The 287,588-nt window shown below is 37.6% G+C and overlaps 1 protein-coding gene and 1 non-coding gene across 2 annotated transcripts; both read right to left on the bottom strand.

The window, feature by feature from the left end:
- Nucleotides 1–68,364: 68,364 nt before the first annotated feature.
- CYYR1 (cysteine and tyrosine rich 1) lies at nucleotides 68,365–166,659 on the bottom strand. Its single transcript, XM_044251077.1, has 4 exons — nucleotides 166,331–166,659; nucleotides 161,045–161,147; nucleotides 80,472–80,629; nucleotides 68,365–68,945 (listed from the first exon to the last, which is right to left on the bottom strand). The coding sequence occupies exons 1-4, from the start codon at nucleotides 166,401–166,403 to the stop codon at nucleotides 68,761–68,763; spliced, it is 519 nt and encodes a 172-aa protein (XP_044107012.1). The 5' UTR covers nucleotides 166,404–166,659; the 3' UTR covers nucleotides 68,365–68,760.
- On the bottom strand, nucleotides 146,027–146,131 carry LOC122911005. The gene has a single exon (XR_006385349.1). It is a non-coding gene; the product is annotated as a U6 spliceosomal RNA (small nuclear RNA).
- Nucleotides 166,660–287,588: the final 120,929 nt, after the last annotated feature.

Genomic DNA, 287,588 nt, shown 5'->3' with positions numbered 1-287,588 from the left:
GTAAGGGAGAACTGAATTTCAAGAATTAAATGAACACTTCACAGATTGTAAGCAGCTATCTTCCCGTGAGCCCTGAATGCTGGGAAAGGGAAAAAACAAACAAACAAACAAACAAACATGTAGAACAAAGATTTAAACTAAGTTTTGGGTAAATTTTTCTGGTTCCCAAAGTGGGCTAAGGGTGAGTAAGGAGAGTACTATTGATTCTTTCCACTGCAGTGAACTCACTGCTAAGGATTTCTCTATCCCAAACAACAACTTTGTCAACTTGATCTTGAATCCTTCCCTATCCTTCTTTAGTAATATATTTGGTCAAACATTTTATAGACACATACAAACATATTTGTATATATAATAAATACATTTATATTTACATATTTATAATTTACCTACCAAATCAGAGAGAAATCCCATGTATCATGGATATATATTACATAAATATATATGTATTAGGTATCTCTCTATTTTGGTAGCTAAATACCAGTAAGTACAACATCCTGTTATTTATGCTAGCTGGAAATAAAAATGGAATAGAGAGTTGGTTTTCGTAGACATTTATTTTGCATGCCACATTTCTTTTTTTTTTTTTTTTTTTCTTCACTGGCTTCTCATCTGAGTCCAGGCAGATCTTCCTTTTTTGAATTTCTGATAACTAAGAACATTTATGCCTTTCTGTGTAATCTCTTTGAACCTTATAATCCAATTAAGAATGCCCATCTCACATATTGAGCAGTAATTGATTCCCTTAATAGGCATTTCCATGAACCAGTCTCTCTTTCCCAGACATTTTTTTATCTGTCTGGACAAATTTTTTTCAATAGCTGTCTATACTTTTCAAGGCTTTTCCTCCCCCCATACCTGATTCACTTCCATCTGTGGTACTCTTTGTGAGTTCCGATTCCCTCCCTCCAAGCCCTCTGTCCTCTGTCTCCAATCCTCTTTCCAATGTCTTGGTCTCCAGTTCAAGTATTCACTCTCTTGCTTACTGATTTTTTTTCACTCATTGAATTATAATTCTAACATTTCTAAATATGATATTTACAGTTAATGTCACTTCCACCTCATGCTGGAGCAAAGATATATACAATATTATTTTGGACATAACATCTATATTTTGGAAGGACCTATTTCTTACATGGGTTCTGGAAGAATAAGCTTTTTTTGCAGTGTGGATGGACTGACTGTCTAAAGGAAATAATATTTTAAAGACACCTAGCCTGGGGTTAGACTTCTAGAAGTTACTCTGTAAATAAATGGTGATACTCTTTCACTGCCATTGCTGACTTTCATAAACCACAGCTGGTGAATCAGAGAAGCCGTTTTTCTTAACAACTTTCATGTACCTGGATCCCTCACTTCCTACCATTAGTGTCTGTTCTGTCTATGCACAAGGCCCCCACAGACAGGATTCTCATTTTCTCATGGCACGAAACAAGGATTTATGTTTCCACAAATCAAGCCTTTCAAGAGAAAATCACTCTCATTTCCAGGTCCAAAATTCCCATGGGAGGAATTAGTAGTCATCCATCTTGTGTGAGATCCTCACTTCCTGACCTAGCCAAAAGGTTTAGGTTTTAGGGAAGATGGGATTAACCAACTTTAGATCTTGATAGGGGGCATCTTCAGTACACATTCCACAGAGAGAACAAGGAATGAAAAACTCTCCCAGGCAACTATTCATACATTTTGCTGAGTTCCTCATTTTTTTTTTTTAAGATTTTATTTATTTGAGAGACAGTGTGAGTGCAAGTGGGGGGAAGGGCGGAAGGAGGGGGAGAGAGAATCTCAAGCAGACTCCCTGCTAAGTGTAGAGCCTGACTCTGGGCTGGATCTCCGGACCCTGAGATCATGACCTGAGCTGACTCAGGAGTAGGATGCTTGATCTATTGAGCCACTCAGGCACTCACCTTTTGCTCACTTCTGAAGACTCCGATATCACCTTTCCATTTCTCCATCTCAGGCTTGCTTTTGCTTTTTATTTCAATGAAACATAAAAGCAATTTAAAAAGAGAATTTGACATGTTCTGTTAATAAATAGAATATTTCTTTTCTTTTCCATAACTCCAATAACCATGGTTGATCTGTCCATCCTCATTTTGTCGAAAGCCATTTCCTCTACTTTATCATTATTTCCCATTTTCTCTCTGTTACCCCAGTACTTCTCTCCTCCTGCATTATTATCAATTTTCCCTTTCACTATATAATTTCCATCAGCATATGAATGAACCATAAAATCTTCTCTCTCTTTTTTTTTAAATTTCGTTTATTTATTTGACAGAGAGACACAGTGAGAGAGGGAACACAAGCAGGGGGAGTGGGAGAGGGAGAAGAAAGATCCCCACTCAGCAGGGAGCCTGATGCGGGGCTTGATCCCAGGACCCTGGGATCATGACCTGAGCCGAAAGCAGACGCCTAACGACTGAGCCACCCTGGAGCCCCAAAATCTTCTCTTTAAAAAATCCTCCCTTGACCCACATGTTCCTCTGGCTATGACTCCATCTCTCTGGAAAACCTTCTTAAAAGAGTTATCCATGTTCTTTGTTTTTAGTTACTCTTTTCATTCTTCTCGAAGCTCCTATGATTAGGCTTTCTCCCCCACTACTTCTCAAAAACTGTTCTTCTCATGGTTACCAATGACTGAAAGCTGTTAGATTCAAAGGTAAATTTCAGTCTTCATTATATTTTAACCATTAGCAGCATTTGTCAGAGTTGATTATTTCTTCCTTCTTAAGACACTTTTTAAAAAATCATGTAAAAAGGGAATGAATTTGGTTAATTAAAATACTAGAACCCAACACATATTCTACACAAAGCACTACTAAAATCCATTAAATGCTCCTTGGTCAAAATATAGTCGATAAGCATTTGAGATACATTCTGGTTCTGCTGATAAATGAACCGAGAGTTGTGACTTTTAAAACAGTTTTTAAAACTGAGGCTAAATATTTGATAAATTTGGATGTGCTGTAAGCCAATGTCCCTTCATAGAGGAATTAATTTTCACCTGCTCTCTGAGAATGTTCATTTATTTCTACTGTATAAAACATTATTCATAAACTATAACTCCTACTTCCATAAAGAAGCATCATAGTCTCAAAGGGCTGGTGATCCTTAAGCCTAATCTATAGAAAATAAAATAGCTCTTTTCTAAAATATAGGCTGTTTCCCCCTCTTAACTGTAATGCTGGAGAAAGATGTCCTGAATACCTTCTTTATGATGTTACATCACTGTTATAGGTCCACCAACACAACACATCCTGATTTAAATTCATACTGTACGTCTTTTAGGTAATCTTATAGGTTACTGAATAAATGTTTGCTGTTATTATTTCTAGGCATCTCAAATATACCACATCTGAAATTAAACCTTCAAACCACAGAAGGCATAGACAATTAAATACTTCCCCAATTAGTTCTCTGTTCTTCTCAACTTCCAAATCTCCTCTTCGTTTTACTCTCAGATCATAATCTTGCTTCTTATTTCCCTGAAAAAACCTATTCCTCGTGCTGACTTTTCCAACTCAAGTGAAGGCAGTTCTTTTCTCCCAGGTACATAGACCAAAATACTTGGTGTCAGGATTGACCCATTTTTCTTATTATAACTCATGTTTAAACTGTCAGACAATCCAGTTGGTTCTACAGAATTCAGTAATTTTCACCATGGTTACCACCCTATACCAAGAAATGTCCAATCGCTTCTTTTTAAAAAAAATTTTAATTTTTTATTAACGGATAATGCATTATTAGCCCCAGGGGTACAAGTCCAATTACTTCTTGGCTGGACAACCTGAAGTGTATAACTGACCTCCCCTTGTCCACCTTTGCTCCTCCTTCTCCTCCTTCTTCTTCTTCTCCTCCTCCTCCTCCTCCTCCTCCTTCTTTTTTCATTCTTAGAGCAGCCCGAGTATTTGTCTGCTTTTCTTACTAGAGTGTCACTACCATGAGAACAGGAACTTTTCCTTTTTGTTCATTGCTGTTTTACTAGCACCTAGGACTGTACCTGGCATATAGTAGGTACTCAAACCAATGTTAGTTGAAAGATCTGTTAATTTGTGAACTCCTTGTCAAACAAGGACCTTGGCTTATCAACTTTTGTATCTCTTGTGCATTATAGGCAAAGAGCAAGTGCTCAAAATATATTTGTTCAGTGAATCCCTGAGTTACTGGAGAGTAATACAAGTAAAGCACAAATTCCTCTTTACCTCCTTTTACAAGTTGTCTTTTGTTCCCTTCATTGTAAGGACACTATAAAAAGTCAAAGTGTCTTGGAACACTGAAAAAATGAAATAAAATAATAAAAAAAAGAAAACAGGACATATATAATTAAATAATTATAATTACATAATAAAATGAAAGTAAACTTTTAAAAGTGTAATTTAAGAATACTTTTTAATTGCTTAGTATAAGTTTACAGCTCCTGTGAGTTCTAAACTCTTGACTTGAGACGACTCATAAGAAAAAAGTTATCTTGAACTGCATAGAATTTTATTTCCTACTAATTATATTTCTGTTTTCTTTTTTCTACCTCATCAACAGTAGACTGAATTTACCACCTCTTTTCTAAAATTTATTCTTACAAAAATAACAAAATATAAGTCACTCTGAAAGTAAAGGAAAAAAAGGATTACCAAATATATATATTGAATGTAATATATATTAAAATTATTTGTTGTTCAATTTCAAATTAAAAAAAGAAATTAAAACCGAATGACATAAAATATATCAATTAAAACATTTGTACTATGTGGGAAAAAAATCAAAGGGATAAATCTCTCTAGAATTAATAAAGGATCATTTGTTAGGATGAAGATCTGCAGATTACAGTGGATAAAAAAGGCTGGAGGTAGGGATTTGATTCAATAGGGAACAGCAGAGCAGAGTTGCCTGGGAGATTATTTGCAGGGAGATGAGGTTATGGACTGTACGTGGGAGGTTAAAACACCTCTTGCAGCAAGATAATGGGGTCTATGAGTTTTCAGAAGCTGAAGAAAAAAATACCCTGAGACTTTAACATGTGAGAAACAGCCGTTTTCCCATCTTTTATCCATTAATTCTTAACTTTCTGTTTACTCCTTTCCTTCTTTCTTTCCTGCATTCATCTACTTGTATTAAGCACTATGTGTCAGACATATGATAAGGTAGAGAGACAGACAAGATTCTTTTATCTATAGAGTGGATGGCACTAGATTGGGAGGTGGGAGGGAGGCAGGAGGAGACATTCTGGCTGAGAGTAGAAACAGAATAAAGTGATAAAAGCTTTAATGTGGGGGCGCCTGGGTGGCTCAGTGGGTTAAAGCCTCTGCCTTCTGCTCAGGTCATGATGCCAGGGTCCTGGAATTCGAGCCCCACGTCGGGCTCTCTGCTCAGTGGGGAGCCTGCTTCCTTCTCTCTCTCTCTCTCTCTCTGCCTGCCTCTCTGCCTACTTGTGATCTCTCTCTCTGTCAAATAAATAAATAAAATATTGAAAAAAAATTCTTCTAAAAAAATAAACAAAAACCTTTAATATGGTTACAAGAAGATGTAGATACACCCAAGGTGTCATTCCCATACATGTGGAGGAGCCTCTAAGTGAGACTATAGGAAAGAAGACATTTCCCAGGAAATTTTGAGATTTACTCTGAATTTTAAAGAATGAATAGGAAGCTCCTAGCTGATAGAAAGGAGAAAGACATTCTGGACAGAGGTGATAGAAATGTGGATATGCTCAGAGTACTGCAGGGTGTTGTTCTGGAAACTACATTGGTCCCATGTGTCTAGGGAAGAAGAGGCATGTGAGGCTGATTAAGAAAATGAAGCTAAAGGCAGAAGAAACCAAATTATGGTTCATCTTGTGGACTCTGAGGAACTAACTGAGGGTTTTGGAGGGGAGGTAGGTGGGAGGTTGGGTGAGCCTGGTGGTGGGTATTATGGAGGGCACACATTGTATGGAGCATTGGCTGAATTCTGGAACACTGAAAAGAAATTAAAAAATAAATAAAAATTTAAAAAAAGAAACCAGATTATGAAGTTCTCAGAAATTAAATGAGGAGTCTGAACTAATTCTGGGTGCTCCAGGAAGTAATTTTAGAATTTTAATTGGGAAAATAAAAAAACTACTCAGATTTTTGTTGTAGTAAGGTAATATTATAAAAAGGGGAGTTTCTTTCTTGAGAATTTTTGTACCAGGCAATGCTTAAGAGCTGTTCATTTAAATTCTTCTCAAACCCCCCCCCCCCGGAAAAGTATTATTAGGCTCATTCTAATATTAAGGAGACAGAAATTTGGATAACTTCCCATAGGGATATGGGAATTCTCAGAATTCTCAGACCTCTCACTCAAAATTCTGAAATTCTTAATCACCACTACCATAGTTGTGCCTAGAATAGAGTGGGAGAGTGGCAGAGTCAGTGCAGGGAGATGAGTTAGCACACTGTTTCCCTGGATTTGGAGGGAAATGATGAGTGTGAACTGTAACAATGGCAGTGGAGATGTGGGAATAGATGATTTTGAGACAAATGAAGGAGAGACAATTTCTAAGATAGTGACTAAATAGATGTGGAAGAGCAAGTGAAAAATGAATGTGAGGTTTATGGTCATGGTAAGTGGGTGGAAGGTAGGGCCATTCATAGAAACAGAGGTAGATTAGGTCTGGAAGAGGTCAGATGTGTTGAGTTTGAGGGGCATGTAGAACATGGGCAGTTGGATATATAGGCTCGAAGCCCCATAGGGGGCTATGAGCTAGAGGACAACTGTTAGCACATAAACATGGATAATTGGCCAAGAGATGGTTGGTAACAAAATTAGAGCAGAAGGCCCAGGATAGAGCTATGGAAACTAAACACTTTGTAGATTACAGGGGGGAAGAAAACCTGCAAAAAGAGTCTGAAGGGAACAGAAGGAGAATAGGAATAACATGAGGAAAGAGAGATCCCAGACCTGGGAGGGATTCCAAATTGAGGAGATAGGCAACAATGGAAAATATTACAACAAGGACAAGTAAGGGGGGGCCTAAGTGGCTTTGTGGGTTAAGCTTCTGCCTTTGGCTCAGGTCATGGTCTCAGGGTCCTACGATTGAGCCCCACATGGGGCTCTCTGCTCAGCAGGGAGCCTTCTTCCTACCCCTGCCACCCTGCCTGTCTCTCTGGCCACTTGTGATATCTCTCTGTGTCAAATTAATGAATAAAATCTTTTTTAAAAATTAAAAAAAAAGCAAGGATGAGTAAGATAAGAACAGAAATATGTTCATTTTATTCGATGGTATCAGACTTACCATTCAATGTATCCAAAGAAATCTACTTGGTAAGGAAGCTGGTAGATGCATGTGACAGATAGAAGGAAAGGTGGAAAGAAAAAGAGGGAATGGGGCAGCCCAAGGGTAGGCAAAGGAAGTGTGCAATGCTGGCTAGAGCAGGTTGGGGTCATGGGAAGGATTTTTGGGAAGGGCTGTGAAAGTGATTTGGGAGGGATGGACTCCAAGGAAATGTTGTAAAGATGATTCTTGATTGACGTTGAGATGTTGAGAAACTTCAGAAATATATCTTTGACTTATTTCAAATGTGCATGTGAGGTAGGAGAGTGGGGCCATTTATGTGTATCCTTTTAGCTTTATTCAGACTTGCAAACTATACAAATATTGTTACCTCTTTAAGTACAAAATAAGCTCTTTAATTTCTTTCTTCCTTCTTTACCTTTTTCTTTTTTTCTTTCCCATCAGCTGAAGCGTAGGAGCTTGGAGAATAGAAGTTGTGATTTTAATTCACCACTGGTAAATTTTTTTTCCTTTCAGTAAGTTAGTATTAGTGGTTCCGACCAGAGTGCTGTCAGGGGAAGGTTTTGAGCTGGACTAGGATGCCTGTTTGATATAATGCAGTATCTGGAGTTATTAACAATGTCAAACTGACTTTCTATTTCCATAAGCCTTGATCCCTCCCTTCGAAGCAGTCTGTGTCCTTGATCCCAGCTTTTATCCTTTTGAGTGAAAAACTGAACAATGTCCTAGTTTAGGTGTTTCCATACAAGGATCAGGAAATAGCTTCTCCCTCCCTTAACTAGATTAGGGGTACAGGAACTTACAATCACATAGAGGGACCATCATTAACCTTATTGTCATCTTTAAAATGTTTAAAATGTCATCTTTAAAACTGTTCAAAAATAAAGACTTTAAGTTGGGGTTTATTGATTTCAGAAGCATTCATTTGCAATGAGGATGGGTGAGGAGGGAATGGAGACAGCAGGTGTAAAATGGATGGGGAAACCTCTTCAGGTGGAGTTTATTTTTAAAGATTTTGTTTATGTTTTTATTTGAGAGAGAGAGAAAAAAAAAGAGCAGAGGGGAGAGGCAGAGGCAGAAGCAGGCTCCCCACTGAACATGGAGCCTGATGTGGGACTCAATCCCAGGACCCTCGGGTCTCAGCCTAAGCCAAAGGCAGACACTTAATCGAATGAGCCACTCAGGTGTCCCTGGAGTTGTGTTTTTATAACTCAGAGACTGAAGATGCTGGAAGATGTAGAATACTAGGTTGGCTCTGTCCTTTGATACTTGTATGTAAACTTTAATTTTTCCCAAGGGTAAGTGTGGCAGTCTGCCCTTTCTTCATATCTGAGTGCCAGTGGCTTCACTCAGAGGGAATATCAAATAGACTAGAACCAGTGACATTTGCTTGTTCTGCCAATCCTACCTCCAGGTTCTGCCCTATCTGGGAACCATTAAATCTCTAAAAACTCAGCGAAATCTTCACACTAGCTACTGTGGATATTCAATTTAGTTTGAACAAATTTTGGATGAAAATTTTCCCAATCTGGAGAATGGAACCAGCGTTTGTGTCCTGGAGGTAGAAAGAACAGCACCCTCCCCCCTTCCGCCAAGATCAACAAATCTGGAAAGACCTTGAGGCACTTGATTGTGAGACTGACGAATCATAATTTTAGACAGCTTTTGAGAGCAGCTAGGGGGAAAAGATTCCTTATGTACAGAGGAAGGTCCATCAGAATAATGTCAGACCTGTCCACAGAAACCTGGCAAACCAGAAAGGTCTGGCAAGACATATTCAGGGCGCTAAATGAGAAGAACATCCAGCTAAGAATACTTTATCCAGCAAGGCTGATATTCAAAATGGATGGAGAGATAAAGATCTTCCAAGACCGGCAAGGTTTAAAAGAATATGTGATCACCAAGCCGGTGCTACAAGAAATATTAAGGAGGGGGGCTCTATAAAAGAAGAAAGAACCCCAGAGTGACATAGAACAGAAATTTATAGAGACAATCTATAGAAAAAAAGGACTTCACAGGCAACATGATGTCAATAAAAACGTATCTTTCAATAATCACGCTCAATGTGAACAGCCTAAATGCTCCCATAAAATGGCAGAAGGTTGCAGATTGGATAAAATGACAGGACCCATCCATATGTTGTCTACAAGAGACCATTTGGAACCTAAGGATACACCCAGACTGAAAGTGAAGTGATGGAGAAGCATCTTTCATGCCAGTGGGCCTCAAAAGAAAGCTGGAGTAGCGATTCTCATTTCAGACATATTAGATTATAAACTAAAGACTGTAGTCAGAGATAAAGAAGGACACTATATCATTCTTAAAGGGTCTATCCACCAAGAAGACCTAACAATTGTAAATATTTATGCCCCCAACACAGAGCAGCCAACTACATAAGATATCTGTTCATCAAGATAAAGAGTCAGGGAGAAGGGGGGTGGGATTATGGACATTGGGGAGGGTATGTGCTTTGGTGAGTGCTGTGAAGTGTGTAAACCTGGCGATTCACAGACCTGTACCCCTGGGGATAAAAATATATGTTTATAAAAAATAAAAAATTTATAAAAAAGAAAAAAAAAGATAAAGAGTCATATTGATATGAATACATTAATAGTAGGGGATCTTAACATGTCACTCTCAGTAATAAACAGATCATCCAAGCAGAAAATCAATAAAGAAACAAGAGCATTGAATGACATATTGGACCAGATGGACCTCATAGATACATACAGAACATTCCACCCTAAAACAACAGAATACTCATTCTTCTTGAGTGCACATGGAACTTTCTCCAGAATAGACCACATACTGGGTCACAAATCAGGGTTCAACCAATACCAAAAGACTGAGATTATTCCCTGCATATTCTCAGACCACAATGCTTTGAAACTGGAGCTCAGCCACAAGAAAAAGTTTGGAAGAAATTCAATATAGTTTATTTATTTTGATTTTTTAAAATATTTTATTTATTTGACAGACAGAGATCATAGATAGGCAGAAAGACAGGCATAGAGGGAGAGGGGGAAGCAGGCTCCCTGCTGAGCAGAGAGCCTGACGTGGGGCTTGATCCCAGGACCCAGAGATCATGACCTGAGTGAAGGCAGAGGCTTAACCCACTGAGCCACTCAGGGACCCCTGGGAATTCAATAGTTTAAAAGCTAGCACCGACTGAGCTGTAACCTGGAAGTTAGTCAGTTAATGAGTGGTGTTTGGGAACCTTAGCATAACTTGGCAAAAGTGTGACCAGCTGTGGTGAGTTGTTTGTTACATTTAAAAATTGAAGTTTGCCTGCCCTCCTGTTTTCCCAGGAAGCTCCTGGTGTTGAAGCCACTGATTACTTGCACACTTGTATCATGCTCACTAATTATCAAGAATAACAACTGAAATTTGTATTACGCTTTCTATTTATACTTTCCCACATGGTACCTTATTTGAAGCTCATAACAACATTGAAGAGAAGGTAATTACTATTGCTAATTTAGAGATAGGAAAATAAAGCTCAGCATATGTTAAGTGCTATAGCCAAAGTCACAGAGCAGGTAAAAGGCCAAGAGGAATTTTGTTTTCTGTCTTCCATGGCTTTTCTCTGCCCATGGTTGCTCCTACCCTGGTGTCAGGAATCTTTCAGAGTTATAGCAGCCGGTAAAATCAGTAAGTTCCTAGGGTTAGGTGCTCCAGGACAAATAGAGCTTGGAGGTTGCTGGAAAATGAGTTTCTTAGCTTTGGTCAGCCTTGAGGTCAAATGCAATATTAGTAACACCGAACAGCTTTGCCCTTGAGAAATTAAAACCCCATCATCACTAACCAGACTCGGATGAAGCGTGTTCTTAGGTCTTATGACCTAAGGTTTTGCACATTCTATATTTATGTAAGGCATAGGAGCCTTAATATGTATTCTTGCATATTTTCCACAGAAGCATGTAAAGGAAGAGAAAAAATAAGAATAAATGGAACAAAATCAATATGTTACCAATAACCTTTTTTCTATAATTCAAGCATAGAGTTTTTTCATAAGCCAACCTTCTAAAGTAAACAGGTGTTTTAAAAAAATGAAGTGATTTTTAATATATGGTACATTAAAAATACTGTTTTGGTTGAGTAAATAATGGTGCATCCATACAATGAGTCATTGTAGAGTCTTTAAACTTGATGATGTTGAAAATATCTAATGAAACAAAAACATACACATAATATATTGTTATTTTTTTAAAAAGCAGCATATACAGCAATATGAATGTGTGTGTGTGTTTCTAGGGAGAGAGTGAGAAATAGGGACAGGACTAGAAGGATACATACACATTCTTAGCTGGTTTCTAACTCTGGCTCAGGGATGTGTTAGTTGCATTATCTGTGAAACACATTGTGAAACAGGAGTGCAAAAATTATTGAGGATTCAACAAATGATGTCGGGAAAACTGAATATCCCATGCAAAAGGAAGAAGGTGGGTCCCATACCCCATGAAAAGGAAAGAAGTTGGACCCTTACCACATATAAAAAATTTAAAATGGATCAACAATCTAACTGTAAGACTTAAAACTATAAAACTCTTAGAAGAAAACAGGGGAAACCTTGACAGCATTGGATTTGATGATGGTTCTTAGATATGATACCAAAAGCACAGGCAAAGAAAATAAAAGTAGATAAATTGGACTCCATCAAAACTAAAAACCTGTGCATCAAGGACATAGTAAATATTGCAAAAAGGCAACATATGGAAGAGGAGAAAATATTTGCAAATTATTTATTTGATATGAAGTAAGCATCTAGAATATATAAATAAGCCCTACAACTCAAGAAACAAATAATCCAGTTAAAAATGGACAAAGGAATTGAATAGACAGTTTTCCAAAAAGGTTGTACAAATGCCCAACAAGCATATTGAAAAGTGTTCAACATCACTAATCATTAGGGAAAGGCAAATCAAACCCACAATGAGATACAGCCTCACACTCATTAATGATTGCTATCGATCAGCCAAAAACAAATGTTGTTGAGGATGTGGAGGAAATAAAATCCTTGTGCAGCATTGGTGGGAATGCAAAATAGCCCAACCACTATGAAAAACAATATGGTAGCTCCTCAAAAACCTAAAAATATTTTTACTGTATGATACAGCCTTTCCATTTCTGGGTATATTTCCAAGAGAATCAGAAGCAGAGCCTCAAAGCAATATTTGCTTTTCCATGTCCTTAGCAGCATTATTCACTACAGCCAAAAGGTAGAAGCAACTTATGGACAATGAATGGGTAAAAAAATAGTCCATATACATACCATATAATAATGTTTAGCCTAAAAAGGGAAGGAAATTTTGATGCATGTTATGACATTATATTAAGTGAAAGAAGCTAGCCACAAAAAGACAAATACTGTGTGATTTCACTTGTACAGGTATCTGGAGCAGTCAAATTCATAGAAACAGAAAGAATTGTGGTTCCCAGGGCCTGGGGGAGGGAAGGATGGGCAATTGTTTTTTAATGGGCATGGAGTTTTAACTTTGCAGAATGAAAGCTCTGAAGGTTGGCTGTTCAACAATGTGAATATACTTAACACTACTGAACTGTGTACTTAAAAATGGCCTTAAAAATGTTTTGTTTTGTTTCTGTTTTTGATTTGCATGCGCTCAAACAAAATGTCTATTCCATGATAGGCACTGTTCTAAGTATTCATGTGGTCTGTGTGTTTTACCACAACTTAAAAAAGATTAATGGGGAGTAACACCTGTTAAGGAAAAGAAGAGGAAGGAGAATTAGGCAAGGAATGTCACACTGTGATGTAGACAGTCTCTAGGAGACTGTCTAAGAGAATTCTCGTAGGAGTTCCTATTAGAACGGGTCACAGTGGGAGGATACAAGCAGCCCTTTGCATCACCACTTGACTTTGATTATCATGAATTTTAATACCATGACTTACTCAGTTATTGTTGGGAGCTGCCCTGAGATGAGTAAGACCTCTGCTTGAAAGCTGGCAGGCACTGAAGGAGTTAACAGAGACTGTCAGGAAAGCACATTCCTTGAAGCTGGGCTATAATTCCTTCTTTGAAAAGGGATCTGAGTGACAGATCCCCATGTTTCCCACATGGGAGTAAGGGAATTTTATGTGCCTTCAGTTTGCATTTCTGTATATCCTGCACTACTAACAATGAATAAAAATGACTTTTTAATAAAAAATAAACGAAAATTGTCGTAATATATGGCAACCAGTAATCTTAACTGTCAAGCAATTAGTTATTAAGTATCCACTGCAGATTATTATGTGAAGACCCTTACCATGTAAACAAACACATTCTATCCTTACAAATCAAGGAATTATGAATTCTGTGAAGCTGAAACACGTTTGTTCTGCCATGTTGGTTGATATTTGTCAATTTGGTATTGGCATATGAAATGGGCATCACTCTAGATATTGCCTACTTTAATTTTATCCTACCAGAGTACAGAAGGCATTCAGATGGGTTATTGCAAAAAATATTAACCACAATATACAAACCTTGGAAAGTATCATTTCTGTTGAGACAATGAAGTTATCGCAATGGGCTTAAAGCACTGGCGGAGACTTCCATAGCAGGCAGACAGATGCAGGAGGACAGTCAGGTATGGTCACCTAATAATGCTGTTAAAGAACTGTCAGATCCTTACATGAAAGGAAACTTCTAAGAAGAAGATGCAAGTGAAATCATCAGAGTGACAGCTCTTTTAACTTTAAATTATTTATGGGTTATGTACCTGCATCTTGGGTAAGCTGGTGTCAAGAGGGCTTCATTCACAAAAGAATAAAAATTTCAATGATAGGAAGATGAACTAAGGGAGCAAGAAAATTGTAGAAAGAATTATAGATCCAAAGGCTGAGAGAAATGCAGGGCTGTTGGCTTTTCTGTATCTGTCAGGAATAACTGTATTGAGGTATATTGGGAATTCATCCATGTAAAATTACTTGACTAAAAAATTACTTTTTTCCTATAAACTTAAAATATAGAGGATCAATATACTGCTAGGAGATAGAAAACTCTGATTAATGACATGTATCAAACTAAAACTGTTCCTGGTGTACACTTCTGAGACCTGGTTTCATGTCTAATTAAGCAACTGAAATGATTTATGGAATTTAATGTTTACTTTAAAAGTGGAATTTGAAGGGCAAATCTGTCTTTCTAAATTTTATCTGTTCTGGTAGGAATCTTCAGTCACCAATGGTGAGACTCAATAAAATCTCCAGTTAAACAACTCTCCTGAGTTTGGATAAGACTAAACTGATCACAGAGTAATTTACCAAAATTTGGCAAGATTTTCAAGCTTGCTTAACATTGTGGGGGTTTAGGAAGGGTTTGTTTTGTTTTGTTTCTGTTTTTGATTTGCATGCGCTCAAACAAAATGTCTATTCCATGATAGGCACTGTTCTAAGTATTCATGATATAGCAGTGAATAAAACCAAACAAAATTTCTGAACTCAGGGAGTTTAACACCTAGTGGGGAGAGGGAGGGAAGCCATAAATAAAACACAGAAGTGAGTAAGTGGGTATAGTAGAGGATGGTAAGTGTCATGGAAAAGAACAGAGGAGGAAAAATGTAGAGGATGATAAGTGCTATGGAAAGGAACAAAGTAGGAAAAATGTCCAGGGAAAAGAGGTGAGGAGAAGTGCAGTTCTAAATCTGTAGAACAGGGAAAGCCTCACTGAGAAAGTGACATTTGAGCAAAGAGGATCCAGAGTTAGTCATGTGCCTGTTTAGGAAGTGTGCTGCCGATTGAGGAAATAGCATGTGCAAAGGCCCTGCATCAGTCTAAGCAGGATACCAATGACACAATCAAATGGGGGTACTTTGAGGAGTGTTGAAAAAAGTGATTATTTACACAGATGTGCACAGTTTAAAGGGGAAATACAAAGGAAAATACAGAATTCAGGAAGCAAAAGACAGTGGAGCCCCATGGTCATCACTGAGCCCGAGTGGGTGACTGATAAATGGTTATTGGAGCTCAGAGTAACAAACAACTATGTGGAAAGTCTGCCTAACAGGAGCTGTGTGACCTAAGGTTGAGGAATGCTGCACCTGCAACACTGTAAGAAATAAGCACAGGGAAGGAGAGAAAAATGAAAGACTAATCTCAATTTCATCCTTCAGATCTTCTGCTGGGTTCACCACTGAACACATGAAAATTAAGAAAGAGGAACCTCACTAATGTGGACTCCAGAGGCTAGAAGGGGAGGCTGGAAAGATAAGTTGTGCTATCCAGTGTCAATTAGAGGAAGAATTGGACCCCAATAGAAGAACCTCATAGGAAAGAATCATCAATTATAAGCCCTAATAGGGAAAGAATTATATTTCATGTTCTAGAGAAACTGACTATCCCTGAAACTCAGCAGATGAGAAACCATCATCACCCTGAACTCGTGCTTTTCTCCAATGGGCTTTCATTCAAAACAACCTTTCTCAACTTCCTCCTTTTTCTCCATAAAATAACATTCCTCTATTTTGTTTGCTGGGCTTGTCTGTGATTTTGCCATGACTTTCATGTCCCAAGTTGCAATTATTTGTTATTCCCAAATAAACCTCTTGTTGTTGGTGAAATAACAGACTGATTTATTTTTAAAATTAATAGCCGAATCCACCTGGAAGCCGAGGGCCAGAGAGATCATTGTAGTAGGTCATAATGTTTATCCTTCCAGGGCATAGAGCAAGGGCAAAAAGGATGGAGATGAAGTATTGAGGGGGTGAATGGGAAAATTATATTTTGTAAACTTTGAGGTGAGATTATGGCTGACGCGAAGAGGAAGAGCAAAGATGTCGTTGTAATTATAGAGGGATTGCATAGAAGAATACCAAGAAATGAGGTCAGAGAACTAGGAGACTAGAATTTGATGGGCATTATCAGGGATTGCAAAGCTCTTAGCTCCTACTATGAGTGAAACAAGGAGCTGCTGGAGAGTTCTATGTGAAAAGGTGACAGGAGCTGGTGTGCCTTAGAAGTGAATCCCTGGATGTTGAGTTAAAAATAGACTCTGATGAGGTGCCTGGGTGGTGGACATTGGAGTGGGTATGTGTTGTGGTGAGTCCTGGGTGTTGTCTAAGACTGATGAATCACAGGGCAGTACAGCTGAAACAAATAATATGTTATATGTTAGCTTAAAAAAAAAGTAGACTCTGGTAAGACAAGGGTAAACTCATGAGGCCAATGAGGATGCTGTAGCCTAATTTAAGCAAGAGAAATGGCAGTTTACAGGTAGACACAGTGAACAGGTGTGTTTGTGTGATAGAGAGGGAAACGGAAGAATCAAGGATGACTTCAAGTAGGAAGGACAGAGTTGCTATTGATTGATTTGGGGGAGAGACTGTGAAAGAACCTCTGTTTTAGAGGAAATCTCAGCAATCTATTGGCCATGCTGCATTTGAGGTATCTGTTAGGACACAATGAGTAGGCAGTTGGCCTTATATGATTCTTGAGTTTAGAAGGAAGGTCTCACTGGGGAGATAGAAATTTTGTAGGTGTTAGCATTAGAAGGTATTTAAAACCTTTAGATGAGATGAGATCACTTAAGGAGTCAGCATGGAGAGAAAAGAGAAGGGAGCGCAGAACTCGGGTTTGGAGAAACCAACACAGGGGGCAGAAGGAACTTCCCATGTAGCAGGGAGAAAAAAATTAAAAAGAGATGGTAGTTTCCTAAAAAGAAAGTGAAGAAGGTAAAGTGAAGTGAAGAAGGTGTTTCTAGGAGGAGGAAATGATCAACAGTGATGATCAGTTGCTGCTGATAAATCAAGTACAGTGGAGATGGACATGCTACTTAACCACTGGGTTTAGTAGCATGGAGGTCATCAGTTCCTTGATACATCCAGATTTCATAGTAATGGGGAGAGTGGGTTTAATGAGAATGGGGATAGAAAGAAATGCACTGGGAATAATTAGTATAGATTTCTCTTAAGAGTATTTTTCTGTAAAGGTGAGCAGAAAAATAGGGCAGTAACTGGAGAGGAAAATAGGGCAGTAACTGGAAAGTCAAAGGATTTTTTTTTAAAACAAGAGTTGGAACAGCATGTTTTAGGAAATTGGGGATGAGCTAATGGAAAAGACAAATTGAAGATGCAAAAGAAAGAATAAAGAGAATTATTGAAAGAGTGTCCTTGAGGAGGCAAGAGAGGGTGAAAACTCTTGATGAAATTGACCGATTATCTCAGATATGGGTATAGATATTTCATTCATAGCACTGGTTTCCAAACTTTTGTATTATAATCATCTGGGGAGCTTTTAAAACTTCTAAGATCTATGTCTCATCCCCTAAAAATTAGAACATAGTATCTGGGAGAGGACCAAGGATAATTAAAAAAAGTATTTCCCAGATGGCTTTCAAGTTTTAGCATGTATCAAATCACTTGGGGAACTTGATTGCTGGCCCTACTCCCAGGGAGTCCACCAAATTATCAGGTGGACTAGGACCTGATTCAGTAGGTCTGAGTCCATCTGAGAATTTACACCTCTGATATCCCTGGTCACACTGATGCGGCTGGGCTGGGTACAACTCTTTAAGGATCACTGATATATAGTAAGAGAAACAAAGTTATAGTGTAAGAACCAAGATGCCCTTCAACGGATGAATGGATAAGGAAGATGTGGTCCATATACACTATGGAGTATTATGCCTCCATCAGAAAGGATGAATATCCAACTTTTGTAGCAACATGGACGGGACTGGAAGAGATTATGCTGAGTGAAATCAGTCAAGCAGAGAGAGTCAATTATCATATGGTTTCACTCATTTGTGGAGCATAACCAATAGCATGGAGGACAAGGGGCGTTAGAGAGTAGTAGGGAATTTGGGTAAATTGGAAGGGGAGATGAACCATGAGAGACTATGGACTCTGAAAAACAGTCTGAGGGGTTTGAAGTGGCGGGGGGGTGGGAGGTTGGGGTACCAGGTGGTGGGTATTATAGAGGGCACAGCTTGCATGGAGCACTGGGTGTGGTGAAAAAAATAATGAATACTGTTTTTCTGAAAATAAATAAATTGGGAAAAAAAAAAGTTATAGTGTATGGGGACAAATGCTGGTGAGTGGGTCAAGGTAGTGGTGGGAACTTGAGGAAGCTCTTTTTATTTAAATACTCTCAATGAAGTGAAGTCATCATTTGGACGTATGAAATGTTAAGAGGGTGTGGGTGTGGAAGATTCAAGGAGACAGGAGAAGGTATCTTATAATCATTTAGTAAATAGTTCTGTGAGCAGTCTAAGGATATGTAACACAATTTGGGAGCAAATTGGGACATCAATAAGGGCTCATTTGAAGTTGGAAGTCATAAATTTAAAATGAGACCAACCAGCCTGTTTGTGCTTTTTACTCTAGCCATACTGGGTTGCATAGATGGAAGTGTAGTAAGGTAGGGAGATGCATTTGACCAGGGTTCAAGTTTTGCTAAAAGACTACAATAAAGTAAGAGGTGAGCCAGGGATCGGGAGTTTCACAGGGGAGGATCTATAATGCTTGAAATGGAATTGAAATTTGGGTAAGGAGGAAGAGACAGACATTAGGAGAATGAGTAGATAGGGAGTAAGTTTAAAGGAATGAAGATTCATTGGCGCAAAAGGATTCTTGTATGTCAGATAATAGAGTTTTTGAAATTGAGATTAAGAGGGATTGCAATTATTTATTATGACAAGGCCTGGTTTATGACCATGGGAGTATGTGGTTGAGGAATTGTTGAGATTGTGATTATGGAGAATAGGAGTTTAATGAGCTGAGAGCTCATGGTGTTAAAAAATATCATTCATATGAATATTGAAATCAGTAGGATGAAAGGTAGAAGTAGTTTTGGAAAAAGGCCAACAGTAAACTGGATGCTGAGGGTTTTGCAAAACAAGAGGAATTCAAAGTGGGGTTTTGAGGAAGCATAACCCCAGTGTGGAAGTGACAATGCAAGTGGAAGTGACAATGAGAAACAGGGAGGACTCTCTTCAAGCTTCCCACTTAAGGTATGGGGTTGTGGGAGAAGATACCCATCCCTTGAGAGGGCTTTTGGGGAAGCATGTCTTCATGAAAATCCAGATACTTGTTAAACTAAGAAGGGCAATAAAGCCCCAGAAAGAGGTTGAGGTGCTTGGGTATTTGGGGGTGTTTGGTCCGAGAACCAGAGGGCACAAGGAAGAGTTTCAGGAGCTGGGGTAGAGTTAAGAGACAAGAGTCCAGGGACAGACTCGGGGATGTGGAAGGATGTGGAGGATTAGAGGAGGTGAAGTGTGGCCTAGTAGTCTGAGACTCTTGCGGTGATACATATAAATAGTGCAAAGGGCTATGATGTGATGAATCCCGGTGACCTCAAGGCAGAGAGTAGTGTTGAGTTTTCAAATGTAGAGAAGTGGTGAGGGGTGGCGGCCTGGGACACCCCCTTTACAGCTTCTGAGTGTTGTGTGGAGGTCAGCGAGGGGTGGTGTTATTTTGAGTACATGTGGTTTGCTCTTGTCTCCTGTGAAGATGGAGTTTTGAGTGTATGGAGACGGGACATTTACTCAGAGTACCCAGCCAAAATTATTATAATTAAAAGAAATGATCTTGTAAGTTTTGTCAGACTCAGAGAAAAGGAACTCAAATGATTACATGGAGACTGATGCAATATTTTGGAAAGGGTTCACCCCTATTTCTGGTAAAGAAATCCATAAGCAGTGGCATAAACATACAGGAGAATTCCCACCACTGATCCATCTCTTTGTTGGTTAATGTGGCTTCATTTTTCTAGATTTTACAGATTTTGTCTTAGATGTTTCTTATCCAAATTGCCCAAGTCATTGCTTTGTATACTACACTTTAGGAACAAGGCTATTACAGTTTCTTGGCAATACCCCGATCTGTAGGCAATCTCAGATATTTTGTTTCAGCGTTCCTTTAAACCTTAATTTCTCGGGATTTGATGGCATAAAATTCATTCCATCTGGAATTTATTGAGTTTTGGTATGCACAGTAATTGGTTATGTCCTCTGGGAGCTACAGAAGAACTTTAAGATGCTGGGTAGCTTAAATGAAACTGAATGTTGCTTTGCATTTCTCAGCATTTTTTCCTGCTGAACATTTCCAGATAATATTGAAAGTGCACCCTGAACGTCAATTTGTTTTATTATGGCTATTATTAAAATTAGAATTTATAATTTGAGACAAGGTTTGCACATTTAGAAACCCCCACCTATGAGAACTGAATTGATTGTAAGGCAGAAGCTATTTTATAGCTGTAACCAGAAAATCTAGGATACTTAAATAGGCTTCTCCTTCAGCTACTGCCACATATCTCTGTTCTTTATAGCAAAATTCCTGGAAAATGTGTGTGTGTGTGTGTGTGTGTGTGTGTTTAAGATTTATTTATTTATTTTTGAGTGAGACACAGAACATGTGAGTTGAGGGAGGAGCAGAGGGAGAAGAAGAGCAAGCAGACTCCGTGCTGAGTGTGGAGCCCAATGCAGGGTTCAGTCCCAGGACCCTGAGATCAGGACCTGAGCCAAAACCAAGATTTGAATGCTCAACCAACTGAGCCATCCAGGTAGGCCCCAGGAAAATGTTTTTATCCTTGTTAGCTACATTACCATTACCTTCTATGCTCTCTGGCAACTCTTCCATTCAGACATTGCCCCTATATTATTCATGGAGACGATTAATGCTCTCTGGGTTGTCCATTTTTAGCCTCCAATCTGATTTCTGTACAATGAATGTTTAGCCCTCATCTTGTTCTTTTACCATGTTTGACCCCATTGATAATCTTTTCCATCTTAAAATACTATTGCCTTCATGGATCTCACATTCTCTAATTTTCCTATTCCTTCCCTAGAAATTCCTTGTCAGACTCCTTTACTGGCTCTTCTTGGTTTAGCAAGTCTGTAAGATGCTGTTAAAAACTCTTTGGTTCTCTTCTTTCTGGATAGACACTTATGTCGCAGTGCTCTCAATGATCCTGTGGTTTTAAAAATTATCAATAGAATGGTGTTTCTCCAATCTTTTCTTTCTAGCTGTGAGTTCTCCCTAAACTCCAGACTCAAGTATTCAACTGTGGGACATCTCTCTATAGATGCCTAGTGAACATCTCAAATTTCCCAGGCCCCCCAAATGAACATTGATTTCCTTCTTTCTCCAGGAGTCCCTATTTCAGTAAATGACACCACCACTCACCGGGTTGCTCAGGCTCAATGATCTTTCTCTTATACACATTGTGTTTGTAAATCCTCTCACTTTTTCTCAGAACTATGGCTAAAATCCAACTACTTCTAAGCTCCTTGTCATTATTGCCCCACTCAAAGCCTTCACCTGAAGCCCCAAAGAAAACCTTGTAACTCATCTTCCGCTCTTGTTGTTCTCTTCAAGTCTAATTTGCATACAGAAAACAAAGTGGTTTTTTAGAAAAGCTGGTCAGATTATGTCCTTTATTATCTCAGAACTTTCTAAAAGACTTTGCATGGCATTGACTACAAAATACAAAGACAAGGCCCTACACTTCTCTCATGTTCCCCCGTCCCACACACCTCAGCGATGCTGGGCTTGCTGTTCTTTGAACACACTATATACGTTTCTGCCTTGATCTTTGTCCTTGCTATGTCCTTTGGCTACAATAGCTTCTGCCAAGATCTGTACAGACTTACTTTATTATTTTATTCAGGTCTCTGTGCAAATGTCATCTGCTAGACTGTTGTATTTGTTTTTTTTTTTTTTTTTTTTTAAAGATTTTACTTTATTTATTTGAGAGAGAGAGACAGTGAGAGAGAGCACGAGCGAGGAGAAGGTCAGAGAGCGAAGCAGACTCCCCATGGAGCTGGGAGCCTGATGTGGGACTCGATCCCGGGACTCCAGGATCACGCCCTGAGCTGAAGGCAGTCGTCCAACCAACTGCGCCACCCAGGCGTCCCTAGACTGTTGTATTTGAATACTAACTCCCCACCTATTACCGGCTACCTTTCTGAACTTTTTTCTACCTGACATTCAATCATGTATTTATTTGTTTACTTTTATTTCTTCTAGTGGAACATAAGCTTCCTAGAGACAGGACTTTATTTTATTTCTCTTCTGTGCCTGGGGCACCTAGAGCACTTTGAGCCTAGGAAAAATGGATTTACGCTGGTGAGGTGAGCCAGAGTTGCATCTCCCTCTGGGGAGAGTTTTGAGACTGGTAAGCATTTGACAGATGGCCTGGAGCTATCTTCTTCTAACAGTTGTTATGGTCTAAGTGACTATTTCTGATCAGGAAATAGAACATTTAAAGCATCTTATATTTTTATGTTTTAGTGCTGGTGTTTTATATTTTAATAGTGATGAACCAGTCCCACAATATGGGCTTAAAATTTTTTGTTTAGTAAATTAAAGAATGAATTCAAGTATGTGTGTGTGTGTGTGTGTGTGTATGATACACAGAGATCATGTCACAAATTACGAGATCTTTAGATAATTTCTTATTTTGCAACAACTATGCTTCTAATGTTAAAGATGTTATTTAAAGAAGTAAAAAAAATTTCATTTAGATTTATGTGAATATCAGAATGATTGTGACATTCTTTCTCTATAGCTTAGTTAGGTTTCAAGGCAAAGAACGTTCTATAAGTAAAAGAAAAACATGAGTGTATCTTAATTGACTAGAAATATGAACTCTTACCAGAAAGTGTTTTTTCTGAATCCTAGAAAATTAATAACCTTATTTTAATCAGAAAAAAATAAAAATATAGGGCGCCTGCGTGGCTCAGTGGGTTAAGCCGCTGACTTTGGCTCAGGTCATGATCTCAGGGTCCTGGGATCGAGTCCCGCTTCGGGCTCTCTGCTCAGTGGGGAGCCTTCTTCCTCCTTTCTCTCTCTCTGCCTGCCTCTCTGCCTACTTGTGATCTCTCTCTGTCAAATAAATAAAATAAAATCTTAAAAAAAACAAACTCTTAGAAATATACTTAAATTGTAGTTAGAGAACCATTTAAGACAAAAATTATGTGTGTTTTCAAGCTTCCACATATCAAGTAACTCCACATGACAGAAATTTCTTGCAAAACTGCATTATCTACAGGAAAGACATATCCAAATATAAGGAATATATTCAATTTTAGAGTATTGTTTTCTTTCATTCTTGCATTTTTAAAAAAGATTTATTTACATATTTGAGATAGAGAGAGATCGAGTGCAAGTGGAGGGGGTAGAGGGATAGGGAGAGAGAATTCTAAGCAGACTCCCTGCTGAGTATAGAGCCTGATGTGGGACTCCATCTGAGGACCCTGAGATCATGACCTGAGCCAAACCCAGAGTCAGATAATCTACTGAGCTACCCAGTAGTCCCTCTTGCATTTTTATCATACAAAGAAATTAGTGTTTGACATTCCTAGACATGAAATCCTAGCTCCTTCTTTCTGTGCTGTTCACATTAAATGCTTCCTTCACTCCTTTGCATTTCACAGAGCATAACAAGAACTGAGTGCAGACGGAGCCGGGGTTTGGGGTATGAGCATCAGTTAAGTTGTCAGGAAATGTGGTTTCCAGTCTCTGTTTTACCTCTCATTAGCCATATGATGTTGTAAAGCACCTAATTTCTCTAAAAAGAAGGTATTCTTGTTGGTCCCTAAGACGGTTTTCATTCTGCAACTCTCAGGATTTATGGAGTTCCCCAGAATTCATTACAGGGTGAGATTTCTCCCCACTGAAGTACATCCCTCGTCAACATTGCTCTCCATGGATGAGACCCAAGTAGAGGGGTTTAAATCTTTTGGGACTCTAAATTTTGGCCACTTTTTAAAATTTCTTCAACATACTCAATTCATATTCTTATTTTTTTGACACATCAGCTCTTTTTAAATAATTTTTTAAATTTTTTCAGTGTTCCAAGATTCATTGTTTAAGCACCACACCCAGTGCTCCATGCAATATGTGCCTTCTTAATACCCACCATAGGCTCTCTTATCTCCCCACCCCCTCCCTTCCAAAACCCTCAGTTTTTTTCTCAGAGTCCACAGTCTCTCCTGGTTCACTTCCCCCTCCAATTTCCCCCAATTCACTTTTTCTTTCCTTCTCCTAATGTCCTCCATGTTATTCCTTATGTTCCACAAGTAGGTGAAACCATATGATAATTAACAAGTCAGCTCTTTATCAGGAAATCACTTGTTCTGTGCAAAATATAAGCAGTATTCAACAAAATTTGGTTAATATTATGTACCAGGATTAATGAGACAAATGGTGTCTTTTTGCTAAGTTTAATAAGCTGGCTTTAAAATTGTTGAAGAATGTAGGACAAAATCAGAACTCACCCTTTTAGCACCCTATTGTACTCAGAGAAGAGCATAAGTTCTAATATGCATTTTACATGTCAAAATTTTCATAGATGTCCAGTTTTTCTAAAATCAACTTTATTGAAGTATATTTACTTGGTTACAATGTGCACATTTTAAGTGTACACTTCTGTGAGTTGTGTCAAATGTCTAAACCACGGGCTATCAGTTGAATTTTGTCCCCCTCCCCACAAAAGAGATATATTGGAGTCCTAAACCCTAGTACTAAACCCGTATTTGGAGAAAGAGTCTTTACAGAAGTGGTCCAGTTAAAACAAGGTCATTAGGGCAGGCCCTACTTTGATATTACTGTTATCCTTATAAAAAAAGTACATTTGGATATAGAGACTGGCACACAGGGAAGACTGGAGTTACACTTCCAGAAGCCAAGCAACTATCACAATGTTGGAGAAAGGTCCTGGCCAGAACCTTTAGTGCCTTTGGAAGAATCATGGCTCTGCTGACAGCTTGATCTCAGATTTCTCACTGCCAGTGTTGTGAGACAAAAAATTTTTCTGCTTAAGCAACTCGGTTTGTGACACTTTGTGATGGCCGCCCTATGAAACTAGGATATACCATGTAACCACTTCTCCAAATAAGATATAGAATATTCCCATAACCCCACAAATCTCCCTGGTGTCTCAGTGTAGTCAATCTTTACTCCCTACTCCAGGCAAAATACTCATTTTGTTTCTATTACTATCGATTACTTTTGACTGTTTTCCACTTCATATAAGATCGTGCAGTGTGTTCTTCCTTGTGTCTGGTTTCTTCCACTCAGCATATTATTTTTGAGATCTATCCATGTTTTTGAGCATGTCAGTAGTTCATTTCTTTTTATTGTCAAATGTTTTCTACTCTCTGTGAGTTGTTAACTCAACAGATCATAAATGTGTGAGTCTGTTTCTGGATTCTCTGTTCTGTTCCTCAACTGTTTTGAAACACTATTTTATATGTTCTGCTACTCCAAGTAATATGAAAATACATAATTAGTATGCTTTCAAAATAAATTATTACTGAATCCTAAAAGAAATGATTTGACTCAGTAAGTCAGTCACTCAGTCAGTCATAAAAGATTAATATTATCAACACATCTTATTGTAGAGATAGCAAATGATGCCTTCAAAGAGGTCATTCAGAGGTACCATTTTGCCTATTCTACAGGATCCAAATACTTGAAAATATTTACATATACCCTAATTTGGGGATATTCCTTCCTTTTGCTTCCTCTTTCTCCATACATGTGCTTTACTGAAAATCCTCTATACAATGAACCCTCTCATGCCTAGATCGCAAAAGTGATCCATTAGATATTTATGATATATCATGAAGCTTATACTTAACTTTTATCCACCTCCATTCAGATAATAATGACTGTTATCTCCAAAAGTTGCTATAAAAATTCCTTAACATTTATCTGGGACTAGACCTTGGCATTGTATGTTGATTTTACATTTTCCAACATACTATGTCCGTTATAATCATGTCCGTCTTCAACCTGTCCCCATACATGTGTACACTTGTGACTTTTCATTTGGAATGTTCTTTTCTCCTGCTATCCATAGAGCCTTAAGTGGATTTCTTTTTTTTCCCATTTCATTTTATTATTTTATTTTATTTCTTTTCAGTGTTCCAGAATTCATTGTTTATGCACCAACCCAATGGTCCATGCAATACATGCCCTCCTTAATACCCACCACCAGCCTCACCCAACTTCCCCAGCGTCCTCCCCTCCAAGACCCTCAGATCTTTCAGATCTTTCAGAGTCCACAGTCTCTGATGGTTGTTCTTCCCTCCAGTTCCCCCCAGCTCACTTCTCTCCTTCTCCCAATGTCTTTTTCTTCTACAAAACATTCCTTCACAGTCCTATTTGGCAGTGACCATTCACTTGGTCTACTGCAACAAACACTATGAAGAAAACATGATGGACACGTAAATATCTGTTGAAAGAATGAAAGAAATCAGTAAGCACATTAGTGTGATGCAATTTCAACTTGATAATGTTTTTCTCCCCAACTCTTAAGTTCTATGAGAATAATGGTAATTTCCTGAACATAAGGATTTTTTTACACGAAATGCTACTCTTCAGGGTTCAAACTGTATAATCATTCTAAAATGATTTTTTATGAGATCTCATTTTAAAAAATCGTGCCCTGGTGATAATTTACAAAGAGTCCACTTTTGACTGAAGAGAAGGATGTTTGGTGAAAAAGTATTTAGACATTTAGACATGGTCTACTGGATGTGTGATCTGGGGTGAGCTCTAGATATTTGATGTCAGCCTATAAGTGACAGAGAACCACTGGAGGGTTTTAAACAGAGAGGCCGAGGATAGTTGTAGATTGAAAGAATGAATGACAAAGAAAAGGAAGCATTTATAAGAGTATTATAAGATTTGGGATTATGGGGATTTGGGAATCATGCATGACACCACTACGCTAGCAGAACTGATGGTTTAGTTATGAGGATTTGGAGGAGGCAGTGACAGAAGGAGACACTAAAATGGACATATATTTAAAAGATAGACTTATTGACCAGTTGGATAGGGCAGCGGAGTGGGGGAGGGATTCCAGAATGGCTTAGTCTGTTCAGGTTCCTACAACAAATTGTTATAGACTGGGTGGTTTATAAACAAGAGGAATTTATTTCTCATAGTTACGGATGTGGAAAAGTCCAAGATTAATGTGCTGGCACATTTGCTCTCTGGTGATTGCCCGATTCCTGATTCATAGTGCCTTCTCACTCTGTCCTCACATGGTGGAAAGGCAAGGGATCTCCCAATGGCCCCTTTTATAAGGGCATAAATCCTTTTCATGAGCTCCACCCTCATGACCTAATCACCTCTACAGGACCCAGTTCCAAAGGCAATCACACTGAGGCTGAGATTTGAACATTCGAATTTTGTGGGGACATAAATATTCAGTGCATGGCACAATACATCTTAGATTTTTAAATTGAAATATTGCTAATATTGCTCCAACTCCTCTCCATTTTATTCATTTATTTAAATATTTTATTTTATTTATTTATTTATTTTTAAAAGATTTTATTTATTTATTTGAGAGAGAGAGACAGTGAGAGAGAGCATGAGCGAGGAGAAGGTCAGAGACGAAGCAGACTCCCCATGGAGCTGTGAGCCTGATGTGGGACTCGATCCCGGGACTCCAGGATCACGCCCTGAGCCGAAGGCAGTCGTCCAACCAACTGAGCCACCCAGGCGTCCCTAAATATTTTATTTTTAAGTAATCTCTACACTCAATGTATAGTTGAAACCCACAACCCCGAGATCAAAAAAAAAAAAAAAAAGTTTCATGCTCCTCGGGCTGAGCCAGCCATGCACCCCAGTACCTCTCCATTTCACTTTCCCCTGTCCTCTTTCTTTTTCTTAGAGTGTAAAAAAGAAGCCATAAGCTCAGAGCAGTGGCTTTAGAATTTGTCTTCATTAGATGGAGTCTCTGACAAATAACAGATGTGGTCACAGTATTATGTAGGCATTTTAAAGTGAAGTCTATTTTAGTAGTGTTTTTAGGTATAATCAAGAGACTTTAAATTCTATACATAAGGACAGAAGACTTACTTGGCTGAAAATCAGGAAAATGACACTGTTTTGAAGGGAGAACAAAGTAAAACATACAATGTGTGAAGGATAAGAAGGAAAACATAGAGGAAGCGCTGTTAGTAATGTCTTAATGCTTTTGAGCTAATGCTATCTTCTGCCAATGATTAGTCTGCAGACATTATCTAACAATTGCTCTTAATAAATAGTATTTCTGATGAGCCTGACATTCCACATTCTTTTTGGCTTCTCTGTACTTTATCATATTTTGCTACGTTTCGAAAGCTGTTCAATCTGAAAGTAGCATATTCCCGATATGGCTAAACTAGAGAACTAAAAAGAGAAACAAGGAAGAAATGAAGTAAAAGAGAAAAGAAAATGGAAATAAAAAATGTCTCCCATTATCCTCATACAGTCATAATTGTAGTGTGTGTTTGTAGTACTTAACATTCTTCACATGTCACTTTCTTATTTTATATATGTGATAAGATTGAGAAAGCAGCATCACCTCCTCCTCATTTTACAGATAAAGGAACTAAGTCCCTGAACATTTCAGTAATGTCTGATATTTTATAATTTATAGAATAAAGGGCACAACCTTATCTTGACTTTTGTTTTTTTAATTCTTTATTCAGTTTTCTTGTTCCAATGTGTTTTTGTTTGTTTTGGGTGTTTTGATGAGGGTTTGGGATGTATCAGAAATAACTGGAGGATTAGTAGGGAAAGACACTGTCCTTTTCTGAGTCATTTGTCTCTCTTGCACTCCATCTCACACATGTAAAATTCAGTATCGGTGATAACAGCTCTCTGTGAAATGAGTTTGGTCAAGTTCCATTACCCTCAGACTCTGCACAATTTTCACTGTGTGCTAGTCACTGTAACTACTGCTTTGCTCCACTGTCTCTGACTGTATGGTCTTGGATATGTGGTAGTTTACTACTTACGTATCTGGTTGGTCACTGAAGTGTTTTCACACACCTGATTCCTCTGACACATGAAAAATGAAGAACAGTTATAACAAGAACTTAACAATATGTACCTTTTGTCTGGAGCTTAAAGAAGAAGTCATAATGGGAAAGCAGACCCACTAACTTCCCATCTCCATGGTTCCCCACCTGTTGTGTTAGTGAATCACCTCTACAACACCTCTTTGAGTCCCGTCTGGCTTTGCCTTGTGCAGACAGAGCTCAGCTTTGCTCTGACTCAGCTGGCTGCTGCTCTGACTCGGTTGGTTCCCGTTGTCTCTCTTAGAGTTGCTGCCAACCTGCCTTTTCAGCGTTTCTAGCTCCAGCAGCTCTTGGCTTCCTGCCTCCTGACCACTCACCTCTCCATTGCTGCTTAATTTGCCTCTGTCTTCTATTCCACCCTAGATTTCCCAAACCATATGACATTCTCTGTCCAGCAGGGAGCACGCACAGGTGTTCTGGCTCCAAATTTTTCCTCTTTTTTTGAGTCACTTGAATCCTATCTTCTGAAATTGCTTTTGGGAAAAGGGTTAGTGGACAATACTTACTTTTGTGCTTTTCATCTCCTCACACATCTGATGTGTTGGCTGAGGTGTATGTCTCAGCTTAGAGTGAGGATCTACTTTTGGAAAGGGTGCACCTTGGCCACCATCTTAACCTTCTGGGCTGGGGGCAGGGGGCAGTTAGCTCCTCCTGGTACTTTTGCTCATTATTTCTGGGGCTTGCTACTAAAGATTGAAGAATTAGATTCAAACAATACTTCTGGTTGCACTAGTGACTGACAACAGACAGCAGATCTTATTCGTACCCAGTATCCTCTGAAGACATCATTTGAAGCTGACGATCCTGGCTCCTCATCTAGAACACCTTTTCCATGCTGAAATAATAGAATACATGTATATTAAAATTGCATGAAATTCTAGTTGTCTATCAAGTCTCTGAAGAGCCTCTCATGGCTGTTAGCAATTTTACTCTCTCACTGACTTAATTCTTTCTGTAGCCATGTTCCAACAATGTTGAAGCATAGCTGATATCAATGTGGGGGAGAAGCAAAGCCTCGAACATTAGTACCACCTACATCACAATAGATTTCAGCAGTAAATTAAAGCTGAAGCAGTTAAATATGAGAAATGTCATACTTAGGATGACAGGGATGTATCCTAATGTAGGTGAGCTTGGCTATATGTTGGGCTGGCATCTCCAACAATGCAAACCAGTGGGAGAATAGAGAAGTCAGCACTGAGAGGATCCAGGGATGGTTTCAGAGGTGAAGGTTTGCTTACATTATGTTGCTCAAAAGGGTAGGTTCATGTCAGCTTGACCGGCCCTGGCATAGAATCTCTTTCAAGACTGAATGGGAGGTTTGGAATAGTGAGAGGAGAACCCGGTTTCAGGGTCATTGTACAGAAATGAAAGATGTAGTGGAACTCACTATCAGGTGGGAAGTTGAACTGGTTCAAAAGAAGACTCTGGCCTTCATCAGGGACTACAAACGGTAGGCACAATGCTTTCATGAAAATGGGTGAAGGGTGTGGCAGGTTGTCAGGGCCATAGATAAGGGGTCAGGAGGGTAGCAAGATTTCAAGTTCAATACATTCTCAGTGGACAAGCATCTGACCAAGGGTCTCTTTGAGCCCATTAGATAGAAGCTGAGAAATAGAACCACAAATATGGGTTGCAGTTCCTCATATAAAGTCTTTCTTGGTTGAGATCAAATCAGTAACTGGGAGGAACTGAATCCTCTGACCAAGGAAATTAATTCCTGTGGGGGAGAAGAGCTATGGAGGCTATGGGTTGGAGTGACAGTTGTAGTGCTCTGGTGACATAGGGTGATTAGCCTTCCTGGTTTGCCCAGGACTAGGAGATTTCTGGGATATGAGACTTTACCTTGTAAGACAGACCATCCTGTTTTAACTGCTGGTCATCCTATGAAGAAATAAATGTATTCAATAATCTTGGTCAAGTGCCTCAGTATTGCTCAAGATTAAATAAGAAAAAAATAGCTCTTTATGTTTATATAAAATGTGAAATGTGGGCTTGATGGTAACTTTGGTAAGAAACCAATATCCATTTATTTTTTGTGACATATTTAATCATAGAATCTTAGAATTTCTGAATCAAGATGGAAATTAGATATCATTTAACCTCTCACTGTGAGAATGATAAAACAGAGCTAGGGAGATTCAATAAATAAGTCAAGTTTGGATAGTTAATTAAAGGCATACTTTTTTGCATCCAAATTCTTTACTTGGCCTCATTATTTTTTTCTGCATCACCTAAAGATTTTTCCCTTTTCCTCTTGGCAAAAGGGCTTAAGGAAAAAGATTTTAATAATTTCTCATCACAGGGAAAAAAAAAACCAACATTTTTTTGTGTGTCTATATGAGATAATGGATGTTAACTGAACTTACTGTAATCACTTCATGATACATGAAAGTTATTATGCTATATATGTTAAACTTACACAGGGCTGTATGTCAGTTTTATCTCAGTAAAACTGGGGTGGGAGAGAGTCTTTACCACACATAGACAGGTCTTTTTTCAGTTGGGTTCAGTCAGCCTTCTTCAGAAAGTTATGGCAAAATCTACTATAGAACTCTAAGAATATCAGGTTGTAATGTTTCTATAACAGTTATTATTATTATTACTACTAATAGCATGACCGCCATTACCCTGATTACTGTAGTATGGGGGATATAAGACAAAGTTTGCTTCAACCCCAGTTTCTTAGGTGGATTGAAATGAAGAAAACCATAAATTCAAGGACTCTAGGAATACTTCTTGGCTACTAGATATCTCTCCATGGTCCCTACCGTAAATCTCTGAGATGGATGCTTAGCTCTGGGGTCAGTCAATTTATTCCTTCCTACATGTTGTCATTTTGGTTACTGCCTGGACTATAAGTCATATTCGGGCCTTTTATCCCTGCAGTAGGAAAAGAAATAGAGTACTGCACAGTGACCAAAGTTTTGACCCTGTAAACTGTTACAAGAAAATTCCATACCTGCAGAGTGAGGGAAAATGACAAATAACTCTTTATGTTTCAAAGTTTAAAGGAACAAGTCGATTTCAGCTGGAGGGTCAGCCTGTCATTTTTTATTCCATATATTGTCAAGTCTATCATGTCCAACATGCCCAGAGTAGCTCCTGGGGGATTGTCTGCTACTGAGACTCACAAATAGAAGAATGTTTTGAACAAGTCCATGGATAAGATGTGTTCATACTTTAAAGGTGCTCCAACCAGGTGAGTTCTAGAGAAAAAAAATAGTCCATATTCTTCACCCCTTAAAATTTACTCTAGAAGGCGATCCTTAAAATTATTCCTCGGAGTTTCACCAGGCCCCCTTCAAGGCTGGATTAAGAATAAATTTGATCTGGGTTAGGGGTAAATGCGGGTTAAGTAATTAAATATCCCCATCAATGATGTTGTTGTTCATATGACATCACAGATTTAATTTTTGTTGAATAAGACAATTTATTTGTCCAAACAGTGCCTTGACTCTTTTGGAATTGAATAGATACTATTTTTTGTGAAACCAAAACCCAAAAACCAAAACAAACAAACAAACAAACAAACAAACAAAACCTTCTCATTGTTCCCTGGAAAATTTTTGGAAAGGTGAAGAAAGAAAGTAGATGCTACCAGAAGCCCAGAAACAACATATCTGGGATGAAAAATGTATTCCTCCATAGTAGCATTGAATCAGGGGAAAGGGAAATTGATGTTTCTGATTAATTTTTTCACCTCCAAAATTCTAGGGAGTATTTTCTAAACCACCCCAGAAACTTATTTCAGTATTATAAATCTCCAGGTAGTTCTCAAATGTCCCTCATTGACCAGTAGGCAATTTCTAATGAAGAGTTTTTAAATTTGGCTAATGTCACCTCTATCATGTTCTTACATAAGCACCAAGTTTAATGTTATATAAGTGGTAATAACTAAGAATTTCAGGCTTCAGTAAATATAAGGCCTATTAAGTACAGACTAAGTGAGGTTCATTGCTTTGGATACTTAATAAGTGTTTAGCTTAAAATAGTCACTTTTTTTCCCTGTTATAAAGACCTTGCATGTACTTGTTGGATAATTAAAAATTAGCATCATGAAAAGATCAAATTTAGATGGTTAATAAACCCACACTGGAACTGGGGGACTGCTTTCTCAGATAGAGTAAGAGTTCTTCCCTCTAATATATTGTTTTCAATAAAGAATCAGTCCCTACATTAACTATTCCAATACTCATTACAAAGAAAAACATAATAAAACATATCTTGTCAGATTAAGAAGCTCTTGAATCAACCTTTGGAAGAAAAAGTGGAGCTTCTGAATAAACAGATTATTTTATGTAGGGCAATGCCAACAGGCAATCTTAATTATGCTTTCTTCCAGCATGTGATAGTATTTCCTGTGAATTATTGTGGACAAACACTTGGGACAGCCACCAACAGTGTAATTTTTAGAGTAGCTGAGATACGTGTTGTTCTTTTGCTTTTCTATTGTGCTTCAGAATGTCTAGTTTCATTACTTTCCTTAATTTGATTAAACTTATATTTGATTTTGTGATTTTGTCAAGAATAAATTCCTATCCAATTAGTAAAACACAGGAGGCAAATAGGGAGAACACATCCCGTGGTTTAGTCACAGGTAAATGAATGGTACCCTTTTTTTGTGCACACAGTGGAGGTTGAAAACCTCCATATTTACAAAAATATGTACATAGAAATATGTACATATGTTTCTGTATTGATACACTTTGTGAGAAAAGCAAGCCCAAACCATCTTCCAGTCTGTTTTCCTATGGATAAACACTTAAGCCATGTTTTATGCACAAAAAAGATTACTGAAAATTTTCATTATATAGCTGGATTATATGAATAGAAAATAAAATTCACTAAGGTTGGACTGGTTATTTGAAACATCATTGAATAATCTTCCTGTAAAACAGATTTTAATTTGTCATGCTTGCTTAAAGCATGGCAGAAACTACTGACAAAATTAGCCCCTGTGTTTACAATAGATTTAATGAAGGTATACCAAATTTCCATATTTTATGATATGGAAATATGTTTTGCAGCCAAAGTTTGACATAATATTCAAAGCACTTGGGACCATTTTGAGAAGTCTACCCAAATCAAAGAATTCCTCTGAAATGATCTCACAAAATTTGTCTGGATTCACTTGAGTGTGCTTCTAGACCAAGGCTTCTGCATAAAATATCACAGGAAAGCAAAATGCCTTTGTCAGTTAGTTTAGTAGTCTGATGTATGATGCACACCTTTCTACTACTTTTGATATATAATCAAATCGAGGTCACCAGAAATAGCTTCTAACCAACAGTTTCATTCCAGCATTTCTGAAATATACTGTTGAAAATGTGACCAAGATAATGTGCGGGTTGCTTTCTGAACTTCTAATGCTATTTCCTCTATAAAAAGCATCTTTATGGGGAGATAATCGGTGACAAGCTTGACTTTTTAAGGTAATTTCTCAAAGTGACAACCTTGCCATATCTAATTTATCCCCCCACTAACCTATATGACAGGAATCAGCCTGACTCTTTAGGTGTTTTCACATCAAATAAGATGCCCTAACATTAATAAAGGATAATTTTTATGTATTTCAATTTTAGTCTTATTTAATTTTTAAGTAGGCAATATACTCATATCGTTCAAAATTCAAAAAGCATAAAGGAATATTCACTGAGAATTCTCTCTTCACGCCTATCAGCCACCCAGTTTCATTTTTTGGAGATAACAATGTCATCAATTCCTTGGGTATCCTTCCAGAAAGATTCTGGGCTGCATACATAAACATATACATCTATAAATATGAATATATTATCTGCTGGGGAGCCTCTAATGAGCCAGGCAGAATGTGCCTCAGAGTTGTCTGATTTCCTATATGGTATTAATGACCTCATACTTCCAAAGTGCATGCAAACTTCCTGGTGCATGCTTTAGAATGTCTGACTGGTTTCCACAGGTACCAGGCAGCAGCAGCAGAGAAACCCTGGGTCAGGACATGGTGGGTTGGTGGTACAGATGAGAAGAGGTACCGTGAAGCTATACTTGTGTTGAGGTGGGTCCTGAGTGACATCTCTTGCAGTAAAAACTCAAAGAAAGGAACACTGGGGTGGCTCAGTTGGTTGAGTTCCTGACTCTTAATTTTGGCTCAGGTCATGATCTCCGGGTCTTGGGATCAAGCCCTTTGTCAGGCTCCACACTAGGCACAGAGTCTGCTTGAGATTCTCTCTCCCTCTCCCTCTGTTCCAAACCCCACTCATGCTCTCTCCTGTCTCTCTAAACAATCTTAAAAAACAAAAAAGTTGAGCCAAGAGGACTTGAGAAAAGGCACAAGAGAAGTCCTATACATAGGGCATTCTGGTGCAAGTATGTGTAGCCAGCCCATCAAAGTTAAAAGAGAGGCAGGAAGCAGTTGCTGATACTGAGATTATAGCACAGATTCAGATTTAATAAACTATAATTCTAGAAAGACACTCATCTTGAGAATTTTCACTCCAGGGACTGGATTTTCCTACTAGGTTTTCCTAGTAGACTTTTCTTTTCTTTTGTAAAATAGATGAAACATAACATTTGCCATTTTAACCATGCTTAAGTGTACAATGGATTAGCATTATGTACATTTAAATTGTTGTGCAACCTAGTAGGCTTTTTAGAAGTGCCGCATAGTAGAAACTTTCAAATTTTTACTTATCTTGAAAGTTGCTGTTTTATACCTTTTTTTTTTTTTTCACTTAGGCCCTTGATATATTAAAAAAATGTAGGACTTTGAAGTCTTTCTGTGAATTCATCTTCTGTAGATCCCATGCCATGGAAATTTTTAACAAAGAAAGTGTTATGTCTGGAATTCTAAAACTTCACAAATGGCTGGAAAATTCCAGGGGCAAAATTTAAAATGGCCATTATTTTACTTATTGTTTTGAGAAATTCCACTTTTTGGATTATCTGGACATGTATTATTGATTCTGTTTATAAGTCTGGGCAAACATCAAATTTTTCAAAGGTCTTTCTCCTGAAGGGTAGTTCCTGACTGATGACAGGCTTTGTCCTTGGATCAACTATGAAGTGCCACATCTACTTAAGAGTGTGTTGATAACAATTGATAGAGATAGGATGTGTCTTTTGATTATAAAATCTTTAGGAAGCAATCTATTTCTGCCTTTTAGTGGATTTGTGCACTGGCTGGCACAGACATAATTTCCCCTTTAAGTCCACAATTCCTTAAAACATGCCTTGGAAGGGGCACCTGGATTGCTCAGTCAGTCTCACTTGATTTTGGCACAGGTTGTGATCTGTGGGTCATGATCTGGGCTCCTGAGATGGAGGTCTTTGTCTGGCTCTGCACTTGGGGGAGTCTCCTTGAGATTCTCTCTCTCCTTCTCTCTCTGGTTTCTCTCTGCCCCCCCCCACAAACTCTTTCTCTAATAAATAAATAAAATCTTAAAAAATGTCTTGGAAAAATACCTAGTTTTCAATAATTGGTTCTATCTAATGGCACAAATATGAAGCATTTGAGCCTTCCTTTCTCTAGGATGGATGAAGCCACATCAAGTCTGTGATAGCTGGTAGACATAGGATCACAAGCATGTGCACGAACACTCATTCACACAGAATACTGGTCAAGGATCTTGACAGAAAATATTCGTCAATGTATTTTCTGTTTAAAATAAGGCAAATCAGAGTCACTCTCCATCTAATACACACAAGAATTTATAAGAATTGGTGTTGTTGTCTTCCTCTGTGTAGGCTGCTGTAACAAGTACCATGGATTGAGTGACTTGTAAACAACAGAAACTTGTTTCTCAAAATTATGGTTGCTGGGGAGTCCGAGATTAAGATATTGGCAGTTGGTGTCTGGTAGGAACTTGCTTCCTTGTTCCTATCTGTCTTTTTGCTGTGTCCTCATTTGTTGGAAGGGGCAAAGGAGCTAGCTCTCTGGGATTCCTTTAGTAAGACCACTGATCCCATTCACGAGATATCACCTCTCATGACCTGACTACCTCCTAAAGGCCCCACCTCCAAATATCATCATACTGGGGATTGGCTTTTAACATAGGAAGAGGCACACAAACATTCAGTCTATGGTAGTTTTTAAAGCATTTTGTCTTGGGAAATGTACATATGACAAAATTTTAGTCATCTCATGCTCATGTTAATAGTTTAATTGGAGCTTTTGAGGGGAAATAACTTGTTGTCATTTCCTTCTGAACACACAGCCTTTCTTAAAGAATCTGCGGTTGGTATTTTTGACTTTACAAATGGAACATAAGTTAAATTGTTCAATGACTTTGGTATGCTGAACTAATCTGAGGATGTTACTGTGTCTAAGGCTTCTTGTTTTATCAAAGAGCAAGAGAAACATGTTTCACATTATGAGGAACACAGATATTAGCAACTTTGAAGTTATTTCTGTGTTATGTCCTATTGGATTATTTTGGCTACTGAAATACTAATTAATTTTGTAAAAGAATATTATTAGAAGACTTTATTTTAACTTTTATACAATGTGCAAGGCAGTATTTCTCAGCTTGGACACTATTGCCATTTTGGGCCAGATAATTCTTCCATTATTTTTTTCCAGTTGAAGTATAGTTGATCAGATTACTTTTTATTATGGAGGATATAGGATGTTTACCAGCATTCCTGCTCTCTAACCTTTAGAAGCTGGTAGCTCCAAAAATGTCTCCAAGTGTTGTCCAGTGTCCCTGTGGTGGAAAGTCGTGGGGGGAACGCTCAAATTTTAGGATCATTGGCTTAATGGAATCCCAATTTAGGATATGGTTTCTAGAGCTAGTCTCTTTCTCTCTTAAAGATATATTTATTTATTTTGGAGAGAGAGAGAGCAAATGAGAGAGAGCGCGCAAACAGAGGGAGTGGCAGAGGGAGAAGGAGAGAGAGAATCTCAAGCAGACTCCCTATTGAGCAATGAGCCCTTTGTGGGGATCGATCTCACAACTCTAAGATCATGACCTGATCCACAATCAACAGTCAAATGCTTAACTGACTGAGCCACCCAGGAGTTAGAACTAGTCTTAATGCCAGGTGCATAAATCAAAGATGCGTAGGGCTGTAACATTGTTAAAATATGGAAATAATTTTATACCAGTTGCTAAATGGTTCTTTTCTGAGTCTTCCAAATTCTACTTCTACTCTGCTCTGTCTCCTCCACATAACCCATATCCCATCTCTCTATTAGGCATAAACTCAAGGATTAAAACTGGCATAACAAGGGGACTCCAGGACTTGCCTTATCAATTGTTAAAATTGATCTATCTATTATTATTTGCCAATTTTGTTTTTTATATTTATTTTGTTATCACTCCTTTATACAACTTAGAAGCAGCTGGGCTCACCATACCTCTCCATTCACAGTTGAATCCTAGAACAGAAAGCCAGATTGCTACCTTTAGTTTGTTGTTTTGATAAATACTACATATTTCCCTGTCGTACAAATCAGCCCTTTGCAAAAATGACTGAGCTCTCTTTACTCCTGATCTCAGGTTAAAACATATTCTGTCTGGAGTTTAGTTTTAAGATAGGCTTATTTGGAGAATTAATGGGAAAATACCCAGAGAGAAATTGCTACACAAACTTACAATGTAGAAATAGTTCCAGTGGAGATGATAAAAAAGCTCTGTCAGCTTGCACGGCATAGAGTCAACGATAGACAGAGCTTGGAATCCATCCTCATGTGTCTAAGTCACTCATTGACAAACTGGTCATGCATCTCCACAGAGTCAGAGTCACTGACAAACGTACTTATTCCGTAGATACCAGGGCTCTCAACCTACACTCTTATCTGCAGGATTATTGAGCATTTCAATAGTTTCTTGTGGACTCCTTGGATTTCAGAGAATTCAGAGAATTGTTTGAATCTGAAAAAAAAAATTCCCTTCTGCTTATGCTTTACATTAACTGGGTGTGGTGAAAAAATAATGAATAATGTTTTTCTGAAAATAAATAAATTGAAAGAAAAAAAAGAATTATTAACCAGTTTTCTGAAACTCTGAAAATTAAAAATTTCCTTAAAATATGTGAAAACACAGGGTGACTGGGTGACTCAGTGAGTTAAGCCTCTGCCTTTGGCTGAGGTCATGATCTCAGGGCTCTGGGATCTAGCCCTGAATCTGCGTCTGTCTCTCTGCTCAGCAGGTAGTCTGCTTCCCTCTGTCTCTACCTGCCTCTCTGCCTACTTGTGATCTCTCTTTCTCTGTGTCAAATAAATAAATAAAAATCTTTCAAAAAAATAAAATATGTGAAAACAAATATTTTATGTTAGTTTTTCTCTAGCTAGACTCTTAAATAGCTATTTTTTCCTGATTAGAAAAATGGACCATTTATCCCAAAAAACTAATAAAAAAATAATAGTACTCTTTCATCTAACATCCCAATGATAACAATTTCTTATATGCATTCTTCTGGATTTTATATATAGATAATATTTTTGTTAAAGCAAAAGAGAGCACGCTCTAAGTCCTCCTTTTTCTGCATAATCTAATGTGGACATAAAATAGTTTCGCATGATTCACCTGTGGTAGCTGTAGATTGTATGGATGAATCATTACAAATTTGGCCTTATGGAGAATTATACTGGTTTTATTTTATGTTGTATTCAACATTGTCATTGTGATTTTCATGGATACATCTTTGCATATTTGTTTTCTTTCTTTTAGAGCATTTCCTCAAAGTGAAAAGATAGAGTCAAAAGATATGCCCATTTTGCGTTTTGGTGTATGTTGTCCAACTTCTGTTTATCTGCCCAATTTCTATTCTAATAGGGCATGAGTATCCCCACAACCCACACCTTTCCTAGACACATACATATCTTTTAAAATAGATTTACAGGGGTGCCTGGGTGGCTCAGTGGATTAAAGCCTCTGCAGTCAGCTCAGATCATGATCTCAAGTCCTGGGATTGAGCCCCACATCGGGCTCTCTTCTTAGCAGGGAGCCTGTTTCTTCCTCTCTGTCTGGCTCTCTGCCTGCTTGTGCTCTCTCTCTGTCAAATAAATAAAATCTTTAAAAAAATTAGGTTTACAATACATTAACAAAGCCACCCAAAGTTTGAAATCGTGAATTGGTGTAGGTTGACTATGGAAGTTTGTGATTGTGTTTTCTTAAGTAATGATCATAAAACTGAACATATTCCCAAGTGAAACCAGGTTAACCTACATTAGAAGGCTTCAGAGAGTCCAGAGAGAGATGAGAATGAATTATATGTCTGATTATTGAGAATTAAGATCATATCAATATATCTTATGAGAGTAGTGTCAGCCCTGTAACTGAGCTGACTTTGGTTTAAATTTCTCCCTTAGAAATTCTGATCAGGAGCGGTGGCTGTACTTAAGGACTTGCATTATTTTTATTACATTCGGTGACAAAGAAAAGCCTTAGCCTCACTTTCTAGTGCTTCTTCTGATGGAGTTATTTTTGAGTTCCTTTTCTCCAATTGCTTTTGAGAGGCCAGAGCCCAAGTGAAACACAGTTTGGGTCTGAGTTTGATGTGGGATGGTTTCCAGAAATCAGGTCAGTAGCTCTCATTTAAAAGATAATGACTCCAGGCAGGCTTATAGCCCTCTCCTCTGGCAGAATGAAACCCAGCCCTAGGCTGGGCTGAAAGAAAGCAAATGACACACTGGACTTTAAATTCTTTTTTTTGTCCCAGGCAGCTCCTGTGAGAATGTCCATCACATGTGACTGTCTCTCCTTCAGGCCCCTTCCCCAGATCTCCTGCAAATCCCAAAGGACAAAGCCAATTTGCTTTCAGAACTTGCTCTTCAGTGGACTCCTTGTAATTTTTGGAGGAGAGGGTGTAGTGGGGTAAGGGACCAAAATGTATTGAATATGTACAATATTCTAGCCCCATAGGGGACTTTTTTCATTTGCATGACAACAACATGAGATAGTATGTTAGAGTTCTTTAGAAAACAGAACCATGATATGTGTGTGCGTGTGTGTGCGTGTGTGTGTGTGCTTATATATACAAAGAGATTTTATTTTAAGGAATTAATTCATGTAAATGTGGGGCCTGGCAAGCCCCCAAATTGTAATGCAGACCAGGGGGTTGACAACTCGGACAAGGTTTCTGTGTTGCGGGCTTGAGGCCCAGTCACTTCCTCCTTGAGAAACCGTAGTCTTCATTCTTAAGAACATCCATAATTTGGAGGGTAATCTATTTTACTTAAGTCAGCTAATTGCAATCGTTAATCATATCTGCAAAAGCCTCCAAAGCAGCATCTAGACTAGTGTTTGTCCAAAAAACAGGGCACCATACCTGAGGCAAGTTGATATACAGATTAACTATCACAGATAATTTTTAGAAGTTTGCACAAGGCCATAGTCCATACTAAAGGACTTACCTTTTACAGATGAGAAGACTAAGGCTCACAGAAATTAGGTAACTTCAGAAAGATCCTACAGCTTGTAAGCAGTGGAACTGGGGCTTCAATCTCACTCTAACTCCCAAGTCCGATGTGTCCACTGTAGGTACACCCCTTCACACACACACTCACAGGCATTCACACTGATGCACGCACTCAAATATTCGCACACATGCAGAACTCTCAGTCACATGCACACATGCCCTGTGCCCCCACACACGAACCTCTCTTACTTTTTTAGCCTGACCTCAGGAAAATCCACGTCATAGATAAAGGGAAACTAGCCCAGACCAGCTTTCACAATCAGTGATATCTCAAGGAGGAGGCTGCACCATAGGGTGGGGATAAATTGAATCAGAAAGGAAGGCAACTGTCACACTAACAAACCAAAACCTTATGATTTTTATTCAGGCTATATTTTAGGAAATATCCCACTATTGTTAGGCAAGTGAATATAGTTCAGGGATCTGTAGTTGAAGCTGAATCTTCTATGCACAGAGCTTAAGAGAAAAGTTAACAACTCTGTCAACTGCTTGAAATATTTTAAAATATATATTTGGAAGCAGTGGTCTACATATTTCTGGAGCATTTTAGAATTTTTTAGATTTCTTTCTCACCCCTTCCCTCTTTTCAGGGCAATTAGGATATTCTATTTTTTTTTTTTAATCAGCTACATCTGAGGGTACTGAGACGTTTGATAATTTCAATATTAGAGTCACTTAATTTTCATTCCATATGTATTGAAGAGTTGTCTGTTCCTTTATGCCACTCAGAAATATGAAATGTGAAATTTAAAAAGTTAGAAATCAAGCAGCATTACTTCATTAGAATATAATAATTCAGCTCCTAAATCATGTTTGTTCTCTGAGTTAGGAGGTGGTGCTGTTCACAGAAATCAGTTGCTTTCTTATACACTAACAATGTAACTGTATAAAGAAAAGTTGGAGAATAGATTCCATTTACAATAACACCAAAATTGTAAGATATCTTGGAATAAACCTAACCAAAGAGGTACAGGATCTATACTCTAGAAGTACAGAACACTGATGAAAGAAATTGAAGAAGACATAAAAAGATGGAAAAGCATTCCATGTTCATGGATCAGAAGAATAATTATAAAAATGTCTATGCTGCCCAGAGCAATCTATGCTTTCAGTGCCATCCCAATCAAAATATCAATGGCATTTTTCAAATTGCTGGAACAAATAATCATAAAATTTGCATAGGACCAGAAAAGATCCCGAATCACCAAGGAAATGTTGAAAAAGAAAAACAAAGCTGGGGGCATCATGTTGCCTGATTTCAAGCTATATTACAAAGCTGTGATCACCAAGACAGCATGATCCTGGCACAAAAACAGACATATAGACCAATGGGACAGATTAGAGAGCCCAGATATAGACCCTCAGTTTTATGGTCAAATAATCTTCGACAAAGCAGGAAAAAATATCCAGGAAAAAAGACAGTCTCTTCAATAAATGGTGCTGGGAAAATTGGACAGCTATATGCAGAAGAATGAAACTCAAACATTTGCTTACAGCATACACAAAGATAAACTCTAAATGGATGAGTCTTCAATGTGAGACAAAAATCCATCAAAATCCTAGAGAAGAACATAGGCACTAACTTATTTGACATCAGCCACAGCAACTTCTTTCACATTTCCAAAGGCAAGGGAAACAAAAGCAAAAATGAACTTTTGGGACTTCATCAAGATCAAAAACTTCTGCACAGCAAAGGAAACAGCCAACAAAATAAAGAGGCAACCCATGGAATAGGAGAAGATATTTTCAAATGACACTACAGAAAAAAAGGCTGATGTCCAAAATCTATAAAGAACTTCTCAAACTCAACACCAAAAAACAAATAAATAAGTCAAAAATGGTCAGAAGACATGAACAGACATTTCTCCAAAGAAGGCATACAAGTGGCTAACAGACACATGAAAAAATGTCCACCATCATTAGCCATCAGGAAAATTCAAATCAAAACCACATTGAGATACCATCTTACACCAATTAGAATGGCCAAAATGACAAGGCAAGAAACAACAAATGTTGGTGGGAATGCAAACTGGTGTAGCCACTTTGGAAAACAGTGTGGAGATTCCTCAAAAAATTAAAAATAGAGCTACCTTATGACCCAGCAATTGCACTGCTGGGTATTTACCCCAAAGATACAGATATAGTGAAAAGAAGGACCATATGCACCCTAATTTTCATAGCAGCAATGTCCACAATAACCAAACAGTGGAAAGAGCTGAGTTTCCCTTCAACAGATGAATGGATAAAGAAGAAGGGGAGGTGAACCATGAGAGACTATGGACTCTGAAAAACAATCTGAGGGTTTTGAAGGGGCAAGGGGTGGGAGGTTGGGGGAACCAGGTGGTGGGTGTTATAGAGGAAACAGAGTGCATGGAGCACTGGGTGTGGTGAAAAAATAATGAATACTGTTTTTCTGAAAATAAATAAATTGAAAAAAAAAAGAAGATGTGGTCCATATACACAATGGAATATCACTCAGCCATCAGAAAGGATGAATACTCAATCTTTACATCAACATGGATGAGACTGGAGGAGATTGTGGCAAGGGAAATAAGTCAAGCAGAGAAAGTCAATTACCATATGATTTCACTAATTTGTGGAACATAAGGAATAGCATGGAGGATATTAGAAGAAGGAAGGGAAAAATGAAGTGGTGGGCTAGAGGAGGGGGAGATGAACCATGAGAGACTATGGATTCTGAGAAACAAACTGAAGTTTTTGGAGTGGGGGAGGGAAAGTGTTGGCCCAGTGATGGGTATTAAAGAGGGCATGTATTGCATGGAGCACTGGGTGTTATACACAAACAATGAATCATGGAACACTACAGCAAAAACTAATGATGTACTGTATAGTGGCTAACATAAAACAATAAAAAAAGAGGAGGTGGCATTGTTATTTCAGTAAAAAGAAGTTTGATTGCAGAAATAACAGTTTTTTGGAAAAAATGTCTACATTTTTCTTTTTTCCTTTGACTCATTTTATGAGGATAGCTTTAAGAGAAAGCTGGAAAATACTATGAACTATTATTCAAGGAAAATGCTAATCCTATAGTGAAAAACAGCATAGCCATTTTCAAATTGGAGTTTTTCCTTTGAATGGTTTAGGAAGGTGAGCAATTAAAATCTGGTAATTCACATAGGAGACATTTGATTGGTTTATAAATTTTATTTAGTAATTGACTAATTTGAAACTAACAGTGATTTATATCCATAAATATAAGATGAATTCTCTAGATTTTGACATTACCTCCACATCCATCTGCTATGAATGCTTAAGTGAGCATCAGACACAGAACAAATTACTCATCTTTGGAAATGTAGAGATTATTGAAAAGTTATAGCAACAAACTAGAAATTTCTACTTTGGACGTGCATGCATTCCTTAAATTCATTTTAAAGGGGGGAAAGGTAGTAAGATAAAATTTACCATTTTTACTTTCTATCTGCCCAAAGGCGTTCGCAAAGAATATTAAATATATACCATGAATTACAATACCTTTAGGAAGTGAAAGGTCCCATGCTGCAAGTTGGTTCCGACAGAAAGCTCCCATAAGAACATTCACAAGAACTACAGAACTTAACAGTCCTCATATACTTTTAGTTGTCACAACCTTTCTTGTCTCTAGTCCTCAGTCACAAAAATGGGTAAAATCAACTGTATATTTTTGTGTAATGTAATAGAGATTATAAGCATTCAGATGCATAGACAGAACCACACATCGAGACTGATTCTCTGGTCCAGGAAACAATAAATAGGATGGTAGAACATTTCAGAGAGAAGATCTAAAGACTTTTAAAAATGAAAATGAATTTGGATACCTGTAAATGCTGTAAAATTTTATTTCTTGGTATGCCTCTGGGAGACTGACTAAGAAAGGCAGGACAGAACTTGACCAGTATTCTCCAGGCATACCATCAGGGGACATTTAGAAGTATAAAACAGAACAAAAAAAAACTTCAGGGAACCATAAAGCCTCACTTGGAAGTCCTCTTAATTTTATCCTAGTACCACTTCTCTGCAAACCACTTCCCCCTGCTACCCAACACCCCAGCTATGCTCCAGTCCCCTCAAGGTCCATGGCGGTGACCCAATTTCTAGAATTTTCTTTTTCATCTATAGTCTGAACATATCCATTAGGGATGTGCTAGCTGAAGCTCTGTGCTGATAAATTAATGCGTGTTATGATGGGACAGATAACCAGGTCTAACTTGATATGGTCTCAGGCTGCATATTCACATATTTGCCTTAACCCATATATCTCTTTTTCACAGCTTTCCCTCACACTCTACCACAGAGCTCCCCTTTGAGAATAAAAATGCAGTTATATGGATGAAAAAACTTTGAAATTTGAAGAGCAATACACAAGTGTTAAATATTATGGCAAAAGGATATATTATACAATCTAAATATTTGAATCAAGCACATTTTAGTAATACCATATATATATATATATATATATATATTATATATATATATATATATAATAGTAACACAGACACAGACACACACATGCCTTTCAGTGACTTCCTGTTTCACTCAATGAAATCCAGAATTCTCACCATGGTATAAATCTTTGCCCAACTTGCTCCATTAATTATGTGACCCAATCCCCCTTTGCTCACTCTGCTCCAGACAATAGTTTCCTTGCTCTTCCTCAGTTAGGTCTGGTGTCCTCTCATCTCAGGCTCTTAGCTTTTGCTCCTCCCTCTCCCCATACACTCACCAGCCTTACTCCCTCATCTCTTTATGGTTTCTGCTTAAGTAGCATTCAATCAAGAGTCCCAGATCTTTTCACTATTTCTGTATCTTTGGGGTAAATACCCAGTAGTGCAATTGCAGGGTCATAGGGAAGCTCTATTTTTTTTAAATTTTTTATTTTTTATAAACATATATTTTTATCCCTAGGGGTACAGGTCTGTGAATCGCCAGGTTTACACACTTCACAGCACTCACCAAAGCACATACCCTCCCCAATGTCCATAACTCCACCCCCCTTCTCCCAACCCCCCTCCCCCCAGCAACCCTCAGTTTGTTTTGTGAGATTAAGAGTCACTTATGGTTTGTCTCCCTCCCAATTCCATCTTGTTTCATTTATTAGGGAAGCTCTATTTTTAATTTCTTGAGGAATCTCCACACTGTTCTCCAAAGTGGTTGCACCAACTTGCATTCCCACCAACAGTGTAAGAGGGTTCCCCTTTCTCCACATCCTCTCCAACACTTATTGTTTCCTGTCTTGCTAATTTTGGCCATTTTAAGTGGTGTAAGATGGTATCTCAATGTGGTTTTAATTTGAATCTTCCTAATGGCTAGTGATAATGAACATTTTTTCATGTGTCTGTTAGCCATTTGTATGTCTTCATTGGAGAAGTGTCTGTTCATATCTTCTGCCCATTTTTTTGATATGATTATCTGTTTTGTGTGTGTTGAGTTTGAGGAGTTCTTTATAGATCCTGGATATCAACCTTTTGTCTGTACTGTCATTTGCAAATATCTTCTCCCATTCTGTGGGTTGACTCTTTGTTTTGTTGACTGTTTCCTTTGGTGTGCAGAAGCTTTTGATCTTGATGAAGTCCCAAAAGTTCATTTTTGCTTTTGTTTCCCTTGCCTTTGGAGACATATCTTGAGAGAAGTTGCTGTGGCTGATAGCGAAGAGGTTACTGCCTATGTTCTCCTCTACGATTCTGATGGATTCCTGTCTCATGTTGAGGTCTTTCATTCATTTCAAGTTTATCTTTGTATACGGTGTAAGAGAATGGTTGAGTTTCATTCTTCTACATATAGCTGTTCAATTTTCCCAGCACCAGGGGAAAGAACCAAGATGCCCTTCAACGGATGAATGGATAAGGAAGATGTGGTCCATATACACTATGGAGTATTATGCCTCCATCAGAAAGGATGAATACCCAACTTTTGTAGCAACATGGATGGGACTGGAAGAGATTATGCTGAATGAAATAAGTCAAGCAGAGAGAGTCAAGTATCATATAGTTTCACTTATTTGTGGAGCATAAGAAATAACTTGGAGGACATGGGGAGATGGAGAGGAGAAGGGAGTTGAGGGAAATTGGAAGGGGAGGTGAACCATGAGAGACTATGGACTCTGAAAAACAATCTGAGGGTTTTGAAGGGGCAGAGGGTGGGAGTTTGGGGGAACCAGGTGGTAGGTGTTAGAGAGGGCATGGATTGCATGGAGCACTGGGTGTGGTGCAAAAACAATGAATACTGTTACGCTGAAAAGGAAAAAAAAAAAAAAGAAAAACCAAAAAAAAAAAAAAAAGAAAGAAATGAAAAACAATCTGAGGGTTTTGAAGGGACAGGGTGTGGGAGGTTGGGGGAGCCAGGTGGTGGGTATTAAGGAGGGCACATATTGCATAGAGCACTAGGTGTGATGCAAAAACAATGAATTCTGTTACGCTGAAAAGAAATAAAAAAAAATACTTTTTGCTAAAAAAAAAATTCCCAGATTTTCCTATCAAAAACACAGACTTTTGTTCCCTGACTCCTTTTACCTTGCTTATCTTCTTCGGAGTGTTCCACAGCCAATGCTTTGTTTATTATTTTTATTTTGTGTCCTTATCCTTCTATTAGAATGAAGCTTCAGAGAGTTTTTGTCCCCTGGTAAAGCGCTAGCACATGACTGACACATGGGACAAATGCAATGTCTGTTGAATGAATGAAAGAAGATTAATTAGTAAAGCTAGGCCAGATAGCACTACTCATCCCTCCTTGTTTATTGAACTGATGATTTTTACTTTATTTTTTGGAGCAATTTTAGGTTTAGAGCAAAATGAAGGGGAAGGTAGAAAGATTTTTCATATGCCCTCTGTCCTGACTTTTTTGTCTCCCACTATCAAAATCCTGCACTGCAGTGGTACAATGGTTGCACTTGAAGAACCTACATTAACATTTCATCATCGCTCAGAATTCATAGTTCATATTGGGATTCACTCTTGGTGCTGTATAGTCTATGGGTTTGGACAATGTATAGTGACATGGATCCACTATTATAGTAACAGACAGAGTAGTTTCACTGCCTTAACAAGCCTCTGTGCTTCACCTATTCATCTCTTCTTCCTTCCTGGCCTCTGGTAACTACCGATTGTTTTATTATTTCCATAGTTTTGCCTTTCCCATAATGTCATATGGTTGGAATCATGCCTCATGTAGCCTTTTCATATTGGCTTCTAGAAAGGGCTTTTCCAACCATGAAGTACTTGGGTCTTGCTAAAATCAACCAACAAGCAAATGAACTGTAGATAAATAACCAATAGGCCTCATAAAACTGAATGAAACAGCCAACATTAAGTCACATTAAAGCAATACAGAAGGAAGCCTCTTGGGTTTAGAAGATAGTTACTCTTGAGGAAGAATCTTTGGATGACATGAACTGTGAGCCTGACTTTAGCTAAAGTGCACACAGTTTTATTTTGTCTTCTAGTGGTCCTGTCAGTCTTATGTGTGGATGAAGATCTTCTATAACGTCCCCTGTGTTAACTGGTATGAGCCGCAGGCCTGCAACTTCCTCTGTGTACTCTCAGCTCAGCTGGGCCACTTTACCTCCCACAATTTTAGCATATGTACCTTTGAGATAACACATTCAAGCTTAATGTCCTCTAAGGGTTGCTCCTTGGACTGATGTGACTTGACAGTTGCATTTGATAAATTCCTACAATTGAATTTAGTAAATTAGTTTTGTAGTGACTGGTGTTTTTTTTTTCTGGTACAGAATGTGGAGATTACTGTAATTTCTATAAATCAAAGTATGAGGCCCATTTGCTTCATTGCAATCAACTCAGCATTTAGTGGCTGACCCAAAATAGGTCTTCAATAAAAATCTGTTGATTGAATAAATGCCTGAATGCATGAATAGGTGAATGAAAGCTATTCTAAAGTGGGTGTCCACAAATGTACCAGGCTTACTTTTTAGTAACCTGGTAGACTTCTTCTGTTTTGTTCTCTTTAGTATTAAGTAGAAATATTGCGTCTACTATTTTAACTTTAAGGCTATCTCATAGTTTTAGGGCCTGATTTACTTAAATCCATGCTTTGGACATGTAAAAGCCAATGTTTAATTTTCCAAAGACATACATCAAGCCTGGTGACATGAAAACAGTGCTGCCTGATTGGATTTTCCCCTAATGAATGGAGATCATTAAAGGGACTTATGTTCAATATCAGTTATTCGTACTCCCAACAACTTGTACATTTACAAGTTACCACTTGCCTTCTCACCAACGGTAAAATGAAGCTCTGCTTTGAATAGGATGCAGGTTGCTGTCAGGTAAAAATATATCCTGGCTTGAACTATGGATTATTTGCATCCGTACCCTTGGGGATAGCACGAGGCCATTACTTAGTTGAAACATAGTTGTCAAAGCAAAATTACAGTGAGGGAAGCTAAAACACTACTTGAGCTGTTCTTGCTGTGTAACCATCAGTCTCTGGAGCTGGAAGAAGAGGAGAGAGGCAGAACATTTATTAATACTCCTTTGTTCCTCAGACCAGGCGGTGAGCTGAGCAATTCATTGCCAATAGCATGTGTTAGGGTCACTGACTATTTGAAACATTAAAAATTAATGATAACTTCATGTCCTCATGGATTTGTGTCTTTTGGGTGACTCTGAGGTACCTGAGGAAGGAAACTTTTGGAGAAAACGTTGGTTTCTGTGGCATTTGGGGCAGGGCAATTCTTTGCTTTACACAATTGCCATTTGTGCTGTACTAAGTGCCAGTAGCATCTCTTTAGACACAGTGTCACTCAAAATGCTACCACATTGTTCCAAAGACTCCCTGGTTCTTAGTGGTGGTGGTAGTACCACTTCTCATGGTGAATCATGCCCATTAGGGAGGGCCATATAGAAAAAGATTAGAGAGGAGGAGAAATAGTTTCTTGAGATGATCACTTTGAATTTAAAAACCTTGGGATTAAATCTAACTTTTATTACAGCATTTGGGCAACTATATCCTATACCCTAGTTTGTAGTTCTATAAAACATTCACTAATGAATTCAACATATACTTTTACTGAGTGCCTATATTGCCCCAGACATTTTACTGGGTGTTGGGTATAGTGTTATACATTAAACAGACATGCTGCTGGCCTCAGGGAGCTTACAGTCTAGTGGAGAAAGGGGACAGAACAGAAATAGGTAGAAAAACAATATTTAATTACATTTTGTGTTCCATGAAGGCAACACACAGGAAATTGTGATGTGGAGCAATGTTAAAGGGTCATTGGAGACTTACTCAGATCACATTGTTAGGGAAGCCTTATTTTATCATTTGGTACCCCCAAATGAGAAAGATGGGGTATCAGCATGTGCAAAGAGCATGAAAGGGTGTGGCAATAGCAACACAAATCAACAAGTATGGGGAGAAGTGACATAGTGCAGTGAATAAAAGCAAGGACGTTGAGGTCCTGCTGGTTGCCTCTAAGAAGTATGCTTATCACCAGTGACTTTGAAGAAGCCTTCTCTCTTTTCTGTGTCTGTTTCCTCTCCTAAGAAATAAGGATGCTACATAGAAATATTCCTATGGTGTCTTATAGCTCTGAGTCTATTGAATAGTTTCTATTGGTTTGTTCATTCTTGGAAGTTGTCACAAAGCAATTAGTCCCTCATATGCTCACAGAGCTAAAAATGATCTTAAAGATCATTTAGTCTAACACCTTTAATTTGTTTTTAAGAAAATGGTGGCCCTGGGAAATTCTTCACTGTCCTAAAACTGGTTATAGTGGTAGAACTGGGAATAGAACACAGGTCTCCTGCCTGCTTTCTCAAATAAATAGGTAATGAAATCCAGAGCAGTCAAGAAGAGACTCTGGTCTATTTAATATATTAAATGATTTATATTTGGATATGTTTTCTTAAGAATGAGTATTTCAGGGATACCTGGGTGGCTCAGTTGGTTAGGTGCCCAGCTCTTGATTTCAGCTGGGGTCATGATCTCAGGGTCATGAGATAGAGCCCTGAGATGGGCTCTGTGCTCAGTAGGGAGCCTGCTTCTCTCTCCATCCCTCCCCTATGCCTTTCCCCCATTTGCATTCATGTATGCTCTTTTTCAAATGAATAAGTAAATATTTAAAAGAAAAAGGAGTGAGTGTTTCAATCAGGGCAAGATACAAATGACACACTCGAACTGGGTAATTGGAAAAGAGTTTAGTGAAATGTGTAGGTAGAGTTTAGGGAAACTACAAAGCATGTTGCAGTATCCTTGGGGTAGTATCAGTGGAGAATGTTACCAGCCCTGGGCCTGAATGAGGAAGAGGAGGGAGCTAGCAGAAACAGCTGTTGGGCAAAGACATCCCATGGGAATTAAGACTTTTGTTTGAGAGTCACAGCCCAAATAAATACTCCAAGTAAATACCCTATCCTATTCTTTGTTTTCTTTCTACTCTCCTATGGGGTCTTCTTGTTGACCAAATTCAGCCAGAAACCCAGTAGACAGGGGAACTCATTGATATAGTCCATGCAGTGTAGACTCCCTGAGAAGAGATACAGGGAAGAGGAATGGAGATTTGACCTGGAAGAACAAGATATGAGGTATGTAGTATAAGAAGGTTTAATGCAATGAGACCTCTACCTTTTATTTATAATCAGCATTTCATCCAACACTTTAGGTATGTTACATCATGCCATATATTTTCTCAAAAATTATTATATAATGAATAAACATTTGGCCTTTATTTGGTTTCTACGGACCTATCCTTAAGAACTTGTCAACAGATTGACAAAATGACAGTCAAATCACATAAAAAAGTACACTATGGACTCTGAAAAACAATCTGAGGGGTTTGAAGTGGCGGGGCAGGTGGGAAGTTGGGGTACCAGGTGGTGGGTATTATAGAGGGCACGGCTTGCATGGAGCACTGGGTGTGGTGAAAAAATAATGAATACTGTTCTTCTGAAAATAAATAAATTGAAAAAAAAACTAAAAAACTCAAAACAAAACAACAAAAAATGTACAATGAGTACTGAGTTCATCTAAGTAGATTGATGAAATTATTTTCTCTCTTCATTTGAATTTGAAACACTAGTTTCAATTAAGTTCTACTTTAGAGCTATTTATTCTTTACTGGGAGACATGGGCTAGTCATTGAAACCATTGTATTTTGTTTGTAGAGCACAGGCAGTTGCCCACATTGAATGTCAACTGTTTTCTCTCAGAATGTCCAAAAGCCTGAGTAGACATCAGGAGCAGATCCAGTGAGATTTTATTTGTATGAGAGATGATGAAGTCTCCTGGGCAAGGTTCATCAGTAGGGAGGAAAGGGGCAGAATTATGTTCCCATAAAATGTCCCAATTTTCCAAGAAGAATGGATTTTTTTTTTTAAATAATTAGAGCACAATGTCTATCACTAGAATTTGTCCTAAAGCTCTTTCCTTGTAGATCTATGTCTAAGTTTAAGGGAGAGGAGAGAATGTTAGGTCAAAAATGAAAGAAATATTTTCACAAGATAGCCCCTGAGATCCTGGGAACATTCAGTATTGCTGGTTTGAACTTAGCGTCTTCAGAGAAAGAGCTATTCAACGGATGAATGGATAAGGAAGATGTGGTCCATATACACTATGGAGTATTATGCCTCCATCAGAAAGGACGAATACCCAACTTTTGTAGCAACATGGACGGGACTGGAAGAGATTATGCTGAGTGAAATAAGTCAAGCGGAGAGAGTCAATTATCATATGGTTTCACTTATTTGTGGAGCATAACAAAAGGCATGGAGGACATGGGAAGTTAGAGAGAAGGGGGTTGGGATAAATTGGAAGGGGTGGTGAATCATGAGAGACTATGGACTCTGAAAAACAATCTGAGGGGTTTGAAGTGGCGGGGGGGGTGGGAAAAAAAAGAAAGAGCTATTTTCTTGGTTTGCTCAATGAGCAATATTTTCTTCATTTGTTAAGAGACAGAGAGAACATAGGAAGCTCTGGCATACTGGAGACTCTACCCTTTCAGTGGCCCATGCCTCAAGGTGTGTATGCCCTAACTCTATTGATATCTGTGGCTAATATGTTTTAGCAACAGCCAGAGGCAGATATGGCACCCCAGTCATTCTCCAGGATAGCTCTGCTACTGCAGTAGTGGACAGTGACATTGTAACACAGAATTTCCTGCAGTAACAAGAGTACTGGTGGCTGGCCAAACCATCTTAATGGTGGTCCTTAGCAGCATGACAGTGCCAAATGACCTTCCTGCAATCTAGTGGTTGGCATATGTCCAGTCAATAACATCAGTCAAGGGGAGCTGGAGAGAAAGAGACTGGAAGATGCAACCTGATAAGTGGACCTAGAAATATTCTCTGGGGAATCCTCTCTCTTTGCAGGATTCTGGAACTCCTACAGTAGTAGATGAAGCCCAGGATGGGGAAGTACCATTTATTAGATTGCTGTGGCCTGAAGCAAGACAGATAAACATTTTAATTTTGACATTCATTTATATATAGTTTCATGATAGGCAAATCTACTTTATTCCTTAATTACTGTAGGACTTTGCAGTTTATGCAGAATTATTTAGAAGATTATTATTGCCTTTTTAAATTTCAACATTTTCCCTATCCTAACATATCACTATTGTCTCATTTAATAATTTATTGTTCATATGTATTTTTTTAAATTCTGCAGAGATCTTGATTTTTTAAAAATGTGTAACGGAAAGCTAGCAACCAGTTCTATAGGAATATTGAGATATGAACAAAGTAGATACAAGTTTTTGTAGTTTTCATTCATGCTACCTACATTTGTTACTGTCCCTTCAAAATCAATTAAAGGTTCACATCATTTTGCAGATGTCCCCTTCCTTTATCTCTTTTTTTCCATAAATATTGACTCGTTCCTTTATCCTGGTCAAAAGAAAATATAGAGCATTCACAGAAAATTCAGAATGGTTTCTGTACTGGTGAAAGTCATGCCCTGGGAGATAATTGGGTGAAGATGTCTGCTGGGACCAGATGCTGTATCAGAGATAAAAAAGTGCTTTCACTCTCCATTTCATTCACTGTGTACATAAAAATCCAGAACTAAAGAAGACTAAGTGATGAATTGGCAAAAGGAACCCAACGGGAAGGATATGAGTCATTAAGATTGTTCAAACATGTATAATCATCCACTTGGAACTCCAGCCATGGAAAGGTAGCTTTTGTGACCAGCCACAGGATCACCATGGTTAGCTCTTAAAAGCAAAGAGTAAATTTGGAGATATTTCTTTGGATCATTAGAAATTTATTCTCACTAGAAAACTTTTTTAAGGACTATAAAGTGATCCATTTACAGTTTCTAGATATGAAAAATGGGAATAATAATATGTATACCCCAGGATTGGAAGATTCAATGTAATTAATTGTAAAGTGCTTAGAACAATGCCTGGCACCAAAAAAAAAAAAAAAAAAAGATGATATACGGTAATAGATTTCTAAGGATTATTTCATTGAGAATCTTTTCATAGTGGTATTACTGCTTTTCAGAACTTGGATAAATGCACGGTTGTTCTCTATACATATCAAATAATAACAGCACAAAAGTTGGTAGCCATTTAAAATCCTATTTTCAGCAGTTCTTTTTTTGTTTCATTTCTGAATATTCAGTGGTTTTTTTTTTTTACATACCCCAAAGAAATGGCAGTGTGAAAACTATGACATCTTATTTTAGTAAAAATGCCTTTAGTGAATTCTTTGGCTACTGCTTCTGAAGTCTAAATTACATTGTAATCTGTTCTAGAATGTGATTTATGAGGCAATTCTTTTCTGATATTTGGTTGGTATTAGCATTCTTTCTTGATTAAAACTCTTCACAGTGTAGGGATAGAGGGAACATACCTCAATATCATAAAAGCCATTTACAAAAAGCATACAGTGAGTATCATTCTCAATGAATGAAAAAGCTGAGAGCTTTTCCCCTAAGGTCAGGAACATGACAAGGATGCCCACTCTCATCACTGTTGTTCAACATAGTACTAGAAGTCCTAGCCTCAGCAGTCAAACAACAAAAAGAAATAAAAGGCATTCAAATTGGCAAAGAAGAAGTCAAACTTCCACTCTTTGAAGATGACATGATAATTTATGTGGAAAACCCAAAAGCCTCCACCTAAAAATTGCGAGCACTCATATAGGAATTCAGCAATGAGGTAGGACACAAAATCAATGTACAGAAATCAGTTGCATTTGAATACACTAACAATGAGAGAGAAGAAAGAGATATTAAGGAATCGATCCCATTTACAACTGCACCAAAACCTCTGCAATATATAGGAAAAACTTAACCAAAGAAGTAAAGGATCTGTACTCCAAAAACTACAGAAAGCTTATGAAAGAAATGGAAGAAAAATTCCATGATCATGGATTGCAAGAATAAATATTGTTAAAATGTCTATGCTACTCAAAGCATCTACACATTAAGTGTAATCCCTGTCAAAATACCATCAACATTTTTCACAGAGCTGGAACAAATAATCCTAAAATTTGTATGGAAACAGAAAAGACCCAAATAGCCAGAGGAATGTTGAAAAAGAAAACCAAAGCATCACAATGCCAGACTTCAAGCTCTATTACAAAGCTGTAATTAGCAAGACAGTGTTGTACTGGCACAAAAATAGACACATAGATCAATGGAACAGAATACAAACCCCAGAAATGGACTCTCAACTCTATGGTCAACTAATCTTTGACAATGCAGGAAAGAAAGACAGTTTCCCAATGGAAAAAAGAACAGTCTCTCCAATGAATGGTGCTAGGAAGATTGGACAGCCACATGCAGAAGAATGAAACTGGACCATTGTTTTTTACACCATACATAAAAATAAACTCATAATGAATGAAATACCTTAATGTAAGACAAAAATCCATCAAAATCCTAGAGGAGAACACAGACAACAACCTTTTTGACCTTGGCCACAGCAACTTCTTGCTAGACATGTCTTCAGAGCAAGGGAAACAAAAGCAAAAAATGACCTATTTTGGGGACTTCATTAAGATAAAAACCTTCTGCATAGCAAAGGAAACAGTCAAAACTGAAAGGCAACCTTCAGAATGGGAGAAGATATTTGCAAATGACATATCAGATAAAGGGTTAATAACCAAAATCTATGAAGAACTTATCAAACTCAACACCCAAAAAACAAATAATCCAGTCAAGAAGTGACCAAAAGACATGACAAACATTTCTCAAAAAAAAAAAAAAAAAAAAGACATACAAATGGCAAACAGACACAAAACAATGCTCCACATCACTTGGCATCAGGGAAATACAAATCAAGACCACAATGAGATACCACCTCACACCAGTCAGAATGGTTACAATTAAAAAGACAGGAAACAACAAATGGTGAAGATGCAGAGAAAGGGGAACCCTTTTACACTGGTGGTGGGAATGCAAGCCACTCTGGAAAACAGTATGGGGGTTCCTCAAAAAGTTAAAAATAGAGCTACCCTATGACCCAGCAACTACACCACTAGGTATTTAACCCAAAGATACAAATGTAGTGATCCGAAGCAGTACCTTCACCCCAATGTTCATAGCAGCAATGTCCTCAATAACTAAACTGTGGAAAGAGCTGAGATGTCCATCGACAGATGAACAGATAAAGAAGATGTGGTTCATATATACGATGGACTATGACTCAGCCATCAGAAAGGATGAATACTGACCATTTACATCAATGTGGATGGAACTGGAGGGTATTATGCTGAGTGAAATAAGTCAACCAGAGAAAGAAAAATAATCACATGGGTTTCACTCATATGTGGAATATAAGAAACAGGGCAGAGGGTAGTAGGGGAAAGGAAGGAAAACAGAATGGGAAGTTACCAGAGAGGGAGAAAAGCCATGGCAGACTCTTAATTACCGGAAACAAACTGAGCAAGGGAAACAAGCAACAACAATGAGGGTTGCTGGAGGAGAAGTGGCTGGGGAGGTTGGGTGACTGGGTGATGGGCATTAAGGAGGGCACATGATATGATGAGTACTGGGTGTTACATGAAACAGATAAATTACTGAATACTATGTCTGAAACTAATGATGTACTGTAAGTTGGCTAATTAAATTTAAATGTAAAAGAACAGAGTTTGGCACATAATAAATGCTAAATTATTGGCTATTGTTTAAAAAAATGAGCTCAGTTTTAATCTGAAGAATTATAAGAGCACCACTCCCAAACTGGCATGTTGTCTTATTTCACTGAGTCAGTCAAGATGAGCATGTTAATTTACTTGAGAGGACATATATTAATACAGTGCTTAATAATACAATTCAGCTATATTTGGATTGACATATATCATCAGTTAAAAACTGTGAAACTATAGCCTTTTATCCAATTCTCTGACCCCTATCTTGGATGATGGACCCCACAGAGAATATGCTGCTCACTCTAACCTCTCTTCCTCTAATTCTTAAAAACAGACATTTAACCAATCAGTGACAAGGTATATAAGAAGTGCACAAAATAGGCACCAAAAGGGGTAGAGGTGAGAATTCATGGTTTCTGACTAGAGAAATCATCACAGCTCTCAGAGTATAAATCCTTTAGCTACATCTGGGAAGAGAAGCAGGTGTTTCACAGACGTCAGAGGCTTTTTGAAGAAAGAATTTGGTCTTGCGTGTTCACATGGTGGTGAGAGACCCAGGGAGTGGGAATCCAAATGCATTTTCACAGACAAAGCAGAAGAAACTGGACTTTTAACTATTTAATTCTTCTGAACTGCCTTCAAGTTCTTCCCAGTCGACAGAGAAAATAATACACAAGAAGTATGATAATGAAGACACTAACTTACAATAAGATACAAAAAAGAGAAAGTTGGATCATTTGGTCCTATTCATCCTTCAGGTCATGGAAACAAGATGAGATCTCTTATTTACTTATTGCCTAAAACCAAAAGTGATTCAGAAAATGATTCCCCTGTCTCCTCTCACACTAAGATATGTCAGGCAGTGCACTCTCAAAAGCTGGTCAAAGGTGGTTTGGAAAAGAGGAAGCAGAACCAAAATGGAATCAAAGAGTCTCACCACACAATTTTTAAAAAACCATTTATTCCTTAAGGCATCCAGAAAAGGCAAAATTCCCAGCACATGTTTCTGCAGTTCCAAACATTCCTTTATATTTGTTTTCCATTTTTAGTGAAGGTATTCAAGATTAGGTTAGGTGGCAACTTGATCCTTTGAACACTCATCTGGAAACTTGTCTCTGAATTCTTTTCTTGATGAAGATTAAGTATCTTGGAACGAAGTTGAAACAAAGGCTAGACCTGGCGCCACGTTAAGACTTGTCTATAAGGTATGTGTTGTGTGGTTTACTTCATTCTGTGCCAAAATGCGATGTGCTTTAGTGCAGCTCATAAATGAAGCTCATGAGAAACATAAACGTGGTAAGTCTCCATTCAGTATTCCTGAGCAGCACGCCCCTGGTTAGCATGGCCCCGTGATTGTCACTGACTGTGTCCTACCTGTCAGTTCACTAAAAGCAATCTGATCAAAGCCGAGCTTGGCCCTGCAATTCTTTCAGCTGTTGAGCTGGTATATTCCTGTTAGAGGGAAGATTGCCTGAACTCCAAATAATGGACTTACAGAGAATGAGATGAAATATCCCTGCCATGGTAGGTTGACTACTAAGATTGCTAATGCTCTCGCCTCCTGGTATTTGTGCCCTCATGTAATCTCTTCCTCTTTTGTGCAGACTTGACCTAGTGACCTGATTCTAAGGACCTGAACATGGAAAAAGTGATGGGATGTCACTTCCAAGATTGGGTTTTAAGTCAGTGACTCCCCTTGCTGGCACTAGATTTTGCTAGCACGTCCTCTCATTTTGACTTGCTTGCTTGTGCTGCGGAAGCAAGTTCACATATTTCAAGTTGCAAGTGGTCTCTGGCCAGTAGCCAGTGAGTAAATGAGGATCTTAGTTCAAAAGCCTACAAGGAATAGAATCCTGTCAACAGAATCCTCCACGCATGTGAATGAGTTTGGAGGCAGACCTTCAGTTGCACATTGAAATGACCACGGCCCTGTGGGAGTCCCTGAGCCAGGGGCTCCCGCTAAGCCACACCCAGGTTCCAGGCCTAGAGAAACTGAGATCATTAATGGTGTTATTTCAAGCAGCTAAGTTCTAAGCTAATTTGTTACACAGCTGTGGTATTTACCTGCTTATAGAAGTGGTAAGGCTCAGAAGTGGGAGTACAGAAATTGGAAAGAGGACAGGTATATATGTGTGTGTCTCTCTGAGTCACCAACCCTGATGGAAACTTTATGACAGATATTTTCAGGATACTGCTTATAATCATTGCAAAACCTGGCAAGGGTGGTGTTATTCACATATTTCGGATAAAACTGAGGTTATGGCAGCTGAGTTCTTTGGCTCAGAGCACATAGGTAGAAGGTGCCAGAATGAGAGAAACAAGGTCTCCCTTACACTGAAGCCTTTGATCCTTCCTCTGCCTTCACCATCATAGGTGGCAAGGGTGGGGTGGGGCTGAAGGTGGAAATCAGAATCACCTGGAGATCTTTTCAAAGCTTGTTATGGTGCTTTCCTTTCTGGAGGTTCAACACAGTTTGAAATAAATCATACCACACAGTGGGGTTGTAGCAGAAGAGCATTGAACTTACAAGTTCAGCTACTCCCCCTGGCAGTTTGGGCCTATAACTAGAAAATTAAAATTCCACATTTCAACTACATTCTGACCGAGGATCCGGAAGTCCTTAGCAGCTTCCATGACACAATTAGTACATGATCACGTGACTTGGGCATTCTGATGGTAGGTTGTTTTAATTAAGTTACAAATAAAGCAATAGCTCTCAGAACTCCACTTTCGATGGGCTCCACATAGTCTGATGCGTCCTGCACTCTACCTCAGTTAGAGGCAAAAGTTGCTGAAATGGGTTTGGCTAAACAAGGACAGGTTGAGAGTAGAATGGATCAATGTGCTGCTTTCATCTGGTGGCAGGAACAAGATTATGAAATAATGGAAGAGAACAGCTCAGTGCTGCACCCTAGGAAGATTTGTTTGGTCCTGGAGGCTCCTGGAGTGGCTTCTAGAGCTGAGCAGAGTACGGCAGAGCAGAGCAGCTCAACAGAATGGAGTAGACTGTGAGCTGTAGCACCAGATCCTGGGCCAGGTCCAGGGCCCCTCTTCTAGATTCAGCCCTTCAGCTCTTGCAATAGCTTCCCTGCTTCTGGCCCTGAGAAGAGACCCATTCCAGATCACAGTCTTACTTCCACAGCCATGGCCTCTTCACACCTATTTGTGGAGGAAATCACAGTTAATGACAAAGCGCACAGTTTCTCCTAGACCAGGTGACTGTAATGCTGCTTCTTTACCTCCTTCCTGCTACCTCATTGCATTTTACATTGATTTTTCTTGAGCAGCATTGCCCAGTGAGCTAGCCGCTAGTTACACAAAGCTATTGATGCAGCATTTGGATTGTGGTTAGTGAGACTAAGAAGTGGATTTTTCATCTAATTTAATTCTGGTTTATTTAAATTCAGATAACCATATGTAGTTGATGGCTAATGTGCTGGGTATCACAATTCCAGAGGCTGTCATCCTTATGGCACTCTTTTGTTAATTTTGCTAATATTTATAGAATATTTCCTATGTGCTGGGCACTCTTAGAATTTTGCATGTATTCATCCAATTTTCACAAAACCTGATTAATCTCATTATATTATTTACACTTTCCAGAGCAGAAAGTTAAATTTCATAGTTATGAACTGGCCTTTCTCCCGTCATACAGGCAGGAAACAGGATTCAAAAGAAAGTCTATCTGGCTTCAGTCCTGTGTTGCTATACAAAAGAATGAGGCTAAAGCAGCAGAAATGAAGGATGAAATAAAATGAGCACAAAAAAATTAAAATATAACTCTTGTTACAATGAGTTATTTCATTTTTTTGCTTATTGTAAACACTCTGGCCGCAGAACACACATTAGTTTTAAAATAACCATAATTCAAAGCTTTCACATTATAGACCATTTTCCTTCAGTGTGTAAGATCTACAAAATGTCAGTGAACTCCAAAAGTCTATATGGGTAATGTGTCCATTAATGCTCTTGTAACACTAAATACAAATAGTAAAAACAGTCATCGCTTATAAGTCTTTGGGTCTGTGCTGTGCCTTAAGGGAAGCCATAAAACAACTCAAAGGCGGAATGGTGTGGACTCAGATGGCTCCCTATGTGGGTAATGTTTGCAGAACATAGGAAGTATGCAATAAATGTTTATTGACAGCAAAGATGATGAGAATTCAATTTGTGCTGGTCTTTTCCTCTCCATTTTTCTTAAGGAATTTATGGCTCATTTGCAACCAACATTGTGAATGTCACAGAGACCCCCACACTTTGAGTTGCAGAGCTGCCGGGTAATTGGATCTGATCACACTTGCAGAAGAGAGAAAGCATATGTACTGTCAAAATTGTGCTAAAATTCCAGTCCCTAGAATAGGTTGGAATTCTTGAATTCTTGGTGTCCTTATAAGTCAGAAAATAATCAGTGCCTACAAATCAAGCAAGTCATTCAAAACAAATCTAGCTTTTAGATCTCACTGACAGTTAGACCTCCTTTCAGTTAGATCAATGTATTTGAAAGAAAATGTGCTATTTATGTGAACTACTAAGTTTCCTAACTACAAGGACAGAAACTATAATTTTATACCTTAAGACATTTCTTTTGATTATTTTATTCAGCAAAAAATCGTAGCATCATTTTGGGACTTCATTGAATTATGATGATGATGTTAGATTAGACATTTTAGATTTAACTGCAAAGTGACATAAAAATTTGAACATCTCTTCCCAGTATTTTTTTTATGCATGCAGTACAGTGTTTAAGCAGACTTGTAATAAAGATCTTTCTTGGGCACCTGGATGACTCCATCAGTTAAGCATCTGCCTTCATCTCAGGTCATGATCTCAGAGTCCTGGGATAAAGTCCTGCACTGGGTTCAATCTCAGGGTCCTGGGATCAAGCCCCACATCCATAGGGCTCTCTGCTCAGCAGGGATCCTGCTTCCCCCATCTCTCTCTCTCTGCCTGCTTCTCTGCCTACTTGTGACCTCTCTATCTGTCAAATAAATAAATAAATAAAAATCTTTAAAAAAATAAATAAATAAAGTCTTAGAAAAAATCAAAGATCTTTCTAACCAGCTATTAGCGAGTTGTGTTCATCACAGTGTTCTTTTGATGAACAGAAGTGATACACAGTTCTGTTGTTCAGTTTTATTGAGAAATAACTGACACGCACCACTGTATAAGTTTAAGGCACAAAGCATGATGGTTTAATTTACATATGTTGTAAAATTATTATAGGTTTAACTAACATCCATATTCTCATATAGATACAATAAAATGCAAGTAAAGAAAAGAAAAAATTGTTCTTATGATGAGAACTCTTCAGATTTACTACAGCAGTGTTAGCTTTAGTCCTTATGTTGCATATTATATCCCCAGTGCTTATTTATCTGATAACTGGAAGTTTGTAACATTTGACCACATTCCTCTAAATCCCACTCCTCCCATCTGCCACCTCTGGTGACTGCAAGTCTGATCTCCTTATCTATGAGTTGTCACTGTTTTCTTTAAGATTTTATATATAAGTGAGATCATGTGGGATTTGTCTTTTTTTTTTTTGGTCTGAATAATTTCACTTAATATATTACTCTTAAGGTCCTCCTTGTTGTCCCAAATAATAGGATTTCCTCATTTTTTAATGGTTGAATTACATTCCTTTGTGTACACACACACACACACACACACACACGACAACTTCCTTATCCATTCATCTATTGATGGATACTTAGTTTGTTTCCATGTCTTGGCTATTGTAAATAATGCTACTATGAACATGGGGGCACAAGATCTCTTTTTGAGGTAGTATTTTCATTTTCTTTGGATATATTCTCAGAAGTGGAATGGCTAGATCATTTGATAGTTATATTGTTAATTTTTTAATGGTTCCTCCATAATATTTTCCATAGTAGCTGCATCAGTTTACAGTCTCACAGCAGAATCTCTTAGGATTCTTTGAATTTCTGTGCTATCAGCTGTAATGTCTCTTTTCTATTTATAATTGTGTTGATTTGGGTCTTTTCTCTTTTTTTCCTTAGTTGTTCTGGCCAGGGTTTTGTCAATTTTATCTTTTAAAGAGTCAACTCTTAGTTTGCTTTATTTTTTCTATTGTTTTTCTATTCTCTGTTTCTGCTCTAATCTTATTTTCTTTATTTTTGCTAACCTTGGGCTTAATTTGTTCTTCTTTTTCTAGTTCCTTAAGGCATAGAGTTAGGTTTTTTATTTAGAATCTTTCTTACCTCTTAATGTAGGCATTTATTACTATGAACTTCTTTCTCAGAACTGCTTTTGCTACATCCCATAAGTTCTAGTGCGTTGTGTTTTCATTTTTGCTTGTCTCAATATGCTTTTTTGTTCCCCCTTTAATTTCTTCTTTGATCTGCTGGTTGTTGAGGACATTGTTAATTTCTATGTCTCTGTGAATTTTCCAGTTTTCTTCTTGTTACTGATTTTCTAGTTTCACACTATTGTGATCAGAGAAGATACTTGGTAGGAGTTCAGTCTTTCTGAATTTTCTAAAACTTGTTTTGAGGCCTAATATATGGTCTGTCCAAGAAAATGTTTCATGTGCTCTTAGGAAGAATGTATCTTCTGCTGTTGTTGGTTAGAATGTTCTGTACACTTCTGTTAGATCCATTTGGTCCTATAGTGATGTTCAAATCCACTGTTTCCTTATTGATTTTCTATCTAATCAATCAGTTGTTGAGAATGGGGTCTTAAAGTCCTCACAATTATTGTAATACTGTTTATTTCTCCTTTTTTAGCTCTGTTAGTTTTTGTTTTATATATTTAGGTGCTCCTATCTTGGGCATTTAAATACTTACAATTGTTATATCTTTTTGATATGTTGACACTTTTATCATCACATAATGACATTTTTTGACTCTCTCTCTCTCTCTCTGTCTTTTAACCATTTTCAGTTTATTTTGTTTGATATAAATTTAGCTATCCCTACCTTTTTTGGGGGGGAAGGGATCACAATTTGCTTTAAATGTCTTTTTTCTCTCTGTTCACATTCAGTGTCAGTCTATATTGTGTCTTTAAGGCTAAAGTGAGTCTCTTGTAGGTTAATATTGTTGGATCTTGTTTTTTAAATCCACTCAGCCATTCTACATCTTTTGATTGAAGAATGTAATGCATTTACATTTAATGTAATTGTTTATAGGTAAGGGCTTACTGTTGCCATTTTGTTAATTTTTTTCCTCATTTTTATTTTTTGGTTGATCCATTGTTCCTTGTTTCGTATCCTGCTGTCTTTTTGTGTGTTTTGATTTTTTTGGTATCAAAATGTTTTGACTATTTATTATGTTCTTTTGTATGATTACCACAAGATCATCCCTTGTGGTTACCATGAGGCATGCATAATATATCTTAAACTGATAACACCCCATTTTAAACCTATATTAAGCCTATTAATAAATACACTTTTAATACTTTGTACTTTTACTTCTGCCATTGCCAGTGAGGTTCATGTTAACTTTTTGTGTTTTTATTTCTTGTAAATAAGCTTTTGTTTGTTTAAGAGAGTCTTTTTCTCTCCTTCATTCCTGAAGAAAAGCTTTGCCAGGTATAGTATAGAATTTTGGTTGACAGTTTATTTTCAATATTTTGAATACAGCATCCCATTTTCTCCTGGCCTGAAGAGTTTCTGTTGAGAAATCCAATAATCTTATGGGGAGTTCCTGGTATGTAAGTTCTCTCTTTCCTCTTAGTGCTATTAAAAAATATTTTGTCTTTGACTTTTGAAAATATAATTACATTGTATATTATATAATTATATACTATATAATTATAATGTGTCTCAGTGTAGCCCTCTATCCTTAGGTTCAATCTGTTTGGGATCCTTTGGGCTGCATGGATCTATACAACCATTTTTCTCCCCAGGTTCAGGAAGTTTTTAACATTATTGCTTTCTGTCCCTTTCTATTTTTTCCTTCTGGAGTTCCTATGAAGAAAATATTGTTTCTTTTCATTGTCATATAATTTTCATACGCTTTCTTTGCTGTTTCTAATTTTTCTTTCTCCTTTGGGTAATTTCCATTGTTCTATTCTTCAGGTTGATTTTTTTCCTGCATGTTTGAATCTACTTTTGAAACTCTATCAAATTCTTCAGTTCATTCACTGAATTTTTCAACTCTGAGATTTGTTTCTGTTTTTTCAATAATGGCTATTTCCTTGTCAAACTTCTTCTGTTCATACACTGTTGTCCTAATTTTGTTTAGTTGTCTGTCTCTATTCTCTCAAAGTTCATTAAACTTCTTTAAGAGATTTGTTCTGAATTCTTTGTCTGATACTTTATAGGTTTCTTTTTTCCTTATGGTCAGTTGTTGAGTTTTATTAGTTTCCTTTGGTGGTGTCATATTTACCTGATTTTTCATGATCCTTGATTTCTTGCATTGGCATGAGTATTTGAGTAATTAATCTCTTCTTCTAGACTTTATAGGTTTGTTTTGGCAGTGATAATTCTTCACTAGTCATATCATTTTGTTCTGCCCCCCCCCGGGTGTGTCTGTTGGTGATGTCTTTGGGTAAATGGGGCCTGTTATGGACTATTTTGGGTGAGGCAACTATTTAAGTTCTGAGGACAGGGATGGAGTATTGTGCCACTGGCTGAAAATAGTTGGATATGACTGCTGGCTTGGTTCTCTATCCAAGTGATGATGTAGGATGGGGTCGTTAGTTCTATGCTCAGACTTACTAGATGATTGGGACTGGGTCTATATTCAGTAGTAGATGAAGTTATTTTCCCTGCCTCCCTGCTCTGGTAGGGCAGCAGCGAAGGTCCAGGGCTCACAGAGATCATTGTTTAGGGGCTTCAAATCAGGCCTGAGTGTCCACTGAATTCCCTGATCAGGTGATGGTCTGCAGATGGAGGAATCCACGGGCTGTGCTCACTGTTAACTGCCACTGTATGTAGGGATTTTAGATGGACTATGTGGTTTCCTGTGTACTCTGGTTAGGTTTCCTAGTCAGATAGCTGAAGGCTATATTTAGCCATGAGCAAGGCCATGCATTAGATTTCCTTCCTGTGTGCAACTGGAGAAGCAGCTGTAAAACTAGTAAAGCTCTTTGTTGTCTTAACTCAAGAAGACCCAGGCTTACATTCCTTGGCCAAATGAGGCCAATGGCTCTGCAAACTACTGGTTCTGTCTGCTCTTCTCTCAGCTCAAGTGCCACTGGACCACATAGCTTCCAGGAGTTGTCTCTAGACTTCTTGTCAGATAGGGCTGAAGGCACTCTCCCCAGTGGGTGGGGCTGTGACTCAGTATCCTGCCTCAGTATGAGCAAACTGGGGTGTGGGGCTGGCAAACATCTTGTTTGAGGATCTGAATCAGGCAGACCTGTACCTCCTCCAAGTTCCCTGGTCAGAGTGTACCCCCAACTTGGTTCTGTAGATGAGCAAAGCCACTGGTTGAGATTACTATTTGGGCCCATATGAACTTGGTCTGCCAAGATCTGTCTGCTGGTTGTTGCAAACCCCTCTTTCATTCTCTGTCATAGTTATATTTTCAATATGTTGAAATTGCAATATATTTGACATATTGAAATTGCAATTCCAGTAGTATGCAATGAGAGTATGGGTGCCCACCGAATGACCCACAATGCTAGGGGGAGCAGGGCTGGTTGTTCCCTCTTAGGTTCTCTTTTCCACTGGAGGAACTGGAGGCTCAGGAGACACCTCTCACCATGGTGCCGCACTGTCCTGGGGAGTAGGCATTATAGTCAAGATACAGTAAGTTCTCTAATCCAGTCTATCTTGATCTCTGAATTGCATGGGGTGGTGGTCGGGGGAGGGTGGTTCTTCAGCCTCAGTCCTGCATTCTAGGATTCTCTCAGTGGTATCTCGTTTTTGGATAGTTGTTGGCTGTTCTTCTTATGAGACGGACCAAATTCAGGAATGATGTACATCACCGTTTTGGTGATATCAGTCTCCCCCAATATTTTGTCAATGTAAATTTTTAAATACATGAAAGGGCCCACATAAAAGTATAAGTGTTAAGGTCACTTGCAGCAAAATACAGCACATTGGAATTACCTAGCCAAAAATTTTATGCTTGAAGGCAGGCACTTCATAACATTTGGACTTGGCAAAAAGCAACAGTTTGATGTCAATATCTTAACCTTTCTATTAACTGTGTAGTTTTTCAAGGGAATATATTTTCACAATATTACAGAAGAGAAACAAATCTGTCTAAACTACACATGAATGGAGTTCCAGAGAACAAGGATGCAAATTTTATTTTCCCTTCTTCTTTTCATAAACTGTTATATATCTTCACAGTCAAGTTCTACAGTTTTACTCCCTGGTGTAAAGTCCCATGGGAATATTTGGCTTCTAATCTTTCAGTCTTCAATAAACTATCTGTTACTTGTGGAACTTGATACAGTTTTCTTTCCCCCACAGTTGGAATAACCTTTGTTATAATAAACCACTAATTAAAGTCAGATGATTTTTTTAGGTGGCAGTAGCTAGCACTGAAGAGTTACTGGCTTCAAGCAGCTGTGGAGTCCCTTTAATTCTGTTTTAACTGTCAAATTAAATATAAGATTAAACGACTCTAGTTGTTTTCATTCTTGGAGGCATAGAAATTTACTTCACAATTAACTAAACCATGAACAGAATGCTTGGTGCCCAGTGGACCCCACTACCATTTGATTTACCTGTCCTTTCTAGAGTAAGTCTTTACCAGATAGACAGATTCTGTTCGAAGTCTTGGTAATAGGGAACTTCACAAAACAATCTAGTCAATAAGGAAGCTCTGACTCCTCTTTCTCATCCTGAAACCAAAGTTTCTTGTTCTTATCTAGAAGCCAAAATTCCTGTGCTTCCATCCAGTGCTTTAAACAATGAAAGGCCCAGAGTAGGCTCTCATGCACTCGAACAGTATTTATTGATGAACAAAAGAATGAATAATTCTGATTCTGACTTCTAAGGCTGCACAGAATATAGTTGTTTTCTTATGTAGTCCAGGCTGTTCTCCTCTCTTACATCGTTCTTCACTTTTCCAGGATCAGGACTACAGTTTCCTTAAGCAATATGATTTTCCGATGTTTCGTCTGTCTCATTACTCTTCTCTGAATGTGCTTGCATTGATCATTACATCTTTTCAAACGTGGTATCATCTAACCAAACAATACTCCAGATGTGGTCAGCTCAGAGATGGGTAAACACTCAGTATTTCTTAGCCCGGATATTCCACTTGCATATTGTTGGGCCCAAAAAAGGTATTCCTTAGAGCAGTCCTTTCCTGTTTCTGAGAGAGACATTTTATTCCAGGCAAGATCTCTGATTGGCACATATTCTGGTCTGGGAGAAGGGTGGTTTCCTTGAATTTCCAGGGTAAGGAGGGGGTGGAGAACGCTGTGCTGAAGCTTGTGGGGTCGGGGAGTAGGGAGGTGGCAAGTCGGCACAGTATTCCATCTCATGGTCATAACTGTAGGGCGGTGGTGCCACTGAAAAAGAAAAAAGTAAAGGACATCAGGCATTTAGCAAATCTTTGAGTGTCTACTATGCTTAAACCACTGGGCTGAATACACTGGGAAAGGATATAATTTTTGCCTGCAAAAATCTTAGTTTTATTGTGTTGAGGACACGTGTATAAAAAGGCAAGTGCTACAAAAAGCGGTAGCATTGGCAGAAATGTTTAGAATTGGTTGCTTAGGAAAAGTTTCTTGGAAATCTGATGCCAAACGAGCAGATAAAGAAAAGACTAGGCACTAATTCCAGATTGAACAAAAGCACAGAAGCTGGAGAACATTTTTGTTGAAAGCAAAAAGTACATGGAACGGGAAATGGGAAAAAGTGTTGAGAAATCTTATGGTATCATCATCCTGGTGGGCTTTGATTGTCACATAAGGAGTGTGTGATGTGCAATTACCAGAGCTTTTTTGAATATGCTAGTGAATATGCTTTGAGAAGGTGATTTTCTCAGCAGTATGGATTGAAGTGGGCTGAAGAAAAGGAGAGATGATGTAATAGCATATGTGTAGGGTCATAGGGGACTCGTGGCATTGGGAGGAAAAAATCACAAGAGACTATAAGAGCAATGAGTGCTTCATTGATGAGTAGGTAGGTAGAGAAAGAGGTGGAGAGTGAAAGAAGGTCTCCAGGTATTGGGCACTCTTTATTGGGCTCCTGTAACTTAGAAGGTTATGGAGCCATTATAGGAATAAGAAAAAAAAAAACAAAAACAAACAAACAAACAAAAAAAAACAACCAAGGGTGGGCAAGCACATTTGTGAATGGGAATGAAGAATTTAGTTTTCTAAACATTATTTTTTAAATCACATTTAAGGCACTTCATTATGACTATGTAAGGATGTCTATTTTGTAGTGATCTCAATCCCATGTCAAGGGTTGGAAGAGAGGTATCCCTTGAGTGTTCCATGTCTTCAAGAACCAATCATCCTGCAACATCTTGGCAACCCCTCTAAGATTTGAATTATCAGCAAGATCATGATTCTACTTAGAAATTGGCATGTCTTAATTGCTTACTATGAATGTAGCCTAAATTATAAGACTAGTGTCATAATAATGCAAATATTATAGCCAACTTTTTGAATAGAATGGCAGAAAAGAACAAACAACATTTCAATAAACTTATTTTTAAAATATCTTCCAGGGATGCCTGGCTGGCTCAGCTTGTGGGGTATGTGACACTTGATCTCAGGGCCACACTGGGTGTAGAGATTACTTAAAAATAAAATCTCAAAAAAATAAAAAATAAAAAATAAATCTAAATTGTGCTCTTACCAATAAGAATATGGTAGTGTTCTGATCAATATGCATGCACAAACATAGGGCTTCACCCTATATGCAAATACTAACAGTGTTTCTTCTGGATCCCTTTAACTTGGCTTGCTTTACCAGGAGCTTGATGATCTGAACGACTTAACTAATCAGCCTGTACTCAGGGATGTGAGGACACAGAATTGGGTCACCTGAGCGAAGAGGAAAATGGAGAGAGAGAACTGGGTGGGATGTCCTCTGGGGACTGCTCTACCGAGCAAAGGCTTTGAAAGTCTTCAGTGGGCTCTGCAGGCAAAGGGCTCGTGACAGAGGACACAGCTGTATCCAGCTTCTCTAAGGCTGCTTTAAACACTTGAGGCTGTGCTATCAAAAGCTTTGTTTTCTATACAAAATGGAATGACTCCTGTGGAGTCTAAACACACATTCCCTCTGCATTATACCCACTCCTTTGCTTCATGATATCCAGGAGGACTAAGACAAAGAGGTTTAGATATACTTCATCCAAGCCAAGAAATACAGGCTCCATGTAAAATAGGCAGTTACTGCTGGATGCCTATTGAACTGTTTCTTATAAGTGTGTGGTTCTAGGCTGTTTTTGTATTGAAGCTTTTCCCTGCCTCCCACTTGAGCAGCACATGCTGAATGAGTCTACAGATTGATTTTGCATCATTCTCTATCATGAAACCATGGTGTCTATTTATGCTTTGGTAACAAAGCATTCATATTTTGCTGTCTGCATTAAAACTGCTAGAGGACATTTCAGTGAGATTCCCTATGGTTTATACAGCTGCATGTTGAACATGAAAATTTAAGATATGATTAGATTCATATAGCCTTCTGCTTATATAGCCTTTGAATTTTGATAAAGTGATTATATAATGCAGAAGAGCAATATTTTGAGGACTATTCATCATGAAATAAACATGGCACATCTTTTATAGCATCAGCTACTGGAAGATATTTTGAAATACGTGTTGTATAACTGTAGACTCTGCTATCCTTCTTTCTTGCCGATAATAAGGTTTCACTAGGAAGTAAACTTTTCAAGGTATTAATTTTAGGAAGGTCCTGATTAACCCTAAAAGGTTTTGTTTGTTCTTTCTTAAAGGTCAAAACATCTTTAAAGAAATATAGATGAAGCTAGAGATATGGCGCCTTTGAAATTTTTTCATCATCAATATTCCAACTCTCTGATTTAAGGATAGCAAATATACCATTTATCCTTAATGTTATAGTTTTCAACAATATTACAAAATATAGGGATAGTTACCTTTTTAAATCTCTTTGCTATTGTTAAACGTAAAAATTTATCTTGTCTTTTGGATATTTGATTCATAGCCAAACTATTTCTGAGCTTTTTTCATTTAAGTTTATATATTTAAAGCTTCCTTATATCTGTTATTTTATTGTTATTTTGGTTAGGTGAAATTATCCATGTGGTTTCTTAAAAATCATTTGTCACATTGTTTTGTTACCAGTCCTAAAGTTTTAATGTACTAGTTCTGTTTCAATAACCAAGGCCTATCTTTTTATATGATTAACACCTCATTTTAATTATTATTGATTTTATTTTTTTTAAAGATTTTATTTATTTATTTGACAGACAGAGATCACAAGTAGGCAGAGAGGCAGACAGAGAAAGAGGAAGGAAGCAGGCTCCCTGATGAGCAGAGATTCCCAATGCGGGGCTCGATCCCAGAACCCCGGGACTATGACCTGAGCTGAAGGCAGAGGCTTTAACCCACTGAGCCACTCAAGTGCCCCAATTATTATTGATTTTAAATGGTTTTAATATGTAGTAGGACAGGCGAATCTCATTACTTTTTTTCAACATGTTTAAAAATTTTTGTATTGAGATATAATTGACATATGACATCATGCAAGTTTAAGGTGTATAACATGTTGATTTGATATATTTATATACTACAATATGATTACCACCTGTTAAATTAATTAAATAAGGAGCCCATTAGACTGAGGTGGCTCTCTTGTCATAATGATCAAACTAAAATGTAAGCCTGTAAGTGCTTCAAAGTTACAAAATCAAAACGCTAAGGACAACCAATCACAAATTGTCAAATATGCTTTAAGCTATAGCCAGTGAAATAATTTCCTTTCTTTGCTTCTACATTTGCTCTGTATTAGGCAGGGTACTCCTAACCACTTCCAGTATGGTGTTGTCTGATTCAAATCAATTTTTGTTAAAATAAACTCTTAAAATTTCTAGTATGCCTCAATTTGTCTTTTCATACACCTTAGCATTAGCTTATAACATTTTTGAAAAGATCCCAGATCTCTTGACTTTTGACATGAATCCCAGATTCCTGGGATCATGACCTGAGCTGGAGGCAAAAGCTTAGTCTACTGAGCCACCCAGATGTCTGGAGCTTATGACATTTTAAAAGACTATTTTAATTTCTAATATTATTGCTAGAAGCAAACCTTCTCTTCCACCATGCCCCAAACCAACCTACTCACAATTTTCCTGAATCTTCTTAGAGCAGAAGCCCACATGGCTCCTAGGAAGACCTCCACTACCTCCACCCCCACCACAAAGCCCAATACTGCCCATTTCTCCTCAACAGTGGCCCAAGATGCAATTCCCAAAAGGATGATATTATTAGAAGCTATCATTCCCCTTCCCCTCAGATTATATCCAGACAAGTCTAGTCATGTTCCACATTCTTCTGTAACCAAGAGGACAAACTCTTAGAATATCTTTCATTGTAGACCTCTAATTCTGAAAGCCTTTACACAGCAAATCTCATTAATTTTCTAAACTTTCCCCACCACCTTTCGTTGTGCTCAGGAGATCACAAAGTCTGTCATTCGTATACTCTTCTTTCCATCTCTTTACATGTGACTCTAGCTCAGAATATGAGAGGTCCTCTTCTAATTGTGTCTGTTTTCCAGAGAAATAAGATTTACTAAGAGTGGGAAAAGTAAGGGGGGTTTTGAACTTTGAGAAGAGAGAAGAATGCACAAGATAGTTGTGTCAGGGAGAAGTGGACATTCACTGAACATATCTATTTTCATTAAAGTCAGATTTTCCTTGGAGAGTGCAGCTTCCTCTGCAGCAGTATTAAATCAGAAGTATTCTCCCCACTCCCCAGCCCCCAACATCTTACATCCTATAGTGCCAGAAGGTGCACTGGGTGCTTTCTTGGATTCTCATAGCCATTTTTCAAACCATGGTCTATGTCCTCTCCTTAAAAACCTAAGCTCTATTTTAGCACATACCACAAGATTATACTACTTTCTATTCCTCCTTGTTAATACCTCTGGTCTGCTCTGTCCTAGATTCTCACTCATTGATGGTTTAGCATCAGTCCTGTTCTTTCTCTGCAACAGGACTTCTATTAGCATTCTTGATGATTTCATCATTCATACGTTGAGGTGAATTTCTAGCCCTAAGCTGGAGCTTTCTCCTACCCCAGGTGCCACAGCAGCAAACTGAAACTTAGATAACTTTCATGTCCTTGTGAAGCTTCACTTGATGGGAAGCTTCACATATCCAGTAAGCTAATCCCCAAACATCAAGCCAGCTCTAAGCTCTATACTTATTTCATGTTGCTCTTCACCCCAAACAAGCCAATCAGATATTTTCTACTTTTCTCTTGTTTTTTTAAAAAATTCTTTATCCTATAAAAGCTCCCTGCTTTCCACATTCTTTACAGTTCTCCATACAAAAACTGTCCATTTCATGAAGTGTTAAACAGTGTGTTTGTATCACCTTCATTGTTTTCTTTAAGCATTTTTTTAACATTGGATTTTTTTGTTTTAAAAATCTTTTTCTCACCCTTGCTGTACCTATGTAAATCTGACCACTACTCTTTATCTTTCTAGAATACACATTCCAGCGTATCTTGAATCTCACCTAGATTTCCAATTTTACTGATGACATTTAAAAAGTTAATTTAAACTGATGTCACCTCTTTCCTGTCTTCATGTCTTTCTTTATTCAGCTTAGATTTATGGTCCACCACTAAAATTATTTCTGTGCATTTATCATCAACCTTCTTATCTCTTTTTCCCCTGTGTGCCTGACAAAACTCCAATCTTGATTAAATTCAACACTTTGGCTCTCCCAGACTTGTATCTAGGAGCTTCAGGTGGCTAGAGAAAAATGCACAATCATACTGACTGATAACATTTTCAATGAATGACTATATTCTTCAGTGTTGATACTCTTGGCATTGCTTGAAAATTATGCATTCCTATAGGTATTTCACCACTCCCCCTTCATTCTCTGAGATTCCTTACCTATAAGCATCCCCTCAGCCCACTTTCAGGAGAAGATGTGCTTCTAATTGCAGTAAGAATATAGGCACAATCAGAAGAGAATATCTTCATATCACCAAATCCTTTGATGAATACGTGAAAGTCTTCACATGTTCAGTACATTTACTAATAAGGCAGCCCTCATTTGTGAATTCAGTGATGCTAATAGAATTTTTACTTCTTTTTTTTAAGATTTATTTATTCATTTAAGAGAAAAAGAGAGTGTGCACATGTGCATGAGTGTGGTCAGGGGCAGAGAGAATTTTCAAGAAGACTCCCTGCTGAGCATGGAGGGTTGGTTATGAGATCATAACCAGAGCCAAAACCAAGAGTTGGATGCCCAACTGACTGAGCCACTCAGGTGCCCCTACAGTATTGATTTCTTAATGAAATATTCCCAAGAGATTTTAAAGACTACAACTTGGTTATTTTATAGAATGTTCCTTAACCTCACTTTGCCAGATCTATTCTCATGCTTAGATTCAGGCTGTGAACTTTCAGCCAGAATCCTACATACATGAAGTTGTGTCATCCTCAGAATAATTAACACCCAAAGGTGCAAGATGTCCATCTACCCTGTTTTTGGTGATGTTAATCTTTATCACCTGGTCAAGATGTTATCTGGTTTCTCCATTGTGTAATTACTATTTTTTCCTTATAACTAGCAACAAATCTGGGACTAGATACTTTCTGACCATGCAAATGACCTGCTCCACTGCAACTTCTCCTCCCAGATTTAACACCATTAATGACTCTTGTTCCAAGCTTTTTTCATGATGGTTTTAAAATGATGATTTTTCCAATTCCACAACTCCTTTGTACATGTATCTTTTATAATTTTTGTGTTCCCAAGAACCTCACCTGCTTTTCCAGGATTGTCCTAAATCTATGTATTATCTATCTATCTATCTATCTATCTATCTATCTAATGTATCATCAGTCACCAGGGGACTCAATAATAGACTTTAGATCACAAATATCTTGATAGTATTGAAATGTCTTGCTTTCCTTTGGTTGTCATTTGATTTTTATGTTTTTGCCAAGCCTTCTGTTATAGTCTTTCCATATTGTTTTCTTTCAGTGTGTATCATCTAAACCTATATTTTTTATTTTTTATTTTTTTTTTTTAAAGATTTTTTTTATTTTTATTTATTTGAGAGAGAGAGACAGTGAGAGAGAATGAGCGAGGAGAAGGTCAGAGAGTGAAGCAGACTCCCCATGGAGCTGGGAGCCTGATGTGGGACTCGATCCCGGGACTCCAGGATCACGCCCTGAGCCGGAGGCAGTCGTTCAACCAACTGCGCCACCCAGGCATCCCTAAACCTATATTTTTTAAAGGATCAACATGATCACTTTCTTTTCTTTACAGTTAAGTTCTGGAAAGTAGTGGAAGTATAAGACTTGACAAATAATTTTTATTTTCACACTAATGGTTTTAAAAATATTTAAACTGTTCATTCTACCCAATATGGGAGGAATAAAAAACTATTTTGGAAGGTCACTGTCCAACAAATAATCAGGTATAGAAGATCACTTTTTTCAGTAATCTCCTTCCCAGTGCATAATAATAATTTTCAACCATATTCCCATTGGGCACTTTCACCAGGGTTTTCACAAGGCTTTCACCGAAGAATAAGACCTTGGCTAAATTATTTTCTACTCATGTATGTGGCCCCAAGCTGAAGGACTATACAATAGATTAGGCTGTTATCTCATTTATCACAAGGCTAATTAATTAATGTGGATAAAAATATTTTATATTTCTAAGTATGGAAGACTTTGAAAAACATTCAATACTACTCTGTGTTTTTTCCTATCTTTTAAGTAAAAGCTTAATTAGTGATTTTGAGAAGGAAATGAGAAATAATCAAGCACATTATACTTTTTGAAGATCCAGCTTTTTTGTAGTTAAAATGCTTCCACCATAAGGTTTATTATGTTTCTCACATTATTCAGTTCCGAGAACAATGCATTTACTGAAAATGTAACATGCTGGTGTGATCTGCTAGTATAAAGGATGCCACTCTAAAGTTTTAAAAACATGCTTCCATGCATGAAAGAGAAACCTCAAACTCAGGAAGACATAAACTCTCACATTAAAGTATTTTGTATCTTCTATTCTAATTTTATAAAATGTTTTTAACATTTTAAAATGTTTAATGTTTAATTTTAACTAAACTTTTTTTGATCAAGCAAAAGTGTATCTGGAATATTATCTACAGAGGGCTTTTCCTTGCCATCTCTTCAGATAATGTATCTGTCTGACCCTCCTCTGTTCCCTTGAGTTATGGGTTGACCAGGTTAAAAAAACCCAAAAAACAAACAGGAGATGTGAATAATAAAAAATAGTTCCCCCTGTTTTTTCCTTGTACCCTATTTCTAATATCATTACACTAATCTCAACAATATTTTTAGTAAGTTGGAAAGATTCAAAGTTGTGAGTTGCTTTCATAGTTGAGTAAAAGCTCATATTCCAGGGTACATTGTAAGGAAAATTCCCTGGATTTTGATATATAACTAAATCAGATCTCATCATGCATTGTGCTCCTTACTTGTTCAGCTGTATCTGCTGAGTGCCCATTATGTGCCAGTCCTGGTATTTTACCTGGGACTGGATGGTGAACAGAATAGATCACGATCCCTGCCTTGTGGATCTAGGAGGAGGAGATGGAAACTGAACAATAAATGTAACAATTGGACAAACTATATGATATCTTAGAAGATTAAAAGCACTCTGGAAAAAAAACACAGAGTAGAATAAGGAGGGACATAAGACAATTTTAAATAGACCAGAGTAGGCTTCATTCAGGAGGTGATCTTTGATCAAAAATTTGAATTAAGTGAGGGTCCATATTCTAGGCAAAGACCCAAGATGGGAGTGTGCCATGTTGTGTTCACATGGAGTGTGTTTGCGTTCACAGAAGAATGTGCCTGAAGGCAGAGGGGCAAGAGGGAGTAGAGAAGGAAATGGAGTCAGAGAAATAAAAAGACGAGCCAATTCATGTATTGCTTTGCAAGCCCTGGTCAAGAATTTGCTTTTTACTCCGGATAAAATGAGGAACCACTGGATGGACTCTTCTCTGGAGAAAATTGAAAGCCATTAGAAGATTTTGACTAGAAGAATGATATTATTTGGCATCTACTTTAAAAGGTTCAATCTGGCTACTGGGTTTAGAATAGACCCCCGGGGGCCAAAGGTGGCTGCTGGAAGAGCAGTTAGGATATAATCACAGTAATGCAGGTGAGAGCTGAAGGTGGTTCCCATGAGTAAAGAGCAGTGGGAACAGTGAGTAGTCAGACCCTGTATATACTTGGAGATGGAATTTGAAGTTTTCCTAATAGTTTATGTGCAGGTTTGATGGAGGCAAGGAGTCAAGGATGACTCAAAGATTTTTGGCCTAAGCCACTGGAAGTCCAGAGATGTCATCAGTTGAGAGGAAAAAGGCTGTGAGTAGAGGAGGTTTGGGGGGATGATCAGAAGTATAGCATGGAATATGTTCAACTTGAGATAGCTATGAGACATCCAAGCTGAGATGTCCAGCAGGCAGTGGGATCAAATGCATCTGAAATTCAGGAAGGAGGTTTGGAATGGAGGTTTATAACTTTGGGAGGCATTAACATATAAATAGTGCTTAATATTGTGAGACCAAATGATATAACCAAGAATGTAAGTGTAGATATAGTCTAGGAAAAAACACAAATATCTGACCCTTGAGACACTTGGAGAAGAGGAAGAACTGACAAAAGAGGAACAGGAGAAATGACCATTCTCATATTCATCTAAATTTTGCCCTTCAAGGGAAAATGTTAAGAGAGGAAGGGTATTAAGGAATTGATACATGGGACAGATTGCATGTAGAAGGGACCTTCTTCTCCATAGGGGCTAAGGAAGGACGTGACTGTCAATAGGAAATTATCTTTTTTTTTTTTTTTTTGTTTTGTTTTTTCCAATTTATTTATTTTCAGAAAAACAGTATTCATTATTTTTTCACCACACCCAGTGCTCCATGCAAGCTGTGCCCTCTATAATACCCACCACCTGGTACCCCAACCTCCCACCCCCCCCCCGCCACTTCAAACCCCTCAGATTGTTTTTCAGAGTTGCTGGGGGGAGGGGGGTTAGGAGAAGGGGGGTAGGGTTATGGACATTGGGGAGGGTATGTGTTTTTGGGTAAATTGGAAGGGGAGATGAACCATGAGAGACTATCTTTCTAATAATATGTTAGATTCAAACTTGACTGGCTTTTTTTTTTTTTTTAATTTTCAGCATAACAGTATTCCTTGTTTTTGCACCACACCCAGTGCTCTATGCAATCCGTGCCCTCTCTAATACCCACCACCTGGTTCCCCCAACCTCCCACCCCCTGCCGCTTCAAACCCCTCAGATTGTTTTTCAGAGTCCATAGTCTCTCATGTTTCACCTCCCATTCCAATTTCCCCCAACTCCCTTCTCCTCTCTAACTCCCCTTGTCCTCCATGTTATTTCTAATGCTCCACAAATAAGTGAAACCATATGATAATTGACTCTCTCTGCTTGACTTATTTCACTCAGCATAATCTCTTCTAGTCCCATCCATGTTACTACAAAAGTTGGGTGTTCATTCTTTCAAGATATGTCTCCAAAGGCAAAGGAAACAAAAGCGAAAATAAACTTCTGGGACTCCATCAAAATCAAAAGCTTTTGCACAGCAAAGGAAGCAGTCAACAAAACAAAGAGGCAATCCACAGAATGGGAGAAGATATTTGCAAATAACAGTACAGACAAAAGGTTGATATCCAGGATCTATAAAGAACTCCTCAAACTCAACACACACAAAATAGATAATCATATCAAAAAATGGGCAGAAGATATGAACAGACACTTCTCCAATGAAGACATACAAATGGCTATCAGACACATGAAAAAATGTTCATCATCACTAGCCCTCAGGGAGATTCAAATTAAAACCACATTGAGATATCACCTTACACCAGCTAGAATGGCCAAAATTAGCAAGACAGGAAACAACATGTGTTGGAGGGGATGTGGAGAAAGGGGAGCCCTCTTCCACTGTTGGTGGGAATGCAAGTTGGTGCAGCCTCTTTGGAGAACAGTGTGGAGATTCCTCAAGAAATTAAAAATAGAGCTTCCCTATGACCCTGCAATTGCACTACTGGGTATTTACCCCAGAGATACAGATATAGTGAAAAGAAGGGTCATCTGTACCCCAATGTTTATAGCAGCAATGACCACGGTCGCCAAACTGTGGAAAGAACCAAGATGCCCTTCAACAGATGAATGGATAAGGAAGATGTAGTCCATATACACTATGGAATATTATGCCTCCATCAGAAAGGATGAATACCCAACTTTTGACTGGCTTTTATATGTTAAATGGCACATATACATACAGACTGACTTAGAAAGCACTACTGAGCAATCACCTAATGCAAATTGCAGTATTTTGTTTATGGAATCATATGTATTCAGTATATTTATATGTAGACCTTCTAGCAGACTCTCACCAAATACCTGTCAAATTATTAATGTATTACCCTTGCTCTATGTTGAGAATTTTCATATTATGTTAAAACTGTTTTCTTTGCATACAGAGTGCACATAAAAATTTTATTCCATCCTTTTTCTTAAGACATACATACCTATTAAATCAGAAATGTCACTTATACTTTCCCTATAATTACTTCTCAGAACTCTGGTGGGTAGACACAGTGGATATGAACCGTGTAGTTCTCTTAACTCTGGCTGGTTGGGAATTGTACCTTCAAATGTGAGCTAGATGTTATCTCCATTGAAATCCAGAGCTTCAGTCTGTGTTAATTTAGAAATGCCCTACATTCTTGGAGATCATTGCATTGAAAGTCTTCAATGTTTCCTCTATCCAAGCAGTAGGGCATAACTAATGAATCTGACTCTTCTTCCTTCAGAAGGAGAGAGTGATTGTGTTTACCAGGATAGGAGGAGATGGCATTGATGTGAGTGGTCCTGATGACGCCCACCCGGGTCCCACGGTTGTTTTTCATACACATGCAGATACATATGGCAATTCCAGCGATGACCCCCATGATGAATACAATTCCAAACACTATGCCAGCAATTGCCGTGCCCCTAAAAAAGGAAAACAAAAGTACATTTATTGAAAAGGTTCATAAGCCTTTCAAATACAGCTCTATGGCTAAATGACAAATGCTCTTTGGCAAATCTCCTTGGATATTAAAAAAAAAAAAAAGTAATTCCCTGAATCAGTCAAGTAAGTGGTCTTGTGTATTTTAATGGATAAGAAAAAGTTATAAGCTTTCGGGGAAACTTCTTCCAGTACAGTAAACCTATCATTCAGATTCTGGCTTTAGAAATCCATGTATATTTATACAAAACACTATTATTTTAGAGATCGTACCTAAATAGCTAAATAATTGTTTAGATATGCTCTCTAAAATAATAATTAAAAAACCATTCTGCTGCTTATTTAAACTGCAAAGAACTTATTGTCTGTGAGTACGCATTTACTGAAAACAACTTGATAAATGTCAAAATATTAAATAAAATTTAACATTTATCTTTATTAAAACTCTTCACAAAATAAAACTGGAATTTTTCTTAACAGAATAGAGAAAAATAAACCAAATGTTTTAAAAAATCTATTCAGAAAACAGTTATGACAAACTGTATTCTCATTAAATTCAGTAATAATCCAAGAAAAACCTGTCTTCTATTAATGTTATGTTTTTCTCCAGAAGGTTTTATCTCTCACAACAAAATCATAGAAAGAAAAAATACTGCATGAAAGAGTTAACCTTATTATGTGTAGACAATATGATTTGTAGGAATCTACATTTGTTCACATTTTGGAAAGTAATGGCAAAATCTTTGTGAAAAGATGCAGATTTTCAGCTAGCGGTATCATTTCTAGCAATGCGCTCTGAGGAAATGCAGCACATGTAGGCACAAATAATGGAATAAGGATGTTTGCCAATATATTGTTGCTAATAGCAAGATATCATAAACACCCTAATATCCAAATGACAAACTAATAATAATAATAATACACCAGAGAATGAATCCTATATGGTGATTTAAAAGGATAAAGTGGTCCACATGGATTGAGGTGAAATGTTCATGATTCCTGGTTATATTAATAATAATACCACGAATGAAAAGGCAGATATTAATAAAATATCAGTATTAATAGAATGATTGCAAGGAGAAAGTTATATTCTTACATTTCAAATTTTTGAATGTATATGTGATTATTTTATAGATAGGGGACAATGAAGAAAATTTTCACTTTCTAATTTGGGTAACCCCTCCCCAGAAGTAACCATTTCAACTCTTTCAAACATTGTTTTAGTACTCTCCCCACTTTCAAAAAAGTTTTTAAATGTTTCATTTATTAGAGAGAGACAGAGAGATTGGGAGCACGAGCAGGGGAAGGGGGAAAGGCAGAGGGAGAGGCAAACAGACTCCCTGATGACCTTGGAGCTGGATGAGGGGCTCAATCTCAGGACACTGAGATCCTGACCTGCAATGAAGTCAGACACTTAACCTTCTGAGCCACCTAGGCACCCCTGTTTTAGTAACTTTCTTCCTATTTCTTAGTAATACAATTACATTCTTCTAGTTTTTTAAAATTTTATATTATCCATTGGTTACTTTCATAGTATTTGGGAGTTTAGATCCCACAGACAAACTTTATCCTTTTAGGATGTATATTACCATGTCATCAGGATTTATATTACCATGTCATTGCTTACTGCTGAGCCAAGCAAGGCACCATGGTTACCTCTCATTTCTGTTACACTTACTTTGTTTAAGGAATTTCCCTGAGATCCCATCATTCCATATGTCTGTTGATACCCTCCTCCACAAAGTTTTAGAAATTTTTTGAACAATTATCAGAAGTTCTTAGCATTTTCCTTTTTACTACTGGTACTATGAAATTGCATAATGCACTTGGATTTTTAAAAAAAATCTTTTTCCAGGCCCTTAGGATTTTTCATGTCTAGACACTCATTCTTCAGTTCTTGAAACTGTGCCATAAATGGATAATTTCCTTTCCATCATTTTATCTGTTTCTCTTTCTGGAAGCCTATTCTGAAAGCACTTCTGGGATAACTTCTCTAATTTTTCTGATTTCTGTTTTCTTGAATTACTTTCTGGGGAATTTCATTGACTTCACATTCCAAAATTTTGTTGAACTTCTCATGTTCAGCTATTATATGTTTAATTTCTGGGTGCTCTATCTTATCCTCTAAAGTACCCACCTCCCTATTTTATTGAGTCCTGTTTTGCTTTCATTGATATGGTTTCTCTTCCTAATCCCTGAAGGTACTAATGAAATACATATATATGTATATTTGTGTGTGTATATATATATACACATATATACACATACATGTATATATGTGTGTTTATACACACATATATTATGTGTGTGTACATATATATACACATACATGTATACATATATGTACACGCACACACACACACATATATATATGTACACACACACACACATATATATTTTAAACTTTCTCTACTTTCTGTATTTCCTCCTGTCCTGTTTAGTTTCCATTTTATTTTGATCTGTCTATTGTTTGGTATTTTCCTTAAATGTCTGGTGATCCTGAATCTTCAGCTCTTTAAAAAAGAGGCACAGAGGAACTGCTTGGAAGTTCACGGTGGCCCGCTGCCATTGCACAGGTGAAATCCACAGTCTGAGAGTTCTCATAGTATTTTTGTTGGAGCTGTTCATTTTTTTCCTTAAAAGGATCCTCCAGTTTGAGCCAGCCTGACACTCTGCTGGAGCCTAGGGTTTTGCCTATAAGAGTATGAACTTCATAAAATCCTGATACTTTTAGATCAGAGACTCAGTCTCACTCTGCTGTGACAGTGGAGCCATTCAGAACTCTTCAGCAGCAACATTTTTGTGGTTTAAAAGCACGAATTCTAAAATCAGAATGCCTAGGTTCCAACTGTTCTTTGCACAAGTTGCTGAATGCCTCCCAGCCCCCTAATTTTCTTACTAATTAAATGAAGGTCACCTTGGTACTTAATCTGATTCTCCTCTCAAATTTCATATCATGAAATATCTGTATTCCTGGACTCATTTGTCAGATAAATAGTTTCTTACTTTTGTGCTATATAAATATCTATCCAATACTTTTCTTTCTTTTTTTAAAAAATATTTTATTCATTTGACAGAGAGACAGAGAGAGAGGGAACACAAGTAAGGGGAATGCGTAAGGGAGAAGTAGACTCCCCGTCAAGCAGAAAGCCCAATGCGGGACTCGATCCCAGGAGCCTGGGATCAGACCTGAGCAGAAGGCAGATTCTTAATGACTGAGCCACCCAGGTGCCCCTAATCTATACTTTTCTATGACAGGTCTGTAATTTTCATCCCAAACCCTTGGGGCCAGGTCTATCTCATAAGTCATAAATGTTAAGATTTTGGCAAGGGAATATAGTACATATGCCATATATTGTGGGATACTTCCAAGGCCAGCATCCTGAGCACACATACATACATTTACATTCCTGTAGTAAAGGTGAGAATGCTAACAGCTATGGATTACACAGAGACTCGCAAAAAGCCCGATTCCTTTGGATCAAGTCTGGCCACCAAGTCAGTTACATAAAACGTTTCGGTTTCCATAGCTGTTTGTTTGTTTTTGAGGATTTCAAAATTGCAGATAAGGAATTGTGAACCTGTATTTGTACTTTTCACAAGAGATTTTCTTTTTATGGCTTTTCCCACTCTTAAGAAAACGATACCACTAAGAATTCCAATATACTCTTTAAAAATATTCTTACACACATTTTAACTATGTTAGTAAATTATGAAAGCAGAATGTGAGACATATTTGGGTGTGCTGCTATTAATGATTAAAGAATGGCTGAGTCCAGCAGCTTAAGAAATAAGCCTTTTCAAAAAAGAGAGATTTATCAAAGAAGATAATTTGAAATACATAAACCCAAAGTAATCTGGAAACTTTTTTATTGTAGTTTTGAAGTCCAAATAAGATTGATTTGGACGGCTTAATTTATGTTCCAGAAATAATCAATGGCCCAATTATTCAGGCAAAGAGTTTCCAAAGTAAGTGTTATGGAAGCTGTTAAGATATTAAATTGGGACATATTTATATTCATTAATTCATTTTTTAAATAGAGGAAAGTAGAAAATTAGTCACATTTTGTTTTCCTGTTGGCAGCTCCAGCAAAAGTGCCTGCTTGTGAGGTCAGTAATGAGGTTTCAACTAATGTGTTAAATGAGGTTTCTGATTAAATCATGATTTTGGTGTCCTTGATCTTTTGATACCCATTACTAACTGTAAATTAGTTATTAAAGACATGGCAAGTATAATGTTTATAGAATTATTTACTCCATTATTAATTAAGATAAACAATAAACAAATAGTAACCTTCTGGCATATAAGTAGTTTGGTTTCATCAACTGTTGGAAAGAGAGAAGCTATTAACTTGAGAAATTTAATGTCATAAACATCTTGAAAAAATGTAGGGAATGTACTTTCTTTGAAAGAATGGATTGCAGAGTATACATATTTTCCTTTTTAAGCTTTTATTTGGAAATATTTACATATTCACAGACAGTTATAAAAGGAATAGAGATGGGTCCTGTGTACCTCCACCCAGTAACCTTCAGTCGTTACATCTCAGGAGACTAGAGTATAACACCCAAGTCAGGAAATTGACATTACTATAAAGTGTGAGTGTCGTGTGTCATTTGAACACATGCAGAGATCATGGAATCACTATGGCAAGCAAGGTACAAAACTAACCCATTATCAGAAAGATTTGTTGTGCTACTCCTTTATGGTCACACTAACAGCCCTCCCCTCACCATTAATAACTGCTTGAATCACTACTCTGTTCTCCATTTTTGTAATTTTTTCATGTCAAGAGTGTCATAGAAATGGAATAATATAATATGTTACTTCTTGAGGTGGACTTTTTTTTTTTACTCAGTTTAATGCCCTTGCAATCTATCCTAGCTTTTCTGTGTACTAATACATTCCTTTTTTATTATTAACTTATATTTCCTGATATGGAAATAGCATAGTTCGTTTACCCATGACCTATTTGCAGGACATTTTGGTTATTTCCAGTTTTGGCTTTTGCAGTTAAGCTTGCTATGTATAATCGTGTACAGGTTTTTGTGTTAATGTATATATTCATTCCTCTGGGATAAATGCCCAAAAATGGGATTGCTGGGTTATTTGATAAGTATACATTGAATTTTTGAAAAATACTGCCGAAATATTTTTCAGAATGGTTGTACTATTTTATATTTCCACCAGTACAGTAGGAGACATCCAGTTTCTCTCCATCCTTGCTAGCATTTGGTGTTGTCATTATTATTTTTTATTTTTTTTCTATTAACATATAATGTATTATTTGTTTTAAAGGTACAGGTCTGTGATTCATCAGTCTTACACAATTCACAGCACTCACCATAGCACATACCCTCCCCAATGTCCATCACCCAGTCACCCCACTCCTCCCACAACCCCCCCTCCAGGAACCCTCAGTTTGTTTCCTGAGATTAATAATCTCTTATGGTTTGTCTCCCTCTCTGGTTTCATCTTGTTTCATTTTTCCCTCCCTTCCCCTATGATCCTCTGTCTTGTTTCTCAAATTCCAGGTATCATTGAGATCATATGATAATTATCTTTCTCTGATTGACTTATTCTGCTTAGCATAATATCCTCTAGTTCCATCCATGTTATTGCAAATGACAAAAATCTTTTTTTAATTTATTTTTTATTTTCAGCATAACAGTATTCATTATTTTTGCACCATACCCAGTGCTCCATGCAATCCTTGCCCTCCACAATACCCACCACCTGGTACCCCGACCTCCCAACCCCTGCCCCTTCAAAACCCTCAGATTGTTTTTCAGAGTCCATAGTCTCTCATGGATCACCTCCCCTTCCAATTTCCCCCAACTCCCTTCTCCTCTCTATCTCCCCATGTTCTCCGTGCAATTTGTTATGCTCCACGAATAAGTGAAACCATATAATAATTGACTCTCTGCTTGACTTATTTCACTCAGCATAATCTCTTCCAGTCCCGTCCATGTTGCTACAAAAGTTGGGTATTCGTCCTTTCTGATGGAGGCACAATACTCCAATATCTTCTTTATCCATTCATCCGTTGAAGGGCATCTTGGTTCTTTCCACAGTTTGGCGACCATGGCCATTGTTGCTATAAACATTGGGGTACAGATGGCCCTTCTTTTCACTACATCTGTATCTTTGGGGTAAATACCCAGTAGTGCAATTGCAGGGTCATAGGGAAGCTCTATTTTTAATTTCTTGAGGAATCTCCACACTGTTCTCCAAAGAGGCTGCACCAACTTGCATTCCCACCAACAGTGGAAGAGGGTTCCCCTTTCTCCACATCCCCTCCAACACATGTTGTTTCCTGTCTTGCTAATTTTGGCCATTCTAGCTGGTGTAAGGTGATATCTCAATGTGGTTTTAATTTGAATCTCCCTGAGGGCTAGTGATGATGAACATTTTTTCATGTGTCTGACAGCCATTTGTATGTCTTCATTGGAGAAGTGTCTGTTCATATCTTCTGCCCATTTTTTGATATGATTGTCTGTTTTGTGTGTGTTGAGTTTGAGGAGTTCATTATAGATCCTGGATATCAACCTTTTGTCGGTACTGGCATTTGCAATTATCTTCTCCCATTCCGTGGGTTGCCTCTTTGTTTTGTTGACTGCTTCCTTTGCTGTGCAGAAGCTTTTGATTTTGATGAAGTCCCAAAAGTTCATTTTCGCTTTTGTTTCCTTTGCCTTTGGAGACATATCTTGAAAGAAGTTGCTGTGGTTGATATCGAAGAGATTACTGCCTATGTTCTCCTCTAGGATTCTGATGGATTCCTGTCTCACATTGAGGTCTTTTATCCATTTTGAGTTTATCTTTGTGTATGGTGTAAGAGAATGGTCGAGTTTCATTCTTTTACATATAGCTACCCAGTTTTCCCAGCACCATTTATTGAAGAGACTGTCTTTTTTCCACTGTATATTTTTTCCTGTTTTGTCAAAGATTATTTGACCATAGAGTTGAAGGTCCATATCTGGGCTCTCTACTCTGTTCCACTGGTCTATGTGTCTGTTCTTATGCCAGGACCATGCTGTCTTGGTGATCACAGCTTTGTAGTAAAGCTTGAAATCAGGTAATGTGATGCCCCCCGTTTTATTTTTGTTTTTCAACATTCCCTTAGCAATTCGGGGTCTCTTCTGATTCCATACAAATTTTTGGATTATTTGCTCCAGCTCTTTGAAGAATACAGGTGGAATTTAGATCGGAATAGCATTAAAAGTATAGATTGCTCTAGGCAGTATAGACATTTTAACAATGTTTGTTCTTCCGATCCAAGAGCATGGAATGGTATTCCATCTTTTTGTGTCTTCTTCAATTTCTTTCATGAGTGTTCTGTAGTTCCTTGAGTACAGATCCTTTACCTCTTTGGTTAGGTTTATTTCCATGTATCTTATTGTTCTTGGTGCTATAGTAAATGGAATCGATTCTCTAATTTCCCTTTCTTTATTTTCATTATTAGTGTATAAGAAAGCCACTGATTTCTGTACATTGACTTTGTATCCTGCCACATTGCTAAATTGTTGTATGAGTTCTAGTAGTTTGGGGGTGGAGTCTTTTGGGTTTTCCATATAAAGAATCATGGCAAATGACAAAAACCTTATCCTTTCTTTTTGTGGCTGAGTAATATTCCACCATATGTATATGTATATAGATACATAAACACATAATATATATAAATATGTAATGTACATATTATATATAATATCTATAAATGCAAAAAATAATATATATTTTAAGGAGCCTTCATACTATTTTCCATAATGGCTGTACTCACAGTGCACAATTGTTCCTTTGGGTCTACATTCTCACCAACTCTTTTATTTCTTGTCTTTTTTTGTTTTTAAATATATTATTTATTTCTTTGAGAGAGAGAGGGCACAAGCAGGGTTGGGGCAGAGGGAAGGGAAGAGGGAGAAGTAGACTCCCTGTTGAGCAGGGAGCCCTGCCATGTGAGGCTCAATCCCAGGACCCCGGGGTCATGACCTGAGCTAGAGGCAGCCACTCAATATATTGAACCACCTTGGTGTCCTCTTTCTTTCTTTTCCTTTCTCTTTCTTTCTTTTTTAAAAAATATTTATTTATTTAAGTAATCTCTGCACCCAACATGGGACTCAAACTCACAACCTCAAGATCAAGAGTTACATGCTCCTCCAACTGAGTTAGCCGGGCACCCCTAATTCTTGTCCTTTTGATACTGTAATATAGTGGAAGTATTTCTTTTTTTTAAGATTTTATTTATTTATTTGACAGACAGAGATCACAAGTAGGCAGAGAGGCAGGCAGCAGGCTCCCTGCTGAGCAGAGAGCCCGATGTGGGGTTCGATCCTAGGACCCTGAGATCATGACCTGAGCTGAAGGCAGAAGCTTTAACCCACTGAGCCACCCAGGTGCCCAGTGGAAGTATTTCTTATACCTCTTTATTATTAAATTAAACCCAAAAGGGCATTGTTCTTGACAAAAGGAAGAAATCTAACTTATTTTTAATGCTGTTAATTATTTTAACTTTAGTTGATGATTTCTGGATTATAAAGCACAATTTGGTTAAGTATGTATGCAAAGAGAATTTTCTGTCTTCAGGAAGCTACTACACAATTTTTCATGAATTCTAAAAAATTTCAGAAATAATTATCTTCTTATGGTATTTAAAAACTATAAACTTAGTACTAAACAAAAACATAGGTTTTTTTGTTATATACAGTGACCAATATGCAAAAATTCAAGATTGTTAAAGCAAATTATCTTTTTAATTATCCATTATAATCATATATTATGGTAAATACTTTTGTACTCAGTTTAGTCCAGGAATAAGCAAACTAAGACCATGGGCCACATAGGGCAGACCCCCTCTCCCCTGCCCCAGGTTGTTTTAGCAAATAAAGTTTTTTTTTTTGGAATAAAGCTCAACCCATTTGTTTCCATGTTGTCTGACTGGTTTGGTGCTGTGTCAAAGTTGAATAGTTATGAGACCACATGGCTTTATAGTCTAAAATATTTACTCTCTCGTCTGTTGTAGAAAAAGTGTACTGATCTCTGATTTGATTCACTTGCTAATAAATTAATGTTCCCTTTCTCTAATGACTTTTTCTAAAAAATTATGCTACTAATGATATTATGACAGAGCAAGTGGTGGCATAGACAGGGCAATTTGTACCGAAAATCTAACAGTCTGGTATTTGGAAGATATTTTAATTCTATTAATTAGAAACTCACAAGAATTGCAAGGCTTAAATATTCCTCTTGATTACCCCCAGTGATACTTATTGTAGTACATTTCTGATGCTACTTCAATAAAAAAATTACTCATGCTTTGTGGTTTAGTAAAAAATAAATATTTGGTCTTATTCCCACGTTCCTGGCACACAGTTGTTAAAACCCTCAGAATCTCTGGAGTGATAAAAGTGTCTTTTGTATGCTAACGAGATAACTGGTATCTGAAGGCCACTTAGACAGGTTTAAGAAGGGGTCTGGTCCCTGGAAAGACCTAAGCATATTAATGGGTTGGAATTTTCAGTCCCATTTATAACCTCTGGGAAAGGGGGCTGGGGCTGGAGATTAATCACCAGTGACTGGTGATTCAAACATACACACACACAAGGAAACCTCCATTAAAAACCACTGCATGATGGGTTTCAGAGATCTTCTGGGTTGGTGAACACACTGACAGTGCTTTGATGTGGGGAGCTCCTGAAAAGGGCTTGGAAGTTCTGGAAGCTCCAGGTCCCTCCCCCTAAACCTTGCCCTATGCATTTCTTTCATTTTGTTCTTTCTGAATTGCATCCTTTATAATTAACTGGTAATAGTAAATAAAGTGCTTTCCTGAGTCCTGTGACCTCTGTCATTGATTGAAACCTGAAGGAAGGGGTTGTGGGAGTCCCTGATTTTGCAACCAAGTTAGATGGAAGTGTGGGTAACTCAGGGACCTGAAACTTGTGACTGGCATCTGAAACGAGGGCAGTCTTGTGAGACTAAGTCCTTAAACCTGTGGAGTCTGACGCTGACTCCAGGGACTTAGTGTCAGGATTGAATTGAATTGTAAGGGATTCCTTTGGAAAGAGAATTGGTTCCTGTCAGGAGGGAAAACACCCCATATGCTTCCTTCTCTGTTCTCCCAAAATCTTTGTGAGTGTCTGTTATTGTCTTTTGTTAGCTCCATAGGTAGATACTGATCACTCGCTGATAATGAAAAAATTTTGAATGAAATTATAGACTGAAAATTTGTACCAGAATGAGACTCTGTAATTAAGATAATAAATGTATTTGTAGTGGCTCTAATGATACTGTGAATCTGTGATTTATAACAAGGCTCTAAGATAATATACTTCATTCCGTGAATAGCTTTTCATAAGAAAAAAGAGATTCTGATAATGTTGTAGTTGGTACAGTAATATTTGCAACACAGTTTTAGGCTCAGCATTGCTATACAGCAACTTAATACAGCTACCTTGACCGGGTTTTCCAATTAAATAATGTTTGAGGTAAATAAGAGATACGACAAGGATACTACTGTATCATTTCCCTTCTTCACTGACAGGACCGACTTACAAATGTATTTTATAGAACAGCATAATACAAAGGACTTATAAATAATCTATGCAATAATTTAATTAACACCAGTCCTAATAAAATAGGAAAATAAAAAAGGGCCACAGAGATATTTGACGCCTATATAAGATGCAGGCAGAATTACAAAGTATTTCCATTAGGAGAAACTTTTCATATGGACAAAAGAGTTTTTAAGAAGTACATAAAAAATAAGTGAGAGGTAAAATTTTTGGAGTTTTCTAGAAAAAAAGACCACAATTTCAAAAGAATAAACTTAAAATGGGCTCATCTATTATAATGAAAATATGTATGAAGCTGAAGCATTTTTATGTTTTTATTAAAGAAGGAACACTAAATAATCCTATTTATTTATGATAATCCATATGTGATGAATTAAAGCAATGAAAAAATATTCCAACTATAGTACTGAAAGTAAAATGTATATATGAGCAGAATAAAACTTGACAAATTTTTTTCTTCAATCCATTCTATTTGCACAGTAATTGTTCTTTTAGCCAATGCATTAAAATATTGTAGTACAATATTTCCATGTTCAGAAGCCTTTAAAACCAGTATTTTATTCTAAACCTACTGGCAATTGGTAAGGTATATAATTTAGTAACACTCTGAATTGCTTAATTTAAAAATGATGCATTTTCCTCTCTGTTGCTTTAATAAATTATTACAGAATGGTAAGAATAGAAAAACAAACTCAATGGAGTATGGTTCTTAATATGAGTATTTACTTCTATACCTTCCATTAATAACAACAGGATCTCAGAACTACCTGTGTCTAGGTCTGCATCTCTCTTTAGCTAGCTACTTTATATCTATACATAAATCAAATAAGCCTACTATAATTTCAAGTGGCTAAATTATAACCAAATATTATTATAATCCCTCAAATGCTTATTTTAGAAGGATAGAAATATCAATCCATAAGATTCTCCCAATAAATCTATATGACTTGCAAAAAAAAATCCTGCAAAATTCAAATATGTCCAAGGTATTCATTTTTCCTTTTTTCATGCTAGCCCACTTTACCAACTTCATTCAACATATCCTTGGTGAGGGAGGGCTTTACAAGGAATTTCTCTGTTATCCTCACAATAATAAAATTAAAAATTAATGTTTCTCTAGTAATATGTGATACCAAAATGAGCCCATTGTTTCTTTAAATGAATAAATATACCTAATTTACTGACTCAATTCCTGTGGTAGATAGATGTCTACCTCAGTATCTGTTTCCTATGTTTCCCTTGATAAAATAACTCTTTTTTAAAAAAGATTTGTTTATTGAGAGTGAGAGCAAGCACAAGCTGGGGGGAGTGGGCAGAGGGAGAGGGAGAGAGAATCTTAGGCTGACTGCACTGAGCAGGGAGCCCATCGTGGGGCTTGATTCCTGACCCTGAGATCATGACCTGAGCTAAAACCAAGAATCAGATGATCAACTGACTGCAGCACCCAGGCTCCCCTCTCTTAATAAAAGAATTCCTGATGGTTAACTTGGTACATGCCTACCTGAAATAAAGACTATTATCTTCCAGGTACTCTTAAAGCTAGTCTTTTTTTTTTTTTTTTAATGTGATAAAATGCTAGAAGGTAAGTTGTAAGTAAAATATTTTGTGACTTCTCTCAGGAAACCTCCTTAAAGATGGCTTGAATGGCCTATTTGTCTCCCCATCCCACCTTCCATCCATCCTGGTTTCTGAAATGAGGACAGCCCTCCTAGGGAGGGAAGAGCAGGTGTGAGTTTAATGGACATGCTGTGTGATCCTTGATTGCCTATCTTTGGATTTCCTTTACATTAGAGAGAAAAAAGCTTCTAAAACATTTCATTAAAACCTTTGTTATTTCAGTTTTTCTCTCTCTCTCTTTCTATCTCATTGTGTGTGTGTGTGTGTGTGTGTGATATAATGCTTGACCTAAGCTTACCTGATACAGCTCCTTTGCCAAGATTAGCATACAGTGTAAACAAAAAGAAATCTTTAATATGGAATAGCAGTTTTAAGGAGCATATAGGTATTCTGAGATCCCTGTGAAAAGCCTCCCCCCCAAAAATAACAGAACTAAGGAAGCACGAGACTGTATCCAACTTTGATTAAATTGGGATCATTCATCTTACATCTTATGTAGGACTAAATTTGTATGAGAGAGTGAGAGACCTTCAAGAAATCTCTACATCGCCTAGATGTCAAAGAGGATGCAAAATGAGAATAACAAATGGTCTTGGATGTGTTGTGACTGGTAGGGTGATCTTCACACTAACATTTTGTCACTGGAGTTCAATGTTAGATGATTTGATTGATGAAGAAAGCAAGAATAATCCAAACCAGAAGGTACCCTTTGAGAAGTGGTTGGGTTCCAGTTATCTCCACTGACCAAATTTTCTGAACAAGTACCCAATTCCTATAGTAGATTTATAGTGAGTTCAATGAAGATCAAATTCATATAATAAAATAATAGTAATATTGTTAATAATTTAAGATGAGTATATTTTATTTTTTTTAGGAAAACAGCAATCTGATAGAAGATTTACTGAATTATATTACTTGATATGTTCTGGATACTGCATGGATTCCAAGAGTCATTATCTGATTAGCTGCCAACAGAGCCTTGGGACAGCACAGCATAATGTACCGTGGGTCAAAGTCTAAATGCAGTAACTCATAGTTACAAAAGTTTCCAGACCTTTTTTTTTTTCATGCAAATACATGAACATGTTTCATTTCATTTTATATTTATTAGAGACCAATATTTAGAAAAGTAGTATTGACCCACACATAGATCAGTTTATTTTCCAGTCATGCCCTTGAAGTGTTTGATTTAGTTCTGTCATTATCGTCTGCAATTCTAAATGGTTGTCGCTAGGGAGCAACATCCACATTTTACTCACGAAATAGGTAATGAGCCTCTACCGTGTGCTAACCACTATTCTGGGTACTGAGATAAAAGTTGAATGGGGTGGGAGGTTGGGGTACCAGGTGGTGGGTATTATAGAGGGCACGGCTTGCATGGAGCACTGGGTGTGGTGAAAAAATAATGAATAATGTTTTTCTGAAAATAAATAAATTGGGAAAAAAAAAGTTGAATGGTACATGGGACCTGCCTTCAAGAATTTTAGAGCCAATGTCTAAGTATATAAGACTAAGACAAGACAATAATTATAGAATTTGATTGTACTCAGCAAAAGAGAACTTTTTTTTTTAAACAATATGTCATACACTAAAGAGAACAGTAATGGTTTTTTTTTTTTTTAAGATTTTATTTATTATTTCACAGAGAGAGAGAGAGAGAGAGAGATCACAAGTAGGCAGAGAGGCAGGTAGACGGAGAGGGAGAAGCAGACTCCCTGCTGAACAGAGAGCCTGATGCAGGGCTCGATCCCAGAACCCTGAGATCATGACCTGAGCCGAAGGCAAAGGCTTAACCCACAAAGCCATCCAGGTGCCCCTCAGTAATGCTTTCTTAATACCTCTTAGCTGCATATAAAAGGTTTTTGATCTGCAGGGTACTGTTGTGAAATAGAAACGGACCCACTTGTTTTGCAGGTGAGAAAACCAGATTTGTGAGAAGTGAAAATAAAGGTCTTTTAGCCAATTTCATGGTAAAAAATAGAGCTCAGGGGTCCTAATTCCCACCACAGAGCTGGTTATATTCCAGCAGACTGCCCTGTTTCATTCTCTCATCCATTCAACAACTGTTTATGAAGTCTCTTCATTCTGTTAAGCACTAGGCATAGAAAGACGAACAAAGTCTCAACAGAAAGCGGAGAGGAAGGGGAAAGAGAGGATTGCTGGAATATGCCGGAAATTGAAGCTCTGAAGACTGAATGAATAGGGGAGTAAGCCAGAGGCCAGAGTGCAGAATGTCTTCCCTGTGGGCAATGGCTGCTTGATGCACAATACGCCGTTCATAAAAATGTGCTGAAATCAAGACTATAGCAGATATGCAATCATAAGCTACATTTAAATAGATACTGCCACTGCACACAGGTTCTATTGCCTTTTGCTTTTCAAATCTAAAAAAATTTCCAACTGCTTCTAGATATAACACTCTCATTTATATTGCTTTGGCACAGTTCACCCTTTTGAAGTAACCTTTGCTGAAATTTCATACTGAGCTAATTACCTTAACTTGCTTATGATAATTACTTTAGGCAGGACTATCTTTTTCTTTCTGTACCTTTTTTTAGTTGTATTTTGAGTAGGAAAAAAATCACAAGTCAGTTTTTTAACAATGACTGTAAGGGTTTCTACTGAAAATCTATTTGCTGAGATTTGTATAAGATGTAAGAGATGGAATCTGATTACAAAGATTCAGAGTCCTTAGAGTAATCTGTTTTCCTTTCCATTGACTCCAGCTTGGAGAGTTTCAAATAAATATGGAAGCTCACATAGTTATTGACCTGGCAGATTAACAGCTACCCTCCAAGCCTAGACGTTTAACGTTTAATGCTCCCATAGGGCTTGGGTGTGTGTTGGTGGTTGTAAACCCTTCCAGATTAAATGCTGAAGCAGGTACAGACCTTGATAATGTAATGGGTCCTTGGCAGTAAGCCCACGTGCTGCCCAACCTCGTGTTTCTTCATGTGATTCTACCAACTGCTAAACTCTATATTGTCAGCTGACCTTCCCACCCAAACAACTGTGATCCTCTTCCTGGACCTTAGAAAGACACCATCCTCACCTGAGGCCAGCCTTCGATCGGTCACTGTCTGCTGGGGCCATCTCTGGTTTTAGGCCTGCCAATGATTTTCCAATGATTCGCTCTGTTCTGATATTTATTACCTGCAACAGCTCTCAGGAGCCTGGAACTGCCCAGACCCAGGAGCTGCTGTTAGATCACAGCTCTCGGCAGGCCTTGCTCACAACCTCACCTGTGCTAGCCTGATGTGGTTGATCAGAAGTGAGAACTTTGGCTTCCTCATAGGATCTAGCCTCATACCTATTTCAATGATTCTTAAAGCCTTTCACAAGCAATACATCCTTATCATTGCAAGTAATACATCCTTATCATTTCGTTAATAGTATTCTTCCCCACTGTAGGTGGGCACCTCTATATAATGTCAACAGTTTCTGAGGATTTTTATGCCTTGCAGTTACCCATGAGAGAAAAACTGATTTCAACCATGTCTCATTCCAGTACATACAATTCTAGTGAAGGAAAGTGATTGCTCGAGCTGCAACTGGGGACCCACGTGGAGGGGCTCCACAGCCAGGAATACCTCAACTGACCCACCTTAGGTCACATGTTTGCTTCCAGACCTACGATATGTAACCAATGGGGAAAGACATGGGGGGAAATGGTCAAGTAAATTCAGGAGCAGAGGCAAGGGGTTTGGCATATGATGACACAGATATTCACATACACTTTGTGTATTCACAGAACTTTGTGTAGCTGACATTATTAGGATTCCAGGTCCAAGTCTGGATTTATGGATATGAGCTACAATTATAAAGAAAGAGACAAATGCTCCCAAATCTCAGTTTTGTCTGTCTTCCACCTAAATATATAATTGGTGCCACAAAGAGGTAAACTTCAGGCAGGTTTGCAGGTATAGAACTATGAAAATTTCTAGTGGCCATCTTTCCTAGCATTTCAAAAAAAAAATCACTTAACTCAAGGTTGGAGAGAATCATAAACGATGCAATATCAAACTCTTTTCAGTATTTCTTCTAGCTTAGATATGATGCTGGAGATTCAAGAAAGACAAAAACCGAGGAAGACGCAGACGCATGTAATTATAATGCATGACATTAAATGCAAATGGGGAAGCACAGACCAGGTTCTATAAGAGCAGAGGACAGTGTCTAATCCAAATGCGACAGCATGTGTGCTGTGTTGTGTGAGTAGAGATTGGGTGTATAACAGAGTGTGAATAAGAAGGGTGTAAATATATAAGTGTGTTTGGAGGTGGATTCCTGAAGGAGGTAAACCTCTTCTGAATTTTAAAAGAAGATCAATATTGGGCACCTTGGTGGCACAGCAACTGGGCATCTGACTCTTGGTTCAGCTCAGGTTGTGCTCTCAGTATTGTGAGATCAAGCCCTACAACAGGCTCTGTGCTAAGCTGGGAATCTGTTTAGCTCGGGCTCTCTCTCCCTCTCCCTCTGCTTCTCCTCCCCTCTCAGATAAATAAAGAAATCTCTAAAAAAAAATAATAAAGGGGGGTGCCTGGGTGGCTCAGTGGGTTAAAACCTTTGCCTTCGGTTCAGGTCATGATCTCAGGGTCCTGGGATCGAGCCCCGTATTGGGCTCTCTGCTCAGCGAGGAGCCTGCTTCCTCCTCTCTCTCTGCATTCCTCTCTGCCTACTTGTGATCTCTGTCTGTCACATAAATAAATAAAATCGAAAAAAAAAAAAAAAAGGAAGATTAGGACTTAAAGGGAATTGAGGGGATTAGGGCAGAAGCTTATTTAAGATCAAAAGAACAAGACATAAAGACTACAGGAATGTAATATATCATGATATATTTAAGGGACCATGAATAATCAAGGGCTGCTGGAATAGTAAAGAGGTGAAGCTGGTGAGTGTGCCAGGGTTTAGGGGACAGATCAGGAGGATTTTCGATGACACTCTCAAGAACTTGGCCTTTTTCTTGGGATTAATGGAAAACAAATGAAAAGCTGTAAGCACAAGTCAGTCTAAGAGTAACGTGGGATGGGGTTGTTGGGTACCATGCTGTGACCAGGTAGTCCTATTATGAGATCATTGTAATTATCTGGGCAAAAGATGGTGAGAGACTGAACCTAACCATGGTAATGGGGTAAGGAAGAAGGTGGAGAGGAAGGAGTTCAAGAACAACAAAGAAGGTAGAATTAGTACCTTAAAGTCATCAAGTTCAAACTCCAAAAGGATTATCATAATTCTGTGTCTCTCCTCAACCAGTCACACAAAGCTCTTGGATACTCCCAGTACTTATAAGTCATTGAATCTGGAAGCAGCTTATTCCACGGTGGAACAATATCCTGTAAGTGTGTGACACTTCAGTGGGATTTAGTTCACCAGAACTTATCTCTCCCAAAGAAGAGATCTGTCATAGGGAAGAAAGGAAGTGTCCAGCCCAGAAGATGCCATATAGAGGACAGGGAGATAAACTGTCCTTAACCTTGCTGACTACTGGTCTGACTTTAGCCAAGTGTGTTTTCCAAAGATGAATATGTTTATAAAGGCATATCTACTCTTTAATATTGTATTACATACATTTTTAGTAGAATGAACATGCATGGATAGGAGGTTTGTTTTATTTATATAATTGATGAACTCTTAACTGTCCTCTGACACAACTGTCCTGAAACCTCTAAAATGTATAGTAAAAATAATAATCTTTGAGTTATTTTTAGTTTGCTTCATGAGGTCTGATCTGATTCAGGTCACTGTGCAGTTAGAATCTAATTGGATCAGATGAGGCCAGAGGTCCTCTCCAGCTCCCTACTACCACAGCCAATTAGCAGAAATTCCACTTAAATAATACAGCTGCTGCAGGTCAAGCAAAGGAATGCAAACCGGAGGTGGAAATCTCAGCCTAATGAACATTGGGAAAAGATTAGAAGAGTTAAATTTCAGTGTGATAATTAATTACAGTCCAACAAGAAGAGAATTTTTTGAGTACTGGCTAATTGTAATTTAAGCTGTATTTATTCAAACAAATCTTTCCTTCAACATCACTTCCAGTTCTGAGGTGGAAAGAGAATATTTTTTTTTTCAGTATTTCTTATCTCACTTACTGCCAATATAAGCAACAATCTCAAGTCTGGAGATATAATAAATCATCAAGGTACTATTACATATGTTACATAAGTAATTTTTTTTAAAGTTTTTATTTCTTTATTTGACACAGAGAGAGATCACAAGTAGGGATAGAGGCAGGCAAAGAGGGGGAAGTAGGCTCCCTGCTGAACAGAGAGCCTGATGGGGGGCTCGATCCCAGGACCCTGAGATCACAACCTGAGCTGAAGGCAGAAGAGACTTAACCTACTGAGCCATCCAGGTGTCCCATACATAAGTAATTATAACTGCATGTATTCATTAATATTATCTAGTCTGCTCTTAATTATTTCTACTTTGAATAGATATAGTTTTGTCTTGAGCATCTTGACAAAAATGCCTATGCCACGATGCAATAGTTAGTATGGAGGATATCTTAAGTGATATTTTTTAATCACTTAAAAATAAAAAAAATATAAAAAATATAAAAAATGAAAAGATAAAAAATATAAAACATATAAAAATAAAGAGAATAAAAGATTCAAAAATCAGGTAGAGTCTGTGTATTTGTAGGAGTAGCTGTTATCATGTGCTTGAGTGTTTCACTGCATTCTTTGAAATTCCAGTAGGTCAGGGGTCTAGTCACTCTTACAGCAATGCAACTTGCAGGGAGGGAATTATACCGGGCTTGAACCATCAGAATGTCCTCACCATGGTTTTGTCTCTTTTGCATGTCTCAGGTAACCTTCATCCTGTCCCATCTATTAGGACAGACTGAAGGGAGAAGGAATGGCCTGAGAAATAACAATTCTCCTACTGGGAAAGAAGAAAATTAGCCAATATAAACTATGTAGCGTGGCAGAATAAGGCAAACTGTACTTATTCAAGTAGCTTATATTGCCTCTGTGGACAGGAAGAATAGCAAATTACAGTGTAAGTGATTACTATGGATTAAAGATTCCTCTGACAAATTAATGCTGATTGTGCAGAAGGAAGCCGACAGTCACAGGGAATTAAGGGAGTAATAATCTTTAGTTCTGCAGATCCACTTAAGGCAGGCATCTGTGGGCAGCAGGGTTGCTGTAGAAACAGTAATAGCCATGTGCTCCTCTGCATTTCTCAGCTTTCCCTGCATCTTGGAGGGGAAGGGCTGTGGGAAGCGATGTGTCACTTCCTTTCATGGCTGGTTAAGATTTAGTGTTTCTTCCCCCCTCTTGTACTACCCCAGCCTGTCTGTGTGACTGGAAGCAAAGGATTCTGGGATGGTGAGCTCACAACATGGAAGGAGCCTGAATCACGAGTCATGACTTGAGAGAGGCTCATAGGTGAGCTGCTGATGTGATTAAGAAATAGAATGGTGAGGGCGCCTGGGTGGCTCAGTGGGTTAAACAACTGCCGTCAGCTCAGGTCGTGATCCTGGAGTCGTGGGATTGAGTCCTGCATCGGGCTCCCAGCTCCATGGGGAGTCTGCTTCTACTTCTGACCTCCCCTCTCATGCTCTCTCTCACTGTCTCTCTGGCAAATAAATTAAAAAAAAAATTAAAAAATAAAAGAAAGAAATACAATGGTGTTGGGGCAAGCCACTGAGATTTCAGATTTTATCAATTTCTGCACAGCCCAACTATCCTGATTAATGCGTTGGTATGCTTCAGAGCACAGGCTGTGAATTCAGAACACCAGTGTTTAAATCCAGTTTTCGTTATTAACGAGCTCTGTGACTTCATCTCTCTGAGATTGAGTTTTGGGAGCAAGAATCTTGTTCTTAGAACAACACACTGTAAGAAGTTTTAACTCAGGAAACAAAATGAAGTCTGCTGGTGGACTCTGGAAATATTACATGCCAAGAGAGATGAAACTTCCAAGGACCCAGGTGTGCTTATCTGGATCCCAGAATTACACGGCTGAATAGGTCCCACAGGACACCTGATTTGGTGTAGAATATGAAAGCCAATCTCATTTTGTCTTGGAATAAAGGCTGTAGTCCTCAGCTCTGGATTCACATTAGATTTAAATCAAATCACAAAAATACTGAGGCCTGAGCCCTAAGCCAAATCAATTAAATCAGAATCTCTGGGGATGAGATCCAGATAGTGTTATATTTTTAAAGTTACCATAGTGGTGTTAATATGAGTCAAAGTGGGGAATCAATGACTTAGAGTAACAAAGAAGGTCTAAAGCTGCTTAAGGGCTTTCTGTCTCCTTTGGGATTGGTTCAGAAGGTAAAGGTTGGAGCCCAGAGGGAAAAAGTCAGGTGGACTCAGTTATGTGGAACGGGGAGGAAAGGTGATTTTAGCAACAGTTTCCTAACAAAAAGGAGATAGCAGTTGAAGTCAAAACATTTCCATTTACAGAGATTATACGGAATGGATATTGTTATGAATACTATTTTATTATTTTCTTTCCAGGCCTCATTCTATTTCAGATTCTCAAATCGACCAACGCACTTCAAGTGTGAGAAGAAATCACAAAATTGATATTTAACATAAAGAAGTATTTCTGATTGGTAATATACAAAGTTAGTAACAAAAGGCTATGGAAATGTAGAAACTAGGGATGCCTGAGTGGCTCAGATGGTTAAGTGTCTACCTTTGCTCAGGTCATTGTCTCAGGGTCCTGGGATTCAGCCCCACATCAGGCTCCCTGCTCCCTCCCTTTCCTTCTACTGTTCTGTTTGTGCTCTTTTGCTCTCTCTGTCAAACAAACAAACAAACAAATAAAAAACAGAAACTAAACAATACTTGTAACCTTTTCTCCTCACGTATAACCATTGAAAGTTATGTTTAAACTAAACAATACTTGTAACCTTTTCAATAACCATTGAAAGTTATGTTTGACCATGAAAAGAGGCAAATCAATGCTTCCCAAATGGGGAGAAAGTTTACCCCAGCAACCTAAAAACTGCCAGGTCAATTCTGACCCACTGTTTATCCAATGCCCTATTCTATTTATGATCCAACCCACATTTAGCAAGGAAGATCAGTTTCCTACCAGATGTAAATGAATCTTAAAGAAGGGGTCCCTTAATTTCCTTTAGTCATTTATAACTGTTACTCAAATTTCTTCTGTTTTTGGACTGCTAAGTTTCAGTGAGATCACAAACTTGAAAATATCTGCGGGTAATGACAGGTATTGATTGGACAGTAACATATTAATCACCTGCTTTTGATACTGTTAGGTTACTAAAAATACTAAAAATAAAAATAAAAAATAAAAATAAAAATAAAAACTAAAAATAAAAAGGTTACTAAAGAATACTTAGTTAGGTACACTAACTAAGTTGCATTGTGCCAAACCTTTCTATTTTTTCCTCTTTACCTGAAATTAAAGTCAACAGTCTTAATGATTTTGGGTGGTCTTTAAAATATTCACATGTATGTTCATATTTAATTTAAAAGTGATCCCTTTCCCATCAGTGTACCCTCATGAGGAAATCTAAATTGTAAATATTTTAAGGGAATAAGAACAATAACTGATTCTATGTGAACAATTTGCGATTATGTCAATCAATTCACCATTTCATGATTTCAAAGATTGTTTCATCAATCTTCTATCCCTCGAGTCATAGGACATTAAATAAACCCTTTAACAAGAATTTGGGTTTTATTCTCTAAGACAGACAAGGTCATTTTTTAAAGCAAATAAGCTAGTGGGAGTGCTATGAGAAACATGCCAACAGAGAAAAATAGTCATAGAACCTTTCGGCTCCGTTCCATAAATCTTGACCTCTTTTTTCCCTTCTGCTACTAGAGCAAAGTTTGCTTCTCATATCATTCCCTAAGGGAAGTTCTAGCACCCCATGAGGCTAACAAATATAATTTGGTTTTTCACTATTTTAAGTTCAAGTTATTAAAATGCTCCTGAGAAGACCACACTGGGGCAACTGAGTTGTAAGAGGGGAGGTTGCTAAGTCTGTGTGTGGAATGGATGATAGAAGGCCAGGAAGTGGTGCAGAAAGGAAGGGACAGCGGTCACCTGCATGAGATGCCCGCAAGCCCACCAAACCAGCAGGGGAGAAGCTCTAACTCCTGGAGACTGCTGTCAGAGAGGTCCAACGCAGGCTTAGAAGCAAGCTAAGCATCAGGAAGTGACAGAACTTTCCTGTGCCCTTCTCTTCACTCATTCCTCCTGAGCTTTCACAGGTGGGGAATGTACTGGGAGGAGGGGACCCGCTGGGTAGGAAATGAGTGGAAAAGATCAGTTGGCCATGTTTCTTCCCCTGAACACAGTCAACCTGCCAAATACTTTCTCAGCTAGAAGACGGGGAGAAGCCTGGCCTGAGTCTGAAATGTTCACGTCTTAGAATAGACGTTTACAGTTTCCAAAGGAGAGTGCTTTGGACTTAGAAGACTTGAGGACTAAGCGTAAATAGGAAAGTCCCAGATCTGCCAAATTTCCAGCCTTTGCAGGGGAAAAGCTTCCTGTAAAATGGTAGTGGGATAGAGTTGAATTCTGCTTATCTATGAAACATCATGCTTATTCAATGTACTGTTTAGACAAAGAAAAGGGCAGACATTTCCTCTGAGAAATCCTGATAATCAATGTATTTCCTCAGAATACAATCAACAAGGTGGCAAAGGACCATTCTGTATAGCTGTTTCCCCTGCTCCCTCGTGCTAAATTTAGGCTACACAAATCACAGTGTGGTTATTAAACAACATTTTTCTTTCATTTTGTCACATCTTATAATTCTTAGAGAAATTTCTGTACAGAATGTATTACATACAGGTTCCATTTGTTTTCCCTGGCCAAGAGCTAACAGCCTGTAACCAGGTAAATACAAAAGGCCCAGGACTGAGAGATGGAATTTAAAAAGCTTTTCCACTCCATTCACACAGACTCTCTTTTTCCTTTTGGTTCCACTTATTCTTTTGGTCTCATTTCCTTCATCTGTACAGTGGCAGTAATGGGTCTCAATTTCATTTTGTTCTCTTGATGGACAGACCAAATGAAAATCTGACCAGTAATGCCCACTTATCTACCTCTCTGAAGTACTGGAAGAATTAATGATGGACTGTAAAATGTACTGAAGATGGAGAGAACACTGAGATTTGATGAGTATTTTTGATAAGTATCAACGGGTAAGTGTATTTTAACAAACGTGGAAAAATGTTACAGCAAAGGATCTTGGCTTGCTTGCCCTGGTACCTCAGTGCATTAAGGTAGAAAGGAATATGTATAATATCTAGGGAGAAAAATAAAAGCAATAAAAAAACCTGACAATCCAAGACCATAAACGTATTAATAGTGAAATATTCTTTGCATATTAAAAAATCCAGCTAAATTTTTAAAATAAAGCACTGGTTTTAACACCCAGGATATAATGTATTTCTTGAAATTTTAGAATAGTCTATACAGGAAGGCAAGGGACCAAAGACAGAGATGTTCAGAAATAAAACCAAGGCAAAGAGATCAAAGATACTTTCCTCCTGCATTCAAAATGCAGCATGGACAGAATTCATTTGCTATGTATAAATTCGATAACTGCTTTTTTTGTTATTGGTCTTGCAAAAAGAGATGAAATGGAGATATGAATATTGCTTGCTCTGGAGGGTAGTCAGGGAGCAGATGAAAATACATAGCAAGTTTGACAGGAGTAAGTTACATTTATAGAGCAATGAGAGAGGAGTATGTTATTTATGAATTTGAGTATTTTATTTTATTTTATTTTTTGCACTGTGTAGTTTTTTAATTTTTTATAAACATATAATGTATTGAATTTGAGTATTTTAAAGAAAGTTAAAGTCACGGTTTCTTTCCTGTACACAAATTATTCCACACTGTAAACCCTCCAGCAAATAGCAAATGATTAAATTATTTTGGCCCTTCAAATTTCTCTTGGTCTTTGTACCTCTAAGGATTAGTGTCTGCTGCCATGCTGTCTTTTTTTTGAGAGGGCTCAGATTCCTGTATACATTAAAGAGATGTCCTAGGTCCATTCATAATGTCTTTAATTCCAAGTTTATTTTCTTTTCCATTTGTTTGTCTTTATGTTGTAATACACCAGTGAGCTGTAGCTAACATTAAAACTAAAACATTAAATTCTCTAATCTTTAATACCATGTGGAACCAGTCATGCTGTGCTCTTGTGGATTAATATTTTTTATAATTTTTCCCTCTTATTTTTTGTTCATATGTGCTAGTTTTTTCCTCAAATGTTTACATTTTTCCTTATGAAAATGATCTGAGTGTATTTGATGTAGTTAAAAGTGTCTATTTTATACTTGATTCTGGAGGTAAGTGGATAAGGAAAATAAAAGTAAGAGTAGGTAGATTCTAATTTCAGTAAGGTAATTTTACCACCATTCAAAACACTTGGAAATACTATAATAATGGAGAGAACATTCAGGGACCTCATTTATTTAGGATTTTGGTAAGATAATTTGGTGTCTGCTCCTGTGTTGGGACATACATTCAAATATTTAAGTCCCGTCTTCCAAAAATGCTTATTTTAGTCTTTAAAAAGAAAAAAAGTCAAATTGAATAAAAAATGTATTTTCATATTTGCATTACATTTTATTGATAAAAATCTGAATGTTATTAGACAAGCCCCAAATAAATAGCTAAAAATTTCATAGTCTAATTTAAGAAAGTCTTGATTAAAATTTTTCCTTTTAACTTCTCTAAGACACTAGAACATTCTGATATGTCCATCTCAAATACATCTACATTTCTTTCTGAATTCTTCCTTCCTTCAGACTAACCATCTCATCTCATTTCTGTTCACTTTTGTGTCCTCCGCAGTAATGCCAGGAATCCTGTTGCCTGGAGACCACTCTTGAAGATCATCCACTGCCATGGCCCCTTGGAGATTTAAGACATCTAATAAGGAGCTGATAGAAATCATCAGCTTGCCCCTGAGAAACTAGCATCTTCTAAAAGTCACAATAAAGCACTTGTTTGGATATTACATATTTTGAGTAATCTTTATAATTAAAGTACAAGATACAAAGGAGAAAAAAAAAGTACCTCTGGAAAAATCTAAATTTTATAAATCTATGCAAAAAGAAGGTGGGGCACAAAACAAAACAAAACAAAACAAAAACCCCTAAATGTGCACTTTTTTAAAAATGGAGGAACTTTTCAGTTCCCCCCGCATTGCTTATTTATTCTGATTTTTAAACTATTCTAAAAGGCTCTATTTTTAGCTGTATTTTTAGTTCTGTTATTTGTCTGTTAACATTCTCTTGAGCCCAAAGGAATTTGGAAGCAGCAAATTCAATAAAATGACATAAGGTCAACTCTGAAAAAAAAAAAATCAATGGTGAAGGAGACAAAACACGGCTATGAGAACTCCTCGTTACAAAATCAGCAAAATGAAATGGCAGCCTACAGAATGGGAGAAAATATTTGCGAATCATATATTTGATAAGAGGTTAATATCCAAAAATACTAAAGAATTCATACAGCTTAACAGCAAAAAAAAGCTAACAATCCAATTAAAAATGGGCAAAGGTAAAAATGGTAAAAGGTGTGCCCTGTTTAAAAATGATGTATTTGAGTCCTATTTTGCATTTTTGAAAGACAAAATATTTTTAAGATGTTTATGCTTAAAGGAATAAAAAAACTTCTGTAGACTGTGAATTAAAACACAGCTCAGGGATGAAATTAAAAAGAAAAAATGATCCTTCTTCGCTAAACATTTATGGTTTTTTTTAAAGATTATTTATTTATTTGAGATAGATAGAGTATGAGCGGGGGAGCAGAGTGGGCAGAGGGAGAGGGAGAAGAAGGCTTCCTGCTGAGCAGGGAGCCTGACACAGGGCTGTATCCCAGGACCCTGAGATCATGACCTGAGCCAAAGGCAGATGCTTAACCAACATTTATAGTTTTGATGTTATTAATTACACTTTGTTTTTCATTTGGAGCCTCATGGTCACCAAGGTATGGTAAATTATTTAGAATTAATATTTCCTCCAAAAATCTTTATCCCCAATCATGTGAAAAGCAATACAAGCATGAGTTGTAATTAAGAAGTGCCTCTCCATGAGCATTTGGAAGCTGCTGGAAGGTGGTACGTTCTAGAGAGCTTTAGGCTGTGCTATGATAACAGACAGAACTAAATCTCTGCTACATTTCACGATGTGACCATGCATTGGCTTTTCAACTTCACTAAACTTAATTTTTTTTGCAGGAAAAATGCATGTATTTATTGTACTTAACTCCTAAGGTTGTTATGAGGATGAAATAAGTAGGTCCATAACCAGACCTGGAACATTATAAGTGCTTAATAAGCAGGAGCTGTTATCGTCATCATCATTCCAATGAAGTTCTTCTGTTAAAGCCAAGAAGATCGTAAATTTCTGAGACTGCATCTGAGGGCAATCACAGAGCCACGTAGCTAATTGTGAACTGCTGTTTAAGAAAATAAAAGGAAGTTACTGTCTACTTAGCACCATACAGAGTACATTCTGAAGAAGCTAGGTTAAGATGAATAAAAAAACACACAAAAATGTTTTTAATGCTTTTTGTAGATGGGAGAGAAGAAATGGAGGTAATACTGCATTAGCAGCTAGTTATTCCTAGAAAATATATGAAATCAAGGTCCTGCACAGTTTTAGCCCATCTCTGTTTTGTTTGGTTTTCGTGGAGGTACAAGTCACATCAGTACATAACTATTAAAAATGCTGATTGATGAGTTTAATGATTTTGTGCATATGTCAAGTAAAGTACCACCCACGAACATACAGAATTTATCCTCCTTCTCAGTAAGCCCCTTTGTGCCCATTCACAGTCAATACACCACCCACTCCCCACTGGCAATCACCCTTCTGCAGCTGACGAGGCTTCAGATTCCCTTCCTAATCTAGAAAAAGGGCTCATGAGAACTTCAAAGCCCTCATTCTCTACCCTGACTAGATGTGACTCCTAATCCATTGTCTTTCCTTCATTCCCCTTCCATGTCACCTTGCTTCTACCTGAGAATCACCATATCATCAACATGCCCTTAATCTAATCAGTCTGCCCAAGTTACCTGTTCTCCAGACAAGAACAGCTTATGAACTGTGACATTCTTCTGATATTCAGGGGGCTTTCCCTCCACTGTTGTGTTGATGATGTTTCACTGCATTTTTGGATTCACAGACTCCATAAATATTATTCTCAGCTATGACTGCAAATGGTTGTGCTTTCCAAAGCATCCCGGGCCAATGTTAAGTAGGGAGACAAAGAAAACCAGTTTTTAAAAGACCTGAAGGTGAACTGTAGGAGCAGCTACATTTTCAAACTCAACCTCCCCAAAGAAGATTTTCTGGTCTAAGTTTCCAAGTTCAATCGTGATGCAACAGCAGAATGAATTTGGTGCCCCTGGTCTGAAGCTCTCCACATTTCTCTCATCGGCTTGTTCTGTGCGTTGATTTTACCTTGGATACCTGACCCAGGTACCTATGCTGGGAATCCTTCCATTCTAGAGAAGAGAAACAGGTGCAAAAGGTACATGAACCTTTGTAGACTCTCTATCCCATCTAGGTGGATGCCCACTTGCTACAGTGCCTCTTGCGCCTCATTTAAACCCTTGCCCACTAATAACTCTACAGCAAATGAAACCCATAATAAGCAAAGGATCGAGGTTTATAGCTAATCACAGAGAAACTAGAATCATTTCTAATATTATCCTTTTCATAATAGCACTAGTGAGCCCTGAGCTTGGATTTTTCCACTTGCTGCATGAAAATATGAGCACTATAATAATATGACTGGGGGGAAAAAATTGAATAGTCGCTACAAAACCCCTCAGCCCACAGGTTGCTGTGATTTTTACTTGAGTATGCTCAAGGGTTCATTTTACTTTTGACTTTAAAACTCACACTCAGTTGTGACACGAGACGTATGACTCAGTTCTTTACAGTACCAATTCTGTAAAAACAGATGACTCAGCCACCAGTTATAACAGCGGATTATTGCAGTATTCATCCAAACATGCCTTATGCTGACTAGAGAGGGCTTTCAAGTTAATGAGGCAAAAACAGCAATGTCCCAATAGAACATATGCTGTCCTGTAATGGGGGCGGGGGGGGAGAACCAAATACAACTACTAAATAACACAATATCATTGAAATGTAATCCCTTTAGAAAGTCAGACAGCTTTACTTTTCCCATTGTTTGGTTGTTAATTTTAGAATAGCTGCTCTCCTACATCAAATCTATTTTTACACAAATTTCAGAATTCAAATCCCTACATGAACCAAGAAACCAGAGGCTGACTTTTCTCAACAGGTTTTCCCTTCATAGCCAAAGCATCCACTGCAAAAGAAAATGAGGTCAGACCTAAGAAGTATGGCAATCATTCAATGACACAGTCTAGAAGCCAAAGAAGAATTCCAAAAATAAGCCAATATGGTGCAATAAAAAGCCCCATCCCCAAAACCTGAGTAAGAGCAAGTTCAAGATTAAAATACTGTTTATTTTCAACTCACCCAACAAATTGCTGAAAGAAGGGAATGGTGACACAATGCCATCTTCTACCCGTTGAACATCACGGGATGGGTGCCAACATACAGATATGACATCCTCTTAATTATGTTAAATACCAGGCAATAGAGCCAGAATGGGAGAGTTATTAATTCATTCAGTGTGGACTGAGTACCCATCATGCACCTTCTATTCCTCTGTCTGAGAGGCTTGGTGTACAAAGCGTTGTGTGGTGGGGTGAGATGTGTAAGTTCCAAGTCATCACTGAAAGAGAGTTACATCTCTGGGACCCTGAAGATGGGTTCAGGGAAGCCTTCACAGATGGCATGACGTATAAGCAAGGGCTAAAAGCAGTAGGAATTTGCCAGTTAGACAAGGTGAAAAATATTCCAGCAGAGGGCATGTGATGTGCAGAGTCACGGATTTATGAAGTAGCTTTGGATGTTTGGAAAATAACCAGTGTTGTGGGTCTGCTGCAGAAATTGCAGGCTAGCAGTAACAAGAGATGTGGCTACAAATGATGGCAGAAACTTGATGGTAAGGGATCTTTAAGTCCAAAGAGGTCAGCTCATCCCTTGAAGACAGAAGAGTGACACAACCAGATTTGTGTGTTAGAAATATGCTTCCTGGAGCTGTGTGCATTGACAGAATGGGGCCTGAGAGATCTGTTAGGGGCTGTTCTGGCAATTCATATACCAGGGAATGAGGGCTGGATTTGAGGACAGGGAGAGAGGAGAAAGGTGGATTCGTGTAAGACCAAGAAATCTTTAGAAATGGTTACCAACCTCTGGGATTTCTGACTTGAGCTACTGAGGTAATGAGAGTTTTCTGAGCTGAGAACAGGAACACAATGGGCATAAATTCTGGAATTGGCTGATGCCAATGGGGAATGGTTCTATGTTTGGAGACACTGAGGCAAAAGGTGACTTTTGAGTGTCCAGAAGGAAATGACACAGCAAAGAATTTGTAAGATTAATGTATTCATTCTGTCATTACCTAGGACACTCCAAGTGTTAGTTTCATTTGTTATGAAATTATATGCAAATATTTTTGATGATTTACAGGGGGAGGTTCAGGAGAATAAGGACTCCTGCAAGGATTTCCTTGATAGCTTTATGGCAAGTATTTCAAATAAGGGTACTGCAGCCTAGGCTATCACTGGGAACCTTGATAGAAGTCTGATTGCCATCAATGTAATTTGCAGTGTGAGTTAACACCACCAGCATTGGTTTGGTAAGAATTAGTCATGGATCAAAACCACACATCCTGAGGTCAGGATTACATCGCAACAACATCATCCATCACAAATAACTCTTTAGTGTCATTGACAGGCTTTTAGAAAACAATCCTTTAAAAATATGAATTAAACTATGCCACTACACATTTCCCAGTGGCTTCCGCTTTTCCTCAGGGTAAGCACCAAAGTCCTTATAATAGTCCACAAAGCCTTCCATGATGCACCTCTTTCTCCTTATCTCTCTCCATGTCTCATTACTGTCCTCCCCCAATCATTGTATTCCAGATACACTGGTGTCTTTGCTGCTCTGCAAATATCAGACCCTTGACAATTCCCTTTTGCTGAGAATGCATTTCCTGCAGATTTATCTGCGTGGTTTTGAGTTATTGGTCAAATGGTATCTTTTACGTGAGTTCTTCCTTGCCTCTTGATTTAAAATTATGGCAACTGAATTTTAACCAATCCCAATTATCCTCTCCTGCTTTATTGTCCCAGTGGCACTAAAGAGCAGTTTGTATCCTTCCTCTGAACATGATAGTAGGAGAGAATGCTAGCACGTTGTTAGCAGCTGTAGATAGTATCGAGATGGTTGTATATAAAATAGGCTGAGCTTATGTTGCCATGACTAACAAGCCCCAGATCTCAGTGGCTTAACTGAGAAAACTTAGTTCTTCCTCAAAGTCTGCTTAAGTCAGGTCACTCACTGTGATGACTCTCCTCCAGGCAGTGGCTCAGCGATCTAGGCTTTTTGCATCTTTTGGCCCTGCTCTCTCAACATATGGCCTCCACGCTTGCTCCCAAAGGGACTGTGTTGATAGGACCCATGGAGCTACCTAAGTTAGGTCAGAAGTGACGTACATCACATCTGCTCATAGTTCAATGGTCAGCTAGTCCCATCGACTCACTTAAACATGAGAGGTCTTGTTGGGAAGTGCAGTGTTCTAAGTGCCCTTCAAAGACAGAAAACCTGGACCCTGGTGAACACTCCTCAAGTTTCACGCAGCCGACAGCTTCGGAATGATTTTCTTAAGATGCAGCTTGAAGCAATGGAGAGAGCATAGCAGCAGGATCCAGCAGAGCTGAGCGCAGATCTGGCTGAACCAATCACTACCTACGTTACCTTGAGTAAGTCCGTTTTTAACTCTGTGTCTCTGTTTTCAAATCCACAAGATGGGGAAAATAAAAATACATAGCCTGCTTGTATCAAAGGGATTTTTTTATTTTCAAGTATAAAAGTTTGCAAGCAGAATTACCAAATTTAGGCTAAAATTCAAATGCAAGTACTTAAATAATGCAGTATGAAACCTAGAAAGCCTGCCTGGATGAGATATCATGAATTATACTATTTTACATCGACTTTATTAGAGTTGTAGAGAAGTGTACAACTTTCAGTCTTGCTGCTTAACAGCTGTGACACCTAAGCAGTGAAGGAGCTGTTTATATATCAGCATTGGTATATTTTCTATGTATGGAGCAGGAAGAAAATGCAAAGGAAACTGTGATATATGATAAACATTATATATGATAAACATTAAAGATTACCCAAAGCACAAGTCTGTAGTCTCTGAAGACTCTTTTGTGTTATCACTGCCTTCAAAAATGAATGAATCCAATATTGGCAGCTTGCATGGTACCTTATGCTCTGTTGCTGGAGGGTGTCCTCCTGGATCAGCTACTACGAAACCAGGCCAACCTTATGTCCCAAGGATTGATGTGTAGTTAGCACAAGGTATCAGACTGACCAGCTATCAGCTGTTTGAAAAATTCCATTATAATGTATTTAGGGATATATCAAAGTCTTTTAAAAATGTTACTTTTTGTAGATTTGGGTAATTAATGAATATATTTGTTGTCAGACTTCAAAAAAAAATACTGAATTCATATGTAATTATTTTGCAAGTCACCTCCAGATTGTCGATGGTGGCAAAATGTTAATGGTAATGATCATAATAGTGGTATGCTCTTTATCAGTTTTCTAGATGCAAAAAAAAAAAAAAACAAAACCCCAAAAAACAAACCAAAAAAACCTCATCAAAAGCAAGTTTAGGGGCACCTGGGTGGCTCAGTGGGTTAAAGCCTCTGCCTTCGGCTCAGGTCATGATCCCAGAGTCCTGGGATCAAGCCCCGAATGGGGCGCTCTGCTCAGTGGGGAGCCTGCTTCCTCCTCTCTCTGCCTGTCCCTCTGCCTACTTGTGATCTCTGTCTGTCAAATAAATAAATAAAATCTTTAAGAAAAAAAAGCAAGTCTAATCTTTTAAATCCATGTAACGTGAAATACTCAAAGGTGTGAATTCTATTAAAATATGCTTTGGGTTCTCTGGAAAACTCAGTGGAATCTATAGCATTAGGATAGAAAGAGTCCAAGTCACCTGTTCCAAATGAACAAACTGTCCCTATAAAGAACTGCTTTTTGACTCAGCCTGCCATTTGTTTTCCGAGAAAGCTCCTTCCACTTATTTGTATCTGTATCTGATAAAAAAGTATTTCCTACCTTAAGCAGATTTGCCTCTGTGGAACTTCCACCCATTATTCTAGTTCACAAGATTGTTTTTTTTTCTTACCTCTAGTAACAGTAGTCTACACACACTAAACATTAGGGACATCCTGACTGTCATTTAAAGATCATAGATCGACAGCCTAAAATAGGAAGAGTCCAGAAACTAGTCAGTACTACGGTAACCGAGACATGAAAATCCATAGAAGAAGCTTCTAATTGAACTTTGTCATGGAATTTTTCTGCCTAGTCATTGGCCCACATAACTCTACTGTGACGAACAAAAGAAATGGATCCAATAAAGCCAGCTGCAAACAGATACCCACGGCCACATGCTGGAATGCAGACAGCATATCAACAATGAGATAACGTTCTCTGAAGCAGAAGGGCACTCAACCAAGGTTTCTGACACTTATCCAAGTGTTGGCTTTTAAAATGGAGAGTAGGAGAAAGCACAGTGGATTTCATGGCAAAAGATCCATATTTATAGGATGTTTTAGGCAATGTTATGATAAAACAGGGCCAGGTTATTGCAAAATGAATGCTCTTTTGCTTCCTTTTGCCAACAACTTTTATGTACTACTGCCCTGACCCTAAGGTCTGGGTTACTTCCCACTCCCCACAAAGATTACACCCTTGAGAAGGACTACTTTTCTTCTTTTCTTCTCTTTAGACACTTCTGCCATCCTCTATTATAAAAGACATTCAGAGAGCCGGTCACAGTGTCAAGCTGATGATCATACATTGTGTGGACATTTTGAAATAGAGAGTGTAGGAAAATAAATGGTCCAGGTCAAAGGTCCCTTTCTACATGGCAATTCAAATGTGTGTGCGCATGCAGACATAGACACAGATACACACAGATTGAACTATAGTCTCTTATCTCAAATCTGTCTCCCAACAAATCTATTTCTTATTCAGATTTGACAGTATCATGCTTGTCTTTAATAAACACCATCAATGGTTTCTGCCATGGCCTCTGTATCATTCATATTGAATCTAGATTGGGGCCAGCAAACAATAACCTGAGGGCCAAATCTGGTCTGCTGTCTATTTTGTATGCCTTTTTTTTTTTTTAAACATTTTTAAGAGGTTGCGAAAAATCGAAAGAATAATATGTTGTAAAATTCAAATTTCAGGGTCCACAAATAAGGTTTTATTGGAACACATCCACACTCATTTGTTTACATACTGTCTGTGCCATTTGAACTACAAAGGCAGAGCTGAGTTCTTGCAGCACAGAACATGTGGCCTGCAAAGCCTAAAATATTGACTCTCTGGCCAAGTAAAACAGAAGTTTGCCAACTCCCAGCCTGTGAGGATGGACCTCCAGGGGTTGGATAGCACCTAGCCTGTGTGGCTGTATAATAAACCCTGATCTCTAATATTCATCAGATGAAGTGCTTTCTCCCCAGCCAGGCATTTGAGGTTTTCCATAAGCCAGACCCAGACCAGATTCTCTCTAGCATTCCCATTCTCTACTTACTCTTTTCTTGGTGCCCTGCATATGTTTATGTTGCTACTGTGTTCTAGCTGTGTGCTCTCCTTTGTCTGCTGGTTGGTATCCAACATTGAAAGCCCAGCTCAGAAGTCACTTTGAACATGGCAGCTCAGAAATGTGCCTACCTAATTTGCCTTCTTGCCTCTATGAATTCACACGGGGTTTGGATGTTGTCTGACACACTTCCCATAGCCTGTCTCGCACTATACTTCGTCATGTACTTGCGTCATTTCCCCTGCTTTGTCATGCAATCCCGAAGTGCAAGGACTTGCCTTAGTTACTTTTGTACCTTTTAAGAATGGTGTGGGTGTGGACCGGCCTGGTACTGATCCCAGTAGACTGAGAGACTAGGGCCAGGAACCACGCCAGGCCTCAGCACACACACAATCACACACTTCCTTCGTTGCAGGGGTCCAAGGAAATTCCAGTAGCACGGCAAAAGACCCAAGTTAGTGCTCTAATAAAGGCCGTGGGGAGGGGTGGTTCAGTTCTGTAGAAGCACACAAAATCTTGGAAGGTCACAAGCCTAGGACCTAATCCAGAATCGGGAGCAACTCTGAATAACAGGCAGGCCCTACACGTTGTCACCGTTCAGTAGAAGTAGCAAGATTCCATTCACCAGACCAGGGTCCAGGACAACAGAGCCAATAGAAAAGGGGATAATATGAGGCAGTGGAGTTTGGCCAGGAGAAAACAGAAGGCAGGTCTGAGAAAGACTGGAGTTCTAAAGAAGTAACTGGGCAAAAGTTCAAAGACAGAAATCACACTCAAGGTCAGAGCTAAGCTGCTACCAACATGATGACTCGAGCGGTGCCCCGAATATTGGGTAAGGATGCCTTAAGTCATTCTTGCCGAGGCTTAGATCTAATTCTAGGATCTAGAGAACCGAGGAAGCTAAGAAGGAGGTTTCTATGGCGCTAGCAGAGGGGAAAGACAAGAGACCCGAAGGGAGGGATGGGAACAGAGCTTGGGAAAGGCCAGGGTAAGAGGGAACTAAAGGAGCACTAACCACCCATCAGGCCTGTGAGAAGGTTTTTACTTACAATACGTCATTTGATATGCACAGGAGCTCTGCAAGGAAGCAGCATATCCCCATTTTACAAAAGAGGAAGTTGTGGTTTAAAGAAATTATACATAATTCGTGAAGCTGAGGTCTGAAAGCAGACATGAATGGACCCAAACCAATTCCCCCTGTTCCCTACCACTTACCTGCCATACTTCCTCAAGAAATACCTCTTCAGCGAATAATGAAGATAGAGGAATTATAAACGGACTGTCTTACCATTCAGCATGGTGGACATGACGGCACGCATGGATGGCTCTGGTTTATCTCATCATGGGCCCACTGAACTCAAAAGTCACTCACGGATACTTTGTTTCCCGCAGAACCCACTGGCTTGCTCTGGTCAGTTGCTTTGATTTCTGGCTTTCCAAGCCTTTCACAGACTTGCCCAAACTTCATTTCCAGACTTATTTTAGTTTGCTCAGTCCTCTTGAGCTACTGACTATCTTCCAACGAACCCCTGTATACCTTGCTCCCTGACTGTTAAATGTTACCTCCTCAATAAAACCCTCCTTGATCTCTTAAATCAGAAATGCTATCTCTTTCTTTCTCTCACTCTGACAGAATTTCTTTCTATGCCATTTATGTGGCTCTATACTTGATCTGAAATAATACTTGCACACACACACTATAAACTCCAAGAACTTTAGTGTTTATGTACATCTTTGTACTCCCCAGCCCCAAGCTTTAGAATAGCATTCATACAAAAAGTGTTTAACAATAGAAATACTGGGGTGCCTATGTGTCTCAGGGGGTTAAGCCTCTGCCTTTGGCTCAGGTCATGATTTCAGGGTCCTGGGATCGGGTCCCACATCAAGCTCTATGCTGCTTCCCCCCCGCCCCACCCTCTGCTTCCTTATGATCTTTGTCAAATAAATAAATAAAATCTTGAGAAAAAAAAAGTACTAAAGAACAATGTGTACATGAAATTTTATTTTCTTAGACTCCTCTATCTGGGCATTTTTTTCCCTCAAAGGTTTGTTCCCACAATCACCTTATTTTGACTGGTTCTTTTCAGTCACTGGAATTCGTTAGAATGAAGCAGTTATATGAAATGGAAGATGACATATTGAAGGTACACTACGGCTCTTTGTTTTATACCACCTGCACAGTCAATGTAAGGATCTGAGTCCAAAAGTACTTTTCTGGTGGTGGGTATTAAGGAGGACATGTACTGCATGGAGCACTGGATATGGTGCGTAAACAATGAATTTTGGAACACTGAAAAAAATAAAATTTAATTCATAAAAAAAATAAAAGTACTTTTCACTGCTAGTCAGACATATGGGCTTGTTGGCATACAATCTGTTTTTCAAAGTTTTTTTTTTTTTTTTTAAGATTTTATTTATTTATTTGACAGAGAGAAATCACAAGTAGATGGAGAGGCAGGCAGAGAGAGAGAGGGAAGCAGGCTTCCTGCTGAGCAGAGAGCCCGATACGGGCCTCGATCCCAGGACCCTGAGATCATGACCTGAGCCGAAGGCAGCGGCTTAACCCACTGAGCCACCCAGGCGCCCATGTTTTTCAAAGTTTTTAATAAAAATACCTGGGTGGCTCAGTGGGTTAAGCCGCTGCCTTCGGCTCAGGTCGTGATCTCAGGGTCCTGGGATCGAGGCCCGCATCGGGCTCTCTGCTCAGCAGGAAGCCTGCTTCCCTCTCTCTCTCTCTGCCTGCCTCTCTGCCTACTTGTGATTTCTCTCTGTCAAATAAATAAATAAAATCTTTAAAAAAAAAAAAGTTCTTTCCAGAAGTACTATTTAAATTACTGTATAATTTCTTTTGTTATATAATTTATATCATTGTGACAGTCTGAGAGTTCATAGGGGTCCCTTGAAAGCCAGTTTGGATTATAGGGTAAGACTTATATTATATATAAGTCTTAAAATATAAGACATTTTAAAAGCATATAAAAAGGGGATTTTTTTCTCATTTGATAAATATTAAGGTATTAGTTAATGGACAATCTAAAGGTCCTAAATTATGAAAAAATAATCTTGAGTTTGCAGTGATTACAAGAAAATTTACTACTAAAGCTAAAAATATGAAATATAGTCTTCTGGAAATTTCCCCTTAAAAATATTAATGACAGAATATCTAGTGGATGGCTTCTGCTGGATGATAAGTTCCCTAGTTTTGACATGTTTACAGAGGCTTCCCAAAATGTAATCAACTTTTAATTATCTGTGTAAATAGACAATAGTAGCTGTGTATATTAAGTATGATAATGGTCAACTTAAAGCCACTTATATTGCCCTCTAGAATGTGTTAAATATTTTAAGAGATATTGCTTTAAAATTCTTTGCTTAACTTAATATTAAGACGATTCCACAAGCTAGCAAGTAATGAAGGGATTCTAGGGAATAATAAAAGAAATATTTAGCCAGGATTTAAGAATTCACTAGGATAATCTATCCAATTATAAATTTGACTACGACTGAGGCTAAAAATAATGTACCTAACAATAAAGTGAATTACAAGAAAGAAATAGAACACCCTGTACGGGATTATCTGAGCCAATTCTTTCTAGAATCCATTTTTTACTTTTCATGTTATTATATGCAGTTTTAATATGGTATTACTCCTAATCTTTCAAGTACTGCTGTCAGATAAACCTAATTATTTCCTAGAAGCGGCTTGCTCCTGAAAGAAAAATGCAGCAGAAAACGTATTCGTCCATTTAGATATATTTAGTTTACATTAAAATTTTTTCTTCTTTATTTTTTCTTTAAAAGGAGAGGACTCAGGTGAATGAGAGACCTCCCAAATTTCCACACAAGCACATACAGATATTGCTTGGGAACTGCTATAGACCGAGTGTTTGTGTCCCCTCCACATTTATATGTTGAAGGTCTATTCCCAATGCAATATATTTGAAGGGAGGCCTTGCAGATAAATTAGATTTAGATGGGTCATGAAAGTAGAGCCTCCATGATGGGATTAATCGCTTTATAAAAAGAGACCAGAGAGTTTGGTCTTTCTCCACCCTGTCTCCCATCTTGCTAGCAAGAAGATAGCAACCAATGAATCAGGAATGGGGGCCGGACAAAGCACCCAACCATGCTGACTGATCTTGGACTTCCCAGTTCCTGGAGCTATGAGAAATGTTGATTGTTTAAGCTACCCTGTATGGTATTCTGTTATAGCAGACTGTACAGACCATAACTTGGATGAATGTCAGTGTTCCTCTCATGTGGCCCTGAGTTCTCGGCCAACAGCATTAATGAACCTTTGTGTCACAGAACCTGTGCTAACTGCATACAGCTTGCTGAAGACATTGGATCTTTAACTCTGTGGGTGGGGCCAATCTCTGTGCATTTGTGGGGGCAATGCTGAGACAGTTTTAGTTTACATTTATGGTCTGTGAATCAGGTCCTAAGTATCTGCAACCATCTGAGATCCAAATGTAGACACCTGACGTGGTTGTCCAGGACAATGACTTCTTGAAGCTATTGTTTTAGTCTCATTTGTGAAAAGAAGATATTATTTTATTCTTTGTAGCTCGAAACTTTATGAAGCTCTCAAAGTATTTCCCTCCTAACGTTCAGTTTTCTGATACAGCAACAAATAGTTCAAGTTGGTTCCTCACCAAATGATTACCTTAAGAAAGGGACAGGGTTCTGGAGAAGGTGTCAGTCTGAATTTAAAAATTAAGCAGTAATTTATACTCTTGAAGTATCATTGAAATCCTTGCAGCAGATGTCTTTTCTCCCTACTCAGAATAGATTTGGTAGAACTATCCCTATTCCTTTACTCAGGGCTGTCTGTGATCAGTGGCAAACATTTTAATACAGAAACTAACATCAGAAGCACCATCAGTTTTTTTACAGGATCATGTCTTCTTATTCATCTTTGTAGCCTCAGAATAAATTAAGATGTAATTCTTAGGCTATATAGTAAATCCATTCACTCTTTTTTTTTAAATAGTTTGCATTTTAAAGATTTTATGTATTTATTTGACAGAGAGAAATCACAAGTAGATGGAGAGGCAGGCAGAGAGAGAGAGGGAAGCAGGCTCCCTGCTGAGCAGAGAGCCCAATGCGGGACTCGATCCCAGGACCCTGAGATCATGACCTGAGCCGAAGGCAGTGGCTTAACCCACTGAGCAACCCAGGCACCCCCCATTCACTCTTTTGATTCAACAAATATTTATTGAGAGCCTACCATGGGCCAAGTACTATTTCAGATGTTTGGAATACATTACTTTGATTCTTGTCCTTGAAGAGATTACATTTTGGAAGGAGTAGGGGAACAAGCAATAAATAAAATAAAGTATAAATACTTTCAGAAGATAGTAAATCGTACAAGGAATAAAAGAATAAGTCAGCAGGATAAGGAGGATCAAAGGAAGGGATGCAAGTGAGTTGACATACAAAGACTTGGAGGTGGTGAAAGAGTTATCAAGAAGATAACCAGCAAAGAACATTTCAGGCAGGTGGCACAGCAAATGCAGGACTATATCTTGTGTCTCATTTAAGCAAGGAGAGTGCCTCAGGAGGAAAATGATGGGAGACGAGGTCAGAGGTTAAGAGGTCAAGTCTAGATGGACTTGTAGACCTTTTCAGAACTTTGACTCTTACTAGGCATGGTCATAGAGAGCTGCTAAAGAGTTCTGAGCAGAGAACTGACAAGGTCCAACATCGGGTTTTGGAAGGAATCCTTCTGGTTGCTGAGAAGAGACGGCCCGGAGGGAAGGTAAACTGAGAAAGTGAAGCAGGAGACGACTGCAGTATTCCATGTGAGACGTATTTTCAAGAGATGAAGTCAGCAACCTTGCTTCTCCATGAATTAACCTATTGATGCTATCCAGCCAAATAAATTATCCAGCCATATAAATTACTTTATATGTATACAAAAGAAATCTAGTTATATAGACAGAGCTCTGCCAATACATTTTTACCTAGAGATATGCTCGGGTATTTTCTTAATTCTTACATTTTGTAAGCAGGTGGTAAGTGAATGAACACTAAATTTAAACAAATTCCAATAAGAATCATCAAGACTAATTTTTCTGAAAGGAACATTCAAAATCACACCGATTGATAATAGCTAATAATGACCTCCTTTAATCTGTTCTAATTTTGACCAAGTAATAATACTGTCTTCTATTTTTTTTTAAAAGAACCCCTGATGACTAATATCTCTGTTGAACTCTTGAGTATATCGCATTCCAAAGAGAATGATCAACAGAATATTGTTTCATTGGGTCCTGGATATATGTTCTACATCCCGATAAACCTAGTCATAGCTCATATTTGACACAACTTCTGAATTAAAGGCAAAGAAGAAAACAGAAAGAGATAGAATAAAATATTTGTTCATCTTTGGAAAGAAGTTCAATTCATCTGCTAAATCAGATTAAGGTAAGATTTAAGATGTTTCTTTCTCCCCCACCCCCGCCTTTTTTGGGAGCTCTTTGTTAGCTGTTTTGTCCTTCAGGAAAGGATATGGGGTGGTATGGATTGAAAAGGTGACACTGTCGTCATTTGCAAATGAATTCTGTCTGGAATGAAAATTCACATGGTTTTACATCAATGTCTTATTGTTTCCTGTGGTATTTTATCAAAACTATGCTGTCTACAACAAATATTTATATCTATTAACAGATTATAACTAACCACAGGGGATGCCTGGGTGGCTCAGTTAGCTAAGCGTCTGCCCTCGGCTTAGGTCATGATCTCAGGGTCCTGACGATCAAGTCCCACATTGGGCTCCTCACTAAGTGGAGTGTCTGCTTCTCCCTCTGCCAGCTCTGCCTGCCATTCCCCCTGCTTGTGCTCTCTCTCTCTCTCTGACAAATAAATACATAGAATCTTAAAAACAAACAAACAAACAACAACAACAACAAAACTAAACCAACCACAGTGTTAGATACCCACACTATAAGAATAGTGACAAGTGACAATGTGGACAATACTGCAACAATATAGAGAGGATTTACCATATATTATTTTTAAAAGCTTACAGAAGATATTTTAACCTCATCTTGATCTATTCCATGAAGGAATTTTAGTGGACTTGAAAGCCTCCAAAATTATTTGCAAAGCTGTGTATCTATATGAATCTGTTAAATGATCCAACAGTTTTTCTCACAATTTTAAAGGCACCCGTGAAAGCACCCATCTTTGGAAAAAACAAACAAACAAACAAAGAACTTAAAAAAAAAAAACCAAAACACTGACTTAGAAAAATGCACAGATAATATTTTTTAAGTGTTATTTATATATCAGAAGAGTGCTCTCCCAATTCATGAACAGTTTGATTGCTCACAAAATTTAATTTTGTTTTGACCAAAGAGGACTTTTTGCTTTCACATCCTTGATTTTCTAGGGAAAACATTTTATTTTAGTTGCTATATATTTTTATAAGCAGATAGATCTTCATTTAGTTCAATCAGCACTGATGAGGAGCTACCATACACTCGGAGATACAATGATGAAAAAGATAAAAAGGCCAGGTTCTTGCCCTTGAGAATCTCACAGTTTATCAGGAGAGATGGAGACACAGTGATTGGTCATAAATTGTGAAAAATATGATCAGGGAAATGAATTCAAGTGTGGTTCATCCCTGGCATAACTGAATTCCTGGAAAAGAATTGGTACTGGAAAGATGAAGTTTTTCCAGACCCAGGAAGAAACCTGGAGTGTTCTGGGCACAAAGAAAAAACAGGTATGAAAGTGAGAATATTCAGTTTTATGAGAACAGAGGCTTGGGGAGTAGTATGGGGGGGGGTGGTTGGCCAAGAGGAAGTCTGATAAGCTGAAGCCAAACTACAAAGAGCTTTGGGACCATCCTAAGTCTCTGGACTTGCATATGTCAGGTGACGAAGTAGTGAAGGTGTCAGACAGAGGAGAGATATAATCAGATATTTCAGAAATCAAATTCTGGTGATAAGATGAGGCCAGATGGATAATACCAGAAGCTACTGAAAAAAAGATGTGCTTGAATTCATAACAGAATATAGTTATTCTTAACTCTATTTAGTTTATTTATGTATACACATTTCTTCTTTATGATAGCCTATGGAAGGGTCCCAACCAGCTTTCAAAACAATTCCATGGTCCAGAAGGAAGGTTGAGTAGTAGCAGAATGGGCAAGATTCTCTTCATTGATGTCCCTCCATGGTTATTTAAGATTGAGGTACATTCACTTTCACTGAGGAAGTCTAGAACACCTCTAGTCTAGAAGTTTTCTTTCCCTAGCATTGTCCATCTAATCTTTCAACAATTACTATTGTTTCTTCCTCCAAGACATATTCTGAATCTGATCTCTCTTTTTTCCCAGGCCATTACCTGAGGAGAAATCCCCATCCTTTCTCCTGCTGCCCAAAGTGGGGTCCCTGCTTTCTCTCTTGCCCTTCACAATCTGGTGGCCGCATGAAAGTGGGTGACCTTTAAAAAAAAATTACAAATCAAATCATTCTCCTGAGACCTCAGCCCTGACTAATGTCTGTGTATTCCTATTCCTATTTTGTAGGTGGAGCTATCGGTCTTATTTTCGAGCCCCACTACAGCTTTTTATTAGCTAAGTGACTCTGTGAGCCCTGTGGAAGGCCCTTCACTTCTCTGAATCTTGGTTTTGTTTGTTTGTTTCATTTTCATCTTTCAAGTGATATAACAACTCTTGAGCTTTCTTCAGGTTTCTAGACATCAGAAGAAGGTGAAGGCATTTTAAGATTCAGGAACCCCACTTAGGGACAAATCACGTGTCCTCCAAACACTATGTCCCTGTTAATTCTTAAAATCTGCCCGATCGAAGGCATTCCTTTCTGTTCACAAAATAAGCCAAGAGGTCAAGTCAATCAGTCATAATGAATTAGGTAATAAAGTAACTTGACCCCTTCAGGAAAGCAGCTCTGGACTCCTCTATTTTTTTTTTCTTGCAAATATTGTGTTTTTGACATGAATGATCAGAAGTCAGGGAAAGGCTGCCCTCCCATAACTTTATTTTGCCCAGGAAACATAGAAAATGTCATTTGGACATTTGAAGCAAATTAGAGCCAGAGCAAAGGCCAGAAGCACGGCCAGTTTCCCACTTCTCTTTGTCCACAGGCCAAAATGTGACAAAAATAAGTAGTCCTGTCAATAAAGTGGGGCTTGGAATTTGAAATTAGCAAGTACAATTTCTAAAATATTATGGTGTTTTAATTTGTTTTTTCAAGCATGAAGTTGTGTATGCTCAGTATATTTTAATTATGTAAAATAACCCAATTTACATAACCAATTAAAGTCAAACTACTTTTATTTTTCTCAATGAATGTTGTATAAACCTTGAAGGTTAGAAAGTCAACCAAAAAAGAATATCTAAGAGGGAGCTCTTTATATCTGCCACGAATCTAGAAATCTTTCCTTTTATGGACAGTTACTTGATTGTTGAATAGTTCTGTTTTCATCAAGTAGAACCGGCCTATGTTGGGATGAATATATTCCATTTCATTGCTGTTTCTGTACATTTCTTTTATTTTGCATGAATATGGCCAGATGAATCATACATAAAGAAAGCTCAGCTCCTCCAGAACACTGCGGTTTTACAAAGAGCTCTGCTGCCAAATTCAAAGCTAAATTCAGGTTTTAGGTATCAGAATCTTTTTATAGGTCCTGGGAGAATATTTCGTTCAAATAATAAAACAGCTCAGTGATCAGAGGTTCTGTTCACCTGTTGTGTCTCCAGAAATATGATATTCTACAAAGTCTGAGAGGTAATGAAGGGTAAGGCATTATTATTACCCTTTTAAAAAAAGCTCAGTCAAAGGAATGAACTGTTTTATGAAAACAGATGGAAACTTCAAGAAATAAATTCTAGCAATTCTATAAAAAAAGGTAAAGGAAAAGCTTAAAAATCTGGAAATGTTCAGAAATCTGGTTAACTATCAATCAGAAAAAAAGGCAAACTATTTTGCCAAAATAGAAATAGGAATATTAATTTTATGCCAAAATGTCATTTTGTTAGTAACTAAATTTCTGCTTTTAGCTCAAAGAGTTTCTAGTTAAAAGCCTTTGGTTTCTTTTTATAAAATTAATAACTACAAGAAATCTGTTGATGCAACTTTGGAAAGATCCTAAAATGAGGGGAAAAAAGTGAAAATAAAATCTAAGATTCAGTTCAATCTACTGGGATGATACCATTATTTATATAATCAGAGAGAAGCAATTTCCTAATTAGAAATCAATTTGACCTATTTTTGAGGGGCTTGGTTGCTGATAATCTGTGGCCATCAGATAAGAAAGTTTGCAAGAGATTTAGTTACATTCAACTAAATCTCTTATGATCCTTTTCAACAAAAGTTTTCTGGGACAGGCAGGCTAACACCATAAAGTATTGTTGGCTTGATGTCTATTTCACAGATACCTAATCCATTATTAACACCAAACAAAGGGGCATAGTGAAATTAAAACAATTATTGAGTCTTTCCTCTTTATACTTTACAAAGATACTTTACATATTTTACTAATTTCTTCAACAATCCAATAGTTATGCATTGTCATTGCTTCTTAACATACAAAGAAGGTAAGGCTTAGAGGTGTTTATTAACTTGCTGAAGGTCCCTGGGTTACTAAGCGGCAGAGGTGGTGATTTGAATAGGAGAATGCCCATTCTGTTCAAAGCCCATTCTGTGTCCATCACATCAGATTTGTTATGTATATTTCCTTTTGGGTAGTTTTAGAAAGGTAGAAGAATTTATGAAATAAAGGAGCTTCTGATAAATTGGGTATAAATGACCTTTTATAGAGTCATATATGAACATATAACAAACATATATAGTTCATATACTGAATTAATGATTGTCATGCATTACATTTGTAAAGTATAAAATTCATGAAGAAAAGAGGCAACCGCAATTTTTATTTAAATCTTAAAATACAAATGGTCGCTCTTGGCTTTGCCTAAAATGGATTAGACCTGTACAAAACATGACTTTGCTAGAGCCAGCAGCAGCCATCGGCGTGGGTTAGGAATAAGTGCCCACTATTGAGAGTTGGGGGCTGGCTGGACCAAGAGTATGGCATGTACATACCCACAGCCCGAAGGCACAGGGCCAATATCATCAGTCTCTATTTTACTTAATTTAAAATTATCAGCTGTAGGTAATGTTTTTGACAGAGGTCACTGTCACTCAATGTTATTGGATTTTATCTTATTAAGCACTTAAATTGCTTTCTAGAATGACCAAGGTACAGAGGTATATTTGGAGGCCTTAAAAAGGAGTTAGCTCGGGGTACCTGTGTGGCTCAGTGGGTTAAATTCTCTGCTTTTGGCTCAGGTCATGATCCCAGGCCCTGGAATCGAGCCCCGAATTGCGCTCTCTGCTCAGCAGGGAGCCTGCTTCCTCCTCTCTCTCTGCCTGCCTCTCTGCCTACTCGTGATCTCTGTCTGTCAAATAAATAAATTTTAAAAAAAGGAGTTAGCTCTTAGGCCTTTGGTAATAATGGATCTTCAAAATAGAGGAGGGGCGACTGGCTGCCTTAATTGGTAGAACATGTGACTCTTGATCCCAGAGTCGTGAGTTTGAGCCCCATATTGGAGGTAGAGATTACATTAAAAAATAAAATCTTTTTAAAAAAATTGAGGAAACAAGGATCTTTGAAATTTCCTTTCCTTTTTAAAACTAATTTTTTATTGAGGTATAGTTGTTACAGAATGTTAGATTAGTTTCAGGTGTACAACACAGTGAGTCAACGTCACTGTATGTTGGGCTGGGCTCACCACTAGCATAGCTCCCATGTGTCACCATGCAATGATATTACCAAATCATTGACTATATTCCCTATGTTGTACCATTCATCCTTTTGACTCAGTCATTCCCAAACTGGAAGCTGGTACCTCCTACTCCCTTTCACTCATTTTGCCAATTCCCTACCACTTCCCCTCTGGCAAACCACCAGTTTGTTCTCGCTATGTATGGGCCTATTTTTGCTTTTGGTTTGTTTGTTCACTTGTTTTTTTAGAGTCCACATGTAAGTGAAATCATATGGGTGTTTGTCTTTCTCTGTCTGACTTATTTTACTTAGCTTAATATCCTGGGTCCAGCCACATTGTTGCAAATGACAAGATTTCATTCCTTTTTATGGCTGAGTAATATTCCATTGCATGTATATACCATATCTTTATCCATTCATCTATCTATGAACACTTAGGTTGCTTCCATATCTTGGCTATGTTAAATAATGTTGCAAAACATATGGGTAAATATACGTTTTCAATTAGTGTTTTATTTTCTTTGGGCAAATATCCATAAAGCTTCCTTTCTTGAGAATTTTATGTTACTGTACTGAACCCATATTTTCTAGTGATACTGATGAATTATGGAGCAACACTAATACATATTCTCAGGAATACAACACTAATACATATTCTCAGGAATACTGACATGGAAGTACTTGCAAGCAGCTCCACAATGACGGTAAATTAATGAACAAATCCATAATATATCATTTGAGGTACACTATGAAGCTTAGGTTTGTCAGTCAATTTGTTCATGTTTGTGTGTTATAAAAGTCATCAGAACTGAGGAACACTTACAGAATTCAAGCTGTTCACAATCAGCCTGCATGATTGTTTTTTGCTATAATAGATTTATGTTTTATTAATGGAGAAATTTTACTGGTATTCAGAAGTTGAATGTCCTGTTATATTGTGTGTTTTCTGTACAACACTTGGTATGGTTTTGAGAGTGCAACAATTACAAAAGTGAAAGTTAGAAAACACTAGTTTATGTAATATAGCCAGCCAAAGCCACTTGCTCTTCAAGGCAAAAGGTCTAAGAAGGTTTTGTTAAGAATTTAGGAATCAGATGTGTTTGCTTTAAGAGTGATTCAAATAGGGCTCCTGGGTGGCTCAGTTGGTTGGCAACTACCTTCAGGTCAGTCAGATCCCAGGGTCCTGAAACTGAATCCCACGCCGGGCTCCCTGATCAGTGGGGAGTCTGCTTCTCCCTCTCCTTCTGCTCCTCCCCTCTCTGCTCATGCTTGCTTTCTCTCTCTCAAATAAATAAATAAATATTAAAAGACTGATTCAAATAATCTAAAATTCAGTATCAAATTCTAAATACATGAAGCTTCAAGTAACCTTTTCATGCTATTCACCAGTATTTCTGTCACTATGTCAGCATTCATTTCAAATCAGTTTAAGGCATTCGTTAACCAGAGCTCAAAATAATGGCCTTGAAAATAGTCTCTCAATATTTCACTAATATCACTATGATGCATTGTCATTTGCTTATTTATTGTCTCGTTTCTCCATTACAACTCTTTGAAGGCAGCAATCATATTTCTTGTACGCTCAGGGACTAGCAGAGTTCTTTTGCATGGTAGGGGTTTCATAAAGGGCTAATGTTAAATGAGTGAATCAAGGGATACAAGTTACTGCGTTCTCCTTCCATTACACCCAGCTTCAGAGCTGGTGGCCACTCACCACCTCTCTACTGCGTGTTAATGCATGGGTTATTTTCTTACCCCTCTTGACCCACCTTCTGTCTCAGTAGTCAGGAAGGCTCACCCATAACAATTTTAACAATAGACCAACTTGCCTTCTGGCTTCTGCCTGGGTTTGGGCAAAGACAGCTGACGGCAGGGGACTGGAGCTTGGAAGAAAAGTGAGAGTGAGCCCTAGGATGCTCTAGCTTGGCCTCCAGTCAATGGCTGCCAGTCGGCTGCCTTCTAAAGGCAGCCATAGCTCTCGTGAGAGACCTGGTTCACAGAGCTACTCTCTCTGAATTTGGGTAACTGTTCCCCCTCCTTGTGCTGGGGATGTTCTCAGCTGTTGACAACCTGGAACACTGCACCAACTTTCGTTGGTTTCTCCAGTCCCTATCTGCACCTGTACGAAGCCTCCTTTTATTAAACTCTCTTGAATTGCTGGTCTGAGTGTGCCATTCCTAGCTGGGACCTTTGGTACCATAATAGCTGTTTGCATAAATCTCAAGTAATTAATTTTACTTTTCACACTTGCAAGGAAAAGAGGACAATTCCCATAACCAGATTGTGTGTGACAGAAACCCACCTTACCTGGAACTTTGATTATTTTCATTTACGCATTCATTCCTTGTTCATGTTGTTTCCCAAAAGTCACTGGGAATTTTTGTGTATTGACATTGCAACGGCTAGGTGTAATTCCTGTGAAAGCAAAGTGGCGCAGGGACAGCCTGACTCAAAGTGAGTATCTCAGTTAAAAGAATAAACTAGTTTAAGAGAGCTTTTTGCTGAGTGAGGTCAAAAAGGGGGTGGGCAGAAAGTTACAAAAGGAGGAATGATGTAGGCTCCGCTCAGAATACTTTTGCTATTATAAAGAACTGTACCATTGAAGTTTTGTTCATTCTGTTCATTTGGGTGGAGAGGCAGGCTGATGAGACTTTTACTACGGCCACAGAGGGAAGTCAATGACTTTTAAATCGGGTTTTGTTATAGCACCTCTAAAATTGAAAGCGCTCTCTCATTTCATTTCCATTACATGCAATGTTGGCATTCTCAGCTTTTCCTTCTTATGTGTGCTGCCATGTTCGTTCAGTGACCACTTTCACATCTCACCCTCCAAGGGCTGCCTCAGTTTCTCCATCAGGTTCAAGAGTTAAGTGAATCCTGAGGTCCTGCCCCTGGAGGATATTTGTAACTTGTCTATCTAATGACCATCAGTGACTTTGTATGTCTCATTAAAAAAGGCCACTTGCGACTTAAATCTCCAGAGAAGCATGAAAGAGAAGGGAGATACAATATCTTGTTGAAAACTACACAGGTATTAAGCTCTGCTTTTCTGTGAGATGCTTCATTATGCTTTTACCAATTAGGTTTATATGTATGATCTATATGAATTAAGAAATAGTGTACATTACCAAAGGAAGGAAACGTCAAATTATAGCATTTCAAAATGAGGGATGGCAGGAACTTCAAACTTTTTTTTTTTTGGAAGGTATAAGTCACCTTACTTAGTACATTTTAAACACCATTTCCTCCACACTTCAGAGGCTTTCGTTTTAGAAAAGCATAGCAGGAATCACTCTAATGTGATTAGAAAGGGCCTGAAGCTTTGCTTTTAAAATTCAATACTTAGGTAGAAAGAAAACGATAACTTTTCCCCTTTGATTTTTGAGTCACTATTTTTATAACACCGGCAGCCCTGAGATGCCGGAGTGGAAATGTACCTGCTTCCTGATGTTACCTGAGCACCAATAAACTCGAGTCCTTTAACCGGCTCTTGTTTTCAACTGTGCTTTCATCTTTACTCCTGCGTTCCCCTGTTACATTATGTCTATGTTCTCCAGACTTGCCCTCAGCTTTCTTGATGCTACATTCCCTTGTTTATCTGTTTGATGAATATTTATTGAGCACCTACTGCGTACCAGGCCCAGCCAAAGATTCTGCCTCAAAGAGTCAAGCAAAAGAGCCAAGAATTGGTAAACATTGATGATTGTAAATACCAAGAAGGAAAAGTACCAGTGTAGAAGCAGAAAGCCAGCGAATCTTCCCTGATGTGTGGATTCCGAGAAATTTTCCTAGGGAAATGACTGAAAGGGATCATTGTGGATGAGCACGTTAAACAGTTCATTGGAGAGTACACAAGAAGATCTAGGGAGAGTTCCTCAGGTAGGAAGAATGGTATATGGAGGGACTCAGGTATGAATATACACAGTATTTTAGTTAAAACCACTGAGCTCCAGGTAACTTACACATGAGATTGAGGCTCTATTAAAAGGTGCAAGTTGGCTTCCTCTATCCTCCTCTTCTGTGTGCCATTCCCCTTTGGTTCACAACTCAGAACACATAAAGGGCAGATGCAGGGATGCGGACAGCAGAGATTCTAGTTTACATTGCCATGATCTGAAGCAGTCAGTGCTTAGCCCAAGCAAGGTCTATCTATGTGCTCAGGCTTCAATCCAGGTTGTGTTGGCAAGAAGGGGTTTTTGTCCTGTATCAGCACTCAGTGACCCAGGCTAGAAAAGGTTTCATTACAACAGAGAGAAGAGCATGTACCAGGTAGTGAACCCTTTGAAGGCTTCCCAGCGCTCTGCACATTTCACTGGACAAAATAAGCCACAGGGCAGTGCTTAACCTCAAACTATAGGAGAGCAGTCTACCACCATAAGGCTGGTAAGTAGACAACTAGGAATATCTGGTAAGCAAGAGTAGTGATCACCACAGAGATGAACCTTCATTTTTCAGATACTGCAGTCTATGGAAGGAGCAAGTTACTGGTGCTCTGCCTCAAAACAACCCATTTTCTGCCCTCTCATGTTCAGCCAGCTGTCACGCAATAGGAGAATGGGTGGGGGAAGGGGGCACTGTAGTTAGTGACTGTGCTGAAGTGGAAGTCAGAAGGCGTTCACTAAGCCGTGCGATGATTTGTAAATGGAGACTAGGTAGAGCAGATAAAATACCATTTTCATTTCTTTGACTTTTTATTCTACTTCCTGGAAGAAGGAAAAGAGTAATGTCCTTAATATTATTTTCCATGTATCTGTTGAACTTTTTATTGAAGTTACCTTTTTTAAAAGATATTATTTACTTATTTGAGAGGTGGAGAGAGAGAGAGAGAGCATGCACAAGAAAGCACGAGTAGGGGGTGGGAGTGGGAGAGGCAGAGGAAGAAGGAGAGGGACAAGCAGAACCCCTGCTGAGTGTGGAGCCTGAAGCTGCCTGATGCCAGGACCCTGAGATCATGACTCGAGCCAAAGTTGGAGGCTTAACTGACTGAGCCATTCAGGCACTCCAAAGCTCTCTTAATTGAGTTTCTGAGAACTCCTTTGTATTCTTTGTTCCCTTGTATGTGCTGTATCTGGTCTTGTTTTATAGATGCAGTACAGTCTCTTAGTTTTCTTAAGATGTTAATTCTGATGCTGTTCTCATGTGTTTACACATGATGCTGTTTTCATGTGTTTACTTTCTCACCACAGTGTTCCTTTCCCTTCTTTGTTTCTTATTTGACTCTATTTTGTTTTGTTCTGGCTCTACCTTTCATAGCAGAGGCTGTCCTCTAATACCTGGTCTTTCTTAGCTATTAAATGAACCAGATTGGGAACCATGAATATAGCTTCTTAATCTGTGAGTCTCACTGTAGGGTTGCTGCTATGGGATCGTTCGTCTGGCTGCAGGAATCTCCAAATGCCTCTATCCATGGTTTGGAGGTTCTTAACTTACTTTCTGCCATAGTAGTCTGGTGAGGCCTGTGGCCCTATTTCAAAATGTTTTTAAATGCATGAAACCAATTATAAGAAAGTTTTAAAAGTTAAATTTGTGATACAATATGTGCTTATGGCAATATTGTGACACAATAACAGTAATGCACCATATTGTAAACTTCTAATTACTGTTGAAGTAATGATGAGTGCAAATACTGTTTCAGGATTTAAGCAATGAGTAACTGATAAAAAATTACGATGGTTCCTATTGATGACAAGGTTACAGGTATTGCTAATAATAGTTTGTTACCTACATTCAAAAATAAGAGAGAGATGCTAATTTTCAAAGCTTAGTGAAAAAAATGAATTATTTTTCTCATTCAAGTTCATAGACCCTCTTTTAAAAATCCTATCATAGGTCTATACTTTTGGATGGATCAACTTTCCTCCAGAAGGCAGCTCACCAATCTCTAAACTCAAGTGTGTATGCTTGACTGCTGGCCTTTCCAGAGCCATGCAGGGAATAAATCTCTCTTCAGTGGGAAGACTTTTGCATAATCCCTCAGATTTCAGCATCATAACTCACCCCCCAGCCTCAACTCTTCTTGCTGTCTCCATATCCAAAGGCTCCCTGATATCAGAGACTACCTCTCCAAAAACAGACCTCAGGTTTTCTCTTGATGGAGCAGGGTAGAGAGGAAAGATGGGAAATCTAACTTCTCTTTTAAAGATGTTCAGTCCACACTCCACTTTTCAACCCCATTTTTTTGCACATCTGCCTGGCAAGCACCAGTTCCTACAGTCTCTGAGGATTTTCATAGTTTTATATGAAAATGACTGGCTTTCTGGCTTGCTGCCTCAACAGACTCAGACGACTGCATTCTCCAGTCTAAAGGAGTTAAGAGTGGTTAAACTATTTCCCAGATTTCAAAATGTTACTTTTGTTGGCTGCTGTCTTCTTTTTGTCCTTGTGATTTTTTTTTTTCCTCTTAATACCTTTACTGTCATTGCTTTGTGAAGCTTCAGGAGGAAGTTCAGATAGACATTTGCATTCAGCCTATGCTGTTTAACTAGAGCTTTGATGCATTCATAAATTCATAAGTAGCACTTTATTATGTCTGGGATTCACATCTTTTTTTCTGTTCATAATAGCGTATCTCCTTCTCTCTGATTTAACATAAAAGTAAGTGAGACAACAAGGTTGATATGCAATGCCACTTTAGAAAGACATCTATTATGTGTTTTAAGGAAATCGTTTCTTAAAAGAAATTTTCTTAAACTCTCCCTAATTGCTTTTAGCATCTCTGCTTAGAACACTAGACCGAGTTTCTCAAAGTCAACAACCAGGGATGTGGGCAGTGTTTCCTTCTGCTGCAATGGTACAAGTGGAGCAGTTCCTATGAGTATAACCTACCACAGGTAGCAGCTGAATTCTTGGTCAATATAAAAACAATTCCTCAAAGTCACTGGCGAGAAACCAAAAGCAGGCATAAATTGGAAGAAAGCCAAGACCTGGAAGAAGAAAATGGGACTGGATGAGTTTCCTGTTGATCAGACTTTCCCCCACCATCAGATTAAGCAGATTCACTAGTCTTAGAATAGAAATCCTTTGAGTCTACTGGTTTTAAGAATAAGAGGACAGAGATTAGGACTGTCAAAGTAGATGGAAAATGAAGGAAGAAATCAGGAAAAGGAGAAACTCTGGGGCAAGGGGGAGGGGTAACATCAAATTGTGCACATAGATTCTAGGAAAATCTCATTATGGCCTCTGAGGTATGCATGCATGTAACAAACTGTGAGCCGCTTTGAGGCTAAAAGAATTGAATAGAGATTTTAGCAGCCACCCACTGCAGAGGTGATAAAGACAGGGACTTGATAAAACAAACAAACAAACAAACAAACAAAACAACAAATACAAAAACAAACAAATTGAGGAAATAACAGATTTCAATACAAACCATGTATTTTTTACAATGTCCATGACACATCTCAAATTATAAGATACATAATCAAGAGGAAAAGCAATTGAAGAAACCGATCTTGAGGTGAACCAGATGCCAGAATTAGAAAACAAGAATTTTAATTTAGCTGTTACAAGTATGCTCAAGGGTAAAAGGAAAATATATTTATGATAATAAAAAAGCCAATTAGAAATTCTAGAAATGAAAAATACAATGTCTGAGAGAAAAATGTCATTGGATAATCTTAACACTATGTTGGAAATAAAAGAAGAGTCAGTGACTTGAAGATCACTCAATCAAAATTATGCAATGTGGAGAACAAAGGGAAAAATGGTAGAAAAAAAGGAGTCTCAATGATTAGTAGAACTATATCAAAAGAGCAAATACATATGAAGTTGTAGAAGAAGGTAGGAGAACTGGTAAAACATGAAGGAAGAATGGACAAAAAAGTTTCCAAAATTTTATAGATTCAAAAAACTCTGAGAACCCTATATGATATAAATAGAAGAAAAAAAAAACTTGGAAAGGTGACAATTAAACTAATGAAAACAAAAAATAAAGAAAATCTTGAACATTTCCAGAGGGGGAAAAAATATTACATATATAGGGCAAAAAATACAAGTTTCCAGTGACTTAGCAGAAACACTGGAGGCCAAAATATAGTAGAATGGCATCTTTAACATGCCAAATGAAAACACAAACTGCTAACCCAGCATTTTCCATGGAGCAAAAGTAACTTTCAGGAATAAAGGTGAAATGAAGGCATTTTCAGATGAACAAAAACAAAGATACTTCTCCAGCAGAATTTCCCTTCAAGAAAAGCTAAAGAAAGTTCTTGAAGCCCAAGAGAAATGATTCTAAGTAAAAATTCAGATCTTAATTTAAAAAGATATTTATAGGGGTACCTGAGTGTTTCAGTTGGTTAAGCATCTGACTCTTGATTTTAACTCGGGTCATGATCTCAAGAGTCATGAGATCAAGCCTTACATCTGGTGCTATGCTGGTGTGACACCTCCTTCAGACTCTTCCTCTCCCTCTGTCCCTCCATGCCCTGCTCATACTCTCTTTCTCTCTCTCTCAAAAAGAAAAAAAAAAAAGAAAGAAAGAAAGAAAGAAAAAAGAAAAAGAAAATCATGACCATACACAGTGTACACAGTGAAAAATCATTACATGTATAGCTTATGTAATAAACATGAAAACTACTGCATAAATTACAGGGAGTAAAAAGACCTAGAGGATTGAACTAAAAAACAAAACAAAAAGATTGCGAAGGTATTACATTTTATGACAACATTAGCTTTCTGAAAAATTAAGAATTTTTATTGTAATCTGTAGAGTGTTCCTAAGTAATAGTACAAAGTGGAAAGCAAAAAAAGCCAAATAGATAATTAAAATGGAATTCCAAAACAATTTCAATGAACTCAAAATAATAGGAGAGGAGGGACAGAGGAACATAAGACAAATGAGATAAACAGAAAACACATAGTAAGTAGACAGATCTAAATCTAACCACATCAGCAGTTAAATTAATTAGAAATTAAGTAGTTCAATGAAGAGGCAAGAACTGTCAGAATAGATTAAAAGGCATGAATCATATGATGTCTACCTGGAAGGTACTTTAAATAGAAAAATTCAGTTAGATGTACTCTAAATTCAAAAACTCACTTAAAGGCAGGGAAGACAATATATAAATATTTTCATAATGCTAAAAGTTCAATTCATCAGGAAGTCTTAATATTCAGAAATGCATTTGCACTTAGAGACAAAAATTTCAAGATCCATGAGGCAAAAGATGGTAGTTAAAGAGAGGAACAGACAAATCCACAATTACAGTTAGAATTTTAACAATACTTAACAGCAATTAATAGAACAACAACAACAAAAAGTCAGAAAGGATACAGATCTCCTAAAAGCACTATCAATTACATTGCATAATTGACATTTCTAGAACACTACACCTAACAAGTGCAGAAGACACCTTCTTTTCAAGAACACATGGACCATCCACCAAAACAGGCCATATGCTCAGCCAAACACAAATCTTATTAAACTTCGAAATTTGAAATATTCCAGAGTATGTTCTTAACCAAAATAGAACTAAGTTAGAAATCAATAATAAAACAATATTAAGAAAATCCCCAAGTATCTGGAATTCAAGAAACACACTTTTATGTAATTGATGAGTCAAAAGTATTCACAAATGAAATTAGAATAAACTTTCATGTCAATGATTACAAAAGGTCACCATAACATGTATGGGGGGATATAACTATACAGTGGTTAGAGGAAAACTGATACTTTTAAAATGGCTAGATTAGAAAAGAAGTAAGCTATAGCATCAATGATCTAAGCTTCCAACTCAAGAAGCTAGGGAAAAAAGAACAGCACAAACTTAAAAAGGAGATGACTAAGATCAGAAATTAGTGAGTTAGAACACAAGAGAGAATCTCAACAAAGCCCAAAGGATGGGGGAGGGACAAAAAAAAAAAACAAGGACTGAACGTTTATGTGGACACTAGGCAAGGATACTTAATGAGATTCAGACCATTGTTCCTCAGATCCTCGAGTCACATTGTCCAGAAAAAGAAAGCTGCCCTTTGCATTTCCTGCTGGCTCAGTTCCCTATCTCAAAGCCTTTCTGCAGAGCCTCTGCCAGGATCTGATCTAAGCCCACCAGGGTAGGGACTGTGTGGATCTCAGGATCTAAGAGATGTGGCTGTCAAGAAACATGTTGAAAGATCACCCCTGCAAACCCGTCTTCAAAAATTTTTTTTTTTCTTTGAAAATACCAATAAAATTGAAAAACCCCTAGATGAGATAGGCTGATTTTAAAAAGAAAGAAAGAGAAGAATACAAATTAGCAATATCTAGAATAAAAGAATGTTTATCACTAAAAATCCTACAGATATTAAAGGATAATCAGGGAATATTATGAATTTAATAAAATTAAATTTGAAGACTTAGGTGAAATGAATTTTTTAAAATACGTAAGTGGAAATAGAAAATTAAATAGTCCCATAACTATTAAAAATTAAAATTAAGGTCATTATTAAAAATATTCCCTAAAATAGAACCTTAGATGACTTCACTGATGAATTCCATCCAGCCTTTAAAGAAGAAATAAGTCAATCTCACACAAATTCTTTTGGTAAAGAGAGATGGAAAGAACCTGTCCTCAGCTGTTATAAGAGACCAGTATAATGTTGAGCACAAAACTAGACATTTACAAGGAAATGAAATTACAGACCAATTTCCCTTATGAGTGTAGATGCAAAGATCCATAACAAAATCTTTACTAAATTAAAGTTGGGAATATACAAAGAATAAAAAATCATGACCCAGGAGGGATTCTCTCAGTAATGTAAGGGTAGTTTAAAATTTGAAATCCGTATCATTTGCATTACAAGAAAACTAAACAAACAATCATTTCAATAGATGTAAAAAAAGTATCTGCTGAAATTCAACGCAGTTACTAGGAACAAAAGACAATTTCCTCAATCTGACAAAGAGGATCGATGAAAAAAGTTTCAGTTGTAATACTTAATGGATGCTTCCCTCTAAGTTCTGGAGCAAGGCAAAGATGTAGTAACTTCTATTTGATATTTCCCAGGCAATAAGGTAAGAAAAAGAAAAGGCATATACAGATCATAAAGGGAGAAGTATAACTTTCTCTGTTTGCATATGATAATTTTTTACATAGCAAATCTGGGGAGCCTCGGTGGCTCGGTGGGTTAAGCATTTGCCTTGGACTCAGGTCATAACTGGGGGGAGGGGTCCTGGGATCAAGCCTTCCTTAAGCTCCTCGCTCAGTGGGAACTCTGCTTCTCCCTACCTCTCTGTTCCCCCCACCCCTGCTCTTGCTGTATTTAATAAATAAAATCTTTAAAAAGAAAAGAAAAGAAAATCCTAACTGCTGTATAAAGTAACTACCAGAGGTACAAAGTGAATTTAATAAGGTCATATACAGGATTTATATACATACACTAATTATATTTTTATATTCAGCAAACAGAAAACAAATTTAAGAAGAATTCCGAATATTTGAGTGTTAAGAAACAATTTACTACTTAGGAGTATATATAACACAGGCAAGGCCTGAATCATGTCTACCTCTATTTCCATAGTGATTAGCAGAGTTCCTGACAAATAACATTAAAAGAAATTACAATATAAAAATAACATATTTAATAAAATAAAATTCAATATTTAATAAATGTTTGCTATAACAGAGATTTAAACTAGTGTATTAAAATATTAGAACTTCTTTTCTCCCTCCTCTATCTGTTATGGAATAAGTGTACCAAGATCTTAAAGGATGGCACTCCTATGTCAGGGTCTACATTCTTTTCCTTCCCCACTTGGACCTGAACTACTTTTGCATTCCAGCGCAAGTATGTGTACTGAAGTTGTGGTTATCACCTCTACTCATATACCATTGGCTGTAAGTTAGTCACATGGTCACACATGTGCAAAGAAGGCTGGGAGATGTAGTGTTTATCCTGGGCAGATAATGTGCTATATGAAAATTACATTACTATAGAAAAAGAGAGATTGGATATTAGAAGACAATTGGTGATTTCTGGCACACCAGTCCTATTTAATTACAATATTTTATTGTTCTTCCAGCTCAAACATTCTGAAATCATCAATGAGTTTAGAACTCACTTCTAGTAACTCACCCCTACAATACAAAAAAGTTTCTATTCAGCTGCTGTGCTTATTTAACTGAATTACATGCAAATTATCACTTTTAATCATCAATATCCTAAAATGCACTTATGAGACCCAATGGTAAATGCAGAACACTTAGAAAACTGAAAACCTACACTGACCAGGATTTATGAATTACAGGTTAAAACAGAAATCACCAAGTAAGATTTATGCCTGATCAAATTATAGATTTTAGCATACTGACTCATAAATCAGTCCCTTGAATCCCAAGGGCAATAAAAGGATTTATAAATCAAAACTTATTTAGGATTTATTAGCTGAATGTCTATCATAAGAATGCAATGTTTATAAATCTTTTTTGACTTAGAGAACTAACTTTATAAGCTCTTTGTAGTCAGAGTCCTTCTTTAATGACACTTTTGATGGGTATATATTGTGATGTATGCTGGCAATACTCTGGAGTCATTGATTAATGACAGTGTCTGAAGGAAAGATCATTTTATTAAAATTGCTTAACATTTAAATACACTTTGAAGGTTAATCTTATAATCAAAACATAGCATCTATTTATATATTTTAATATTAATATTATAGAGATATGGTTTAAATACTTAGAGAATAAATTATAATTCGAGTTAAAATGACATGAAAATAATTTAGCTAAATGGCAAAACCATTCAGAACACATTAAATGTTTCAGAAAACATTTAAAGCAACAGTTCTGTACTATAAATCCTGGTCTGTGTTTAATTCCTAATTTGGCAAATAATTCTACGTTAAAATTGTTGATTTTATTACAGGAAAGAAATTTATACTATTTCAAAATATTTTACTATTTTCTTATTTCTGTTCTGTTTTCTCATTTATCACATCCTGTTTAGGGTCTCCAGATTTGCCTTCCACCTGGTGAAATGATATTCTTTTAAAATATTCACATAGCTGGAGCACCTGGATGGCTCAGTCAGTTAAGCTTCCAACTCTTAATTTCAGCTCAGGTCATGATCTCCAGGGTCATGAGGTTGAGCTCAGTGTTGGGCTCCCTTAGCGCAGTCTGCTTGTTCTTCCGCTGCTCCTCCCCATGCTTGCCCTCTCTCTCGCTCTGTCTCCAATGAATAAATAAAATCTTAAAAAAAATTAAAAACACATTCACATAGCTGATTTCTTCATTTGGTTTTATTTCTCTGCCCAAATATCACATTCCCAGGGCACCTTATCTGTTCATCCCCAACTATCTAATGTAAAGTATCACCCAAATCACTCTCTGTTATGCTCATTCATTCATTCATTCATTTATTCATTGAAAGATACCAAGAAGCAACTGAAAGTGTAATTCCAAGATAGCAAAGTTAATGAGTGGTAACATGCAAAGAGTTGCAGGGTGTAGTTTCCACCGTCTGGTTAACTCAATACTCTTAATGAAGTTAAAGATGGTTTACCTTATCCACTTTTCAATAATGAATTCTTAAACAGATAATTGAAAGTACTTAAACAGGTGCAGACATTAGGTGTTTTCTTAGGTTGGACATGGCCCTTGCTACCTTCATATATTAGAGATTTTTAAAACAGTCAAAATATTGGGGCGCCTGGGAGGCTCAGTGGGTTAAAGCCTCTGCCTTTGGCTCAGGTCATGATCCCAGGGTCCTGGGATCGAGCCCCGCATTGGGCTCTCTGTGAGGCAGGGAGCCTGCTTCCTCCTCTCTCTCTGTCTGTCTCTCTGCCTACTTGTGATCTCTGTCTGTCAAATAAATAAATAAATAAATAATCTAAAAAAAAAAAAAAAACAGTCAAAATATCTTACCTTGCAAGTGTTACAAAATGTACCCTCTTAGATGCAGTGGAAGGGCCCATGCAATAAAAATAAAGCTTCACTAATGCCACAATAGATTCTATGGAGCTTAGAGAGAGGTGGGTACATCAGCCCTGATAATGGATGCTCTGGAAAAAAGTTGCCCAGCTCAAGGAGGAAGCTCACTGTGGCTGGAGGCTGCCTCAGAGGGTATTAAAAAGGCACAAAAACAATCAGGAAGAAATGCCAGCTTCCCAGCACTGAGACAATGCAGATGGCAGTGCAATCTGCCAGAAGTGGAGAGCTGAGCAAGGCTGAGGGTACGTTTTTCTGATTAGGGAGCCCCGAGCACAGCTACTTATTTTTATGTTTCTTAAAATTGAGCGAGAAAGGGTCCAGCCTGGACAGCATTTAAGCTAAGGGTTTTATCCTTTCCTGGGGAAGACTGCACTTATATTCCCACTTTTTGGATTCCCTTTGCTGAGGAAAAATGTTTGAACCAACACAGCTTCTATTCCCCGTTTTGCCCATCATCTGTGAGATAACTGATAGTTATGGAGAATAGATGGTAGCTAGAAATTACTGAGCCCTAGCTGTTGTTCTCAGTGGTTCATAAATTAATATTAATTTATTCTTTGTAGCCACCCATGGGCCAGGTTCTAATGTAATCACCATTTTACAACCCTACTTTTGGTAGAGGTAAAAGATTTATAAATATGACTGTTGTGGACCTAGAAGTCTAAGAAGGCATTGATTATCCTTCTATTCAATTACTTTGATCAAACACCAACGAATTTTTATAGCCTTTTTTTCACTCCTCCTGAATGTATTTTGTATAGTGATTTGAAACAAGTCTTTATGTAAGTTTATAGAAAGGTAACGAAGTTACAGTTCATTCCATGGCAGTTTGATTCTATTTCTTAATTTGATAACTAAACAGGGTAACAGGAACCCAAAATGGAATGTATTTTGGTATAGTTAGTTGAGACCATTGTAGTCCAAAGGCTATTTGCTGGTCATTAAAAGTACAGGTTTCTGGCTTCCATTTTGGACCTACTGAACCTGAATTTCTTGATAGGTCCTGGGGAAATGTATTTTTAGCAAGCACTCCTAGGTGATTCTCATGCATACTCAAGTTTAGGAATCTCTAAACTATTGTAAATGCTGGAAAACCTCTCCTTTCCTATGAACAGACAAAATTAATGTCTGGTGTTTACAACTGTAAGACACTGAAAAGCTTGGATGTGATTTAAGAAACAAAAAAAATATGTTTTAGTTTCTTTTATGCTAATATAGGCTTAAGAGTGTTATTTGAAATAAATGATGCAGTACTGGAAAAAAAAGGACCTATAAAGTTTTGCAGATCTTTAAATCATGCTATCGATTAATTGAAACACCTGCGGTTAGTCTTCCTAATAGCATAATCTAAAAAGCGAACAGATTTTGCTGGCTTTGGATAAATCGTTTCAGGACAAGCTCTTTTCCCTCATGAACTACATTCTTTCTGCACCAGGAAAGGAACGAATTTTAGGGTCTTGCAGTTCTTTGTGAGCTCTCCTTTCTCATAAATATTTAGATTAGAAGGAAAAAGCCAAGATGATTCTTTTATTTTATTTTTTTTTAATTTGTACTTACATTTTTTTATAAATATATATATTTTTTCCAATTTATTTATTTTCAGAAAAACAGTATTCATTATTTTTTCACCACACCCAGTGCTCCATGCAAGCCGTGCCCTCTATAATACCCACCACCTGGTACCCCAACCTCCCACCCCCCCGCCACTTCAAACCCCTCAGACTGTTTTTCAGAGTCCATAGTCTCCCATGGTTCACCACCCCTTCCAATTTACCCAAACTCCCTACTCCTCTCTAACGCCCCTTGTCCTCCATGCTATTTGTTATGCTCCACAAATAAGTGAAACCATATGATAATTGACTCTCTCTGCTTGACTTATTTCACTCAGCATAATCTCTTCCAGTCCCGTCCATGTTGCTACAAAAGTTGGGTATTCATCCTTTCTGATGGAGGCATAATACTCCATAGTGTATATGGACCACATCTTCCTTATCCATTCATCCGTTGAAGGGCATCTTGGTTCTTTCCATAGTTTGGCGACTGTGGCCATTGCTGCTATAAACATTGGGGTACAGATGGCCCTTCTTTTCACGACATCTGTGTCTTTGGGGTAAATACCCAGGAGTGCAATTGCAGGGTCGTAGGGAAGCTCTATTTATAATTTCTTGAGGAATCTCCACACTGTTCTCCAAAGAGGCTGCACCAACTTGCATTCCCACCAACAGTGTAAGAGGGTTCCCCTTTCTCCACATAGACCAGTGGAACAGAGTAGAGAGCCCTGATATGGACCCTCAACTCTATGGTCAATTAATCTTTGACAAAACAGGAAAAAATATATAGTGGAAAAAAGACAGTCTCTTCAATAAATGGTGCTGGGAAAACTGGACAGCTATATGTAGAAGAATGAAACTCGACCATTCTCTTACATCGTACACAAAGATCAACTCAAAATGGATAAAAGACCTCAACGTGAGACAGGAATCCATCAGAATCTTAGAGGAGAACATAGGCAGTAATCTCTTTGATATCAGCCACAGCAACTTCTTTCAAGATACGTCTCCAAAGGCAAAGGAAACAAAAGCGAAAATAAACTTCTGGGACTTCATCAAAATCAAAAGCTTCTGCACAGCAAAGGAAACAGTCAAAAAAACAAAGAGGCAACCCACGGAATGGGAGAAGATATTTGCAAATGACAGTACAGACAAAAGGTTGATATCCAGGATCTATAATGAACTCCTCAAACTCAACCCACACGAAAGATGATTCTTTTAAATAGTTTAATGAATTTTTTTTTAAATTTATGAACCTAGCTGGGAAAGCCTGCCAGTGATTCAAGTCTTGGTTTTAATATTATATTCTTTTCCCTTCTAAAGTTCTCTTCCACATTTCATGAAACAATATATTTCCCTTAATAAACATAAGTTGAAATTTATTATTTTAGTCAGTTTTATCACAAAATTTAATTACTGACACAACTTTCTATTGTTTTTATCTTTGTCTTCGTTCTGTGTCACTTCAAAGACACACTCCTCATCCATTCTGTTAAATTAATATTTCTACCATCACTGCAACAGGTTTTTGGTGCACTAAAAAAAAAAAAAAAGCCTATGTGTGGGCCATCCACTTAAATATCTCATTTCCTAGTTGAGGTATTTATACATAAAAATGCCAGGGATTGCCAAGTTGTAGATTGTTTTAGAAGTAGAATAAACCTAAACTTCCATGGTATTACCTGCAATTCACTGACATGACTCATAATTAAAAATGAAGAAAAAAAAAGGAAAATGCAAATAATTTTATTTAACCCTCTATGTAAGTCAATATGCACACATACTGTTCTGTTGTAAGATGTTTCAACAAACAAAATTAGCTTTTGTATTTGCTCTTCATAGAAACGAAACATCACAATTTTGGGAATTTCTCCTTTTGATTGTTTTGTGTTCTTGATTGACTGACCCTTTACCGTTAGTCAATAACATTTTTCATCTCCGGTAATATTTTCTGCTCTGGGCTTTACTTTGTCTTATATTAGTGTAGCTACTCTAGCTTTCTTTTGGTTAATGTTTGTATGATATTTTTTTTTCTATCCTTTTACTTTTTTTCTTTTCATGACTTGATAGCTCTGTCCCCAGCTTTATTAAGATATAATTAATTAGAAATTATGTATATTTAAGATATAGGACTTGATTATTCAATATACACATGCATTGTAAAATAATCATGACCATCAAGGTAATCAACATACCCATCATCTCACAGTTACCTCTTTCTTTTGTGTGTGTTGAGAAAAATTTAAGATCTCTACTCTTAGTAAATTTCAATTACACAATATAGTATTGCTAACTAGAGTCACATGGTTTCACATTAAATCCCCAGAGCTTATGCATCTTATATAACTGAAACTTTGTACTTCTTTGTACCAATATCTCCCCATTTTTTCTTCCTCCCATACTTTAACCTATCAATGTCATTGTAGTTGACATGAGTATCATGTGGATAGGAAAAATTTCTGTCAGTTAAAAATAATCAATTCTCTGTCCTATAGTTGATGCATTTTGACCACTATTGTAATTACTGCTATGTTTGGTCTATCATTTATTATTTATTTTCTGTTTGTTTCCTTTGTGTTTCATTCCTTCAATTCATTCCCCTTACCTGCCTTACTTCAACTATATTGTACTGTAGGTTTTGTGGGGTTTTTTTTTTTGGGTGCTTGTATATTGGTTTTTGCTTTTCCTTTTGGTGAGTGCCCTAAGGATTACAGAACACATATTTTTCATCATTATGGAGAATCACTTTCATACTTTAGTTAGAAAGCAGAACTTCGTTGTCTTAGAGATCTCTTTACTCTCTCCCCTTTATGGAACGGTTGTGTTATGTATCATGTTTACTCCCACTGAATACCCTAACATACAATTTATATGTTCCTACAGCCAACATTATAACCTATTTTAAATAACTCAAAGGGGAAAAATAAGCTACTAATTAACCCAAGTCCATGCCAGTTTTGTACTCTTCTTTTCTTCCTGATAATTCAGATTTCCCTTTGGCATCATTTGCCTTCTCTGTGAAGAACTTCCTTTAAAAATCCTTTTAGATCGAGTCTGCTTGCTAAATATTTTCTAGTTGTTTTTTGTTGTTGTTGTTTGTTTGTTTTAATTTGAGAATGTCTTTATTTCACTGTAAATCCTAAAGGATATTTTTGCTGGTTATAGCAGCCTGGATTTCCCATTGTTTTCTTTCATCACATAAACAATGTGCCACTTCTCTGTCCTCCATGGTTTCTGATGACAAATGTGGACTCATTCAAATCATAGCTCCTCAATAGGTAATCTGTTGCTTATTTTTAGCCGCTTTCAGGATTTTTTTTCTTTAGTTCTCAATAGTTTGATTATTATGTGTCTAGGTATGGATTTCTTTAAGTTATACCTTCGGGGAGTTTATTGAACTTCTTGCATTTGGTTTCTCTCTTTTGCCAAATTTGGAAAGTTTTAAGCAATCACAGTTTCTCCTCTCTTCTGGAGCTCTGTGACATCAGTGCTGGACTTTTCCATAAGACCCTGTCCATCCTTCTTCCTCCTCCTCCTCCTCTTCTCTTCCTCTTCAATATTTTTTCTTTCTGTTGTTCAGATTGAATAATCTCTATTCCAAGTTCACTCATTCTTTTTTTCCATTCTGCTATTGAGCCCATCCAGGGAATGTTTTAAAGCTTAGCTACTGTTTATCATTCTGAAATTTGTTTAGTTCTTCATGTTGTCTGTTTCTTTTTTTCTATTTTGGTCTTTTCTTTGGTTTCAAGTAGTACCTGCCCTTACTTTTGAGGTCATTTTTCATAATAGCTGCTTTAGAAGCTCCATGAGATAATTCCAACATCTCTATTGCTTGGTGATTGTACTTGCCTTTTGAGTTGAGATTCTCTGTTTTTGTTTTTGTTTGTATGCTAGATGATTTTGAATTGTATCCTAGGCTTTGAGTATTAAGTTATAAGGTTTTTGTTTAAATGGATGGAAAATTTTGAGATTTTTGTTTTAGCAGGCAATGAACCAGGTTCAATTTAGACCACAAGTTCCAGTCAGTTCCATTTTCAAAGCCTTTACAGTCAGGTTTAGATATGAGCCATGTGTATACCACCCAACTGCCAAACTGGGAAAAGGATAGCTGCCTAACCTATATTCAGTTCTCAAATTCTATGTATACTCTTTAGGGTTGGATCCACGCACGTGCAACTTGAGATAAGCTCAGGAATTTACAACAAACCTTAGGGTCGCTTTCTTGAGTTCTTCTATCTTGAAGATCACTAGCTCTTTCGCTCTTTCTTTCTTTCTTTCTTTGTAATGCTTCATGTATTTGCATGACATCCTTGTGCAAGGGCCATGTTAATCTTCTCTATATCATTCCAATTTTAGTGTATTGCTGCTGAAGCGAGTACAAAGATCTCACTGGTACTTTCTGGTTCCATGGGGCAACACTCCTGGTTCTCTGATCAGAAAAAAATGGGTTTTATTTACTTTATTTACTCTGTTCTTTGCATACTTCAAAAATGGGCTCATAGCCAGGGTTGAATACTAGGAGGACAAAGGCAGAAAAAACACAGTGGGGATTCACCCCATCCTTCTGGCATTACATCATTCTGATCAGTAAGGAAAATTACCTAGTCTCAGAATTTTAGGCTTCTGTCATTGTCAATGCCACTGCTGCAGCAACCAAAAGAGCTAGCTACACAAGAGAACAGAGGAGAAAAAAATACCGGGGTATTTTCCCCACTGTCTTTCATCATGAAAAGACTGTGCTTATTTAGCTAGAGCTGGAGGGATTCCCCTGTATCTCTCTGTGTTCATATTCTGAAGCCTACTTATGTGTTTTGGGCTACGTTTAGTCCAGAGTGGGTAAACAGAGGGAAAAAACACTGGCAAACTCTTGGCTAGTTAGGCAGTACTTTGAATTTTGGTCTTGTTCCCCAGTCCGCTTGCTACTGTTTATTTTCCGTATACCCAAAATAACTGCTCATGCATTCCACCCAAGTTCTATAGCTGCATTCAGTGGGAGGCAGAGAGTGGAGCATACTTTCTCTTTTCTTACCCAGAACTGAATCCAATCCTCGCGATGAAAGGTAATGAGACAAAAACTATTTTGCCACAAATACTAAGCAAAATATATAGCATGTACAATAGGCTGGCTGTTTAAGAGCAACAGACTGAGTGTAAAGAAATTCATTTTAGAATCGATAGACCTCAGTGAATCCTTGCTATGATCAATGACTTTTTGTTTAGCATGCCATCTGGCATTTATTCATTACCACTGAAAATATTTTCAATCTGGTGATTGTTGCAAAATGTAGGTTATGTATAATATCATCAGAGGCAAGTCACTGCCTTTTTTATTCTTGTCTTATAAGCACTGACTTACATTGAAAGAACTGCTGATTAAGATATTTTTTTAAAAAGCCTAATCAGGGCATTTCTAAACTTTTACATGCAAAGGCACACTCCAATCTATAGAGTACTGTGATCACTCTGTTGAAATGGCCAGCAGTTAGAACACTGTTTTGTGCCTTAATTACTGACATATCATCAATGGAGATGCACCAGCCTTATGTAAAATATATATTTCTACAAAGTTGTAAGTAAAATAAATTTTGAAAGGTGAATTACTTGGAACTCTATAATGAATCATTTAGTAAAGCAAATCATTGCCCCCGTGATATTTGCTATTACATGTGTGATTTTTTTAATGAATCAAGTTTATATATTTTTATTTAGACTTGTTTAGCCCATTTTTTATTTTGTTTCTCTAATTCATAGGTCAACCTAGGGCAACATGGCAGATTTGTCTATTTAATGCACATGACTTTCTGGGCTGTAATTTGCTTTTAGCATTTGGTGGACAGCAGAACACAGTACTTAATTAGCTGCTTTTGCAGTTTTTAGACTGCAATCACATTTTTTTTAACATTTATATAATAGCATTTATTATCCCAGGCATTGTTACTGATGCTTAACTCACTTGATCCACAGTAACAAAGATAAATGCAGAGATCAATGAAATTGAGTACAAGTAATACAGAATATGCAATCACATTTGATTAAAAAGGTCGTTTATTTCACTCAAGGCTGAGGGTGCTCTCCTGAGGAGAGAAGCCTATGTTTTGGCCTAGAGGACCAGTGAGCACTCTGCACCAAAGTAGCATTTACTCTGCTGGTCCGTCATGGATTTCTGAACGACCTTGGAGAAGTCACTTTGCTCCCCCACCTGTTTCTTCTTTTCCAAAGCTCCAGACATTTTCAAAGCCCAGTGCTTTCATTAACAACAGGAAAAATGTTCAGAGCCCTTCTAAATGCTTTTATGAGCAAATATATTTTTTTAAAGACTTTTTAAAAAAATTTTTTTTAAAGATTTTATTTATTTGACAGACTGAGATCACAAGTAGGCAGAGAGGCAGGCAGAAAGAGAGGAGGAAGCAGGCTCCCTGAGAAGCAGAGAGCCCAGTGTGGGGTTCAATCACAGGACCCTCGGATCATGACCTGAGCCGAAGGCAGAGGCTTTAACCCACAGATCCACCAAGGCGCCCCGCAAATATATTCTTTAATCAAATTCTGAGAGGTAAGAAAGAAGTTACTCTCTTCCCTTTTTACAAATTAATAAACTGGGGCTCAGTGATATTAGCAGAACAGAGTTTACACAGCATAAAAGAAAAAAAATCAAATGCATTTTTAGTGAATCCAAACATTCTTGGTTTTTCTTCTATGACTTCTATCACTAAGACTACTATTAATTAATAAAAGAATGACAAAGAATTGTTTTTGTTTAATTCCACCTGGCCAAGGGCAAAGAGGTCTATTTACTTAATGTAAGGATGGGTATTGTTTGAGACTGCAATCGCCATTTACTTGATAAATTTAAATTCAAATATTTCTCTATGTATAACACTTTGGAGGTTGATCTATTATTCCTGGTGTCTGAGAGGGAAAATGTATTAACACTGTGCAGGTGGTCATTTGCCACCACAGGTAGCACTTAGTTTTTGCAAAATGCAGCATAGGAAGACAGAGTTCTGCTCACCTTTTTAACAGCATGAACTCATACAGAGTATGTTTGAAGGAATTTGTCATGTTTTTCTCTATTTTTGGCAGATTTGTGCAGAAGCATAAAAAAAGCTTTCTTCCTGTTACCGGTAAGATCGATCTTACTCCTTTTTCCTTAAAAATGAATGTGGAAACTCTAAATTCCATTGGTCTCTGAGTTACTGTGGGTTAAAAGAGCCAAAGCTTTTACCCGTGGCACATTCAGATGGAATCCTATTACACTTTATGAGGTTATTATTGGCCTCTGAAATTTTCATTAGTTATGGGTGTGTTCATCCTAACGTTTGGTAGTTGGGAGACAGCTGAAAGACATTGTGTTCTGGTCGGTAGCTGCCCCCCAGAGTTCTCCCAATAGGATGCAATAAAAATCACTGTGTATGCATAATTCTTCCCTCCTCAATTTTGTCAACAAAACACTTTATCTCCAAAAATTACGCAAGTGAGAGGTACACAGGAGGCCATTCCCTTAATAATCACAGGCTGGCGAATCACACGGCATCACTGAAGGAGCACGGTCGCTCCAGAAATGTGACAAGAGGTTAAATCATCATAATCAAATCGGTCTTTGAAGTCTTATTCCTCTCATCTGATTATAATTTATCCTAAACTGTGTGATCGGAGAGTGATGACTGGCTACACAGAAACCATGACATCAATGATCCCTGATTTATACTCCCTGAAAAGACAGTCTCTGAAATCGACAGCATTTTCCAATTATGATTTGATTTATGTAAGCAAATATTTACCCAGGTGATAACGTATTTAGGGAGAACCCACAAAATCTCAGGTTTTTCATGAGTAAATGGAGGATTGACCCGCATTTGAACAGTCAGTTCTGGATCACACAGTTGGTTCTGCCCTGTGCTTTCCATGCTCACTTGTCACACCGGCTTCCTGTCCTTGCAGGGTCTAGAGCACGGAAGGGTGGACAAATAATTTAGGAACTGGGATAAACTGATAAATAATAACAGAGTAGAAAAAGCATCATGTTACGGCAGCGTAAGGGAGGGAATTCAATCCAGATATTGAGAGCAAAAAAGGGCTTCCCCCAAAATATGGTGTTTAGATCTTCATAAAGTCTTACAGCCATGAATAGTTTCTTTTCATCCCTTTGGAAATCTTCAGATCTTCCGGAGCCGGTGGAGAGTGGGAGAAAGAGGTCAAACACACAGTTTTAAGTGCCAGCTCATTACATGGTAGCCGTATAAAATTAGACAAATTACTTAGCTCTGAGCCTTAACTTCCTCATCTGCACAGACAAGAATAATAATACCTTGGCCATGAGAGCTATTCTGAAGATTAATAAACTAATATATTTTTAAGCACATGGAACAGAGAACACATTAAATAAAGGGTTATTCCTTCCATTCTGATAATACTTGCCACCACGAAGCAATGCCCAACTCTTACAATGCCAAACTCGGATTGCTATCTAATGAAGGTAGTCCCTAAAATCTGGGATATAGGACCAGATGGAGTGGATCCAGTTCGGGCATGATCCAAGTAAATAAAGATGGATCAGTACATAAATTGCTTTGCTCTGACAACATAATCCACTCAGAATAAACTGAAATGCCATGCATCCTATCTTTTAGATGATATAAAAAACAAAAAGCACATAGAAGAAAATAAAGGCATTTACTGTCTGCACCACAGGAGGTATATTCAGGCTGATTAGTGAAGAACAGATCCATTTCCATAGAGGTGCAGAAATTTTGAAGGGATAGAAAATACTTTATGGGAGGCTGAAATAAATGTAGAACACTTTTCAAAAGGCTGATTAAATATAGAAAGGGAAGAAATCACAGTGTCTTTCTGAATTCCCCTGGGGCTCCGCAGTTGGCTTGCTGTTCTCTTTTATACACCTCTCTTCTACACCTTTTTCAGCAGGGCCCTCTAGGCTTTGTACTCTCAAATCTATCTGTGAATGCTCCAGGCTTCCCACTGAGTTCAGATTAGTACATTTCACCAGTTGAAGGCCCACTGAACTTAGCCTATAGGCTATGAAGCCTATTACCACTGCTTCCCTGCTTCTCTGCCACTCAACATAATTAAAAGTAGAATTAATTCCCCTTTCCGAACCTTCTTGAGTATTTCTCAGTATATATTTCTCATCCACCCAATCATTCAAAGGGAAAGCTCCAGAAGTAAATTTGGGCTTGTTCCTTTCTTTCAGGCCCGATTGCTAGCCCCACATTTCATCAGTTCGCAAATCCTGATCTCTCCTATCATTTCATCGCATAGAATAGGGCATTGTCATGTAGGATCAACCTTGCCCATCCCGTGTGCTTGGAGGATGGGCCGCCTCAGCATCCCTGGGAGTTTGTTCAAACTGCAGAATTTCAGATCCCACCCCACACCTACCAAACCAGAAGGTGTATGTTAACAAGAGGCTTTGACACTTACAAGAAGAAATATGCATTTGGTCTTCATTCTATTTCTGGCACAGAACTCCTAAAATCCTTGAATTTTCCTAAAGGTGTCTTTTGTTAATGTTAATGAGATGACTTTCAGAAAACATCTGAGGATGGAAGCTGATTGCCCGAGGAACCAGTCCTATGATTAGAGGGTTAGAACTTTCAGTCCTATCCACCAGCCTCTGGGGCTGGAGATTGTGTTCAATCATGCCTGTGTCATGAGGCTTCCATTAAACCCCAAAAGGAGTTTGGAGAGGTTCCAGGTTGTGGACATGCAGAGATTGGGGAGAGTGGAATATTAGGGGGACATGGATGTGCTGAACCCTTTCCTGCTGCCTTGCCCTAGGCATTTCTTCCATCTGGCTCTTCCTGAGTTATATCTTTTTACAATAAAGTAAGTAAAATGTATCTCTGGGTTCTGTGAACCACTTGAGCAAATTATTCAAACCCGAGGAGGGGGTCATTGGAACCTCTAAGCTATGCCTGGTCGGTCAGAAGCAAAGGTGACAACCTGTTCTGGCCATTGATGGCTGAAGTGGAAGGGGGTCTTGGAGGACTGAGGCCTTCACCTGTGGGATCTGATGCTGCCTCCGCATCGACAGGGTCAGAACTGAGTTAACTGCATGGTGGCGTTGGAAAACCCACACAACGGAACTGGTCTCAGAATCATAGGTGTCTTGGTGACTCCATTCCTTCTATCATCACACTTCCATTGCTTCCTTCCATTTTATTGAAAGGTTTTCAGATACATAAGAATTACAGGTAAGGATATAAAACATCTGCATACTTCCCACCCAGATTCATTCCATGTTAATAATGTATATTTGCTTCAGTTGCTTAATATTTTCCCACTGAGTTCAGATTAGTACATTTCACCAGTTGAAGGCCCACTGAACTTAGCCTATAGGCTATGAAGCCTATTACCACTGCTTCCCTGCTTCTCTGCCACTCAACATAATTAAAAGTAGAATTAATTCCCAAAGACTCGAGTTGAAGGTGTCCTCCCTCTTCTCTCTAGTGAGCAACTTGTCCCCGTTTGCCAAGGACTGTCCCTATTGTAGCGGTGAAAATTCAGCATTCTAGGAAATCTTTCAGTCCTGGGAAATCCTAAAATTCATGTGTACCTTTCTCTCCCCCAGATAATTACACATGCCCATTATTTCCAGTAATACAAAGAATTATTTTACGTGTTTAACTCTACACGAATAGTACCATGTTTTGTACATTCTGTTCCTGTGAACTCTTTCCCACACAGCATTACCAGTTTTGAGACTTACTATAAGGATACATTACCCTGCACTGATTTATTATCATTGATGTATCCCATTTCATTGTAGGAACATGCTCTATCCATTTTCTTCTGATGGAAATTTAGGTTAATTCCAATGTTTTGCCAGTTTAACGTGTCCACCAATATGATAAATATCACCTTCTGCAGATCTGGGAGTTTTGTAGGGAATATATGCGGAAGAGGAATTGCTAAACCCCAAAGTGTGCCCAACTTCATCTTGACTGCATGTGGTCAAATTGTTCCCCACATATTGATAACAGTTTCTGCTCTCCCACAGGCAATGTGAGTCCCCTTTACTTTGGCTCACGTAGCTCAGTACCTTCTGACTTAAGAGCACTGATAGCCTGACAAGTACGAGATGGTATTTCAGGTCCCTGCTAAACGAGCCAGGTGGAGCATATTCTATATGTTTATTGCCTTTCCACTTTCCTGCTCTATTACTTTTTTGTGTACACACATGGCCCACTTTCCTATTGAGCTTTCTGTTTATTAATCTTTTGTGAGTCATATGAATCGCAAGTATCTTCTCCAAGTGGGAGATTTGCCTTGTGCTTTGTCTATAGAATTCTGTTGTCTTGTATATTAAATTTTTTTAATGGAGATATAATTCATATACCATAAAACTCACCACTTAAAAGTATATGGTTCACGGGGTTGGAGATGGATGGAATAGATAAAGGAGATTGGGAGATATGAACTTCTACTTACAAAATAAATAAGTCATGGAGATAAAAATGTTTGTTAAAAAGTATACAGTGTGTCGGTTTTTAGTTTTAGCAGTTTTATTTGTGCTTTTCTCTCTCTCTCGTTTTTAAAGATTATATATATTTACAGAGAGAGTGAGCTGGAGACAAAGAGCAAGCACAAGTAGGGGGAATGGCAGGCCAGGGAGAAGCAGGCTCCCGACTGAGAAGGAGCCTGATGTGGGGCTCGATCCAAGAATCCTGGGATCATGACCTGAGCCAAAGGGCAGCTGCTTAATCGACTGAGCACCCAGGCACCCTTGTGTTTTCTCTTTTATTTTAGAAATCTTTCCTATCCTGATACCATAATGTCATTCTCTCCCTTTTTAAAAAACTGTAAACGTTTGCTTCTTGGGTTTAATTAATCCAATAGGAATAGGCCTTGGGTGTGGTGTGATGGAGTGATTGAGTTTAATGTTTACCCATATGGATAGCTAATGCACCGTTTATTAAATAATCTATCCACCTCCACTGGTTTGTAATGCCATCTGCTATCTATCAAATTCCCATATATACATGAGTCCATTTCTAAGTTCTATATTCTATTGGTTTATCTGTGAGCCAATATCACATGATTTATTTTCTATAACTTTATAATAAATCTTGATGTCTCCAAGGCATGTCTCCTCACTTTGTTCTTTCTCATATCTGTCTTTTTTTCCCCACTACTGTCCCACATAAACATTGGCCCAGTCTGTCAAAGTCAACAAAAAAATAGTCCAAAAAATGGGTTTCAATGATAATTTCACTGAATTTACACAGAGTTGAGGAAGAACTGACATATCCCAGTACTGGCACCCTTACTGCATTCCCCTCTAAAATTTGATAGATCTCTTAATTTCTTCAAGGGTCTCTTTCATCCGTTGAAATTTTTATATATTTGTATTACTCCATAAATGCCACACATATATTATCGCTGTATTTCTTACCAGGTATCTTACCGTTTTTGATGTTGTAAGTGAGATTTTTGTGCTACATAAATATTACATTGTCTGAACGTTGCTGATATATAGGATGCACTGAGTTTTGTGCAATGAGCTTGCATGCCGCAGTCCTGGTGAGTTCTCATTCATTTTTATGGTCTGAGGAGTACGGGCAATCATATCATTTAAAAATAATGATTTAGCTCCTTATTTTCCAATTCTTTTTTTATTTAAAGATTTTATTTATTTGACAGAGAGAGAGAGAGAGATCACAAGTAGGCAGAGAAGCAGGCAGAGAGAGAGGAGGAAGCAGGCTCCCTGCTGAGCAGAGAACCCGATGTGGGGCTCGATCCTAGGACCCTGAGACCATGACCTGAGCTGAAGGCAGAGGCTTGACCCACTGAGCCACCCAGGTGCCCCTTATTTTTCAAATCTTTTTTTTTTTAAGATTTTATTTACTTATTTGACAGAGATCACAGGTAGGCAGAGATGCAGGTAGAGAGAGAAAGAGGGAAGCAGACTCCCTGCTGAGCAGAAAGCCTGATGTGGGACTCGATCCCACATGACCTGAGATCATGACCTGAACCGAAGGCAGCAGCTTAACCCACTAAGCCACCCAGGTGCCCCTATTTTCCAATTCTTATCACGTCTTTTTAACTTATCTTGTTTGTTACACTGACCAACAGTAGGATGCTGAATAGAAGGGTTAGATGCTAGCTTACAGTTGCCTTTAAAGGGAAAGGTTATAATATTGTATCACTAAGTCTGGTGTTCAAGGTAGGTGTGGTTTTTGGTTTTTGTTGTTGTTGAGATATTCATAAGGTGAAGAAATTTCTTCCATATTCTTAGTTTGTTAAATGTTTTCTTTTAATTCTAAATAAGCAACGAATTTTATCAATTGCTTTTCTTTTCAAGGTTAATCCTAGAATTACTTCCTTTAAGAAGACTTCCTAATACCCTAAAGTTGGACTAAAAGTGCCTTCTCTCTCATTCCACCACATTTTGTGCTCTTCCTAGGAGATTACTCTATGTTCCCCAGGAGCTTATTCACAATTCAAGAGCAACAGCCATGTTTGATTCACGGCTAAATCCCCCAGAACCTGGTGTAAAACATAGAATATCTGTATACATATTTATAGATATAATTTCCTGAGAACATATTCTAGAAACTTCATTCCTTTCTAAAAACAAATTATGCTTCTGACATTTAAGCTTAATTTACAAAGGCAATTATGATGAAATAGAATATAAAATTGACTGAAAAGAGTTTCAGATTTCTAGATGTTTATATTTGCTTTTAATAAAATAACCCATAAAATATAAATGGCTCCTGAGAAACACTGACTTAATTTTTAAATTACACATAATTTGTTACTACATTTGAAAGCAAATTCATATTTGTTTTAACATTATATTAATTATTTATCTTTGTGTTATGATTAAAAAGAAGACCCCCCCCCACAAACTTCTATTTGCTCTGTAAGCACCTTGCAGAGTTGTTTTTCTAATATCTAAATACTAAGAATATTTTAAGTTAATTAATTTAAATGATGTTCTTACCAATACCAAAAACCTTTCAAAATGTTTTAGGTTCTAGTCCGTATTTGAAGAGCCTCATTTGTTTAATTCAGAATGCTCAGCTACTTAATGAGCATACAACTTCAAATGCCATTTGAAAATATGAAACTTTTCTCTTTAAACTTGGTTTTGCTTCCATGCATAACATGGGTCTAAAATCACAGTGGTGATATTTATTAGCCGTCCTTGTGAGCAACTGTGGGCAATCCATCTTTCACATTTCATTGAGAAGAAAAGAAACTTAACCCCACCAGGATCTCCATTATTAGTTCTTCCTTTTGATTTTTTTTTCCTCATGGGGATTTTGTGTTAGTTGGAAGGTACTCTGGAATCCCTAGACAGAGCTGCATTTTACAGAGGCAAACTGGAAGAGCAAAAATCTATTTTTGAGTAAAAGGATTAAATCTTATATCTTGTTATCTGGCTCACTAAGTCCAACCTAGGTATTATTGGGTTCATATTCAATATTGGGCAGTTCTTTTTTTCCTCACCTAGCAGTTTCTCTGCATTTCCAGTAAAGTCCTGTTTTTACTCTGTTGCATTACTGATTGTAATTAGGAACTGAGTTATCTCCTCTCTCCCCTTGAATTCTTCCAATTCTGAAGGGTACTCTACGACCACATCTTTGTGCTGGGTCCTCTTTCTTGAGAATGTCAATTAAACTTCATCAACAGCAAGAATTGAAATATCCCTTTCCATATTCATCACAGATGTTTACTTTTCATGTCAAGAGTGGCTGAATGAAATATTTGAGAACCAATTTGATGAGAAATTATTTGCTTCTTGAATTGGCCTGGTCCTCACTTTCAAGCATAGTGAAGCTTTTAATCTTGAGTTAGTTACCCCTGAGATGAAAAATGCCAAAAATGGAGAAATAATTCCAAGGTCACATAATCTGTCATGTTCTAAATAGTGCAACACTACAAAGTGTTTATTCCAAGTGCATTCTCTGTGGCATAAAGAAAATAATGTCCACTGGGCACCTTCTCACCTGTGTCCCTTGCCATAGTGATGTCTAAGAATGTGTCATTTCTATATAAAATGAACTATCTTATTTCCAGAAAAATATCAGTTTTGATAAGTGTGGTCAGTAAAAGCACATCTATCAATAAAAGTATGTGAAAATCAAAAGGACCTATCTTTTGTCTTCCCTACTTATTCATTTGCCATATTCAAAGTTTAACCTTCACTCTCTAGCAATGTTGAACGACATGGGTTTTTCCAAACTGATCATTTCCTTTCTTCTATCTTTGCCTTTGTAACTGAGACTCTCTCTCTGGAATGCACCTCCCTTTCTTCACTGTCCATTTATGTAAATATCTACTCTTCCTTCAATATGCTGATCCAATGTCATGTTTATGAGACTTTCTCTAAACATTTCTTTCTAAACACACAGACACGAAGACATAGCTGTTTTCTGTCTTCTGGGCCCTCCTATGGCACTTCACAGATTAATTCATTGCATTAGAATTATTTGTCTACACTTTCTTCTCTTATTAGGTAGTGAAATCTTAGAGATCAAGGTATAACATTTATTCATTTTTGGATCCCAGAATCTAGTTCAGTACTCTCATGGTAATTAATGGGCACACCATATGTATTTGTAAATAACAAATTTGCATAGTATATGCTAATTTCTGTATAAGCATTCTTAAATTCTGGAAAATGGTATTTTTAAAATATTGAGTTTATTATCCTTACCTATAATGACCAAAAGTAAATATGCTATTTTATTTATTTATTAAAAATATTTTATTTATTTATTTGACAGAGATTACAAGGAGGCAGAGAGGAAGGCAGAGAGAGAGGAGGAAGCAGGCTCCCCACAGAGCAGAGAGCCCTGGAATCATGACCTGAGCCGAAGGCAGAGGCTTTAACCCAATGAGCCACCCAGGCGCTCCTAAATATGCTATTTAAATCAACTTATGTTAATTAGACTTATTATGATCATTTTGCAATATATACAAATACTGAATCATGATGTTGTACCCCTGAAACGAATATAATGTTATATGCCAACTCTATTTCAATTAAAAAGTAGATATGCTGTTTTAAAAGTTGAATTTTTAAAGTTTTTCATGTAGCATATGTAAAATTAAGAATCCCTAATTGAAAAAAGAAAAAAACATGTGGGGGTGTATAATCTGAATTTACTTGCCAAAATTAAACCATATTTAGAATACAAAATGTCTACAAAGGAGGGACCTGAGTAAAATAAGACTTTGCAACTAAAAGGTAGGTTAAAAAAAAAAAAAGGTAGGTTAAAAGTTAGCTCTTCTGATCTCTTTATAAAATGAGCCAATTCCTTAATTTGCAAAACAGAAAGGTGAGTTGAAGTAAGCAGAGTTAAGGTCAGAACATCTCTACTCTGATCAATTTAGAAGGGCTTCAGCAATGAGGATTGACTGTACCTTACCTTACAGATTTGTGAACAGTCTAGAATGACCCAAATTGCATTTTGCACACTTTTACCACTTTTACACAGAGCCAAGATAGCTTCTATTTTGAAAACAAACAAAAATAGAAACCACATTATAAACAATTTATAAAATTAGTCATTTAGGATACATAACATTCCATCATGTTTATTGCTCTCTTCCTTATTACTTTTCTAATAACTACTAAGATTTAATTTTCTGTTAAGATGATTAAAATGATTTTAGTAAGATTGTGCCTGGATACTTGGAAGAGAGGAAGTGTAGTTTATGAGTTCCAAAATAGTAACATTTGAAAACATGTACATGAAAGAACTTCTGTAAGCATTCTTGGAATGACTTTTTTCCCTATCTACTCCCCCTCACCACAACTTAAAAAAAACAACAACAACAAAAAAAACCCATGGGTGGAGTTAAGAACTCTTTTCAAATCTTAAACAATAAGTGGAAATCCTGAAAATGTATTCTCCTTTATTCAGTGGGGAAAACACTTTAAAGCTTCTCTCTCTCTCTCTTTTTTTTTTTCCTCCTAAGAATTGTTTAGCAAAGGATTTACTTAGTGGCTTCTATTTTGAACTGAAAATTCAGTTTTAACAGCCTGAAATATAATGCCATCTGTGTTTCTTCATCTCTCTTTTTCAAATGTAACAAGTACATGGCCCAAATAACCCAGATAAATACATCAATTCAACTGATTCTTTACTTTAACTAAGGGTACAATTAAAGAGGAGTAGAGTATGTGCCATTAAAAATGTAAATGTGAATGCAAATGCAATATATACAAGGTGCACCTATATATTTAAATTTCTTAAGTTCTAATTAAGTAATTTTGTCTTCTCTATGTATTTACCAGGGTAGAGGTAGCTATGAGTTGAGAAATAAGGGCACAACATATACCATGGTGGACATTAGCAGATGAGACCAGGAGCCAGGGGACCAGAGAATCACAAATCCCTCTGAAGCCACTTTCCTCAAATCTATACCACCTACTCGGCCCACATATACATCAACTCAAAACAGCAATAGCTAGCATGTGGAATTCACTCAAAAATAAAACTGGGATTCAGTAATAATGTATTTTAAATGACTTTAAAAGTGGGAAGTGATATACAAAGGTGAAATACCATTATATATTTATATTCAGAATATTCTGAGCTGATTAGTTCCTATAAATAGCATTCTGATTGATGTCTAATGTAAGAAAGGGACTTAATCCCTTTTCAACAAGATTCCCATGAGAAAAAATTCAAACATTTTATTCAGAGTTTATTTTGCATCAAAGAATGCTTAAAATTCCACTCATCAATCTTTATTACTGCCTGACATTTCTTATATAGTCATAATAGATTTCAAGACTATCCTGAAATATGATTCTTTATGGGCTTATTCAGAGAGACATGATCTCTAATATCAGCTCCAACTTTGATTCTAGAAAGTTGACTGGTGCCAGCTTTTCTATCCTCAGAATGGAGGATGAGTTACAAGCCATATCAGTGGACATGTGCCTAAAATAGCCAAGAACACTTCCCTTCATGTCTAATCTTTCCTGTTTCTACTAACGCCTTCATGGGGCAGGAGTTAAGCCACAACAGATCATCTCTCAAATCACCCTGATATCCACCTGAAAAGTAAAAACCAAGGAGCTAGTCCAAGAGGCTAGACTCTTACTGTTACTGGAAATCCATGGGTGATTTTTGACATTAAGAATTTTTGACATTAGAATTTGACATTAAGAATTTGAAAATTCTTAATGTTTCTAATTTTCTGATTTCTTTATTTTTTATTTTTTATTATTTTTTTTCAATTTATTTATTTTCAGAAAAACATTATTCATTATTTTTTCACCACACCCAGTGCTCCATGCAAGCCATGCCCTCTATAATACCCACCACCTGGCACCCCAACCTCCCACCCCCCCCCGCCACTTCAAACCCCTCAGATTGTTTTTCAAAAAAAAATAATAATAATTTTCTGATTTCTTGACTTCGAGATCTGTATAGAAGAATTGAGACTTGTACACCCTTCAGACATACAACCCTGAAAGCAGTTCTTGTGTCTTCATTTCCCTTTCCCCAGAAGCAATTCCAAAATAAATTCATTCTTTTTTTTTTTTTTTTGAGTGGGGGTCCACACTCAGTGGGAAGCCCAACATGGGACTTGAACCCATGACACAAGATGAAGACCTGAACTGAGATCAACAGACAGACACTTAATCAACCGAACCACCCAGGCATCCCTCCAAAACACATTCTTAATTTGTTTTGGGGAAATGCTCAACACATCCCAGGTGCATATGTTTCATTGATGTTTATAGTTGGTTACCCCTTTATACTGTTGATAGTCATTCTTGGGCTCTAAACTTTTTCCTGAAGTTGTTTAATATGCATTATGTAGAAAATTGACATTTTATATCACAACTGTTTTTTTATTCATAATATCTCTTTTCCCTGGTATCTACTGAATGGGTTAAACAAATATATGGCAAAATAAACTAGCCATGATTACATGACCAATTCAGCTTAAAAAAACCTTCGACAAAGCAGACAAAAGCATTTAATTTATAATATTAAAAAATGATCAACAATATGAATGCAGATGACTAAAACCATCAGTATTCTGGAACACAAATTGAGCAGTAAAAGAATACTTTTAAACTCCCTTCTAATAAAAGCAGCTTATTTTGCATATCAGTTCGTACCTTTTATCAATAATAGAACACATCAGATAGTGATGAGCATTCAGTATCTCCATGAAGATTTTATGTCAATAATGACTCTCAAAATTTCTTGCCCCTACGTATAACGTAGTATTTTGTGAAGCCCAACCAAGCCATGAAAGAGCATCAATATTGCCAAATCTGACCAGTACTCACGAGAGGATATTCCCGATATAAGCATAGTAGGAGCAACAGTAGGGTGTGGTCCCATCACAGCAGTAAGATCTGCAGTCTTTCCCACACTGAGCAAGGCAATCCTCTGCAAGATAAACACCTCATAAGTCCTTTATGGTTCTGAAATCACAGCTTCATGAAAGTCTTCTATTTTACATCCCTCTCAGTCAACGACCACTCTTCAGTACGTTTAGATATTCATTTTATGTCATCAGAATTCCAAGACACGTGTAAGCATCAAAACTAGTCTTCCTTCCCTCCTGGCCATCAATCTAGTAGAGGCAAAGATCATTCATTTTTGAATTTCCTGATCAAGCACCATAACTGGTAGTCAGAATTGTTGAATGAGACACTGAAAGGAGAAATGAATGATCCAGCGAATCAGCCATTCAATTTTTCAATATAATTCTTTTTTTTCTCAATTGAAGTCTTATAATAATTTTGAAATGACCAAGGTTTGACTTGAGAGTAGTAACCCCAATTAGCTTCATTTTATAGAAAGTGTTATTGACATTATAAAGTGAACTGGAGATAATTTTAAAATCATATATATTTTCATGACAGTGTACTATGTGTTATCCTTTCTCTACATTTTTTAATCTTAATAATTACAGTTTGCACACATAAGGTAACACGAATGAGTCTGCACATCCTGTCAATCCATCTGGACTGGAAGATAATGAGTTAGTTGTACGAAGACATTCCTGTATGTAACTAAATTGTAAATAATTAAGAATTTATTTGGTGCCAGATTTAAGAATCAATAAGTTATGAAGCAGCACAGTGGAAAAGGGGGAAAGGTATTTTCTGAGTAAAAAGGACATGTTGGAACTGATATAACCAAATTACTGTCTTTCTTTCCCTTTCCCCCTCCTTTTTTTTTTTTTTTTTTTTTGGTAATGAAAATTAGACCCAAAATGCTGAATAAAACTTACCCTAGTTTTTAAAAATGCTTTGTGCCACCTCAATGATTTATGTTAAGATTGTCATTTAAGTATACTCAGTGGTATAAATTATAATGGATAGGTGAGTTTCATGTACATGACTAGGAAAACATTAAGTTATAAGCTGGTAATTTAAATTATATGTTTAAGAACCACAACATAATTCCTTTCCAGCTCATTCTCTAAAGGTAACATCAACTATGTTCAAAATTATATAACACTTTTGCTTTACTGTCAAATCATAACTGAAAGGTGCACAATGTTATACTGTGTCTGTATGTCCACGTGATTGATTTATCTAGAAAGGAAAATTCATATTTTGTTTTTAAATCACCTCCCTGGCAGGATGATTTTTGACAAATGGATGTGATCAAAAGTTCCTTCACCTTTGTCAATACCGCATGGCTTTTATAGAGTAAGTGAAAACATTCCTATTTTTCCCCCTCAATTTTATTTCTACTCTAATATTTTCTTCTGAGATGTCATAAGAAGAGATAAGAGGAAAAAAATAATTACACTTGTAGATTCAGTAACTCTACTTAAAACCACTGTTAAATTTTCAAGACAGAAACACAAGCTAATGATGTCACGACATTGTATGCTTTTTGCAGAGTACATCACACTTTTTAAGGTTATTTATTTTACCATTTTCTCAGTGAATTTCTATAGCTCTCATTTTCAGTGCTGTTTAGTGAATTCAAATATTTAGACTAGTTCGTAGTCTCAAGAGAGTTCGTAGTCTCAAGAGGTTTCACAGGTATGTTTTGCTCCATGTTCTTTAAAGCCATTTAGACAGTGGGAAAGCTAAGGTCCCCACTTCTGTCTGAGCAAGACAACCCCTATGTAAGTAGCTTCATGGACATGAATGATGCCCTCGTTAGTGATGTCTTACTCAGCCTCCGTGAATATCAAAGATCCAATTACTATTATTGTATTCCAATTACTACTATTATAAGGACACAGTGTTATCAAAATATTTTGAACCAATGTTACAGGAAACCAAGCCCACTATCTTGTAGCCAAGAAGCTGGATTATACCTGCAGCAAACATCAAGATCATGTCACACATTGTTCATTATGTTTTATGGCATTTTCCAACACTCCTGTCCACTTCCCATAACTGAACAACTGAAAAGGGCAGATTTAATAGTACGGTAAATACATTCACAATCACATTTCCAAATTGAGGTTTTTTTTTTTTTTAAAGATTTTATTTATTATTTGACAGAGAGAGATCACAAGTAGACAGAGAGGCAGGCAGAGAGAGAGGTAGAGGGAAGCAGGCTCCCTGCTGAGCAAAGAACCCGATGCGGGACTCGATCCCAGGACCCTGAGATCATGACCTGAGCCGAAGGCAGCGGCTTAACCCACTGAGCCACCCAGGCACCCCCCAATTGAGGTTTTGATCACACCTCAAATCTTAATCTGTTAGTTACTTTCTCCAGTTTATTTGAGAATAATTCTATGAAGATCAGATTTGGAAGATGCCAGAGCATTTTCCTGTAAAGAATGGAACATTCCAATTGTTTCAGAAGATAAATGATATTACTTCTAATATTCAAGTTAATATCCTTGAAAAATAGCCAGTTGAAACTTTCTTCAGTGACTTTAATTAAAGGCATGATCTGGAAGACGGTTCTCCAACCCTCACCCCGCCTTAAGGAATGTGTAGCACAGGAAAAGCAACATCTGGCCTCAAGCACTTGCTCAGAAATGGTTCTTGTAAGCTACAGCTGAGGATAAGAGAGGAAGGAACAGGAGGGGACAGAAGCCACTGGCTGAGGCCGGGAAGGTAAAACCTTGGCCAGATCCTGTCTTTGTCGCCTGCAGTGGGAGTTGGATAATAATATAAACTTCACTGGGTCTCTTTCCAAAGGTGGTTCCATTGCAAAACATGATGCTTTAGGTAAAGAAACTCTGCTCTTACCTCATTAATGAATGCAACATGAATTTAATACATTTTTTTGGGGGGGAAATAATTCAGGCTAGGGCTAATGCATCTACTTAGGTTTTTGTCCCATTAAAGCTGGCAGTTCACTTAACAAAGTGTCTCAGCTAGTACAGCTGCATTGTCTCCCCACCTAACTCCAGTCCTGATTTCCAGCCACATCTCTTAGTTCGAACCAAAATGAATTATCTAGTTCTGCAATTATCTAGTTTTGCAAATAGGTATCTCATGGTTTTTGTCTTTCTTCACATTATATCCTACTCCATTCCCTTACGTCCAAAGCTTCCCTATCAAAGGTCTAGTTTCTCAAATTCCCCCTTAATTCAATTTTTCTGAGCAAGTTTATTGAACTCTTCTTATGGGTCAGGTATTTTGCTAGTCTCTGCATATTACACTGAACAAAACAGACAGACATCATCTTCATAGAGCTTACACTCCTGAGCCAGAAATGAGGTCCCCTCCTGGGAACACCTATAGTGCACGACCATTTTTCTAGGCACAGCCTTCTGTATTTTAAAGTAGACACACCTTGTCTCCCAGACAAGACTCAGAACATGGTTTCTGTCTTATACATCACACAAAAAGTTTCACTCAACAAATACTGGGTAAATAAATATGGCACACATAAAAGGGCTTCTGAAGAAACGAGTTCAGGAATTAACACAAAAGAACACACTAACTAAACATTTCTTATCAAAGACAATAACTCAATTCAGTATTACTGGCTTGTGATTACTTTGTAACTTACTAGGGAGGGATGAGGAAGATAGAAGAAATGAATGGAGGAAAACTTTTTCTAAACTAACCAAACTTGTTGCCAGCCAGCCCTGCAGATTTCCTGAACCCCAGGGACTGTGCACCTAGCACTGGGGGCACAGGATAAAGGAAGGAAAAGTGTGCACATTAGAAGCTTTCGGTTTACCCCTGGGAATAAAAAGGACAAAAGAATAAGTTGTTGTTCATGGGTGTGACTGAGTAAAGATGAGTGAGGTCGTGTTCTATTTTCTTATTTTTGTTTTCTTTGGATAAACAGAGGACGTAGAAAGAATCATTGCTTCAAATGGACTAGTAAGATTTTAATATAAAACTAATATTAATGCAATTGTTTCTTTCAGTCTTCCAAATTCTGGAAATCTCACACACACTGTAAGTAAAAGAAGTAACCATTGTAAACAGGTTAGAATGTGGCTTCTCCTTCTTGAATAGGAAGTACTTTTCCTACTTTTATAAATTTTTGTGTTTGAAAGTCAGCATTTTCCTTGCAATAAAGTATCTTTTAAATAACTTATAGACAGCCACTAATTTACATTTTAATGTACAAATGGAAAATTCCTATAGTAGTCTGGGGAGTCATTTCTGGCAAGGTTGAATGGGTTCGATTCTTCTGATGTTCCAATAACAATGTTGAAGAACCTGTTCATTTCAGTTGCAATATTTTTGTAAGTATCAGAAGCTAAATCAGTGCTACCTAAACTTACTAGTGTTTGTGATATGTGTCCTAGGAAGTGGGAGACATAAAAACATTTTACAAACAACTTTGTTTTATGAATACGAAACAGATGCAAAACCACATGTGTAATTAACTTTGTATATAAATAACCAATGAAAGGCCATTTTGAGCTCCCTCTCAGTCACAAAACAAGAAAACCGCTTTGCTCCATCAATTATTAGCAATTCTCAAGAAGAATAATTAGGAGGAGAGAAATGAAATTCCTTTTGCCTATCAACAGTGCTTAACGAAATCAATGAAAACAGATGAGTCTCTGGGTGAATTTTCACCCCTCAAAAGCCTTATATTTGAACTCAAAGCATCCAACTGCCCAGACTACTACACTTGAGAATGATCGAAAGAAAGAACAAAAAACAAAAAACCTAAAGATCTAAAGCTTTTTATTTTGAAATATTTAGATTGCGGAGGTAGCAGGGGCGTGGAAAAGCCACTACATTACCTTGTTTTAAAACTTCAACAAATATATCTAAGCTCAGGTGCTTTTTCAAGATGCTTTTCTCCCATTCTCAGCCTCTGCCCTCAACCTTCAGATTCCCGAGTCGTGGATGGGATGGGATAAATTTTTATGCTATCCAGAGAGTAAAATCCCTTAAATGTGGGGCTGGGGCTTTTAAGTTGCTTGCGGAGAGGGAAAGGAAGCGAAAAGGAAAAAGGGAAAGTTAAAGAAAAGGAACAAAACAAAACAGCGTGGAGGTCGAGCCCAGGGTCCCGGCGCGCCGGCTTCGGTGGCTGCCACGCGGGGACCACACAGTCTTCGCCCTCCCACAAGGTCCCCGAGCGTCCCGCCCAACCCGCGTTGCCCCGAGGGTGATCCAGGCTCAGTCCCAAGTCCCCTTCCCTTCTCCCGCCACCCCCAAGTCACTGACCTGCGTAGACAAAAAGCAGGACCAACTTCGGAAGCAAGATCCCTGGACACCCGGGCAGCCTCCGCGCGTCCATCCAAGCCGGTGGCCGGAGGTTGCGCGCCGGGACGGACGGACAGACACTGGAAAGGGGGCTGCGAGCGAAGGGAGAACCCCGGACACGGAGCGGCTGGAGGACGTTCAGAGGGAGAGGGCAACACTCCCGAGAGGGCGTTCGCGGGGAGACCGGGCCATTGCCCTGGAAGCCTTCGAGGGGAGCCCGGGCCGGCCCGCGCAGGGCTGCGCTGGGACCGAGGTCTCTTTGTCTCCGCCCGCGGCTCTCAGGCGGCAGACCAGGCAGCCCTCTCTGGCGTCCTGGGCCACCCGGGCTCACATTTCATCTCCGCGGGTGGCACCGACGTGGGGCGGGGGGCGGAGGGTGGCCCCGACTCCTCCCTACCCTCCTGTTCTTGCTTCTGTAGAGAGTGATTCCCTTAGCTAGATGGAACTTTTTCTAACCCTATGTTTTGACCATTGCTGGGCAGTTTAAAAAGCTCCTTTTTCTTCCTGCCCTCTACTCCAGTTTTTCCTTTAGAAGCAAAAATAGGTGAAGAAGAATTTAGTTTTTTATCTTTGAACAAATGTAGGTAATTTTCAGGATTGAAGGTACTGGACAAAGAAAGCCAAGGAGAACTGGCAAGTACATAAATGGTGTAAGGTGTTTCTACTGAAAGGTAAAAAAAAAAAAAAAAAAAAAAAATGTTTATTTGTTAAACATCTAAAACATTGTCAGTAAAGTCATGGAAAACAAAAAAAATAATGTACACTGTCATCACTGTTATTTGACACTGTTCTGGAGTTACTGGCCTATGCAATTAGACAAGAGAAAGATAAAGAGAGGTATAAAAATTGGGAACAAAATTGTCATTTGCAAATGATATGCTTGTGTATGTGGAAAAGCAAGAGAACAGCTCTACTACTCTTAACTAAAATTAAGTGAATAAAGAATCATTTTCATTCCTGCAAAAAAATTTCAGAAAGTTCTCAGTTTTATGCATGAAAGAAAAAAGGAAATGAATAGGTGAATAAAGATAATTGTTTATTAAAGAAAATCCAATACCAGAAGATAACAGATTTTTCTAAATTCATCTAGAAGTCTGGGAGTTAAACTGAACTTAGTAAAAGTATCAACATGAACTTTTTTCAAACCAATCTTATTCTAAAGATTATGTAGAAAATAAAACCTATAATCATATCTATTAAAAATAAGAGTAGGGGTACCTGGGTAGCTCAGTTGGCTAAGCATTTGCCTTAGGCTCAGGCCATGATCTCAGTGTCCTGGGATCAAGCCCCACCTCAGGCTCTCTGTTCAGTGGGGAGTCTGTTCTTCCCTTTCTCTCTCAAATAAATAAAATAAATCAATTACTTGATTTTCTCTTTGTCTCCACCTGCGGCTCTCAGGCAGAGAGCCTGAGATTTATTTTATTTATTATTTATTATTATTATCTTAATAAAATAAAATAAAATCTCTTAAAAATGAGAGTGATTGGAATGGGATAGGCATCAACAGAAAATAAATGTAATATCACAATAATTGAAAAAGTTTTGACTGATACAAGAATAGATAGGCTCAATGGAACAGAATGGAGAACATAAAAATAGAAATATTTATATATGGAAATTTGTTTTTAAAAAAGATAGTTTTAAAGCAGAAGAAGAAATGTTGGGGTATTCAGTAAATTGTGTTGGGGATTTAAGTAGGCATCTGTGGATTCTTATTTCCTTTCATCAATATCAATTTCATATGAATTAAAAATTTAAGCTTAAGATGCAATTATAAATATTAGATAAAAAAATAAGAGGATGACATGTAAATAATTATGGAACAATTATGGAAGTCTTGTCTAGGCATTATAAAAATCTCAGGTGTTATAAAAGAAACAAATTGACCAATCTGACTCCATAAGAATTAAAACTTTCTATATATGATAAGCCACATATTAACTGGCAAAAATATTTATAATGCATAGGATAGACAAAGTCCTGATCTCCTTAATATATAAAGAACTTAAAGAATCAATAAGGAAAAGAAAGCCAGTAGAAAACTGACCAGGGATATTAATAAATCTATCTATATCTACCCACCTACCTATCTCTAGTCTTCTAAACAGCCTATCTACCCCCAAAGAAAAAAAGTAAAAATCAAATTGATAGTGAGACATCATTTTTCATATGTCAGATCAACCAAAAAAAAAAAACAAAAACAACTTTTAAGGGAGAAATGTAGCAATATGCATCAAGATTCAAATACACATACAATGTAATCAGTCCTCCTCTAGGAATTTAGTCCTATAAATTTGCTGTTGCTTGAATGTAAGAAGATGGGAGGAAAAATGGCCTTCAAAATATATATACCCTGAGATCCTTAGTGTGTTCTATGCCTCAGTGAAGTCTTAGCCACCCACCAGCCCAATAAGAAGCCTGGTCAGTGGGGTGCCTGGGTGACTCGTAGGTTAAGCCTCTGCCTTCTGCTCAGGTCATGATCTCAGGGTTGTGGGATCGAGCCCTGCATCAGGCTCTCTGCTCAGTGGGGAGCCTGCTTTCTCTGTCTACCTCTCTGCCTACTTGTGATTTCTCTCTCTGTCAAATAAATAAATAAAATCTTAAAAAAAAAAAAGAAGAAGAAGAAGCCTGGTCAGCTCCTTCTCTCTCTCAATCTCAAAAGCTGATCTATCACCAAGTTTTACTCATTGTGCACCTGAACAACACTCGCATATATTTGCATTTTGGTTCTATCTCCACTTTAATCTAGGCTCTTAGAGTCTCCATTACAACCAGTCTCCCTGCCTCCAAGGATAATTCTCTAGACTTGAGCTAGAATATTTCTTCTTAAACTATGGATTTATCACATTCACTCACCCGTTTAACACCTAATTCATTCTTCTCTGTCTTGGGTTAAAATCCAGACATTTAATCCATGGTTTTCAGAAACTTTGTCATGAGGTCCTGTTGCTCTTAACCTAATCCCGACATTCTGCAGAGGAGTACGATTTCTGAATAACAGGAGAAAGTCTTAGAGAGACGGGATTTCGAGTTCTAAGAGAAGATGCAGTTGTCAGTCAGTGTTTGCAGAACTGGAGAATGATACTGAAGGCTTTTGGAATAGAAAGATGCTTGCCTCTGCAGATGAAACTGGCTGTGGAATCCCAGTCCTGGGATGGAGGAGCAGGCATCTAGTGATGAAGGACAGGACTACACCTGCCAAACTGTTGCACACAGCTCTGGGAGACACCGCCCAATGCCACTGCTGCCAGAAGGAAGTTGAATTGTTGATCAGAGCGGCCTCTTCCAGCTTGATTTTGAGAACAGACAGCCTTCTCCTCATACTCTTCAATGGAGCGACCAAGCAAGCATACTTGCTGGTTCACCATTGCAAAAGAAATTCCACCTTAAAGTAGTCAGGTGCTAAGGAGACCTGATTCAATTGACATCCAAAGATAAAGAAAGATAGATATCAAGCCATTTAAGGAAATTAAGGAAATGTGGTAGCTTAAAAAAAGAATTTGAAAAAATTCTTTTTGAAAAAAAATTTTTCAAAAAAAAAAAAGAATACGTATGCATATATGGATGGACATGTATACACAAAAAATGAAATAAAAACCTTAAAACAGAGGTCAGAAAAGAGTTTCTGGAAGTTGAAATAAAACTTGATTTGAAATTTTAAAAATATCACAGAAAAAGTTATAAAATTGTCACAGATGAAAGAAAAAACAACTTAAGCTGTTAGATCAAATAGAGAGCATATTTCATAACAGAAAATTATGCAATGAAATAGATGATGAATAAAAATACAAGTAATGCTAAGGCACACAGAAGAGACCAAATATGGAAATAATATGCAAGCTAGAAACAGTTTTAAAAGAAACAGCAAGTGAAGAAGTAAACATTTAAAAGATTATTTTTTTAAATTCTAAGCTCTAATAACATTTGAATTTTCAAATTTAAAATGGTGAGTTAGTTCCAAGAAAACTTTTTTTTTTTTTTAAAGAGGCATGCAGGGGGGATGGGCTAAATGGGTGATGGGCACTGGGTATTGTATGTTAGTGATGAATCACTGAATTCCACTCTAGAAATGATATTGCACTGTATATTAATGAAATAAAGTTTTAATGAAAAAACAAATTAAAAATTTTCAAAAGAGACATACATATATACATATCCTAGACACCTATTTGCACTAGTATAAATTTAAAATCACATAATTTTTTCTATATAATACAAAATTTTTTCTTAGGAAGAGAATTAGACAGACATCAGATTTCTCATTTGGAACCTTAGAATTTAAGAGAGTGAAAATATTTCTACACCTTTTAAAGATAAAGACTATAGACCAAGAATCTTATTTCCAAATCAGATTCCAATATGTTTATAACATTATTTGTTATAATTTTAAGACATGATAAAGAGCTTACGTATCCCACAGAAGTAGAACAGTAAAGTGAATTATGATACATGCAAATTATGGATTAATATCCAATACTTCAAAATAATGAGGAAAGTCTTTATGATATATAGTTAGGAGGAAAAATGGGAGAGGAAAATATCCAAGGGAAATAACCCGTGGATAAACATATTGTGCTGTATATCCATGCAGTGAAACACTGCTTGACAGTGAAAACAAGTTTGAAGAATTTGCAACAACATGAGTGAATCTGTGGAAGGGTATGCTGGGCAAAGAAGCCAGACACAAACAAATCACTGCCTAATACTGTTTACATGAAATTCTAGAAATGGCAAAATTAATTTATAACGACAGAAAGCAAATGAGTGGTTGCCTGGGAATGGCGGTAGGAATATAAATTTGATGGCAGAGGGACGTGAGGGAACTTTTGTGGGGTGATGGCCCTGTTCTATATCTTGGTAATGGTGGTCCTTACCCTGGTGTATGCATGTGCTGAAGGCATGGAAATGTACATGACAAATGAAGTATGGAGAAGTACACTTAAAATATGTGCTTCAGTGTACGTAAATTATACCTCAAGGAAGAAGAGATTTTTTCTTAAAGATTTATTTGAGAGAGAGAGAGAGAGAGATCTAGGGAAGGGACAGAGGGAGAGAGAATCCCAAGCAGACTCCCCACTGAGCACAGAGCCCAACATGGGGCTTGACCCCAGGACATTGAGATCGTGACCTGAGTCTAAACCAAGTCAGCTACTCAGGTGACTAAGCCACCCAGGCACCCCAAGGAAGTTGATTTTTTAAAAGCTATCACTAGTGTATATATATGGGAGATAAGAGTACAGATAAATTTGTAAAAAATAGCTATTTTTTGACTCCTGGAGTTCTTTTTTTTTTTTCCAATTTATTTATTTTCAGAAAAACATTATTCATTATTTTTTCACCACACCCAGTGCTCCATGCAAGCCGTGCCCTCTATAATACCCACCACCTGGTACCCCAACCTCCCACCTCCCCACCACTTCAAACCCCTCAGATTGTTTTTCAGAGTCCATAGTCTCTCATGGTTCACCTCCCCTTCCAATTTACCCAAATTCCCTATTCCTCTCTGACTCCTGGAGTTCTAATCATTATTTAATAATTTCCCCAAATTTTTACTACAGCTCTACATGGCTCTAAACATACAATAAATGCTGGCTTTAAAAAGAACCATCCATCTTTTGCAATATCATTTTCATCATTAAACTCATATCTGTGGAGAAGATTTAATAATACAGAAAAATATCAAGGTCTAAGGAAGAAACAAAACTGCATTTCCTTTGGAAATCTATTTAGTGACTACATAAATATGTACTTCTTTATTTTTGTTTATGTGTTTTGAAAATACTTTATAATAAACATGTATTCTTTTATAATGAGAACAATGGGTTTTAAACAAACTTTTAGTCTGATCATGTCAATTAGAGTGGATATTTCCTAACAACTAATATGAAAGCAGATAGTAGTGCATTTTGAAAATTGAACAGTTTTATCTCCGAAGATATTTTAATTTCTGCTGCAGTTCTGAAACTTTAAAAGTCATATTCATCAATGAGCATTTATTTGTATATCATGTGTAATTTGGTGCTGCATTTATATCATAGTTCTGCCTTAGGGTGACGTATAAACCAACATTTTAAATATCTGAAGATGATTAAAAAGTTGTAAGGGATATATGAGAGGTGAGTCATTTTAACCTATAGGCTTATTTTCGAACTAGAGAGAACAGAACAGGATTTCACAGATTGTCCAGGTCATTTTCCCTGTTTCATAGATGAGAAAACTACGGATAAATTACCAAGTCACTTAGAGGCTCAGCAAGTTCCCCTGTGGAGAGATCACATATCAGATTTTGATATGACATAATAGAGAATGCCTGATTTTGATAATAATTCCCTTTAAGTTCTTCTGATCCACACTTTCTTTCTTCAAATAATTTATTTCGCTATATAGTCCAACTAGTATAACTTCTCACAATTAGTTACTTATTAATAAGTAAAAAAAAAAAAGTCTAACATTTTGTGTACCTGAAAGTCTTCTACTTGTGTCTGGTCTTTATCCTCATTAGAAGATGTCTGGATGCCAAGAAAAGTAAGATGCGGACAAAGGCAAAAAATCTGGAAGCAAGCAGAACCACCACCACCACCACCAAAACAACAGCATGAAGAAAAAAAAGGGAGATGCCCTAAAATATGGCATTCGTGGCATAGAAAGAATATTGTTGGCTTATTTTGTGCCAGAACCATTCTACGTTCTCTAAGATTTTAATTAGTACTTTCAACATCCTTGTGAAGGGGATACTATCTCCTTATGACCCTTGTTGTATGAGCAGAGTCATTGAGACCAAGCATCAATAAATAACTTGGCCCAAGGTCACACAGAAATAAATGGTGTCCTGATAATGTAACTTCAGAGCCGAGCCTCTACCCTTAACCATAGAGAATAAGTTATCTTTCAAAACTAAGAGCTTGTTTAGATTTGATGAACTTTAAGATTCCCAGTTTGACCGTGTCAGAAACAAGAGATGGAGTACTTGGCCGATGAGCTTTCTCAATGGCAACTGTTTCCATTAGTTTCAGTAAAGCTTACTGACCATCTCTAGTGTGCAAGACCTAGTACCAACTGTGAGAAGGCTTAAAGAAAGAGCCTTCTTTCAAGCTTTTTGGAAGAGCAGTTTGACAAAAGCTCAAAGTACTATTGGTTGTAGGACTTCTTCTCCCTCAATTCTATGTCACACCATAATAATCTTCATTATGATGACATGTTCCTTATGTTTTGGAAAATCATTCCCACGTGTGTATTATCTCATTTAGTCAACCTAACAATCCTAAAATGGACTGTGTGTCTATTATTATTATTTTCTTTTTGTTTTGTATTACTATAACTATGTTATAGTTTAGAAGTATAGTTCTGAAAGCTTCGTGGGTTTCAGAAAGACGTGCAACATCTGTTAAAACACAGATCTCCAGACCTACCTCTGATTCACTAGGTTTAGGCAAATTGCCCTTTAAAAATACTCATTTGGGGACACCTGGGTGGTCTGACCAGTTAAGCATTTGGCTTCAGCTCAGGTCATGATCCTGGAGTCTAGGGATCAAGCCCTGCATTGGGCTCCCTGCTCAGCAGGTAGTCTGCTTCTCCCTCTCCCTCCTCCTGCCCACACCCCTCTCCAATAAATAAATAAATCTTTAAAAAAAGAAGTCCTCATTGTATGTCTCCTGAGGATATTTTATGGATGTCTCAAAATCAAAAGTGAGTTTTGAGTTTGTGGAGGTGCCTCTCAGTATGGCCATATTAGCTATTAAAAGGAAATTTGGGAGAGAGTTCATTTAAGAACCATATGCTTTGAAATATTATTTTAGTTTAAAAAGTCTGTCTATAGGGAAGTAAGTTCACTGAATAATACATCTTAGAAATCACTCCATATGAGTTCATACGTATTGTTTTCATTCATTTTTTTATTGATCCAGGATTTCTGGGAAGATGGCAGAGTAGGAAGATCATAAACTCATCTCATCCCTTGGACACACCTAGACAACAACCACATCAGTGCACCCAACTCAGAAAATGACATGAAGACTAGTGAAACAGACCCTCCACAGTTAATCACAGAGAAGAGGCTACATCAAAAGGATGAGAAGGGTGGAGACATGGTCAGGAACTAAATTCTTAGGAGACTAATCACAAATGTGAGGAACCCTACAATCACAGGGAGGGGACAAGAACAGACCCACACCCAGCACCTCAGGCACTGGGGACCTGCACCAGAAGACAAGTATTCAAAACATTTGGCTTTGAACACCAGTGGGCCTTAACTTTACAAGTTTTTATAACCAGTGGGCCTTATCACCAGGAACTTTAGGAATCAGTGCACAGGAGAACAACCTGGGAGAGAGGGAGGATGGTAGAAAACAGTCCCCCCCACCCCCCTTAAAGATTCAATATAACAAACAACCTCCCAGGAACTACATAGAGACAGCAATTTGAAAGGTCCTGGGGTATAAGGAAGGAGATTTATTTACTAAATTCAGAACAAATCCTGGAGGGAAGGGGATCTTTAGGAAAATTCTCCAAGAACAGAAGAGCTGGTGGGTACCATTCCTCCCTACCCCTGCCCCCAGCTTAGATACATGACTACCCGCAACAACCAGCACAAATACCCTCCATCATCTTTTATTGCTCTGTAGTATTCTGTTGTAGGTGTGTACCATAGTTTTCTAATATGTTGGGGCATTACAGTGTCCAAGATTTCACAATTTCCAATGATGCTGCAATAAATAACCTTGAAAATATGTATCTTCTTATTACTGTATTTGCAGGTTAAGTTCACAGAAGTGCAATTATTGAGTTGAAGGGTAAATGCATATGTACTTTTGTTAAATATTGCTAAATTCTCTCAAAGAGAGAATGTACCATTTTTCCATTACTACCAGAAGTATATGCGAGTGCCTGTTTTTCCCCACCTTTTCCAGTATAATGCATTGTTAAGCCTTCAAGTTTGTCTGCTTTGTCAGTTTGATGAGATAGGTGTGATCTCTTGCATTTCTGTTATTATGAGTGAAAATGAACATCATTCCATAGGCTATTTTTAATCATTTTGTGAATTATATACTCAAACCTTTGCCCATTTTCTATAGGAGTTTGGTGGGGTTTTTCATCAATTAGAAAGTTTTTTATGTTAGATATTTTAAAGTGATACATTTTGCAATTTTTTCCTACCAGATTTTTGTCTTTTGATTTTGTCTGTGTTGCTTATGCCATGCAAATTATTTTAATTTGCAAGAGGTCAGATTTTTTTCTTCTTTTTTTAGTATCTGACTTTCAAAGTCATGATTGGGAAACATTTTCCTACTCCCAGGTTATAGAGGAGAGCACCTTCAGTAACCATCCTTGAATGCTTTCATTTTATACATTTAGGTCCTTTTGTTGTTAGGTGCATATTTCACAAGGGTAACAGGATATAAAATTAGCATGCAACAATCATTAAGCATTTGATACACAAATCATAACCAGTTAGAAAATATTATAGTTGTCTTGTTGGTGTGAGGTTGTATGTGGAGATTTGAAATCAGATGGCCACAATTGCCTTGCAGTTGGAGATCTGGTGCATTTATTTTTAATGGAATTTGGAATTTTTTAAGTGGATAATATGTTCTTTGTGGTGTAGTACTGAGACTGATATGGAAAAACTAACGTAATGTCTCTGCAGTTAAAACATAAATGGAAACTCACTCTGGAGGGTTAAGCACAGATGCAGATGTGGTTCATATTAGCAACAATTTTATCTTCTGGGCTGATAAAAAGATCTCACCTTACTAAGAGGGTAGGCAGGAGAAATCTTTCAATTAACTGAAGGTAGTTTCCCAATTTATGTTACTCTGAAGTAATAATACATTAAATAATTTTTTGGAAAAAGAAAATTGTCATCCATGTTCCTGCCAGTTTCTTCTTCTTCAAGGTGCGTGGGCTATGTGATCATTTAGTCTTTGTATACACACGTAAGTTCACATAGTTGAAGGGTAGTGTCTGCTCAATTTTGTGTTCAGTGTTTGTATCAGTTGACATCGAATTCCAAACATTTTCAGTATTTGGACAGTTTTCATAATCGTTTTTGTCAGTAGTTGCTTAAAATTCCATTGGATTATTTCAGCCTATTTGACTTCACCCTCCCTTTATCCTTGCAATAGCATTTTTGTGTCTTGCCTGTTTCCACTTTGCTCATGTTCAATCCATTTTCCAGGTATTGAGGAGTCTTTTAGAAATATTATCAGTTCTCCATATTCCACTGGTTGATATTCTTTCATGTATTTTCCTCGCACTTTGAATAAAATTCAGACTTTCTAACAAGACCTACAGAGCCATGGAATTTGGTTCCCACGTGCTTTTCTGATTTCTCGCTGTATTTTCTTCCTTCTGCCACAAGACCTCTAGGAGCTTCTCAGAAATACCAACCATTTTCTTGCCTCAGATCCCACTTCACGCTGTTCTGTCTCTTTGTAGCAGTCCTCTTCCCAAATCTTCACCTTCAGACCTCTCCAGAAAGGTCACTTCTTCAGATTCCGTCCTTCACTTCCTCCTGTCACTCTCAGTTAAAACGCTATATTTACCATGCCTTCCAGGTAATTCTGTTCTATATTAAAATCTGAGAGCCATTTGTCTAGGAAATCGCTGTCCAATAAAAACACAACATGAACCACATATGTAACTGAGAGTTTTCCGTAGTCATGTTAAGAGTAAAATGAAAGAGGTGAAGCTAATTTAAAGATCTATTTTATGTACCTTGCTCAATCCAAAATATTATTAAAATATGTCATCAATGCATGGTACTACTGCTTAACTAATTATTAGTTATAATATTAATGGAATATTTTACATTATCTCTTATGAAACCTTTAAAATCCTGTGTATATTTTATCCTCAACAGTTTGTTTCAGTTTGCATAGTAAATTTCTATCAGAAAATCTGATCTGGATTTTGGCTTCATAAAATTTACAGTTTAAAAAGTAGATATTACACAGTTGTTCCAAATGTACTTAAAAGTTTCCCAATAACTAAATGAAGCAGCTGTTTTAAAATACTAATTAGGGCGCCTGGGTGGCTCAGTGGGTTAAAGACTCTGCCTTTGGCTCCGGTCATGATCCATGGGTCCTGGGATCAATTGAGCCCTGCATCGGGCTCTCTGCTCAGCAGGGAGGCTGTTTCCCTTCCTCTCTCTCTGCCTGCCTCTCTGCCTACCTGTGATCTCTGTCTGTCAAATAAATAAATATAAATCCTTAAAAAATAAAATAAAATACTAATTTAAATTAATTTTAAAATTTACTATTAGTTCTATGAGCCACATTGTGAGAGCCCAATAAATACACCTGGCTATTAGCTACCATATTGAATGGTACAAATCTAGGAAATGGCAAAATTATATCATAAGGCTACTTAACTAGGGACACCACATCTTGGGCACTAAATACTACTGTGAAAATCCTAATAAGTCATCCCTCTCTGGCCTGGATGACTTTGCAAAGCCATGCCACCCTCACCAAAAAAAAATCATTTTAGGTCTTCATCGTCATGGTACCTTTTTCTATACTTTTTATCTTATATTTTCTATCTTATCAATGTATGTGACCAGAAGGGCACACTCATATGCCTGTGCTTCTGTGCTTTAGTTGCAAGAGAGTCTGGGATATCGAGTTTTTGGCATCTTCCTTGGGGAACCAGACGACTTAAGTGAAAATTTTGAAAAACACCAGAAGGGTACTCAAAAGAGTTCTGAGCAGTCACAGAGATGTTGTAAATAGCCGTTGAATGTCCCCACTCCAATATAAACTCTTAAAGGTAGGAATTGAATCTATTATGTTTGTGAACCATAGTTTGGCTCAAATAGCTGTGCAACAATTTTTTATTTAATACATGAGTTTATGATTCACACCATAGAATGTGAACTAGGAAACAGAAAATATATGTTCATTTCAGTGTCCACGGAAAATCAGTTTCAATCTTGGACTGTTGTGAGGAAGACATATACTTATCTTTTGCTTTTAACCTCTGCTCCTTCCAGGATGATTTTTCTGATATCTTCCAGGGATTTCTCCGGGTGATAAATTAAAAATGAAACATGAATGATAGCAGAGCTGAAGGGTAGAATGGCCTTGAGTACACAGCGAAGGACGATTCAGCTGGTGATTTCAGGAGATATGTCAGTCAGGAAGCTTGCTTACCCACAGGCTCTTTAAAGAGAAGCTGACTTGACTACATTTCGGTTCTTGGAAAATGGCAGAAAGATATTCTGATGCTACCTGGTCTTTTTCGGTCATGAACTTGATAAGACTGGGGGGGTATCCAATCTACAAATCAATCCCTGGACTGGCAAGCAGTTTATGGCATTCCTTGGAACAAAAAGACAAATTCAGCTCATCAGATGATTTCAAATTTGGAAATACCACAAAAATGAGATAGGTAAGTGTGGGAACTGAAGATAGAGGAGGTGATATGAGGAAGGAGCTGGCAACTCTGGTGACCATTTGCTGGCCTATGTCAATGAGGGAGGAGTTCCTATGAATGGACAGCAGCGAGGAAGTAGAGGAGTTTATTTAAATGTATGTATTTGTGCAATGGTCTTCATCTGCTTAGGCTGCTATTAAAAAAAAAAAATAGCACAGACTGGGTGGTTTATTAACAATAGACATTCGTGTCTCATGGTTCTGGAGGCTGGGAAGTCCAAGATAGAAATGCTGGTAGATTCAGTGTCTGGGGAGAACACGCTTCCTAGTTGGCTGTCTTTTCACCATGTCCTCACATGGTGGAAGGGGTTGGAGAACTTTGGAGGGTCTCTTTTGTAAGAGCACTAATCTCATTCATGAAGCTTTCATACTCATGACTCAGTCATCTCCCAAAAGCCCCTCCTCCCAATGCCATTACCTTTGGAGGGTTAGGATTTTAACATATGAATACTGGTGGGACCCAAACATTCAGATCATGGCACAGATATGCACACACATATACATGCATCCACACCACATGCATATGGCACTGACTCTTTAATTCTAGATTTCTCTTTCTGGAGCTTCCTATGGGAAACCTTTAATTATCTCCTGCAATTATCTTTTGAGTTTTGAATGAGTTGTTCTCTCTTTAGTGGGTCTTCTCCAATTTACCAGTCTAATCTTGCCCCCTGGCATTCATTTCTAACACATTATGCTCTCTTATTTTCCACGCAGCATATATCACCACCTGAGTTAATTTTTTACTGGTCAGTTTGCTATTTCTTATCAGTTGCCTAGCATGAATATAAGCACCACGAGGGTAAGGCCCTGAATGTCACACACACGGCTGGATGTGCTATGCCCCCAGTGGTCTCTGACATACTGAGGGTGGGAAACAAATATTCATTGAAAGAATGTGTGGTAAATATAAATTTATATATGATATATACTGGAAGGTTGGTAGAAAAGAAACAGTTTGTGCTGCAGAGATATTGAACGATGTAAACAATGAACCATTTGTGTGACAATCAAAGGATTCTACTGCTGAGTTCCTCAGAGCCACCTATGCATCTTCCATTCCTGCTTTTTCTGGGGTCTGATTTCTTTTTTCCTTATTTATGTCTTAAATAATCATACAATAATTTAGAATCAAAAGAATTTTTTGTTGAGGTGTAACTAACATATAACATTATGTTAGTTTCCAGTATATAACCTGATGATTCGATATTTGCAGATGTTGCAAAATGATCACCACTGTGTCTAATGACATCCACCGTCACATGTAGTTACAAAATGTTTTTTCTTGTGATGAGAACTTTTAAGATCTACTCTCTTAGCAACTTCCAAATATACAACACAGTATTATTAACTATAGTCACTGTGTTGTACAATAATATACCCCCGTGACTTAGTTATTTTATAACTAGAAGTTTATCTTCTTCTGGTAGGGTGAAAAGTATGAGGATGTATCTTGCTGGAAGGTTTTCCTAGTCTTGTTTTTGTTGATGAAATCAAGGAGCAGAGGATCTTTCTTATGTTTGTCACCCTCTCTTCCTTAGCCTGGTAACAGTGCTCTAATTTTTCTCTAAATAAGTGGTTCTCCATCAGGGGACATCTTCCCCACACTACCACTCTAGGAGAAATCTAGTAACATCTGGAGACATTTTGTTTGTTATGACTAGGAGCATGGGTTATGACTGGAGATACTGTTAAACATTCTACAATGTGCAGGACAGCTCCCCACAACAAAGAGTTATCCAGCCCCAAATGCCAATAGTGCTGAGGTTGAGAATCCTGCTCTAGCCCATTACCCCATTCATTGTTCTTACACAGATGACATCATGTTTACTTTGTTTCAAATCCATGGATTTTCTGCCACTTACAATGGAAGAGTTGGAAAAGGGAAATCAAGTAAATGGTGGGTATGTGTTCCATGAATCAGGCAGATTGATTACATGCATGCATCTACCCTCACTCCCAAACTTCACTAAAGAAAAAATTAAGAATTAAAAGTGTATCCATTCATAAGGTCAAACATAATAGGAAAGAAGACATCTGTGGAAGAGATTGCTATGAATTTTGGAAGTTAGAAAGTCAGTTAAAGAAGGACCTGACCGGGACGCCTGGGTGGCGCAGTTGGTTAAACGACTGCCTCCGGCTCAGGGCGTGATCCTGGAGTCCTGGGATCGAGTCCCACATCAGGCTCCCAGCTCCATGGGGAGTCTGCTTCTCCCTCTGACCTTCTCCTCGCTCATGCTCTCTCTCACTGTCTCTCTCTCTCAAATAAATAAAATAAAATCTTAAAAAAAAAAAAAATTAAAAAAAAAAAAAAAAGAAGGACCTGACCTAGCAGAGAGAAAAGACACCTCAGCTGAAGTATCTGTAAAAGGTAACCCAATTGCAAAGCTCAGAACTTGAGAAGCTGAGAGCAGGAAGCAGAAGCAGGAGTGAAACAAGAAGGATTGGGTGAAGGGGATATATAAAAGAGGGCGCACTCTCAGTCTCCTTGCAACCATGAAATGCCAGTTACTATGTTTCCCTTCTTTCCCTCCCCCTTCACTCCTCTGTTCCCTACTCTCATGAACATCTCATCTTTGGATTCTGGGCAATTTGAATGAGAGAGTTGCTGGAATCATTGACTCCAAGCATGACTGGGCTAATTTAAGTGGAAGGGTAGACATATGAGATGGTGGTGTTGAACTCAAGCCTCATGAGTTTTGGTAGACGATGGTGAGAAGTTCAAAATTCATTCTACATATGGCAGGAAGACTTTGAGAGTTTCAAGAGGAATGTTGTGGTTTGGTTCACTTTTTAAAAATGACGGCTACATGGAGAATGGGCTGTAGAGTAATGATGATATCAGCAAGGAAATAATTTTAGAGGCTATTTTTTGTATTCCATGGTGATTTGGACCTGTATGGTGGGAGAACAGATGAGAGAAATGGATGATTCTGCTCCCATCATGGAGGCTGAAGAATAAGAAGCTGTTAATGGGATATACGTAGAGGATGAAGATAAAGGAGGAACAAGAGATGACTCATGGATTTTTTAAACTGAAGGGTGAGGCAGGTGATAGCCCCATACACTGAGATGGAGAAGGCTGAGAAAGGAAAGACTTGAGGGAGGTGGAACAATTGATAAATTTTGCACATGTCGAAATGCCTATTTAGATATCCAAGTGAGATGTTTAGTAAGCAATTAGGGAATCACTCAGGATCAATACTAAAGATATGAATTTGGGAATCAGAGTATATGGATACTATTATGGGTTGACTTGTGCCCTCCAAAAAGATGTGTTGAAGTCCTGACACTTAGTACCTTAGAATGTAAACTTATTTGGAAATGTGGTCATTGCAGGTGTAGTCAAGGCAAGATGAGGTCATCCTGGAGTAAGATGGGCCCTAAATCTAATATTACTGGTGGGTATCCCTATAGAAAGTGAAGAACAGGCACAGGGATAACAGACACATCAGGGGAATGCCATGTGATGTTAATGGAGGCAGAGATGGGAAGGATGCAGCTACAAACTCAAGAAAGTCAAGGATTGCCAACAAACTACCAGAAGCTAGAAGAGGGAAGAATGGATGGGTTCTCCTGTTATAGGGGAGAAGGGAACTTGCCCCTGTTGACTGATGCCTTAATTTTGGATCTTTACCCTTCAGAACTGTGAGACCATAAATTTCTGTGGGTGTAAGCCACGTAGTTTGTGATAGTTATTTAGTCTGTAGCAATGCCAGGGAGCTAGGAAGTTGGTATTGAAGGGCAAGGACCTGGATGAAAACATTCAGTGACAGAATATATATGGAATATATACAAAGAATATATATAAGAACTGAGCCATGAGGTACACTATCTGGGAGATTCTACCGTGTTGCCTCAGTTTCTGACCAGTTTCTTTCTTTTTTTTTTTTTTATTTTTTTTTCTGACCAGTTTCTGAACCCAACATTATCTAAGCACTTCTCCCCACATAGACAAGCTTGTGTTATACCTAGACTCTCTGGACATTTTTATCATCCTGTTCCCTGGTATTGTCCTTGTACTTCTGTCTTTTATAGTGACTCAAACCAGTGATGCCTCACAGAGATGGGAGAAAGGAGAGAGAGAGAGAGAGAGAGAGAAGCTGGCAAACTTGTGAGGCACCACTTTCATTACTGTCTTGTTCAGGGGGTTTCAAGACGTATCTAATTCACAGGTAAAAAAAACAATGGAGCCAGAATATTAACAGGACTTCAAAACTTATTCTCTTTCCATCATAACTTATGCCAGTTCTGAGAGCAGGCAGCCTTTCCTACATGGTGAACAAGATGATATTCTGTAATCTCCTTCTTCACATCTGATACAATCCATGTCCCATATCATAGACCTAATGATTAACCACCTTCATTATAAAACATTCAAACTATTGAGGAGAGAATCTTGCCTTTCATTTGCTACAATTAGCATCTCTGCTCTAATTATCCAGCAAGCATACAAAATTTCTCACTTATATTCCCTCTGGATCATGGACAAGATATTATATACCTGAATGCAGGTTTGCTCTCTTCTCTTTCACTATGACTATGCATTTGCTATTTCTATGTCTTAATGTGATCAATAAGCAGAGATGTAGTAATATTTCTCTTTTATGAAGACAATTCAAACTCAGAAGGGTAAAGAAGTTGATCTGCTAACCACCCAGGAGTTAATTATGGAATTGAAATAAATCTTCTGTTGTAGTCTTTCTACTCCCTGGATCATATTAGAAGTTTCCATTTCAGGTTGCATTGTTTTCCCAGAACTCTATTCCCAAACCTCAACCAGCTTTACCTTCTTTCTAAGTTTATTTCATCCATTCTTTTTCTGACTTCCATCTCATTCGATTCCCTAATTATAGTCCTCCTAAGAGAATTTTTTTTTCTGCACATATCTCTTATTCTGCACTTTAGCATCTCTTTCCTCTCTGGCTCTTTTCCTCAGTATGTAAACATGACTGCAGATGTTATAAACTGAGAAACTATGTAGTCTCTTTGGTAATTTTAACTGTTGTGCATAAGTTTTTGGCAAAGCTATGTCTCTACAGATTTTGTTGCTTCTTTGAGAGATGTGTTTCTGCTTTATGAATATATTTATAATGTAGGCTGCTTGTATACTATAATTTATTCTTTGAGATTGCATGCATTCTTGCTTGAGCAGCTGTTTTCTGGAATGAGAATCTCAGATGAACAGGACTTCAGGAAAGAGATACAGGCATAATTTTCAACTTCAAAGAACTGGAAAGAAACCAGCTAAGGAAGGACATTTGTTTTTGTGTGAGAACATTATTGTGGACCTTTGATTTCTTAGCAATAGGGTGGTCTAAGACTGACTGACCTGGATGCTGAGAAGAGGCTTCATGCAGGGCTACTGTTTTCAGTATGATTGTCCTCTTAGAACTAGAGGAAGAGTCTAGATCTCTGTGAGGGGTGTGTATCAGGGTAATGCTTCTCCTTGAGTTCCTCAACCAGGAACACTACTTTCTAATTGATCAACTAGGAAAAATGGAGAACTTGTGACAAGAAGGCAAAGCTTACAGTAGGGTTAAAAGGAGAATGTTCTTTCAGTGGGGGTCTTGGGACAGAAGAAACTATACTCAGAAGTCTGATGATAAAACACTGTTAGAGATGTGAGTTGGCCCTACCCTGCTGATTGTGGCCAGCAGTTAAGAATGCTATCTGAAAGATCAGGCATGAGTCCGGGGTCTCTGAGACCAAGAATATACAGCAGATGCTGATGGTTATTCTCTATGTTGTAATTCTTCATTTTCAGTCCAAGAGGGATGAGCCTGGCAGAGTGGCAATCTTATGCCAAAGCAGCAGTGGCCAATCCCATGGGAAAGACAGCATATTTAGAAAAGATCATGGCAAGGGCATCTGGGTGGCTCAGTCAGTTGAGTGCCCAACTCGTGATTTGGCTCAGGTCATGATCTCAGGGTCCTGGGAGTGAGCCCTCCTTGGGCTCCCCACTCAGTGGGGAGTCTGCTTCAGGATTTTCTCTCTCTCTTTTTCTTTCCTCAGCCCCTCCCCTGCTTATGCACGTACTCCCACTCTGTCTCTTCCTCTAAAATTAATAAATAAATCTTTTTTTAATACTTGAAAAAAAGAAGGATCATGGAAAAATCATGGATAGAATTAGAATAGTATTAAGTGTCTAGGAGGGTAGATATGGATTCAAAGTTGTGACACTTTGGGGTGTTCAGAGACACATGACCTTCAAGCCTGGTGAATACATCATTATTTTCAATAGTTCTTCATTTTCCTTCCTGTCTCTTAAGAAAAATGTCTTTCCTCTGACCCTGGGAATATACAATGAAGAAATTATGATTGCTCTCTAAATCATTGACATGTCGAACATTAAAGTGATGTCAAGAAAAGCGTATTAACTGTTTTATTTGAAAAATTTCATTCAATTTTCTTCATAAAAAACTTTATTCCTCCTTTAAATATAACTTGAATAATCATCTTTAAGTGGAAGATCTCTGAGGGAGGATGTATGTTGCAACCCTGTGTTATATAGAAGGCTTATCCATTTCCATGGTATAATGAACATCTCATTAAGGGACCAAAGAAGTAAAAAAAGAAAAAAAGGAAAAGAAAATGAGAGAGAATATAAGAGAGGGAGATGTGATTTATCTTTGGACGATATCTGGTTTGGTATACAAAATATTTTGTGATAACATACACTTAAAAAATCTTTGTGAGACTATACCTCATGTAAAGATGTAGATGACCAACCATCTCCAATAGTGCACAAAAACAGATGGAAATCCACTTGGGATGAATAATTACTACTGCTAATTCTGTAAAAGTTTTGTGGCTTGCTTTTTTTGTTTTGTTTTGTTTTTTTAATAAGGAATATTCCCATCAAACCTATGGTGCAACGTACTTTGTCAAGTCACAAGACTGGGGATAAAGCATCCTGTGTACATTGCTGATTATATTTGAGTTTTGCCACTATTCTGGGAGATGAAATCTGTTTAGATGATGTCATTCCTTGCCTTTAATTTTGTGACTATTTTGCTGTAGATTCAAGTCATCTGCCTTTTATTCACTTGGAATAAATATGCCCTGAATGATCATCTTGATTCCTGGAATAGTCACTGATCGTTATTGATTCTTAAAATGGCTGGAATTTTATTAGTCTTAAAAATCCCATATAAGTTTAACTCAATTGATGTTTTATGCAGGGGTGTCTTTACCAGGTATCCATGTTTGTGGGTGTGGATACATTTTTAAACACCATCTCCACTTTCGGCCTACCTCTCCTCGCTCTCACTCAGCCAGTGAATAGGGAATTAAAACTAGTTTTAATATTACACAAAACAAAACATAATTAAGAAAATGTGTAAAAAATTAAAAAGCTGCAATTTTTATAATGCAATTCAAAGCTAAATAGAAATGATTTTTTCAATTATATGCTCATTTGAGTTATGTGCCGCAGCTTCCCAAAAGAGATGCCTGTTTAAATCCAAGTAGTGACCACAGTATTTCATTATTACACCATGTGATGGTATAAAAGAAACTCACAATGCCTTTCCTGGTCCTTCCTTCTTGTCCAGGTTTGGGGGTAGAATATGATGAGACCAGGACTCCCACTGTTCTCAGCCCAACGTGCACTGCTCTTCTCAAGAATGTGCTCAATTCTGGAGTGTTGGGTGGGGGAAACATGATTGTCCAAACTGCTTCTTACAGGGAATCTCAGCCATCCCTCCTGTTTTGAGGCCCATCTTCCCACCACATCCTGTTCATTGGCCTTTTTGTAGTTCTGTGGGGCCAACAGATTTGCTTTCTGGAAAGGCAGGTAGCTTTCAGCATTCTCCAGCCCTCTGTATGCTTTATCATTCATCTGTCTCTTTTTCTATTTCTAGGTTTTTTTTTTAACTTGTCTGCTCTTGTCTCTTCTACTTCTCTCTTTATCCTTGTGGGATTATGGCTTTTACCTTTTTTTTTTTGTTTTTGTCTCTGTACTGTCATGTTAGTTAGATTCCTGAAGGCAGGATAAGAAAATGCATCTGTGCAATCTGCCAATCTTAAACAGATGTCCCTGTGACAGTATTTGGAACGAGAGGGAAATATGTCTTTGCTCTTCGCCTTACTCTCTACATCTTCTTCCTACTTCCATCTCACTTACTCCTTGAAAGGTACCTATAAAGTTCTCAACCAGCTGTCAGTTCATCTCCATCAAGACATTAGTTGATAGCAGCTTAAAAAATTAGCCTATCTAGCGACACTTTATATATATATATATATATTTTTTTTCATACTCTAAAAGGAATGCATTCCCTGTGCTGCAAGAAAAAATAATACAGACAGGTACAAAGAAAGAGTGAGATTTCTTTTTAAATGTGATAGAAGACCAAAAAGACTTTTAGACTACCAAGAAATATATCGAGATTGAAATTTCAGGGTGAGCCAATTGCTTAGGGATAGAAGATTGTCTCCAGTCTAATCTGATTGATCTGAGTCCATTCAGATAACCGGCTCCTTTCTGAGAATCTAGCAGCTAGTATGGTATTAACCAAAAATTACTTATTGAAGATAAACAAGTGAGTGAATAAAAGAAGATCATATGAAGAAGCACATTTTTTTAAAAAAGTTAGTACATAAAAAGCCTTTCCCCCAAATTCTAAGTATCATTTCAAATTATGAAAAATAATACATTTTTAAAAGCATCGTAGTTGAGGGAATAAAGCGGTTAAGAAAGTAATTTGATAGTCAGTTGTGTGAGACTTCTGAAAAGCAGCTCTCTTTTGAATGACTATTTATATTCCTTATGCCTTCAAGCCTTGGTAGCTGGAGAGATCTTGGGACCAACATAAGACATAGGTTCTAGAAAGTGTTCATAAATTCTTGAAAAACAAATTGTGTCTGTTATTTCTTCATAAAGTAGACAAAAAAATGAAACAAACCTCCCAAATCCCAAGGAAAAAATAAGCAGTAATTAAAAATCTATTATTAAACAGTGGGAACAGCAAAATTTATTGTTATGGCTCTCTGGAAGTAATAGAACTGGTTTTTTTAAAGCTATATGTGTAGCAATATTTACTATAAGCTAGCTACATGTGCAGAACATTCCCAAATGAAAATTTTAGAAATTTTATCTCATATTAAATCTTTTAACAAAGAAACTGACATGATAATGTTAAAGTCTCCTAGGAAAACCACATTGTTCAGGCTTTCATCCTATATTACCTTAAGAAGGAAATTTCTTAGGTTAGCTTGTCTTTTAAGTTTTGATCCAAAGTTAAAGAAAAAGTTTGCATACTGAACGCCAGCATTTGATGGTAGTAGATGTCTGGGGTGAGAAGCTGAAGGTAATGAGACACAAAACAAAAATTCTTTTCTTTTTTTTTTAAATTTTATTTATTTATTTGACAGACAGAGATCACAAGTAGGCAGAGAGGCAGGCAGAGAGAGAGGAAGGGAAGCAGGTTCCCTGCTGAGCAGAGAGCCCGATGCAGGGTTCGGTAGGTCCCTCCTGGGATCATGACCTGAGCCAAAAGCAGAGGCTTTAACCCACTGAGCCACCCACATGCCCCACTCCCTAAATTCTTTTCTAATCACAGTATTTCCCACATTATTTGAGATTTTCATCTTGTCACTAAGTATTTCTTAGTTTGCCTCCAGGAGTAAACCTCAAACAGGTTTGAAGTCTGGCTGGGCTTAGAAAAGAGCTTGTAAAATCAGCTCCTGCTCCTCAGAAAACACTGAGCAATGTGTTTGGGGTTGCTTACCACTGCATTCACACACCTGCTGAGCAGTGAGAGCCCAATTCTGAGCCTTTCCAACAATTCAAGAGGCCCTCAAACCTCTATGTAGATGTGGGAGAACTTTCCTCACCAAGTTCTATTCTTCCTCCTCACAGACAGAATCACGCACAGCTGTGCATCCCTAGCTCTTTCCTTGACACTCTGGGGGTTGAGAAACTGTACCTGTGTGTCATCTTCTCCACATGTAACCAACTCCATACATTTCTATCTCTTTTGCTATTAGCTTCTCTCCTTTAACGGTGTTTGTCGACCTTATTATTTTTTTTTTAAAGATTTTATTTATTTATTTGACAGAGAGAAATCACAAGTAGATGGAGAGGCAGGCAGAGAGAGAGAGAGAGAGAGAGAGAGAGAGGGAAGCAGGCTCCCTGCTGAGCAGAGAGCCCGATGTGGGACTTGATCCCAGGACCCTGAGATCATGACCTGAGCCGAAGGCAGCGGCTTAACCCACTGAGCCACCCAGGTGCCCTGTCGACCTTATTTGATTAAGGACATCACCATTTCATTGTGGCAACAACATACTACTTCCATTTTAGAGTACCTGAGACAGTAGAACATTTTATTGGAAATAAATCTGCTTTCAAGAAGGAGAAGGCTTACCTACTGAAATGCAGGAAAGGTTGTAAACATGTACTTTTAGGTAAAAAATGGGAAAAACTCAACTTTCTCTATTAAGAGCCTATTCTTCTACCCTTTTTTCCAAGTGTATTTATTGAGGCACTCTGTATTCATTTAATGATTGGGAAAATCTGTTATTATCTTGGGCAATGGATGACTTCTACTGTGTCAGATCTCTCTAATCTCTAGAAGTCTTCTGTGACAACTCTCTATTACCTTACTAGCTAGAGCCTGCTCATACTAGCCAGCTGTGCACATCTCTTCCCAACTTTGCATTCATCAAAAGCAAGCTGGTAGCACAAATCAACCATGGTAGGAGTGAAAATGCCATTGAAATTGACCATTGCTATCAATCAGGCTTTCTCTGCTCTCTCGTCCCTAAGCAGCTTGCTATTTACCAGAATACCAATGTCCCCAAATTATCTCCATATTCATATTCTGCTCTAATTAAATGTTATGTTTGAGCACAAATAGTAAAAGAGATCAAACAGAAAATGTCCTTTCAAAGCAACTTCTCCATTCTTGAGAAAGGATCAGATGCCCTCTAAGGTTACCCAGTTTCTCACTCATCATACTTAACTGTTAGCAATGCTGATCCACAGAATCAAGAATCTGAAAGTTCACCTGCTTCAGTGTCTCCAAACACTCTGGTGTAAACTCCTTTGACTTCAGTATACTTTCTGAAAAGATCTTCTTAGGAATTTGTTGAAACATGGGTTCACTTTTGAATGGATTAGTACCATAAAAGAAAATACATTATTATTAAATATTTTAGACATTATACAAAACAAGAGAGATATTATGGTGATCGCTCCTGTATCCACAGCCCAGTTTAAAAAAAAAAAAATTAGCTGAAGCTTCCTCTTTATCCTCTTTTCATTTCTGTGGAGGTCGCTATAATCCTACATATGATGGTAACTATTTCTATTTATTTCTTGATAAACTCCTTACCTAATATGTGTTATTATTTTATCCCTTTAAATATCTGAATAAAAAGTATCATAGCATCTTTTAAACTAGTTTTCTTTTTTTGCTTAGTATTATATTTGTGAAAATTCTCCAAGTACATACAAATGGCTCATATTTAGTCATTTTCATTGCTGTATTACATCCAGTTTAAGGATATATATCACAATTTATCCATTATGTTGACAACACATTTATGCCCTTTTGACTTCTTTGTTTTTTATAAGAAATGTTGCTATGAGCATTTTTGTAGATGTCTCCTTATGCATGTATCTGAGAGTTTCTTGAAAATGTATAAATAAGAGTGAAATTACTGGATAGTGGTGAATGTGCTCCTACAATTTTCTTAAATATCACCAAATTGCTCTCCACAGTGATTACAATAATTTACATCCCACCCCTCCGACTATAAGGGTTCTGGTTGCTACACAATCTGCCCTAAATATGCTACTGTTTGACTCAAAATTTGGCTGGTAGGATGGATAAGAAATTAACACAATGGATTAAGGGATGCGTGGGTGGCTCAGTCAGTTGGGTGTCTGACTCTTGATTTTGACTCACGTCATGATCTCAGGGTAGTGAGTTTGAGCCCCACGTCAGGCTCTGCATTCTGCACAGACTTCTTCTCTCTCTCTCTTTTCCTCTCGCTCTGCCCTGCCAGTCCCACTTGTGCTTTATCAGATGAATAAATAAATATTTTTAGAAATTAACAATGCGGTTTTAAGTAAAAATGTAGTAAATCAATATATTACTAAACACAAAGTAGCAAGAGAGCCAAAAACTAGAAAAGCCCAAATGTACCTCAAAAGAGAATGGATAAACAGATAACAGTATACTCATTCAGCAGACTACCACTTAGCATTAAAAAGGAACAAAGTACTGCTACATGAAAAATACAGATAAATCACAAAATGATTATAGAAATTATCACACTGGTTGGCTCTATTGATTGTGGGCAACTGGCTAGCAGGGATACAAATGAGCTTTCTTGGCTAATGGAAATATTCTATATAGTTTGAATACTGTGAACACAGGTGTACGTATTTGTCAAAATTCACCAAGCTGTACATTAAGATCTGTACATTTTATAGACTATAAATCATACATCAATTTAAAAAGGAATATTAGTAGGAAATTATCAAAGAAAAAAATATTGTAATAGATATTCAGGGTCTCTTCCCCACCTCCCTACTGTTTTATTTGACAGACAGAGAGCACAAGTAGGCAGAGAAGCAGGCAGAGAGACAGGAGGAAGCAGGCTCCCCACTGAGCAGAGAGCCCAATGCGGGGCTTGATCCCAGGACCTTGAGATCATGACCTGAGCCGAAGGCAGAGGCTTTAACCCACTGAGCCACCCAGGCACCGCCTGCCTCCCTGTTAAAAGAAAGAGTCATTTATTGCTTTGAGCAGCTCTCAGGGGTGTGTTTTTATTTTATATTATTTTACACATATAAGTTAATCAGAAGCATGGAAGGAACTGCAAAGATTTAAGGAGAAAGAGTTTGGAGGAGTGAGGTGAAAAACAGAAGGAAGATGAGGAGCAACTGCCTTGCCACGTTGTGTAAGATATTGAAAGAGAGTCTCAGATAAAGAGATTTTAAACACATTTTGAGCAGAGTTAAAAATATAGTCCCTCTTTAATGCTTTCCGAAAGCAGCAGTAAAAATTTAAATTGCCTTCCAATTTCCCTTGGATGTCGCGCTGGTGCTTCATCTAAATGTATTCTCTCTGCTGAGATAGACCCAGGAAAGTGTCTCCTGAGACACACTAGTGTAATATGTTACATTTTAGTACATTTTTATGACTATTCTTAAGACATAAGATTTAGACTTTTTTACCAATGATAAATGGCATCTACCCATTAATTTTTAAAAAATTAATTATACAAGAGAAGTGCAATTTAGAAATATACAAAAAATTAAATGATGCATTTTATTTTGGAAATCAAATATATATGAAATATTAAGTATTATACTATTGAATGCATACAGAAGCAACTTTCATTATCCAGTGTTAGGAAATTTTGCAATTTGTAATTTTTTTTCTCGTAATTTTGTGTTTTGTTTTTAGGTGAACAAATAGGAGAGGCCATTTAAAATTATTTCAGTCCTGATTTATAAAAATGTTTTGTGAGTTTAGGCAATCATTATTTCCAAAAATGTAAAGGTCAAGTTAGAGGTATTTTATCCAGGTGTTCTGTCCTTTTAATACTAACTTTTAAGTTCAAAAAATACCTCTAAAATGCTAGTTAAGGGGGTGCTTGGTGGCTTAGTCAGTTAAACATCTACCTTCAGCCCAAGTCATGATCTCAGGGTCCTGGGATCCATCCCTGAGTCCAACTCCAGCTCCTTGCTCAGTGGGAAGGCTCCTTCTCCCTCTCCCTCTGCCCCTGCCTGGCCTCATTCATGTTCTCTCTCTCTCTCAAATAAATAAATAAATCTTTAAAAAAATACTAGTTAAGATTTTTTTGTTTAGATTTAATGTATTTATTTTGGTGAGAGAGACAGAGCTCGGGGGAGGGACAAAGGAAGAGGGAGGCAGAAACACAAGCAGACTCTGCACCAAGTGCGGAGCCCAAGTGGGGCTCACTCTACAACCCTGTGATCAGACTCGAGCTGAAACCAAGAGTTGGACGCTTAACCGACGGTGCCGCCCGGTGCTTCATTAGTTAAGAATTTTGATCGGCTAGATCTAGTAAAGATTACCATGAAACAAAACTTGAGATTTTTGTCTTTTGTATGCCTTTCATTATATTTCACTTAAAATCATTGTTCTTTATGCTTCTAGTATGGGTACACATTATATGGGTTATGACCAAAATTAAAAGTAGTAAAAAATAAGTATTAAACCTTCGTGCCCTTCAAAACTACCTTGCTGCTCAGTCAGTTTCAAATGGACTCATACGTCCATGAGTGATGCTCAAGGGCCAAATAACACCACTCGCCTGATCTCTACCAGCCCACTCCATGTTCCATTGCGAAGAAAACTTTTTAAAATTTTGTTTCACGAATTGACGAGCATTAGAGAAGTGGAAACCGTTGTCATGAACCGTCTGGAATACTTTGACATAGTGATGGACATTTACAAATCATAGATTGTGAAAAGCTGTTCTGGTTCATGACCTTCATCTTGGGCAAGATCAAATCAGCCCTATAAATAATACACCCTACCCAGATTTCCTGAGATTTATGACAACATAATGTGCAAAGATTATATTGTAAACAGAATCCAAATTAATGTACTTTTATATTTTCCCATTGATCAATAAGGATATTAAGGCATGTATATAGGGTTAACCAGTGAATGGAATAGTTCATTATAAAATGCACTTCGGGGTATGTATCCAAAAGAACTGAAAATAGGATTGTGAACAGATGTTTGCATTTCCATGTTCATGACAGCATCATTCGCCATAGCCAAGAGGTGCAGACAACCTAAATATCCATCAGAGGATGGATGAGTAAAGAAAATGTGGTGTATAAATGCAATGGGATATCACCCAGCTTTGGGTACGAAGGAAATCCTGTCATACATGACAACATGGAAAACTCTGGTGGATATTACGCTAAGTGATATAAATCAATCACAGAACAAATCTGTATGATGCCACTTATATAAGGGATATAAAGTAGGTGGGTTTTTTTTAAGATTTTATTTATTTCAGAGAAAGAAAGAGCACAAGATTATGAGTGGGGTTGGGGGGTGGTACAGAGGGAGAGGGAGAAGAAGCCTCCCTGCTGAATAGGGGTCTTCATGTGGAGCTCCATCCTAGGACCCTGAGACGTTGACCTGAGACCAAGGCAGCTGCTTCACCAACTGGGTCACCCAGGTGTCCCTAAATTAGTTAAACTCATAGAATAGAAAAGTAAACTGCTGGTTACCAGGGGCTGGGGAACCTCGGAAGTGGAAAGTTGCTTCTTGCAATAGGTCATACAAGATGAAAAAGTTCTAGAAATCTACTAAACAGCACTGTTATGTTGTTAACAATTCTGTACTTTTCACCTAAAACTTTGTTACAATGGTACTTTTCATGTTATGTGTTTTTCATCACAATAAGAAGATGCTTAAATATATACAATCAATATGATTTCATGTTGATTATTTGGAGGTGGTTGTTTACATGAGTTTCAGTAGCTTTGAAAAAAACAAATAGTAGCAAAACAGCTCTGTTTAACATGAGTAGCTTCATGGAGAGTTTGGGATTTCAGGGAAAGTGGGAAATGTTGTGGTTCCCCAGGAAGGTGGACGTGGGACTTGGGACTTCAAGAAGCTGCCTTGGGGAGCGATCCTGCGATCCACATTAGGGGAGTGTGAAGGAAGTGGAACTGGAGGGGGAGAGAGACTCCGTTTAACGAGGGCAACCACAGCCATGCCTCCACCAGGTTGCGGCAGCTGGAGCTGGAGTCTTCCCAGATGGAGTCAGAGGTCTAGGCCTCTGTACCCTCATATCTACCAGTCTCCGAATGCTGGCAGCCTCTGAGAAGTGGACAAGACTTTGATCAGGTGGCCTTTTTCTGTGGAGAGTAACCACATGGGAGGAGGGGAGAAGTCAGCACTGGGGTAGAAGCTTATCAGTCAGGAAGGCGGATTCATGAGCCAAACCAGAACATCTACTAGCCGGACTCAAGAGGGTGAAGACAGGCTATTAAGAAGATGTAGAAAGTGAGATAAGCACAGGGGAAATGGATGAGTGGGAGGCAAGTAGTAATGTTGCCCCTTTGAAGAACAAAGATGTAGGTTGGGAATCTAAAACTCTATTTCTGAGTCTGAAAAGAAGTTTGTGCAAATGAGAGCTTATACATATGTCTGTATTTAAAGTTGTGGTTTTAGTCTAGGACTTCGGTTTACCTGAATGTGGTTCAGTATGTGCTCTGAACACAATCTATTATTATTTTTGGAGCAGATGCCATTACCTATTACTTTAGTGTAACTTTCTGTCTTTATTTTTTTTCCAATTTATTTATTTTCAGGAAAACAGTATTCATTATTTTTTCACCACACCCAGTGCTCCATGCAAGCTGTGCCCTCTATAATACCCACCACCTGGTAACCCAACCTCCCACCCCCCCGCCACTTCAAACCCCTCAGATTGTTTTTCAGAGTCCATAGTCTCTCATGGTTCACCTCCCCTTCCAATTTACCCAAAAGCACATACCCTCCCCAATGTCCATGACCCTACCCCCCTTCTCCCAACCCCCCTCCCCCCAGCAACCCACAGTTTGTTTCGTGAGATTAAGAGTCACTTATGAGACAAACCATAACTTTCTGTCTTTAGACCTGCAGCTAAATATTTGTTATTGTTGTGATAATTCGCCATCTCCCTGATGTATGTTTTACTTGTATACCACCGGGTTCTTAATGAAAAATTCTCTTTCCTCTCTAATCTCCTCTTGGAGGTTATAATGGCAATTATATACCCTTCTTGCTCATGCATAATACATGAAACCTGCAAAAGTAGGTTATTGAAGTATTTTACTTATCTCCTGCATCATCTTTTCAGCTGATGTGGAGTGAGTAGAAATTTAATATATGGATGTTTCTTCCATTTTTATAACCTGATTGCAAATCTAGGTTAGATATACATAAAAGAGAGTTTAAAAGTATTAATTTTTGGAATAAACAGTGTACTAAATTGTATTTTGGTCCTGGCTCTGCTATTAACTTTGTGTGGGACGTTGACTAAGTAGTTTCATGTCTCTGGTTCTCATTTATTATTTGGAAAGTGGAGTTTTGGATTGCATGCTTTACCATGACATCACCCAACCACCATTTCATTGTCTGCTGAATGGATAGGCAACTTCTATCTATTCACAAAATTCATTTTTTTTTCAAAGAAAATGAATTCTTCCTTATTCACTATAGCTCAACATACACAGATCATTTTGGTGCATGAATAACTTTCAAAGATTACACCTTCACATTATTTCATAAACTTAAATTTAGTTCAAAGCTGTAGTAGGATCAATTGTGTATGCCTATAAAGTCATTATATTATAAAGTGTAATAGTTTCATATTTGCCAAAATCGATCAATAATTCCCCAAACCTCCCATTGCCACTGAGGGCAAGAAAAAGTCAAACTCCCTTCCAGGCTCATATTTCTGTTCTCCATCCTGTGTCCCAAATGAAAAGGCAGTTCACGTGTTTCCATGAAGACAAGGGAAGGGGTCCCAGATTTATGTGTGAATTGTTGTGTGTCCTCATGATTGTCATGGGTCTTTTGTCTAGCTGGGCACCTGCTATGGTGTTTACCGTGGTACAGCTGGTTTTCTGGTTTTTTTGTGCTCTGTGTAGTCACCCATGCTGATGTCTGAGGATTGTGAAACTTCTCTGTGCACTCCACTCTCCTGGGCTCTGGAGCTCAGACTCTGGCAGCTGGTTCTTTGGGAGGCATAACTGACAATCTTCAGGTCATCCCTAACTGGGCATCTCATCCACATCTTCCTGCAGCTGAGAATCCACTGGAGTTCCCTTTGGTACCTTTACCTCCCAATCCTTTGCAAGGAATCCCAACATCACCCACCTGTGGGGTTCTTCTGCATTCCTGCATGATTTTTTTTTTTTTTTTTGAGAATTGGCCCATATATGAGTTGTGTTTCTTTCTCTCGGCACATGGGAAACTAGAAATTTCCACCACATTGGTTTCAAATCTAAGGGAAATCAGTTTGATAATCTTTGTCTTCTTCCAACACATTATGCCCATCAGCCATTTCCAGCCTGGTTGACACATTATCATATATGTCCCTCATCTAAGACATCAGAAAGATACCCCAGGGTGTGTTGAGGGGAAAGAAAAACCTGTTCTGAGGTTCCTCAACTTATCTGGTTGCTTTTAGCAATTTACCCCTTTCATAAGCCTGAACACGACTGTCTGACCTCCTGCACATTCTTATTCCTTCTCTTCCCTCAGGCTCCACCCGGCACCTAGTAAGTCTTTCCTGCTTTTCTTTTTGTCCGTCAGGGGCTTCTCCTGTGTCAGTTCTTTCCTCCAACTTCCCAGAGTGTGATTCATCTCCCACCTACTCTGTCAGTAAGAAAGGTATTTCAGATAGTCTTTGAAGCATGTCATTCCCACTACTAAAGAATGTAGTGAAATCCCTTCAAAGCGAAATATAAGTTACTGTATCTTGTGTTAGAAGAAGGAAAAAAAATGTTTCATTAGCTCCTTTAATTTTGATGGCAATGTTTATCACACTAGGGGCAGGGTGCTGCTCTAAGCCACTTACTGGGTGACCCCGTGGGCTGCTGAGCTTAAGCGTGGCCCAGAGAAGCTTCTTCCATAGGTCCTGCCGGGCAAGCAGCTCTGCCATTGGGATCTCTTGAACCAGCAGAATTAATTTTGCTTGAACTTTCTGTAGCTGATTAGATTGTAATGTGGTTCTTCTAGCAAATCCCAGTAGAATTCCTGTGAGGCCTCTAGGGCAGCGTGTTTCAAACTGTGTGTTGTGACCCATTAGTGAGTTGCAAAATTCATTTAACAGGTCTTGAGCAGCATTTTTAAAAATATGAAAGATGATAGAACTGGAAGGCAAAGTATCAGAGTACATTGCCTGTAGTAAGGGCAACATTTATTAAAACTTGTTTATTTTCCTCAAGATCTTCTGAGCATGTTGCACTGAATTACAAATTAAAATGCATTTCTTACAGAGTCCTGAGGACCCAATTTTTGAAAGCCACTTCTTGAACATATTTGAACAAAATCATGACTGCTTGGTCAAATAACATGTTTTCTTTCAAGAAACAGCTCTTGGCATGTTATTGGAAACTGGAAGATAGAGGTTGACTCCCTGATGCAAACCTTGAGGACCATAGTATTCTTGGTAAACTGGATGTTTTCTGATCTACCAGTCCACAAAGGACGGCCTGCCCATGCCACTGTATTATGGGATGGAAATGGCATATATGGGATCAGGTACTGCCCAAGCCAGAGCACACAACTAAACCATGGGAATAGATTCTTGTCACTCCTAGCATACAACTTGCTGCCACCTGTTCCACAGTCCACAGCTAGAGTCTCACAGGGAGTTCCATTTGAGCTGTTGGCTGAGGAAAAATAAGAGAATAAATCCCAGCTTACAGAAGGTTCCTCCCTAAATTTTAAAACTGGTTGTAAGTAGATGCGCAACATTACAACCCCAGCAGGTATGACTCTGATGGACAATGCAGAATGAAATTCTTTCCAGAAAGGAAAGGAGGCAGAGATTTCTACAGGGATGGTCCATTTTGCCTGGAAGAAGAGCCTAAAGTACAGGCTAACATTATTTCCTTAGATTTGTTGTTTGGTTTGGATTATGAAAGCTGGGGAGAAAGAAGGTTGGGGAAGAGATATATGGACGAGACTCAAGGACGAGGTTATTTATGTTCTATATGAATGCCCACTGCTTCATGGACTGAATGTTTCTTTCTCTCCTCCCACACCATTCATATGTTGAAGGCCTAATGTGATGGTATTTGGAGGTGAGGACTTTGGAAGGTAATTATGTCATGAGGATGGAACTCTCATAACAGAATTAGTGTCCTTGCAAGAAGACATGCTGTCTGCCATGAAAGGATACAAGAAGAAGATAGCCATCTGCAAATCAAGAAGAGTTACCTCACTAGATATGCAATCTGTTGGCATCTTGATCTTGGACTTCTTATCCTTCAGAACTGTGAGAAATTTCTGTTCTTGTTTATAGCCTCTACTCTGTGGCAATTTGTCCTAGCAGTTCTAAAGAGACAGATCTTAATAACCAGGTGGACAATGTCATCTGCTCTGTAGACATCAGCCAGTCTTGTTCTCCAACAACCCCAATCCTTGCTCAGTTGTGTTAAGGGAGCCAAGACAACATAAATGCAGGGGTTTAATAATATGGACAGTTCCTTACCAAGTCTTATCTGATGATTGGTGGCCCAATTTGCCATCAGCAGAAATAAAACCGGAGCCGACGTGGCAGATGTTAGTGATTGCTTACTCAATAGTTATATCCTGAGAGAAGACAGATATACATAAGAAATAAATACCTACACTTTCTTTCTTTCCATTTTTTTAAAGATTATATTTATTTATTTGACAGACAGAGATCAAGAGCAGACAGAGAGGCAGGTAGACAGAGAGAGAGGGAAGCAGGCTCCCCACTGAACAGAGAGCCCGATGTGGGGCTCAATCCCAGGAACCTGAGATCATGAGCTGAGCCGAAGGCAGAGGCTTTAACCTACTGAGCTACCCAGGCGCCCCCCCCCCCAATTTTTTCTTTCTGCCTTAGGATATCATCACAGCAAAGCATGAGGCTCAGAACTGTGGCAGCAATTTTATCACATGGAGAAGACGGCCAAGAGATTCACAGAAAAATTTGACCCAGATACCTGGACATTTTTGAGCTGCTGAATTAACCCTGAATGGCAGTGACATGAGAGGATAAAATCTTAAGAGACTTTTTACTGGATGTGTTAGTGTCATAGGGCTGCTGTAACAAATGACCACAAGTTTGGTGGTTTAAAACAAAACAAAACAGAACATTTATTCTCTTACAATTCTAGAGGTCAGAATTATAAAATCAATGTTACCAGACTGAAATCAAGGTATAGGTAAGGTCATACTTCTTCCAGATGCTGTTGGGGAGAATCAGTTTCTTTTTCTATACATTTTTTTTTTCAATCCTTGGCTTTTACCCCTTCCCTCCATCCATGCCAGGTAACATTCACAGGTTCTAGGGATTAGGACCTGAATCTCACTGGGGACCATTATTCAGCCTACCATATTAAGTATTCATTATCTCAGTTGCATCTGAAAGCTTTCTGATAGATATCCCCTTTAATATAGAACCATATGTGTGAGGATACTAGCAATTTTCTGGGCTCCATGTTGATTACTTTGGACTTTTTCCATTATGGAAGGAAATAATTTATCTTTCCTGACTGACACTCACATCTTAGATTTGGATTTCCTGTCTTTTCTGCCATGCTATAAGTACCTTCAGCCCTTAAATACTGATCTGAAAACTTCATCATAGCACCAAATGTAACATTGCTTCTGACCAAAAAACTCAGAAGAAGGAAAAGAAGGAGAAGAAGAAAGGAGGAAGGAGGAAGGAGGGAGGAGGAAGAAAGCGGAAGAAGACAGAAGGAAGAGAAGGAAGAGTTGGGATAGATGGAGAGGAGAGAGGAGGAGGGAAGGGGGTGGTCAAGACTCATTAGATTCACTAGTCTTCTCAGGTCCTTTGACAGTTAGAAGCTTCCAGTCTTCCAGAACAAAGGAAAGGATTATTGTGACCTAGTTATAACCAAGCTGAGATACTATTTTTGTAAGATTCAGTATGAACCAGAAGCTAATATATATTGCTCATTCTCCCATTGCCAGAATATATCAATTCTGAGAATAGTGTGTAGAAGTAAAGGTGGCAATTCTCATATTTATATAAGCATACAAAAAGTTGTTTCTGTCCCCCGACTTGGGAATATATTAGTTTGGAGATTGTAAAGCCTAAGGAATAAATGCCCTCATCATGAGACACAATAGTTTCTTCATATTGAGACTGGCCACATCAGGCTTTTAAGCCACTGGAAAAAAAAAAAAAAAAATATATATATATATATATATATATATATATATATATATTTAAAAGAAAGAAAGAAGGAAAGAAATAAAGAAAGAAAGAAAGAAAGAAATAGAGAAAGAAATAGCGAAAGAAAGAAAAAAAGAAAGAGTGGTATTTTCTGGGATGATTTATCCTATCAATGGGAAATGGGATATGTAGCTATATTTATTTACTTGTTATGTAATAAGTATTTGTATATGGTTTTATGCACACCATCCCAACATTTGTGATTGTCATGCAGTTTAAGTCATACATTGAAGAGTATCAAAAGAAAATTGTTCCTAAACTGGCAAAAATTGTAGTGTCCCAAGTATCCTGCAGATGATGAGGCTTGGGAAAATGATAACACTGACCCACAGATTCTATGGAAGTTACAGTTTTGGCTGATAAATTCAAGGGGCAAAATTTCAGCAAAGCATTAAGAGGGGCTATTAGGCCAGAGAATGCTCAGTGATCATGGCCCCCTTGGACATACCCGGGGTCTTCATTGGGGATGTGGTGAGGAAACACGTCATCATTAAACATAAATATGACATTTAACCAGAAATAATTTCTGTATAATCACATTGTTTAGTGGATATATTTGAAAATGCTTTATAAATTAGAAGTTCCACAATCATTCAAATACATTTGTCAGAAGTCATATCCCATCCAAGTTATGTATTTACCCCAAAGATATAGATGTAGTGGAAAGAAGGGCCATCTTTACCCCAATGTTTATACTAGCAATGACCACAGTCGCCAAACTGTGGAAAGAACCAAGATGCCCTTCAACGCACCAATGGATAAGGAAGATGTGGTCCATATACACTATGGAGCATTATGCCTCCATCAGAAAGGATGAATACCCAACTTTTGTAGCAACATGGACGGGACTGGAAGAGATTATGCTGAGTGAAATAAGTCAAGCAGAGAGAGTCAATTATATGGTTTCACTTATTTGTGGAGCATAACAAATAACATGGAGGACAAGGGGAGATGGAGAGGAGAAGGGAGTTGAGGGAAATTGGAAGGGGAGGTGAACCATGAGAGACTATGGACTCTGAAAAACAATCTGAAGGGTTTGAAGGTGCGGGGGGTGAGAGGTTGGGGGAACCAGGTGGTGGATATTAGAGAGAGCACGGATTGCATGGAGCCCTGGATGTGGTGCAAAAACAATGAATACTGTTATGCTGAAAATAAATAAAAAAATTTTTTAAAGTTATATATTTATTTTACAAATCTATTGCATATTAAATGTTTATTATATAATAATGTTCATTATATAATACCTAGTATATACTCTCCCTACACTTTGGAAATGACAGCATGAAGGGAAAGAGGAAGTACACATGAAGCCTAAAGAAATAGAGCAGAATAATAATTACAGACACACCATAGATGGATATCTACTAGTAGATGTAAGAAAAAGTGGGTTGGTTGGGAAAAGTTTTTGAAAAGATGTTAAGACTTGCATCACTTTTTAAAGGAACAGAGGGATACAAGTTGGCAGGCAGAATGGAAAAACTGTTTCAGGTAGTCTGGGGTTTAGAGGAAGGCTAAGGTGGATACAGAGAAGAGTGAGAAATGTGTGCAGAAGACCCACAACAGGTTAGGCTGGCGATGAAGGTGTTTTTGGGTTAGAAAAATAATAGACACCAGAACAGACAGATAAGGTGAGAAATATTGGCAGAGATAAATGCAATAATAAGTCTCTGATACAAAAGAAGTTCCTATTTGACTCAATGATTTAAACGATAAGAAATTGTCTAGAGGGTTTTAAATATCAAATATTACTGCAAAAGAAAAATTTGAATTATTATGCTAACAGACTATTCTCGAACCATATATTGATTAAATTATACTGCAATGATATGAGCAATATACAGACTACATTTATTCAATGTATACATGGTGAGCCTGGTGGTGAGTATTAAGGAGGACACGTATTGCATGGAGCACTGGGTGTGGTGCATAAACAATGAATGTTGGAACACTGAAAAAATAAAAGAAAATGAAAAAATAAAATAAACCCTCTTAAAAACATAAATAACATTTTATTTCTTTTGATCCTTTCATATAATAAGAAGTTTTGCCATGTGTAATCCTCCATATTCAAATGAAGATAACATCAAAGTGAGATGTTGATGTTTAACATATTTTTACAATCTTTAAACTGGTTTGTCTTTAGAAGCTTGCTTGACTTTACTGGCTTTGTATCTATTTAGAATTTTTAGTTATTTGTCAATTTTTCTGTGCTTCATTAGAGTTGGCAATTTTGAGGTGCCTGAGTGGCACAGCTGGTTAAATGTCCAACTCTAGATTTTGGCTCAGGTTATGACCTCAGGATCATGAGAGTGAGCCCCACCTTGAGGGTCTGCCCTGGGCATGGAGGGTGCTTAGGATTCTCTCTTCCTCTACCCCTCCCCCTGCTCTCTCACTCTCTTCCCGCCCCTCAAATAAAAGAGTTTGTGATTTCTTCACACTAACTTTTCCAATTATTCCATTTTTCCATTATTCCAATATTCTTTGAGGAAAGGACATTTTACGCTTCTCAGAAAATGCAAATCCTAACCTAAAAAGCTGTATTTTATGTCTTGAAACTCTATAACTGGCATTGTACATTTCAATAAAATGGACAAAAGTGACTATTTATTGCTATTACATACTTCCTTTCTAATAGCATTAGTTCCGTTATTTTCAAGCAAATAACAAAAGAAAAATGTATCAGTGGGTCTGTTAAGGTCTATACTATCGATATACTTGAATATTATACTTTCTTGTGCACTTTTGTAATTTTAATTGATGCAAATTAATTTTAATCTTTTATATACAAAACAAGTGCTTTTTTAATCACATGAAATATTTTCATCAGCATCACTCTGGCTTGCCTGATGTATAGACAGATTGATTTAAAAACATCAGAAAACTTCTCACCTAATTACATATTTAGTCAATGGACCATGAGAGCCCCAACTCATTCTAGTTTATTGAGTAAATAGGCACTTATTCATGATGGAATTATTCTACTCTCTTGGGTAAAAGACTATTTTAGAATTTGTCCAAAAAAATGCACTTATATAATTGTAATACAATTATAATCTTAAAAGGCAGTTTAGCATTAAAACCAAAAAGAGATTAGAGATTCAATGCTTGAATACCAGGACAAGATCATTTTAAAGTAATACGGAATTTTACTTCTTCTAGGAATAATCTGTTGAATAACGTAGTTTGTAAAGAATTATTACCAGTTGTTCCCTACATTTCTTCTTCTGCCATTATCTTTCATGAAGAAAAAAGAACACAGTTTAAAGGCAACAATACCTCAGGCCCCTGGGTGGCTCAGTTGGTTGGGCATCAGACTCTTGATTTCTGCTCAGGTCATGATCTCAGGGTGGTGAGATGGAGCCTCCAGATGGAGTCCTGTGTGAGGCTCCTTGCTGGTACAGGAAGCCTGCATCAGATTCTCATTCTCCTTCTCCTTCTGTCCACCCTCCTCCCACTTGCCCTCTGTCTCTCTCTAACTCTCTCTCTCTCTCTCAAAAAAGCAACCATACCTCAAGGGATAATATAAATGCATTTTTATTAATGAGGAATTATTAAAACTATAATCATCCTCCTTCTAAACTTAATCCTCAAAGAAAGTGAAAAAGCAAAAAGAGGCCAAATGTTTCCCTAAGCTCTTTGGTCACACAAGTTGGATTTTATTTGATTCTTAGAGGAACTCCTTTGTTGGATTTACCAGTCATGCTTAAATAATGAGCTCCCAAGTTTTCAGGGTGAGAGTCAAGTAATATGTTTCTAATTTCCGGAGTAGTTCCCCTCAGATTTATCCCAATCCACCAACACTATATATTTCTATAATAAACTTGGCTAAGAGTATTATTTCACTTAAATATGGAGCCATCTTTGATGTCCATAAAGCTCCTTTTGAATGCTATCAGACCTATGTGAGGGTAGAGGATGAATGGGATATGGGGGGAAAAATGATAATCTGACCCTCGGGTTTTCTATTAAAAAATAAAATAAAATGCAGTATTTCTGTGCTTTGTGAAAATGATGTTGCTATGGAGACCCCCTTTATGAATCCTAATGAAATTGATGTGAGCAACATTCATGTGATTTTGACTGCCCATGAATTAAGGCTGCTTCTCACTCTCTAAACCTTTTTATTCTTTGTTGAATATGCATCTCTAGGGCAGGAGAGCAAGGCATGTAAATCTATGGGACAGTCGTCTTTTTCTATAACAAAATAGGAAATATGGAGATAAGATACTGGTATTTTCAAGGAAAGGATGCATTTACACATCGTAATTGAAAATACACGTAAAAATAGCTTTTTGTACTTGCTCAGCACATGGGGTAAAAGGAGAAAAAGCTAAGAGTTAGAAAATGATTTTTCTGTGTTTTTTTTTACAACTTTTTTATGTGGAAATACTGCATAAATAATAGCATGCTAATTTTATCTGTTGATTTACAAGAAATATAGCATACATGGAATTGAGCTTTCTTAATAAGTTTTTTCTTTAAATTTTATAATAATAACAGATGTCCTGTTATTTGCTTCCATAAACAAACACCAATATCTTTTTCTAAATGTTATTGCAACCCAGGTTGCATTATTTAGGAAGACGAGAACAAAACCCAATGTGGAATCTCCCCAAACCAAACCAAAATGAAAACCTGTTTCTTCAATGTCAAGACACTTATGACCAAGCTTGAGGAAGAGAAAACCATGGTTTCCATGGTTAGGAGTTTAATATAGTGTTCTACTTTAATTTATGCAGTCTTCATTTTTAAATATATGGTCCCTTATAAAGGTGGCAATTTAATTAATATAAAAATAGCACTTTGAGCATTTTCTCCTCTAAGCTCAGAAAGCATCTTGTATCTGTCTTAGAAGGCTGGCCCAGGACGGTAGTGATTTGCTCTTTTGCCTCTGTCGTCTGTGGACTGTAGGATGTCTGATGCGATGCTGGACCTGTGCCCCCCTTATCTTCCTTACCCAGCACGTTGCGTAGTGTTTGGAAACTGGGAGGCGCTCGGTCTTGATTGAACAAACACAAATCAGATCCCTGCCAAATACTTGGTGAATTCTTCTCAAGTCCTATTTGAAAGGTCTCTTTAAAATGTTTGCTTCTGGTGTTTGGTGGAATATAAATCTTGAACATGGAGGTTCTTTCCTTACTCAGAGAAAGGATTTACATTCCTGGTGAGACTGCATCCATTTCCTACAAGATTGGATAGGTATTAGGAGAACATCTCATTTAAGTTTTGCTTCAGTAGGAAATGTATAAGGAGGAAAAAATAAAATCAAAACAAGCAAAAACCCATGTTGGGAGTACAGAAAATTTCTCTGACTTTTATATAACTGCACATGCTCTGGGGCATATGCATTCAAGTATATGTACTGCTTATCTTCAGATAAATTAAAATGACCAGAAAATCTTTCTGAAAAAGTGGGGAAGGATGTAAATTGTTTTCAAGTAGAGCTTCATTCAATATAAGATTGCTGATGTCTTCAAGTTCTTCTTCCTAGGGATTTATAAGAAGACTTACCCTCTCTTTCAGCATTTTCTTATGGCATTTTTAAAAAGATTTTATTTATTTATTTATTTGAGAGAGACAGAGAGAGAGAGAGTGGAAGAGGGAGAGCATGAAAGGGAAGAAGATTAGAGGGAGAAGCAGACTCCCCATGGAGCTGGAAGCCCTATATGGGATTTGATTCCGGGACTCCGGGTTCATGACCTGAGCGGAAGGTGGTTGCCTAACCAACTGAGCCATCCAGGTGCCCTCTTAATGCATTTCTGTACTCTATTTCTTCCATCACAGACTCCCTAGAGTTTGGCTCAAATCCATTCCCCCATCACCCTGAATTCTCTGCCTCCATATTTCTGTTTTTGCTTTTTTTTTTTCTTTTTACTCACACATGCTGATATCCTCAGGATCTGCCATCCTGATTCTCCCAAAGCTCCTCAAACTTAGTTCATCATCTTCTTTGCCCCAAATCTCTCCCTCTCTCCCTCTTTTATCTGCACTCCAGATATGCAGCTCTCTATCCAACCAGCCACTTGAGTATGAAATCCAAGAATCATGTTAACCTTAGCATTTTCCCTTAACTCCTCCAAGTCCTCCCACCTTAACTTCCTAAATATTCCTACGGTCTTGCCCTAACTCACCATCTTGTTGAGACTCTCATTGTCTCTCACCTGAACTTTTATAATAATTCCTTAATTGGTCTCCCATTTTTCAGGCTTGACCTTTTTGAAATCCATCCACCAACCAGAAAACGCTATCCCAAATAAATCTGACCTTTTAAAAAATTCATCTAGAGATGCTCTTTCTCTGTCCCTATCATATAAAGTCCCCATGACCTGGCCCTCGCCCATCTCAGGAGCTTCATTGCCTTAATTTGTGCCTGACATTTAATTCCTTGAACTTGTTACCCAACTTGAGGATTTATATTTCTTAAGCATATATGCTTAGCCTGTTCCCTCTGCCTGAAACATCTTTCCCCGTTTAAAAAATTCTGGCTTATTATTTATCCTTCGAAACTTAACTAAGGTGTTGCTTTCTTTATGAGACCTTCCATTTATCACTTTGTTGGATTGTTTCCCTGCCCTGGGGAATTCTTATATCTTATCTTTTATTTATTCATTCATAGGTCTTACTTATTAGATTATATTGCAATTATATTTTACTTGTGTCTTCCTTACTAGATATTTGGATTTCTTGCCCCAGACTATTCCTTATTTAATTATTACAATGCCTAACACAGAGCAGGAGTTAAACAAATGTTAAACTGAACAGGGTTTAAAGAAGGAAAAAAAAAAGTTTGGTTAATACTTATCATTGTCTATTAGGGTTTTGTGCAACACCTAACAAAAAAGTCCACTATTTTGAAATGTGTATATTACTGCTTGCCATTCTCCTAGATGTTACATTAAAAATGTTAATTAAGCTTTTATCCCCACCACAAAGCTGGGAGAGATACTCATTGCTACCATTTTGGAGCTGAGGGGGAAAAAGTGTAGTATCACACACTTGATAAGGGGCAACTTTGAAATGTATACAGAGATAAATTCTCATGAATATGATCTCAAGTGGGGAAATAGGATCTTGTGCTCAAGCTTTAAGCTGAGGTAGGCATGCATTTTCCAGGAGGGGTATGTGTGTGTGTGTGTGTGTGTGTGTACATGGCTTGTGCTCATTGTGCTGGTTCCCTTATTTCTTTACCTAACAGAGTTTGAAAATTAAAATTTCCCCTCCTCCAAAGGTAAGCTTTCTGAGTATTGCTATAATGTGTAGAAAAGTGGTCAACAGGGATCATGCAAAACACCAAGCTGAATTGGCATGTGCTTCTGTGGTCATTTAAATAACTTCTACATGACTGATTATTCTCCCTTGGAAGTTTGCTATGATAACCTTGGATTAATGACCTTTTATGCTCGTTAAAGCCCTAGGCAAAAAATGTCCGGCAATTTTAGAACCTGGAAACCTCTAGAAAGAAGAGGATACTGTGCCAATTATCCTGCTCTTTCTATCTTTAATAGAATAAATATTTTAATTTTTCATGGCCTCTCTATAGCATAATGCATAATAGAAAAGGATAATCATTATTTTATATGCTACACTTGCAAAATGTGTATTTTCATTCTGAAAAATAATCGTAGTCCTGTCTATTGGAAATAACGGACTTTTTCTATAGTGCATTTTTCTTATCAATTTTGTATTTATATTCTATGCAATTGTACTACCGCATAGAAAATGATGCAGAAATCATTATAGAAGCAAACGGAATGCTAATGACATGGAAGTAATTCAGATCATCTCCTGTTAAAATTTTATCAGTAAGCATTCAACTGCATACCAAATTTTGGTAATGCTCTATGTTTGAGGACTTTGATTTTTTTAAGACTTCAAAATAAAATTGAGAAGTGCAATGTATATATGTGAAAATTTCCTTTCTGCCTCAGTCTTAGAGGGAATTCACCAGTTCAATAAATTTATTCAGTGGTTGCCCATGTGGTTATGCTGTCTTGAAGTGGTAAGATAAAATCAGAAGGTTTTATCTCATAAAATACTAATCTTGCAATGATAATTACAAACTTTAGGAGAGTCCGATTATAGTATGACAATTATCTGTATGGAAATGTATGTAGCTCTAGTTCATGTTATTTATTTATTTACTTACTTAATTTTTTAAAAGATTTTATTTATTTGTCAGAGAGAGAGAGGAAGAGAAAGAGCACAAGCAGGGTGAGTGGCAGAGGAAAAAGGAGAAGCAGGCTCCCTGCTGAGCAAGGAACCCCATGGAGGGCTCCAACCCAAGACCCTGGGATCATGACCTGAGTCTAAGGCAGAGGCTTAACGGACTGAGCCACCCAGGTTTTTTCCTTCTAGTTCATTTTTTTTTTAAGTAATTTGTTTATTTGACAGAGAGAGAGAGAGATCACAAGTAGGCAGAGAGGTAGGCAGAGGGAGAGAGATAACAGGCTCCCTGCTGAGCAGACAGCCTGATTTGGGGCTCGATCCCAGGACACTGAGACCATGATCTGAGCCAAAGGCAGAGGTTTAACCCACTGAGCCACCCAGGCACCCCTAGTTCATGTTTTTAACTGTTGTTTTCCATTACTTCTTTTTTAAAAAATTTTTACTTATTTTTAAAATTTCTTTTCAGTGTTCCAGAATTCATTGTTTATGAATATGGTCCATGTGCTCCATGCAATACGTGCCCTCCACAATACCCACCACCAGGCTCACCCAACCTCCCACCCACCCCCAAAACCCCCAGTTAATTCCTCAGAGTCCACAGTCTCTCATGGTTCTTCTCCCCCCCTCCGATTTCCCCCAATTCCCTTACGTCTATGTGTGAACATACCACTACTTCTTTATCCCTTTATGTGCCAGTGAACTGTTCAGGTTATTAAATTTTGTTTTGTTTTGTTTTCTCTGCTAGAAACAATGAGACAATGAACAATCTCATCATAATTCTTGCACATAAATGTCATAGCTCCTCTAGGTCCCACACCTAAAAGTAGAATTGCTAGGTCAAAGGGTAGGGCATATGTACGTTCACATATGACCAGATATTGCCAAATGGCTTCTCCAAGTTGCCTGAGCCTATTTGTATTACCATCAATGGTGTAGGAGGGTTTCAGTTACTCCAGTCTTGTCTAGTTGTGATGGTTAGGTTTTTTTTTGTTTGTTTGTTTGTTTTGTTTTGTTTTGTTTTAAATTTTGGTTACCTGACTAGGTTAAATGTTACCTCAGAGTTGCTCAGTTTTGTCTTTCTCAACTTTATAAAGTAGGGCACATTTTCACACACACAAATTAGAATTTTTTTTCATATCCATTAGCTATGTTTCTGTTGGGTTCTTCTTTTTTTTTTAATTTTTAAATTTATTTTCAGCATAACAGTATTCATTGTTTTTTCACCACACCCAGTGCTCCATGCAATATGTGCCCTCTCCAATACCCACCACCTCCCAACCCCCGCCCCTTCAAACCCCTCAGATTGTTTTTCAGAGTCCATAGTCTCTCATGTTTCACCTCCCCTTCCAATTTCCCTCAACTCCCTTCTAACTCCCCTTGTCTTCTATGCTATTTGTTATGCTCCACAAATAAGTGAAACCATATGATAATTGACTCTCTCTGCTTGACTTATTTCACTCAGCATAATCTCTTTCAGTCCCATCCATGTTGCTACAAAAGTTGGGTATTCATTCTTTCTGATGGAGGCATCATACTCCATAGTGTATATTGCCCACATCTTCCTTATCCATTGGTCTGTTGAAAGGCATCTTGGTTCTTTCCACAGTTTGGTGACCATGACCATTGCTGCTATAAACATTGGGGTACAGATGGCCCTTCTTTTCATTACATCTGTATCTTTGGGGTAAATACCCAGTAGTGCAATTGCAGGGTCATAGGGAAGCTCTATTTTTAATTTCTTGAGGAATCTCCACACTGTTCTCCAACGTGGCTGCACCAACTTGCATTCCCACCAACAGTGTAAGAGGGTTCCCCTTTCTCCACATCGCCTCCAACACATATTGTTTCCTGTCTTGTTAATTTTGGCCATTCTAACTGGTGTAAGGTGATATCTCATTGTAATTTTAATTTGAATCTCCCTGATGGCTAGTGATGATGGACATTTTTTTTATGTGTCTGATAGCCATTTTTATGTCTTCATTGGAGAAGTGTCTGTTCATATCTTCTGCCCATTTTTAAAAAAATATTTTATTTATTCATTTGACAGAGATCACAAGCAGGCAGAGAGGCAGGCAGAGAGAGAGGGGGAAGCAGGCTCCCTGCTGAGCAGAAAGCCCGATGTGGGGCTCGATCCCAGGACCGTGAGATCATGACCTGAGCTGAAGGGAGAGGCTTTAACCCACTGAGCTACTCAGGTGCCCCACTTCTGCCCATTTTTTTTTATATGATTGTCTGTTTTGTGTGTGTTGAGTTTGAGGAGTTCTTTATAGATCCTGGATATCAACCTTTTGTCTGTGCTGTCATTTGCAAATATCTTCTCCCACTCCGTGGGTTGCCTCTTTGTTTTTTTGACTGTTTCCTTTGCTGTGCAGAAGCTTTTGATTTTGATGAAGTCCCAAGAGTTCATTTTTGCTTTTGTTTCCTTTGCCTTTGGAGACATATCTTTGAAAGACGTTGCTGTGGCTGATATTGAAGAGGTTACTGCCTATATTCTCCTCTAAGAGTCTGATGGATTCCTCTCTCACATTGAGGTCTTTTATCCATTTTGAGTTTATCTTTGTGTATGGTGTAAGAGAATGGTCAAGTTTCATTCTTCTACATATAGCTGCCCAGTTTTCCCAGCACCATTTATTGAAGAGACTATCTTTTTTCCACTGTATATTTTTTCCTGTTTTGTCAAAGATTATTTGACCATAGAGTTGAGGGTCCATATCTGGGCTCTCTACTCTGTTCCACTGGTCTATGTGTTTGGGTTCTTTGTAATTTTCTAATTGATTTATCTGTCTTCAATTTTTTTTTTTTTTTTGGTCTTCAAATGTTGAATCATGAACACTAAATAGATGATTTTCATGCCAGGGGCTTGCAGTTTTTCTTTTTCTTTTTCTTTCTTTCTTTCTTCCCTTTTTTTTTTTTTTTTTTGAGAGAGAGAGAGAAAGAGGTGGGGGGAGAGGCAGGGGGAAAGAATTCCAAGCAGGCTCCAGGATCAGCATGGAGTCTGAAACAAGGCTTGATTCCACCACCCTGAGATAATGACCTGCGCCTAAAACAAGAGTAGGACATTTAACTGACTGAGCCACCCAGGTGCAACCTGCAGTTTTGCTTTTTACATGGTGTCTTCTTACAGATTTTAATGTAGTCTAATTTATTCATTTATTGTCTTTTTTTGGTCATTATTTGTCTTTCCTTTTTTTAATAGAAAAATTTACCATAGCTTGGCTTCAAATACATGTAGTCTTTTATATTTTCTTTTAGATTTTTCATAAATTATTGCTTTTTCACTTTAAGTCTTAACCATCTGGAAGTGTATGTGTGTGTATGTGTGTGCATGTGTGTGTATACACAGGCATACATTTGTGAAAGTGTTACAGGGATTTATTGTGTTCCATCTGAGTGATCAGTTGTCCTACCACCATTTATTGAATGGTCCCATTACTTCTTCCTCATTTGTAATTTTAATGCAAATCTCTGCTTTGCACCAAATTATAATATTTATGCCAGCCTGTTTTTTTTTCCCCCTAGGATCTCTATTTTGTGCAATTGGTCTGTTTGTTTATTCCTACATCAAAACTGTATTGTCTTTATTAGTTTAGTTTTATAATGAGCATTGGTATTCGTAGGGAAGCATGCTCTCCACCAAACAAAATTAAAGTATTTCTTCAAAATTATCTTGGATATATTAACTCTTTGTTCTTCTGAATATATTTTTAAATAAGCTTGTTAAATTCATCTAAAATCATGTTGGAATTCTTATTGTAATTACATTCAATTTACCCATAATTTAATGATTTGGCATCTTTATGTTCTTACACCTTCTTATCCATGACTATATGTTCCCTTTGAATTTACAAGGTTTTAAAAATGTTTTTTAATGAAGTTTTATATTATTCTCATATAATTTTACTACAGACTTTGGTAGTTTTTAATAAAGTTTTATATTATTTTCCATATAGTTTTATTACAGATTTTGGTACACATTTATAGAAAATATTATTTGTTGCAATTGTGAAACAACTTTACATATTTTATTGATTAGTAATTAATAGGGAGATGAGTAATTTTTATGTTAGATTCTTATGTTCAGCAAACTCACTGATTCTTATCACTTCTAATAATGTTTTTATCTATGTGCCTAGTGATATCATTTGTGAGATTGATTTCTTCTCATCTAATTCATATTTCTTTATCTTGTCTTACTACTCAATCTGACATTGGTAAAATATAACTCACAAGCAGTAGTATGTTATAAGTGCTCAGTCAGATTTGAAAAGTTTTATTTCTCCAAGAAAATTTTCAATTCATTTGAAATTGCAAATTCATTAGTGTATGATTTTGTCAGAGTGTATTTCTACTCCTGTTACTGTTTGTGACTTTGGTCTTATTCTCTTAATAAGTTTTGTTAGATGTTTATCTATGTAGGAGTCTTTTCAAATAAATAAGTTTTGGATTTATATACTGAGTTCATTTTTATATTTTTCTCCTTTATTTAAAAAATTTATGCTATTATTCTTAGGTAGAGTTTCTTTGTTCTGTTTGTAATTTCTTCAGTTATACCTTTGTTGATGATGATCTGTGTTTCCTTTTTGTATGAAATAATTTATTGCTATGAATTTCTAAGAACTGAGTTACTAAACTTCTAAAAACTTTTATGTGATTATTGTCATCATTTTCAGTGTTAAGTGTGTTATAATGGCCACAATGATTATTCACCTCAAATATTATATATGTATTGGGGCAACTGGGTGGCTCAGTTGGTTAAGCATCTGACTTTTGATTTCTGCTCAGGTCATGATCTCAGGATCCTGGAATAGAGCTCTGTGTTGGCCTTCCCACTCAGCAAGAAGTCTGTTTGAGATTCTCTCCCTACCCCTCTCTCTTTTCCCTTTGCCCAGCCCTATCTCTCTTTCAATTAAATAAATCTTTAAAAAGATTTAAAGTTACATAGTTAAATTTATTTAAATATAACATACATAAAGTTACATATGTATGTGTTTTATAATTTCAAATGTTTGCATTTTCTCAGATTATCCTTTTATGTTATTAATTTTAATTTAATCTCATATTCTATGTGATGGCACTATTCTTCCTTTTTTAAAAATAAGTTTTGAGCTCTAAAATGTGGTCAGTTTCAGAATGTCACACGTATTCTGTAATTATAATATGCAACTATCTATATATGACCAATCGATAAAGTTTGTTAGTTATGTTGTTTAAATATTCTGTGTCTTTAATAGTATCTTGTCTGCTTGATTTATTGATTGCTGGGATATTGTGCAAAACTGTCATTATGTGAATTGTCATTTTCTTGCTGATTCTGTAAAAATTTGTTAGCTGCATTTTAAAGGCCACTTCAGTATGTGTATGTAAGTTTATAGCTGCTATTTGTTCTTGGATATGTTCTTTTTATTGTTGTAAAGTAACTTTTTTACTCTATTGATTTATAGTCATTACATACTTTAGCTTGTCTGATGTTATAGGTGAACTATGATTCTTTTTAACCTTTCTGTGTAATTAAATTTTATTTATTTTTTATGTATATATTTATTTATTATGTTATGTTAGTCACCATACAGTAGTACATCATTAGCTTTTGATGTAGTGTTCCATGATTCATTGTGTAGAATACCCAGTGCCCCATGCAACAGGTGCCCTCCTTAATACCCATCACTGGACTAACCCATCCCCTCTAACCCTCAGTTTGTTTCTTGGAGTCCATAGTCTCTCATGGTTCATCTCCCACTTGGATCCCCCCCCCCTCATTTTTCCTTTCCTTCTCCTAATATGCTCCATGCTATTCCTTATGTTCTAAAAATAAGAGAAACTATATGATAATTAACTTTCTCTGTTTGGTTTATTTCACTTAGCATAATCTCCAGTCCCAACCATGTTGATGATAAAAGTTGGGTATTCTTCCTTTCTGATGGCTGAGTAATATTCCATTGTATATATGGACCACATCTTCTTTATTCATTTGTCTGTTCAAGGGCATCTTGGCTCTTTCCACAGTTTGGCTATTGTGCTGTGTTGTTAAATTTTAAATGTGGACTTCATAAATAGTATACAGTTGAGTTTTTGAATCATGTTTATAAATATTTACCTTTTAAAAGCTATTTAGCCCATTTATAGTCTATTTACATTATATTATAATTGTATACTATATAACTGTAATTTACATTACATTATATTATAATGTTTCATGTTTTTGGATTTCTTTCTACCATCTGACTGTTCTTTCTATATGCCTTGATTTTCTATTCTTTTGTTATTTTTTCTACCCTTCCATTGAATTAGTAAAATTTCTTTATCTTTTGTTTTTCTTAATTTATCATGTGAAACTTATATGCATTTCTCAATTTTAGGAGTAAATCTTAAATTTTTAACTTTTGTATCTGGCTTAAAATAACAAAGTTTGTTACAATCTGTACTTTTTTAATGAATAATTTAAGTACCTTAGATTGCTTTCATTTTGAGAAATCTCTCCTTTTGTGAGGCCATTTTCATTTCTGTAATATAGGTCTAATTTCATCTCTAACTTTGGGACTTTCTCTTATATGTGTGGAGATATGATATAGTGGTACCATGTTCCCACTATGTTCAGATTAAACATGAAAAAAATAAAATTACATACACATAGACACACTTATAAAAGATAAAAAAAATAATTTACACAAGTCTTTGAAAATAAATTTAAAACTCATATGAAATACATGCTTTTAAAGAAAAATTCAAGTTACCAATATTGAGAACAGAATGGAGAAAAAAATAACTAAGGAAATGAAAGAAGATCAGATACTTGTCAAGGAGCTAATACACACTTTAAGAAAAGAATAAGACCAGCTAGTTTCAAAAGACTATTTTTTCTTAACATTAAAGAAAAGATCCTTCTAAATCTAGTAAAACTATTCAAGAGCATAGAAAAAGAAGGAAAGCTTCTCAACTCTTTCATTTAATCAACATGTTGGTTTCTTTTCCTGGAGTCTACATTTATGATAGTCATTTTATGTTTTTTTAATGCACATTAATTTGAGAACCACTTCTATGAACTGTAGATTGATATGTTTGATTGTACAAAAAATCATTATTTATGGCAAAAATAGGCAAAAAAATCATTTAAGAGTGTAAATGTGAGCAATGAAATCGGGAAATTATTTGTATCTAACATGATAGAGAAACAGTGAAATTGATTAGCTCACAAGGAGCTCACAGAAATCAATATGAAAAAGACCAGCAATTCCATAAATTCCAGCACAGAATAAATAAACAGTTCAAAACAAAGACATATGAGACCTACTGACACTAGCAAAGATGTTCAAATTCACTAATGATTTTTTTAAATGGAAAGTTTAAAAGGACATACCATTCTTTACCTGTTAAAGTGGAGAGATTAAAGTGGTTTTTATTACCTACTCTTGTCAAGAAGGAAGGTGGGAAATGGCCATACAATACTGCAGGCTTTTTAGAAAAATATTAGGTAATATTTTTCCAAAATAAATATGAACATGGCTTTTGATTCAATTATTTCATTTTGAGAAAATTACAACTTTTGCACAGGTGCATCTAAGGTGTAGATACAAAGATATTCAATTAAATATTTTATAAAAGTGTTAAAAATGGAAGAAGCTCAAGTATTCATTGATAGGGATCAATTAAATTATGGTATATCTTTTTTTTTTTAAGATTTTATTTATTTATTTGAGAGAGAGAGACAGTGAGAGAGAGCATGAGCGAGGAGAAGGTCAGAGAGCGAAGCAGACTCCCCATGGAGCTGGGAGCCTGATGCGGGACTCGATCCTGGGACTCCAGGATCACGCCCTGAGCCGAAGGCAGTCGTCCAACCAACTGAGCCACCCAGGCGTCCCAAATTATGGTATATCTTATTAATAGAATAAAGACAACCATAAGAAGAATAAATCATCCACAACTTTGAGGGTGTCTGGGTGGCTCAGTTGGTTAAGCGACTGCTTGCAGCTCAGGTCATGATCCTGGAGTCCTAGGATCGAGTCCTGCATCGGGCTTCCTGCTTGGCAGGGAGTCTGCTTCTCCCGCTGACCTCTCTCCTCTAACGCTCTCTCTCTTTCATTCTCTCTCTCTCAAATAAATAAATAAATAAATCTTAAAAATAATCTTTAAAAAAATTAAAAAATCATCCATGACTTTGAAAAAATATTCATATCTAGAAATTACATGGAAAAAGGGTAAGTCCTCAAATGTAATTCTGCCTTCACTTTTCTGTATCTTTACAGTATGCAGGTATATTTTGTTAATGGGAGGAAGAACACACTGAAATATTAAAAGCAGTTACTAGTTTATGTTTTTAATTTTTTATTATTTTTATTTTTATTATTTTTGAAGATTTTATTTATTTATTTGGGAGAGAGGAATAGAGAGTGAGAGAGAGCATGAGCAGGGGAGAGGGGCAGAGGAAGAAGTAGACTCCTTGCTAAGCCAGGAGCCCAACTCGGGGCTCAATCCTAGGACCCTGCCCTCATGACCTGATCTGAAGACAGATGCTTAAGGGACTAAGTCACCCAGGTGCCCCAATAGCAGTTACTAGGTTAGAAATGGGGTGAGAGAGTTGGTAAAAACAGTCACTTATCCACTTTTTTAAAGGTTTATTATTTTTTAAGACTTTTTTTTTGGTAATCTCCACAGGGGTTTAAACTTACAACCATAAGATCAAGAGTCACAGGCTCTTCCCACTGAGCCAGCCAGGCACCCTACCATCTTTTGTTTTATATAGCTCTACAGTTTGATTTTTTTTTTAAAGATTTTATTTATTTATTTGACAGGGAGAGATCACAGTAGACAGAGAGGCAGGCAGAGAGAGAGGAAGGGAAGCTGGCCCCCTGCTGAGCAGAGAGCCTGATGCGGGACTCGATCCCAGGACCCTGAGATCACGACCCGAGCCAAAGGCAGCGGCTTAACCCACTGAGCCACCCAGGCGCCCCTGATTTTTTTTTTTATGGACAGAATAGATTACTTTCTAATTACAAGTTTTAAAAGTGTGGATGTAAGGAGGATTAAGGCAGAGCAAAATTGGTTGGGTGGGTTTGGACCAGTTGTTGTGCAGCTCCTCTATCTAGGAGACCAGGTGAAGACAGTTGAGCAGTAGGAGATCAGCTGAAGTTTTCTGAGTCAGAAAGTAGTGTGCTCAATGCTGTTGTGTTGGTGTGCTATAGACTGAATGTTAGTGTCCCTCCAAAATTCATGTGTTGAAATCGAATCCCTGCTGTGATGGGGCCTTCCAGAGGGAGCAGAGCCCTAATGAACTGGGTTAATGCCCTTATAAAAGAGATCCTACAGAGATCCCTCACCCTTTTCGCTATATAAGATCGCGGCAAAAAGATGGTCATCTCTGAACCAGGACGTGGGCCCTCACCGGAGAAGGAATCTGCTAGAGTCTTGATCTTGGACTTCCGGCCTTCAGAACTGTAAGTAGACTTCTGTTGTTTTGAAGACCCCCTAGTCTGTGTTATTTTGTCATCTCTGGCCCGCTTGACTAAGACATAGTGTTTAGCAAGATTAATACTGCAGCCCTAGGAGCATTAGAGGTGTGGAATACAGATAGAAGGTTTTTCAAAGTAATCCAAGGGAAATAAAAACTGTACTTGAAGTAGGGGACCACCTTGGGAAAGGACAGAAGGGAATGAAATCAAAAGCATGGAGCACTGGGTATGGTGCAAAAATAATGAATACTGTTATGCTGAAAATAAAAAATAAATTAAATGAATTTCTTATTAAAAAAAAGTATGGTTATAGGAAATAACAGCTTACTGAATTTTGGGAGACGAACAGAGGAACACCATATAGATACTTCAGAAATGGACCTATCAAGGCTGAAAGAAGGTCAGAATGGAATTTATTTTACTGTCTTGTTAGATTTTATTAATGCACTTTTCATTGACATATTTTTCTTTAAATGCAAAAACTCAATAAGCATGACTCATGGTCTTTCTTTTCATAATTTTTTCTTTTGATATCTACTTTCATAAGATGGGTCTCTTGCAAGTCTTGTTAACAGAGCAGTATCAGGAGTGGGCAAAGCTTTTAATATCCTAAATCAAGAGCAAGGAATAAGGAAAATTCACCTCCCTCATTTATTTTGAGCTTGATAGGGTTGAAAAGAGTACCTTACTCTTTTTTCTTTTTTACATAACGTCACCATATAAATGGTTCTCTTAGAATACCAAAAAAAAAAAAAAAAAGAATAACAAGATAAAATAGAAGCTTTTTTTTTTCCTTCCAAGTTTAATAAGCATTCAGTTCAAAGAAAGTCACTGAAGCAGTTAAATTAACAATTCTTATCTTGTGATTTTAATCTAGCCCAACGGAAGCAGCTTCATTTTGGATGGGTGCAGCCAACAGAAAAGCTAGTTTTGTTCATGTTTGGTAATTTCCCTATAGTGTGTTTTAGCTGAGATCAAAGGATAAAAGAAATGCTTTTGGGAAAACAAAGGGAAAAAGAAAGTCCCTCATCATACAGTAGATCCAGAATCAACCCTTTGGTTCAAAATACTTATAGAATAAAATAAATAGCAGAAATTAGTCCCATAAAAATAAAGATATGGAATTAATTAATTAATTAATTATTAATTAAGTCAATTTAATTAATTAAGCCAATTTTAAAGTAAGCACACAGGAAAATGTATATTATACATTACTCATTTTACAATATAGAAGGGTGCCACGGATTTGTAAAGTAATGAAAGGTATATAATTGTGTCATGGTATGCAGATAATACATATTTTTTTAATTGGGACAAAATTTACATATTGTGAAATGCACAGATATTAGGGATTAAATTCAGTCAGTTGTCACAAATGAATATATCTATTTAACAACAAAACTTCAGATATTAACATCATCTCTGCAAAATTCTCTTATACCCTTTTCAGGTGATTCTTCACGCACATCAGTGTTCTGATTTCCATCACCATAGGTTCATCTTGCCTATTCTTATGCCTCATAAAAAAGGATATTTGCATAAAGGTTCATTCTTTGGTGTATACCTTTTTGTAAGAGTAAGTTTTTACTTTTATTTATGTTGCTGCATTTTTGGTATTTATGCTTTTTTTTTATCAACAAGCATGACTTTATTGGATGCATAGAGTATCATTTGAATTTTTTGTTTTGTTTTGTTTTTGTTTTTGCTGTCAATAAGAAATTTACTTGTTTTGGGGTGCTTGGGTGGTTCAGTCACTTACTCTACCAAATCTTGATTTTGGCTCAGGTCATGATCTCAGGGAGGTGGGATCCTGTCCTGCATCAGGCTATGTGTCTAACATGGAGTCTGCTTGTCCCTTTCCCTCTGCTCCTCCCCTCGATTTCTCTCTCTCTCTTTTTCAGTTAAATAAATCCTTTAAAAAATTTACTTGTTTTAAAAAAATCCAAGAGCTGGCATTGTCCAGAAAAATTTAATAGGTTAATTTATAATTGTTATAAAGTTGAACTGCTGAGCCCTGTTCACCGCAACATTTTGACTTGCATTAATTTTTATGTCTTTGCATTTATATTAAAAACTCATACACAAATGGAAATGGAAAAATTGTCAATACCTGACTTCTGTCCCCTATTTACCACTGACAATCATATACTGAGGTACCTTTTGACCCTACAGAAAAAAATATCTAATATTCAGAAGTACCAATAAAGAGAAAGAAAAAATTTTTAAAGAATGAAATAGTTTCCATCACAGTGGATTCTATTTTTTTTAAGATTTTATTTATTTATTTGACAGATAGAGATCACAAGTAGGCAGAGAGAGAGAGAGAGAGAGAAGAGGAAGCAGGGTCCTTGCTGAGCAGAAAGCCCAATGCGGGGCTCGATCCCAGGATTCTGGGATCATGACCTGAGCCTAAGGCAGAGGCTTAACCCACTGAGCCACCCAGGTGCCCCAATCACAGTGGATTCTTAAGCATGTTCTTCATGTAGCCAGCGTGCAAGCTGGACATCTTTTGGCCTAACTGTAACAGGTTGGCAAGTATAGTAGCACACAAGTTGGTGTCTACAAAAACGCCCCCCAGAAAGTCCTCACTTGTCTCCTGCAAAGCACCAATAGCTGCACTCTGGAAGCGCAGATCTGTTTTGAAGTTGTGGGCCATTTCTCCCCCAGACGCTGGAAAGGAAGTTTGCAAATCAGAAGTTCCGCAGACTTCTGATCACCTCTAATTTCACAGAGCATGGGGAGGCCCGGCCTGAAAGGATGAGTTTTCTTCCCCCTCCAACAGAGGGCGAAATCTTGCCCTTGGCTTCTAGAACCCGTTCCTTGGATTCACAGGTAGTCTGCTCTGTAGGAGACCTGGTGCAGAGATCTCCTGACTTACCCCCTTCTCCTTCAGCTGGAGCTCGGGAGCTAGAGGTGGTGCTGGCATTAGTGAGCAACGGTGGTTCCAACACAATTTGAACACCATTTGTTTATCCATTCTTTTTTCTTGAACATTTTCAGTTGTTCCCTGTTTAGGAGTACTTTGAATATACTGCTTTGAAAATAGTGCTCTATTTGGTGTAAGTCCTTTGTGGACATGCATTAACGTAAGTTTATCTGACTAGTTCTGTGAGTCGAACCTGAAGGAAGTAGAGAGGAAACTGGAAGCCTAGGCAGTGTGGGCATCTGGCCAGACACCAGGGAACCTTCCTCCTATACTCTGTCTTCTCCCTTTCTGGGGCAACCAGAGGGGACCCTTGCTCTGTCAGGTGAGGTCCTGCTGCAGGGGGCGGCAGCCCCAGTGCCACCGACTCCATCACTTTCATGGCATCCTCTTCAACTGCTTTGACCCACACACAACATGGTGGAGCTCCTGGCAGTATTGTCTTCCACTAAATTGTCAGCCACCTTCTTCTCCAGCCCTTTCTCCATGTTTGGGACATGGCTACTGTTCTGCCAGAATTTCCTCTCAGCATTTTCTCCCTCCCTTGTTTTCTTGGGAAAGAGAGTTATGAGAAGAATCATAGGCAAATCTTTTATTCTAGCCCCAACTTGCTTATTTAGGTCAGAAATAACACTAATTTTACAGCGTGTCATTGGGACACTTCTGCCATCTTGGATGCTGTTGTAGATTTTCTCTTGTTTTTACATTCTTTTACATTTTCACATTTTTTCTTCCAGGTTCTGGGAGGAAAGCATTGAATGGCGATCTTACCCACATGTGCCCCTTACTTAGAGTTGTTGTTGTTGTTGTTGTTTCCTTTAATATTTCCTTAGAAGTTTAGAATTTAGGCATCAGTATTTCCAAGTTCACAAAGAATGAAGGCAGAAGAACCAAGACGTTAATTAGATTTTATGTGTTTTAAATCTTGGAATAATAGCCTTGTTCCAAAATACCATGATGTTAGATTTCTGCCAATGTGGTTTCTGACTCTGGTTGAATCTGAGCAATACACTTGAGAAGGGATTACACAGTCCCTTCCTTTGCTATGTCATGCTTTGCCTGTGGCATTTGATACTATTTTGTGTCGTTAGGCTTTAAGAAGTTGACCAGAATTTTAATAAGGGAAGACCTAAAAAGCCTCAGCTTAAGAATTCCACTTTATTATGTGTAATATGTAAGGGAACGATGAGTCATAACCTTCATTAAGATAATTAGAAAATAGGTTAAATTTAGATAACAGGAAAAAATCTATCAAATCAAGTCAAGCATTTTCAGTAGTAATATAATCTATACTTTTTAATCTCAGCCTTAGAATTCAATGAGGTTAAATATATGTGAATAATGTGGACTTCTTTCCAATTCTCCACAATTAAGGAATCCCCAAATTTTCTCTGACTCTCCAGCCTCCTCCACCTACTTCTGAGAGACTCTAGAGTTACCTTCCTCAGATATTTTCCTTCAACAATTTTTCTTATTCAAATATAACCATGTGGGCTTAATATACTCAAGTCTTCTCAGTCCCTATAAAATTGCATGTGCCTCTTACAGTCTGCCAAACAACACAAGAGCTTCACCCATGACTCAGGAGCCGATTGTTCAGTCACTTTCAGTGGCTGCTATTGTCTCCAGTAGCGGCTGAAGCGGCTTGGTCATCCTCCAAGGTCACCGGAGATGTGAAACTATAGCAGTGTCCAGCATTGGCTGGCGCTGTCCCCTTCAGCACTAATAATGGGCCATCAGCACTGTTCCCAGGGGCTGCTTCCTTCTGAGTTCATCTAACAATGGAGCAGTGCATCCATGCCTCTGTTCCAAAGCCAGAGAAACTTCTTCCCATCAAATTATGGAGTCGGGCTACTCCCGAAAGAGGGCTCTGTTATACTTTGTGCTCATGCCTGAATGCTGGTTCAGTTTTTGCTTCTATTGCATTTCTCTTAGGACACAACTAGTCGTCTGAGAGGTGGGAGACACTAGGCCAGAAGAAAGTGGATTTGAATTATCTGTGGTATTTTTGCTAATGGTCTTGTTAGTCAGATTGTTATTCCCAGAGGGGAGGGGTGGTTCCTTGGGCCCTTGGATGCCCTCCACCCCCAGTATACCAGGCTGACCAAGATAGAATTAAATTGCAGTAGTAACCATAATTTAGATGCAAGCTGTGAATTACACTATCCCATTACATACATATTGTTTTTAAAATTAAAATTCTGTCCCTTCCTCCAGAGATACAGAGTGCAAAGACTTATTTTCAAGCCATTGAAATTTAAATAGTTCAGTTTCTTGTGCCAATTTCAACTTTTATTTCAGATACCAGAGATTGCTAGATCAAATCACACCTGCAATATTTTTTGCATAAAAGCACATAGATTTTATAACAGAGAACCTCGTTGTATTGTTATATGTATTTAGAGCTAACCTAACAGAAATGTTTTTTAATATTGATTATCTAGCTGATAGGCCTGTACGTGAAAAAATTGGATGAAAAAGATATTATCGTTTTTAAACACTTTAAAAATGTGAAATACAACACACACACAATGAAAAATTCCAAAAATTTTTATCTAAAACTATTATTAATACTCTTTTTTACTGAAATAGACAGGGGAAAATTTCACAAATCATAAAAAAACACTAATGTAAACATGATTCAAGTTCTGAAACAGTGTTAACATTACCAGCATCCTGGATGCCTCCTTCAGACCTGTCCCTGAACACTGAACAACTCCTTGCCCAAAGGTAATTGTTATTCTGATTTTTAATACCTTGATTTGGGGTGTTTAAAAATGTTTTAAATGAACTTTCATTGACTTAAGACAAGTGTTTGGAAAAGTGCACAAATCGAAAACTTTCATAAAGGGACTACCTCTATGGGAAAAGCATCCTAGATGCCACCTCATGCCTCCTTCCAGAAATTCTTCCCCCAGCCAGAGGATGCCTACAATCCTTACTTCTCATGCCGCAATTTAATGTTGCTTGTTTTATAATCGTGTAAAAGTGAACTCATATTCTGTATCATTTTGTGCTTGGCTTCTTTTATTCTACATTATGTTTGTGAGTTTCTCCTTTGTCGACGAATGTTGCAGTCATTCATTTATTTTTTCATTACTGGAGGGCATTACTTTTCATGCATATACCAAAAATCATAGACATTTGGATTGATGAACATTTGCCTTGCTTTGAATTTGGCAAATTGTTTGCAGCAAATAGTGCTGCAAAAATCTGTGGGAATGAAAATGGGAGCTTTGTCAGTGCTATGATGAACATTCTTGCACAGGTCTATCTGTAAACGGTTGGTTGGTTATATACTGAGCTGTATAACTGCTGGTCATAAGGCCCATTTGTTTAACTTTAGTAGCTACTACCAGCTTTCCAAAGTGGTTATATAAATTTTCATTTTCATTAGCAGGATATGATGACTACCATCACTTCACATTCTAGCCAACTCTGTATTGCTAGTCTTTTTAATTGTGGTGAGCAAGCATGTACTTAATATTCATTTCCTCATTATTTACAAGGCCAAGAAACTTTTTGTATGTCTCTAGATCATTTGAAAAGACTCTTTTCGAATCTTTTGCTCATTTATTTTCTATTGTATTCTCCGTCTTTCTCTCATTGATTTTTAAAGTTTTAAAGAAATTACCCCAGACGCAAGCCCTTTGTTAGTTATAGACATTAGAAATGACTTTTTGCCTTTCTGCCATTTGTATGTCCACTCTATTAATGATGTCTTTTGGTTAACATATGTCCCTCTTTTACTGTAGTCCATTTTAATTAAACTGTAATGGTTCATGCTAACTTGAAAAGAAATCTTTGCTAGCCCAAGGTCAAGAAAAAAATTCTTCTATGTTTTAATCTGAAACTTTATTTTTTCACCTTTTTTACTTGAATCTATAATCCACCCGGTATTGGTTTTTACATGCAGTGTGGTAGGAAAGATTATTTCTTTCCATGAAGATGCACTATTGATCTAACACAATTCATTGAAAAGAGAGCATTTTCCCCCAGAGCTCTTTAATGCTGTTTTTGTCATATCCATGTCCATGTATGTGTGGGCCTGTTTCTAGATCTTTTATTCTGATTTACTAATTAATTTATATCTCATTGTGGCAATATCTCATGTGTCATTACTAGAGATTTAAAAAAAAATTTTAACTGGGAGTATAAATGTCTCCAGATTTGGTGTTTTTTTAGTTGTTGTTGTTCTTTCAAGATTTACTTGGATAGTTTTAGTCCTTTTCAGTTCCATACACATTTTAAAATTACCTTGTCATTTTTCAAAAATTTATCTGTTATGATTTTGATTGAGATTTTTTTAATGATAAGCCATTTGATTATAACTGCATTTTAAAAATATTTAGTCTTTTATTCCATGAATGTGGTATGTCCCTCTGTTTGCTTAGATCCCCTTTGATTTTGTTATCATGCTTCATAGTTTTTGTAGCGTTCTTACACACTTTAAAAAGAATTATTCCTACATAATTGTAGTTTTGATGCTATCATTAGTAATATATTTTAAGAGTTCCTTTTTCTAATTGCTTGTTGCTGATAGATAAGAGTATAAATACTTTTTTGCATACTGACATTATATACAGTGATCTCACTATTCCTTTATTAATTCTGACATATTAGCTGCATATTATATTGGATTTTTTGCATATGCAATATTACTCAGTCATAAAAAGCAGGCAAAGTCCCTTGCCTTCATTTTTAAAGAATAGGGAGGGAGACAAATCATAAGTGACTCTTATGATTCTGATTCTGCTTTTTCTTTTCTGAAATATTTTGTCTCCTTGTAAACCTAGTTATTTTTGATTGATTCCAGATATAGTATATAAACAATGTAAACATAATTTGTGTCTCTGAATGATTGTCTTCCTCTAGAGTAGACATAATTTTGTTATTGGTAGGCTCTTGAGCTATTGGCTGATTACTGTCATCAATTTAATTAGGGGTTGAATGGTTAGAATCTGGGCTTCCATCCTTATAAGTGCTAGTCTGTTTCTGGTCTCCATATTCTTGGGATATAGTCTTTTGGTGTTCTAGCTGAAACCCTTGGAGGTTTACCAGGATTCTTTTTCATTAGGCTCACGGGGCAAAGGCACACTGAATATTAGGCTTACCCCTCTTGACATACTCTGAATCCCACAAATCTTTAGTGGGTTAGTAGATTTCTAATGTCTTCAAGTATATATGTTTATATCTAAGTCTCCTTTAGTTTTTCTAATTGTTCTCAGTGGAAATATTGACTGGAAACAAGTTAGTCTTGTATTGTCTAAAGAGAACATGAATTTTTTTGTCTCGTTACATTCAAGGACTTTGCTACCATCTAGATATCTGTTAAAAGCTAAACATAAGTTAAACTTGAAAAAAATATGTGACAATATACTATGTTTTAGATGAAAAAAATATCATCCACTCACTAAATAACAATTCAGAAATATTAAAAATTAAGTGCCCTTCATATACCCTATCCAAAAATGCAGTACAATGAGAAAGCAAAGGAGATCAAATTAAGAGGCTACAGTACATTGTGTCAATGATAAATATTTTATAAATCATATTACAAATATTGTAGTGCTACAAAGATTATTATTGGCACTAGCCGTGAACATAATTTTCTATTTTTTTGTGTGTGTATATGCAGATTACTATCTGTGCTATGGAAATTATTTAAAAGAAAGGTACAAATAATAAATAGGAACAATGAAATCATATTTTTTTCCAATAAAGCAGGCATCTAGAAGAATAATGTATTCTATCCAGTGACCTCAATTTATGCATCTACAGGTTACCACAAAGGTCGGGGTTATTGAGTAATAATGTTTACATTATATTTTGTATAATTGCTTAAAAAGCCAGAGAAATGCATGATCATTTCTGTTTTTTATTTTTATTTTTTATTTTGAGTCTTTATTTAAATTCTAGTTAGTTAACATATACGGTAGAGTTGGTTTCAGGTGTAGAATTCAGTGATTCATTTCTTCTATTAACACATAGTTCTCATCACAACAAGTGCCCTTTTTTATACCCATCACCCAGTTAGCCCATCCCCTGCCTACCTCCCTCCATCAACCCTCAGTTGGCTCTCTATAGGTAAGAGTGTGGTTTACATCCCTTCCCTCTCTTTTTCCTCTTTTCTCTATGCCCATCTGCTTTGTTTCTTAAACCCCATATATGAGTGAAATCGTATAGTATTTGTCTTTCTCTGACTGACTTATTTCACTTAGCACAATATACTCTAGCTCTAGCCACATTGTCACAAATGACAAGATTTCATTCTTTTTTATGGTTGAGTAATATTCCATTTCTATACAAATCACCTCTTGTTTATCCATTCATTTGTCAGTGGACATTTGGGCTCTTTCCATAATTTGGCTATTGTTGATAATGCTGATATAAACACTGGGGTGAATGTGCCCCTTCAAATTAGTGTTTTTGTATCCTTTGGATAAATATCTATTTAATACAATTGCTGGGTGATAAGGTGGTTCTATTTTTAAAGTTTTGAGGAATCTCCACACTATTTTCCAGAATGGCTGCATCAGTTTGCATGCCCACTGACAGTGTAAGAGTGTTTCCCTTTCTCCACATCCTCGCCAATACCTGCTGTTTCCTGCGTTGTTAATTTTAGCCATTCTGATAAGTGTGAGTTGGAATCTCACTGTGGTTTTGATTCATATTTCCCTGATGATGAATGATGTTGAATATATTTTCATGTGTCTGTTAGTTCTCTGTATATCTTCTTTGGGAAAATGTCTCTTCATGTCTTCAGCCCATTTCTTAACAGGATTATTTATTTTTTGGGCATTGAGATTGAGAAATACATTATCACTTTTAAAAGGTATCAAAGAAAAATTCATTACAAAAAGGGTGATACCCCAATCATTTGGATAATTAACTTGTCTAGAATAATGCATTCTTCTAGAGAACTGGATATTTGTGGTTTAATCAATACCCTCAATAAATATTTTGCCATTTGGTGGCAAGTATTTGTAGGTGGTATTGAAGTATTATGGAATATCTGGAAAGAAAATTTTTATGCTAATTTTATTGCAAACAATAATGGCTAACAATCAGGAGATGTATTACCACAAAATTTAATATCTCACTTATGACCAAAAGACATAAGCTGGGAATTGGAAACCGAACTAACCTTGCATATGAAAATGATATCTACTCTTTTTTCTGGTTTGTCCATTATCTCTGAGACATTATATGCTCTGAGACATTAGATGGTATTAAGAACCCATTAAGACATTAGATGGTATTAAGATGGTACACACTGGATTTGAAACACTTCAGCAATAATTTTTCCAATCAGAATCCTGCTCAAATGAAAGTTGGTGATATCCAGGACCCTGTACTCATTGCTGGCTTCTGTAGAAACTGTGGCCTGCAGATGGGCAGCTGGCTACTGTGATTTGGCGCCACATTCTTCAAACATATAGTGGGAATCAGATTGACTCACTCAAGCACTTGCCTACTCATTAGTAACCTGCTTTCGCAACTGTCACCATCATTGATTAGATGACATTTAGGTTCACTGCATCTTATGCCTGTCCCTTTTGTACCGGCAAATTCTAATGCTTAATAGGGTAACAAAGTATTGTGGGGAAAATAGTCAGTGATTATAATTCCAAGATCTCCAGCAACTGTAAGGAGAACTGGAACAATTGCTTTTGGTGGATCACTTGACAGCTGAACTGTACAAAGGATGCCAGAGGCTATGGTGAAGTAGTGTGTTATACTTGTGGCAGACATACTCAGAATAAAAACACACTAATGCTGTATTCTCAAGAAGGCAGTTTCAGAAATAAGACAAAGTTAAATGAGGTATCTCTCTTGGCCTTTTATTATACAATCAGTATAAAGAATTGCTTCACAGGGAAGGGAAAGTTCTTTTTAAAGGGGTTTTAGAGACTTTATTGAGGATTTTTAAAGATTATATGTGGGGAGGTTGTATTTGTGTCTAAATACAATGAAATACATTATTACAAGATTTATTTATTCTTATTATAAAAGAAAACCCTAAATAAGGAAAATAATAAAAATCGAAAAGAAAAAAATTTCTATCACTTCAGAAATAATTTAACATAACCCTTCCCCATCACTATATATATGATACCTGTTTATTATTTGTACATATATTATTTTTAATGTCTGTTCAGGTCTTCTGGCCATTTTTTGACTTGATTATTTGTTTTTTGGGTGATGAGTTTGAGAAGTTCTTTATAGATCTTGGATATCAGCCCTTTATCTGCAGTGTCATTTGCAAATATCTTCTTGCATTCTGTGGTTTGCCTCTTTGTTTTGTTACTGTTTCAGTTGTTGTACAGAAGCTCTTTATCTTGAAGTACCAAAGTTCAATTTTGCTTTTGTTTCCCTTGCCTTTGGAGACCTGTCTTGAAAGAAGTTGTTGTGGCTGATGTTGAAGAGGTTACTGCCCAAGCAATCTATACTTTCAATGTCATCCTGATCTAAATACCAATGGCAGAAGAATCAAGATCAAAAGCTTTTGCACAGCAAAGGCAGCAGTCAACAAAACAAAGAGGCAACTCATGGAATGGGAGAAGATATTCACAAATGACATTACAGACAAAGGGCTGATACCCAAGATCTATAAAGAACTCCTCAAACTCAACACACACAAAACAGATAATCACATCAAAAATTGGGCAGAAGACATGAACAGACACTTCTCCAAAGAAGACATACAAATGGCTAACAGACATGTGAAAAAATGCTCATCATCACTAGCCATCAGGGAGATTCAAATCAAAACCACATTGAGATACCATCTTATACCAGTTAAAATGGCCAAAATTAACAAGAGAGTAAACAACAAGTGTTGAAGAGGATATGGAAAAAGGGGAACCTTCTTACACTGTTGGTGGGAATGCAAGTTGGTGCAGAGCCACTTTGGGAAACAGTGTGGAGATTCCTTAAGAAATGAAAAATAGAGCTTCCCTATGACCCTGCAATTGCACTACTGGCTATTTATCCCAAAGATACAGATGTAGTGAAAAGAAGGGCCACCTGTACCCCAGTGTTCTAGCAGCAATGGCCACAGTTGCCAAACTGTGGAAAGAACCAAGATCCCCTTCAACAGATGAATGGATAAAGAAGATATGGTCCTTATATACAATGGAGTATTATGCCTCCATCAGAAAGGATGAATACCCAACTTTTGTATCAACATGGATGGGACTGGAAGAGATTATGCTGAGTAAAGTAAGTCAAACAGAAAGAGTCAATTATCATATGGTTTCACTTACTTGTGGAGCATAAGGACTAATATGGAGGACATTGGGGGATGGAGAGGAGAAGCAATTTGAGGGAAATCAGAGGGTGAGGGAAAATATGAGAGACTGTAGACTCTGAGAAACAAACTGAGGGTTTTGGAGGAGAGAGGGGTGGAAGTTGGGTGAGCCTGGTGGTTGGTATTATGGAGGGCACGTATTGCATGGAGCACTGGGTGTGGTGCATAAACAATGAATTCTGGAACACTGAAAATACATTTTTTAAAAATTTAAATAAAAAAATAAATACCAATGACATTTTTCAAAGTGCTGGAACAAGCAATCTTAAAATGTGTATGGAATTACAAAAGAAAACCCTGAATCCCAAGGAAATGTTGAAAAAGAAAAACAAAGCTGGAGGCATCACGGTGCTTGATTTTAAACTATGTTACAAAACTGTGATCATCAAGACAGAATGGTACTGGCACAAAATGACACATAGATCAATGGAACAGAATAGAGAGCCCAGGTATGACCGTCAACTCTATGGTCAACTAATCTTCAACAAAGCAGGAAAACATATTTAATGGAAAAAAGACAGTCTCTTCAAAAAATGGTGTTGGGAAAATTGGCCATCTATACACAGAAGAATGACACTCAACCATTCTCTTATACTGTAAACAAAGATAGACTGAAAATGGATGAAAGACCTCAATGTGAGACAGGAATCCATCAAAATCCTAGAGAAGAACATAGGCAGTAACAAAGTATGGTTAATATCAGTGTTACTTAAAATATTTTAAAATAGTCATTTGAATGGTTTCTGAGAATTATTTTGTTCTACCAATGACTCCTAATTATGTAATCATTTCTTTGTTGATAAGCATTGGAGTATTTTTTTTCCCCATAACACCCTTTCTTACTTATTTTTTGTGTAAACCATGTTATGATGAAAATCTTAACAGCTATATATGTGATTCGTACATGATTATCCCTTATGTGAAGTAACTAAAAATATGAATAATGAATCAGTGGTGAATGCCACGGTTTGGAGATCAGCTGGACTCAATAGGACACCAACAAACAGCATCTTTATTCTTCCCACCACTGTCCTTTAAACTTCCATTGTGAACTGATTCTCTTGTTCTACAACTGGGTGAAATCTTAAGCAGTGTCATAGTTTGTCATAACCCTCTTAGTTGAACAGATCCTTTGCTTACTTTAAAAAGAACTGTCCAAAACCTACAGGACTTTTATTGTCTAATGTGATTAGATGTTCCTTCTGAAAGTAATTTTATCCTTCTGATAAAATTCTCTAGCAATTCTGTGATAGACATTGATAAACTTAAGAAGCCCTCCTAAAATTCTAACGCTGTACAACCTTAGGGAGACCTACTGTCATTAAACCAGTCTTAGAGAGTCTACAATGTTTAACTAGATGTTAAACTGTTGACCCCTATCTAAGACTATTTTACACTATCTAAGACTATTATACCTCCATTTTCCTCCATAAGATGTCTCTCTGGGAGGAATGATCTCAACTGTCATGTTCATAGCTCCTTCCTTTGTGGCAAATTTCAGGAAAAACTCCCAACATGTATTCATAATCAATTTGCCTGAGAAGACACTTTAAGAGACATTAGATAGTTCTATCTACCAGCCTGAGTGAGGTTTATTCCAGGGAGATAAATATAGATTTTAAAAAATCAACATAATCTGCTACACTATTGAATAAAAAGTAAAGGTCATATGATTATATTAGTAGATAGAGAAAAAAATTTTTGGTTAAATTCAATACTTCTTTATGATTATAAAACAAACAAAAGAACAAAAAATTTTTTTTTTACAAATTAGAAGTAGGAATTTTCTTTATGTAATAAAGGATATCAGTAAATAACCTCTAGGAAAAATTATACACTAAGATGAAAATATCCCCTCAAGATTAAGAACAAGATGATGACACCTCTTCTAGTCAATATTTTAATTAGGTCCCTAGTCAATAAAATAAAACAAGGAAAAAAGAAAAGTGTAAGGACAGTTAAGGGGGAAATAAAGATGTCATTACTTGTAAAATAAGATGATCATGTGCATAGATGTCCTAAAATAATTTAAAAACTATTAAATTAATAGTGAATTGAGCAATGTCACTATATTGATGATTAAAACAAAAAAAAGATTGTATGTTTATGTACCAGCAACAAATTAATAATAATAGTTGCAAGAAAGATATTACTTATAATAATAACAAAACCAATCGGATATATGGAAATAAATCTAAATAGTGATGAGCAGAATCTCTTTACTAAATTCTAAGAACCAATTGACAGAAATTGAATGAGATTTATATAAATGGAAAGGTGTTTCATAAGATTTCAGAAGACTCACTATCGTAAAATTTTAGATTATTCTCATACTAACCTTGGATCCAATGTGATTGAATAAAAAATGACATAAAAATTTGTGTATCTATGCATGTATGTATTAATTTACTTAAGAAATGACCAAGTTAAATTTATTAATTTTTATTTATTTTGAGAGAGAGAGAGGAGATACAGAGAGAGAGGGAAAGAGAACCCCAAGCAGTCTCCACACCCAGCACTGAGCCGATCTCATGACTCTGAGATTATGACTTGAGCCAAATCCAGAGTCAGACATATTTAACCAAATGAACCATCCAGGTGCCCCTCACCAAGGGGCATTAGGAAATTCAAAGAGCCAAGGATGGCCAAGGTAATCTTGTAAGAACAAAGCTGAAAGACTTAATCTATCCATCTAGATTATTACAGAGCTATAGCAGTCAAGAGTGTGGTGGTGATGCAAGAATAGACAACCAGGGGTGCCTGGGTGGCTCAGTGGGTTAAGCCTCTGCCTTCTGCTTGGGTCATGATCTCAGAGTCCTGGAATCAAGCCCCACATCGGGCTCTCTGCTTGGCAGGGAGCCTGCTTCCCCCGCTCTCTTTGCCTACTTCTTTACCTACTTGTGATATCTATCTCTGTCCAAAAAAAAAAAAAAATGTTAAAAAAAAAAATAGATCAGTGGAACTGAATCAAGTACCAAAATAGGCCCATGTATATATTGTTACACTATTTGTAAAAGCAAACATAACAGTTCATTAATAAAAGGTGAATGCTTTTTAATAAATAGGCTAGGCTATTTGGATATTGAATGTGGGAAAAAAAAACAAAAACAATTTTGACCCTAACTCACCGTACAGAAAAAAACATTTTTTCAGATGAATTGCAGATCTAATTGCTACAAGTTAAGCAATAAGATATTAGAGGAAAACTTAAGGGGCTATCTTCATGATTTTGATTAAATAGTACAAAAAGCCCCACTAATTTATTAAAGAATAAATTCTATTAAAGAAATTATTGATCAAATTGCATACTAAGTCTTCTGCTATGCTCATGGAAGAGTAACTGGATTCTGCCATAAACAACTGGACTACTGGATGACATTTGTGGTTTTTTAGGTATTAGAAAAATAGAACACAGAACCGTGATCCATGAGACAAGGGAGCCAGAGGAAGGGAGTGCAGGAACACTCTGGTAATCTGTGTGGAAGCCCTTTCTGGATCATGAAGCAGGGAGTGGAATCATAAGGAGAGCTTGGTGGTCTCCTGGATTTCAAGGGATGGAGTCCAGTTTTAGAAAAATGAGGTATCTGCAAGTTGCAAGGAAAGGTACCAGGGAAGAGAGGACTGTGTGGAGAAAGCTCTAGAAATCTATGTAGGGATGCCATTGATTGAGTTGATGATTATTAATCCTGTGTATAGGGTGAAATGTCATGAGACTGGGAAAAGAACAATCAGGCAGACATACTCAGAATAGTTCTCAGAACTCACCAAGAGCTGGAAGACACTGTGTTTCAACTAGAAAGAGTGGGTGTCACCATTCAGTACCTGGGGGGCCCAATGAGACTGACAGTACTGCCATTCCTTTGTAGTCTGGCTAAGCCCTAGAATAATGGCTACTCTGGACTCATGGTAACAAAGTTGAAAACCAAGCTCTGAACGAACCAAGCTGCTATGCAATTAACTTAAATACTTGATAGAACAAATTTTAACACTTTCAGAAAGAAGATTACAAAATTTAGTTGTCATTAACATAAACTCACCATATTCTAAATTATTGGACATGCAAAGATATGTAAAGAAGGAGGAAAATGTAACCGACTAACAGGAGGAAATATTAGGCAATAAAAAGAGATGTAGATGGGAAACGTGATGGAATCAGTAGACAGGACACTAAATGAGCTTATGTAATTGTGCTCAATGTGTTCAAGCATTTAAAGGAAAATGAACATAATGAGAATAGAAACAGAAGATAACACAAAGAATATATAGAACAAAGAACATGCAGAACAAAGAACAAGAAATAACTCATTAAATGAGCTTTAAAGCAGAATAGACAGTGAAATCTAGAAGTTCATTAGAAAACTTGAAAGGGAAGTAATTGAAACTCTGGGAACTTAAGCACACACAGAGAAAGACGGAAATTAATGACCTGACACGATGTCATATGATGAATTGTGTGCTGTCGCCCCCACCCCCCACCCCCAGAGTACTAACCTCCACGATCTAAGAATGTGACATTCTTTGGAAATAGGGTCTTTGTAGATGTAATTAGTTAAGAATAGGTCATACTAGAGTTAGAGAGGCCCCTCTACTGATGTCTTTCTAAAAAATGACAAGTTTGGACACAGACACACATGGACGACACCACGTGTGGATGAAGGCAAAGATGATGATGATGGCTCTACAAACCAAGGGACGGCAGGCTGGCTGCAGACCACCAGAAGTCCGGAGAGAGGAAGGATGCAGATTTTTCCTCACAGCCTTCAGAAGGATCATTCTGCAGACACTTCAATCGATCGAGGACTGCCAGCCTCCAGAATTTATTGTGAGACAATAAATTTCTATTGTTTAAGCTGTCCAGTTTGGGGTACTTTGTTATGCCAGCCCCAGGAGATTAATACACATGCAAAAAACAATGAAAACGAGAAAGCAAAAAAAAAAAAAAAAAAAAAAAAGATACACGAAAAAGTGGTCAGACACAAATAGATTCACTCACAGAGTATGCTAACATTATTATGTCATAACCCAGGTAGATGTTGCCCAACAGGCTGAAGTGGATGCACAGGGAAAACGCTTTAGTTTTAAAACCTGGTGTCATAATTATATCATAAGACCAGTTTAAATCACCTTTGCTTGGTATGTTTCTTTAAATGAAGAAAGCTTTTAAAATACAACGCTAAGCTCGGAATGACACTCACTAGGTGCAGAGCGGGAAGTACAGCAATATAGTTTATCGTTAATTGGGTTTTACTATTAGGATCTTGCATTTTGCTAGCCCCAAAACAGCAAGATACCACATCCAAAGGTTTAAATTTAGCTTGAAATATCTTTAAATTATAGCAAGTGGAGCTATGTAATTCAAATTTTCTCTTTGTGCTTCTCTAGTCTTTAAGACTAATGGAATTGGCTGGTGAATTATTATTAAAATGTCTTTCAAGTTGGAGGCATTTCCTAGCGAGTTATTCAGAATGCATGTTGTTATCCTTTTACCAGCTTTCATTTGTATTTTATGGGTCAGTGACTAAAATGCAGGATGCTCTGTAAGTCAGAGTGACTTCAATATAAGAGATGTTAAGGAAGCGAAATTGCATGCCAAGCAAATCTTTATCTTAATTAGCTACTAGAACATAAAGAGTTTGCTTCTGTGCCTAAAACCTAACACAGCTGCATACTTATGTGTAGCCTTCATTGTACTACCTAATACAGATTTTTCCCCCATAGTTCACCCAATTTTAGAGGAGACAAAAGTAAAACAACTCTTTTCTTGGATGCAATATATTCTGCAGTAGAGTGAACCTCAAGCATTTTGATCAGAACAGGACTTACCTGCTTTTTAAAATACCACATTGATGCTTAAAATTTGATGCCACAATTTTCAAACGGCTGTCATTACAGGCAATTCATCTTTGTGGGCAGAAAAAGATGTTCTTGAATCCATTTCGCCTTTGGCTGGCACTACATTTTTTTTTTTTTTTCCCGTAATGAAATTGAGGAGAGGGGGAGTTTCTGAATTTCTCCTGAACATTTCCATCCCTATCTTTTTAACTCTGTGAGGCAGCCTCACAGTAAGACTGTGAACTATTCCATGAGGATTTTCTAAATGAATTCATTTGACAAAGGTGCTTTGCTGCTGACCTCACTTCTCTTGGACAGTGCAGTGATAAACTATGCCTTGATCACAATGGTTAAAAATACAGTATCCTATATTATTTGTCCAAATCTGGCATATCATTGCATGTGGAGATAGTGACTGTACTTGGAACTTTGAAACATTGCTTCTGGAAACTCATCCAAGGTAAAAAGCTACCAGCAGTGGTAGGGGACAAAAGAGGAGAGTTATTTAATGACTTCATAATAGTTTACTGAGAGTTTACTATTCATGAAACTCTATATGGCCATATAGGAGTTACCAAGACAAATTATTTCAGCAATTGATTTAAGGATATGATGATACATTGTGCAAGTTGAATCCTAAAGAGACTACTTGTAGCATCCCACTTCTGGAATGTCATTCTAGAGCTCAAATTTTCTGCTTTGGATTGGAAGATGTGTCTTGCTGTGCCTGGTAGTGGCTTCTCATCATATCATGTTCACTCTCCTATCTGTTGACTATTTTCCATTTGCTCTCTCTAGTTCCACTTTCCACCCTACTCATGCCCCAGGGTGTTGATCTAGATCATAGGTCTCCTGTCCTGTGGATTCAGGTTGGGTTCAACCAATGGGAAGCACAGATGGGAGAGTGAGATTAGGCTGTATATTCCTCAAGACCCTTCCCTGAGTGTTTGTTATCTCCCTCTATTGGAGGCCAAAGATTCTCTCTGGAATCCTTTTCTATAGTGTTGCGTTTTCAAATTCAAATCATTACTTCTTCCCCTTCCACTTCTACTAATCTAGGGATAACACCCCTCTCAGTGGCCTCAAATTCAATACTATCCCTTATTAAGTTTCCCTAAACCTTGACAGCACCTTTTAAATCAGCCTTTTATTAAACTCTCTTCAATGACTCAGTTTGAGTGTGGATTCTTTCTTACCAAGACACTTGCTGATGTAAGAACTAAATTTACAGTTTGGGTATATGTCTGCAAAGCCCATATTTATAAGTTAGTAGACTTGTATTATATTATTATAAAAGCAAGGATTCCACAATGAAGAAGATGCATAAAGGATCTAGGTTGACATTGTTTACAGTTTTCATAATTTCCAGAGATCCACTGGAAAAGAGATTGGAATGACAGGCTAGCTTCATGGCTTGATTTCTGGAAATGCTTCCTATTTATGCAATCACAGTAAAATAAGTGTTAAAAACAGATGGCTTGCCAGATAAACTTGCAATAATTTTCTGGGTTTTATAAATAGATGAGAAGTGTGTGGGGGGGGGCGTGTGTGTACATACACAGGGTAGGCAAAGAGGACTATAGTTTACCTGAGTCCTGGTTGTTGGTATGGAAACATAAAGAACTATTTTAGTAGCATGCAGATTATGCTGTGTTTTTGACATCTGGACCCAAAATATTTCCTAATTACTGGTGCTCTGAGAAAAGACTGGACCATTTGATTGCAAGGTGAGAGGTATAAGTATCACCCCCCCTTCCTTCTAACCCATTAGTAAAGATGACAAGTTGCTATAGATAGAAAGAAAAAAAAATAATTCAAGAAGAATATCAAAAAAGGCATTTTTAAAAAGCAAAGCAGTATCAAAAGCATTATAAAGAACACAATAAGAAAAAATATGATGCTTTAAAGGAATTACTATAAGTTCTGTATCAGGGTAAGTAAGGCAATAAGTAAGGCAATATGTAAAACCATTTTTTTTTCAAGGAAGATGATTCCAGAGCTGCTTAAGCAGTAGTACCCAATGCCACAGGAAAGAAAAGGCTCATTTGATAGTTGGAGAAAGAATGACCTGGTCTCTTAAGAAAGAGAAGACTATGCTTACTAATGATTTTCTGAGAAATGGTGTAGAAATGGCAAAGCATATTTAACAGATGACCCATTTTATCACTTTAAGTATGTGATATGCAGCAAAGAAACTTCTGAGAACAAACGAACCCAATGAAACTCCCATGTCTACTGATTTACGCAGAAACAAGTTCTATTATGAGTATGAACTAGAAATATTAAGGCAATTGAAGTCTTGGGAAGACAATTGATGACTGAGGCCACATGGAAATCTTTTATTTTCATCTGTTGTGTAAAATGAAAAATTCTCCTCAAAGTTGATACAAAAATGCAATTTGATTTTCTGGCTTATGATTTATAATTCTAACATGTCTTTTGAATGGAATAGTCCATCTCATGAGTTCTCGAAAGAATTATTTGACAGGAAATTTGCTTACCTGACCAAAAGGGCCATTGAAATAAAATATGAGACATAATAAACAACATTAAAAAAACATGGATCTGGATCCTATGGAAAGCCACAGCTAATACAAAACAAAAATAACAATATGGCTGATTTGGATCAATTTCTTGGTGGAAGATAATGTTGAGCTTCTGAGAGATCAAAGATAAAGTTTTTTTTTTGTTTGTTTTGTTTTCATCAACCAAGGATATTTTCATAATAAATAACTAGGTGAACTTCTTTCCATCCTACATAACATGAGTAAGCTTGACCTGGTATGGTATGGATGTAATTGCACAAATTTCTTAATCATTCTTAGAGGTATAATAAACTGTATTCAAAGAATGTTTAAAGAAACCAGGTAAAGGTTAAATGAATAAATTGAGCTAATTTCTAACGTGTATAATCTTTAGATGACTGTTCTATGACCACAGATTTAATCACTCATCTTGAGGACTTTTGATGTCCTTTACACCCTCAGGACATTCCACGTACCATGGATTTCTCACCTTTTAATGGCAGGCTTTCAAGCATCAGTAGGAAAATGATATTGTGGACAAGCAATCTTACTACCTGCTATGAATTTACATAAAACTATCCTTAAATATACTGGTATAATTATAGTAAACCAGGAGTTTAATTACATCTGTTTTTTAACTAATAATGTTATAAGAAATTTATTTATGATTTTTGCAAAGCTGTAATGAAAAAAAGTGTTGTACTTTTTTTTTATGTGCTAACAGAATACATGGTAGGAAAAGAGCAATGGCATCAAGCTGATTTTATTTGCAATTTATTTATTTGGAGACATGCCATTTTCTTCAAGACAACGGTTTGCGATATTGTCAGAAAGTATTGACTGCTCTCTTAAATGACTGGCTTATTGGTATTTTGTGGTCTGTGATCCTTTGTAACCAATGATCTAGTTATCTGATAGGATCGTGGGATTTCTGGGTCTTTGTTTGCAGTGTAGAAATCTCAGACCCTAAGTAACGTCTCATCTTTAGCCAGTGAAAAATTCCCACTGTAGACATTCGTCCACTATCCTCACTCGGGGTTTCAGCTTATGTTTCCCAAATTTACATTCCTTTCACTTCAAATATTAAATATTTAGAATCTCATTGTGTTGTGTCTGTTTTTTTGTAAGCCAACTTATATCATTTCTGAATCAAGCTGATATATAAATAGACAGATAGATGATCGATAAGTGACCAGATAGACATAGATTTGTTAGAATTCAGTCTGTATTAAATAGCACAAATGTAAATATGTGTGGTGCAGAGAGAGACTACCACACTACATCATTGGACAACTTATGTTTGGTTCCTGTTCCACCCTTGACTAGCCCTAATATTTTGGAAAAGTCATTACATTTCAACCATCCTCAATGTTCTTATATGTCACAAGGGAGAGTGACTGCATGCTGTGTAAAATGCATTCCAACTTTCATAATACAGTACATGGGAGTGAAAAACATCACCAACAAAAGCTTGTAGAACGTTCTAATGCAGAATCAAGCCCATAATAGTCACTATCATGTAAAACGTATTGTATTCTCTTATGCGATGAAGTTTTCTTTGCAGAAGTTAGAGTTGTCAGAATAGCTTCAAGAGTGCCTCCTTTTGAAAATCAGAACACTAGTCTTGAATGGTCATGAAAGTCATGGTCACCAAAGTCATGAGACTAAATGGTGAAGTTGAGTCTGATGTTAAGCTTCTTTGGGTATGAAGAGGTGGGTGACAGATCAATGGTAAAATCTAATAGAAATGATAGGAAAAACCTTAAAGAAGCTCATTATCTGTAAAGACAACTTAATGAAAGTTTTGCCTGTTTTTTTTTTTACAAGCAACCCATTTTTAATATACAGATGTTTATTTTAATGTAAGTATGTACATATTTAAAGTTTTCTTGAAATTTGGTGGGGCTCCCCATTCCCCACACACCTTTTTTTAGAGATTTTGAAACTTCAAGACTGAGGGGCTCATAGATGTAAGCAGGCACCCTTACCTAATACATGTTTCCCTTTGTAAATTCTTGGCCAAATCTTCCAAAGCCACTTTAGCAAAAGGCACTCACTAATAGATGGGTTTTACTTGAAGGAGCTGGTACGCCCACATCCTATTTGTGAGTCTCAGCCCACAACTGCACCTGTCTGAGAATTGTCTTAAGTTGATGGAGGCCCACCCAATCTATCTGGGAAATATTTGAGAGTTTAGACTGTTCCCTAAGGGGTAACAACCAAGAAAGATGGAAATACAATGGATTCAAAAAAGCCAGCTTCTTTGCTTCAGAAGGGGACAAGTCTGTGCCATTCATGCCCTAGAGCTCCTCATACGACTGGGTTCAGGCTGGACTTTAACCAAATCATCTTCTAGGCTGTGGGGCTGGGTACTGGCAATCTACATTTCTCTATCTGGTCAGCTGTGCTCCTGTTAAGATATTTAAGCTTGCCAGAGGGAGGCGCTGCTGGAAATTTAGAAGAAAAGAGGAGAGAAGCATTTCAAGGTAGGACAGATCAAGATTCCAGCAGCCCCAGCAATGGAGAAACACTGAACAATTTCCTGATTTCCAGCTGTCTTTTTTTTTTTTTTTAAATCTTCTAACAAATCCCATTCTTTTTGCTCCTCCACCCCTTTAAGCATCATTGTGAACATGTTCTTATATTAAATCTCCATTGTTTAAACTATATAGAGCAGTATTCTTTTTTTCCCAGCTGGATTCTGACTAATAAAATTGCTGATATTTATATACCACTGACTATAAAACAGAAATTTTGCACAAGTGAACTCATTTAACCTTTAAAACCAACATGTGAGTCATTGTTATTCCATAGATGATGACAGTGAGGCAAAAGGAAGTTTAGTGATGTGCTTAAGATAAGACGGCTAGTGAGCAGTGCAGCTGGGATTTGAACCTAAGCATCTGGGTAGCAGAATTCATGCTCTAGTGTATGTGTTAGGACACATCATGTTCTTCTTGGTGTTAGTTTTGGATGGAACTAGAGAGTATTATGCTGAGTGAAATTAGTCAATCAGAGAAAGACAATTATCATATGATCTCCCTGATATGAGGAAGTTGAGAGGCAAAGTGGGGGGTTTGGGGGGGAGGGAAGGAAAAATTGTAACAAGATGGGATCGGGAGGGAGACAAACCATCAGAGACTCTTAATGTTACAAAACAAACTGAGGGTTGCCAGGGGGTGGGGAGTAGGGAGAGGGTGGCTGGGTTATGGACATTGGGGAAGGTATGTGCTGTGAAGTGTGTAAACCTGGCGATTCATAGACCTGTACCCCTGGGGCTAATAATAAATTATATGTTAATAAAAAATAAAAAAAATTTTAAAAAAGGGGGCTTTCACCAGAACCCAGGCATGAAGTCGCCCTGATCTTTGATTTTCAGCTTCCAGAAATGCAAGTAATAAATCTCTGCTGTTTATAGGTCACCCAGTCTAAGTACTTTGTTATAGCAGCCTGAACAGTAACAAAAAAACTTGTGCACTCCTGGGTGGCTCAGTTGGTTAAGTGTCTGCCTTTGGTTCGGGACGTGATGCTAGGACCCTGGGATCAAGTCCCACATCGGGCTCCCAGTTCATCAGGGAGCCTGCTTCTCTCTCTGCTCCTCCCCACCACCCCCCACTTGTCCTCTCTTTCTCTCTCAAAAATAAATAAATAAAAATACTTAAAAAAAAAAAAAAGACAACTCCTAACATTCCTCCAACATGTTTTTTTTTTTTAAAGATTTCATTTGTTTATTTGACAGAGAGATCACCAGTAGGCAGAGAGGTAGGCAGAGAGAGAGAGAGAGAGAAGCCGTTTCCCTGCTGAGCAGAGAGCCCTGACATCATGACCTGAGTCAAAGGCAGAGGCTTACCCCACTGAGCCACCCAGGTGCCCCAATCCTCCAACACTTTTAAGTATGTATTAATCATAGAATATTTAACTCTTTTGTGTAGATTTATTGTATTTGCTTTCATATACTCATCTTTATTTGAAATCTCAAAAAATATAAGTGGTTTAACAATTAAAGAGTTCTTCACGCTCAGGATTTTGTTAGTTAAAGTAAGTTAACTTCTTTACTGCTGATGCAATGAAGTGAATAATACTGAAAATGTTAAGGGAGTATGTGTAAAATTATTCCTTTTGGTGTCAATTTCTTTAGAGATTGACATTCTGCACAAATGAAAGAATAAATGTTAAACTACAGCAACATTGATAGTTTGTGTAATCAATTTGTCTGTCACCTTTATCAGTAAATTTTTTGATCCATTTCTCCTCAGCCTTATTTTTCTTTCTGACATGCAATAAATTTTTAGGTCACCAAGGATTTTATACTCTTTTAGACAGTAATGAGGAGAGCATAAGGAGTTAATTTTATCAAACTTCTAATACCCCATTTAGTAAATATTTAGTAAATCGTATTCACCTGTGCCTGTGATGAACAAGGTTAGCATTACACATTTTTTTTAACTAAGTACAATGGTTCTATTACTAGCTCCACTTACTAGCTAGAAAAATTATTTAAACTTTCTGTTCCTCATTTTCCCACCTGAAAAATAAAGATAATAGGGCCATCTCATAGAGTTGATACATGGGTAATTATGGTAAAATGTATAAAACACTTAGCCGGCAGAAGAAAGTGATATACGTATTAGTTATTATGCCCTCCTTCCTCTCCCCTTTCTTCCTCCTCCCTCCCTCCCTCCCTCCTTCTCTTCTTTCCTTCTTCCTTCCTTCCTTCCCTCCTTCCTTCCTTCCTTCTTTCCAGCAAAGTCTAGATGGATCTAGACTCCATCTAGAAAACACTTTCAGTAATTACTGACCTCATGATGACTGCACATTTGCTTTGGACCTGAACTTATTAGACCCCAATGCCCAGGAAGCTTGCCTACTATACGTTTATTGCTGATTTCATTGTTTTGCTGTTTCAGTACTCCTGTTTGCCAGCAAATGTCATAAGCACATTCACACTGTCACAGCTGGGTGATCGGAAGATGACGGAATATTATTCTCCCTAGTCACAGGATGGTCAAGGTAAGAACTATTTCGGGCACACAGGCGCTGAACAACATTTTGTTGGAGAATTACCTGGGTGAGTATACAGCTATGCAGATATTCTATTTTTTGCTTCCATCTGTGTAAGGAATATAGTTTTTCTGCTTCTGCTTAAAGAAGGCACTGACAACTCTATTACCCTTGCATATTAAAAGTGGCATAAACAAAAGCAGTTTCAAGCACTTTGAAAACCACCAAATGAGAGCATGGCAGTGTAGAGGACCATTCAACCCTATATTGCAAGACCTTCATATTTTACAACATTGAAGATAAAGCTGAGTTTATCCTCCCTTAGGGGAGAAAAGCCTAGTGAAGCTCATGTCAGGATAAAAATTATATTTCTTTACTTAGTTCTCATAAACATATTTGACTGATAATTTAAATTAATGAGGCAGTGGGAAAACTTCACTTTGCATTGCAAATGGAGCAGAGAAATACATGATTCAGTGGGAAATGAGATTTAATAACTGTGAACATAAACCATATCACTATAAAGGTCAGAATAGTGTTTTCTCTTCCCATAGCAAATAGAATTAAAAAATCAGTAAAGGTATCATTTTGATATTCCTAGATAATGCCATAAATAGGAAGAAATCTTGGCCATAAATACTGTGTGTTTAAAAAAAAATAACTTATTTGAGAGAAAGAGCATGAGTAGGGGGAGGGGCAGAGAGAGGGAGAAGAAGACTTCCCACTGAGCAGGAAGCTAGATGAGGAGATGGGGCTCCATCCAGGACCTTGGGATCATGACCTGAGCCTAAGGCAGATGCTCAACTGACTGAGCCACCAGGTGCCCCAGATACCATGTTTTTAAAAATCATCTTCTTTCTGACCCTGGAACTAAAAAATGATTAATATTATTTACACAGATACCTAATTTACATGAAGGAGAACTTTTTCTTTAAAACCATCACATATATTATATTAAAAGAATGTGAAACTCTTAAAGAAAAGACTCAAATTTGTTTAGCTTCATTTATATTAACCATTTTAAATGTTTTCGAACTTTCTCTGCGGCATAGGCTGAAGAGAAGTATTCAGAGCCTAGAAGGTTGGTTTGACACAAAATAAAACTACAATCTTCAGAACTATAATAATTAGTCTGTTTTGTGTTTAGGAAGAATCTGAAGTAATTAGAAACATTGTTTAAAGATTGTCTTGATAACCTGAAAGGTGAAGCAGAAAGGTTTCCCCAAATTAAACCGAAAAATAACCTGTTTCAAAACTCGTTTCCTTGTGTAATATAAAATTACACATCCAATTAAATTAAATAAAAAGAAATAAATACGAGCCAGGGTTCTGCTTCACTAATCTTAGAAGTCAGCCACTTGAGCGTAACCAGCTTTAGAAGTTTAATCAGCACATGAGCTTGATTGGCTACTTCTGACCTGAAGACCAACATAATTAAGAGAATATGAAACTCATTTCAGTATCTCTTCCCCTGTGTCACGAGCTTGAATTGAAAGAGCAAAACCTGAGAAAGGCGAGACAAGCATCCTATCTCATTTTGAGAAATAAGCCATCCAGCCTTCAGAATGTAGGCATTATTTCTGTTTTAAACACCCAAAGATATTTCAGTAAATCATTAACCAAACGTCAGCAGAATGGAGTTTATCCATTAATGTAAGGCAGCCGGTCATGCCCTGCTTGATACTGACTAGTCAAGAGAGGCAGAAATTCATCAACATATAAGCTGGATGAATTACTCTGGACTGCGTCTTAGTTTAACTAATGGAAACCAACTACCTTCTGTGTGTTTTTATCTTTAGCGATTTCCAACCCTCATCTTCAGAATCATAGAGTTTAAGGAAACCAGTCTAAACTTCTTACTTCCTTTCCCACATTTTCCTGACTCATGGGATAAATTGTACTGTGTATCCCAGTGCTAAGACGTTAGGAGGTAAGAGTCCTTGGATCCTCGTTGATTGACATCCTCCTTCCTTAGCTCAGAGCGTCTCCATGTTCTCACTGTGGTTCAGATCTTTAGCAATTTTTTTTCCTAGTAGTTCACTTGTATTTCCTAATTTCTATCCCAGGTCATTTGATTGATTTATTTTTTTTTGGAATATTTCATTTATTTATTTGGATAGCAAGAGTGAGAAAGAGACCATGGTGGGAGGGGCATAGGAAGAGAGAGAAGCAGGCTCTCCATCGAAGAGAGAGCCCAACCATTCAGGGTTTGATCCCAGGACGCTGAGATCATAACCAGAGCTGAAGGCAGATGCTTAACCAACTGAGCCACCCAGGTGCCCCTACCCCAGATCATTTTAGACTTGGTTCAAATATAAAGAAGATTTTGTAATTTTTACTTTGAGCTATGGATTTTTCTTTTCCCTTTAACTTCTTTTTTTTTTTTTTTAAGATTTTATTTACTTATTTGACAGACAGAGATCACAAGTAGGCAGAGAGGCAGGCAGAGAGAGAGGAGGAAGCAGGCTCCCCGCTAAACAGAGAGGCCGATGCGGGGCTCATTCCCAAGACCCCGGGATCATGACCTGAGCCAAAGGCAGAGGCTTTAACTCACTGAGCCACCCAGGCCCCTTTCCCTTTAACTTCTAGTCACACCTGGAAAGAGAACTCCAAAGTGTCTGGGCTTACAATTTAGAAATGGAAAACATCATCCTCTCTAAACCATTTGGTGTGACTTTATTTCTTGGAGAATCACCTCCATGGTGTAGGAAGATTTTATCTTCCGTACAATAGCTCATATTCTTTCAAGGGAATGTAGTCCTTGCTTGTTCTTCCTTTTCAATTTCCCAACTTCCTTCTGCTTTCCTTAGATTCTGTTCATAATAGGTCTTTCTGTTTCCCTCTGTCCCTTTCCCCACAGAAGGCTCAACTCAACTCCATCAATAGTCAGAAAACTATGCAAATAGTACAAGAAAGTCTTTTATTGTTCTTCTCAATGGGACTGCAATCCAATATTTCCACCTATAGAATAATGTACAATCAACTATCAAAAAATCACATTAACTTGGCACATGGAAAAAACATTGGTGTAGGAATCAGAAAGCATAAACGTAGTTCCAGCTGTTACTCCCTTGACCTGTGACCCAGAGGAACTTACAGCTACTATACATTTCAGCTAGCCTGTACATAGCATTGGAATAATAATGTCCTGTTACTCATCCTTTAAGGTAGTTTGGTGCATTGACTGAAATAAGGCATAGAAAACAATTTGTTAATCCTAAAAGCTATACAAATGCATGTTATTATGCTTATTTTGTTATTTGCTTTATTTCCTCAAATTGTAAGTGCAGACACAGCAGGGACCTCTCTTCTGTTGGTTCTTTAATAGCCCCTAGCAAATTCATAGAATTCAACAAATTTCCAGTCATGGAAGTTAGCAGATGTTAAAGGAAGTCGTTTAAATCACTCCTCTCGTTATGAAAACACACATTCCAGTATGCTTAGCTTTTTGTAAAATTACAGTAGCAGTGGTTATGAAATAACAATGAGTGGCTTTCTAGATCTGTGTTTAAAAAGTCAGACTGAGAAGGCTTATCTGCAGATAGCAGAGTGGTATTAAATATAAGTACAAAGCAAGAAAGAGAAGTGATGATGTTGTCATACTCTTCTGGCCTCATTACCCTGGAAGAACTTTCTTTTCCTTAATGCATGTACGCAACTCCCTGAATGTTAATGAAAGTGTTGTGTGCCCAATGAGGGGAGAAAAGGGCCAAGATTGAAAACCAACACCAGTGATGCACATTTAATGAACTGGTCTTGCAGTTTTATGCACTACTTCTTTAAAATTCTGACTTCTTTTTTTTTTTTCCCCAATTTATTTATTTTCAGAAAAACATTATTCATTATTTTTTCACCACACCCAGTGCTCCATGCAAGCTGTGCCCTCTATAATACCCACCACCTGGTACCCCAACCTCCCACCCCCCCGCCACTTCAAACCCCTCAGATTGTTTTTCAGAGTCCATAGTCTCTCATGGTTCACCTCCCCTTCCAATTTACCCAAATTCCCTACTACTCTCTAACGCCCCTTGTCCTCCATGCTATTGGTATGACTTCTTTTTTTTAAAGGTACATTAGCAATGTCTATTTGGGGCCTAAAGAAGTTCAAACGGAAGAAATCACTTGTCTGAAAATTAAAGGATGAATATTTTCCCCTGAAAACAAAAGCTTCTGGTCTCGGAGCCATTTTTGAAAAGTCGAAATTCTGCTGATAGAGCAAGGTGGGACTGTGACCAGCAGTGGTTCTTCCGAAACACTGTCACATGCACCAAACATTTCTTGCCCAAGTCCAGCCCCATGTTTTTGTGCTTTTCATTGCATTCTTGTGTTTGGAGAATGGTTCGAACATTGTAGCTGGCTAAGGTGTTAGTTGATTGTAAGACCATTTGTTTTTCCCTTCACTGTCATATTGAATCTCTTTACTTTTCGGATAATTCCAGTGAATGTGTCACCATGCCACATTGGCATAATGGGACCCACAGTCCTATTCCAAGATTTTATGATATTATAGTGATCTACCATATTTCAACTTGTAGTGAGGAACCATCAGTTTGATCTCTTCTCTATGATTCAGCATGTCCCTGGGCCATCTTCTCATAACTTACCTGGAATGTGGCTAGGAACATCGCTTCACTTTTAAATTATATTAGGTAAAGTTAGAAAAGTCAATTATATATTGGAAAGTCGGTGATCAATGCTTATGTTTTCTACTCTTTTGGATAAGCTATGTCATGTCTCTTCCTTCGCATACCATGGATACTTGAGACATGAATGCCATCATGTTTACACCAAAGGATCTATACTAGCATTCACGAGGTGGTGATTCTTTTTTTTTTTTTTTTTTTTGTGCTTTTGGGTAAATTGGAAGGGAAGGTGAACCATGAGAGACTATGGACTCTGAAAAACAATCTGAGGGGTTTGAAGTGGCGGGGGGGGTGGGAGGTTGGGGTACCAGGTGGTGGGTATTATAGAGGGCAGAGCTTGCGAGGTGGTGATTCTTAATTTTTTTTTAAAGATTTATTTATTTATTTGACAGTGAGGGGGAGAGAGAGCGAGCACAAGCAGGGGGTGCATCAGGCGGATGGAGAGGGAGAAGTTGGCTCCCTGCTCAGCAGGGAGCTTGGGGCTTGATCCCAGAACTCTGAGATCATGACCTGTGAAGAACCGCCCCAAGGTGGTGATTCTTGAAAGCACTTTTTCCTAAAGGATAATCTTAGACCGCCCACATCAGAATTATCTGGGTGATTTTAAGATGTTTCCTGGTCACAAATTCTGCAATTCTATTCAGTAGATAAGAGAGACAATTAAAGACTTTAGATTTCTTTTGGTCAAGCATGTAACTGGTAAGAAGTCATACAAAGAACTAAGCATTCATGGAATATATGAACATCAGTGGGCACCAAAGTTGCTAATTTGTATTTTATGTATACATTAGAAAGGACATTGACTGTGGTAGCATAGAGACCCATGCTTTTGCTTTATGGGCTGCAACATATATAGTGAATATTAAATTTTAATAGTTACAAAAGACATTTTTCCCATTGAAATGGTGTCAGGAAACAAACAGTTTAACATAAACTCCAAAACGATCGCTCCTCCTTATGTGGAGTGAATTCCATAATAATAGCTTCCCTTTTGGGTCCCGAATACAATTGTTCATCAAGTCTGTTAAAATCATATTCATTACTTTTCTAGCTTGACATGTTTTTCCAAGCCCATGCTGTTATTTTCACTCCGATTTTTGATATTCCACTCTTTAGAGAAAATGGGTAGCCTTTTAATTTTTCTTCTTGGTGCTGAATCTTCTAATGCTTTGTTTACCTGGGTCAGTCAGTCATAAAATCTTTGGTTTCAGGGATTGTTTTTAGCAGCTGTAATTTTACTTTAATTTCAAGAACTTACTCCATTAAAAAAAAAAAAAAGAACTTATTCCATGTATTGGTCTTTCATTTTCATAGGAAGCTTTAAAGTGTTGCTAGTGTGAATTTCTAGAATTTCACAATAAAAATGGCAGAAAATGAAACAACTGTAGTTTCCATTACTTCAAATTGTATTGTTTGTTGACTGAACTTATTTTCAGTTCTCGCCCTGAGGACGAGGAGGGGAACAGGAAAAGAGCTCAGAGAGGAAGTAAGATAATTTAAAAAAATTCATTTTGTGTATATGTTCTATTTGCCTGTTTGCCTTTGTGACTCAGCCTTTACTGTGTTTAGTCAACGAGATTAGGTGACTAAGGACATGAAGCTCTTCCTTACCCTCATGTAGTCATTAGGTAATTTTCTTATCCATTCAGTCCTAAGTGCAAATTTATTGTCATTTTATTACAAATCATCTACGTTTAACAGATGAGGCAAGCAATTTGTCTCTACCTAAACATAGTATTGTGCTTCTACTGGAGAGTAATGGGATGCATAAGCCTCATAGGAAACTTTCACAGTAGAGCACGAGATTTTAAATTAAAAAAATAGCTTCCTTACGGAAGCTTGCACCGTGTTCATTTTCAAGAGTTATTAACAAGATGATACAACTGTCAAAATAAAAGTGCAATGGTAGATGCTCATTTAACTTTGCATTCAGATCCTAGCTTTTATTTCCATTGAAAATATTCGACCATTGAGGATCTGGTTTATAAGGCATTTTTTGGTGACTGTTACAAGTAGAGACCCATAATAATATAACCAAGGCCTTGAAATTAATTTATGCTAATATTTTAACTCTGTGGAACTATATTTTCCTCTTACTTTCATTTTAAAATGTACAGCCTCACAGAGGTGTGTAACTTTTACCTACTCATTCTTTTTTAATTTAAATTCAATTAATTGATATATAATTTATTATTAATTTCAGAGGTAGAGGTCATCATCAGGTAGAGGTCATCAGTCTTAGATAACACCCAGTGCTTATTAATCATGTGCCCTCCTTAATGTCCATCACCCAGTTACCCATCATTTTTAACAAAAGAGAGTAAGATTGCCCCTGTGGTAGAAAGCTCTTAATAAATTAAGGAATTAGGAGAATAACAGTCTCGTAATAAAACACTTAGATTGTAACCAGCCCTACCTCTTCCTCCAGAAAGTTTTCTTCCTTGATGTTTTATAAGTGATTAGCTTCACAGTACAGATGTTTTTTTATAGATCAGCACCTGCATATTTATGCTCATTTTAATCTATATTTACATGGCAGCTATCACTCTGAAATCAAAGCTTCTTGAATCACAAATTGGGATAAACTCAATTAACTACATCAAAAAAGTTTGATAGCAAAAGAGACTGGAAAAAAAATCATTTGAGTCCTTATACATAATCCTTGCATCTGAAGGAACAGTTCAGTTTTAAACCAAAAAGCATGAGATGTTGTAGAAGTCCTTCAAAATAAAAGCCTAAAGCTGAGTCCCTGTCCTAAATGTATTTGTAAACCAATCAAGAATTCAGAGCCTACATGACTCATTCCACCTGTGGCAGAGTGAGTTATTGAGTGGCTTAGTATTGGTGGGTGCAGTTGGAGAAGGCTTCTTGGGGGAAGAGAGGAATTCTCTGAATATAGGGGGATGAAGTGTGGTTATGTTCTTAGAGAAAAGAGACAAGCATTTTAGACTGTAAATCTCCATGATGGTAGAAAACACATCCCCTTCCTGTTGTACGCCGAGCACCTACCACACAGGTTGGCTGAATTACTTTGAAGGGAGTTTGAGTTAGTGGAGACAGAAACTTACAGAGTAGGCATGTAATGGCAAAAATCAGCCTGGATTGAGTGGAGGGTGTATTCTGGGATGACTAATTTAGATGCAGGGGGAGAGGCATGACATAGACTGTACTTTAAAAGCTGAAAGAGAAATAAACAGGAATTATAAGTAACCCAATACAGAAGTGATTACTGGGCATTTTTTTTTCAGTGAAATGGTGGGATTATCTGGTTTATAGGAATACACATCTTTGATTGTACATATTGACTATCAACTAACCTGTATTGCAACTCAGTAGGGGAAGAACTTAGGTTGTAGAAATATGATGTGATGCAAATGAATTTTGATAAAATTGATTTCAGCTCTCTAGCAAAGATGAACCTATATTTTATTGTCTTGTAAGATATTAATCAGTTTTGTATCTACTAGCAACTTTAGTTACCATCCCTGATTTTACATACATATATATGCATTTATATATATAGGCATATACTTATACATATATGTACATATATACATGCATGTCTATTCTCTTCTCCTTTGAATTATTTTTACCATTGATTCCCTCAGTCATTTATTCTCTGACTTTGATGCTGGTTCTTCTTATATTTGAATGATAGTCATAATTTTGCTCTTTTGAAAATTTTACATTAGTAACAGGATGAATTGGTTTGGGGTAGAAATTCAAAGTCTAGTGATCAACCAAGATTGTTATAAAGAATTGTTTTCCTCAATACTCCAAGTCTGAGTTTGAGGTTCTAGATTTGGGTAACCACACTATTTTGGAAAAGAGCAACAGAATTAGAGATATTTTGAGAAGAAAACCAGAACAGGGTTTGATGATATGTTTGTAGAGGAGCTAAATGATACTTCTCCTACAAAATGGAGGTGGAAGTAACTCATTTTGCTCATTTCTCTCTCTCTGTTTTTTTTTTTTAATTTAATTTAATTTATTTATTTATTTGAGAGAGAGAGAGAGTACAAGCAGAGGGAACAGCAGAGACAGAGGGAGAAGCAGGCTCCCTCAATGAGGGGCTTGATCCCAGGACTCCAGATCATGACCTGAGCCAAAGGCTGATGTTTAATGGACTGAGCCGCCCAGGCAGCCCTCACTCACCTCTTTACTCTGGTAACATCCTTCCCATTGTATTGTGCTGGAGGAAATGTGGTCCAGATCTTGACGATTGCTTGGATCATTTACAATAAGAAGATGGATTTTTGTAAACAAGCTTGGAAAAAACCTCAGGCAAAGCAAACCAGAGAAAACTCCAGGAAAAATATACTTTAAAAAACTTTGTCAACATATACACCTTCTTCAAATGTATTCATTTGTTTTTCCAGTTAACTTTTTTTTTTTTAAAGATTGTATTTATTTATTTGACAGACAGAGATCACCAGTAGGCAGAGAGGCAGGCAGAGAGAGGGAGAAGCAGGCTTCCTGCTGAGCAGAGAGCCCAGTGTGGGGCTCGATCCCAGGATCCTGGGATCAGACCTGAGCTGAAGGCAGAGGCTTTAATCCATTGAGCCACCCAGGTGCCCCTCTAATTAACTTTTAAATATGTTATTGCGATAGAAACAATACAAGAAACCTTAGTGTTCAGGGAAGATAAAAAGTAACGTAAGTTATGGCATATTCATTCATCAGAGTATTATTCATTCATGAAGAAGTCTATGCAACTGATATTGTAACAATTGCCTATCATTTAATTTGTTCAGTAGCTTATTAATTTGCAGATAAAATTTGACTTTAATAAGGAAAACAAACAAAAACATAGATCAACTGACTGAGATTCTCCTGTGTTGTGCCCAGGTATCTGTATTTATAAATTTCCAGATAATTCTGTTTCAGCGGCCAGGTTTTAGACCCATTAGTCAAACTTAACAGTTTCTGACTCATAATAATTTATTTAGGAATATGCTTTCTTCTTGCCTACTTGTATCCTTGTTATTCCAAAGCCAGAGAGCAACTTGAATGCTTTTAATAGGGAAACTTTCTGGTAAATTTTGATGTCTTAGACATTTACTTAATAAATATTGTTGAGTACCATTGTATGCCAGACATGTTAATGGGTACTGGGGATGTGTCACCAAACTAGATAAACTTAAGAAACCCTGATCCCTTTATTTAAACAGAGTCACTAGAGTGTAAATTATTATAACATAAGCACAATCTAGAGGCTTAAATCTTAATGATTTGGTGTAACTAAATAGAGCAGTAACTCTATATGTTAATGAACTTTATTGAAAGGAACAACTTGTATGGATGGCAGGGTAGCGTTTCTACATCCTTACCCAAGTGCAGCAGTTTTAACAAACATTTGAATTATGCTGACTCTATGCCCAGCACTTCTAAGCATTTTATATGCATCAGTAATGACATCAGATTATAGCAGAGTCCAAGATCACAGAGCAGGATAATCTGTCTTCACCAGCCCTGTCACACACAGCTCAGTTTCTTACTTTCTCACAGACAAAGATGCCAGCCAAAGCCCTGTTATTTGCTCAACATTTGTTCTGCTTTGGCGGCGCTGGGAAGACTTGACCCCTCCTCTACCACCTTCCTTCCTGTTTCCTGGAGTTCTCTTCTTTTCCAGTCAGGTGCAGCATGCCCACTACCTGTGAGGCTCTGAGCAGTCGGCTTTCCCCTTCCTGATCTCATATAAACTTTGAAGCAGCTCTGTGAGGGAGGAATTCATATAGTGTTTTACAGAACAAGGCTGAGAATGTTTGAAGCTTTAGATCTAGCCCCAGACTCTGAATCATGGTTAATGTCTATGTGTGATTTTTTTTTTTTTTAAGATTTTACTTATTTATTTGGCAGACAGAGATCACAAGTAGGCAGAGAGGCAGGCAGAGAGAGAGGAGGAAGCAGGCCTCCCGCTGAGCAGAGAGCACAATGCGGGGCTCGATCCCAGGACCCTGGGATCATGACCTGAGCTGAAGGCAGAGGCTTTAACCCACTGAGCCACCCAGGTGCCCCATCTATGTGTGATTTACAAGTGATCTAACGTACTTTTTTAAAGATCTTATTTATTTATTTACTTATTTATTGAGAGAGAGACAGGACAGGCATGGGGAAGGGGTAGAGCCACCCAGGCCCTCCTCTACCATACTTTTTTTTTTTTTTAATTTTATTTATTTACTTGACAGAGACAGAGAGATCACAAGTAGGCAGAGAGGCAGGCAGAGAGAGAGGAGGAAGCAGGCTCCCTGCCTCACAGAGAGCCTGATATGGGGCTCGATCCCAGGACCCTGAGATCATGACCTGAGCCGAAGGCAGAGGCTTTAACCCACTGAGCCATTAAACAGTAGGATTCTGAGTACCTCTGGCCTGGTGATGGAGGTATTAGGAAATCAGGAATACTTAAGTAATGGAAGTTATTAGAATGGATCTAGTAATTAGCATGGATGAAATACTCATGAGTGTTCATTATCTTGTTATGCTTTATAATCCACAATTTTATCATTGTCTATATAAATTACATATTTGTGTGTGTGTGTGTGTGTATCAATTAAAATAGATGAGGGAAAATAAAACAATATAAAATTTCTGTTTAGGTCTGGATAAACAATCAAATTGCTTGGGGTGCCTAGGTTGTTCAGTCTGTTGAGCATCTGCCTTCAGCTCAGGTCATGATCCCAGGATCTTGGGATCAACCCTGACTCGGTCTCCCTGCTTATCGGGGAGCCTGCTTCTCCCTATGCATGCCACCCTTTCCCCTGGCCCTGCTTGTGTTTTCTTGCTCTATCTCAAATAAATAAATAAAATCATTTTAGAAAACCCAATAAAATTGGTTGATAACTTAGCATGTATTTGAAAATATACAAATTCTAAGATACAATTGAGTTACTTTCTCCAGTTCCTTAAATCACCATGTTGTTGGAGCACTAGTTTTTCACTAGAACTTTTAGCTTGATCATCATAAATTTTGGTTGCACTAGGTTATTAATAGTTAAACAGTTTTCTTTTCAGCTTGATATATTATTTAAAGTGCAGGCGAACCTGCAGAAAACTACAGTGATTTAAACAAGATATGAATGTATGTCTCTCTCAGGTTTGGTCCAGAGATGGGCAGAAGACCCAGAGCAGGTAGAGGTTCTGAATTTTATCACTGAATCTAGATTAGCTGCTTAACTGCTACTTCACCCTGACTTCACAACTGGGGTAAGTGAAGGGCAAGGGAAGCAGCCTCCTTTCTAAAGAAGTAATCCAGAAGTAGGTGTACACAACACCTCTAATCAGGCTGCTTCAGTCACATGACCACAACCAGGTGCAGGGGTGCTGGGTGCAGGGGAGGCTTGGAATAGTAGTTGATGGACAGGGCAGTGAGGGTAAGAGGCACTCACAAAAGCTGGGTGGGAATAGGGGCTTCTATATTTTTGGGAGAAAGGAGAACAATGGAACCTGGAAGATGATTAGCAATCTTTGCCCAAATGTCCAAAAGTCTTAATATGCTAGAGTGTATGGCAAATATCCTGGCATGATGGGTGGGATTGAGGTGGCCATGAAGTGGGATTTGACACAGGATTTCTCAAACGGATTTAAATTGCTTTCTTTGTAGTCCTTAGATGTGATGAACCAGTGGCATGTCCTGGGGCTCCAACCTGACCTTGGAAGTGAATTCAGCCTGACTGGAATGTTGAGCCAGCCATGTGCAAGTACCCATACAGATAAAATGGCCTCCCAAGTGTCTAAAATGGCACAAAATTATTACCTGTAGTGACAAGAGATCATTTGACTTGAGTCTTCTAGGTCAGATCTGAGCCTGCTGTGAGGTGGCTTTTATACTTGTGAAGTAAGAAGGACAAGGGGGGAAGGTATATCTCCATCTTTTCAAACTCACGCAGAGGGGCAGAGAAAACGGAATCCTCAGACTCAAACCCTTAAAAATGGAAATAGAGCTGATTTACCATGTGCAGTGAATAAAATATAAGTCAATGGTACCAGGTACCCATTCTCCCCAAAATCATATTACCCAATCTTGGTTCCAGGACATTTTCAAGGTTTCAAAGAAAACATGACAGGAGAAAAATAATGATAATAGCTCATCTGAAACTGTGTCAGGGTTGAACTGGGTTTCTACCAAATACCCTATCCAAAAGAATAGAATTGGGTCTCAGGGTGTCACCTTGATAGAAGAGTGTGGTTTGCAATCCAATGGAGCCTTGTGCTGTGGCCATATCCCACGCCTTTTTTTGAAGCAGCCTTCAAGCTATTTAATAAGTGGGATTGTGCTCTTAACTAATTAAAAGCAAGGTCTTTTCTTTCTCCCCCACCATTGTCCTTTTTATTCATAAGGTATACTTCGTGTGTGTGTATGTGAGTGTGTGTATGCATGTATTCTCAATGGCTTTATCTTGCTTGAATATAAAAGTAAAATAACACTACAAATTGGAATACTAGAAATTAGAATACTTTTGAGATGAACAACGACTGTATGAGCTCACCACTTTGGCTATCTTATCAAATTCATAGAGTTTACTTTATTCTCAGTAAATTGCTCTAGACTATCATATCTGTAATTTTCCTATCTACATTGTCTCATTGTTCAATGATAGGAATCTAATCTTCCTAGCTCATGAACAAAATTTAGCCAATACAAAATCTTCTAAGCATTATTTGCATATGAAAGCAGAGTGGGAAATGTCTGTATCCAAAATTAATTAGTTAACAGTGTTCTACAATGTAGAGTATCAGGAAAAAGGTATGTTTTTCTAGTTTATGAGAGCATAGAAGTAGTTTTGCCAATGGATGGGGAGGATGTAGAAAAATATTTGAGAGGAGATTGAAGAACTTTTGACCAAGACTCCTTTATAACATGGTCAAAAAGTTTTGTTTGTTTAAAGCCAGGCTTGAACAAGTAGATCATGGTACCAGAGGCTCTTCTGGACATCCTGAATTCAAGAATACCTACTAAGGTCTTTTGAATCATATTAGACGTTTTCTTCTTATAGGCTCCGCTAATTCCAGGAACTAGGACCACCATGAGCAGTGATGAAGTAAGAAGACTGATCAGGAACATTAAGAGCTTCTGAAAACTTCTGGATGATTCTAAGTTACCTGTAGGATAGGGCTGCTTTTGTTTCTTTATTTATTTTTTTGTGAGTGAGCAGAGAGGGACAAGCAGACTCTACACTGAATGCTGAGCAGGACACAGGATCATGACTCTGAGATCATGACCTGAGCTGAAACTAAGGGTCGGACGCTTAACCAAAGGAGCCATCCAGGTGTCCCACTTTTTTCTTTTAGAAAGATTCAATTCCCTGTTTATTTGTTCTCACATCAATGCTGTATTCAATAAAAACCACTTTCTTGCGACTTTCCTAATAATGAGCCACTTTCATAACCTGCAGTTGATATGAATGACTTAATGAACCAGTAAAATTTCATTTTAGGTATCAAAGAAACAGTTTTTAGAAAGATTTAAGGTAGTAGTATAACTTCATATTACATGTCTTTTCAATAGTTGTAATCTTATTTTTGAGAAGAATTAATGGGATTTCTCAACAGAGACACAGTTGGAGTTGAATAATTTTGTGATAAAGCATAGTGGGATATTTTTCAGATTCAGAAGTTTTTGCTCTACTATTGGGATTAAAAAATCTCATTTATTCAAGAGCACTATGACTTGTTCCATTATACAGTGGGGACAATTTGCAAAAGAAACTATAAAAGATCCACTTGGTGGAGCGTTATGTTCTTTGGCATGCTTTGCTAAAGTGGTTTTGCTAATGAGCTAATTTTTTAATATTGCATGAATTTGTTGATATAAGAATGAGAAAGCTTACTGAAGACATTATATTTCTGGCATACTTAATATTATAATCTTGCTTTTTAAACATGATAAGCTACCGTAGCATGCACAGTAAATTAATATGTTTGGGGCAAAAAAAAAAAAGAACACAAAAAAACAACAACAACTTAAAAGCTTAGTTATGCTTCTGTGCAAACTAAACTTCCTTTCCTCAAAGCTGATTGGACTTTTAAAAATTCTATCCAACACCATTTTATCTCACATAAGACACCCAAATTTAGAAAGCTAGTTCAAAATCTGTTTGGGTTAATCCAAATTACATTTTAGAAATTGGAGTGGTATACTAATTTTTAAAGTAATTTTATGTAACCTTAACTTTGTGATTAAAATTCTTTTATATTTTTCTCCCTTTTATTTATGATCCTCGGAAGTCATTTGAGTTCTTGCTAAAAGCTTTCCTTTTCATTGTTATAGTTTAATCGCCTATAATTTAATGATTCATAATATTTCACATTTTCACTCACATAGTTTGGCATATATTCCTATCATAGTCATGATTATAAAATTAAGGGCAAATTAAAAGCCTTCTGATATGGGCAAATTTGTTCCTCCTCATGCAACCACTGCTTATGATATTTAGAGTTATATTAGATCAACTCTAAATTGCCATTCTAAGCAGAAATTGCATGTATTCTGCCCAGTATCTCATGCTTTTAACCTATGAAATAGGGACTTATAAATTATTCTTTTTAAGGCAAGCATATTAATCTAAAATCTTTTCCTTTGCTAAGCAAATCAGGAAAGAACAGTCCTATGAAAAGCTTCATAGGAATGAATCATCTTATTGTTTATTCCAGAATCCCTTATATCTGTGAGTGTATATCACTGAGGCAAGTCATTGAATGGCATCACTCGATTTTTTTCAATGCGGCTCACCACATTTTAGACCACACTCATAAAATACACTTAACCGAAGGGTCTCAGAGCCTTCTCAAGTATTTTGCTGAGCCAGGAGAGCAATTGAATTATAGGATAAAAGAACCAACATGCTCTTTTTCAGAGTCCATAGTCTCTCTTGGTTCACCTCCCCTTCCAATTCGGGGGGGTGGGAGGGTGGGGTACCAGGTGATGGGTATTATAGAGGGCACGGCTTGCATGGAGCACTGGGTGTGGTGAAAAAATAATGAATACTGTTTTTCTGAAAATAAATAAATTGGAAAAAAAAAAAAAAGAACCAACATGCTTCACTTGGCAAAAGACGTCTTCGTGTTCCTTGGCCTTGCCAATCTCTCTTCTTCCAATGAAGTCTTTTACTAAGAGAGCTGTAGTAAAGCATTCATTTGTTGTTACAAACATATTAAAATGAGCTTCTAAAATTGCTCTTGAAAATGAATTTTTTTTTCTATACACACACCCACGCACCCACCCACCACCCACCAAGTAAGCTATATTCCAATTTATTTGCTCAGTAGAGTAAAGAAATACTTTATCTGTGTGATACAATTCTTCTTTTCTTTTTCAGATCTGGGGCTAAGGGATGAAAAGTAACAGAATGAGTTGATGTAGGAATAACTAAACTTGACTTAATTGGGCTGTGAGCTAGAAACTTGCTGGTAAGACTTTGGTTGCAGAAGGCTACCTATTGCATAATGTTTATGGTTGACATTGGCTACCAGAAACTGGGGATTTATAGAGGCAAATCCTGCAACCAGAGAAAGGAGTCAGAAATGTTTCCAGTCAACGTACTGTTCCTCAGAGAACAAGGTAGAACAATAGTTCAGAATTGGGCATTTGGCATGACACTGCCTTTGTTGAATTCCTGGGTCTGTTGTTTCTCTCTCACTATTTTTTTCATCTGTAGAATGAGAATAAGACTAGTATCTAGCATAAAATTCTGTGGTGGGTTGTAAATGAGATAAATCCATATAAAATGCTGAGCACAGTGCCAGGCACGTAATAAATATTAGCTCTGACCATACCTCATAAGAATTTTATCTTCAACTCTGAAATTTTTGAATTATAAAATGGAAAAGTATTCATTCATTATTAATTCAATAGAGATGTATGCTGTCTTCAAAAATTAGATGGTGGGGGACGCCTGGTTGGCTCAGTTGGTTAAGCAGCTGCCTTCGGCTCAGGTCATGATCCCAGCGTCCTGGGATCGAGTCCCGCATCGGGCTCCTTGCTCTGCAGGGAGCCTGCTTCTCCCTCTGCCTCTGCCTGCCACTCTGTCTGCCTGTGCTTGCTCTCTCGCCCTCTCTCTCTGATACATAAATAAATAAAATCTAAAAAAATTAGATGGTGGGATGGTGAATTAAAAATGAAATACAGGAAAGGAATGCTTTTTATCCCCCCTAATATTATGTGCCGTATTGGGCTATACCAAAAAATCGATTCCACCTCTCGAAATCCATTGGCTGTTTTATAAGGATATGTCTTCTTTCACAAGAGAATCTGGATTAAAATCAGTTCATTAACTCCATTCATTTATTTATCCATAAAACAGTCCTTCATTTAATTTCTACCACATTTCAGACCAGTGTTAAGAGCTGAGAACACAAGAACTCAACCACATTCCATATCTGACTTCAAGAAACTAGAGATCTCATGGTGTGAAAAGGTATGTGAGATAAATTATAATTAATGGACATAACACGTGCTGAATTGGGGGAGTAAACCAAAATGCGGGGTTTTATTTTATTTTTCTAGAATTTTATTTTATTCATTTTTTTGTTATTGCTGTAAAAATTTTTAAATTTGAGGAGGAAAAAATACAATATAAAGTAAAAGCGCTCCCTTCCCTTCCACTGTTAGTCCACTCCTTGGAGGTTGCCACAGTTCAGTGATGCGAAGCTCTTTTTTATTCATTATTTTTGTTGTTGTGGCTGTTGTTGGGTGGACGCTGGTCTTTCTGCACCAGTCCAAGCTGAAAAAGAGTGGAGTGAGAACAGATGTCTGAGATACAATTATTCACCATTCAGGACTCCTGAATACTGGATTTTATTTATTTCTTTTTCTTTTTTAATTTCTTTTCAATGTTCCAGGATTCATTGTTTATGCTCCATGCAATCCGTGGCCTTCATAATGCCCACCACCAGGCTCACTCAACCCCCCACTCTCCTCCCCTCCAAAACCCTCAGTTTGTTTCTCAGAGTCCACAATCTCTCATGGTTTCTCTCCCCCTCCGATTTCTTTCTGTGTTAGTCCTAATGCTTCACAAGTAAGTGAAACTATATGATAATTGACTCTTTTTGACTTACTTCACTCAGCATAATCTCCTCCAGTCCCATCCATCGTCCATGTTGATACAAAAGTTGGGTATTCATCCTTTCTGATGGAGGCATAATACTCCATTGTATATATGGACCATATCTTCTTTATTCATTCGTCATTGAAGGGCATCTTGGTTCTTTCCACAATTTGGCGACTGTGACCATTGCTGCTAAACATTGGGCTACAGATGGCCCTTCTTTTCACTACATCTGTACTTTGGGGTAAATAGCCAGTAATCCAATTGCAGGGTCATAGGGAAGCTCTATTTTTGATTTCTTAAGGAATATCCACACTGTTCTCCAAAGTGGCTGCACCATCTTGCATTCCCACCAACAGCGTAAGAGGGTTCCCCTTTCTCCACATCCTCTCAAACACATGTTGTTTACTGTCTTGTTAATTTTGGCCACCAAATACTGGATTTCAATTCAAGAGTTGGATTTAGAGAAGCAGATAAACAAGGAAAGGCATCCTTAGAGTGTGATCATGTGGCCCAAGGAAGGAAGAAAGCAAGCAAGGAGATGCTGAGCTCGGAAATGGAAAGAAGCTTAGCACAGACAAGCTGGGACCATATCAGGAAGGGACTTCAGTATCAAGCTAAGAAATGTGTACTTCTGAAAACTGATAGTAACCAATGAGATTTTAAGCAGGGATTGACTCTGTAGCATAGCACTGAGAAGATTGAACTAGAAGGAAGGAAGCTGAAGATACTCAGGATACACCTCTGATAAAGGAGATCAACCAGACGCTAATTGCAGTACACCAGATGAGAGATAATGGGGCTGGATGTGCCGAAGGGGCATAAAACTACAAAACAAACAAACACTTTGAATGTGAGTCAAGAGCAGAATCTTTAGGAGTAAAAGCCGATAAATATTTCCTTGGAAGAAGGAGTGCCCTTTGATTTAGTGATTAATATTCTATAAACTTGAGGTTACTGTATTCTGACATAATACCATAAGTGCAGAAGTTTGATAAAGATATTTAGAATTTGACTTTTTGGTAAACTAGCCTGTAACTTGATGGATTTGTCTTAGAAACAAAATTGGCATTTTCCTTTTAGTCAGAGTTTTCTGAACCCATATATGAAAGATGCTTTTATATAAAATTCGATATGCTTTGATATAAAAAGTTTTCACTTTATGCTCAGCTTTGCAGGAATGTATCTAAGATGGGAAAACAGGTGGTCATATTGCAATACGTCTTCACCTACATTTTTATAGAAAATGACCCATGATCTATTTGGGTTTATATGATCCTTACTCATAAATATATATGAGGATAATGCCTTGAAGCTTCTATTTAATACATTTATGAAAAATATTCACATTCTGGGAAGCCTTTCATTCAGGGCTGCTGCCTGGAAACACTTAGGATCTCTGCGGAGAAGCCTGAACATGCGTAGGCATTTTGTGTAATGGTGCATTATTAGGAAGCTAAAAAGCAAAATCAACACAATGACATTGTCTCCCATATGTAGGCTTTCAGAACTTAGGAAAATTCTTTTATCTTTCTGAACACCTATTTCCTAGTCTGGAAAATGGGGGTGCCATTATTGAGTAAATAGTCAATTATAAAGACATTTCTTTTCTGTTATCCTCTTCTCTACTCAGATCATATATGACCTAGCAAGATAACTCTTGGTAGAACACCAGTTTAGTAGGATACTGGTTTCTGGTTATTTCAAGACTGTAATAAAGTTCTGACAATGCTTAACTTGAACTTGCATTTGAATTGGCTTTTAAAATTAAGAATGTCCTTTTCTTTCTATGTTTATAAAGATAAGTTGATGAATGACCCCCAAATCATAATTCAGAGTTTTTGGCATTGTTTGTCTATAGTCACTGGGGTTCACCTGGCTACAGCTGACTGCTCATATCAAGGCAGATTGTGGGATAAACACCAGTGATATGGGATGGTCTAGAGAGTGCAGGATCCCTGGCTGAGGTCAATCTGGCTGATGAACAAACATGGAACCAAAGGACTTTATCTCCATCCATAATACAGTTGTGAGGAAGCAGGATGACAAGATGAAGGTACAGATGTTTGGAGGAAGGAACGTTCCAGAAGAGATGATTTCTGAGAGGTTAGTTCGCCAGCTTTCAGTGTCTGCGAACTCTGCCTCCACATAGCTGGGTCCAGACTCCAGACTAGTGCCCGGGAGAACTTTCCACTCCCTCTTGGGCAGCACTTGAATATTTTGTGCTGAGCAAACCTGAAGCTCCTTGATGCCCTTGGGCACCACCAGCCAGATGTTCTGAGTTTGAAGTGTCCAAGTGTCCTCATAGTTTCTGTAGTTGCCAGTGACTGGAAGCCATACTCTGTTCCCTGCATAGACTATCCTACTCCTGTGTTCATCTCATCAAACTTGACCTCATCAAGATTTAGTCTCAAGTTTTTTCTCCGTGGGGCCTTTTCAGAACACTATTGCATTCAGAAAGCTACCTATTATAAACTAAATGTGTGCCATGATTGAATTATCTTTTGTTGTTCTTCAATTTCTCCTTAGTGTTGGACTTCTTTTTCCCCAAGGAGATTATAAGTGCCTTGGAGGCAGCGTCATGCTTTATATTTCTGGGGACTCGCACAGTTCAAACATACAACTAGACTGGTACTAAAGAGATTTTTAGTGGTTCATTTATTGAACTTGAAATCTGAAACTGCTTATTCCAAAATTGTTACCATGAATTTGTCTATTCTCAGGCTATTTGAATGAAAATACTGTAGGTAGTATTCCTTTATATTCTTATCATCTGCTTCTATGAACTATCAGAGTTTATGTCTCAAACATTTTGTTCTGTCTGATACTGAATTTACCACTTATTTTAGGAAGAAAAACTTTATAGAAAGTTGACTTCTTTACTCCATTTTCCTATTTTATATATTTGGAATTTTTCCATGAGGTATTGACAAAGTAGGTAGAAGGAAGGGAAAGACCTAACATTTTCATTATTTACTAGAGCTGAGCAAGTTCATGGCATAGATTAACCCACTGGATAGAGGTAGATCTGCCTGACAAATTAAAACTAATCTCCAACGTTGCAGCTCTGACCACTGTTTTATTTGGTCAGTGTTTAATACAAGGTCAAGTAGAAGATCATATAGACAGTTAGTTATATCTGGAGGGTTACTCTGAGGGTTGAGGACCTCATATTTTTGGAAGCAGAGCCATGGATTTAGGGAAACTCTGGAAAGAAAAATGATGAGTTCCAGGCTTCTTGAGGAAATGGTGGGATTAAACATTATTGGAAAAATGATTTGGAATAAAGATTAAGCCAGAAGCTTAGTTCTCTACAATGGAGAGGCCAAGAGTATGCATGCAGTGACTTGGGGATATAATGCATTTTTGCATAATGTCTTGCCATCAGGATGACATTGGCGAAGGAGCTTGGGCTCAGGGCACAATTCTAGAGTCACAGCATTCAGAGCTGGAGCAGCCTACCAAGGATAATGATACCTGATGTAAATATATTTCATTTTCAATATATTTCACTCAAAATAGGATCACTTAAAACAAGATGACTTAAAATATTTCAGGCTTTTATTCTGTTTTGGTTTATAAGAGTAGAGTGGGTAGGTGTAGTGGTGAGCTTACAGATAGGATTTTCAGACAAACACTTGGAAAGATATGGCAAACATGGGCACAGACTATTCAACTTGAAATGGAAAACAACTTAATCCTAGTTGGTTTTCTGGTCTAACTAAAATATGTGGGTGATAATGGCCAGCATCTCGAGTAACAGTATTATGATACAGGGTATATTGGTTGGGGTCTTCCTAGAAGCAGACACCAAGAACGGATTACAGGCGCCAGGAAGGTACTAGAGGAAATGGCTACTGGGGGAAGACAGGGAGGCCACAAGGAGAGGCTGGGAGAACTATCCAGTCAAATGCAGGTCTGCCCCCTAGTGAAGGAGAGAGGAGAGGAAAAGGAAAGTTGTATGGAAGCCTCTTAGACCACATAGAATTCTAGAGTCCTTGAACCAAAATCATCAGAAGAATCTCTTGTTTACTAAAAATGGGCCTGCCTCAGCAAAGCTGTTGTGCTCAGTCATTGGCTGGGAGCCGCTGGTGGGAAGTGTTAAGTGCAAACATGTGATGGATTCACAATAGCTGGGACCTTTGGTCAACTAGACTCCTTGCACCAAAGAACTAGGAGAACAACCTCAGGTGAGCCACACGAGCAATACAAGTGCGTTGTCACAAAAGAAGTGCTCTGTGGACAGTTGCAAGAAATGTCATGGGTTTCAATTTTGGTGGATGAATGCAGCATTGGGGTTGCTGCTTATATAGCTGATATGGAAAAAGGGATTATTTAGTAAAAATAAGAAGATTTAATTGATTGATTGATTTTTAAAAGATTTTATTTATATATTTGCCAGAGAGAGTGAGAGAGAGCACACAAATAGGGAGAGTGGAAGGCAGAGGGAGAAGCAGTCTCCCCACCAAGCAAGGAGCCTGATATGGGACTCGATCTCAGAACCCTGGGATCATGACCTGAGCCGAAGGTAGATGCTATTTAGAGTCAACTGCAGATCCAGGGAGCTGTTTTGTTGTTCTTCATGAAGGGCATAACCTGAAGACTTCCTGATGGAGAAAGGGCCACAGTGAATTAGACAGCTTGATGAAGACACGCCATATTCAACACTCAAGACTATATCTATCTATCTATCTACCTATCTATCTGTATGTATCATTGCTATGGACTGAATTGTGCCCCTCCCAATTCATATGTTGAAGCTTCATCTGTAATGTGATGCTGTTTGGGGATATGAGGCCTTTAGGAGCTGATCAGGATTAGATAAAGTTATGAGTGCGGGGCTCCCCATATGGGATTAGTGGCTTTATTAGAATAGAAAGAGAGAAATACCTCCTGCCATGTGATGACACAATGAGAAGGCAGCTTGTCTATAAGCCACAAAGCCAGGAATCTAGTCTGCCAGCACCTTGATCTTGGACTTTCCAGCCTCCAGAACTGTGAGAAATAAATGTCTGCTGTATACACCACCCAATCTATGGCATTTTATTCTTGCAGCCTGAGCAGACAGATACAAATAATTAATAGAGTGAGCTTCAAGCCAAAATGAACCATCTTCCTTAGTGTTTTAGTTTTATAGTGACATGCTTTTGAGAAATCACATGCTGAAAGCTGCTGAGTCCTTTAGGTCTTGTGACATTCTTTGCTTTTATCGTTGCTCTTCCTGATGGCTGGTTGGCTCTGAAGTTGATCTGTCCAAAGCTGGTTCTTTGTTGGAAGCAACAGAAACCCACTGGGTCAGAAAAAAAGCAAATTAAAAACAAAACTAAACACATTTATTACAAAGATTTGGAGTCACTCACCAAATTCAATCATTGAGTTGGAAGGCCAGGCTCAAGGCCCCTTAAACTTTGCTACTTTGCTGAGAAATGACCCCATTTGCCACTGGGCACTGGATGCCACTGTTAACAGTGCAGCCACTGAGCAGCCTTTATTTCTGCGTGGAGTCCAATTGTAGACCCACTGCTGCTGCCGTCATTCCCAGGGAGAAAGGTCACCTGCCTCTTCTTTCTTTTATGTTATTAGCTCTAATTGGCAGAGCTTAACTTAGATGCCTGTAGCTAGCTGCAAGGGAGGCTGGAACACAATGAACATTCTCAGCACTTCTAGGGGGAGAATGTGTGCCATAAAAAGACTCCAAAAATTGGAGAATTCTTCAAAGAAAGAAAGACATTCACTTGTTTAGTAGTCAAAATACCCGACAAATATCCACTAGAGTTGGGTGTCATCTCTCCTCCTCAGCATTGTATTCATGACCAAAAGTGTGACCTCAATAAGTATTTCTTGAACGAACTCATGTTTCTAGCAAAAGTACCTCTTTCTAAGCAATAGGAAGTCATAATTCAAATAATGGAATGCTTTACGTATCTGTCTCTATACTATGAGATTTCTGGCTAGAAATTAAAACTGACAATTTTATGGGAATATTTTTTTAGCCAAAACTCTCATTGGATGAAATTTTTCTTCTTACATCTTCTTCTAAAGGGATGTGGGTTTCCCAAACGTCTTTGTCATTAGGTACAGTTGACTTGCTTAGCTAATTTCTGTTCACTTTTTCAGCCTGTGGTTCACTTGCTTTCTTCCAGTGAGGCACCATGCCTAGTTGATGTTGTGTTCTTGACCATGTTTATGTCCCACTGGACTAGAATCTCTTTGTGGTCAGGAATTGTGTATCTGGCTTGCTGTTGTATATAGTACCCACACAATTCCTGGTGTGTGTTGTGCATTCAGTATGTGTTTGGTTGAACAAATGCTCAGTATTCTTGTCCACAGACACCACGCTACTTATAGCAGATTGAAGACTGTCACTAGTTTTGACAGACATTCATAAGGTATAGAGCAGAACTAATTTTCCATTATGTCATTTAATTTCTGAAAATGTAATTATTCCATCTGTTCTGGAGTCAGATTCATATGCACACCTATTCTATGAATATATTCATACATCTCAGAGAGCCATAGGGTGACAAAGAACATATACTGATTAATAATTTTCCTTCAAAAAATATTATAAGCAACTCTTTCACGTTCTTCATTTTATAAGCAACACAGGAACTTTGCATTTGAATAGGAAAATTGAGTGAATTCTAAGTCAGAACCTAGCTCATTTGGGATAATAGTACACTCAAAAAGAGTCCTAAGGACACTTGCATATTCCTGTATGCTATTAGCAGATTCCAAGTCAAGGATGTCAGGGTGTTCACGATGGGCAGTATAAACTCAGCTTGGATTTGTTGGGAAGATTTAGAGGTATTGGGTGGAAAAGGTAGAACAAGAGCAATTCAGATTAACCACATCATTAAATGTTTTAAAAGTTTTCTTCCAACATAGTCATTGTCTCATACCTGGGACACAGTGACTTTTTCCTCTTTACTCATTTCTCAGCCTGTGGCACTCAGCTTTCCTGTTTCTAGCATTAGCACAAGGACTAACTGTGACGTATGGGGTGTCTGCCAATGGAGTGCGTTCACACCGACCTCCACCCTCAACACTTTCTATGATCATCTTCCTCATTTTTTTCTTACTGTGTCAATTATTTACCCATATGCTGCTGGCTGCTGGCTATGGATATCCACATCTATTGGCTATTCCGAGCCCTCAGTGTTGATGGTCCTCTACCATTTGACACCCGTGGATGGGGCTCTTGTGCTATGTGCTTCTTGCTGCTCTCCAGAGGCCCTAGTCTGCAGGGAGCTGCTCTCAGCAAGCTGTCAAGTTAGAAAAGGAAATAATAAATCATTAGCTGAAGAGTAAATATCTGACAAGGCCTTATTGGCAACTTTCACAGTAGTGCTTGCATTTTCTCCTGGGAACAATTATTTGAAAAATAAAAATTACAAAAAGAATGATAATATTTAAGTCCTAGATGCAGGGTAGTAAGGATTTGGGGGAACAAAGGGAGTTTCCAGATGTCAAGAAAGGTGTATCTAAATTGCTTTTCAGTTTAGGATTATCAGTGATTTTTATTTTTATGATGATTTTATTTATGATTTATGATCATTTATTTATTTATTTATTTATGATTTTATTTTTATGATGATCCAGTCAAAAAGGAAAACTGAGGAAACATTTTATTTTATTTTTAAAAAATATTTTATGTATTTATTTGAGAGAGGGAGCATAAACAGAGGGAGAAGCAGAGGGAGAGGGAAAAGCAGGCTCCCCACTGAGCAGGAAGCTGATGAGGGCCGATCCCAGGACCCTGGGACCATGACCTGAGCTGCAGGCAGATGCTTAATCAACTGAGCCACCCAGGCGCCCAATGAGGAAACATTTTAAAAGAATTATTTGACTCAATTTCTTTTTGAATGACTGGACAACCATGGGTACTTGAGTTGGGCATGTAGATATGCCTTTAGTTGTTTCTTGGGAATTTTGAATTGAATTAAACATGATCACAAAAAGCCAAAAAGACCTTTATTTGTGTAAGGGCCTCTTTTCCCCTTCTATCATGAAAATAAAGACATAATCTTCTAGCAAAAAATAACTATAAAAAGCTTATAATTAAAGGACACATATCCAATTTCCAAATTCCTAAATTAACATTAAAATATTTCTGTTTCTTTTCCCCTCCATTCCCTGCGGCAAAGAGTTATTTAAAACTGAACACAAAGTATCCACCCCCACAGCTCATATACCCAGCATATAAATAGAGAGTGTATATCAACTTTCGACTTATGGATTTGCCAAGTAAAAAAATGATAAACTTTTAATGATTTCAATACTAGGAAGGAAATGTCTTAGCCACCATAAAATTGGTGTCATTGGAAAAATAATCTATTTTACATCTCCATATTAATAATATTCTTTGCACTGTTACACTTTTTCATAAACTGCAAAAAGTGGCTTAAGCTTATTATTACATGTAAGGCAACATTTTTTTAAACATAGAATATATCCGTGTAACGTGCATCCAGGATGAAGCCTAGAGAAGAAAATCGCTCATTAAAAGTGTCACTTGTTACTGCAGTCATAATCAATAGAGCATTAAACGTCACAGTTTATTGCAGTGAATGGGGAATAAACACGAAGACCACAGTGCACTCTTGTAAATGGTATGACTTGTAAATGTCAGTGAGGACTTATTTAACACTAACAGGCTATAAGAATTTGCAAAGGGAGTTTTAAAATTCATCCAAGACAGCTGAAGGTTACATGAAGAAAGGGCAGCTATATATAGCATGCACACACTCAGGTAATGTAAAATATGAATGGATAAAAAAGAACCAAAACTCCGTTCTAATTGGAGTCTTCATTATATTTGGTATTCTAGAAAGTGCACATATTGAAGCCTGCAAGTTTGGCATTATGAATATTTTATTGCACGCCTTGTTTTATATTCACAGAAAGCAGGTTTTCTTTTCTCAATATGAGCAGTATACACATATAGGTAGAGAGCAAAAGGCAGCCTGATGGATAAGTGCAGCTGAGACTGTATTCTTCAGACGAGTTGCAATCTCTTCTTGGGAATCTGTCTCAAAGATGATAATATGCAATGTTTAGCCACACAAAGTTTTCATCTCTGCACCACTGGGGTTAAATTTGTTTTGATTGTTCTAGGTGTTGCTCTACAAATTTGATTACTGGTAGAAAAGGCTCTTAGGGATTTTCCAAGCTTCATGTTTTTATTTCCAGAGGTTCATGTAGGACAGTCAGGACTTTCTGATGTGGGTGGAGAATCAACGTGACATGACAGCAGGAGAACTCGTGGCTTAAATTAACCAGGAAATGGACAGCGTGGGTTGCAAAAACCATATCTGAGAGATGACCTGGCTATTTTCAAAGCAAAATTCTCTTTGAAGGGACTGGTTTCAGTTTTTCTCCATGCATTTACATCAAGTTGAAAATGTTAGAGAGATACCATGGAGAAGATAGGTATTCTGTTCTGAATAGGCTGTTGCAATTAAAAAGGCAATATTACATTTTTTACAATAGGGATATCAGTTAGCATTCTTCAGAAAAAAATTATGAAAGGAAACCCAGGATAGTTTCTACTTAAACACAAATTCATTATAGCATCAAGGGTCAAATAGGGGTCCAGAGAAAAGGAAGGAGGAATTCATATGCATATCACCAGCTCAGCCCCTGAGAAGTACAATACCCTCTATGCTTCCAAATGCAGCACAAAATTAGCAATCCAACTTTCTATATGAATGGATACAATAATTCAGCATTTTTTTAGTTGGTTGGTAAAAACCAATTTCCAACATAATGGCAATCCTCAAAATAGTGCAGTTTTTCTGTTTCTAATAATTTCTAAAACAGGGTAGAGTTTCCTGGGATTTTTATTTTTGTTTTTTAGATTTCATAACTGAAGATGATAACAATAGAATAGAAAGTTTATTTACACACAATATCTAGAATTTAACAAATGGCAAGTTAACAAAATATATCAAGCAAGTCCAAGGTAAAATAAGAAAAATAGTAAATGGTAATAATAATGAAAATGATGTTATGTGACCGGCATTGTGTTAAGAACTTGGTCTATGTTCTATTAGTTTCCCACTGCTGCCATAACAAATGACTTAAATGTGGTGCTTCAAACAATACAAATATATTATCTTACAGTTCTGAAGGTCAGATGTCTGAAATGGGTCATTGGGCTGTATTCCTATACAGGAGGGGAAAATTTCCTTACCTTCTCTAGCCCCAAGAATCTGCCCCTCTTCTTTGGACCATGGCCCTGCATATCACTGGTGTTAACAACTCCTCTGAATTTGATTCTCTTGTCTCACTATTGTCCCAACTGAACCCTGCCATTACACTGGGCCTACCCAGAAAATTCCTGCTACTCTTCCCATCTCAAGATCCTTACTCACATCTGCAAATTTCCTCTTGGGGGATCACTGTTTTGCCTACCACACATGGATATTATAGAAATGTTGTTTTCTTGACTGTTTCCTTTGCTGTGCAGAAGCTTTTGATTTTGATGCAGTCCCAAAAGTTTATTTTCACTTTTGTTTCCTTTGCCTTTGGAGACATATCTTGAAAGAAGTTGCTGTGACTGATATCGAAAAGATTACTGCCTATGTTCTCTAGGATTCTGATGGATTCCTGTCTCACGTTGAGGTCTTTTAACCATTTTGAGTTTATCTTTGTGTACAGTGTAAGAGAATGGTTGAGTTTCATTCTTCTACATATAGCTGTTCAGTTTTCCCAGCACCATTTATTGAAGAGATTGTCTTTTTTCCCACGGAATGGGAGAAGATATCTGCAAATGACAGTACAGACAAAAGGTTGATATCCAGGATCTATAAAGAACTCTTCAAACTCAACACACACGAAACAGACAAACACATCAAAAAATGAGCAGAAGATATGAACAGACACTTCTCCAATCAAGACATACAAATGGCTATCAGACACATGAAAAAATGCTCATCATCACTAGCCATCAGGGAGATTCAAATTAAAACCACATAGAGATATCACCTTACACCAGTTAGAATGGCCAAAATTAGCAAGACAGGAAACAACATGTGTTGGAGGGGATGTGGAGAAAGGGGAACCCTCTTACACTGTTGGTGGGAATGCAAGTTGGTGCAGCCTCTTTGGAGAACAGTGTGGAGATTCCTCAAGAAATTAAAAATAGAGCTTCTCTATGACCCTGCAATTGCACTACTGGGTATTTCCCCAAAGATACAGATGTAGTGAAAAGAAGGGTCATCTGTACCCCAATGTTTATAGCAGCAATGGCCACAGTTGCCAAACTGTGGAAAGAACCAAGATGCCCTTCAATGGACGAATGGATAAGGAAGATGTGGTCCATATACATTATGGTGTATTATGCCTCCATCAGAAAGGATGAATACCCAACTTTTGTAGCAACATGGACGGGACTGGAAGAGATTATGTTTAGTGAAATAAGTCAAGCAGGGAGAATCAATTATCATATGGTTTCACTTATTTGTGGAGCATAACAAATAGCATGGAGGACAGGGGGAGTTAGAGAGGAGAAGGGAGTTGGGGGAAATTGGAAGGGGAGGTGAACCATGAGAGACTATGGACTCTGAAAAACAATCTGAGGGGTTTGAAGCAGCGGTGGGTGGGAGGTTGGGGGAACCAGGTGGTGGGTATTAGAGAGGGCACGTATTGCATGGAGCACTGGGTGTGGGCAAAAATAATGAATACTGTTATGCTGAAAATAAAAAAAAAAAAAGAAATGTTGTATAATTTCTGGGCCTACTCTCCGTCTGCTAGTTGACCTTTATCATCTGTTGCTTTGAAATGCCCCTTTAATACTTGGAGAGAGGGTAGCAGGCCTTGTCCATTACTGGATACGCAGTATCCAGTGAACATGGAAAGTAAGCCATCCAGTAATGGATATCCATTACTGGGTATCTTTCTAAGATCTTCAAACTCCATCCACACAAACCTTTCTCAACGTATTTAACCTGTAGCAAAACTGATTCCAATATAAAAAGATTCAATTTTAGTTACCTTTTCTGTTCAATTTCAACATGGTTTTTTCTTGCAAAGGTGCAAATGAGCTGTGAAATGAGGGGATTTTCGACAACAAGAGAGCAAAGGAAGCTAGAGAATTGGTTCACTTGCAAGATAATAAAACTATGATTACTGAGGGAGAATATAATTTTACCTAATAAACAGTGGTATGACAATTACTGAAGGATCTCCAGGGAGAAAAGTCATCTAGTGGGTTTTGCAGAGAATCATGGCAGGATGGGGTTTTTCCTATCCTGCTGACCACCTTACATGGCAGACTGTGCTTTAACATTGTTAGACACATGGAGTTTACTCCTCTTCCGAGGGAAAGAAACAAAGCAGAAAATTACTTAAGATCTTCTTTGGGGTCTTGTTTTCTATTATCCTGTGTACGTTGACATTTCACAGTAATGAAATTCTAAGTACTCCTGTCTGTGGCTTCAGGGTAACCAAACCAACAATATAATGAAGTTATCTACTTAAGACTGGTTTTATTAAAGAAAGAAATCAGTACATAAACACACTCCCTCAATTCTATGTTCTAGTGAAAACCACTTAAAATAAGATCTACTTTTAGAATAAGAAAATAGTGCTCATGTCCTATTATGTATTAAAACCACTGATTTTGAATCTTTTATTTTCAACCCGAGTTGCAATGATATCTGTACAGATGTAAGAAATTATTATGGGGCTTACTCAGGTTAATTAATTTAGTTTCTCTCCTATAAAGGTCACTCCTCCACGTGTGCTCTGGGTCCCAACCCCTCTTACATACTCAGGACCACAGCCCTTGCTTTATCATGTCTTGGCCAGGCAGTCTTAAATCCCCCTCTCTGGAAGATAATTTCCTTCAGCAGAGAAATACCCTGCAGTATCATTGATATTAAAAAACCGAAAGTCAGCTACAAGCAAACAAATCTTTCTTTGATGCCTATCTTCATGATGCAAATTCTCCACTATTTTATAGCCAAACACAGCCCAAGGGTTGTTGGCGCCCACAGTCTCTACCCCTTTGTCCCTTTTAGTCTTTCTTCATTGCTAGTCATATATATGTCGGGCAATAAGAAATATATAGAGGATAATATAATGGATTTCCCACCTAATGTTGTAAAGTCTCAATATTTTAAAAAATGTGTTTCCTTTTTTAAAATTATTTCTTCACTGAAGTAGAGTTGGTACACAATGTACATTAGTTTTAGTTGTACAACATGGTGATTTGACAGCTGTATACCTTAAGCTATGCTCTCCACAAGTGTGGCTACCATCTTGCTCTATGATATTCTCTGATTATTATTATTATTATTAACCTATAATGTATTATTTTTTTCTGGAGTACAGGTCTGTGACTCATCAGCCTTACACAATACACAGTGCTTACCATAACACATCCTCTCTCCAAGCAAAATAATTCAATAGAGACAAATCTTCCTTATACTTTACAAATCCCAATTCACTCCTCCTACAAAGGCACCAATGTTCTGAACTCATGTCTATCACTATCTTCTCTCTAACCAGTTTTCTCTTTTCAATCCTATTTGACTTCTCCATTTAGATGTTCCATCAGTTTGTCAAATTCGACATATCAAAAGTTGGACCCTTAGCCATTTAACTTAGTTCTCGCTCTGTCATTTGTAAGTCAGTTTTATCACCATCTGTCTTATTGTTTAAGCCAGAGACAAGAGGGTCTTTCTTAACTCCATTTCTACTTCTCTGTACACTTAATCTTACAGTTGTTCTAGATTCTATCTTCAAAGCAAATGTGCTGGTTCTTGGTCTGTTTGTCCTTCCATTGCTCTATTCTCCATTGAAAGTGGTTGCTTCCTGTGGTCTGAATTTCCCAGGCTCCAGTGTAAGCTGGCTTCCAGCTGGACATTATCAATGGGAAACACTTTGGGGTGAGTAACAGTAGGAGACCATGCCTCTTGTCTTGGGCACCATCCCTGGAAATTGCCTCAGCTCCTTCTGATTGCTTCAGCTCCTTCCAAACTGGTCCACTCTGGTTCCTACTTCCACCTGATGATGCAGCCCTGGATTCTGCTAATATCACCTCCTCCTGCTGACCCTCCAGCCTTGGGGTGGTAGTGGTTTCTTGATATTATTTATCCATGGAGTGTCTCACTGTCATCTCCTGTTTTGTTTCTGATCAATTCTATTATAAGCAAAACCAATTCCTTGCATTAAATCCTTTATTTTAAGATACCTTGAGTGAATTCTGCTTTTCTGATTAGACCTTGAATGACACAGAGTATTTCCTCCTGGACTGTTGCCATGGAGTCTTCTAACTTGTATCTCTACTTTAATTCTTAACTCCCCAGTCCCTTCTTTTCACAGTGAAATAGGCCATATCGTTGGCTTATGGAAACCCTATGTTGGCTTTTCACTGTACTTGGAATGAGATATGAACTGCTCAACAAGAGTTGCATGCCCAGTCAACAGCATTTCAATTTCAGTATATACCACATACACTCCCCACTTCTCCTTACCCCTCAATCAATACTCTGTAGACCTGGTGGTCTTTTTTCTTCTACTGGAGATGACAAGACTTTCTTTGCTTCAGAGCCTTGGTACATGCTATTGCCTATGCATAAAATGCTGTTCTCCTCCCTGACTTCTGGCTGAAGTTGTTTCATCTTTCAGGCTTCAGTTTAAATCCCCTTCTCACAGAACTTCTCTGATCACACAGACCAAAGCACACTCTCTTGTTACTGGGCTTTTAGAGAACTGCATTTTTTTTTTCTTCCTCGGATGTGACCATAATTTGTATTTAGTTAATCACTTATGGGTTCATTGGTTTAGAATCTTTCTCCACTTTCTTCCATGGGTTAGAAGCTCCATGAACATGGACTCATGACATGTCTGGTCTGTCCACCACCAGTTCCTCAGAGCCCCAAATAGCATCTGACACAGACAAGATGCTTCATAAGTATTTGTGAATGTGTGTTAAATGCGAAAAGAGAGGGATTCTTAAAGTTTATTTTCCAAAATCCTTAAATTTATTTTTCAAGTTGATCAATAATTAGCTTGGTTTTGAAATTGAACATGTTCAAGAATAGCTCACCATTTTGTCCCTATTGGTTGGCATTTCTCTCACAGACTTGAGACAAACTCTGATTTGTCTACACATTGGCTAAACTGTGTGCTCTGCTTTCACTTTGGGTCCTTCTCCTGAACTGTGTAAACCGATACATATAAAAGGCAAAAGAACACCGACAAAATCTAGAACTATCTTGGACCATAAAGGGCTTTTCTGGATTGGAAAAAAAAACAAAAAACAAAAAACAAAAACTCATTTCAATGAATTGCCAGGAAATTGTATTTTCCTTATGCATTTCCTCAAATCCTCTTCTCAACAGGGTCTCCTAAAAATATTTGCCAACTGTGGCTAAGGCACAGCCCTGCAGAGCAAAGGACACTGATGCAGAGCAGAGAGGGATAGCGAGGGAGGGGCTGGGAAGTACGTCTGGCTAGGGGAAGAAGCCATCAGTAAACCACACCTTATATGAAAGGTCCTGTGATTCAGTCAAGAGATTTCATTTAAAATTAGGCACATGAAATGACTCTTTAGGATTCACGTATCCTTTATTTCTTGCAGATACCTTTCCTTAAGCATGGAAGACCAAATATACCATAGTCTATAATTATCTACCTTTCTTTCTGTTTGAATAAGACCCTGTTGCCTAGGAACTGGAGTGATAGGTGTGCCATAAATACATCTTCAAATCATCTTTTTCTTGCTGGGTCAATATTTTTTTTCTACACTGCTTCTATGGCTATGTAGGTTCATTAGACTACATGCTCTATTTTGCATTTGTTTGTTTGGAGTATGTACAAACTGTGTATGGCCAATTAAGCATGAATAAAATATTCTAGTTGCCATTTTTCTTTCAATTTATTATTTGACATCACTTGGCTTCTGTGGTAAGCAACTATTTATGTATTAAGAAAAAAATGACACAGTTAAAAGGTGATTTATCTAGAATGCTATCAGCTGGAGCTCTTTTAACTGATTGTTTCTTCCACATGCATAACACAATGAAAACCAATATTTATAATGATGATATTGAACAAATAATGACCACGAATCATTGCAAAATCAGCCAATTAATCTAATCCTATGATTTGATGCAACAGAGAATGGAGCCTTGGAGAGATTATCTATGCCCAAGTCCACGACCTGTGGCAGGTGTGGGACTGGAGCTCTGGTTCTCTTGTCACCATATTCAATACAGCATCCCTTGCCTGCAATTCCTTCCTTCTCACATGTTTTCTATTTTTAGTTATTAGCAGCTGTCAATCCCTCAATTACAGTCGAAAGCTATCTCTGTGGTTTTTGAGTGTCAGAAACACTTTCATATCTAGGTCTTTCATCTGGATACTTAGTGTTACGATGGCTCATTTTAATAAATTCTGATGACAAATTCCTTTGTATCTTCTGTATAATCAGAATCATCTATATTGAATATTATTTTTGTTTTACTAAGCCATTCATTATGTCATGTTTTTCTGAAAACAGAATATAAGGAAGCATAGGTAAGTTAGGTAGGTAATAATCACGCAAACCGTCATGCATTCACCATATCATGTAAGAACTAACACATGATCCATCTAATTGAATGGATTGAATACCTTTGTTTCCTTCTTCCACTTAGTGTTAAGCATCTTTGTCATTCTTGAGTCTTCAAAAATCTCTGTAGGGTATGTAGTATCTGTCCAGTACAACTAAACAAGTGAAATTTCCTTGATTATGTTAAATTAATTTATTCATTAAAACTATCATTCATTCAACCCTTAATGAATATTGATGCTCTATCAACTACTATGTCAAGAGATAAAGAGTGATACCCTACTACATTAAGTAATATAATTTTATGCATTTTAGGATAGACTGTATATATAACCACTATCTATATTTTCCCCGAGATATTTTAACTATTAACATGGCCCTAATGTTTCACAGGACATATACATTTCTTTGACCTTTAAATAGTAGTAATATCCATCAATTACTGAAAATGTACTAGATGCTAGGCACCATGTTCAACATCTCATCATTCAATCTTTCGATCTTTCTAAAAAAATTATTCATTTAAATTCAATTAGCACCTTTCAGTCTTATGACACCTTTAGGAGGTGGGGTATCCCTTGGATATGTGAATTGCCCTAACCAAGCACTTCACAATTTCAGTGATTTTAAAAAAAGAGTTTTATTCCTTGCTTATTTTACAATCTCTGTTCCTCGAATGGTGATTCCAGAATCTAATGATTCTGGGTTTCTTCAAACTAGCATCTCCACCACCCCTGCCCTGAGCTTCCAATTCCTCTATGGGGTCATCTGCATGCAGCTGGTCAGCCAGTAAAGAATTCAGGTGCTCAGACTGGAGATGACTGCATCCACCTCTTCTGCTCACATGCCATTGGCCAGAATTAGTTAAGAGCATCATTTGATCTGAAGGGAGCTGGGAAGCCTATCTGTGAGGTCACAGAAAATGAAATTATTTGGAAAACCCATAATATTTTCTCTGCCACAATTAGATGCTATTATTATTATTATCATTCCCAATTTATAGTTGAGGAAGGAAAGGATTAGAAAGATAAAATGACTTGCTCATAATAGTAAATTGTTGAGCTGAACTTCTAACTCTGAGGCCACACCCTTAGTCACTGTGGCAATACTGCCCCCTACCTAGACATTGGACAAGTCAGTGTTAATGGTGGACTTGGCTTGTACTGCAGTCCAGCCAGTAGGCAAGACACAAATGGATTTCTTTTAGAAATTGAGTGACTGCTTGTGTATTTTTCTAAAAATAAAACAGCATACCTATCTCTTGCTTTTTTAATTTTCTCTGTCATTGACTTCCAAGCTAGTGATTTTGACTGTTCATAAATCAGATGGAAACTAATTATTTGTTTTAACTACATCAGTTATAATTAATTATTGGGCAATTTGAGCTTTTTTCTGATGTTGTTTTGTGGAATTTAGAGTCAGAGTTAAATATAACCTCCCTTAGTGATGATTAAATTAAAAAGAAATTATGGCTGTCTTGTCTCCATGGATAATTGAGCCATCTACATGAGGTGCTTCCAATTTTGAATTGATTAATTTAATGTGTTTTAGTGAACTATGTTGATGCTTTGCAACATCTTAGTACTAACTAAAATGGTAGATCAAAAAAATGTATTTCCTTTTGATGAAAGCACCATATATTTAATTTCAATTTTTTGTACAAATCTTGATTTCTTACACTAAGCTCAATGTATTTTCAAAATAATCTGTTATCTATAAGTGTTAAATGAGACCATCCTTCTTTGCCTAGGACCTATATGAAATGTCATAACTATATAAATGTCATACTAGAATTTTAGCATTGAGGAAAGGATATTCTGAAACTGGATTCAAATGTTAAGGTAGAGTTTAAGTGAGCCGTGCATATCTGTTCCCTCTTTCAGCAAAACTGCCCAAGGTATCACTCCGATAAATCCAGATTCATAATATGACTTCACTGTTATTTGACTCATAGAGCTGTTCTGAAGTTTTTTGTTTGGTTTGTTTGTTTTTTGGAGGGGAGTGTGGTAAATAGAGCTAATTTGTTCTTAACTTGATAGTCCGAAAAACAGCTCAATGTCTTCTAGGCTCCTTGGCCATCAAAGGTCGGATAACTGTATTGACTCATGTATCCCAGAGGACTCTAGAGAGAACAAAATTAGTTAATTGGAATGAAAATTCTTTGAAAAACAATATAAATGCTCCTGAGCATTGTTAAAAAATAAATCTCATTTTGCCCTGGACATGCCTCCGTCAAAACACGGGGATGGTTTTATATGTTGAATTGTGACCTCTAAAATTATGTGTTGAAGTCCTTACCCTGTACCTGTGAATGTGACCTTATATGGAAATAAGGGCTTTGCAGGTATAAGCAAATTAATGTAGGGTGGGCCCAAGCCGGTATGACTGATATCTTCTAAGAAGAGGGAAGATCAAACCAAAGACAGATGCAGAGACAGAGCCCGCCATGTGACAATGGAGGCAGAGATTAGATGACGTAGCTACGAATCACAGTGGCCCCACCAGAAGTCAGGAAGAGGCTAGGAAGGATTCTGCCCTGAGTCTCAGAGGGAACATGGTCTGGCGACTTCTTGAATTTGACTTCTACCCTTCAAAAATGTGAAAGAGCAAATGTTTACTGTTTTAACCCAAGTATTTGTGGTTCTTTGTTAAGTAGCCCTAGAAAATTAATAAAGCTAGCTATATGTCAAATAGGAAAATGGGAAAATTTTCACTTAGTTGCTTCTTGTTTGTTTTTCTTAGGGTTGAGAGAAGACTCCTTCCCGTGGATCCAGTGATCAAAGCCAGAAGCACTACCCGAGGCCTGCCCAGGGTCGGCTTAGGCCCTTGGAACGTTTCCAAGGTGGTGGTGCAATCAACAGCTGATTTAGAAGTCTCAAAAATACAGTGGACTAAAAACCTAAGTGTCCTCTCTTCCCATGTTGTTATGATAATGGTGGCAGAGGGGTGGAGAATCGGTAATAAATATATATATATATGGCTGTTTACAAAGCCTTTGTGAGACTAAGCTTGAAAAACTAAACAGGGCATCTGCTTCCTTCCATCACAAACCCTGTCTCACTTTCCTGTTAGATGCCTGTGGTCCTCTCAACTTCCCACAAAACTGGGTCATTCTTCTGTCTCAGACCCAAGACTGGCGAACATGGGTGAGCTTGGTGGAAGCCCCAGGGTCTAGCACCAAGGTGCTCATCGTGGGAACTAGCACCATCCAGAAACTGCAATAACATTTGCTAACACTAGATGGCACCAGGGCAGAGCCTGCAACATCCCAGTCTCCTTTCAGGGGAGTGCTGCCCCACCTTGTGCTGAAGAGTTGGCCCAGCACCCCTTTATTTGGGTGCATCTCTTGCTATCAGTAGTCTGCACCTCTGTTCTCAAGCAGAACTGATACTCATTTGTGCCCTGAAGCAGTGCTCAGCCCTAGACAGGGCTTGTCATTCTGAGAATTCATAATCTTGGTGAAGCAGAAGAGGAAGGCAACGCCTGGATAATATGTTGATGCAGCCCAGAGAAGAAAGCCCCCAACACTGGTGTTTCAAGTCCCTTCATGATGTCCCAACACCCTCTCCCAGCTAAGTCAGTGATGTTACTCCCTTATCCTCTCCTCGCCATTTATTCAATAGAAGGCTTTCCCCAAAGTCCCTTTAGGATGTTGGGACCCCTTCTGAGGATGGTTTTGACATTTAATTTAGTTAGATTTCATCAGGAGGCACCCAGTGTGACTTGCCCCAGCTCACAAAATGTGGCTTCTGAAACACCCGTCTTGCCTTGGTTACTGGGAACATGTGGACTATACGTTGGCGTTGACGTGACAGGTTTTGTGACTTAAAGCTGGTTCAGATTATCAAAGCCTAGTGCTGGATTTCATGGAAGAAGCCAGGGTCTCTTACTTAAATTGATCATTTACTTTTAGAGGCAAGGGAATAGGTCAGCTACGACCCGTGCTTGAGGCACACTTCAAACTTCATTTGTTCTCACGTCATCAATGTAGCTCAGGTGAAATCAGTCCTCTTTAAAGACCTTTGATTTAGAAGCAGTTTTATCATTTGTGTTAAATGCAGTGTCTTGTCTTTCAGTGGCAGTCCTCGAACAAATTAATGAAAACCAGTTTGGATTAATGTCACTGTGAAAACTTAGGTTTAAGAAGACACACGAATTAAATTCCTTACGAGTCAAGTGCAACAGAAAACCCAGGTTTGTTATTTTATTTACAACTGCTACACCTTACAAATCTATTCATTTCAAAACGTAGGTTTACATAAATCTGTCACTTGGTGCGTTAAGTCGCCTAGGATTATTTATAATTTGGTCATTAAAACTTTTTTAATGCAGCTCTTGTTTTAAGAAATTATACTCTACTATGGCTTATGGGATTTTATTTAAAATTAAGATTTTTAAGACATGGCATTCTCTTTTATTTCAGCTTTAGACTCCTTCCCCAAACAGTAAAAATGCCTGCATAAAAGTAAAATATGGCTAACAGATTTAGTGGTAGCTGATTCTGAGTTAAAGGTGCCACCTTGTGGTTACATAAGGAAGTTCATTTTTAAAACTTGTAATTTAAAGATAAGAAATTGGCCTTCTCCTTTTGTCCTTCTGTATTTAAAGAGATGGCTGCTGGTGGAGAAATCATCCTTAAGGTGTATGCAGAGCCACAAGGGTGCCATGATATGACACTGCACATTTTAGGATCTGTATGCAGGAGACTCAGCAGGTGATAGTGGGTGCCAGCTGGTCAAATAGGACTAAAATGAACACAGTTTAAACCTCATTCAGAGGGACCCTTGGGTGGCTCAGTGGGTTAAGCCTCGGCCTTCAGCTCAGGTCATGATCCCAGAGTCCTGGGATCGAGCCCCATATTGGGCTCTCTGCTCAGCAGGGAGCCTGCTTCCTCCTCTCTCTTTCTCTCTCTCTGTCTGCGTGCCTCTCTGCCTAATTGTGATCTCTCAAATAAATAAATAAAATCTTAAAACAAAACAAAACAAACAAACAAACAAACAAAAACCCTTGTTCAGAGACCTTTCCTCGGTCAGTCTACAGAGTAAATTATGCTTTTCAACTAATGTCAGAGCATACTGTTTAGAAATAAATAGAGTGGATGTGTGGGACCTGAGTGGCTCAGTTGAGCATTCGACCCTTGATTTTGACTCAGCTCATGATCTCAGGGTGGTGAGAATGAGTCGCACGTCAAGTTTGGTGAGCGGTGTGGAGTTTGCACAAGGTTGTCTCTCCCTCTGACTCTGCCCCTCCCCCGGCTTGCAGGAGCTCTGTCTCTTGAAAATAAATCAATAATCCTTTAAAAAAAAATAAAATTCTAAGCATGATATGCTCTAGTTCCATCCATAAGTCAAGCAGAGAAAGACAACTACCATATGATCTCCCTGATATGAGGAAGTGGAGATGCAACATGGGGGATTAAGGGGGTAGGAGAAGAATAAATGAAACAAAATGGGACTGGGAGGGAGACAAACCATAAGTGACTCTTAATCTCACAAAACAAACTGAGGGCTGCTGGGGAGAGGGGGGTCTCCAATGGACATTGGGGAGGGTATGCGATACGGTGAGTGCTGTGAAGTGTGTAAACCTGGCGATTCACAGACGGGTACCCCTGGGGATAAAAATATATGTTTATAAAAAATAAAAAATTAAAAATAAATAAAAATAAAAAATAAAATGGAAGTGTGTGTGTGTGTGTGTGTGTGTGTGTGTACAAGGAGAAGAAATTATGATCCTAAAGGTAAAACTAATTTAGCCAAAAAGGAATGATCCAGGGCCTTACTTCCAGAAGAGCTCACCCCTTGCCCACAGATGCCCTTCTCTTGGGAGAAGGCACGGAGAAGGATGGGTCCCATTAACACCCAGTGAAAGCTCACTAGTATTTGCCTTCAAGCCTCACCAGCTTCCTCAGGCACGTGGGACATCTTGGCCCGGCAGGATTCTTTCAACAGAGTCATCCCAGTCCATGCTGCCCTCTTTCTGGAGAAGGGCCGTGTCCCCATGCCGCATCCAACTTCCTAGGAGCTTAGTTCTCAACTTGGCCACAAAAATTTCAGACGTCCGTTTTCTCGGGCATGTTAAATTTCAACTGATATTTATTGCCTTCCAAGGTATCTGTTTTCATTGCCTACTTTGTTTTTTTCTGCCTTTCGTAAAATAGCTTCTGACAACAAAGTGAGTCACCATAGACTCCCTTCATTTAAGGAGGGAGTTGCTCCAGATTCATGTACCTTGTTGTCTTTCCTTTCATAATGTAAGACTGAGAAGGAAGACTCTGGCCTTCCAGACTCTTCCCCACTTTTCTATGCAAGAAAACTGTTGATTGTTGATGCCCGATTCCCTTGCATGAGGAAGATTTTTTTTTTAAGCTTTTATTTATGTGTCAGAGACAGAGAGCACCCAAGCAGAGGGGGTGGCAGGCAGAGGGAGAAGCAGGCCTCCCATTGGGCAAGGAGCCTGTATGGGACTCAATTCCGGGACCCAGGGATCATGACCTGACCTGAACCAAAGACAGATGCTTAATGGACTGAACCACCCAGGTGCCCCGGGGAAAAACGTTCAGACAACCCAGCCTAACTGAAAGAAAGAAAAAGAACAGAAGGAAAGAAATACTTTTACTAAATTTGTTCACCTGTAATATTTAAAAAGTAGTGTTTAACATACTATCACGTATATCAGATTAAAAAAATTGTGACCTCGGGCAGGCTGGGTGGGAGATTACAAAAGAAAAGGGAAATAAAAATACATTATTGCTGGAGCGTCAGCTGTGGTGCCCGGCGATTTATTGAGAATTTCCCAAGTGTGAGCTCTTTTGATAATTATAACCGAGTAAGATGGGACTACTACTGGCCCCATTGAACAGGTGAGGATAATGAGGTCCAGGATCGTGGTCAAACTTGTCTAATGGCATAGAGTTGGAAAGCGGTGGATTCGGAAATCGAACGCAGCGTCCTTCTGCCACCAGTGTACAGGTTCATCCTCCCAACACTAGCCTAGATTTCGTACTAACAGCAGAAAATCAATATTGCTTCCAATTGCTTTAATTCAGCAAACATTTGTGCATGCCGACGAAGCGCCCGGCACGGTGACCAGCACTGAGGGTGCAGAGGGATGACCTAGCCCTGGCTGTCGAGCCTCTAATGAGTTTCTTTTCTCAAGCTTTGAACACAGCTGTGAGAAACTTCTAGCCACTCCGCGTTCGCCCACCGAGCAAGTCAACAAATGGTGTCTAGACACCACATACCATCGAGCTGCTGCCTTGCCAGCAGTGAGGTCACACGACGCGGCCGGTCACCAGCACAGGGGCTGAGCTGGCAGCGTCTCGGGCTTGCTAATTGGGACAGGTGCAGGGGTGATGACAGCAGGCCACCCACCGAGCTCTGGCCCAGCGAGCAGGAGGAAGAAGTACGATGAAGCCTGCGTGGCAGCACAGGCGGGGATGGTTGGCAAACACGCGCAGGTAGGTCATCCTGGGAAACTCGTGTACTGAGAAGACGCTGGCCATTTTTAGAAGGGGAATTCCTTCATCTCTAAAGCAAACTGTAGAGCTTCCAAAATGGGGCTCAGGAAATCTATGCAAACATACAGCCACAAACCTGCCAAAAGAAGAAAACAATCCACACACACACACACACACACACACACTCATGCGTGCACACTCAGTAATCATGGTAGAAGCTCTGGCTCTTTCTGGCAAGTAAAGGGACACGCTTTGGGGGGAGACACTTCTGATAGTGTCATCTCACACTGATAGACATAAATTGGGGACAAAAATATAAGAAATGAAGCCCCTGGGTGGATCAAGTCAGTTAAGCATCTGCCTTTGGCTGGGGTCATGATCTCAGGATCATGATCTCAAGGTCCTGGGACTGTGTCCCATGTCAGGCTCCCTGCTCAGTGGGATGTCTGCTTCTCCCTCTCCCTCTGCCCCTTTCCCTGACTCGTGTGTGCATTTTCTCTCCTGCCTCTCTCTCTCCCTCTCAGATGAATGAATAAAAGCATACAAAAAAATATTTAAAACCCCATCTCAATTAACATTTAAGAGTTGGTTAAAAGAAGGGCACCTGGGTGGCTCAGTGGGTTAAAGACTCTGCCTTTGGCTCAGGTCATGATTCCCAGGGTCCTGGGATCGAGCCCCACATTGGGCTCTCTGCTCTGCGGGGAGCCTACTTCCCTTCCTCTCTCTCTGCCTGCCTCTCCGCCTACTTGTGATCTCTGTCTGTCAAATAAATAAATAAAATCTTTAAAAAAATAGAGTTGGTTAAAAGAGACTCTGGAAATGTTAAAGGGAAAGTAGTAGAGCATCAGCAGAGTTCATCCAACATTGTATGCATTGGCAGGAATGTTCTAGAACACCAAGAGGAATGTGAGAAAGTCACTTGATTCCAGGACTTTACAGTATATTGGAACAGGCAAATAATTGAGAAGTTGGGAAATGTCCAAAGACTTAATGGAAAAATATCCATTTTTACATACCCTGAGAGTCGTTAATTTTCTTTGAAATTATAATAACTGATATAGAATTTTAATCCTATAATTGCATGAAACATGCATTGCTGGTATGATCTGTTATGATTTGAGTGGGACTTTAAAAATAATAGACATACAAACAAGAAAAGAATGAGATGTAGATACAAAAGTATTATGTATATTTAATACTATGCAATTTTCTTAGTTGGGAACCAATAACAATTGCTTATTTAGTCTATATATTTATGATTAAACCATAAAGTAGCACCCAATACCTATTCATTTTCTTCCATGTCAAAAGTTATCAACAAATCAGAGATACTTGGAATATTTTAATAAATCACTTTCTTTTATTTCAATAGTTTATGATTTTCAATGTATTTATTATCACAAAATACCTGACAACTGTTCTGTCTCATTTAGATTTTGCAAAAATAAAATTAAGATAATATTTATGAAGTCTTTTAAGAGCCTTGTTATAGAGATTTTAGATAAATCCTTCACCATAGTTAGAAGAAGCTAAACCTATCTACTAAAATGCTACAATATTTATTTTTTAATTGTAGAAACTTGAAAGCTATTTTGTTTCTATTATAATTACAAATGTCAAAGACAAATTAAACTTATTTGCTAATATTTGGGTGTGTCTGTGTGTGTGTGTGTTAAGATGAATATGTTATCTTATATGGCAAAAGGGATTTTTCAGTTGTGATTAAGTGAAAGATCTCAAGATGATGAATTTGGCTGAATTATCTGGGTGATCACAAGGGTCCTTGTATTAGTCAGGATATATATATATATATAAAATTATTAATTAAATAATTTAAAATGATGTATAAAATATATCACATTATTATTGATATATAATTAATATTTATAATTAATTTTAATTATTATAAATTAAGCATCTTATAT

The sequence above is a fragment of the Neovison vison genome, chromosome 6 (genome assembly GCF_020171115.1).
Source record: "Neovison vison isolate M4711 chromosome 6, ASM_NN_V1, whole genome shotgun sequence".
In the NCBI taxonomy this organism is placed as follows: Eukaryota; Metazoa; Chordata; class Mammalia; order Carnivora; family Mustelidae; genus Neogale; species Neogale vison.
The sequence above is the reverse complement of the archived record's forward strand: the minus strand, read 5'-3'. Positions and strand labels throughout refer to the sequence as shown.

Excerpts from the sequence above, each read along its gene's own strand:
- CYYR1 (XM_044251077.1), bottom strand. The coding sequence starts at position 166,403 with ATGGACGCGCGGAGGCTGCCCGGGTGTCCAGGGATCTTGCTTCCGAAG. Across the intron at positions 161,148-166,330 it reads CCTGCTTTTTGTCTACGCAG|AGGATTGCCTTGCTCAGTGT; the intron begins GTCAGTGACTTG and ends TTTATCTTGCAG. Across the intron at positions 80,630-161,044 it reads TATATCGGGAATATCCTCTC|GGGCACGGCAATTGCTGGCA; the intron begins GTGAGTACTGGT and ends TTCCTTTTTTAG.